We start from the raw sequence: 288,358 nt of genomic DNA, 5'->3' as shown, positions 1-288,358 counted from the left end.
CCGCGATAACTATGAATTCAACACAAATACCGGTCATTTTCTAATATTTTTACATGTCCCGGTAAACGCTCCCTTCCCCTGAGAAACTGGTTCAAATTAAAAAAAAAACGCTTTGTCCTGGTCTGGAGCCTGGATAAAGGTATCCGTGACCAAAATTTAGTAACTTTCCGTCAACTCGTCTGATTCCCAGGCCGCACACAGACAGACACACAAACAAACTCGTATTTCATACACACAACTGACAGAACAACCCAGAGCATTTTTTTTTCTTTTCTCTTTTTTACACAGCACAGCGTTCTTTGCCATAGAACGTTACTATGTTGCTTCCACCCAGTTAAGCCTTCAACTAAGTGCCTGAGGCGTTAGTCTTTTATACATAAACACGCCTGTTGTATTTTCCTCTTCTATCGAAGTAATGGGTCAGCTATTTTGTTTATGTATTGACCTTGAAGAACCAACAAATGGATTTTCATGAAGTCACAAGTCGCTTTGGTCCGTGAAGTTGATATACAGTAGAAATGACCTATGCATTACTCACCCGTTGTGAAATAGAAAGATTATGTTGATTTTATCTGAACACCCAAAAATCTGTTATAGCAAGAGGCCTTTCCACAACTACTTCCAATCTGGATTAAATTTCACGGCTGACTTTTTGAATTATACACAAGAGTATCATTGATATGTTAGTGTTAATAATATTTATGGAACTAGTCAGGTTTTAAACTTCCAAACTATGCCGTGCATAAAAGTCGGAAGTCTTATAGAGTGGTTTCATCCGTGTGTGTGACAGATACCAGAGCAAGAAAGTAAATGATATCGAAAAGTGATTTTCTGCCATTGATTCTGCATCCAAAGAATAGGTTCCATCTCATCCCTTAACTCCATATTCAAGGTGGAAGTGGTTCAAATTACCTATTTCCAGTGTTGCCACTAGACGAGACAGAACTCTTTAGGATGAGACGCGAGACGAGGCAGTCTACTTGTCTCGTCTCGTTTTCGAGATGGGACACGAGAAGAGACGAGACGTCTCATGAAATGTCTCGTCTCGTCTCGTGTCTCGAAATTGCAAACACAGTTTTTGAATTTAAAACACACACAGTAAACGTAACATTTTCGATGTTACTCGGATGACACATTAAGATGTTAGAACATTGAAACCGTTGCGTTTGCTCTGCGTTTTTTTTAAAAATAAAGTTAAGTGTAATAGTCTTGTTAGCTTGTTTTTATTAAATTATTTCTTCATGTTTAATTTTTCGGCTGTTTCTTGTATATACTACTTAATTTCCTACAGTAATTTGAGTCCGGCATTTATAATTGAAATTTAATTTTGGTTCCATTGCATTTTATTGTCAATAGTAAAGATGCCTTACAACACATTTAATTTTGACTGAGGAAATGAAATTTCTTCCCGTTTTTGTGAATTCAAACCCCTGCCCTGGATGACTTTTGTATGTGTCCTTAACCTTACTGTTTACAACGCATGTCCTGCACAGTAAAAAATAGCTGTGTTGATTTAACACCATGGGCGGAGCTATGGGGGGCATTGTCCCCCAACTTTTTGACAAAAAATGAGTTATTTATATTAATTCCACACTCTAGGAAGTATTCCACAGGTCCGAGACCGAGCAAAAGGTCTGCTTCCCAGCATACAATTCCTAACTCAGCCTATGTTCAACACAATGCGATGACCCAGTATGACTACCACTTTTTTTTTTAAATCAACACAGCGCACAGTGTTGATTTCGGTAGTGGGAGAAAAAGTTAGCTGCAGGGAAATTTGAACATGGATTACCCAGTTAGAAGTCGAACAGCTTACCTACTTGGCTAACTCATCAGACAGAAAAAAAGAACACTTGAAACAGTATAGAGTTAAAAAAAATGTTGCTGAACAATAAACAGAAAATTACTCTCACGACTTATACCATTATTTGATTACTTTTTCAATGGTCAACTAAGAAGCACATTTCCCTATCCCTTTCAGTACCCTTTCTGTAGTTTTATTTTTTAAACCCACTACACGACCTGGCGACGCGACGGCCAAAACATTTTCTTTCATCACGCTTTTGTTATTGTCTCTGGAGCCAATAATAGCATCGCTATTACTAGGTCGAATCATAATAGTAAATACGGTCGTAATTAAAAAATGCCAAGTTCCATTTTGTTCTAGACTTTCCCTGTCAAAAACATTCTTAAAGGGCTATTTGGGAACGATTAGTGAGAGTTAGGAAAATCACGCCGTCATTTTAAACCTGTCTTAAGATCGTATTTTCTATTATAATTGTCGTGTGCTATCGCAGTAGACATGCCTATCTGACTTGACTCGCGGTTTTAGAGAGTAAGGTAGGTTGTACGGAATACTATTTAAAAAAAAAAAAAAAAGGCTTAGTGAGTCGGTATTGAAATCTTGAACACGTTCAGGAGGGCCTATTTCAATTCAGTTTGCGATTTTACTTCGTAGGAGCTTTTATTTTCAGTTGTTTGCCACTCTCTAAACGTGCCGCCTTACTCGCTCCGCACAACAGTCAGTACTCTCTGGGGCCAGTGCAGTCACATCGAACTTTACTTGTCGCGTTAACATTACTTGACATTCGTTTTCCACCTACCTATAAGCAATTTGTATTCGTGTATTCGTGCTGGTATAACAAATTTCAATGTTTCAGAATGTAAAAAAAAAAAAAAAAAAAAGTTTAGGGTCGAGAAACCTTACACCAGCGGCGCAAATCTGTCTTCACCATTGGGGGGGGGGGGCGAGTAAGACTGTTCCCGTATTTTTTTAAGAGATGTTCAAAATATTTTTCAGTTGAAAAGCAACACTGTGGAGGATCAAGGAGCAGAATTGTCTTCAGAATTTAAGGCTTATTCTGAAGGGAAGGAGATGAGACTCATATTACGGTAAATGAATTTGATTTCTGAGGTGAACCTGTTGTATATTATATGGTGATGTAACAGAAGTGGCAGTCGGACACAAATCATCACATTTCTTAAAAAAAAAAAAAAAAAATCAAATCGTGTTACTGACCTTCGTTTACTCCACATACCGTATCATCTGACATATCATTGCAGGTTAAAAGTAGGATCAATCGGCAAGAAGAACTGCAAGTTGTGGTCTTAGTCTGTTTTTGAGAAAAATGAAATGAAATCTTTAAGTTTTACGTCCCACGGTTATGTCGGTTAGGCTAAAGGAGACGGTGATGATGGGAAATGAGTGAAATGTTGGAACGAAGTGGGAGGAAACGGGAGAACAACGAGAAAACCCACGAGCACGGTGTTCGTACACCACAAAATCCACACGGCGCGAACTGGGATCGAACCAGAGACCCCAAGCACTAGAGGTGAACGCTCTACCACGGAGCCACCACACCCCCTTACTCTGTTTTTGATGCTCTGGACTCTATCGCCTAGCATGCCTGTCTACACCATGACTCATACGTCTATCATTCAGTGCAGGCACGTATGCAGGTTTTCTTTTCAGAAGGGGACCAACATGAATCCTCGTAAGCACATAATTCTAATGTTTCAAAATTATCCATAATAATAATAATAATAATAATAATAATAATAATAATAATAATAATAATAATAATAATAATAATAATAATAATAATGCAACAGTTCTGTATTTCTCTTAAACTTTTTCTTATTTTTCACTTATGAACCGATTTACTTCAAACAAACTGCATTGTAGTACAAACGAAATCAAAAAATATTTTTGAGACACATGTAAGGAAAACTGTCTGCTACGTATATGAAATGGCAAATGGTTATCATAACAAAAATAGCAAATGGCAATGAGTGTATCGTTCTAATACATTAATGTTATAAACAGACCGGAATCGAAATTGTAATCCCCTTTAAAAGTGGAGGCGCGGTGGCTCAGTGGTAGAGCGTTCATCTCCGGTGCTTGGGGTCCCTGGTTCAATCCCAGCTCGCGCCGTGTGGACTTTGTGGTAAACAAACACCGTGCTTGTGGGTTTTCTCGGGGTTCTCCCACTTTCTTCATTGCACTATTTCACCCATCTCTCCTCATCACCGTCTTCTTTAACCTAATCGGCATAATCGTGGGACGTAAAACTTAGAGATTTCTTTTCCCATTTAAAAGTGTTCTTTAATTCCACCTAGTTACAATGGCATTACGGTATGTTCTTAGAATCATAACAACAATGTATTGCCCACAGTTTGGACACTTCCTCAATGTAATCTATATATATAAAAGAGAACGTACAAATCCTTTGTCCGCTCATCACGCTAATACGGCTGAACCAATTTCTTTTATTTTTGGGGGGTTATTAGGATTTGGACCCTAGATGGTTTTTATCATATCACTTTAATTTTCAATTACCAGTGTCTTGAGATAATTGACCATTCAGGTGTCCATTACGTACAAATCCTTTGTTAGTTCATCATAGGTATAAAAATAAACGTATTTATATGCAACCCGCATGACCGTGTCACTCGGCGGGTTAACATACATGACAGGCGTTATAATGGTTTTTATCATATCACTTGAAAGCGAAAAAGTAAAAATTATCTAAGTAACAAAGTTTATTGCGTTCGGGGGTGACCGCAGCGAAGCGGGGCGGGTTAACATAAATGACAGGCGATATAATGTTAACATTTACTGCAATCTTCTATGGTTTTTATCATATCACTTGAAAGCGAAAAAGTAAAAATTATCTAAGTAACAAAGTTTATTGCGTTCCGGGGTGACCGCAGCGAAGCGGGGTGAACGCTGCTATCTATATATATAAAAGAGAACGTACAAATCCTTTGTCCGCTCATCACGCTAATACGGCTGAACCAATTTCTTTTATTTTTGGGGGATTATTAGGATTTGGACCCTAGATGGTTTTTATCATATCACTTTAATTTTCAATTACCAGTGTCTTGAGATAATTGACCATTCAGGTGTCCATTACGTACAAATCCTTTGTTAGTTCATCATAGGTATAAAAATAAACGTATTTATATGCAACCCGCATGACCGTGTCACTCGGCGGGTTAACATACATGACAGGCGTTATAATGGTTTTTATCATATCACTTGAAAGCGAAAAAGTAAAAATTATCTAAGTAACAAAGTTTATTGCGTTCGGGGGTGACCGCAGCGAAGCGGGGCGGGTTAACATAAATGACAGGCGATATAATGTTAACATTTACTGCAATCTTCTATGGTTTTTATCATATCACTTGAAAGCGAAAAAGTAAAAATTATCTAAGTAACAAAGTTTATTGCGTTCCGGGGTGACCGCAGCGAAGCGGGGTGAACGCTGCTAGTCTGATATAAAAGAACCTCAAAAGGGAAAAAGGTTCAACAAGTGCTTGAGTTTTGGAAGGGGACAGCTTCCAGGACCTCACGCTCGATGCGTCCCTGATTCAATGCATTATATTTATTTCTTACAAAACATGATTATTAGATGCACAATATGTAAAATTATATCATAGTTTGACTTTTAATAGGTCTTTTCTTAACACATCCATAAATTCCGGCGTTCTGCCTGCCTCCGGCGAAACTCTACTGTATTTCCCAAGATAGCTTATACACAGGGGCTAGAAGTCTGCACGGATCGGAATTTTTAGCTCGGATAGGCCCGGTCCCTTGAATCTATCAGCATTAACGCATTAAGGGCGCAGTCAATGGATCCCAGGCTCCGAGACTCCAAAGTCAGGGGGCCCCTTAAAATCCCTTTGTTTAATACTAAAATATAGCATTAAACTTATATTATAGACAGACCTATGCTAAATTTCTTTCGGCTCGTTACGCTCGCTTTATCGCTAGAATTAAGTCTATCCATCAGCAGTATTTAACTGTTAATAATGAATATAATTATTTAACTGTTAATAATTAATGTAACTAAACCAATTATTGTAAACTCGGAGCACATTAAAATATTACAGCATAGTTCTCGGTGGTTCGATAAGCCTATGAGGCAGTGGAAGGCAGCAAAGAAAATTTATGAGCTGAAACTATTCTTAACATAGGGCTCCCTTAAAATAGTCGGCTCCAGGTCCCCAAAAGCCTTAATCCGCCCCTGCCTATAAGCAATATTTCACGAAAAGCTGATATTTTTTTTAACAAATGTGTTCGTCATCAAGTTTTCATAAAGTAGTCCCTTTCTCCTTTAAATAATTTCAGATTCCGCAGTGTTTCAGTAGTAGAGAGTTCACCTCTGGTGCATGGAGTCCTTGGTTCGATCCCTGCTCGCGTCAAGTGAACCTTGTGCTGGAAAAACACCGTGTGCGTGGGTTTTCTCGGGGTTCTCCCGTTTTCTCCCACTTTCCTCATTCGACCATTTCACTTATTTCTCATCATCACTGTTTCTTTTAACCTAGCCGGCATGAACGTGGGACGTGAAAACTTAAAGATTTCATTTCAAATAATTTCAATCAAAAAACAGTTGCAGGACATATTAATTTCGAATAAAACAAACTACTATATAAAATTCTGAGTATATTATTTTTTAAATGAAATTCTTGCGGACCTTATTTCTGAGTCGAAGGATAAAAAGACTAAATTTACACTCTTATTATTATAGATCCCTTTCAATCGAAGCAGTTGAAATAGTTCGGAAAAATTAAAAAGCCATACCCTATATTCCAGTGTGCCACAATCGGTATAACGCGGCACACTGGTGTGTCCAGCAAAGTGAACAGTGTGACGCAAACTTGTTCCTATTATTTGGAAGAATATTTGTCGAGTTTCTGTTATTTATTATTATTATTATTATTATTATTATTATTATTATTATTATTATTATTATTATTATTATTATTTATACATTTTTCAACACGATTGCCATGTGTATGGTATTCCATACACACGGCTCTCCCATGCAGCACCGCGTGATGATTTTCTATACACAAATAATATATTCCAAGTTTGTTGTGTTCGTTCTATAGGTGTGTATGTAATTAGATACATATGGCGTAGAAATCAAAATTTAATGTCCACGCCACGTATATGCAAAACCACACACAAAGAAACTTATGAACAAAGACATTGACGTGGACCTACTGATTAACGTGGAATCCGAACCACATGAGCTCCCGCAGGGCGGAAACAAAGAATTACTGGCTGATTGCTGTCCGTGATGCACAGGTGATAACGGTCAACAGTTTTAAATTTAAACAAATATAGTTTTAATTAAGCACGAATTTAACTTACAGTGTACAGTGGGGAAGGCACAGTCGTTTACAAGGATCGTTTTCTTTACAATATCAAACCCCGTCAAATACCCTGCAAGCCTGTCAGCAAGCCCCGATCAATATTAAACAGGTATTGTGTTGCAATGTTCATTTCAATGTTAACCTATGTAGGCCTACGAACTTCAATACTCGCCCTCAAACGAAGGTGCAGACTATCCATGATTTGCAGTATTAAACTCTCTCTCTCCCTCTGTGTTCTTTTAACATGTCTCCTAGCGATTACAACATTTTTTGGTATCTCAATCACTTCTTCGTAGGATAGTGAGTGGCCATTGATTAACCTGGCATTGAATTTTTCACTTTTTTACCTTTGAAATTGACAATAATCGTTTGGACATTTCAGTTGCACCTACCTAATATTATCAACGTTTCTTCGATAATTTCGTAACATTATATTATTTCTTTGTATTATTGATTAGCTTGGTCTGGCTTATTTAAACACTTTTTTTTCTCTGCACCGACGTGTCACATCTCTTGGACAAAAATACACTAGCTCTCACTGGAAATCAAATCCAGAATCAACAAGGTACATTTAAAAGGAATTTTCGATTTTGTTCCGAAAATTGTGATTAGGAAACATTTAAAAATATATTCAAGAAATGGTACGGAGCAAACGCACTGTACTTTCTCGCTCGAATTTCTTACACTGACTCATGTTAGGCTGCAGCTATTATTGGAACATTTATTTGGGAAATTGCCAATAAAATAATGTTTTGGAAAGCTTGTTAGAAGAAACTTTAGGCATGAAAGTAAAGTACCCATTGGTCATATTTCCGTTAGAAATAACTTAAGCCATATATTACAATTATTAAGGATATAATTGTATGTGGACTATAAGTAAAAGCGTCTGAGTAATTTCGGAGAAAATCATGAAAAACGTCACCCCAAGAATAAATGTCCCTTGTGGATCTTTTCAGGACAAACGAGCTATGCTATATTGTTAGTGTTTTCATAAAACATTTATTTATGAAATACGAACACAATCGCCTGAGTCGTCCTTGAGAAAATCGCAGGGTAAAAGTTAATGTCAAAAGTAATATACCACTTCTAGATTTTCAGGATGAGGGAATTACACCATATAGCTAGGTTATTTATGTAACATTTATTTATGAAATATGAACAACAAAGATCTCCTGAGTATTTTTTAGGAAGGTCATCGGGAAAAACTTACCGTCAAAGGTAAACTTTTCTATCTGTAATTTTGATGATAAACGATTTTTGCCATATTGTAAATTATTTATAATCTGGACCAAGTATATCGAGTAATTTTTAAGCAAATTGTCAGGAAAAATTTCACTGTCAAAGTAAACTATCTCTTTTCGGGACAAGTGAGTTATACCATATTGTGAGATTATTACAGAATATATTTTAACTGAAATTACAACAAATTTGTCTCAGTTATTACTGAGAAAATTGTAAAAAAAAGTCAATTCTTGAGAAAACGTCTCCTTCTGTATGTTATCGGGATAAATGATTTATGCTGTATGTTAGTTTATTAATCAAACATTTCTTTACGAAATATGAAACAATTGCCTGAGGCGTCAATGGTAAAATCATCAGGAGGAAGCTACTCCTTTTGAATGTTTACATGACGAACGAATTGTCATATTGTTAGGTTATTAATGATACGTTTATTTATGAAATTTGGTTGAGAAAATTGTGCAAAAGATCGCATACTACACAATAAATTACACCATATGTATTTTTTCAGAAAAATGATTGATACTACGGTGGAGAGTTGCTAATAAAATATATATTTATAAAAATAAATATAATCGTCACAGCTGCTTTTTTTTTTCTTGAGAAAACTGAATTATTTTAAATGTTCATCCTTCAGTAAACTATCCTTACTTTTAGGTGTCGAAGGATATAAAATTCGAAACGAGAGTATGTTATTAAAACGTTACATCTAGAATTCGTTCCAGATACATTGAACGGTATGGCCTCTAATTCAGTGCATGTAAAACAGTGACGAACCGACAGACGAATAGATGGGCAGACATGGAAAACTAATTTTTTCGATATGTAGGGGCCATGTAACTTGAATCCATTGAAATCTCGTATTCGATTTTTATAACTATCACCACACTTTCTTCTTTCGTCGCTCGAATGTGAAAACGAATAGGCCTACACCGACACGCAAAGTGATAATTTGTAATCCCCAAAATTTAATTTGTTATGTTTAATGTGCTGTCACGCTAGAAAAAAAATATGCCTGTTACATCATTTTATTATCAGTTTTTCACGCTACTGTATAATTCAGAAGAACGTTATGATTATAGTTAATATCCATGGCATATTTTGGAAGCATTCGTGTTCCTCACAAATAGAGCTGTATAATTTAGTTTTGTTTAAAGAAAGCATTCTTTATTCCTTACACAGACTTATGATTGCATTTCTTGCACTTGTGGATATGAAAAAATGAGAGACAGAGAGAGTCAATACTCTAAAAAGAAACACACACACATACTTTGCAAACCGAGCATAATTTTGTTTTTTGTTATATTTTTATTATTTTATTATCTTTTCTGGAAATATCTTCTTGGATGGATTGCTTTCTATTATCTCAACTTACTAATAACTGAATTTTACCCATAAACGTAAGGAAAATGGAATAATTGTGAAAAATCGTTTGTTACAGTATACGCGCATTTTTTTTTTCATGAGGGTACGTCTGTATTATACAAATAAAAAACACATTGCTTAACGTAAAGGAAATGGTTGAACCGTTCGGTGTGAAGTTTTTAACATAGTTAACACCTACCTCAAACTGGATTTTTGTCACGTCATATTTATTAAAGTGCGTATCCTAATAGAGGAGAGAGGGTTAAAAATACATAACAAATAGAGTACTTCGCGTTAGTGAGATGAAACTTAGTACCGTAAGACTTTGTGTACTTTGCACAAGATATAAGCCATTTTAAAGAAAATTGCATTTAACTTACAAACGTAATTATTTAGAACACTGTATTTTAAACATATAATAGCTAGATATGTAAGGAAAACATTAGTGCATGTTCATTAGTAAACATTCAGTATAACCATAGCTATTGAAATATAAACTTTGGTGCAAAGTAACCCCATAGCTGGGGTTACTTTGCACAACGTGCAAAAAAGTATGTTCGACATACGAACATAACGTTTCCGTGCAATGTTTTCCCTTCAACATTTATACATTTGACTTTCTACACAAAACTGCATGCAATCTACAAATATTAATATTAGAATGATGCTACTGGTATTAGTACTTAGTTTGAATTATCGATATTTGTAAAGAAAAGTATGTATTTTCTGCTACTGGCACAGGAACCGCATTCTAATAGTTTAGCATATGTCCCACAAAAATGCCAACTCAGGGACAGAAAAAAATCCCCGTGAACTGATTTTCCTTGGTTGTTCCTTATGTCCAAGAATATCACCCCAACCGTAATTAGTGGGACATTTATGGGATTTGGGACTTTCAGGATGAAAACTACCCAAATTGCATGCTTTCCTTTTCAAAATCTAATGTTAGTCATTCTTATGCGTATAAGCTGAAGCCCCCCCGAAAAAGTCTAGTCATTTCTAAAAAAAAAAAAAAAAAAGAAATATTTGTGGTTGAAGCCTCTCTCAAACTACTTTTCTGAATCCACCACTGTTCATAATTTATTTATCAACAAGAAATTCATTCCAACATCTTCCTAAATAGGAAATTTACCTAAATTTAGAATGCAGTAGGTTCTAGTAGTAATTATTTCCTATCTAAGCGGTATTTTTGGACCGGTGCAAAGGAACCCCGAGTAGAGACTGAAACTACCTTCTCCCAGTTTTACATTTTTATGACTTTAAAACGTTTCACATTTCAATTTCAACTATTGCATCCAGGGACGTACACAGAGGGTGGGTCTTGGGGGTCCGGACTCCCCCCCCCCGAAATCCGGACTTCTTGTAAATTTAGTCTAATTTTAGGGGCTATTTTACATTTTTTAATATAATTTAGCCTGAAATTGTGTTTGGACCTCCCCTGGAAAGGTTTGGACCCCTCCCGAAATAAATTCCTGCGTATGTCCCTGATTGCATCGAAGTTCCATTATCCACAGTAGTATTCTACGAAACTGGCTTAACTTTGACGGAAAATCTCGTACGTGATATCTGTCAAATTTTGGCGGCCTTTACAGTGAGTGCTTTCCATACCTCTACAACAATGAACCCTCTCGGTAATTAGAACTGATGTTAACCGCCAACATTATAGCCAAAATACAGTTAGATGTTCTATCTTACGGTGCCAGTTGAAACCTTTTCTTTTCTGTTCATGGTTTTGCCGACAGACGACTGTGAAACTCTTTTCATATTTTGTGCAAAGTAACCCCTGATGTGCAAAGTACGGTATATACATTCGGTACGGTACGGTTCAAACATTTTTTTTTATACAGTAGTTAGCTCCTCTAAAAAATCACAGGCTGCGTCTCAAAGCTAACTAATAAGTCCTATTGCTATTATTATAATTGCAAACATCAATATCTAAGATTGCCTGAAGTTCTTTTCTCAATAGAAACAAATGAAAAAAAGAAGAAAAAGGATGCCTTGAGAGTAAAACGTAGACAAATTCACCAGTGTTCAGAAGCTGTCTACAATGCACTGAGCAGAATGGGTCGGTGGGCCAGAGTAGGTCCCGGTGGTTCGCCGTGGGCACGTTCTGTTGACAAGTGGCCCACTGACCCACTCCATCTCTGGACTGCATATACGGATAAAGCAATCATATATATGTGTCTTAACCTTCCTGACTTTATTTAAATTCCTCTAATATAAGATAATTTACAAAAAATGCAAGAAACCAATTATTAATAACATATATAAAAATATAGAAATGTATTTTGAAAGAAAAAATTTATCGGTGTATTCGAGACTCGAACCCGCGCTGCCCACTCTAGAAGCAGACACCTTACCGAATTATCCACGCCACAACCTGTCACTTCTGCTTTTGAAGCTTTATTTATATTGTGTGTGTTACGTAACAATGCTACGAGATGTCATTACTGTTGCGACGACTTCCTTCAAGATCCGTTTCGAAAATTTACGAAATAACTCATTTAATCCTTAATCAATAATATATATATATATATATATATATATACAGTGGCGGCGATTGGACGTTAAAAGTAGGGGGCAAGACATGATCTGAATATTTGTATATCAATCTTAGTTTCCCTGGTTGTTTCTAACACTTTGATGAAAGGTTGTATAACTAATAGGATACTATATTTTTTCAGTTAAAGCACGATATATCGTATTTCATATTTTATTAAGTAAATTGACAAGGCTAGCGCAAATAGGTACTAGACCTTTGTACTCTTAAATAACGAAAGTGTAAGAAGAGATTTGATTCCTTGCTCATGAACATCTTAAAATTCTGTCTGGAAAATTGTGTAATCAGATTATTTAATAACAAATTTGCAAACCAAATAAATAGAAAGGATATTATTAATCATAGTAATGAATAACGAGTCTTGTTTTGTAGATGTTATACTGAAACTGGCGGTAATTGAACAACTTAATTTTTAATTTCAGATATGCTATTAAACGTATGTTATTACTCTTAGAAAATGAAAGACAGTAAATACTACAACCATATGCTACGACATTTAAAGCAGTATTTGCTTTTGCAGCTTCCCGAAACATATTCGTTGCCATTAGGTGCAGTTTCAACTTTCTTGGAACACATCAAAACACAATACTTAGAATCACTCCACACTCCTGCTATACAAAATAATCCTAAAACCTAGAATTATGTTGAATTCACTAAAGTTAATTGTATATACACTTACACCCCTAAACACACACCACTTCACTCGTATATTACATTACAAAATAATGAAAAAGGTAGTTGTTTCTTATTACGCTCTTTTTAATCAATATTCCTTACTTTAGAAAGAAGAGGAATTGTCAATTTTTGTTCAATTAAAGAATAACTTGTGAAATACTTTTGTTTTTGCGAAATGTTCTCTCAATTAGTTTCAAAGCGGCTGACTAACATATCGAGCCCTTATAAGAAGGGGATATAGAAGCAAAATCTGCTAAATCCAGTTTTGAATTTTGTCTGAGAACGAAGAAAAAGTGACGCCTCTTGTTTTCAATTGTTGAGCAGCTTTTTTTGTTTAGTGGTTGATTTCATTAATTTGTATTAAGTAGGGACCACTAAACTAGAAAATTGTTCAACAATTCTGAAACATAAGGGCATCACTTCTTCGTTTCCTGACAAAACTGAAAATGAATTTAACAGATTTGGCTTCTATATCTCTGGATTGAAAATATGCTCGAATTTTTGGATTGTTTTCCGTCGCACTTAAAACGAAATTCCTCTAGCTTTCTTAACTTCACGGGAAAACAACCCATACGTACTCATGCAACGGCAAATATTATATAGCACCATTTTTCTATGAAACAGTAATGCATACAAAATCTTTATATTTCCAAATAAAACTACGACATATACATTAATGGGTTGCTTCAATAAAGTGGGGGGCAACTGCCATCCTTTGCACCCCCTAATCGCCGCCCATGTATATATATAATGCAAGTATGTGTGTGTGTGTGTGTCTGTTGTGGTTTGTTTGTGTGTGTGTGTTAGTCCACCCAAGAGATTAATTCATAATAGGTTAATTTATTCTTGATTTAATCTGCAGAACAAACGCTTTTAATTAAAACATGGGGCCTGTTGCCGTAGATGGCTCAAGGACGTAAATAAAATTCAAACTTCAAGTGTAACTAGAGTAACTCACCGACAATTGCTGATTTAACACATTTGATAACAGCGCGCGTAATGAGTTATTTATAAACGCAGTTGATAGAGCCTGTGTAGATAAGTGGGTACCGTGTGTGACTGTCGTTCTAAGGATTCTGTGTTCGAGTCTGAGTCTAGACTGAGTTACATTTTTTTTTTCAAAGAATTAAAAACTATAAATGATGTTCGCGTTTGATACTGAAAGAGATTTATCCTATGAAGGGAGAAAAACCAAGACAATACAGGGGGCAGGGGGAAAGACGGAGACTGTTTATCCTTAAGTGTTAAAATTTAATTTATTCCCATGTCTTTTGCTCTTTCCTTTCCCTCTTTCCTTCTTTTCTCATTTTGTTTAGCTTTCCATACTTTTTCGGTCTCTACATGATGCGTATTATTGTTTTTGTTTCCTTTGCTTTAATTCCTATCTCTTTGAACTTAACGCGAATGGAATTTCTGCAGATTTATCTCGTGGTTGTTTCTCTAAGTGATGCTCTCAGATAGTAATACTTTTTCCTCCAAATGGAGGAATATCCTGGCATGTTATGTTTTCGGGCATGTGTTTGCTGTCATGTTGGTTGTCCAACTATCAGACATACAGTGAAACTATTGTGCTACTGGAAAAAGCTATCATTTCTTATGTATCCAACCTCCACTTTTTACAGTCGCTGACTGTACAACGGGTAAAGGGATCAAAAACAAAAGCATTAATCGTCACCGGAAGTAGACATCTATTTGAGGGTATGCTTATCATGACCGCCATCTTATCTCGTTCGACTTTTTCAAATAGGAAGAGGGTCTTGTAATATATCGAATTGTGCTAGAATTTTACGAGAAATACAATGGTGAAACCTATGTGTCATAAGTTCATATTTGTAAAACATAATGAAATGCACAGTATTATGAATTCGTTGGTTCAAAGATTAACAGGAGTATCTTTTTGAAACAAATTCAAATGAAATGAAATGAAATCTTTGTTTTACGTCCCACGGTTATGCCGGCTAGGCTAAAGGAGACGGTGATTATGAGGAATGAATGAAATGGTGGAATGAAGAAAGTGGGAGGAAACGGGAGAACCCCGAGAAAACCCACGCACACGGTGTTTGTCCACCACAAAGTTCACTTGGCGGGGCCTGGGATCGAACCCGGGACCCCAAGCACCAGAGGTGAACGCTCTACCACTGAGCCACCGCGGCCCCCGAAACAAATTCAAGTCAGGAAAACCTACGCTAGTGAGAACCTCGTAGGTAGCTACTTATAAAAGTTATAATCAGTTTGAAATCGTCATAAACTGCAGACAAAATGAAATGGTGACGAGACGATCACAAATTTTAAGGAATTGATGAAATATGGATGACATTTCCCATTGGATTCTTCGAGTTAGAAGACAAACCTTCACAAACAGCCATCTATTCAGTACGCACTCAATTTACATTCAGTTTTCCTGACTTGATTTAAAAGAAAAATACATCCACGGGATATTTCGCAGGAGAGACCAAAGTTTGCCTTCTGATTTTCTATTTTTAATATAGCTATAATACGAGGGCTATCCAGAAAGTAGATTACGTTTTCGTCTGTGTCCGCTAGGGGCGGGGCTAGCGCGGCCATCTTGGGGTCAGAGCGTTGCGCAGCTCAGTCGGCATCTAGCCGTGCTAGTGAGAGGTTCGTGCTGTGCTCCGTTAAGATACTGTGACGGTTTGAAATGTCTGCGTTAATTGAAAATCCCGCGAGCTGCGAGGTGCGTGCAGTAATAAGGTTTCTGACAGCAAAAAACTGTAAACCGATAGAAATCTATCGGCAGCTGTGTGAAGTGTATGGGGACAACATTATCACTGAAGGTGGAGTGCGACAGTGGGTCATAAGATTTAAAAATGGCCGAACCAATGTTCACGACGAAGATCGAAGTGGGAGACCCAGCAAAGTGACTGCCGAACTTGTCGAAAAAGTCGATGTTAAAGTCCGTGAAAATCGAAAGTTCACAATAACGGAACTTTCTTTGAGTTTTCCACAAATTTCGCGAAGTTTGTTGCACGAAATCATCAGCGAAAAGCTTGGTTACCACAAGTTTTGTGCAAGATGGATTCCAAAAATCTTGACAGAGGACCACAAAAATCAGCGAATGGCTGCAGCGTTGCACTTTTTGGACGCCTACAATAAGGATGGTGACTCTTTACTCGATCGCATCGTTACTGGTGACGAAACATGGGTGAAACACGTGAACTGTGAAACGAAATTGCAATCAATGCAGTGGGGGCACACAGGTTCTCCCCAAAAACCCAAGAAATGCATGCAAACAATGTCGGCAAGGAAGATGATGGCGACTGTTTTTTGGGACAGAAAAGGTGTGATTTTGGTGGACTTCCTGGAAAGAGGCACTACAATAAACGCTCAAAGGTATTGCCAAACTCTGCAACACCTCAGAAGAGCAATTCAAAACAAGCGCAGAGGAATGTTGAGCTCTAAGATCTTGTTGATTCACGACAACGCCCGGCCCCACACGGCAAATGTCACGCGTGAAGTTCTTGAATCTTTTCAGTGGGAGTTGTTTCCTCATCCGCCGTACAGTCCCGACCTGGCACCGAGCGACTTCCACCTATTCCCAGCAATGAAGAAGTGGCTGGCTATGCAGCGTTTTGATGACGACGAACAGCTGCAAGAAGAGGTAACGAAGTGGTTGAAGTCGCAGGCGGCCGAATTTTTCGACGAAGGAATTTCCAAGCTCGTACATCGCTACGATAAATGCCTTAATTTGAATGGTGACTATGTCGAAAAGTAGTATTTGTGTGTGGCTTTCATCTGTATATAATAAAATTTGTTTCCTATACTTTGTTGATTTTTTATTCCAAAACGTAATCTACTTTCTGGATAGCCCTCGTATGAGAAAGGATATGCAAAGTCGCACTGAGGTTGATTTATTTGATACCATCTCGGTATTCACGGTAATATCACAAGACACAATCAGTGTGAACGCCAGGGACTTTTACTTAGCTGGGTGTTCAAAATAAAAGAGGGTGTGCACCCAGAATAATGATATAAGTTATTTCCCAAACTCAAAGAAAACAATATTTTTATGCCCAGGGGTGTGTGTAGGGGAATTTGGAGGAGTATTATGGATGTTGGGGGTGTGCAGAATTCTCTCTGGACATGACATTTATTTTTACAACAGAAGTTGTAAACGTAAAAATAAATAAATAAATACACTACTGCAGCATTAAATTCAGAAAATATTTGGCTATGCCCGGAAACTTAATACAAACTATTCATTTACTGGTTAGAGAGAGGCCATACCCTCTCTTGTGAAGTCCATGGACGTACCTGTATTACAATATCTTGTGTGTACTTGACAAGCGAGAGGGGGGCGCGGTGGCTCAGTGGTAGAGCGTTCACCTCTGGTGCTTGGGGTCCCGGGTTCGATCCCAGCCCCCGCCAAGTGAACTTTGTGGTGGACAAACACCGTGCTCGTGGGTTTTCTCGGGGTTCTCCCGTTTCCTCCCACTTTCTTCATTCCACCATTTTTACTCATCTCTCATCATCACCGTCTCCTTTAGCCTAACCGGCATAACCGTGGGACGTAAAACTTAAAGATTTCATTTTGACAACCGAGAATACCAGAGCTATCTTAACGGTAACATAGTCACTTGGCTGGGGGCCCCGCGAGCAGACTGGCATATATTAATTACATGTATTAAAGCAAAATTTAATCACAGGGACCACAACGCACTTGTTTGCTCTGGGCCTAATATGCTGTTAAAATGGCATTGAAATGTAGATCAGAGATTGGACAGTAGAGTAAACGGCACTAGCGCGGGGCCCGATTGGGAGCAATCGGCCCAATCGGCTTAAGGTCAGCGTTGTAAATAGTTTTCTTCATGCTTTTCTGTCAGCAAAATGCTTTATTAACTCCCGTACATCCATTTTTTCAGCTTCGTTCGCATTTATTGGAAGCAGTGCTAGAATACTTAATATATTTTGGCCAATTGTGCTTCTCACATAGGTTTATTATCATTATTATTATTATTATTATAAATTTCAATTTTGAGAACGACCTCTTCCAGTACTCTGACAAGAGACAGAGAGCGTCAAAAACAACAAATACGCGGTAATAAGTTCTGAAAAGCTAGACGCCAATGACATATTTCACAATTAAAAGGCTTGTTAGATCAAACGCAGAATTCTGAACACTTATTTCAGATTTCAGCTGTTTCACAAAGCAAATTACTTCCATTGGAAACGAAGAACCAATATCACAACTGTAAGTTGTTTGAAACAGTGGCGGCGGATCCAGGGGACGATCGCTCTCCCCCACAGAAGAGGAAAGGTTTTTTTTTTTAAAAATATATATATATATATATATATATATATATATATATATATATATATATATATATATAAATTAAACCCATCCCAGAGTTTGGAACTCTTAAAAGTAGCTCTAAGTAGTACTACAACCCCCCCCCCCCGTCCGTCCTGGATCCGCCCCTGGTTTGAAGTATCTGTGCCCTTCTGTGAGATGACTTATATAGGCAGGAAACAAGGAAAATTTGGATACTGTATTGTAGTGCCCCAGAGCTGCCTAAGGCTCTAAGATACCACAGTCTCTCCCTTCCCCCCCCCCCCCAGTATCGAGATAGAATAGGGTCGCCATCCTGTGGGGACCATCGACCATAGGAACTCGAAAGATTAAAATGAAATGAGTAAATACTCAAAACGAAACATGAGAAAAAGCGAACGAATAACGTCTGACCTAAGCGAGGCTGCACCACGCCTAATCATACGAGTAGGCACGGGGAAGCCCTTTTCTCATATACTCTTAAATTGTTACTATGAAGTACACCGTATTTGCAATGTTTTTACCCAAGTAATCATACACTTATAAACATAAAATACAGGTGTATTACTTTGTATTTAATTCTATCGCTTGCAGAAATTTGTTCTTTATAAATATGCCTTTTCATGCAAAGTATTGAATTTTAGTTGTAAATCTTCCAAAATGTGGTGCGCCAAAAGTAAACCAGCGCCAAAAACAATAAAAGTTATTTGTCATGAGTGTTGTGTGGCCTTAGTGCAATTTTAGGGAACAGTACTAGAACGCTGGCACAATACAAAAAGTCCGGGTGTTGTGCATGAGAGGTGCTCCCGTCGTGGTATAAGTTTATGGATTATTTTTTGTGGGTAGTGAGTTGAGCGGGTACCGTCAGTACCCATACTAGAAAATTGCTCTTCCTCCTTTATTTTAGCTTTCCGCGCCTGATAACTGCCACAATTTACATATTTGATCAAATCACTTGGTTTTCAGTTTTAGTCTAGTTCATGCAAAAATCGACAAACCTTTTTTCAGCGAATACAGACTCCCTCATGTTAATATGTTGCTGCCGAATTTTCGGAATTACAGATTTCAATAGCGTATGGAATTCTGAATAGTCCATTCTGCAGAATTTTTTATAGGAACGAGGATCTTCTGCAAGTAGTTTATTATTCACCATTGAAAGTACGGTGCTTTCCTGTGCATTATTGCGGCGAAGAATTCACTTCCTGGCACAGCAGCTCCTCTTTTCTCTCTCTTTTTGGGGGAGGGGGGATGTTGTGCCAACAACAGAATAGATATCGCTGCTATGGCTATTTCATCCTCTTCGGATGAACTCATATTGTGAAATAGAACAGTAATATTTACGATTCCGACAGTTGATTGCCCTGTACGTAACATTCTTCAAATGTTTTCCGTCTGTTTAATACAGCAGCCACGATAGGCTTTGCTGGTAAAATCTACCTAGTTTTAAGGATCGTCTCAGACCCCTACATCATCTTCAAGAAATTGCATAGAATTCTGAGTTAAGCAAGACTGTCAAGTTGTAAACTGGTTTGAGGCCTAAGTGAGAATAATCATGAGACACTGTCTACTGAGGGTAATTATGAGACACCCCTCACTGATCTTCAACCACTGTAGGATAAATACAAATTAAAAGCACAGGCATTTAGGAATATCCTTTACAATACTCTCCCTACATTTTTAAGTTTCAGTTTGCAATAGTTTGGATGCACCAATCTTTTTAATAAACTCATTCAAAAAAAAAAAAAGTTTTGAAATTTGAAATTCTACCATTAACTTTTATATCTACTCGTGCAGTAATATCACTGTTGTAAAACCAATGGGTGTTGGTGGAAGCCTGGTAGGTCAGCAGTTATAGATCCTTAAATTTGGCCCTTAGGCTTTCGTTTCAGAGTTACAAATGTTTTTGTTGTATCTCATTTTGCTTACATGGAAGGTAATTATGAGAAGCATGCTAGATTAATGTATTTGAGAAATAACAAATATCTCTGTATCCTAGGTATGTTAAGTTTTTTTTAAAAAAAAGTATTCTGTAGTTTAGGTAGTCCCATAATCTTGTTTCTGAATAACTTTTAAAATTGTAGACCTACATTTTGTTGAAAATAGCCTAGGCTGCATACCTATATACTAAAACAAAAAGAAATAGAAGTAGTCTTTTTAAGTGAGCATCCTAGAACTTTGTCTAAATTTGTTACATAAGCCTGTTTTGTAATCTGAAACTAATATACACTATTAGCCTATAAGGCCTACTACAGTCAACTTACAAAAATGTTAAATAACATCAGTAGCTATCTCCATTTTCTTAGTTATTTTCTTGTATATCAAATATTTATCTTTATGTAATAAACAAAATTACGAAGACTTCTTTCTCTAACAGTTGGACTCCTTCACACCTCAATATCACATACAGAAAGCTGGGGATAACAGGTGTCTCATAATTACCCTTTTGGAGGAAAATTGTACGACAGCACAAATTTGACTTATCAACTTATGAGATGACAGGAAATTGCTTGGCAGCTAATTGTTGCTCTATTGGCACCATAAACTGCTGCCTAGGTTAACTGCTTTCAAAACTAATGTTAAGATGAGTAATGTGGAAAAGTTGTGATATATGTTTCATAATTACTTTCACTGACTCGATTTATTTATTATTGACAGGAACCGTCACTCATTTCAGCAGACAAGTGTTGTATCACGTGAGAACCAATGGGCGCTATACAATACTTTTTTCTTCATGTAATATGTGAGGAAACATGACGGAGCAAGTTACTTTTACAAGTCTCAAATTAAAACAGAGGGTGTAACCCTTCACAAATTCAAACATATAGGAAGGTTACGAAGATGTCAACTTCGCAAAACAAGGTAGTCCGGTTTTCCTTGCTTACCGTATCAAGCGTTGGCATGATACATCAAAGACAGATATGAACAAATTCCAAGCTAGCTTTGTGTTAACTAACTTATTTTAATGTTACTACTACTTTAACATTTATCTATTAATTGTATGTATTTTCCCCACCAACTATTAATTTCTCATTAATAAAACAAGAAGTTTTTCATATAAAAAAAATTTGTTATAAAAGCAAATTACGCAGTTAAATTATGGAAACACTTATTTTAATGAAAAGTATTAAACTTCTTGATTTCTAATTTTTAAACCAGCTTCTATAAATGAGCTCTAGCTTTTCAAGCTAATGTGCGTATCTTCAGCCAAGACTTGGATGGCGTTGGTCAGTTCAACAACCACCAAAGCACGGAAGAGTTTAGGTGATTTTGAATTTAACGTCCCTTTCAGCAGAGAGGCTATGAGACGGGGCCTACTGCTTGACGTGGAATCCGAACATAAGTTCGAGCCGGGAATCGAAACCGGGTCTCCCATGCCAAACAAAGCACGATACAGAAAGAGCCTTCCCACTTGGTTGTCTAACTCGTGTGCATTTTTTGCAATGGGTTCTGGGTTCGATTCTGAGAAGTCTGAACGCATTACGGTGGTTCGGATTCCACCTTAAACTGTCATATCCTGTGTTGAAAAGAACAGCTAAAACCAAAAATAACGAATAAAGGAACATCGAACGGAGTTTCCCTGCCATCTTATTTACTAGTTTTTAAAAAACTATTATCTTACGCTATTTCAAACCAAAAACTTATTATTATATAAACAGTGCACATCATATTCTTCTAATTATAAACATTCAAATCAGATTGAAAATACAAAGATAAACTTAATTTCTAACAAAACTATCAGTTACAATAGATGAATACGAATACTAATCAGACCTAAAATTTTAGATGTTGCACATTATTATTGCTATTAAAATGCCCAAATTAGCTTGTCTTGCAAAGAAACATTAAATGAACAACTCAAAGAATATTTTGGTTGCATTTTTTTTTCAATACAAGCACCTTTTTTTATGTCCTCATCTTTCTGCATTTTAGTTTTCTCGACTCTTGCTGTATTTTATTGATATCCCATATATAAAATGCAAAAGCAATCCGTCTATCTGTGACGCTAATTCTTACAATGTTATGCATACTGCCAATCATTTGAGATACAAGTTGCATTACCATCTAGGCGAAAGATTTATATATTGTAAACAAACGAACCGAAAACTTCGGTATTTATTATCTAAGGAACATCAAACGTGTGCGGTATTACATAACTGTCAGTTCAGTGCAGTCCCGTTAGGTGAAAGTTTTAAAACAAAAGTAAACGAAGGTGGCAACATCAAACTGAGAATTAGGGTTATCACCAATTGGTATTGTTAAGTGCATACACATACAATAGTTCTACATACGAGTATTTATCTAGTGACTGGATACACTCACTGAACAAAAAAAGTTAATTTTTGTTTTAAGTGTTCACCATTTGTAAATTTCATTGAAATATTCGATTTATTTGTTTTAACAGTGTTCTGAACTTCTAACTATAAAACCTTGTGTTCTGAGACTTATTTTAGCCAGACTTCTTGTAATACATGAGTGAATTTTGAGTCCTTGTATACGATATAATTATTTTCGGTACTGTTTTCACAATTGAAATCTGCATCCCCCCCCCTCCGAAAATTTGCACCTAAAATTCTTACCCATAATAGCAATGATCATCATGATTATGTATTCAGTAGTATCCTTGCTCACAAAAAAATATTTACTACCTTCCAAATGGATGCTATCCTATTCTATTTTCTGAAATATTTATTTTTTAACGCGAAGATTGCACTGAAAATTTCGGGAATATAGTCTTGGAGAACTTGGAAATAGTTATATTTGTGAAGATGTGTGTTCAATATACAACTAGTTTCCCAACAATTCCTTTGTTTTACAGGAGCAGTTTGAAGAACGGAGATAGAAGAAATTGATTTGGCCCGAGCATTTTTCACCAATGACCTATAATTCCGTGTATTGTGGTGCAAGACTATGCACAAACGGTTCGAAGTAGGAACATCAAATCTTGTGTGCAACATCATCACAGATGATGAAACCGACTAAAAGACTATTGGCTGTTCCCAAGACGAATCAAAACAAACAAAAGTTGTTCGTCACGCAGTGTTACGAAGCAAATGGTTGTTTCGTTGCTTGGGAAATCTAGACACATCTCTATTGCCTTGGAGAATGGCAGAACAGTTAATGCTGCGGTATACTACCATTTGTTTCCCAGTAGTAATCAGTACACTTAGATCTCCAACCCCAAATGTTGTAAGTGTGCATATGACAATGCAAGCTCTTGCACAGCAGCTCAAGCACTAAAGTTTATTATAAGAGTGAAATGTTCGTCAGACTTAACTCCCAACGATTTTCCCTTGTTTACAACCATCTATATATTAAAATGCTACAATAGCAATTAAAAGCGCCTGAGCTCCAACCTATAACTTTGGCTTTCAAATCTTTCATTTACGGTTGTGTGTGATTTCACGTTTAACAGACTAACATTTTAAGTATTTGTGCTTTAAATAGTCTAAATTAGTTAACTATATCCTTTTCATGAAGTTTATGATATAAAATTATTGTTCAGTCTTTGTATTTTAATAAACCTTCTCTAAAATCAATGCAGGTGAATTGTGCTTCCATCTTCCAAGTTCTTTTAAACTATGTTTATATGTTTGTGACCAATCCTTTCGACAATGAGATCTCGGAAACTACAGGCTCTAGAAAGATGACGTTTTCACTGATCGATTGGAAATTTTGCGTAGATTGTCCAGTTCTAATTGAATAATTAAAAAAACAATGGCCATTATTTCTTTATTACATTTTTTTAGGGTACACTAGAAGAGTTGTAAAAAAAAAAAACTAAAGCATCATATCCTATGCGTTATACATTCCAACACCACAATGTTGTATATTGGGGTTGTACGTGTCTCAGGCGTTTGTTCCATGGCCAAATAATAGTGAAAAAGGAAGGATAACCATTTCTCGAGTCTTAACATAAATCTTTATTTTTTGTGTGTTTTGCCCAATGAACACCATATATAACTGACATTATAATTAATTGTATATGTAATGTATCTGCTTATTACATACTGCATTGCATGCAAGAAGAAAGAAAACACTTGTCATACATGAATTAGAAACTCCATCCGGAAGTAGGCTCAAATCTTGCAAACGTTGCGATAGAGAAAAAATAATCGAAAAAAATCTCCCCTTTATGATACCCCTTGCCGATTTTTTTTTAATCCAGACGTCTTTCATTTGTGTTTGTAAAGGGGCATGTATATATGTTGTGAGGAATGAGAAGGAGATTTATGCTCATATGCGAATGATGCGCTGTGTAGAAAGCGCAGGTTCAGCTAGTTAAAAATAAAATGCGTGGGCAGTAATTTCTACGCAAAGAGGACGTAAATGCAAACATACAAAATGCAATTTTTTGAGGTATCTACTGGTGAGTGACATATCTCTTCAATAATCTGTTTATTCGAATGAACAAATGTTTTGCCGTTAGGGCGAACACTTCGAAAAGCAATAAAAATCAGTTGAAAAAAGAAATAATCTTTTTGAAATTTATATTAAATTATATATTATATTATTTTTGATTAAATTCAATAGATAACACACGTACATATTTGGAACCTGCGTATTAGGAGATCTATTGAAATAGATATACCAGTGGCCACCGGTTACTATTTGGTACAAAAATGATCATCTTAGGTACTGATCAACACTAATATAATTATCTATGACTTACGGTTCCCATTACTTCTTTAGAAAGTTTTTGATGCTCTATCGAATGGAGGGCTCAAAATTGAAAAAATCGCAAATAGCAAACACAAACAGAGAATTCAGTAACGAACATTTTAAGTTCGTTGATATTTTCATTCTGGCTATAGTCTGTCCATTTCTCGAAACCACGTACTTATCATACTTCTCAGGCAATAAACTGAATCTTAGCTCTTAATAGCAAATACAGTGGTGACTACCAGGATGCGAAAACATCACAGTTGAAGGAGGCACTGGGGTGAGAGTTAAAAACTTCGCACTGGAATACTTAGTTCGAATTCACACATTTCAACAATCGTCATTATTATTGAACTACGTAAGATTAAACTACGTGCCAACCACTAGTTCTATTGTTAATTACATCTGAATTACTGCAAATTTACGAACTTTTGACAAGTTTCACTTCACTGACGTCACCTATCAGTAACTTATTGGAGAAGGAAATTCCCCTACCCCTCACACTGTTGACCAGTCCTTACAGTAGTTTTCAACTATCAACAAAGCCCGTGGACTGGAAACGTTCAGCGCGACTAGTACACTTGAACAACGCAGTAAAAACGTAGCTAGCGTACCTTTGGAGTTTATGTATCACAGTAGTTCCATTTCAGTTCTCACGTAATGAGAAGTTCATGCTGTAGGTTAAAATTTCCATAAATTATCATTTCTTCGCTATGATAAGACTACATTTTAACTTAGATATTAGAACATTTTCTCGCGCTTTGTTTTTTTCCTTTTTTTACAACTAATTTTGTCTTAGCTAAGATGATATGAGCTTATATTTATTGTTAGCTATGAGAAATTTTCAATTAAAAGGTCCTTAGTTAAAGTAAAAATATAGTAACGGACGAAAATAGAAAACCATTGTTACCAAGACTATTATTTCTTGGTTGATTTCGTACCAATAATTGGTGCTTACATATTTTAGAATATCCATGTAAATAAATTTACAAAAATTAATTGGGTTATTAAAGCGTTGCAATAAAAACACAACTTAATTTTCTTATAACGATTTTATTTCAATCCGAAGTTACTGTTTTACATTATTTACCTTTCTTTGCCTTAATCTTTCTTAAATAGAACTCGAGTTCTTTACCTTCCATAACATACCCATCAGCTCGTCCACATTGGCCTGGGCGACTCGCAATACATGCTGAAAGAGGAAATCCGTATTATCAGTTTGGGTACATGACATGCTGATATACTATCTACTACACTTCACAGTAAAATATATACTGAACATTGCGATATGGTTTAGTGAGGTTCGTTACCAGCACAATTAATCTATACGAGGATGGCAAAATATGGTATGTCCGTTTGTTCAGGCAAACAAAGACATTGAGATTTATATGTTGGAAAAAAAAAAAAGTTGATAACGACTGAAAGTAATTTAAATTTGATTCATAAGGTTGCAATTTACTCTCGTGTAAAAATGTACAGATTATGTTTGCCATTCTAGTATTAATAGCATCATTATGACAGCTAAACCTTCGACTAATGCAATGATTTGTTTTCAAGGACTAAACTGCACAGAATATCGACAACCATGTATCCTGCTTCTGAATCTAGAATTTAAAACTCATGAAGCATTTAATAGTCAAAATCAATTTTGAATAAAAGACACTACCAGTCCACGCCTCAAGCGCCAGCAACAATACTCAGTGCTATACACTCACTACTTTATACAACACTTAGTCTTACATTATTATAGGATTACGTTGTTTTGTGGAAAGAACTGAGTTTGAACGGGCCGCAGGGTGAGCTGACTACTTGCATATACATAGAAGAGTGATATGTCAAAGACTAACAAAAAACTTTCTTCAGGTTGAAAATAAGAGTACTCATTTCAAGACTGTTTCAAAGTCAAGATGTTTCCAGCGAAAACTTCTTGTGTTCTAAATGATTTGCCAGAATATCAACAATGAACAAGAAGTCTCTCATGGTCTGTACGACGAAAATTTTGTATCTGCAGAAGAATAATTACATTTTCTGAATTAATCAGTTATAGAGGTTGGTATTAGTCCTGTTAAGAAACCATGGGCAGTGAAATTGTTGTAAACTGTACGCATCAAGAAAGCACAGCGAAATTACTGCAGTTGTGGTTGAGTATACCAAACCAAAACTGACCAAACTCTTCAAAGGGGAAATTCAATCTTCAGAAGAAAATACATCGAAAAAAGCTTGTACAATCCGCGGCAAAAAACCTGCAACATGAGGTTGTAAGTTTATTGTGAAACTACGCCTAACAGCACAGGAAATGAACATAACGTCTACTTGGAACGAATCATGCCAGGATAAACCTCGGCCTCCTCCCGTGCACACTTACTTTGGAGCAAAAGACTTCGTCATTTCACAATAAACTTATATGCTCGTGTTGCAGGTTTTTTGCCGTGGATTGTACAACTTGCCGCGAATTTATATCATACACCAATTCATCTTAAGAATCGTGTAAATCCTACAATAATAAGATTCAGATTCTAACAATTATCTCCGAGTTCCTTTCAAAGATACAAATTTTGCATCACATTCCATCTGCAACAAAGTACATGGACAACACAAGAAATGTGAGGTCTACAAAAGGAGCGTTTGAAAAACTGGATCCCTATTATGATACATACAATCATTTTACCTGAAGATAAACGAGACTGTTCTCGTCAATGTGTCACGAAAAAAAAAAGACCCTATCACAAGATACAGGAGAAAAAGCGGTGTAGTGGAAAGATACACTACAGTGTTAACACTCGTAGTGTTAAAGAAACTTTCGCCATATATAAGAAGAAACATTTAGTATCCTACATTGGAAATCAAAATTTTATGCATTACGAGCTACAAGACGTCTGTGTTTGGTCAAATTGAACTTTGCATGTTAATTTTGAAGAACGTACTTGAACGCGTGACACCTTGGTTGGACGTGTGAAGACGTTAGTAGTGTGGTGTACAACGACTGATCTGTTTGTTTCAGGAATGCAGTGAATGCCCTGAAAAGGAAAGATTCGCTTTACTGACATTTGGTCTCGAAAAAACAGCAGATGACTTCTCAAATTACATATGCAATATGGAGTGAAAAACTCATTAAGGAACCTGATGCTATTGATACTTTCATTAATGAATTTGGGAAATAGACAGTGAAAGCAATAACACATCATCTAAGGAACTACAACATTACCACATCGCAGAAGTGAAGGAACGTGTTGAGACTGAACAGCTATATTCCTTGTTTCACTGTGATTCTTTCACAAGATCACAGAAATAATGACCAACTTCCAAAAACAAGACAAAAGTGCCGCAAAAGTGATGACAGAACATGACTCAATACATGCATTCCTAGCAATACGCAAAATTCTTCAACACCTGCAATCACAGGCAGAAAAAATTCACGATAGTGGCCCTAGCCACTTCAAAAGTTGCTACCAATTGTTTGAAGTCGCTTGTACCAATGAACTGGATATACAATGTTATACTGGTCATGAGAAAGGGCCTTGCGATGGTGAAGGGAGCCTACTGAATCACCACGCTACAAAATCCTTGAAGCCCAAGTACAGCTGCAACTCAATGCCGAATACAACACATTTACAAAAGTGGTCATACACAACAGCCCTTATCTTGTTGCCCAAAGAGGAAGTTGAAGAATTCCGCCAGTAGAAAATAGAAGAATGGACCACCAAACTATTACTATGAAAAGAAATTCAGAAGTCACATGTCTGGACTCAGTGATAAGCGAACTTACATGGCACGAATTTTAAAAAGCAAGAAAGATTTTTTATTGCTCTAACCAAGATCTCAAAAAAGGCCAGAATATTATTCCGATTTACAACCTACAAGAAGGATGTGTGTGTGTGTGTGTGATTTGGCTTGCAGGTTATAGATATCAATTGAGTTAAACGAAATCGTCGTGAACAACATGGATCAATCGCTATCACATGGATCAACTGATGGATATAATTTCCACCTGCAAGACAGCAACACCAACGTCAGCACTCACTTCTAATTCGAGATTTGTTTCGGAAGCTTTAATGCTTGAAGCTGAGTATTACCTAATTTTATGTAGACTAATTTCATGACACAAACATGTGAGATTGTAGTAACGGAAACTGGTTTAATATATGGCAAAATTTTAAATTGTTATAAATCCTGTTCAACTCAAAAGTGGAAGTTGTTTCCAGGGCATGTAATATTGTCTGGTTCTGATGAACAATCACAAAATCAAAATTTATGGAACTGCCATTTTTTAAATGAAAAATCGTAAGGGTACAGCACGAGGACTTGGACAACATACAGTTTCAAACGGAGAAACATTTTCAAATAAAATAAAAAGCAACAAAATACCTTGAACCGCTTCAGAGATAAAAGTATTTTGATAATTTGCCGAAATTCGCATGTGAGAAATGGCACCTGAGGCATCATCTTTGGCGGACTATTTCATGCCAGAAATAAATAAAAAAAAAAAAAAAATCTTACTCTGGCCTGAATTTTAACATACGTTAAATATATTATCTAAAGCTATCAAGGTAAGACTTTTATCTTTGCATGACAAAATTGATCTGGACTACGCTTGTAACATTCTTAAAATTCTACCGCGACATCTTTATCTGTACTTTCTAATGTACATTTAATTGCCACTAAGATAGTCATTATGGACAACATCAGTGCGCTGTGAGAGTCAACATTGCCAATTCAGCATAGGTAAGGAAAAATCATCATGCTTGTCCATAAACACTAAAAACAGAATAAACCTAATGACTTTACTACAAATAAAAGCTACTTCAGGACGCCTCGTGAAATTTAGTTTTCAAGAAGCACTGAGCAATCTCAAAACTTTTATACACCAAAGAAACACAATAACTGGTATATCTGCTACACTATAAATTTTGGAACCTCAACTTCGCAGTCTCTAACGAGAATTTTGGTAGAAACAGAGGAAAGAACTGGTAAGAGTATGACAGGAAGAAAGAAGATTTAAAAAAAAAAAATAGGGAATCAGAAAATAAGAGTGGAAGAAAAATTATTTGGGACAGAAAGCATTGTAGACGGTACTGAAAAAGATGTAGTAAAACAAAAGACTATATTGGACTTAGTGACACGAACAGTGATATTTTTTTTTTTTTTTTAATTTAGTGCCAACTGATTATGTATCAAGGCTAAGGGAGACTATAATAATGAGAGATGACAAGGTGGAAAGGTCGGCAGGAAACAAAATCCAGAGATCCCCTCACGATTTCATCTACTTTTTTGAATGATTTCGAACTTATCGGTGCCCATTATCACCAACAGTCATTGGAAATATTTTTATTCCCCTACCTGTTACGTAACTAAATGTACTACCATAAAAATAAACGTGAGGTCCTGGAGGTATTCCGAGGGGAAAAAATATCACTAATCTGTACTTTATAAGTGTTACCTCGCTGTTAATATCAGTTCAATTAACAAGTTTAAAATAGGTGGTTTGGTGAACTAGGATGGTCTGAAAGTTATTAATTATACCTTTGACAATATTCAAACTTTTATACAAAATTGACCAAAGCATTAAGTTTATTAATAACACCCCACTTCAGCTATGTAGCATTGTCTTCATCAGACGCGTTATGTGAATGTTACATTGCCGAAACTGTTATAATAAATTTAACTATAAATTTAGTGTTTTAATCAGTTTTTTGTTTTATTAATATATATAAAATAGTGTGTATTACATGTTAAATATGTACATGTTATTTCCAAACAATTCTTTTTAAAAACCGTCAAAGAAACTAATAATTTCTTCACTCTTCTAGATTTAAGCTGCGAATGAAACAAATGACCATCCAACTCCGTAGGAAGACACTGTGTGAGCAGATCCAAATCGTAATAATGCTGTAATCTTCACATGAAGTTGGTAGTAATTTCACTTCGTAGTTTAAATCTACTCGTAGAAGAATTTATTACTTTGTCATTTAAAAAAAATTGTAAAAAAAAGCACATATTTAACACATACTATTTGGATTTATCACCAACCTTCAAATACAGTTACTAAATGATATCTCGTTATTTTGAACTTTTTAATGGTCTGATATTAAAAAGGCAGGTAAATATTTTAAAGTATAAATTAGGAGTATATTTTTTTTCGAATACTTTTACTTCTAGAATACCATTCTCACTTTTACTTTATAGAACAGTACATTTAACTTATTGAACGTAAAGAACACATTTCAAAATTTACACAATATTATCCTAGAATATGAACGGCGTAACATCTTCACAATTAAGATTAAAAAACATTTCTGTATTACGCCAGATATGTCGATGAGCACAGTTACCGTATTTACGCGAATCTAAGACGCACCCCAACTTTTGAAGGAAAAACTGGAAGAAAAAATCCTCGAATGTAAGACGCACCCTTGGCAAGAAACAAATTGTAGCCATATCACGAAAGAACAGATACCCTCGAACGGGTCACAATGCCGGAAGGCGTCAACTTTAAAACTGCACCTGCAAATCTTCGGGGAAGCAGGTTGTCCGCAAACAATGACTCACTCGCGCCACCCACCTCCCTTCCAAACCTGTTTGTGCCTGCAACTTCCTGATTTGCAGCATTTTTAACCTCCTTATTTTATCAACTGTCGTGCTTCAAGATGTACGACTCACTTGTTTGTGCTCATTAAACGGAAGACACCAGCCACGATATGTGGGAGGGAACGGAACAATCTCCGCTGTCGAAATTCGCAAAAATGATTCATCTCTCATTTGCCACTGGTTTGCGAACTAATTTTAAATGGTTTTTAATTCGCGTAAAATGCATGATTTTAGTTCTGCATTCTGTTCGTACACACAAAACACACTTTCTTTACAGAATCGTTAACTGACGGGATTTGCAACTTTTGGCAAAACTCCAACCAAATTGGCCTAAATTTGCATAACTCAAATCTAAGACGCGCCTTTATTTTGGAGGCAAAAAATCGAAAAAACTGCGTAAAAACGGTAAGTAATAGATCAGGTAGTAAAAGATTTCTAGCGATACAGTCAGAACTGATGGCGATCAAGACCACAGAACGGATCAAAATCATACAGAAAATAGATCCTAAGGTTCAAAGGTACAGAACTTCGCTGAATATTTAAGGTTAAAATTTAGTTCATTTGTACGTCTTTTCTCCTTTTCTTAGAACTAATACCTATGTGTGTAATGAACAATTCCTAATGACCGATATTCACCATTTTCTTATATATAAAAAAAGAACAGTATTTCCATATCCATTAAAACTGTACTAGATGGATGCCTTGTAAAATATATTGACTAGGATAAATTCTACCAGGAAGAAAAAATATATATATATAAAAGTATAAATTCTACCAGGAGGAAAAAAATATATAAAATTATTAAAGTTTAACATTAAAGCGCTTCTTTTACCGAACCCAAGAGAACATGAATTAAGTGTTTAGTGTTTCAAGAAGTAATTCGGATATTTGGACTACATGAATAAGAAATCAGTAAGGTTTGCAAAATATTGTATGAAAGTAATAGCTGAAGACGCACCACACAGATTAATATTATCTGTTCTCTTTTGTATAAATTCATGCGTTAAAATGCATGTATTATTATTCTATTATCTAATTAAAAAGTTGAGGCCGGAATTAAAAATTTAGAGCTATGAAAATTAAAAGAAAGGCAAGTATTAGGTATAAGTTATTTGGCAGGTTCTCATTGATAACAACGCTAGGACGAGCAGTATTAGTACAACTTTTCTCTGAGAGTACAAAATACAGGGTGGCCCAAAAGAAGGTATAACATTGCCTGCATTGACCAAGTATAACATTCTAGTTTATGGGTTTATTTGCTTCTGCTCTTCCGAGCTTAAGATATACGTAAAAACACATTAAGAACAAATAATAAAGAAACTAAGTCTACTCGGTAACAATAATAAGAAATTATATAAAATGCAAGGAGCTGATCAGTGCGGTACTGTATACCTACTTGTGGGACACCGTGTATGGTTATGCATTAGTAGGAAAATCTACTGCGACATTTATGATAAAGCATTAACTCAGAAAAGAGGAAAATACAAGTGTTTGAGGACTTTCATGACTTCTGCACCGCTTTGAATCCAGCCTTACAATCTCATGTTCTTTATCTCCTCATATTTATTTATTTAATTATTCTCATTCTCTGGTCTGAAGAAGAATTAACTGTGATTCGAAAGTCTTAGTTTTTTTGTGTACGACTAACGATATAAGTTTTAGTAACTTACCTAGTACTCTTCCTGTCTGGAACTGTTCTTCTAAAGCGGATTCCACTTTCGCCAATTTCTGTCGTGTCTTGTATTTCTTTTCTACCTTTTTAGATCTCTTTTTGTTTAATACAGCTTCTTCCGCTTCAGTCTAAAAAAAGAAAAAAAAGAAAAGAAAAATCATTACACATACATTAGTTAATATTAAATGATCTAAAAAAAATAGCTACCGCTATGGCAATCTCAGTGCGCTGTGAGAAAGGTGGTCAACAATGCCAATTCAGTAAAAGTAAAGGAATCATCATGTCTTGCCTTAGCTTAAATATACTTCATACAAAATAATTTATCATGAAGCAATTTATTACAATTCATTCAGCACATTACAAAACCTATTTTCTTTTTGTGGTATTTAACACACTTTGTAATATGGTTACATAACAACCAGTAAGATGGGAGCATAGGCCAATGTATTTAGTTCAAGCAGTCCCAGTGTTCATTGAAGAGAACCGATTCTTTCTGAGGATAAACACTAAAATAACATGTCACACGTAAGGGTATACTTTTTCTGCTTCTCAGATGCCAATGCACCTAACAAATCTAGTATTTGCTGCTTAGTTCCTAGTTTCCAGGAAACTGTATGTCACGACTAATACTAACTTAAGCTTTTTACTTTTTTTTTTTTTTTTTTTTATTTCATTTCAGAAACAAGGTCAGATTCGTCAAAAATTCCTTCTTACTTTGTTTCCTCGAAAACGTTCTCGTCGAAGTTTGCAATATCATACGGAGGTAGACATTCATAAAGCAGCAAAGGTGGTCAAAAATCAATGCCCATATTATGTACAACTCAAAGGAAAAAAGAAACATTATCAGTAGTTTATAATCATAGAAAACAGCACTAATGTTCAAACCCGAGTCATGCTTTAAAACAAACGGATATAAAAAGTAAAATACAGAATATATTTTAAAAAAAGAAAAAAATGTGCGCTTTTTCTAAAATCAGAAGTGCCTAATGTCGTTGGAGCAAAGCTGGTTCTGTTGAGTTGGTTTTGAGTTTAACGTCCCGTTCAACAGCGAGGCTATGAGACGTGGACTTGCTGATTAACGTGGAACATGAGCTTCCGCTGGGAATCCAACCCGGGTCTCCCACGTCAAAGGCGTGTACGCTAACCGCTTCGCCACAAAGGAGCTTCAACAGTTGGTTCTGTATACCCAATAATTTCTTGTCTATAACAGCATATCGCTCGACCTGACCACAACATTTTGATTTTTGTATGTACGTGTTTTTAAAAGAAAACTTCATTCTAACTACCTAGAATACACTTGATAGACTTATAACCATTTCAAGGGATTTACTTCCGTTAGTAGACATTTTCAGCATCTATCTTAAGTTTATAAGCTGCTACATGTAGATACGGTACTTTTTAATGTGTGCTACAGCGCACAAAAAGAAGTTATGTATTTATTTGAGTTGTGGAACTTGGTTTTGATATCCATCAGAGATGATTATAAACTTTTTGAATGAGCCATAACATTTCGATACCCTACACTTTTTTTTTCTCTCATCTCAAAGTATAGGGCAGATTTCACTTTCTAATATATAAAAACACACAAATACTCAACTCCCTACACCCCAACCCTCCATACACACACATTAGTAAGTCTGTAAGATACAAAAAAGTAATTTCAGATTTATGGTAACAAATTCAATCTCTAGGTAGCAGAACATATGAATACAGACGAGAAATTGCGAGTAATTCCAAAGTATTGTGTGTTGACTTGCAATGCTGCTGTTGTGGTGAGTGTGGTCATATGGCTCCGAAAAACGCTTCTGGGAGAGCCATATTTGTGTATTTTCCGACATCGGTTGTAACTATAGCCAAATAAGAAAACAGTGTATGACAAAAGGTGTTCCGTGTGTCAAAGGAAGGAATCACAACAAAACGGGTGTCCAAGTTATTGCTGAGCCTTCCAATATTGGGCATCATAGATATTCGAGACCCGGTATACTCTCGACGAGGAGCAAAAAGTTATGTTCTTTCATGCGACGAGAGAATCCCACAGTCTCACAGAATATTAGTAACGATAGTACAAGGTTCTCCTGACCGTAAATCACATAATTACATAAAATTTACATGTAAAGAAGCAAGGCTTGAGCTCGTATGCCCATTCACTCACATATCATTGGTACGAATATTAATAGTCGAAAGTTATACGAGGGAGGAGGTGGAGATCTGTGATGACTGCACAAGGTTTTGAGTGTATGTATTTGTCGGAATGTAACAAAAAGAGTAGCCTCCTACTGTCCCCGTGATTTCAGGATCGTCTAATCCGGTACGTGGATGTACGGTTTCCATGCGGCTTTACGGCTATTAGTGACTAATGCACCATGCATTGTCACTCATTAGAACAGGGCATCCAGTCATACGGGGAAATCAATGGTAACGTAAATGGATCGGATGGCGCGTGAGATGGAAATTCATCCAATCCTTTTACTGACATTTCTAATGTAAATTTACGATATCCATTCCAGATGCCCCAATTAGAAATTAACTTTTGTTGTTCTAATTCATCTTTCAAAGAAACTAATCTACACGCCTTATGAAAACTGACGAATTTTAAATTAAATTAATAAAATGAGTGGAAAGTAATTCCGTTGGTGTTCACTCATTTAATCTATGTGCTCCAGGGAGGAGGAAGAAGAAATAATACCTACTTTTGTCTTAATCTTGAACTAAATTTCTAATTTGAGCATCTTAAATGGATATTCTGAATTTACGTTAGAAAAACTGAAATCACAAGCATTAAGAATCTACAAAGAATAATATAAAGTATTGATAGAATGATGTTAGTTTGACAAATTATATTTCCTTCCTATTATGCCAAAAATAGGTACGAATTCAATGATGAACAGAGAGTAAAAAGAGTGTATGGATGGAGCATGTTCTGAATGTGGACATTGAATTGTCCAGGCACAACAGTACAAACGATGTGATCTGTGTGAAAAACACCGACTGCAAGAGTGAGGGAGTATATGGCTGTTCAGGGAGTGTGCTCGGTAACGTAGTGGTTAACGCATCGGCGCATGGTATGCCGAAGATCCCCGGTTCGAGTTCCGATTTAATCATTCAAATTTTCACTGTGCATTAATTTAAATAACTGTTTATAATGATAAAGATGTCAGAAATGTAGATAGACACTGAAATGATAGGTTGCAGTGTCCAGTGATCATGTTTAAAATTCCCGCTTTTTCCCTACGATTTTTTATTTATTTTATTTTATTTTTTATTTTATTATTATTATTTTTTTTTTTTGATTACATACTGCGAGATTTCTAGCAGAATTAATGATCAAACTTATATCACTCTGTAGGCCATGTTTTTCATATCTCTGATTTATCATTTATGTTCTTATAAGAACAGAGCTTACTTATAAGGTGTATAAATGAAACTGGGCCATACTTTAACAGCATTACATTGAACTTGTGATCGAGATGATACAGTTGACAACTACGTCAATACTACCAAGTTTAGTATTTTGACAGGATAGTCAATATTACCAATTCTTTTTAGTATTTTGACAAGATAATATGGCTCTCTATATACTTACCACAATTGCTAGTACGACTAGTCCTGCAAGTCTTGTATTGTCACTCTATGTGTCCTACTTATCTTTTTCAATTTCTCCATTTGTTCTTAATGCTATTTCCGGGTCGTTCCAGCTTTCGCTAATTTTTTTTGCTTCCAACTTGGATTGCTGTAGCCTGCTTCTCATCCAAAACTTGGACGAGTTCTTTTCCGTTCAAGATCACTGTTTTTCAAGGATCTCTTTCTAGCACGACTGAGTTTTGGAATGCTTGAATCATTCATTTTGTTACATCTGTTTTTCCCCACACTGTCTCTGCTGTTCACTGCTTCGATAATGTCATAGTGCTTTCAAAAAGAGTTCCCTTTGGTTTGGAACCAAACACTCTTGGATAATTCAGAATCCACGCTCAAAACTGCCATTGACATGTAACAGTATCATCCTCTGAACAATATTCTCAAAATTAGTTCTAACGTTGATTATGTCCAACCAGAACATGTCTAAAAGTATATACTTTCCTAGTACATCATTTCATGGTTTCTGTAACTTCAGGTTTCGATCACACATTCTCGTACAACTTTCCCACAGAACCTCGCATTTTATTGATTTTAACAAGAATATCGAAACAAGAACTGAAGTCTATTTCACTACCACTAGATGACCTTACGTGCTCTGGATTTAGATTCACGTAATTCCAGTTTCATAATGAAATGAAATCCTCCCATGCCCCCTGGACACGCTCAATTCCCGCTTTTCCCGTACACTGGACACCCTGTGGTTACCAATAAAAACTATAAATACGTTAAGGCATGCAATTTGTTTTCTTATTAATTTCTACTACTATCTTCTTTATGAATAATATAAAAAGTTTACTTACCAGCTTGGCTCCCTTTTTCCGGCCTAATGGTAAAGCATAATGTGATTCATACCACTGTCTAAATGGAGTCGCATCAACAACAACAATGGCGTTTTTCACTAAGGTCTTTGTTCGCACCAACTCATTATTGGATGCGTTGTAAACTACATCAATGATACGAGTCTTCCTAGCACAACCTATATAAAGAACAAGATTGTAGTATTACATATAAAGTATACTTTATATAGCTTAAAGTATAAGGTGGACCATTTGGTGGTTTCTTTTTAAAGTATAAGTTATATTGAGAGTGACTGGTCATTTGTGTCCAAACAAGTTAAAAGAAACCAAGTATCATATCTTGTGGTATGAAATGAACCAAATTAATCATGGACAACACTGAGAAATATTGTAAACTAATTTCCAGGTGAGCGTTGTGTTGCCAAAACAATGCGAAATTTTTAACGACTGTTCAACCGAAATGATGCGCCTGCTTTAAGTTTGATTGTCGCATTAACCTTAGGAATCCCAAGAGGGAGGAAGGGCTCCTCAAACCAACTTAGTACTTTTATTATTATTATTATTATTTATTTATTTATTTATTATATAGGAGTCGAAGAGTTCTTAAAATTTTGTTGGCTTATAAACATACATACTCTCGTACATAAAATACACAAGACTTTTGTTTTCTGTCCTCGTTGATGTCGAGCTGACAAGTGTATATGAAATGCATTGAAGTTATAATACCTCCATTTTTTTTCTTTCTCAGAGCTGGTAACAGATAGAAATGTGTTGTTTTAAAATACGCCAGCACTCGTTGTCAATGCGTCACAGAGATGTCAAGATCGTGCGGCACATAGCACTAGCGGCAGCGATGAGTGATAACTTTTGATTCTTACGATTCATCACGAGAACAGCGTGTAATCATTCGTTTCTTCCATTTGCTTGGTGTGACAGCTTGAAATTCATCGCCTGTTGAGTCAGACATGTCTGATGTGCCTTCGTGGGTGCGACAGTTAAAATGCAGAAAGTAGTGTGACAAGAAACCAGAATAACCTCGGCCTCGCACACGCCGGTCTGACATGATCGAACGACTGGAGAAAGTTGTTTTGGAGGATCGCCAAATAAGTGTGGAACATATCACCTCCAAAGTTGGCATTTCCGTGGGATGTGTGCACACGGCATGTGCTGCGAGACTGAAATTGTCTTGGTTTCTTGTCACACGACATTCTGCCTTCTTTTAACTGGTGCACCTACGAACACACATCCATGACACTATCGTCACATGTCTCACTCAACTGGTGATGAACTTCGAGTAGTGTCTCACCACACAAATGGAGAAAACGATTGATTACACGCTGCTCTTGCAATGAATCGTAAATATCAAAAACAGTCATCATTCTCATCGATGCCACAGCCGTACGGTGTTGTTATCTCTCACGCATTGGCAACGAGTGGTTGCGCATTTTAAAACAAACAGTATGTTTCTATCTGTTAACAGTACTGAGAAAAAAACGGAAGTGTTATAATTTGAATGTACCTCGTACATACATACATCTGCCGTCAATACAAAACTGATCCCTGATTGGTAGTGCGGTCAAATATAAACTTCATTTAATTCGAAGACATGGGAGATAAAATTACTTCTGATATTCTGCTCAGTTAATAATCTGCTACTTAAATTCCTTATGATCTTCAAATGAAATGGTCCAGGTAGTACTAAGAAAAGGGTGGGTGAGTGGGGCTGAGAGAAGCTCCTCGGACCAACTATCTTACTTTCTGAGCTACTTATGAACTATATATATATATATATATATATATATATATATATATATATATATATATATATATATATATATATATATATATATATATATATATATATATATATATATATCACTATAGAAATTGTCTGAGTAACCGTAACTAACAAAAAACTAAATATTATCAAATGGCTGATATGTTCTTGGAATTTAACCAAATCTACCTTACAGATTCGGGGAGCGTCCCTCCCCTTTGGGATTCCTAGGATTAAGCGATAACAAGATAACCTTTGTGTGCCTCAACGCGAGTACAACTCTACACAGGTCGCTGCAACTGAATATTAGAGCCGCACCAGCCTGAGGCAAATTCTCCACAAAGATCTCGAATTATTCACTTACAAGATCCAACGTCCCCTTCGTTATAGCTTTTCTGTTTGGGCTTTAGATGAGTTTGAAACGAACGTCTAATTAGTTCACAAACTTGACTTGTAGATGAAGCGTCCTTTATCTCGGCGGCTATATTAACAAGCAAAACTGGTGTAGTTGTGGCTCGGAAAAACTACAAGTCATCGTTGAGAAGCAAATGCATTTTCCGTGTGACTACTGCTATTTGTGGAGTGGCGGCAAATGCTACAGAGACATGCTCACCGATTTCTATAATCGTGTGCTTTGGTGATGATGCTTGGTCTCCATGAAGCTGCGATCTTGAGTCATTATTGTTTCTTTTGTATGGCGCCGTTAAAGATCCAGCAGGTATTTAAACACAATAGTGCCTCAAACTACCAAATATGTACTGCAAAAAACTAAACGGCGTGACAAACATCTTGGCATTTGAAGGCGGGGCTCCAAGTTCCCTTTAAATGCTGCTAGCAAATGAGAGGCCAGCGGTATTGCCACGTTTATTTTGTACACATCCAACGTCTATCCTTTGTCACCTGATCGTACTGTAGGTGGTTTTTTTTTTTTAGCCCTAGCCCTAGCCCTAGCCACACCCCTTTACCACTTGGCAACGTCGCGCCAGAGCTTGCGTTTGATTTGTTTAGCTGAAATGCTAAGATGTTTGTCACAAGGTTTAGATTGATACGAGCTACTGCTTGGCGAGCCGACTCAGTAATTTGAAACTACAATCTCTATCTAATCGGAACGTGTGCTCTTTTCAATAAATATTAAATGGGTTTCTTTACCACCATCGTTTTAACCACATGATACAACATATTTTAATAATACATCAACTTAGAACATCTCACTTTTTTTTATTATTTTTTTACAGATATTTTATAGATACAACCTAATTTTTATATCATCTGATTTTGCAGAAATTATTATGACTGATAACTACTCACACAGTACTTACCGTATAAGCTCGAGTAATGTCTATACTTAAAAATTACAAACTGAAATTGTGACACCAAAATACGCGTATGGACTAGACGCAGGTCATTCAAGAAACGCACATTTTTCAAGTCACTGATTTTCGGAATAGATTCAAATATCGAATGTAATACCGATAATTAATTGAATGAAAATCACCCTTCATTAAGACTAAAGATGAATAAGAGCGATGTAAATAACAAGGATAAGAGTACAAATACTAGTGTTGGATTTTCAGGCAGAATTTGTTTAACTTGAGGACTTTTTCCGGGTATGTTTTTTTTTTTTTTCCTCTTACTTTTGCCAAAATTTTTATCTTTAAATTTCGAGTGTGAACATTAAACGAACATATATGGCATAAAAGAACATCTCATTTTAAAGTGATTCCTGAATAACACTACATTTGTAAGCTTTCGACTCATTCCTAAGAGCCTTCCGTGTTCATGGAGGATGAAAATATGAGTAAACAATAGAAACAAGGAAATTTAAAGAGTGGACTCGGAAAATATAGTACACATATATACACACCTTGTCCTGGATAATACGAAATTCAGTCCAATGACAGTGTAGATCGTTGTAGTACAGGGAAGATTACGCTCCATGTTTCTTTTTAAGTGATTACACATGACTGGAGACAATTTTGTGGTAAATGAGAATTCGTAATTGTTATAAAACTACGCGTAAAGCGGGATAAAATTGGTGAATAAAAATTCACTGTAAGAACACTATTTTCCTTGGCAATTACAATTAGTTACCTTTTATTTCACCTTAATTTCCACTCATCAATCATCATGACATGAGCTCATGCATGATTATATTAAACAATATTTGAGTTTTTTTTTTTTTTTTTTATTAAGCATCGTTATTGAATAAAGTAGCATTTAAAGAAAAAAAACAACATTAATTTAAAAAAATTTAATGTTTACAGTTTACTTCTGAAAATAACACGTGAGCATTGTTTCAATGTTTTCTGGAGTTAAATTTGTTCTTTTGTCGCTAAGTATGTCATTGTACGAAAAGAGAACTCTCTCAACATCAACATTCGATATGTATACTTGTCAGACTTTCCAGCGATTTCTGAATGCTCATCTAACATACCACGCAACACTCCTTCCACACTATCCACTTCATCAGCAGATACAGTTTGGAGCTCATTTTGTAACTGCATGTAAAATTTTAAAAATTCATGTCTATTTTCTGAAAAATGGGAATTTTCATTTCACTGCTAGAAAACCTAGCATCAGGTTTTGCAAGTTTGAGCGAGGGAAGAAGAAATAATGATAATGTCTCAAAGATTTTACCTGCTGGATATTTTTTAGCATGTCAGTCAATTTGTTGCTGATGCCACCCAACTTCCTTGAACTTCTTTCCGGCACTCTTCATTCTTTTTAAGTTTCCTTCATAATATAAGTTGTGCCACAAGTTTATATTCAGACATCAGCTCATTTACTTTTGGAATAACTTGGGTCAAAGGAATGTTACAATTTTCGAAGCACTTTAAGTCAGAAGTGAAAGCACAATGTTCTTCAACAAATGTAGCCTCACAATGCACAGACTTGACGCTAACTTCCGACAAATTGTGAAAATAATGAACGCTCTCCACATCACTTTTTACACTTTTGAAATACCCAACCAAACCAAGTACAGCAGGACGTCGATAATCCGAACGTGGTCCCTAGAAGCTTTTTACACTTTTTATCTTAGCGCTAGCGATAAACAAACAATAGGGTTGTCCAACGGCGTTGTGTGAAGTCGATGCTTTTGCAAAAGCTCATTCATATGCAATTGTTGTCATACGTATTTTTATTTTCCCTTAAGTTTTAAGAGAGAGTTACAAGAACAGTGTAATTTAGTGTACCAGCAGGTTCTTTAGAAACATTAAATGTAAGTAGCCTTACGTACGGTATTGTAATTACTGTATAACCAGTGTATACATAAAAGAGCCTAAATATATACTCCATACAGTATATTTAAGCCTAAATGGCATTTTATTGGTCATTTTCGAAAATCCGAACAATTTGAAAATCCGAACTACTGTGGTCCCAATTAGTTCAGATTTTCGACTTCCTACTGCATATAGATTCTGCAATATACACTACAGCAAGAAACCAAGTAATTCAATCGGGTCACGACTGGTAAAGGGAAAAGTTTTGCTTCTTTCTCACCAAGAAAACAGGCAAACTGTGGGAAGGCTGGTACCAGATATCTGGCAGTCCCATATGTCATTGTGGTACACAAATGAACTAGTAGCTTTTACTCACGATTAAGTATGCAGAAGGGAGAAATAATGGTAATGCATAAATCGTAAAATCGTAGAAAAATCGCCACTTTTGCGTAAATTTCGCTAATTCGGAAGAATTTTGCGTTATATCGCCTAACAAATAGTGAAAAAAATATATGTTTTAGGTACACAACATTTTCATATAAAACTGATACATTTCGCGTGTCACCAAGAATTCGTGTATCTACATATGACAGTATATTTTGCCAGTACTCAGTGAAAGTCTACTCACTGTCTCCCGTTACTCATGTTAATCCTTACTTGTTGTGAACTATTTTCGTGTATTTCTGTTCTTTCTTACTCGTTCAATGGACTTTCATTTGAAATCATTTTATTAAAATAATAATCTTCTCAAACTGAACTCTCAAGGTAATTCAAGTCCTTCGATCCCTGCATGAAGTATTTAGTGAGGGCAAACCTCTCTCTCTCTCTCTCTCTCTCTCTCTCTATATATATATATATATATATATATACACACAAGGTGCGGCACGTAAAACCGGCCCGTGAAGTAAACACATAAAATGAAATGTAATGTATTGAATATGATTAACTACAACACATAAATGAAATGTAATGTATTGAATATGACTACTCACCTTCACAGCAGGTGCTGAAAGTGTCCTCCGCCCACTTCAACACACATGTGAGCACGATTGAGGAGATTCATATATACCCTTGTCAGTGCTTGTGTTGTAATGCTATTGGTGACATCCTGGATCCTGGTCTTGAGTTCTTCAATTGTGTGTGGATTTGTTTTGTATACTCTTCCCTTTAACAGTCCCCATAAGTAAAAGTCACACGTGGACAAGTCTGGTGACCGAGGAGGCCACAAGCATTTGCTGATTATCCTCTCTGGTGTAAACATCTCATGCACAAGGGACAATGATGCAGCTGATGTGTGGCATGTTGCACCGTCCTGCTGAAAGTAACATAACTGACGCTCCTCTTCGGTCAAGTGTGTATAAAACTCCTCCAGGATTCCCATATAAACGTCACTGTTCACTGTCGTCTCAAAGAATATGGGCCCAATAACGCGTGTGGCGGAAATGGCACACCAAACACCAATCTTCTTATCATGCAAGGGTACCTGGTGGATTGCGTGTGGATTTTCTGTCGACCAATACAGGTTGTTTTGGGAATTTACGTACCGACAGGTGGAACCACGCCTCGTCACTCATGATGAGCATTAGTGGATCTAAGAAATCACTGGCAACATTGCTCAACAGCCATGAACAGAAACGCACCCTCTTCTGCAGGTCAGGCTCCTTCAGTTCTTGCACAACACTTATCCGGTAAGGTTTTAACTTCAGACCCCTTAAAACACGTCTGCAACTTCTTTCACTCGCATGAACCTGTTGACTCAATCTCCTGGTTGACTGACTTTCGAGGACTTCTTGTCATTATCTCCTCCACCTGCATCTTTAATTCAGGTGTGCAGACAGATGGTCGTCTGTTCCTGGGAGCATTTTGAACCGATCCTGTACGCCGCCATTTTTCAATCAATTCCTGAATGGTGCTTTTTGCTGGCACAGAACGTCCTGGAAATTTCTCCCGAAACAAATTCTTTTTCACAAAAGATCCAGTGAGAATGAACCCTTCAACAATGGCAACACGCTCGGGTATCGAATACGGCATTATCACACACTGACACTCACCCGGCTTAACACAACGAGGCCTTTTTCTCAACTGGTTTCGACAAGTTTCACTGGCTGCGGCTGCACGTGACTGCTGCAGGTCACGTAAGTCGACCCGACCTCGACACGCCATCTCTTGGTAGGAAGGTAGATTATTTAAGTGTTGCCAAAAACACAATATACCAGAATATTACGACGGGCCGGTTTTACGTGCCGCACCCTGTATATATATATATATATATATATATATATATATATATATATATATATTTATATTTATATATATATTACTGTACAAGGTTTTAGTCGGTGAGAGAACGTTAGTTGAGTGATACATGGTCATCCCACTAGGTCCCATTTTTTTAATCCTTGTTTTATACACGTTTTCACTACCTTTCACTATTATGGGTTGGAATCGAACTGCTTCACGACAATGGTGAATACAGTAAAAGAAATGAACGATCCAACCACAAAATCGAACTATGTATATAGCAAACCAAATGCAAGCTTACTAATCTTTCACTAAAATAAACGACTTTTAACCATACTAAAGCAAACGCCAAAAATATAGGCGGGTTGCGACAGCAGTTTACCTAGTCACAGCTCAAAACCTGCGTATTGCCGTAACCAATCTACAACACGCGCGCGAAACATGAAACTCTGACAGTGACTGAGCAAGACAAATGTAAATGTGGCAAGTTTGTAGGTTGCAAGTTGGCTGTTCTCACTCCACCCACTTTTTGTTGCGCGCGCAACCCACCTATATTTTTGGCGTTTGCTTTAGTATGGTTAAAAGTCGTTTATTTTAGTGAAAGATTAGTAAGCTTGCATTTGGTTTGCTATATACATAGTTCGATTTTGTGGTTGGATCGTTCATTTCTTTTACTGTATTCACCAAGATACATCATCTATTTTTAGCTTTTCTAATTTATTAAATGACTGAAATGTTTTCAACTGACCTGTCAATACGCAAAACGGATTGTACAGATTGTGTAATCTCGAACTTTAAAAACCACTACGCTCATTACCTGCACTAATAGTTCTGTTCCTCCGTCCTCCAACCTACCCGTCCCGTACATGCATATTGAAGGTTTACTTTTGAATTACTTTCAGTTTTCGCTTTCTTCTAAGTCATTTCACGACAATTATATATATCTATATATATATATATATATATATATGGTGTGTATGTGTGTAGTTAGAGTGTTCCTTATATACGGTAATTTCGCGTTACGATTATGCACACCCGTGAAATGTATTCTATGTGACCGTAAATACGCATTAGTGAAATAGCAGCTCCCTACGAGAACGTTAACCCGTGCCCACTTGACGACAAGGTCATGACATGATGTTTTCACATTATAATATAATTTAGAATGTCCAACCATGATAACGGAGAAACCAAGATAGAAACGAAACTATGCACGAAGCTACTAGAGAAAGGAGATCACCTGCTTGTGTATTGACTAACATCACCGGACGAACAGAATTTTTAACCCAAGAGAAAAATTGTGGTTTTGTAAATCGAATGACTTAAATGGGATATGATCATTGGAAGGAACAATGAAAATAAAGACAAAAGAGATGGTAAACGCAGATCAGTGTTGCAAACTTTTCAAGAAATAACGTAAAACATGTGTTAAATGCAAACACCGTTGGTGCACTTGGGCAAACGTCACCTTTTACAAGCCATATTTCTGAGCTTTAACAAGATACCTAATATCTCAATCAGTACGTGACTTATCGATCTCACATAACCATGGTACTGCTCCTCATGCTTTACCGCCTTGCATCGTATGTTTTAAACCATACTGCACTAGTGAACTTTCCCAAATTTTTGTACCTTTTCCAAACTCAACATTTATCTTCTTTGGATGGCAACACTGTTCAATGGACAATGGTCTTGGAGCCAGCGTAAACATTTCTTCTCGATATTTAATTTAAGATATACAAAACGTTAGTACCTCATTTCCTGTGTGCCAACAGCGTTTGCATTTAATACATGTTTGACGTTATTTCTCGAAAAGGTTGCAACAATGATCTGCGTTTACCACCTCTTTTGTCCTTATTTTCACGGTTACTTCCAATTATATCCAATTTAGATAATTCGAATTTTTTGTAAATCGAATTTTTGTAACTTAACACGAAGCAACTAGAGAAAGGAAACCTACGTTTTGTAAGGTTGGCAAACACTGTTTATCCGGCGAGTACACATGAAAGCAGCTCTCAATTTCTTCAATCTCATTTCTACAATGTCTACCAAAGTAATAGTTATTAAAGTACATCATACCTACGTGCCTGATAATTTACTTTTTAGCGCTAAAACAAGACAAAATGCGTCAGAATAAACTTACATTCTGAGCCCCAAGAGAAGTTGCCGGTGTCCAGTCGTAGAGCTCTGTACTTCTTATTACCGCCTCGTGTCCTAACTGTATGAATACGTCGAGGGCCAAGCTATGAAAGGAAAAACAAGGTGCGAATATTACATACTAGTAAATACATAGTCGCTCCTCAAATGTCCCCAAATGAAATCAGTACGTTAGAGGTGATATATTTACCCACACAGGCTTTCAGGTGTTAAGAAAAAAATCATCATGCAAACCATATTCAAACCAATCACCATGTATATAAGAACATTCTCCCACTACAAAATGCCACACACCAGTGCAATATAAAATCAAACAAGATCTCAGGTCGTCTTATCATATTTCGCTGAAGCAATACAAACGGCCAAATGGATTTTCTCTGATTAATTTTTCTTCTGGATTCATGATAAATCAGTTATGTAGTAGGGCTTCACAAATTTACAGCAAGATTATACGAAAAATCTTACAAGTGCAGGACGCTTCTGTACAAAACAGTATCAGCAAACATTAAATATATTTAAAAAAAAAAAAAAAAAAATGCACGCTTGACTGATCAGTTCTTGAACCCTGAAGTCCCGATTTGGGAGGTTGGTTATTCAACAGAATTTCCGAGATATAGTCAGTTTTTTCCGTGTTGGCGCTTTATACTTCTTCACTTCAATCTTCAACAGCATAGTATCTTAGTTATAAAAGGAAAAGCTTTGAAATGAAATCTTGGAGTTTTACGTCCGACGGTAATGCCGCTTAAGCTAAAGGGGACGGTGATGATGAGAAATGAATGAAATGGTGGAATGAAGAAAGTGGAAGGAAACGGGAGAGCCCCGAGAAAACCCACGAACACGGTGTTTGTCCACCACAAAGTCCACACGGTGCGAGCTGGGATCGAACCAGGGACCCCAAGCACCGGAGGTGAACGCTCTACCACTGAGCCACCGCTACTGTACAGGACGTACTGTACGTGGAAAAATAAAGGCTCCAAGTTTTTCCAACATTTTTAACATCTTTTCAGTACATACATACACCGTAGTCACAATAATTGTTTTGAACACTATGCGCTATGTATTACAACATATTAGACCGGTTCACCCGCTTTAAACCGCAATTTCATTGTTATTCCGGTTAATACAAACAATCACCTAATCCGAACAGGGTTCGGACCCAATTAGCTCGGATTAGCGGTACTCCAGTGTATTTCAAAGTTATTAGAAATGGTACTGAACATGAACGTGTTAAGCAGTTATCATTAGGCCAAAGTCTCTACGAATTTAAATCTCAGCATTAATAATTTTGTAACACAAGTTAGTTGGTGGGCAACCTATAAAACAAAAAAGGTAAATGTAAAAAAAATACACACGATTTTAACAGTGTACAGCTGAGGCTCATGTGCAACTAATCTACTTCAAGCGCGTAGAGGAGGAGCTTGGAGATCAGCGTTAATAACTCTTACTCATCTCGCTTCTATAAATTGGTTATATTAAATTGAAAACCTATACCGGACACTATAAAATTCACCGGATTATGATCAACTTGTAGATAAAAATGTATGAGTTAGTTATGTATGAGTTCCTTGTGCACAATTAACAATATATGCTAATGTTTCCTTATGGTACTTGTAACATATCAAACTTTTTCTTTTATTTTCTTCATTTTATTATCTGAAAGTCAAATTACCGTCGATTATGATAACTTCAGACTATTAATATTACCTTTCTTTATGTTAACCTCTATGAACCATTGTCGGACGTGCCACAACGTTCAGAAGCTATGCATAAAGCACCATGAATATTTTTAACATGTTCACACACACAGATATTACCTGACCAGAATATTGGTGCGGTTTTTCGCGGAGGGAGCTGGTGTTGTGTTTACATCAGTTTCTTGGTAAGTGCGGTGGGACAAGGGGGCGGAGAGCGTCACTGCAGTGTATCCAATGATTTCTGAAAGTTGCAGTTTACATGTTATAAGTAGTCTAATCTGTTTCGCTTAATAAAAATGCCATAAATTATATAGTTGTTATTGAATATATGAATGGTTATTCCTACAGTAATGCAATGTATTGTGGATAATGACATATGCATGGATTTTTTTTTTTTTTTATTAACGTCCCACGGGGAAATTAACAATTTAAGTACATAGCATGCAAGCTGAGTTTCTACCCTGTATTTAGCAGATTGTATAAAAAATTAATTACGTTTTACTCGATTTCATTATAAAACAAGAGCAACCTGTAAAATGCAGGAATGAGATGTCAATGACAAATATTAATTAAGGGATGATAACTTAGAGACTTGCGCAATACCATGTAATTAAGTTTAAATCAAGTTAAGGCTCGCGATGCTTGTGTTTGTTTGTATGTTAATCGGTTGACAAATAAATTATTTTCTCGAGTTTTAGCCAAAGAAGAATTCTGATACCTTTCCACTCGAGAACTCTGGAAGTCCTCTCCGTTGGTCTATTAGCAAGCGCATGTGCTTTTGTTGTACGTGATTCTGTGTTGAAATCCCAATGAGAGCCCCAAAATTAATTTTACAATCCTTCACTTTCATTAATCATCTGTCTCCTGTAGCATAAAGAGCATAATCATGGGACGTTAAACTAAAAAAATTCATTTCATTTTTTCAATAAATGTGAACCTTTTGAGGGAAAAGGAGCTGAAGAATTTTCTCCATTTTTTTAAAAGGACTACGGGATTGGATAGCTGGCCTTTCGGGATTGACTTGCAAAATCTGATTATAGTGCAACTTTCTTTTAGGATAATTATCGTTATCCAGTCTTTTGGTAAATGTGGAATAAAAGTATTGATAAAACATCAGCTTACGGGTAATGTAAGAGTAAATATCATTGCTTCAACCTTGAACTCCCTCTGAATTTCTTTCACTCTAGGTCTTAGGTGACAAAGAATTAATTCTACTATCTACGCAATATAATTTAGAAATTTGGGATCCTAGTGTTATCTTTGTGTCTGTAATACATAATCGTTTGTCGATTGATTCAGAGGACTGAGTTTAGCCCGTAAGCATAAGTTGCATATATTTCAAACATATCAGATCTACGGTCTTGTTTAAGAAAACCTGCCCCTCCCCTTCTATCTGAAAAGCCCTGTATTGTTGTGCACATATGAAATTCAAAGATAAAGACAATCGTCTTTACACAGCTGTATTTTTATTTCAAATCTAACAATCAGTATTAAAATGTGCTACGTATGGTTGCTTTTATTATTATTATTAAATACTGAGCTTAGGTACCTAATATTGGCACTCATCTTCTTCATGATTTGATGTAAGAAGCGGCCGTGTGATTTAAGGCCGAATGTTTCATCACCGGTATCTTTGAGCAATGAGATAGCAGTGGAAGAGAAACTTCGTTCTTCAAACTTGATACTTTGAAAACCTTATGTAAATGGTTTTGTTATTCAAATACATATCTATTCACTCTAATCAGCTTCAGAAGTAGTATTAATTTTATAATAATAATGCTTGGAAGAGTTACCCTGAAATTGTATTTCTTTTTAAGTAATTCATTTTTTTATTCTAAATTTCACTGGAGGTGTAAGAAACAAATTGTTAGGCACCCTATTTTAAACTTTAATCTCTTCCCTACCGCCCCAATGTAACATTGGGTGCATTTCTTTTTAAATAAAGTTTTCAAAATATGGCAGAAATACTAGATTTTTAAATTACCAAACCTTGCTAAATAATGACAGGTTAAGATATCAGAGAAAGTTATCTTTATACCATCTCAATCAGGGGCGGATCCAAGTTTCTTCGGAGGTTGTTAGGAGCATGGCGGTGAAGGATCATCAGTATCCCTCTGACCGGACTTTTGTAGCACATCCGAAAATGATCTCAATGCAATAGAATTTTGTTACTCAAGACACTGTCAATCGATCGCAGATCACATGGTCCAAATTGGTCGCAATTTCCAAGACGTCTTCTCTCAAAACTACACAACAGAATTTGTTTTAAACAATGAAAGCGCAATTGCCAAAGTAGTATAACTGATTCACAAAGATGAACTATGAGGTTTTGTTAACAGAAGTAGGAATTCCTTACACTCGAATGTTACGAAATTCTTAGTGTTTCTTTGTACAATAGTGAGGTGTGTTTATTCGCAAGTCACTGCCAAATTAATATGGAAGGTGTATTTTCTTCTTTCTCTCCTTATCACTTAAAATGTTCTGGAAACAAATTAACTTCTATAACATTTGAAACTGTTTGTGTCTTAACTTGAACACATGTGTGAAGTAGTGTATTACAAAGAGCACAAAAATAACTGATAGATTAATTACAAGTAATCCGGTTAGAAACACTGTTGTTTGTATTTTAGTTTCAAAACCGGCCGCCCGCACTCATTCGGGGGTCAGGTAATAGCACCCTAAAGTAATTCTTACTGTACCTGCAATGTGTTTGTAAAGGCTAGCAACATTAACAAATTCAAAATTTCCTCAAACACCTCAGAAATGAGCGAATAGTTTTCTGAAGTACATACTTCCACTCTCTCTAAATTACGGAAACGCCGTAAAAAGTATCTGATTAGACAGATTTAACAAATAAATAAATAAAGGGTTCGATTCCCGGCCCAGTCGTTCAATTTTTTCCATTGAATTTCATGTTTAAAACCTTTAAACTACGGAGGTAATTTATTTGACCTTTAAAACTATATTAAAAGCGTTTTCGTAAGGGTTCACAAAAGTCCAATTGTTCACTCCTATTTATCGAAGACACATGAAACAAAAAGTGTTACAAACGTTATTATAGTATCATTTCGAAATGGAGATATCCGTAGTTAAGACAAACAGAGTATTTCGAAAACGAAATATCCCGTAGTTCATAGGTTAAGCAAAAGAATAAAAATGAAACACTGTAATTTAAACTGTCAAAACTGTACGTAGGAATACTTCATCTGCAGAACACATCCTACAATGGTTAGTTTTATTAAACGCACAAAACCCTAGATCATGCAGTTGTCTATCATTTTCCTGGAATAATGTTAGTTTTCAAATACCAAAGATTCATGTAATGTGGATGTTAGTGTTCCCCTTAACACATGCATTTCAAATAAGTAAACCCTAGTTTCATTCTTCTAAATTTTCTTTATGGAACCCCATTTCCAGAAGTTATTTAGAATTCAACCATAAATATTACAGGTTATTTCATAAAAAATCAGTACTCATTTTCATTATTTTATTTTATAGTGCACTTCAGAAGAACAAATTTTAATTCGTACCTTAGTATTTGCAGCGGGTCTTCCGAGCTCGAATTTCCTCTTCTTCCTAATGGGTTTCCTCTTGCCACCGGTGGCCCGGCGTTTATGCCAATGATCTCGGGAAATACCTGTCGAAATCGATCAGCACATTTATTACAAACATATATAAAGGTCATGTTTAAAATGTATTAACACTTTCAATTATATCTATATTGGGACTAATATTAATCACTAATCATATGATAAAAAAATGGTGTATCACCTATGTTCTCAGAAAGGCTGCTTCAGCCGCCTGAAAAGAAAAAATCCTGAAAGTATACTGGTCTTAGAACACTAAATCTGTATTAATAATGTTTATTAATCAAGACGATGTAACTTCAGTGAATATTACAATACATAAGAGCTGGATTAAGCTGAGCCACCCAAAACATGACTGCCCTAGCAGCACAACTTACACATACTATTGAGTAAGCTATTCTACAAATTAAACTATGAAAATAAAAAAAAAAAAATAAATAAATAAAATAAAAAAACTAGGCTTTAAAGTATTAAAATGTTACTAATAATATTTCCCTCACACATTCCTATTTAGTGCGTAGCATTCCTTAGGGTTGGTATGGTGAAAACTATAGTCTCACTGACTCCGGCACGTTCATGCAGAATATTCAGAATACTCAAACCTTGAGATATAATTCATTTTTTGTGACTTTCATTCGTAAAACAAATAATTAACGTTCTTTGAGTTTAAAAAAATATTTTTTCTGTTTATTGTCACTATTATTATTTTGTGACATTTCACTTTCTTCTGTTGGCGGTTTGTGTTGTTTTGATCTTTTATTTGATCGGGAACCCTGATTGAAGTTCGCTTTCTCAGAGGTTTCATTATTAATTTTGGATGTACTACAAATATCAGCCATTGGCAATATCATAACGAGGTGAAACAGCGTCGCTTACATCCCCATTACCGTAATATAAATAAATAAATTGTCCGATATTCTCTTTAGAGAGAAAACCACGAAATCTTGAACAAGTCACTAATTCTTTTTGCTTTGTATTGAACGATTCTTTCCAACTAATACATCTTCACACCTGGATAAGCCTAAGACGTTCTTGCTTACGGTACTTATAATCCCGAAGCGTGCCTAGGAAATTGATTACATAAGAAAAAGAAGTGATTGCATTACTACGCAACACACACAAACACACCTTTCGCTAAATGGTTCGTCATATAGGACGAATATAGAAAGAAAGAAAAAAAAAACTAAAATGTCTATCCCAATCTTGAAACGTAATCACGTTGAATGTAGAATGTTTCAGATAGAAAAACTAGAAACGAATCAGATGAGTTGATCGTTAAGAACTGTACAAAGAGTAATAAATAAATTTACAAAATAGTGATAACACAATACAAACAGTATACAATCAATGATGTCACAATCAATAGTCTCTTGTTTGATGCAGATCGTCGCAACTGTGGTAACAATGACCTGTGCGACCGTGTGCGTTGTGTCGATGTGAGAGTGAATAGAGTAATAGCAGGCTTTCCAATGGTAATGAAAAAAATACAGGAAATCACGCCGAAAAAATATAGGAGGTTTCATGAAGCTGTGAAAAAGGAACATTACAACTATTCAATAGGTAGCAAAGGGGAAAAAAAAGTCACATGGAAATTACACCAATTGTTCTATGAGCGTACATTCTATTCTAAATATAACTAAATACGTAATTATCCCGTTGCAATAATTTTATAAGAGTTTCTTAGTGTTTTCGTACGAAGCTCACTAGTACTAAGCAACGACCGTAAGGAAAGTGTAAAAAGGAGTTGTAAAAGTCAAAAGTCGTAAAAATACATTCAAAATTAATTTTTAAAAAATCACAAAACACATGATACAAAGAGTTGGTTTGTTAAGTATCTGAACACAGAACTTAGTGCATCTACGAGAATATATACAACAGTAAATGTATCAGTTACACTTCCATTTTCTTCAGTGCTTGAATAAGCTTATTCGCCGTCTTTCGTTCCTCTTTGTTCTGCTACTCTTGAATTTTCTGTATCTTTATTTATTTATTTATTTTTTTTGTTGCATTTTGTAAGTGTATGAATATTTTTTTTTTTTTTTTTTGTGCTAACTATATTTTGTTTGGGGTAATTATGTTTAGACAATAAGCAGGAAAGGACGTAACACGGAAGTCTCCATTCAACCACCCTACTGTGGAGACAAAAGGCTCTCCAACCATCCACACTATTTCCTTGTTATTTTCACAAGTGGAAGCAGCAATGCCACAAAAATATAGGAGTTTATAGGAAGACACAAATATATAGGAAAAATAGGAAATAGGAGCATTAGAAAGCCTGTAACAGCTTTTACTGAGTCTCATCGTTGGTGCCTGTCTACCTGAGATAACTGCAAAACAGCGAATTTCTTCAGTGTAGAACGAAGCATGGTATTGAAAATTAGGAGTGCACATCCAATACATGGTAAAACAGGGTCCACTAAACCCAACAGTAGCGGAAAATTATCCGGAGGAATGCTGGGTACTGAAGTGAATAATGCTGTCGCAAAAGAAAACAAAGGCAGTCAAAAAGTAAAGATTACCTAACACACTAATGTCAGTCAAAACAATGAGCCACAAATTTCATTAAACGCGTATTCAATGGTATACTGTTATTGCCCAGCCATTCGTGACAGACCACAATGCTTGCACACGAGGTTCATCGTGCAACGACTACAAAACTCCGAAACTAGAAGGATTAAACGCGTTGGACGAGTAGATCTTTACCTCTTTCCTGCAGTCGATGCATGTTTCTAGTCAAAGTGTATATTATGTTTGCCCGACTATTAAGTATAGTATGGTGTGGTAGTATACGACTATTAAGTATAGTATATGCACATCGTGACATTGCAGCTTCCCCGTCACATTGCACGGTGCAATCACAGCAAAAGCATGTCAAGTAATCTCGACTAGTTATTTATGTCCACCCAATAGTGCAAATGTTATTCTCGGAAGGCAGTGCATATTCCATGGTAATAATTCCTTCATCTGACCACTTGTCTAATCCAAACGTGGTTTGTAAACATGCCAATGAGTTTAGGACCTTTCCTGTAATGTCCAGCCTGGACCTCAATATCAAGCACATCCAAATTTACCTTACTGTTTAATACTATGATAATATGACGTATCACTAATCAGTCACAATGGACTGAAAATTTGACCCTTTTCAACAGGGTTTTACTTCGAAAAAGATCTTAGATAAATATCACATCCAACTGCATCGACAGCTTTCAATAGACGTAAAGATGATATGGGAGCGAGAGAGGAAGGAAAAATTTTCGAGAAAATCACGAAAACTAAAATCTGGAAACAGTAAATCGCTACTAAATATTCTAGACATCCTATGGTCTATTCCCTCAGTTACCTAGAGGTATGCCAAGCCAACGGTGTAGATTCTTATAGCGGACAATACGAATATTGAGCTTTTATATGACAAGCATACTGAATTTCAAGGTTTTATTCAAAGTACATAAAATGAGATCATAGATTTAAAAAAAAATAAATAACAAGGGGAATTTCTTTATCCCTCTTTATACTCCCTAAAAATTAAAAATATATATAGACTTTTGGCAATTTTTCTGTCCCGGATCATGGCAAATTTCAACTTTCCACGTCAACCGGGAATACCAGTTATTTTATGTCAGCTCATGTAATTTTATGTATAGTTAGGACTATTTAATCGTATTTTTCAGTGTAAATACTCCATTTACTGATCTTCATATGGTAATACGAAGACATTGATAGGTTTGTTTCCCACAAGGACCTCAATATAACCATACATACTGCATGTCTCCACGATATTTGAAAGCTATCTTTGTTACAAAAATATCTTCTACGAACTATGAAAGTGAATCACTATTGTGAACATAAATACTAACTATTTTTACAACACGTTACTTCCAATAGTATTTTTTTTTTTAATTATAAATGTACAATAACAGCCACTCGATTCCTTGAACAGTGTAGATTCTGAAACACCGGCAGAGAATAATCATCACTAACTTTGGAAACTAATAAGTATTTCTTCCAAGACGATAGTTTATTACCTTTTTTTTTTTTTTTTTAAATTATCAAACATTCAAAAATATTACTGTACGCAGATGACATAAAACCTTTTAGAAGAGTTAACAATGAATATGATAATTATTACAAAAAACATACAGATACAAAATCATCAACTTCTTTTACAATACGAATCGTTAATAAAAAGATAACTAAATTACAATCAATGCAAATGATCCACTTATGATGGATAGTTTCAAACTTGAGGTTGAATATCTCATTACCCTTATTCGATTTCAATTCGTTTATTTATCGGTATTTATAACTTTTAGAAGTCTTGTTCGGATCCGAACGTAACGTGCTCAGGAATGTACGAAGAATTTGCCAGAGACTAATCTGAAATAATTATCCAAAATTCCTGGCACTTATCCGGTGGAACTGACAAAAACGAAAGAAAGAACTGTCGATGTCTGGCCGAGGATTTCGAAACCATGGCTATTTGAATACCAACTCGGCCACGGCTTTTAAGCAGGGGTGCCAGTAGTAACGTAAAACCGCTCTAGTTCTAATGACAATTATTAACTTAATATTTTACTCCACCGTGATTCAGCAGTAAACACGCATTCGGTGAACACATTTTCAGCGTTCACCCAGCATTGTGAGGCAATTGAAGTTTGCGGAGCTACTAAATTGAGAAGCAGCAACGCCCTAAAAGAAAGAAAGAAAACAGTAGCTGCGATGGTATTAGCTATTATGTGCTGACCATACACACTTCAGTTAAAATGTAGACTGGTCAGCCTAAGCCTTTGGAGTTTCCTGCCATGGAAATTGAATTTTACGTCATTATCATTATAAAAAATCTGTGTATGAGCAGAGAACAAGTCATTAATAAACAAAACAAAAGAAAGAAAAAAAACGTAAAGGAGAAACAATAATAGTTGGTTATCACAGGTTCTCCGCGCTGAGGATTGTTAAATCGAAATATGAGGAAGGAAATTAAATCTCTCAGCTTTGGGGGTCAGATTAGTTAAGAACAACTTACACTTCCGGAGAGGTTGCAAAAAACCATTAACAAATTAATTTCGACTGATATTGTGCAGAAAAAAAATATATATATATATATATATATATATATATATATGAAACAGAAAATTTAGTAGCAACTTAAGATACCGTATGTCGATTTGTACTCCAAGTATCATGGAAACCAATGTAATTCAAACAATTAGAAAAATTAAAGGAAGTAGTAGCAATGGATCTGATAACATTGCGTAAGCCTGAACTAATGATGTTGAAAAAATTATTGAATATTTTTAATATCTCATTAAAAACTGTAGTATAAAAAATCTTGAAATGGAAATATGTTGTGCCGATTTACAAATCAAGTGGTTGTGAAAACATTGAAAACTATAGGCCTAGAAGCCTAGTAAAAAATGTTCCTACAATTTCTGAATTAATTATACATGAACTTTTACATCTTAAATAATGTAAAAAGTATTTTAACTGGTGCACATGGATTCTACAGACAAATGATTTGTAACTATTCTTACTCATTGCATTAAAAAGAAATTTACAGGCTGATGCTACATAAATCGATGTCAAAGGCTTCCGACTTCACCGATCATAAATGAATCTTTAATAAGCTATCAAATATCGGATGCTTATTAGAATACATTTCATGGTATGGAAGATATCTGTCAAATAGAACTTTTATAAGGTAAAAATTGGCATCTAATAAAGGTCAAATAAGGAAGAGAATATTCCAATAGTCTCCCTTAAGATTACTCTAGCAAATATTGTCCAGAAAATGTAGGCATAAGAGTATTAAATTATAGGATAGGAAATCAATCAACGCTAGTTCCGTTAAATTCGAAATCTGAGATACTAAAAAGTGTCACAAAAGGCTTAATTTGAACTTACCGTATTCACATATTTTTAAAATCTTCATAGTTTGTGTCACCTAGATTAATGAATATATTTAAATTTATGACAAAGAAATGTTAAATTTGTTTTATTTATCTCCAGCATTAAAATAAAACTTACCAAGTACAAAATATATATTAATAATACAGGGTGACAATTAATGACCACATTTACACTGCAAGTTTGTTTTACTGCTGCTCAAAGGTTTCGTGCAAGCTTTGGTGTGCGCGTAGTTCTCAGAAATCAACTCTGCGATATGTTACATCTCATAGAAACACAGACACTAATGGATGTTCAATGTACGGATAGATGTAGATCTGACGCAATGAAGAAACCGTTGAAAATGGTGAGAGCTGCAATCACAAACAGCCCAAAGAATCTGCAAGAAGGCTGTCACAAAAACTTGCTGTGAAGAAACTACGCACGGAACTCCATCACTACTTCCAGATTGATTTCAGGAGTGCTCAGTATAAATACAGTGTGAACGTATAACATAAAAACTATAGTGCATAAAACACGAACCAACTTGTCCTATGTGGCACTAAAAAGGATGAATTCTAAGTCAAAGCAGGACCGCAGCAGGGAGACCCGAGCGGTAGAAAGGGGTGTGCGTCCTAGGAAGCATGCGCGTCAACGATGGATATACGCATGAACGAGGATAGTGGAAGAGCACGCACATACAATACTTTTATCATCATTCAAAATTCATTTCAAGTGCTGCACTGATAGTAAATACATATATTCATTCTCACTCCTTCACAAAAAATGTTTTACATCGTATTTTACTATAAATTTTCTACTTGGTAGAACGTCTGCTCGAATGCACCCACAAAAAAATATATAAATTAAAATTACAGCCCCCAAACTATCTCTGCCTCTACGTTTGCCCCGCAAGAAATTAAAGATTGCGACGCCATTGCTTATCAACGGTAACAAACTGTTTGTGAAAAGGTTTAAGCGTGCTACATAAATTAGGCCTACATGTAGTTTCTACAGAGGCTCCGCTAGATTTCAAGTTACTGACAACATAGTCCAGTGGATTTCACTGCTACGATTTGATTCTTGTCAGCTAAAAAGCCAATGTCAAATCAAGCATTTCTTTACAATCACTTGTAAAAAGTTGGAACAAGGAAATTTTTCTAGTGTGGGTGTTTTTCGCGACCTTCCTGTATCTCCGCTTTCTAGATCTCCAATAGCGAATGCAAGGCAAATGACACTTTTAATATCCAAACTTTTTTCCCTACCTCGTTGTCAAATTATCGCACATTGCCCCATTTTGTCATAGGAGTACAAATTAGTTATTTATCAGCCTTTTTTTTGTGTGTGTGTGTGTGTGTGTGTGTGAAGTGGGAGACCAGGATATTTTGCTTAAATCTCGTGCTCTCTTGCTATATTTTCCGTATTTTTTGATGTTTTAGGTGGGTTAGGTTAGTTTGGATTAGGTTAGGACATTTGGATTTGGGGCGCCAGAATTCTTTGCTTAAATTCGTACTTTCTTCCTATATTTTCCGTTTTTGATGGTTTAGGCTAGGCTAGGTTACGTTACGCAAGTACTTAGTAATTACACTCACGTAACATCTCATTTCTCCTATAAACATGGTGATTTTACCTGATTTTGGCTCCCCAATTCCAAAATTATCCCATAATTTGTAATTTATAATTAAAATACATATATGAAACGTGGCAGTTGGCACAAGAATGTAGAATATGAATCTATCAACTTGCTTTTTTAACATGTAAATCAAGCTACCAACAGAAAAGCGTCTAAGAATAAGCTATAGTATAGCGTTAGTAAGCTATATTGTATGCTCTCGGACCAGACTTTCATTTTAGAATTAAAATGCTCTCGGACCCGACTTTCATTTTACAATCAAAGACTTCTATTAGGTTATATCAAACAATACTTTCGACAAAGTGGATACTCTCAAATATCTAGGTTCAATATTAACAGACCAAAACCATGTTCACGAAGAAATTAGTTGTCCACTACAAGAAGGGGATCGAGTTATTATGCAGTTGAAAACCTTGGAGTATATTTAGAAGAAGGGGTCCAGAAGCACGTAAACAACATAAAATTTACAGATGAAATGGATCATGCAAGTACTTAGACGTAATATAAAGTAACCAAATCTAACCTGAACCAACCAAACGAAGCTAATATTAGTAGAAATAAACGATTTTTTTTTTTTTTTTGGAAAATTATGCTGGACCCCTAAACTAACAATATAAACTCACCTAACCTAATGTAAACAGAAATTACCAAAATTGTAACATTTTTTAGAATAAATAGCTGGACCCCCTTGTCGAGGAATTTGATGCTTAAAATATATAATAATCATGCCTGTTGTGCTGTAGGTTTGCGAAACATGGTCGCTTACTCTAGGGAAGAACGCAGACAACGTGTTTGAGAACAAGATTCCAAGACGAATAGTCGGATCCAAAAGAAACGAGAATTCTGATAGCGCAAACTTCATACCGAGGAACTACACAATTTATTTCGTTTACTATAGCAAGGGACAAGGTTCTACAACATAGGTCCCGTTTCGCATTTAGGTGTAATAAAGGCAGAAAACAGCGTGGCCTCCGGGGCTACAACCCGACAATACTATGTGAATTAAATATTAAACTCTGGTACAGAAAAGAAACAACCTAGCTGCTATACTATATGGGGGGGGAACTGTGTTCTAGAACCTTCTCATAGCAAGGTTCTCGAACAGTAGTCCTCAAAGTGAGGTCCGCGGAACCTAGCCAGGGGGGCCTCAACGCCTAAAACTTGAAATTAACTGTAATAAAATGGAACTCACAGCTGATATGCTAGAAGTATTTTTAAGATTAAGAAACTGCAGCTGTGGGCATTACGAGTACAAAACAATAACTATTCATCATTTCCAGCACTTCATTGGTTCTTCAGGTGAAAAACACTGCTAATGCACGAAAACACTTGTAGAACATTTGAGAGCGTTAGGTGCAAGTTTTCGAGAATAGCCTATTTCCCCCTCCCATAACCTGATAATGGTTGGATTGAAAATTCTTTCACTAATGTAGAAATCTATTATTTACAAGGTAAATATATCTAACACAGAACAAGAACAGCTTTTGGAACTACCCTACGATACTTCATGGAAACAGTTTTCAAAGAAAATTAACTTTGTAGCTTTTGGTTGCATGTGCGCTCTGAGTATGAAGAGTTGTCTAAGAAGGCACTGCAACATTTGATGCCTTTCCTTACCACATTCTTGTGTGAGCAGACCTTTTCTGCTCTTCGCAGTATTAAAACCTTAAAGTGAAATAGTCTTAATGTGGAATCGGACCTAAAATGGATGGTGACAAAACTTATTCCAGATTTCAATGCAATTATGAAAAAGCAAGAAAGAAAAAAAAGTAGAAGGGGTGATCTTTTCTCTAAAAAAAATGCTACAATTTTAGTAATTTCTGTTCACATTCGGTTAGTTTAGGGTCTGTTAGGTTAGTCTAGTTTATGTTATATTAGTATAGGGACCCATAATTCCCCCCCCCCAAAAAAAATGATAGAATTTCGCTTATTTCTACTAATATTAGGTTAGGTTAGATTTGAATACGCTATGTTACATCTTAGTACTTGCACCATTCATTTCTCCTGTAAATTGCGTGTTTTTTACGTGCTTCTGCACCCCTTGTACTAAACATACTTATTATATACAGTATGTCACAATTATATTCGTACACATGATGATCATAAAAAAAATAGAAAGATGCGCGTGAACAAATGAAGGACATTTATTTCTGCTTGAATATAAATACTTCTGAAACACTTGTTTGTTGTTACAGATACAAAAAAACAATCTACAAATCGATATAATATAAAATGCGTGCGTAACTAAATTAAGATATGCAATATTTCGCCACATTGTTATTCGTACAGTTAGGTATAAACATTAACGTAAGAAACAATTTTATGAAAGAACAAAATAACTAATACTTTGTAGCGTAGCCTTTGGCTTTAATAACTGCCATACATCGCTGCTGTAAAGTATGAGAAAAGTAGTACACGTGGCAGGGCTGATATTGGCCCCATTCTTCTGTCACCGCCCGCTTTAAGTCTCCTTTTGACTTAACGTTTTTATTGTGAACCCTAGGTTTCAGATAAACCCATAAGTGTTCAATAGGGTTAAGCTAAGCGGATTGGTGAAGAGTGTGCAATTGTTTGCTTACATTCCAAATTAACCAGTCCCTATTTATGCCTGCCGTATATTTGGGATCGTGATCATGTTGGAACATAAAAGTTGGTAGCATGCCCAATTTTTCTGCACTTTGCTTAACATTCTTCCTCAAAATATCAAGGTACATAACCTTGTCCATTGTACCATCAATAAACTAAATTTTAGCAACCCGTTTTGCCTATATGCACCCCCAAAACATCATAGAACCATTTCCATGTTTTACGTGGGTATGGTATTGACAATATTGTTGTCCAAATCGGGTTTTCGCATCACCCTGTGGACTCCATCAGACCCAAAGAGATTAATTTTAGTCTCATCTAACCAAAAGACATTGTTCCAATATTTCTTACTCTTGTTAACATGTTCTTTTGCAAACTGAGGTCGTAACTTAGGATTCTTACGACTTATGAATGGCCTCTTCCGAGATATTCGACCATGGTAACCGTATTTGTGTAGCACTCGATGAATCGTCTCAGTGCTTACTTTGTTCCCTGTAGCACATTCTATTATCTTTTGGACTTTTGGAGCACTTAGTCAGGGATTTGTTTTCATCTGTCTCACAATCACTCTCTCGTCCTTCTCACTTAACTTCTTATTCATCGAATTTCTTGGTTTATTTCTCATTGAACCACTATACTTAAACTTATTTACTACACATTGAACTGTTGTATGCCTTTATACTATTAATTGTCCTATTTTCTTAACCAGGGTGTCTACTAAATGTTCATTTTCAAATTCCAGGTTTTTTCAAGGTTTTCAAGGTTTATTTTTCCTTTTTTTCCAGGTCTATTCAGTAGAGTGACATTTATTGTAACACGTATAAGTTAATGCAATTTTATATAGTTCTTAACAAAAACTGGTTATAATTAGAGAATGCATATGGCAAGTGATAGTTTCTTTAAGTGACAAGATGAAAAGAAAAAAACTGACTGAAATGTAGGTTCTCAAAACATTTTACACAAGAAAATGTTTAATTAAAATATCCACTACCAGAAGGCCGGTTGAGAAAAATGTGCAGTAGCTTTAAATATCCTTATGTAGGAATACTATACAGGGGTGAACCTTAATTAAACCGACAAACTTCGGGAAATGATTCTCGGCACCCAAACAAGAAAAAGAAAAGTCCTTTTAACTCTTCTCCAGGGCGCATAGTTTCCGAGCTAAAAGGTGCCGAAAATGTGGAAAAATGAACTTCCGACGCCTGCATTTCATAAATTATCCAAAGTAGAGAGTACTGCTTAAAATCTCACAAAGGAAGTCATATGTTCAGAACAGATAAGACTTCCTTAAAGAGATATTAAGCTGCACTCCCTACGTTGGATAGGTTTGGAAATATAGGTATCGGAAATTCATTTTTCCACACTTTCGGCACCTTGTAGCTCCAAAACTATGTACCGTGGAGAAAAGTTAGAGGAATTTTTTTCTTGTTTCGGATTCGGGAATCACCTTCCGAAGTTTATCGGTTTAGTTAAGGTTCACCTTGTATAATAGTAAATTTCCGTCAAAAACATTACTTCAAATAAACTAATATTATAGTAGTAGCACGTGAGTGTTGATGAACAATGACAAAAATGGCGGGAAAATAGCTTACTCACCGCTAAGTTATGGGATAAAATATTACAAGAGTATTTTACTACAAGCACACCCTTTAAAGTACTCTTGTGATATTTTATGCTAAGTACTGGTAGGACTTAGCGGTGAGTAAGCTATTTTCCCGCCATTTTTGTCAGACTAGTATTAGTGTAGAAGTAAAAAGAAAATGATCATATATAATACAAATTCTTAACGCAAAGTAGTCCATATTGTTAAACGTTACTGCACATTCTTCTTGGATGGGGACTGGTCATCAGTTACATTTTATTTAAAAATTTATTGTAACATGAAAGTTTAAAAAACTAAAAAAATATGGAACCACACACATTATATGAACAAATATAGAAAACAACTTTCACAGTGAGCAGTTTTTTACATTTAACTTCTAGAGTTCAACATTCCTTTTAACTTTTTCGTCTGTTCTTCCAACGCATCTACTTCTGCTTCGGCATCAGTTAGTATTCTTTTCTCCTTTAATTCCAACTCTTATTTTCTTCTTAATGTCTTTCTTTTCTCGAGCTACTCTGTCTTCTTTTTCACCGCGGTCTTTCAGATATTCATTTCTTCTGCTTGATGCATTCCTCACATACTGGATCATACCCTTTGTGATATTCATATTACGTATGTCACCAGCAACACGCACAGCATCCAACACACTTCTCTGGGCAATCAAGCACTCCTCTTGGAGATTTTCAACAATGCACTCTTTGTTAATGGAGAAACTCCTTTCCATTGCTGCGTTGCTATGGAAAAGTACACATCTTATACATGAATGTTTTAAACGCATTGGAGACACCTTCTTTACTTAACAGATCATGGAGAAAAACGTCTAATCTGTCATTTTTGTAACTGAAATTTGACAGTTTTCGTGCTGTGTCTTGGTCTGAACAAAATTTTAAAAATATTCCCGTTTCACCATACCAGCACTTACAGGTGTTATTTGCTCCTTCTCGACAAATGTCTCCAGGGCGAGTGTCATACGTGATTCACGAAGGGTTTTCGTTGGTCATAGTTTCTGAAGACAAGCAATTTGCGGCTCTTGTTACACTGTATTTTAAAGGACATTTTAGCATAAGTATTTACACGGTTCTTGCAAGAATTTTCTGCATTCTTTCTTAAAGTTCAATATATCAACATTCTTCACTCTTTTAAGCGATGTAACCGCAGAAAATCCAACATCAACTAGGTTAAGTGGTTTTAAGATGTCCTTATTAAAAAAAACTGACCTCAATAGATGTTTTTGATATGTTTTAGCTACTTTTAAGACGTCATCTTTCACGAAGCGGCTTAAACTACGAATCAACGTGTTTAGGTCATTCCATAGAAACGGTAGTAATGGACTGACTGTCTGTCTGGTACTTAGTGAGGAATTTTTCTAGTTCTACAGATACGGACTGAAGGAACCCTAATCTAGCAGGCAACAGTACATCAGAGATGTGGGCTTTTACTTTCAGACAAGTTTGATGTTTCAGGAAGTTTTGTTTTCACTGCATCAACATAAACTTTTAAGGCACGAATCATAGTTATGGCACGGTTGATAACTTTAGAATTCTCCACCCACCTAATAGAACAAAATTTAAGAGGGAAAACTGCTGTTCCAGATGCTGCCATGAAACCTGCTCTTCTTGAAGGGAAGTCCTTGAATAAATAGTACAACGCTCTCAAAAACTCTGCCACATTCCAACCAGCTTTGGTATGCGCAGTCTTAAAAGCCCCATTAACAATATGTAAAGAGCACGTTCCTGTCTCCAAAAGCTGCGGACCTTCACCATTTTCTTCACTCAGATAGGCCTTCAAATCACTCAGAAATTTCAAGTTAACGTTGGGGCTATCAAGAGAAACCTAAAGTAACTTACAAAAATCGAGACCCTTGTCCCTGAAAGTATTTATAAATGTACTTAACAAATCCTGGGCAGTAGCATGTCCGAGGAATACTGATGTTAAATAACGTGTTAAAACTTTATTTCCGTCACTGTGCTAGAAACGAACTACTAAGTCCATTTGACTTTTCTGTGAGATAGTGTTTACGCATTCGTCGAACGATACTGCAAAAAATTCACAATTTACATTCACCGCCTGCACTCTGCTCACGTCTGTCTGTCTTTCTCAACTACATCTCCACTGAATAAGTTATTATTGGCTTTCAACTTACGCTGTAGTATATAACTTTCTTCTATTTTACAAAAATATACTTATTCCATACCAATCCCAAAAACAATATTTTAAAAACAATTTTAAAACTTCCAGGTTCCTCGTCCAATTCCAGGCTATTTCCAGGTTTTCCAGGTCCAAAAGTAAATTCCAGGCTAATTCCAGGTTTTCAAGGTTTTCCAGGTCAGTAGACACCCTGTTAACGACCACCCCCGTAATGCTAGCGTTATGATTGTCTCTTTGACTTTCTCTCCTAGCTCTTTACTCTTCCCCATTCTTGAAGGTTTATTTACCTGTGTACACCGCGATTAACACCAGTAGTTAATATGTCCTTTTCCTGTACGCCACACTAGCTATGCTCGTGTTCTAATGCTGTTTTCTTTCCTTTTTAGTATATGAAATGTAAATCTGTGTACAAGTGTACGAATAACAATGTGGCGTAAATTCGGGAGTTCTCATATGTTTTCTTTTCTGCCTTTCTATGGTGTCCTTGTTTTCGCCCCTTTCTGCACTGAGTTTGTCTATCATTGTCCTACCTCACTCCTCCAGCAATATATTGTCAATTTTACCACCAGTATGTTTAATACATAGTGGTTTTCTTTCAAATTAATGTGTGTACGAATAAGAATGTGACATACTGTATATATATTTATATTCCTCACATTAGTGACCCCACATCTAAGAACATTATTTATCAAGTAGGTTTCCTTTGAAAAAAAATAATTAAAAAAAAAACACTGATTTTCAATCTTGAAAGTTACTGTATTTTCAATTGAAATTTCGTTCATTAGGAAACAATCATGTAGGCCTACCTTTAGGATAAATTACTTATTGCATTTTCTTTTTTTCCCACTGGTAATTCTAACTAGTATACAGTACTGGACATAAGTATTCATAGAGCACCTGTGCCAGAATTAACAATGCATTGACAGGCAAATGGTGAATGAGAGAGTTATATCTCCAACACAGACATGTCCCTGCAGTTGGAAGAGTAGACACAACACGAATTCGTAGAAATATCCTTACTATGGAATGTACAAATAAAGGAAATGCGTGGGCAGAGCTATATTTGCCTGGACATATGTATTCGTACACCGCAGAATAATACTAGACAAGTACCATCAAATCACTAGTGCCAGCAGGCAGAGACTAGATAGTCATTACTGAGACGCTCGAAGTGTCAGGTGAAGTGTGAGGTGGTATTCGCTGTAACCTAGAAAGAGATAATGGGGCAGGAAAGGAAAGAAACCACACCCGAGGAAAGGAAACTGATTCTATCACTATTTCAGAAGAACAAATCGTATTCACAAATCGCAGAAATAGTGGACAGAAGTCGTTCGACTGTACAGTGTAGAGTAGAACGATATAAAGGGAAAACAATATACATAAACAGTGAAAGGGTGGGTCGTCCATAAGAAAACGCCGAAAGTGTCATCGCCATCAATAGCGGCATATGTACATGAACACTTCGGGAAACAAATGTCCTCACGAACTATTCGGCAACTTTTCAATCGAGCTGGGTACAGAGCACGGATACCGAGACGAAAACCATTCATCAATAAGAAAAACAGGAAATGGCGCTTAACGTTTACACAGGAGCATGTAAGTAAAAGTACAGGCTTTTGGGATAAGGTATTGTTTACAGATGAAAGTAAATTTAATATTTTCCACAATGATGACAGAATTTTAGTGTGGAGAAGACCCAATACTGACAAGTAAACCTTACGTTTGGGTGAATCGAGTTGCTGACTGAGACACATATGAGAAAGTAGTACTAAATGTGGTCAGTATTTCAGTGAAGTTATAGGTGCGAAGCTCCAGGGGTTTAGGAGATACAGCTACCAGAACATCACATGGAAGTACAGAATAGTCTTCATACAGTTGGAGGTAAAAGCTCTGTAAGACCTCTTGTAACGACAAAAGGTGAATAACAAATATATGGGTACATATTAGGGCTAGGGGGAAGTCATATAGTAAGGATATACCTGACGGTGGCCATCTTGAAATCCGCCATTTTGAATTAAGGTTAAGTTTTTAAAATAGGAATAGGGTCATGTGATACATGATTTAAGGCGCAAATTTAATCAGAAGAACAATGATGACGTTAATTTTGATTTACGCGCAATTGGTAAAAAGTTACAGGGAAATTAAATATTGTTGCAGCATATGTATTAGTCCTTTACCCCATCTTGTAAATTTTGTGTTAATGATAATAATTAAATAAAAAGCAGATGGATAAATATTAGGTCTATGGTAAGAGTTGCCTTGGTGGCGGCCATGTTCAAATCCGCCATTTTTAATCAGACAAAAGTTTTAAACAAAACGCATAACATTGACACCTTATTAATAGCAAATTTTACCATAAATCCAACGGTATAACAATTTTTGCTTTATCATTAACCAGCATTTGTTATCGCATAAACAAGTTGCTAATTTAAGGAAAAATGACCAAAGTGGAATTGAGTCATAATTGAACTTAGGTCTTTCTTCCAGAAAAATCCTCAATTAGTACAATCAATATGTAGTTCAGAAAAGAGTGCATGACTTGCACAAATGCTTTGCTCACAGTGAGCACACCTAACAAAGGCAATCGAGTTACACTTGACATATTTGTCGTTAACATTTCTGTCAAAGCAGTAGTCGTAAGGAGCGATTCATTTAATTTTGTGCTGGTTAATGATAAAGCAAAAATGGTTATACCGTTGGAGTTATGGTAAAAATTGCTATTAATAAGGTGTCACTGTTATGCGTTTTGTTTAAAACTTTTGTCTGATTCAAAATGGCGGATTTGAACATGGCCGCCACCAAGGCAACTATTACCATATACCTAATATTTATCCATCTGCTTTTTATTTAATTATTATCATTAACACAAAATTTACAGGATGGGGTAAAGGACTAATACATATGCTGCAACAATATTTAATTTCCCTGTAACTTTTTACCAATTGCGCGTAAATCAAAATTAACGTCATCATTGTTCTTCTGATTAAATTTGCGCCTTAAATCATGTATCACATGACCCTATTCCTATTTTAAAAACTTAACCTTAATTCAAAATGGCGGATTTCAAGATGGCCACCGTCAGGTATATCCTTACTATATGACTTCCCCCTAGCCCTAATATGTACCCATATATTTGTTATTCACCTTTTGTCGTTACAAGAGGTCTTACAGAGCTTTTACCTCCAACTGTATGAAGACTATTCTGTACTTCCATGTGATGTTCTGGTAGCTGTATCTCCTAAACCCCTGGAGCTTCGCACCTATAACTTCACTGAAATACTGACCACATTTAGTACTACTTTCTCATATGTGTCTCAGTCAGCAACTCGATTCACCCAAACGTAAGGTTTACTTGTGAGCTTGAGGTTCGGAATATACAAGCGACAGTTAAGCATGGTGGTAAAGGAGTGATGGTCTGGGGCTGTATGTCTACCGCGGGCGTTGGAGAGCTTGTATTTATTGACGGAACAATGGATAAATATGTATATTTAGACATCCTAAAACGAAATTTGCAGAAGAGTGTGATAAATTGAGTCTTCGACAAGATTATTAATTCCAATAGGACAACGACCCAAAACATACCGCCGAGTTTGTGCGTATGTGGTTACTATACCACACGCCTCGTACCCTGAAAACTCCAGCGCAGTCCCCAGACCTGAACCCCATTGAACATTTGTGGAGGGAATTGGAAACGCGCATACGAAAACATGAAATAACTAATAAAACTAGACTCAAAGAGATACTTTTGCAAGAGTGGCAGAATATTACACGTGAAACCACTACGTCTCTTGTTCGTTCAATGCCCAACAGATTGAGGGAGGTTATTCGAAAGCGAGGCATGCATACGAAGTATTAAGGCAAGATATTTACGGTTTGTCATTCATAACCAGAGAACTTTTCGTTTGCTATACGAATACTTATGTCCAGCACACAGTGCATATTGTTTGTTTCTTTTCATTGTTGTAGCAAATCAATCTATGTTTTGTTTTCCGTTTATTTTGTGCATATTCTTTGCTGAATGAAGCATATGTCTCGCACAACACATGCGTCTAATTATTTACCTAATGGCAGAAATAAGTGTCTTTTCTTCAACGTTTGCACTGTACGAATACTTATGACCATGACTGTATATATTTTTTAATACCATGTGAAATTTCAGACAGCATTGCAAGGGAGTCCGCAGATCACTTTCCGAATGAGCAGGGGATCCAGGTAATCGGAAAATTTGAGAACCACTGTACATAGGCCTCCCTTCCCATTTAGCTGCAATAAAGACAGAAAACTTGCCTTGCGGTGCCCTAACGCTCGCTCGGCAATACTATGTGAATTAAATATTAAACTTTGGTACAGAAAGGAACCAACCTAGCTAGGGGATGTGTCCCTTAAAACCTTGCCAAAATGAGCACACGCTGTATTTTCACTCGTCTTCTGAAAGTTAATCTGCACCCATTTATGCAATTGCTCTTCAAAAATAAGTTTTAAGACAGTGGGAGCAACTACTATTAAGAGTTCATATTGCATGAGGATACCTTCATAAATTGGGATACTAGATTACATGAAGAAAGCGGACTATCCATATTGTTACTACTACGTTGAAACAACTGCACGTGAACAAACCTTTTATATAAAATCAGACCGCGTATTGTAAAATATCTGGGTTATAGTTAAGGAGCCGTACTTCGTGTCAAAATTCAACAATTTAAAAGTAGTGAATAAAAAGGAGTCTTTTTATTAAAAAAAAAAAAAAAAAAAAAATCAACTCCTACCCTTAATGTCGATCAGTTCATTTCACGCTCCAATTTCTTGAAAACCTTAAGGTAATTACGGCTGAACTCATCCTAACAAGAAATTCCTACGATTTCTACGCAAACCACTTCAAACTAACGTTTGTTATTTATATTTGCATTTCTTAATAGCAGCCACGCAAATGCGGTTCACATGTTCGCAACATTCACATCATGCCTATTACTTTAATGCTTGTTCTCTACTTCCATGCATATTTCATCCTATTCTACACAATTATGGTTATAATTACTAAATATAAACATAGGATTACAATAGATAAAAATTGGATAACAAATACACGTACCCATCCTCCTTAAACTAGTATGATTCCTCGCACATTACACTTGCTTACGCAAAGGAAGTAGCAGTGTTACCAAAACACATTTTATCAGAGTTGTAACCGACAACACGAGTAATTATGAAAAATTTAGTAAGCAACTTAATTAGAATTGCGGAACTTATGGTTCAGGGACGTAGACGAAAATATTAACAAACAAATGATCAGTAAAAAAATAAAAAAAAGAGCTTTAGAAGAAAACAAATTCAAAAGATGTTCTCATAGTATAATAAAACTTCCTGAAAATAACCATACATATTATCTAAACAAAAATTAAGTAAACAAATAATAATAATAATAATAATAATAATAATAATAATAATAATAATAATAATAATAATAATAATAATAATAATAATAATAATAATAATATAATGGGCCATATAGAGAAACGATCTGATGCGTATTTACTGTCATACTTAACAATTCGACTAACAAATGTTTCCTGTAGTAGTTAGTCTTTTAGTATGATACTAATCATACGTGAAAAACAACTTTGCATAACGACATATTTTAAAACCACAATCAATTACAATCGCTATAATATTATTCATGTAAAAATAAATTTGTTTGTATCAAATAAACGCCTAATTACCAGCACTGATTTGTAAACAAGTTGTTTTTTAGAGGAAGTGAAAATGCAAAAGATATTGGGCCTTATGCACAGTCGTTTTGCCTCGTGTTTAGTAAAATACTAAAGAGTTAGACTAAAATACCTTTAATGCAGTAGTCAGGCTTTTAGTGTGACACTAATCATTCTTCAAAACGACTCTGAATAAGGCGGATTGAAATTAAAATGGCGTTTGCATATGGAGTAGAGTGGGTTTCACTTAATGCAAAAATGAAACATATGTTTTATATTATACTTAGGTTTTTGTTCATCATTTATTTTTAATATACCCCATTGCTCATAATAAAGCTATTATTGAATCCATTTCTGGGGCATATTTCACAAAACTTTTAACACTAGTGTGAATTTTTTTCAGAATCAAATAATGTACAAATATATATACCGTGAAATCATGACAAATTATAAGTCTTGAACATCAGTATTTAAAAATGACTTTTAGAATGTTTACATCATGATATTTTACAGCCTGTAAGAAACATATTACAAGACTTGTTGCTTTGGGAAGTAGGCTCCCACGTGGGTGTCCTAGTGACTGTATATCTTTTTATTACAAAAAATGTAATATTATCCAGCCGGAGTCATTTATGTGAGAGGAGGGAGTAATTAATGAGACTATTACACTATTAAAATATTTTCTTTTAAATCAACTATACAAATGAAAAACAAGAATCATATCCAGTCCATAAGGATTTATGTAAGATTCTTTTTCCGGAAGTCCAAATGTTTGACTTGACACAAGATTACAGAACTATTATTATTATTATTATTATTATTATTATTATTATTATTATTATTATTATTATTATTATTATTATTATTATTATTATGTCAGAAAAGAAACTAAGGTAAGAATGTAGAGATATACTAGAGATATACTTTTAGTTCTTCCTAACAGAAAATTTAATGAAATACTATGTAGGCCTATAGTATTCGAATTTTTCTAAAATTTTTAATTGTTATACATAAAACATATAGAGACGAAGAAGAAGAGAGAGGGAGTCTCTATATAAAACTTTGTAGCAAAGGGAGATATTTTGGGCGTCCGAACACCTCTTCGATACGTTTCTTCCCCGATCCCTCTCCAGGTCATAATTTCAAATGACTCTGCTGATAGGCTTACTATTACAATTAAAATTATATTGCATTAGAAATATGAAATTTAGATAGGAGAGCTTATCTATAACACACATGCAATATGCAAATTAAGTTTACATTTGAATTACTCAGCTAAATTAAATTTATGATAGCCAAAGAATATTAGCTGTATTAGCTAGAAGATATCCATATATTTAGTAATACGTATCAAGTTCTTTATCATGTATAAGTCAATGTGTTACGCTTCAAATCTTAAAGCTACAACCCACCAGAAGTTACAAATATTCAAACGAGAATGAATACCATTAAAAGTTACTAAATTAAGTAGTTTTTTCAAATATCCAATTTTTTCTTGAAATTGAACAACCTTTACACTCCTTATTATCTACGTTTGATTACAGAATTTTTTTAAACATTCTACTAGTAAATTTATTTATTTACTTATATCTAGGTTTAGTAAGCTTTTTGCTCAACTTGATGACGCTATTAAAGACGTGAATCTACAGTTAAATATGGAATTCAAACGACGGGTCGCATAGTGTGATGTTTTGCGTCAAGGCAACACAAAATTTGCGATTATAAACATTGCAGTTATTCATTTTTTGCACTATTTACTTTGCGTTACGCCCCGTATTTTTTTTTAAAGAACACTGCTAAGAAATTACCTTTCACATATACTGTATATACATTAATCTTTTCCACAGGCCTAGTTTCGTAACGGTTTGCATAAATTCAACGCAAAATGTGAGTTGCACTTCGCAGTAACAACTGTTTGTTACATTTGTTGCGTGATTTTACAACAGGGTTCGATATTCCTGATTGTCCGTAATTACCGACATTAACTTTGCAATCGCTAATATAGGAGAAACAGAGTATTGTACGTTAATCAAGTTTAATATCCAATCTGACAGTACAAAATACTTCATACACTGTAAATATACATTATAATACAGAAAATTCAATAAATTTAAAATCAGAAATTTCACACCGAGTCGGTAACTACAAATTTTCTCCGTTGCTTCCGAAGACCGTATATCAAAGAATGAGTGTATATATTAAAATTTAAAAATTAACAAGTGAATTTAGTTTTATATTGTGAAACTGCAGTGGATATCATATCATAGAGTTCCAATATTCTAACAAGAAGTGACAGACTTATTAGTTCCTGTTTCAAGAAGTGGGAATATTGAACCCATTCATGTGATATTAGATATATCAAAAACAATTTGTCGCTACTCCCACCCGTCTTTCTTATATTAGGTTAAGTGCAGATGAAACGTCCACCCTAAGTGCGTCATTTCCAAAGGCCAAAAAAGTCCATTATAAGGGTGGTTTTAGACGGAAGCATGTCTCATCCCAGATGTACTGCCAAAAATCTCGTATAATATTCTATGACATCAAAAGTATAGGTGCTTTCACACGATAGCATTTTGATAAGCATCCTGTCGTGACGTAGCAAACAAATGAGTAAAGAAGAGCGCAATCATGGCTCCGAAAATAAAGCGTGAGGTAGCTAAAGCTATAGTGGTTTTAACAACAGTTCTTGCTGGTTATATTAAAAACGAAAACCGCAAAGAAGTATGTGGGCAAAGAGCATTCCTATTCCAACTCGTTTTTCTTTACTGCAATTCAATTTCCCACATAAAACAAAGAGCATGGATATTTGGCTTAAAATTTTTCGCTTCCCTTTAGCATTCCACGACGCTGCAATCGTACCAGAAATGCTGGGGAAAATGCTACAGACTAGAGCAGTTTTTATCGACAAAAAATGCCATAGGATATGCCATGGCATGGGAAATGCTATATGATTTGCTACTTTACATGGTAGGATATCGAGGATACAATTTTTGCTACAAGAAATTCTACGATAAATGCTTCCGTCTAAAACTAGCCTAAGACCATTACAATACATGGTTAATCAAAATAATCTCCATGTAGAATTTCACACGTTTGACAACGCTCTGCCAACAATTGAATTCCACAGCTAAAATAATTTGAAGTTTGTGACACGAAAAAAAATCCTCAACTGCACGTTGGACACCCCCGATCATCAGGGATTGCCATCATGGCGGAAACGAGAGTAGCCAATCAGGCGTGTCACCTCGGACGATGCTCAGTTGTTTTTTGGCCTCATTGGATTCATAGGATGAAGATATGTATGGGCAGATCCTCTATTTTATAACATCCTTGGGCTAAACTAACGTTTCGTGGAGGCGGGTGAGATTTCAGTTGCAAAATTTGATTGCTATTTCAGAACACTGATGCTAATAAAATTATTTTAAAATAATAAATGTTCGAAAAGAAATATTTGAAGCGCACTTTACGTTGTGTTAACTTTAGAATAATTTCTGCAAGCCTATGTAATTGTTTGCTTTTTTTTCAAGTCAAAAATTTATTGAAGAAAAGTAATATTTGGGGCTTTCAGAGCACAATGGATCCAAGTTAATTTTTAATAAGGTTCAGTTTTGCTCAGCAAATGAATTCCATTTCAAAACGTAATATCTTCGCAGTCAAGAGTCCGAAATAAATTTAACTAAATCCACGTAAAAGGGCGTGGGATAGTTTCATATGATTGCCACTAGACAGGGGGGTCAGTGGGGGCAAGAGGGCAGCCTACCATGAATCTCAGATTTTGGGAACAGTAATGCAGTTTTAGAAACCTTTTGATAAGCGAAGTCCAACAGAACAAGTTTGGGATCCTTACACCGAATAAATACGGATGAAATCAAAACTGGAAAGGTGCTTAGGCCCAATTTCCAGAATTTTAAGTAGGCCCGAAACTTGAAACTAGTGAAACCTTTGGAATTCTGGGCCAAAAAAATATACAAGAGAGCAATTTAGGCATATAGTTCCTTACGGTCAATAGATGTGGTGATCAAAGTCCGTATTTGTTCGATTAAGGTCTCCATTTTTTTTTTTTTTTTGTGGACTTTGCTCAGGAAATCTACATTACACTCTAGGCCCGTATCCACGGGAGGGCTAGGGTCCTCCCCCCTAAATTTTCACTGCCCCCCTAAAATTTTCACGGTAGGTTTGCAAATGAACTAGGCCTATAATATGGTAATGAACTATATGGTTGGATCGGGCTCCCCTAACTTCTGCCGCCCCCCCCTACATTTTTGGGTTGGCTACCGAACTGTTACACTCCTAACATCTGAAATTCAGGGTAGGGGGCGGATGACTTCTAAACGGACGCCCCTCTTCAACGCAGGGGCGGATCCAGGACCGACTTCTGGGGGAGCGGTGGGTTGTCATACTGCTACTTTTAAGGGCTCCGAACTTTGGGATGGGTTTTATTTATTATATAAAATAAGAAAGATTCCTCTTCTGAGGGGGGGCAATCCGTCCCTGCTCCAACGGCAATCATATAAAACTCTAGATTGCACCTTGTCACATAGTTTTTCTTTCTTTCATTTCGGATTCTTTCTTTCTCTATGGAAACTGACAACCAACATGTACTGTGTCAACGAATGCCTGCGATATTTCAGAAGCACAATTAAGCAAAGAACCCTTTGTTTTCTGAATACAACACAAAAACTTGTTTCCATGATAATTCTTTTATTTATTTTTTAATATCAATTCTAAAAGTAGTCTAACCTTCGACTAAGACACCTTCTCGCAAGTTAACTGATAAGCATTTAAACAGTACAAGAAACGTTAAAAACAATGAAAAAAAGAAGAAAAATAAATTCTAGATCATTACATTGATCTGCTGTAGCCAGAAGAAATCAAAACATTCACATAAAAAAAATAGTCTTTTGAATGAGAAGCACTCAGGTCCGTAGGGGATCCGTGATTTCTTAGGGGGAAAGAAGTGAATACTGAGGGGACAATGATTCAGACATGACACAACACCATAAAATTGCATACTTATTTATTATTTACAGAATAACTAACAACTGTAGTTTCTTTTATACATAATATCCTGTATTGACAATATTACAGCACACAAATTCAAGATTAAGAACATTGATCATTAATGGGGCGTTTACACTTGGTCGATTTAGTCGCACGACTAAATCGATTTAGTCGCACGACTAAATCGACTCGCTGCATTTGCCACTAAATCGAAGCAACTAGGCCGAATCAGATCGATGGATGTGTTCAATTATTTCAACCACAGAAAATAGAACGTCTTTCAATTCAGTTGCCAGTCGATTAGTCGCCTTCGATCAACAAGCGATTAAGTTGAAGTCCCGTTTACACGGACGATTAAGTTGAAAGTGACGTCAATTCAACTGAATCGAACGCAAATCGACTAAGTGTAAACGCCCCATAACATAAGATTAAAAAAAACAAAACAAAAAAAAACTGCGATGCAATACAATTGAGGTGCTTGGGACAATATAGTGCTATGGTAAACGTAGATGAGGAACGTCATTGTACGTCACATTTACACTAAACAAAATCTAATTAAGTGAATGTTAGAGTGAGCACACGTCCCTATAATCAAGATGGTTCCATTTGCAGAAAACAAGTTATTATAAACATAGGCCCTAATATTTTGGCGTAGACTTTTTTGTCACAAAACACTCCAATCAACTTTTATTGTATAATGGCATCATTATATGTTTATTAAAATTGATTTATGTTTCTATCTAAATAATAAAATAAACACTATTCTCCTTCACATTCTCATTTTGTAGAAGGCCAACTTGTTTGTTTGTTTGTTAAAATTTAGCATCTTTTTTTCAGTACCGAGGCTATAAAAAACGCGAAGCTTGCAGTTTCAAGTGGTATACGAACCACGACATAGCTCTCGATTTCAAGAATTCCCCGGGTATCAAATCCCGTGATCACATTCAAACACGCACGCTCTATTCACTACACCAGCGGTAAGGGCTATTTTGTAGTATTGTTTTACAAATTATTAATTTCTCGTAAGCCTTTACTACAGCTTTTTGTTTGTATTAACTCCTAAGAAATAGAATGATGAGATAAAAATACTGAGACCAAAGCACTTGCATTTATTAATAAAAAAACTTAAAAGAGAATATTATTATACATATTTTATTTTTTGTTTCATTTTTGTGTGCTTAATACGAGCTCTTTGCGAGGCACTTTTTTTCATAACATTAGAACATTAGAACAAAATTATATTACAGCAACTTTAGATTATATCAATACAAAATAGAAGTATATGTTTTATTGAACGTTTGTACTCAATTTTCAACCTTCCGAAATAAGAGTAACATTACAGTTTACTTATATTCACAACTAACGTTGTGACATGACATTTGACATTTTTTAGTTTTACGTCCCACGGTTATGCCGGTTAGGCTAAAGGAGACGGTGATGGTGGAATGAAGAAAGTGGGAGGAAACGGGATAACCCCGAGAAAACCCACGCACGCGGTATTTGTCCACAAAGTTCACTTGGCGGGGGCAGGGATCGAACCCGGGAGCCCAAGGACCAGAGTTGAACGCTCTACCACTTTTTTTAATTGTATTTATTTAGAGCAACATTCTGTGCTACAGTTGCGTGAGAGACATATATAAAAACATATTTATATGGATAGGTTTAAATCTAAAGACTAATATGAACACCTAAATTATACGTGCAAGGAGAATATACAATACAAACAACATTATAGTTGAAGAATAAACATCGAGTCACCTGGAGAAATCGAGCGAACAATCTTTGCTCGTCTAGGTGAGTAAACTGTTTTTTTCCGAACTTGGTTCAAGTAAGCCAGGTATAGATGTCGGTCACAGAATGGTCGGTAGTTGTCTATAAATAAAATAGTAGAGCAGATGAGCCAGGTAACTGCTCGTTGTTTGCTAGGCGGGAACCACTGAAATTCCGGAAATAAAAGGAGATCAAAGGTGAAATATCTCCCTGAACCGCGACAAATCAGCCTAAGAAAGGAACACAGAGTTTGCCACGCACGTCGCGTAGCCGTGCATTGTGTATATCGGTGTTCTAAAGCGTCCACCTGCGGACAAAAGTCACATATGTCGGACGATCTCCTACAAATCTGTAACAGTCTGGTTTTTGTGACAGTCAAGTTATTTACTAAACGATACCAGGCTTCTCTCATTGGGGATGTAAGATACGGCGCTTGAATGACACGCCAAATAGCAGGCCAATTGTGATGCGATTCTCTGACTTCACATAGGGGGGTGACATTTATCAATTCAGATTGTAACAATGTGATATAGAGGGATTTAGGAGTCCAAGACTTGGAAGAATTGTCACTCGGAACCATCGACCAGGCCAGGATGACCTGTAAGATGTATATTGGACACGATTCAGGAAAACGAACATGGGCAGGATTGTTCCCTGGCCAAAGGCGATCTAGGCGATCTAGGCGATTGGAACCATTGCGCAGTGTGGGAGGAGGCATGTTCCAAATGTTGTAGGGCGGTGAGCATGTAAAGAGCTCGACATTTGTGACGCACACTGATTAGATTTAAACCGTCACGCGCAGTCGGAAGATATAAAACGCGTCGTTGCACGCGGAACATGTGGCCTTTCCATATGAAACAACCAAATAATGACTCAATTTGGCGCGCGTATTTGTCGGGCAGTGGAAAAAGACGCGCTAGGAACAAGAGTTTGGAACTAATGTAAATATTCAGATAGTGAATGCGTTGAGCGAGAGTGAAAGTTCTTGAGCGGCACATTGCTAAATTCATACGCAGCACCTGGAGTAATGGCTGCCAAATATGGTCGTAAGACGAGCGTCATACGACTTGAAATCGGACACCTAAAATGAGTGATTCTGTCGTGCAGGTCAGGTCTGAAAGTTACTGACCGTCAAAAGAGTTGTTTTGTGAAGGTTAAGTTACAAACCACTCGCTAGGGAAAAGTTTTCGACTTTTCGTAACGCTGAGACAATTTGAATATTACAGCAAAATTATATTACGTTAGATCATCCATATACGAAATGGCTGTCAATTGATTGAAGCTGTGAAGAGCCGATGTAGACGTCAAAACAAAGACGATAGGTGGCGCCAGGGGAAGTGCTGCTTGGCGTGGTGCGCGTGCGTTAGTGTGACTCGAGTCGCTGCATCGCGAGGATGGTTCTGTACACCGTACAGGAACGCGTGTTCATTGTTAAAAAATATTGGATATCGGGATCGTATCAGACCGTTCAACGTGAATTTGGATGCCGTAAAGGACCATCAAAATCATCAATACATCATTTAGTGAACAAGTTCGAAACAACAGGAGCGTTGCTTACGGGACATGGAGGCGCGCGTCCACGGATATCCGAGAAGACAGTACAGAATGTGCAGCAACGTCTTTTACAGCCCCCTAAGAAGAGCCTGCGTCGATTTTCACAAGAGATAGGGATGTCAAAGTCAACTGTGCAAAGACCCGCCAAAAGAGCCAAGCTGTTTCCATATCGCGCTACAGTCGTCCAGGAGTTGAAGACTACAGATTGGGAAAAGCGCGTGATGTATTGTCGTTGGTTGCAAGCTTTGTTGCATGACAATCCAGGAATCCTAGACTATACTTGGTTTACAGATGAAGCTTGGTTCCATCTCTTCGGTTATGTGAACTCGGAGAATACTCGGGTGTGGGCCGCCGAAAATCCGCATGTGTACCATGAGATTCCACTTCATCCCTTGAAGGTGGGAGTTTGGTGTGCAATTTCCCAGCAGTATCATTGGACCTATCTTCTTTGAAGATACAGTAAACACACAAGTTTACTTACACATCTTCAATGAATTTGTGAATCAGCTGGACAATCAAGATCTGCGTCGCGGTTATTTCTAACAAGACGGAGCAATATGCCATACTTCCAACGTGGCCATGGCAGAAATTGAGTCCTTTTTTGGTGACAGGATAATCTCCAAAGGATTGTGGCCGCCAAGATCCCCGGATTTTACACCACCAAATTTCTTCTTATGGGGTTTTCTTAAAGGTTTGTCTACAGAAACAACCCACGATCACTGTAAGAGTTGCGAAACATTGAGAATGCGATTCATGAGATCACACCGGAGACTCTACATCGGACTTTTCACAATATGGAACGCCGTGTCTTGACGTCCAGGGAGGACACTTTCAGCACCTGCTTTGACGGTCATGTATTCAGCATGAAACAAGGTACGTGTATTGTAAATTTCATTTTCCTATGTATATTTGTTCGGAAATTATAACGTTTTTTTCGGGTTCGAAAGCTAGTGGGACGCACTGTATTTACAGCTGGGCCGTATTTCTGACCGAAATATGCTTTTCATTTTACGTTCGTAAAGCTTCTGGATTTTTACACTTAAATAATAATAATAATAATAATAATAATAATAATAATAATAATAATAATAATAATAATAATAATAATAATAAACTATTCAAACCTGAACATATTGATCATTCGGGTTGAAGTTTGACTTCCCTTTTCTGCACAGACGGGACCTACTGAGAAAATACCAATCAATAATATATAACTGATAAATAACAATTGTAACAATTATGATTTTACACAATAGGTTATAATATAAAAATAATTGTAAATATCTACTTTGTAGTTTCGTGCGAATCTATGGTAATATAGTAATGAAATAAATGCTTTAAAACAAAGACTTGAGGAATTCGGTCCAAATCATTTCAGAGTTCGATAGTCCTGTTTTCTGCCTGAGGAAATTGCTAGCAGACGATTTACCACAAATACCTAGTTGGTAAGAAAAAAAAAAACCTCTCTGCAGTTTACTAGTCAGAGACACCCATAAGCTATGGATTAACGTTGTCAACGATTCGCGAGCAATTCCCTGTTTTGATTGAATACACAAATATGAGTGTAACTGAAGATGGTGAACAACTTGGTGTTCCCCGTGCTACACCATACACTTGATGAAGGAAGTATAGAAAAACAGGTGTAACGGGCAAATTTTACCCTAGCAAATTATTACCCTAGAGGTAAAATGTGCCCGGAAAAAATTGACGTCAACAATAGGGGTACAAATATTATCGTAAAAATATTACCCTACATGACAAATCAAATATATTGTTGAAAGGTGGGTAAAAATTGACCAGGAAAAAATGACTTCACGGGAAAAAGGGTAATAATATCCCGGGCAAATAGTACCCTCTTGCTAAACTCTATAGAATTACACTATACATTTCTCCTAAGAAGGGTAATAATTGACCAGGAAAAAATGACTTCTCACGAAAGAGGGTAATAATTTCCAAGGCAAATTGTACACTATAGCTAAACTCGCTTGAACTACACAGTAAATTTCTCCTAAAGAGGGTAATAATTGACCAGGAAAAAATGACTTCTCACGAAAGAGGGTAATAATATCCCGGGCAAATTGTACCCTATAGTTAAACTCGCTTGAACTACACAGTAAATTTCTCCTAAAGAGGGTAATAATTGACCAGGAAAAAATGACTTCTCACGAAAGAGGGTAAAAATATCGCGGGCAAATTGTACCCTATAGCTAAACTCGCTTGAACTACACGGTAAATTTCTCCTAAAGAGGGTAATAATTGACCAGGAAAAAATTACTTCACAAGAAAAAGGGTAATAATATCCCGGGCAAATAGCACCCTCTTGCTAAACTCTATAGAATTACACTATACATTTCTCCTATGAAGAGTACTAATTGACCAGGAAAAAATGACTTCTCACGAAAGAGGGTAATCATTTCCAAGGCAAATTGTACCCTATAGCTAAACTCGCTTGAACTACACAGTAAATTTCTCCTAAAGAGGGTAATAATTGACCAGGAAAAAATGACTTCTCACGAAAGAGGGTAATAATATCCCGGGCAAATTGTACCCTATAGTTAAACTCGCTTGAACTACACAGTAAATTTCTCCTAAAGAGGGTAATAATTGACCAGGAAAAAATGACTTCTTACGAAAGAGGGTAATAAAATCCCGGGCAAATTGTACCCTATAGCTAAACTCGCTTGAACTACACAGTAAATTTCTCCTAAGAAGGGTAATAATTGACCAGGAAAAAATGACTTCTCACGAAAGAGGGTAATAATTTCCCGGGCAAATTGTACCCTATAGCTAAACTCGCTTGAACTAAACACTAAATTTCTCCTAAAGAGGGTAATAATTGACCAGGAAAAAATGACTTCACAGGAAAGAGGGTAATAATATCCCGGGCAAATAGTACCCTCTTGCTAAACTCTATAGAATTACACTATACATTTCTCCTAAGAAGGGTAATAATAGACCAGGAAAAAATGACTTCTCACGAAAGAGGGTAATAATACCTCGGGCAAATTGTACCCTACAGCTAAACTCACTTGAACTACACAGTAAATTACTCCTAAAGAGGGTAATAATTGACCAGGAAAAAATGACTTCTCACGAAAGAGGGTAAAAATATCGCGGGCAAATTGTACCCTATAGCTAAACTCGCTTGAACTACACGGTAAATTTCTCCTAAAGAGGGTAATAATTGACCAGGAAAAAATTACTTCTGACGAAAGAGGGTAATAATATCCCAAACAAATTGTACCCTATATCTAAACTCGCTTGAACTTGACAGTAAATTTCTCTTAAGAAGGGTAATAATTGACCAGGAAAAAATGGCTTCTCACGAAAGAGGGTAATACTTTCCCGGGCAAATTGTACCCTATAGCTAAACTCGCTTGAACTTGACAGTAAATTTCTCTTAAGAAGGGTAATAATTGACCAGGAAAAAATGGCTTCACAGGAAAAAGGATAAAAATATCCCGGGCAAATAGTACCCTTTTGCTAAACTCTATAGATTTACACTATACATTTCTCTTAAGAAGGGTAATAATTGACCAGGAAAAAATGACTTCTCGCGAAAGAGGGTAATAATATCCCGAGCAAATTGTACCCTATAGCTAAACTCGCTTGAACTACACACTAAATTTCTCCTAAAGAGGGTAATAATTGACCAGGAAAAATGACCTATCACGAAAGAGGGAAATAATTTCCCGGGCAAATTGTACCCTATAGCTAAACTCGCTTGAACTACACAGTAAATTTCTCCTTAAGGGGGTAATAATTGACCAGGAAAAAATGACTTCACAGGAAAAAGGGTAATAATATCCCGGGCAAATAGCACCCTCTTGCTAAACTCTATAGAATTACACCATACATTTCTCCTAAGAAGGGTAATAATTGACCAGGAAAAAATGACTTCTCACGAAAGAGGGTAATAATATTCCGGGCAAATTGTACCCTATAGCTAAACTCGCTTGAACTACACAGTAAATTTCTCCTAAAGAGGGTAATAATTGACCAGGAAAAAATGATTTCTCACGAAAGAGGGTAATAATTTCCCGGACAAATTGTACCCTATAGCTAAACTCGCTTGAACTACACAGTAAATTTCTCCTAAAGAGGCCAATAACTGACCAGGAAAAAATGACTCCACAGGAAAGAGGGTAATAATATCCCGGGCAAATTGTACCCTATAGCTAAACTCTATAGAATTACACTATATATTTCTCCTAAGAAGGGTAATAATTGACCAGGAAAAATGACTTATCACGAAAGAGGGTAATAATATCCCGGGCAAATTGAACCCTATAGCTAAACTCGCTTGAACTATACAGTAAATTTCTCCTAAACAGGGTAATAATTGACCAGAAAAAAATGACTTCTCACGAAAGAGGGTAAAAATTTCCCGGGCAAATTGTACCCTATAGCTAAACTCGCTTGAACTACACGGTAAATTTCTCCTAAAGAGGGTAATAATTGACCAGGAAAAAATGACTTGTCACGAAAGAGGGTAATAATATCCCAAACAAATTGTACCCTATAGCTAAACTCGCTTGAACTTGACAGTAAATTTCTCCTAAGAAGGGTAATAATTGACCAGCAAAAAATGACTTCTCACGAAAGAGGGTAATAATTTCCCGGGCAAGTTGTACACTATAGCTAAACTCGCTTGAACTACACAGTAAATTTCTTCTTAATAGGGTAATAATTGACCAGGAAAAAATGGCTTCACAGGAAAAAGGGTAAAAATATCCCGGGCAAATAGTACCCTCTTGCTAAACTCTATAGAATTACACTATAGATTTCTTTTAAGAAGGATAATAATTGACCAGGAAAAAATGACTTCTCACGAAAGAGGGTAATAATATCCCGAGCAAATTGTACCCTATAGCTAAACTCGCTTGAACTATACAGTAAATTTCTTCTAAAGAGGGTAATATTTGACCAGGAAAAAATGACTTCTCACGAAAGAGGATAATATTTTCTCGGTCAAATTGTACCCTATAGCTAAAGTCGCTTGAACTACACAGTAAATTTCTGCTAAAGAGGGTAATAATTGACCAGGAAAAAATGGCTTCTCACGAAAGAGGGTAAAAATATCCCGGGCAAATTGTACCCTATAGCTAAACTCGCTTGAACTACGCGGTAAATTTCTCCTAAAGAGGGTAATAATTGACCAGGAAAAAATGACTTCAGAGGAAAGAGGGTAATAATATCCCGGGCAAATAGTACCCTCTTGCTAAACTCTATAGAATTACACTATACATTTTGTTGGGATGTAGTATGGGCAGGAAGTTACATGAAATTGTACACATGCCGTTACGTAGCTGTTGTTAGGTAAATATTATGTGGAATGTTGAGATGAAATCGAATCGCTAGATTATGAAGAAGTAATTAATATACTTGTGAGTTGAGATTAATATATTTAGTTGGGAGCCGTAGCGATTGTGTATCCACAAAATAATTGTTGGATAGATCTTGTGAAGAAGTGTATACCAATAAGAGGTATAGAAATAAAATAAGCATTTCTACGAAAAGGTGTTACTGATTTGGGCAGGTCTATAGAATTACAGTAGACACAATTGAGGTGTTTTTATATTCTTTTAGTAAGAATATAGAATTGTACATTGGCGCAGTCGTTCATTGAAGTTACGCTCTGATTAATCATGTCTACCATTCCAAGCTTTCCGATCTTTAATGTAGAAACTGATCGCCTCCAAACTTATTTGGAACGATTTGAGTTTATGTGCATAGCAGCACAAATACCAGAAGAACGAAAGGTTGCAACATTATTTACAGTAATGGGAACAGAAGCTTATGATCAACTATGCAACATTTGCTGGCCAGATTCTCCATCAGCAAAATCTTATGAAGACATCAAGATGGTGATGAAAAAATATTATGCTGCAAAAGTAAATATAATTTCGGAGAGATATCAATTTCACATCATGCGACAGAAGCCTTACCAGTCAATTTCATCTTTTGTATTGGATTTAAAAAAACAGTCAACCTTCTGTGAATATACCTGTTGTTTGGACGAAAATTTGAGGGATCAATTTGTTTTGGGGATTGCGGATGAATCAATTCGTAGAAAATTACTCAATACACGTGATCTAACATTCAACAAAGCAACAGAGATAGCATTAGCAATGGAAAGTACCGAACAACAACTTCGGCTTTATAAGTCATCTGAAAAAAGTGAATTAAACGCTATCCAATCGTCAAGGGTTAGTCAAAAGAAGGACAGTACATCAACATCACATAGCTCTTCGTTATCTTCTGCTCAGGCTTCACCAAAGTCAAAGAGTAATTGCCGATATTGTTCGATGCAGCATAAAAGAGGACGTTGTCCGGCATGGGGAAAGATTTGTTTACGTTGTGGACGAAAAAAGCATTTTGCTTTGACGTGTAAATATGATTCGTTTGTGTCTTCAGAATCAGAAAATCAAACACAAGGTTTAGTTAATTCTGGGTATCAAGAGACTGCAATCATTGGTCAAGATGAAGCACATGAAATAAGTAACTTGGCTAACATTCTACGGCTTGATACAATCTGGGTGGAAACTCCAAATGCAGATATGGCAGGAACAGACGCAAATTCGGCTTCGGATATGTTACCAGCAATTGCAGTCAGTACAAGTATCAATATGGAACAGCCACAGGTTAACGAACATATATTACGCACTTCTGTAGATTCTGTGACGGACGAAGAAATGGGATTGAAAAACAATTCAACGTCAAATGATGAAATCCAAAAACCAGTACATATTGTACAGCGTAAAAGACGCATGAGAAACAAAAGAGCATCATCACACCGGCAACTAAAATCAGCTACTGGTACCGAAACAGAAGAAGCAAATAAGAAAAGTGTAGTAGAAAAGAACTCGACAGATGGCATGGCTAGCAACTGGAATGATGAAGATCCTTTACATAAGCGGTCAATTGATCGAGATAAATTGTTAGTTACGGTAATTGAGAAACTAGAGATTTTAGAGGGGCAGATTGATGAGCTGAGGACCTGGTGTAAAGCAACGAAGAAGAGAGACAAGCGAGATTGACAATTGAGACTGTATTCAGGATTAATTGTTGTAATGAAAAAAAAATACTAATTATATATAATGTTGTTTTTTAGTGGCGGCGGTTTTTTAGGTAACAGGGGGAGAGTGTTGGGATGTAGTATGGGCAGGAAGTTACATGAAATTGTACACATGCCGTTACGTAGCTGTTGTTAGGTAAATATTATGTGGAATGTTGAGATGAAATCGAATCGCTAGATTATGAAGAAGTAATTAATATACTTGTGAGTTGAGATTAATATATTTAGTTGGGAGCCGTAGCGATTGTGTATCCACAAAATAATTGTTGGATAGATCTTGTGAAGAAGTGTATACCAATAAGAGGTATAGAAATAAAATAAGCATTTCTACGAAAAGGTGTTACTGATTTGGGCAGGTCTATAGAATTACAGTAGACACAATTGAGGTGTTTTTATATTCTTTTAGTAAGAATATAGAATTGTACACATTTCTCCTAAGAAGGGTAATAATTGACCAGGAAGAAATGACTTTTCACGAAAGAGGGTAATAATATCCCATGCAAATTGCGGCATGTGATTTTACGGCATTTTGCAAACTCCAAGGACGGTTTTTTTGAATCAGCTTGTGACCCAGGAGGAATTGTGGTTTCATCACTTTGATCCTAATGCCGAACAGCAGTCATGCGATTGGCGCCACTGAGGATCTCCAAGGCCGAAAAAATTCAAAGCACAAAAGTCCGCAGGAAACGTGCTTGCCTCAATATTCTGGGATAAGGATGATGTTTTGCCCTCAGACTACCTTCCAACAAGCCAAACCATAACTGCAGAGTATTACTGCAGTCTGCTGGCTAAGGTAAAGGACGCTATTAAAGAAAGGACCCCTGAAAGTTGATACGAGGTGTTTTGTTTTTGCAGGACAATGCTTCCGTCCACAAGGCTAGCTGAACAATGGATATTCTGAGGGACCTAGGGTTTCAGTGCATTGACCACCCACCTTACTCGCCAGATCTTGCCCCTTCTGATTATTATCTCTTTCCGAAACTCAAAAGAGCAGTGAAAGGACAGAAATTTCACAATGATGAAAGGGTGATAACAGTTGTGGAACAGTTTTTTGCAGAACTTGAGAAATCTTGTTTTAATTTTTTTTTGAGGGGTTGGAAAAGTTGCAGCATTGAAGTGCCAAGTGTTTTGACCTTCGAGGGGACTATATTGAATAGCCTCAAACTTTCATGCCTGCAGCTCAAGTCCTTCTGGGTCGGGCCGAGAACTTATCAGCCGACCCTCGTAGTTATGTGGTACAGACAACATAAATTAATACACAATCAACTTTCACACACACATTTAGAAATGCATTAACTTCTGACAATGGCACGTTGAGATGGTATACTTTTTGCATTGCTATAACATACCTCGTGCGAAGAAATTATAAGAAAAAAACTATACGAATTCAATACAATGTACCATATAAATATATAATCAAATTAAGATCTACAGTACAATTTTCATGGAAAAGGAAAAACTTTTTAATGTTAAGTATAATCTTCCGTTATATGCCGCACCTTAACAAAAATTTACAAACTACTTACTTAGAATCTATTTGATGTACAATTTGCACCAGGTATAGTAACCTCTTATATTGTGAAGTCATTTCCCTTTGTCAATATTTACCCACATTTCGAAAAATATACTAAACTTTTAGTGAAATTTTTACAGCTATTTCCTGAGATGCCATTTTTTGGTCAAAATCTACCTAATTCTAGAGTCATTTACTACACAGTTTGATTAAATTTACCAAGGTGTAAAATTTTCAAGGAATATTATTACAACTTATTTTGTGAAGCCATTTTCTAATAGTCAAAATTTACACACACACATATATAGAACTAATATAAACAGCCTAATGAAATTCAGCTAGGCGGTTCAATTTATCAGGGATATTGTTACCCCAAAGAATGCTTGATGTAAAGAAAGAAGTTTGTGATTCTTCGACTGCCTGAAAGCTTCTGAAAATACTTAAAGAAAGCGCAGTCAACTGGAGAAATCGACGACTCATTCAAAACCTGTACACACGACAACGAATGAGCTGCGCTTGAATGAAAGAGAAACAAACAGTATGAAGATTGAAAGAGGGGTCACACAAGGATGTAGTTTGTCGCCCCAATTATTCAATAGTTACAGAGAGTTTAATGAAAGAAGCATTAATGGGAATTGGAGATTTCAAGATTGGAGGGCAGATCATTCACAAGATCAAGTATGCAGATGATACGGTGATAATAGCTAACACGGAAGGAGGAATACAGGAGAAGATTGACAAAATAGTTGACACTGGAAAATTGTATGGAATGGAAATTAACATCGAAAAGTCGAAAGTCATGAGAAAATCCCGTGGAAACACGGCTTACGGATCAGTGTAGAACAAGGAGAACTTGAGGAGGTAGACAATTTCAAGCATCTGGGAAGTATTTTGACGAGAGACACTTAATACACCAAAGAGCTCAGGTCAAGAATTGCCATAGCCAAAGAAGCATTCAACAAGAAAAGATCACTCTTAACTAGCAGGCTCAATATTGGATTTAAAAAGAAGTTGGTCAAGTGCTATATATATATGGAGCATTGGACTGTATGGCTCAGAGACTTGGACATTACGGAAGTTAGAGAAGAAATATTTAAAGAGCTTCCAAATGTGGTGTTGGAGGAAGATTGAGCAGATATAATGGACGAGAGAACAACAAATGACCAAGTTTTAAAAGGGATAGGATAGAAGAAGACACATCTCGGCACCATCCTTCCTAAAAATGCCAACTGGATTGGACACACCTTGCGAAGAAATTGCCTTCTTCACACTGACATAGAAGGAAAGATAGAAAGGAAGTGAGGAATAGGAAGAAGGAGGACATGCCTGACCCATGATTTGAAGGAAAGGACAAATTACACTAATCAACAAATTTTAACTTTTTTTCTGCCACATGAGAGAAAACACCTGATCTTAAAGGAACTTTGGCCGCTGAATTCGAATCTGCAATCCGTTTTTCTCTATCACGCACAGTTTTTTCGTAACAGAGGGATTTTCGGGAAATTTCCCCCAAAATTTCCCTTTTTCTTCATTTTTGTACCCTTAGCTCGGGTACCCTTAGGCATATAAACATACAAATTATATTCTAGGTTAGCTTGATTTATACTTAGTAAACCCTGTAAGTTTCATCTGAGTCGTATCATTCTTCATTGAGAAATAAATATATTTCTATAAATATATGCTATGTGTACTGTCCATTTTACCATATACAATAGGTGCAGAAAAATCACATGTAACTTCCACGGGAATTACAATATAAGCAAGGTTTATACTTCATTGGATTTGTAATGAAACATACTTTACAATGATGTATACACCATGTCCGCCATTTTTATAAGAGGGAAATTCTAGAGGAATTTTTCGGAAATTCCCTAAAAAAAGTAGATTTTTTGTCTCATGTTACTGTTCATATAGTGATACAGAAGCGGGGATTGCCCCAGAATATAGATTTATATCAATTCAATAAATTAATAACTCACTAGTAAACAAGGTTTTTGAAACATGAAAGAAAACTTTGGTCGCTGAATTCGAGAGTGCAATCCGTTTTTTCCAAATTTTCGTACCACTGGCCCTTGAAATATAAATACAAAAATGACACCATATAAAACTTTGATTTATACTTAAGAAACCTCGCAAGTTTCAGAACAATCGCATTATTGTTTCTAGAGAAATAAATATAGCTGCATGTATGTTGTTTGTACTACTTATTTTAAGACGTGATGTTGCGTTCTTTGCACCGAAAGAAAAAACACAATTTCATTTACCCATACAGGCACAAATACGAAAAATGAGAGTATACGACATGGAATAAGAGATCTGTAGTTTTCTACCACCTGACTTGTGAGTGCATTGATACAGCTGTACAACAAGACGTGTTTAGCAGATGCAATAAAGCTGCGCAAAATCGGACTCTACTGATACATTGTCAGGTCCATGGAAAATAGATAAGGAAGTGTTGCATAACTGCATGCATATTGTAGGTTTAGTTTTAATTTGGATTTACCTGTGACAAGTGGTCATAAGTGCGTGTGCGTGTTTGTTTTCTTTCTCCGCTATGAAGAGATCGCGGCGTGCGTGTATAAACTCACCGAACACTTTCTGTTACGTGTGTGGAAAATATACTGTGAAAAGTCAGCGCCGTGCATTAACAGAAACGTTAAAACAAGCTTATTATAGCTATTTTAGGTGTCATGTGGGTGATCAAGACAAAGTGTGGGCTCCCCATGTGTGCTGTGTAACATGCTATTCTACTCTTATTAAGTGGAAAAGTGGCGATAAAACTCGAGCTATGCCTTTTGCGGTGCGAATGGTCTGGCGAGAACCAACCAGTCATGCTGAAGACTGTTATTTCTGTATAACAAAAATTTGGGGTCATTCTAAACGAACAAAATCTAATATTGAGTACCCAAATGCTCCATCCTCTCTAAAACCCGTACCACATGGACCTGAACTCCCAATCCCTGATCCATACGCACAGTCAGAAGAATCTTCTCCAGCAGAAGAGCAAGTAGATGAGTTGCCCGAACCATCAACTTCCTTTGATCCAAACTATAGCGCAACCAAAAACACACCTCTTCTTGTTAACCAGTCCAGACTGAATGACTTAGTGAGGGATCTAAATCTGAGTAAGCAACAAGCTGAGTTGCTCGAATCGAGACTTCAAGAATGGAATTTACTGGCTCCTACCACCAGAATTTCAATTTTCAGAAACCGACATGAACAATTTTCAGGTTACTATATAATGCAAAATTTCCTCTGTGCATGCACAAATATAGATGTTTTAATGGATGTTCAAGGTTTCCAACACATCCCTGAGGAATGAAGGTTGTTTATCAACTCCTCTAAAACAAGCCTTAAGGCTGTTTTGCTACATAATGGAAACACTAAACCATAAATTCCAATGGCATATTCCGTAGAGATGAAGGAAACTTATGAAAGTTTGTCTGTGTTGTTAGCTGTGATACATTATAACAAGTACTATTGGCAAATTTGTGGTGATTTGAAGGTCATTGCTATATTACTGGGGCTTCAGGGAGGATTTACAAAATACTGTTGTTTTCTTTGCTTGTGGGACAGTAGGGAAACTGAATCACACTACATTCAAAAAGAATGGTCCCCAAGAGAAACATATATACCAGGGAAATACAATGTTAAGTATTCTCCCTTAGTTAATTCAGAAAAAAATCTGGTGCTGCCTTTACATATAAAATTAGGCTTAATGAAAAACTTTGTTAAGGCCATGGACAAGAATGGAGAAGGTTTTGCGTACCTTAGAAGTCAGTTTCCAAAACTTAGTGACGCGAAAGAGGGGATATTCGTCGGGCCCCAAATTCGGAAACTATTAAAGGACAATATCTTTGAGACAAAGTTAAATAATGATGAACTATCCGCCTGGAGAGCTTTCAGTAAAATGGTGTATGGATTTTTGGGAAATCATAAAGCAGAAAATTACCGTCAATTAGTTCAAGAGCTTTTGGATAGCTATCAAAGGTTAGGATGTAGAATGTCCCTGAAAATTCACTTTCTTCATTCCCACTTGGAATTTTCCCCGAGAATTTAGGAGCTGTAAGTGACGAACAAAGGGAACGATTCCATCAGGACATTCAAAAAATAGAGCAATGTTATCAAGGTGAATGGGATCCTCATATGATGGGCGACTACTGCTGGTTTTCAGTTAGAGAAAGTACTGGCACTACAAAAGGTAGAATTAATTGTAAGTACAAATGTTTTATTTTCATACTTTGTAAAGCAGTTGTGCATTTGATCCATTGTCAGTTATTGATATTTGTTTTTGTAGGTCAATATTAACTTTTTGTTTACTATCTTGAATAACGTTTAAAAGGCGTGAAAACTAAGAATTTTCTTGTATACTTTTGGAGTTAAAGATCAGTTTTTCAATAGGATTAATCTGGCGCAATTCCCGTTTCTGTATCACTATATGAACAAGAGACAAAAAATCTACTTTTTTAGGGAATTTCCCGAAAAATTCCTCTAGAATTTCCCTCTTATAAAAATGGCGGACATGGTGTATACATCATTGTAAAGTATGTTTCATTACAAATCCAATGAAGTATAAACCTTGCTTATATTGTAATTCCCGTGGAAGTTACATGTGATTTTTTTGCACCTATTGTATATGGTAAAATGGACAGTACACATAGCATATATTTATAGAAATATATTTATTTCTCAATGAAGAATGATGCGACTCAGATGAAACTTACAGGGTTTACTAAGTATAAATCAAGCTAACCTAGAATATAATTTGTATGTTTATATGCCTAAGGGTACCCGAGCTAGAGTTACAAAAATGAAGAAAAAGGGAAATTTTGGAGGAAATTTCCCGAAAATCCCTCTGTCAGGGAAAACTGTGCGTGATAGAGAAAAACGGATTGCAGGTTCGAATACAGCAGCCAAAGTTCCTTAAAGATCAGCATTCTTCTTTCATGTTGCAAAAACCTTGTTGACTAGTGTTATCGGAAGTTAAAATAATAAGATTAACATCGACAAAACTGGAAGAACCATATCCAGGCCCAAATCAAAAATTGAAAAAAAATTCTCATTAGTCCCAGCATATGCCCAAAAGCTAGAATACTTCAAAATAACAATTATTATTAACCCCTTCTTGTTAAGTCATTTTTTTGGTCAATTATTACCAACCTTTGGAAAAATGTAGTATACTATGTTGTAGCGTCCGCAAATATCATTCAATATCTGCCCCCCATTTTTTCTTTTTTTCTTTTCTTTGCATTTTATTGCAACAGAATTCGCGTCTCATTCATTTCTTTTAAACTCCGAATTCTGTTGGGAAGTTTTGCTGCTATCTTTCCTAGCTGGAAGCCAGACATCCTGTCTGCCTTCAAGTCCCGCACTAGAGTTCCCCCTTTCTGACCTGTAGGTCAAGAGCAGTTAAGATAAACATTCTCCCCTTTTGGTTCTATACAGAAGCCTGGTTCTTTTTTCTATATTTATGTAGTCTTTTAACAAGTTAGATTATTATTATTATTAGTGGTAGAATACTGTTAAGAAAACCCATATAGTTTTGTGTATCTTTTAAATGTCATTTTCTGCTTCTAAAAAGAAGATTCTTTTTCGTTCTTCGAAAAATTAAATATATATGTATGTCTTTGGTAGAAAACAAGTAGATAAACTGTCGAAGGGTCTTGAGTTCATTATGTATAAAACCTTTCAAGTTTATTACTTGAAATCTTTTATGCTTAGTATATGTTTTATAGTTTAAGATACTGTTTGTACAATTCTCTGTAAACTAGATGTAAAATCATTCTTCCAGAGAAAGGGGCTCACACACCTAAACCCAAGGACTACACATCACACGCACACGCATGCGCACACACAAAATCTTATCTTTTGCCTGGCTCCGCCCAAGGCACCTTGTTCTAGCCAATCTAGATGTTAATGGCATGGCTTGTTCCAATAGCTAGTATCTCCGCCCCTCAGAGTGGAACTCTTCCGAGCTCCTATGCACCCGAAACCGTGTGCAAAGCCAATAATCTTTCTTTTCAGGATACTGGTCCCCCTCGGGCTCCGCCCTAGGTACTTTTTAGATCTCCACGCATGCTCAACCTCTGACCTCACGGTCTTGGTGCAACGTTTGCACACGTTACTATTTTGCACACAGACCGTAAATTGGTGCCTTTTGCACCCCCGATCGAGGCCCTTAAAAACGCGTGTTTTGGGCTCTCTCATCGGACAACGTCCCTCTCCTGAACCCCTCAGAGACGTGCGGCCTACGAGGAGTACGCAATTCGTTAGGTACGTCTCAGTTCAGGAACTTATCACGAAGAAGTCTCTAGTTGTCCAACCCTCTGCCTTCCAACCTCTCTGCCTCCACGGAGGCCTGCCTACTCACTCTCTTGGTTACCTACCTCACTCTCTTGGTTTACCCAGTACTTGGCAATCTGTTTCTGAAAGCTCGATGGCTCAGCCAGGGTTCTCCCATAATTGCTGGTTGGCTTAGGAAACTGACGGTCAAAGTACTACCCTACCTAATCCTCACGGTAACTTGGCAATCTGTTTCTGAAAGCAAGACGGTTCAGCCAGGGTTCTCCCATAATTGCTGGTCTGCTTAGGAAACTGACGGCTAAAGTTACCTCCTTCCGAACTTGGCAATCTACTTCCGCAAGTTTCGCTACAGCCCGGACTCGCTCCAGAAACTGCTGGCAAGCTTAGGAAGTTGACGGCTAAAGTTCTGTCGCACCCCTATTTGATGTGTGTTTTGACAGACTCTAAGTTTATTGCTTAGCTGGCTAAACACACGGGTAATCAAATAGTTACACCCTGTTTGATGTCTGTTCGCAGACCGGTAGATCAAACGGTAAACCCTTACACCTTCCTCGTTTGATGTCTGTTCGCAGACCGGTAGATCAAACGGTAGCCTTAATTCCCTCTGGTAACCAACTTTGTTTGATGTCTGCTTAGCAGACCGGTAGATCAAACGGTAACCTTTACACCTACCCTGTTTGATGTCTGTTTGCAGACCGGTAGATCAAACGGTAACCTGTTCCTAACCTCTGGTAGCCTACCCTATTTGATGTCTGTTCTGCAGACCGGTAGATCAAATAGTATACCTCTTACCTACCTACCCACTAGGACTGATTCGTGCCCTCCCAGTCTAGTGCAGTTTTGTTTTATTTGTGAACAGTGCAACAGTTAAGCTCTTTTTTATTTAGTGAGTTTATTTTTTAAGTGAGAACTATCTTTGGAACACAGCCACGTAAGTTAAACTCTTTTATATATATACACAGTGCGCACACTATCGCCCCGGCTCTGGTTCTTGTAATTTGCTTAGAGCCAATAAACTGCAGGCTTACTGCAAGGAACATATTTGTCAAGTTTTGTTTCAAGAGATATCCCAAAGGATTGTTTGGTTATCAAACCTTAATCAGGATAACGATTCCATTGTTTCCACTAGAAGTTAAGTCTTGGCCCAGGCCAACGCTACCGTGTAATACTAAGATTCTTCAGACTGTTTTGTTAGCTGAGTTCCTGTTTCCAGTATAACTTTGCCGCTCGAGTTATAGTTGGTGTTTTGCAGAAACTTTGGTTGACTAATTAGAAGTATTTTGGTAAATTACAAAACTCTCTTGTGTGGGTGCCGGTCTACGCAAACGCATACCGCCGGCCCGCCACAATGTAGTTGAACAGAGTTTAGATAGGAGGAACAATTTGCCCGGGATATTATTACCCCCTTTCGTGAGGTCATTTTTTCCTGGTCAATTAACCCTAGAAAGGCAAACTTCACTATCAACCCATTAAAGGTAAACATACGTAATATTTACGTACACAGTAAATAATGGTCTATAAATATACGATTCATAGAGAAATTATTATTGTTGCTTTGCTCAAGGTTCCAAAATTGAAGTGTTATGGTTAAGATAGTATTACAGAACAACTATTATCCAGGGCCGTAATGTGTGGGGGCAGAGGGGGACAACTGCAACCTAGGTAAGCTCCCCGCCGTTCGAGGGGTCCCATTTTAACAACAATTTTCTTACTCCACATACGATACGAACATGAAATTATAAATGAAGCATCAAACAGGTTCCCTATATTACATAAACAAGACACTATACAAAAGGTAAATAAAACAAAAATGAATCTTGCGCCCATTTCAGTAAAAAAAAAAATATATCTACTATTAGGGGCCCTAGAAATAATATTTATTCGTATGGCTTTGAGATTTGTCAATATTGTCCCCTTAATTAATTTGTCAACTATGTAACAGACCCAGGGACATAAGTAACCGCCTTGCAGAACTTGCCGTGTGGGAGCGCCCACAGTCTTTTGGGGCCCATAAAGAGGAAGAGAAAAAGGAAAGAGAAGGGGCCCAAGAATTAGAAAAACCACTTTTTCTAGGGGGCACAAATACACGTATGAATGCTTGACCCCCAGGAAAAAAATCAAAGTTACGGTGCTGCTATTATCTTAAATCTTTTAGAAGTACATAGAAGAAGAGCAAAATAAACATTATTAACACTTACGAACAACGTCTGAGAAAGTTTAGATATACCACTGATTATTTTTGTTACTAAGAAATATTGAATTCATATTGAATAGTTCTTTCACATTACATGTGAGATTGATTTGTAAATCACACACAGTTATGTCACATTTTGATCTGATGTTCACCACATACTGGCTTATTACAGTTACAGCAATGTTCCTTCTTGGGATCTTCCCACTTGAATCTGTCATTGGATTTGTCTTCCAAGGAAAACCATTCTTTCTTAGCAATTCAGTAACACCACTAACTTTCACTTGCCTTTCGTCAAATTGAAGTTCATTTGCCTTCTCATCTCTAAAATATACTGCCCTCTCTGTCTAATTTTATCCAGATTCTTCTCTTGAATGCATGGCGAGACTGCTATTTTTGTTTTTACTACATTTGGAAACTTTCCGCTTCTTTGGTTGGATTTGTGGTTTCACATTCAACAGTTCAAATTGCTGACACAAAATGTTGTTCAATATCATTTTCACTGGGATAGTAATCTGGATCTTTGTCGGAGTCATCTGCTTCTTCTTCTAATCTCACATCAAATTCAACGTTATCTTCCTGAATTTCTGAATCTGAGGTCTCCTCTAATATCCCTAAAATAGCTTCTTCGCTATTTATTGCACCACATTCATTCATTTTTGTAGTAAGAATTAATTCTTTACGAATGATAAATGTCCATTGATGGTAAACATACGTAAAAAATGCGTGCAACAAAACTAACGTTAAAGGCAAACACACGCTAAACTTACGTATAAGATTTTACGTTTAAAGGTAAACATACGCCAAATTTACGTATAAGGTTCTATACTCAATCGTTTAGTACAGAGAACATAACATCTACAGAAATAACTAACGTCGGAACATCAAGCCAACTAACCAGCGATAGCATATCTTGATGTTTGTATTTCTACACACAGTTCCTGCTACGTTACATAAGTGTTTCCAACTCGTACACGTAAAATTTACGTAGTTTACCTTTCTCGGGTTAATACCCTCCTAAGAAGAAATTTACTGTGTAGATCAAGCAAGTTTAGCTATAAGGTACAATTTGCCCGGGATATTATTACCCTTTGTCGTGAGAAGTCATTTCTTCCTGGTCAATTATTACTTCTTAAAAGAAATTTACTGTGTATTTCAATGGCGTTTAGCTATAGGGTACAATTTGCCCGAGATATTATTACCCTCTTTCATGAGAAGTCATTTTTTCCTAGTCAATTATTACCCTCTTTAGGAGAAATGTATAGTGTAATTCTATAGAGTTTAGCAAGAGGGTACTATTTGCCCGGGATATTATTACCCTTTTTCCTGTGAAGTCATTTTTTCCTGGTCAATTATTACCCTTCCTAGGAGAAATGTATAGTGTAATTCTATACAGTTTAGCAAGAGGGTACTATTTGCCCGGGATATTATTACCCTTTCTCCTGTGAAGTCATTTTTTCCTGGTCAATTATTACCCTCTTTAGGAGAAATTTACTGTATAGTTCAAGCGAGTTTAGCTATAGGGTACAATTTGCCCGGGAAATTATTACCCTCTATCGTGAGAAGTCATTTTTTCCTGGTCAATTATTACCCTCTTTAGGAGAAATTTACTGTGTAGTTCAAGCGAGTTTAGCTATAGGGTACAATTTGCCCGGGAAATTATTACCCTGTTTCGTGAGGTCATTTTTTCCTGGTCAATTATTACCCTTCTTAGGAGAAATTTACTGTATAGTTCAAGCGAGTTTAGCTATAGGGTACAATTTGCCCGGGAAATTATTACCCTCTATCGTGAGAAGTCATTTTTTCCTGGTCAATTATTACCCTCTTTAGGAGAAATTTACTGTGTAGTTCAAGCGAGTTTAGCTATAGGGTACAATTTGCCCGGGAAATTATTACCCTGTTTCGTGAGAAGTCATTTTTTGCTGGTCAATTATTACCCTTCTTAGGAGAAATTTACTGTGAAGTTCAAGCGAGTTTAGCTATAGGGTACAATTTGCCCGGGATATTATTACCCTCTTTCGTGAGAAGTCATTTTTTCCTGGTCAATTATTACCCTTCTTAGGAGAAATGTATAGTGTAATTCTATGGAGTTTAGCAAGAGGGTACTATTTGCCCGGGATATTATTACCCTCTTTCGTGGGAAGTCATTTTTTCCTGGTCAATTATTACCCTCTTTAGGAGAAATCTACTATGTAGTTCAAGCGAGTTTTGCTATAAGGTACAATTTGCCCGGGATATTATTACCCTCTTTCGTGAGAAGTCATTTTTGCTGGTCAATTATTACCCTTCTTAGGAGAAATGTATAGTGTAATTCTATAGAGTTTAGCAAGAGGGTACTATTTGCCCGTGATGTCATTACCCTTTTTCCTGTGATGTCATTTTTTCCTGGTCAATTATTACCCTTCTTAGGAGAAATGTATAGTGTAATTCTATAGAGTTTAGCAAGAGGGTACTATTTGCCCGGAATATTATTACCCTTTTTCCTGTGAAGTCATTTTTGCCTTATCAATTATTGCCCTCTTTAGGAGAAATTTACTGTGTAGTTCAAGCGAGTTTAGCTTTAGGGTACAATTTGCCCGGGATATTATTACCCTCTTTCGTGAGAAGTCATTTTTTCCTGGTCAATTATTACCCTTCTTAGGAGAAATGTATAGTGTAATTCTATAGAGTTTAGCAAGAGGGTACTATTTGCCCGGGATATTATTACCCTTTTTCCTGTGAAGTCATTTTTTCTGGTCAATTATTACCCTCTTTAGGAGAAATTTACTGTGTAGTTCAAGCGACTTTAGCTATACGGTACAATTTGGCCGGGAAATGATTACCCTCTTTCGTGAGAAGTCATTTTTTCTGGTCTATTATTACCTTTCTTAGGACAAATTTACTGTCAAGTTCAAGTGAGTTTAGCTATAGGGTACAATTTGCTCGGGATATTATTACCAAGAGGACTCTCGGGATAGCTTTTCTGCTCTCATTTTTCCCAGGATACTTTGCAGTCGGTGACGTCACGTGGAGGTATAGCGGTGTTTTTCAAAATAAGTGAAATTCTGCATAAACAATAACATTACTGTTTCAAGATGGGGGGAAATTATCTTACTTGTGCGTTAGCTCATTCTAATAACATAGGAAGCAATACAAATGAAAGAATGTTCCATCAATTCCCTAAAAATGATTAATTTCGAAGAAGATTGATTTCCCGCTGTAACTTTAATGTGAACACTTTTAATGTGGATAACGCACGAATATGTTCTGCTCACTTTTCACCCGAGGATTATCAAAGAGTTTGAAAAAACGAGCTTCTAAGTTTCCTGCAAAAGTAGTTTTTAAGATCTGACGTTGTTCTTACTTTCAGAATCGTATATCTTGATTCGATTCTTCGCAGGAGAGTTTTCTGTTGTGTTCGATAACAAGTAACATTTGTTCTAAAGTCGTTTACTTATTTGTAATTTTGAATGTGAAATATTTGCAGTAAGAACATTCCAACAAATAAGAAAATTAGCCACCTAGCAATGTTGTTATTAACATTCATAACAATAAGAGAAACGAAAAGTAATCTCGTGAACTATACAAAATGTGAAGGAAATAAAAGAAAAGTAAGGTATACAAAATAATGAAAACATAATATGGTGAAAAAGTCCGCTGGTCTATCACAGGAACAAAGAAGCTATCAATATATTTTTCTCACTGACACATTCTCAGTCACTTGAAAGAATGTTTCGTCAAATAATATTTTCCTAATGCAACCACACATTTCTACAAATGTTTAATTACGACTTTGTGTATCAAGATGTATATTTCAATTTCCTTCATTCCACCCGCATAACCTTCATTTCCAAAGATTTTGCACCGAACTCAAGTATAAGCTTTCAAATACATATAGCATTTGACAAGCAATATGCTTGTAAGTTTGTAAAAAAAAATTAGAACACATTTCACGGATATGCAACATAGTAACTGAAAGCACAAACTGCCTTCAAAACAATTATAACTCTATAATATATATTCTCATACAGAGAGCAACAGAGATAGCTTAACTGAAATGGTTGTTCATCGTAGGCGAAGAATAGGTTAAGAGAAAACCTACATTTTGAAAGTACATTTGGCCCTTTACTTTCCCTTAGGAAGTTTGCTTGAACAGAAAATGAAACTATAAATTTCTAACTCATACAAAGCGCTACTTATGTTGTAAACTCCATTTTAAACAGTTCAGCGTTTCTCTGTGATATTGACAGATAATGTTGATGTTATTTTTATGTATTGAGAAACATGTTATAGAAATTGTTCTCTCTTTCGCTTTGCCACGTTAGAAGCAGGGTCGGATTAAGGGGGGGCTATAGCCCCGGGCCTCCAGATGGGTTAATCCTGCCCTGGTTAGAAGAATAAGTTTCACAAACGCTAGGCTTATCCACTTACGTTCAATAAGGAGTTAATACACAACATTTCAGCTCCGTAATATGATGGGCACGCATGAGAAACTCTACTTTCGGTATAAATGCAGAATCCCCTTAATGAAAGTGACATGATAAAAATCTGACTTGTGCCAAGGGCTAACCATGTTCAGAAAGTAATTTCAAACGGTTGGCATTTTCTCCATAATAAGATAATAAACAACACAATTTCATTTGCATATAGCTAGATAATAATCACCTAATATTCCAGTATATCGCTCAATGGGAGTCATTTGTAGGGAATTTAGTGGCCACTACATGATCAATATTAGTATAATGGAAGTTTCGAGTAACCCCCAACGTCCCCTTTAAAGGGTTCTGAGAGACAAGCAAAATGCTCTATCTGATTAACTCCTTGGCATTTTCCTATCTCAATTTTTGTTTCATTCTTTTGTCTCCAGTCGATTCTGATTTATAGGCACTGGATAAATTTACAGATTCACCTTGTATATACACAATGATAATCTTTAATCGTAAAGAGAGTACAATGACTCAGTGATAAAAACACTCCTCTTTGGTGCGAGGGGTTTCTGATTCGATCTCCAGCTACGCAAAATTGTGGTGCGCAACATCGTGTCCGTTGGTTTTCTAATTTCCTCCCACATTCTTAATTCACGAATTATTGATAATCATTTATTTTTATTCGTCATTACGTCTTCTTTAGCCTAAAGACCATAATCGTGGAACATTAAACAAATTTCGTTTAAATTTATTAATTTCAGCTTTTATTGAAATAACTTTGTAACCTATTAGTTTATCTTCTATAAAGTATATTCTTATAGTTTCATATATTTTAGTATTTTGGACTTTCAATTTTCATATTTTATTTTTTCTTCATATTTTGCTTCTCTCAAGGTATTACTTTAATTTAACACTATTTGCTTGATGTTAATAGCTGACACATCTCGTACGCATATAGAGTTTTCAACTGTTCTCCAACGATGTTTTAATCGAATGGCAAAAACAAACTTATATCTATCTATCTATCTACATATATAGTAGAGGGAATAAGATTTCAACCCTCATCTGTTAGATGGCAACTCGGTACGCTAACTTACATGATTATGCCGCAAAGTAGTAAATATAATTCATGTTAGTGATTTTTCAGTACTTTCTTTTCCTTGCTTGATCCCTTGATGATTATTTTCTGTAATTCACTATGATATTCTTTGGTGTCTATAATTCAAATATTTCGATACCGATACAATAAATATTTTGTACTACTTTAGAAATTACCCCATTTGGAATATTTTTTACAAGATAAATGTTCTCACATTTGAAACTAAATAAATAAAGGTCATTTAGTAGAATAAAACCTTAAAAATATACGTATACAAATTTTTATTCACAGTATCCTTTACAATAAAGCACTGGCTTCTATGAAAAATGACTGGAGCTTAAGTATTTACTTGACGAGAATCATGTCTTAATTTTTATTTGTCTCTTTTTTTTATCATTAGTAATAATATGCCAGGAAAAACATACAACGAACATTATCATACATAAGTCTGTAATTTACCATCTTAAAGATGAAAGAGTAATATTATTTTTAATGACATAAATTAATGACGTAAACACCTCTGCATTGAAAAGTGCAGATACTCTTACTGTGTCATTCGTTCACGGAGCAAAGAAAGAGATTTTCTTGAAGACATTTTCACCATGAAAATTTTAAAACACAAAAAATGAAAAATGTTCATTAATCCTAAGATTCGCAACATATATATATACGTATTTATACATATATATATTTCAAAGTGATAAAATTGAAGAAATTACACACCATTACATTACAATAATAAGAACATAATATTTGGCACTTAGTTTCAGTGAAAACAAACAAACAAAAACAAGTAATAGAACATAAAAATATATGTATTTACAAAATGTAAGTCTTCTACTGTAATAATAATGCAATAATGAATATTCTACGGACATTTCTATCATTTAAGATTTAATATTCAAGACCAAAATAACAGAGACTGAAATGTACATTTTTCAGCACGTGGCCCGGGAAAAGTGTCTACTTTTTTTAAATTTTTTTTTCAACTTGTGCGCCAAAAAAAAGAAAAAAAAACTGTGATGTCATAATAATAGAACAACTTTTTGATATAGATTTTATTTCTTTTTTTTTTTTTCAATTCCTAGTAATGTGTAAAGAACTTGAGATCCCACTTGTGCCTGTGCATAAAATCTTGAGAATACCTGCAAACTTAGGACAATTAAAAAAAATATGAAATAATCACATATTTGTACTGATGAATCTATTTACGCAAGATATGATTATGGCAATCGTAAGTGTTTTCTTTGTTAAACCAAAGCAGTACGCAAAATGTACAGACGGAAGTGGATTATAGTCTTTGACCCTATCATATAGTTAAATTTCTGGTATATTCTTTTATGAATATTCAAACGATTCTACTATGTTTTACCATTTCATGGTATATACCTGGAGCAATGCTTAATCAGTATTATTCTTAGACACACCTTGCGGCACATTCCGGAGATATTTGAATCAGTCACTTTTAAAAGGGGACGTTTCATTATATATAAATAGTACATATTCCCTTTTAACCATGACAGATTAATAGCTGAACAACATTATCACCACATTGACATTTTTATACCGTACTCTCCGACACGAGCTCAATTAGATATATGACTTAATATATTTCTCTTTAGGCTATTAGATATAAGGTCCACACACTCTTTCTTGGAATAATAATAATAATGTGTGATGGTAACACTAACTGTTTTTGACAGAGTTGTTCAAATAATTAAGAGTTTAATTGTTCTACTAAAACTTTTATTCAAATATTGAATACAATTACAAAAATATATGTCTGAATATTGAATTATTCGGATGTTAATAGCATGACTCATAAGTAATAAGAAACTATTTATATGGGATATCTTTGAACCACTACTAAATGTAAAATTTTTGTTTAGATGACCTGTAACTGACATCATGATTACATTATTTCAGATTTTTTTTCCTTTACGAATATGATAACGATTTTGTAGACTGCTATTCTTTACGGCGTTGAAGTCCCAAGACAAATTCTAAAATCTTGCGAATGGGCCATCTTCTTCCTGTAGTATTGTAGATTTCTGCAGCGATTTCAAAAAATTGCAAGAATATTTGGGAGAGAGAAATATTTTTCTTGGAGTAACACTATATCATATTTTAATACTGGGGCCTTGTGATTTCCTATTTGAAATCTGGTACCATTCTTTTAAAGAAATATTTATTAAACAACCTGGTATATTCATTAAATAACCTGGTATATTCCTGGTATATTTACAATCTGGTACATTCATTAATTAACTAAATAATGTGGAAAAGATCTTAAACTGTAGAATCACTTCCTTGTGTACTGCTCTATTTAAAATGAAGCAAATCTAAATGTTGCATTGTTATAAAAATAATAATAAAAATAAAATTAATAATATCACATATTACAAACGGTAAATAATAATGCAAATTTATATATAGCGAGAGTGTCCCGGAAATAAACCGAAATTCGTGTTTCGTACTTCAATACAAGAAAAATTTCAGATATGACTTTGGTCAGGAACGCCTAATTACGGAGAAGAGTTCCATTTAAGGTAATTAGTTGAATTGGTCATAGGGTAACTACACTGAATAAAACAACCGAAAACTTCATATACATGTTCAGGACCTCAATAAATAAATACATAAATAAATAAATAAATAAATAAAATCTGTGAATTTGGTCGAAAACGTCTTCATTGTTTTATTTAGTATAGCTACTCTACAACTAGTTGAACTAATTACCTTAAATGTATTCTTTCTTGTATTGAGAGTCTGAACACGTATACAAAGTCTGTCAGTTTATTCCCGGAACACCATGCGTATCGGTCCTTTAGTAGAAATTGGCACAACACGTAACGATCCTTATTAAAATATGATGTTGAAAGTGCTCTTAAAGGCTAAGAGAATTTTGTGTAAAAATGTCGTAGGTGCAGGTACACATCCTCTTTTTCAGAAAGCAATTTTATTATTTGCACGCTAATGTTAACATGTAGTAATGCCAATCTTCATCTCACTATGCTGAAGAGTTGATGATCTCGAGTTATGCCACTTTTCTATTAAAGAAGCGAATCTTAAATAATACTGTAATATTACTGAAATATACAAAGAGTACACAACTGTCCTTGATATTGTCCCTGAACAGTTCCGACTTCACCAACAGGCAGATACATAATTTTCTTAGAAGTTATGAAATCTTTAAAAACGTATTTAAAGTTTTTGCAGTTTTCTGAAGAAATAACATATTCGTTTCTTGCTGTCGAGTCTTTTCAAGGATAATACGAAGGACAACTATACACACCTTATATACCTCAAACATTTGTTCACCATTACAGAATATCCACTTAAATGAATATAACTAAAATTGCACAATAGTGGTTGTGGTATAACGTCAACTACATATATATATCTATACACAATACAGTATCAACAGTAAAAATAAAAGCTATTCAACATCATACTTATCTCTTAAAATAAAAACAAAATTTTAGCAATAAATAGTAAATAAATAAGTAACTGTTACATAAATATCACAAAACCTGAAAGTTCTTTTTAACTTTCAATATCTGGACTAGAATTACTAAAACTACATCTTTGTACAGTCTTCTTTAAGAAAGACAGTTTGTATAATGCCCATTCTTAATTATTTTTTTATAAATTACCTGGTATATACGTACATGGGCGGAGACAGCTGAACCATGCGGGAAAAGGGAGAATTCAAAGTCATGCTTAAAAAAAAAAATATTTCTGTATCCATATAAATTGAACTCCGCAGGATGGTGAGGCACTGCTCTCATATGACCGCCATATTTCCGTCTACATATGACTATACGTATCAAGTCTCGTATTGTATTTCAGTATTAAATCGGTGGGATAATATAATGGTCAATAAATAATGCACAATGCCTTCTTGCAAAAAAAAAAAAAAAAAAAAAAAAAAAAAAAAAAAAAAAAAAATTAATATATCATACAATTAATATAACTGATTGATACAACATTCCTCTTTTCAAATCTGCAATCAGAATTAAATTGTGCCTGTGATCTGTGTATGGGAATGAAGGCCTGAATAGAAACACAACATAGAGATGGATTCAGCGCTTTCAGACTGGTGAATTTGATACCAGTGATAAAGAGAGGTCAGGAAGACCCTCCTTTGCAGCAACAGACCAAAATTTGCCTTGTATGGAAGAAATGGTCCACAATAACCAGATAATAACGACTTATCAATCAGTGGAAAGACTGTCAATCTCGAGGGGAAGTGCTCTTAAGCTTCTTTCAGATCTTGGATATCGAAAATGTGCTAAAAAAAGTTGCCAAGATTCAAACAAAAGAAAAGATGAAAACTCGGAAAGAAAATTGTTTAGGCCGCATCGAATCTTTCCTAGAGTTATCTACGAAGGTGATATTAAAATTATAATAATAATAATAATAATAATAATAATAATAATAATAATAATAATAATAATAATAATAATAATAACTTTCCAGAAATAAGCTCGTGATTACCTTTTTTCTGGGTCCAAGATGGGTTCATTTTCTTGAAAAAATGCTTCCATCAACAACAAAAGAGACTGTAAATATTTAGAAAAGCTAGAAAGGACAATTACAACACCAGACTTAGAAGACATTCAAATCACATTTCATCAGGACAATGCAAAATCACATAGTGGCATCAGAAGCTGGCACAATTTCATGATATAAGAAGACTTTCATGCCTCACCCAGCTTACAGTCCCGACCTGGCTCCCCATATTTCTACTTGTTAGATAGATTGAAGAATTTTCTATATGGCAGTACATTTGGAAACGACGACAAGTTACTCCAAGACGTTAGGGCGTAGTTTCGAAAGCAAAATGTAGCATTTTGCCAAGGTGCCTTTGTGAGTTGGAAAAATCCTGAACCAAAAGTGTACAGACGAATGGTAGAGATATTGAATGATACTAATCTGTAGCCAATAATTGTGAGTTCATATGTACCAAGCTATCAATTAAAAAACGTTAGTAAGGATTTGCATTACTTGTTGACCGAACCTTGTGCAAGTGGGAAGTTAACTTGCATAATTAAGTTGTGCAGTCATAATTAAGAGTATGACTGACTGAAAACTAAGCTACCTTCTTGGAATAACAAATCAATATCATCGATTAATTTGTGTACAGGCAACGATCTCAAAATAAATAAACAAATAAATAAATAAATAAATAAAAATAAAAAGAATAAAAAAATAAAATTTGTTGAATAGAATTATAGAAGCAAGCTCATGCTTCTGCAGGCTTATTTATTTAAATAATTTAATTTTTATATTACTTAGATAAAAATGGGGAAAATATCAAAACGAAAGGGGAAAAAACGAAGATGTATTCTTAAAGTGTGAAGAAGTATTTAAGATTTTTAACTATATTAGAGGATAACTCGTAATAAAATCAAGATAACTCGGTTTGTTTGAAGAGTCATCAACTGAAGGCATATCTTCACCTACATAATCTTCTTTTAAAATGATTAAAAAAAAAAAAAAAAAAATGCAAAGGCAGGTATGTGCTTTAAATAGTACACTTTCGTCGTGACTGTTTCTTAACATATAATAACAAAGGAAATTCCACTGGATTTGATCATTACGTATTCCACTGGATCTGATCATTACGTAATGTAATGGTACATATACTTTCAGAAATAATCACTAATTCAGACAATAATGACTATTTATGTTCATCTTATGTTATGTCTTTAGAGTATTTGTTTTCCCGTAACTTATTCCTAGTGGGTGGAATCCACTGACAAGGAAACATCTTATATTAGTAGTAGCATTGCACAATCAAACAATGTGCAATCGATAGAGGAGTAAAGAAAAGTGAGAAATCCAAAGTTTTACGGGCCGACACCCAGAAACAAAGGAGATACAGAGGAAAGAAGGCTCTAGAATCACTGTATGTACTCTTCTACATCCGAGATTCATATAGGAATTGATATAGGCCTATCTTCAAACGTTGGCAACACTGTACATCATGACTTCACAGGTATGGTTCTACTCACAAGTAGATTCTCTACATAAGTTGTGTTTCGTACCATTTAACAACACTACATTTTGTGCTCAGTTGGCAACACTGCATTACATATGATGTTATTGAGCATGCCTGTGGGTACAATGTTTGTTTACTATACTGTTGTGCAAATGCCATTTTGATGACTTTAATCATTTTGAAGTTCTTTCTGTGTTAGTGTATCTTTTGCATTGCTATCTTCAAATGATTCTAGAGCCTTCTTTCCTCTGTATCTCCTTTGTTTCTGGGTGTCGGCCCGTAAAACTTTGGATTTCTCAATTTTCTTCACTCCTCTATCGATTGCACATTGTTTGATTGGGCAATGCTACTATCAATATAAGATGTTCCCTTGTGAGAAAGCTTAAGTAGAGAGTAGGAAGATGCTTTTTTACGTAACGATTAGTGATCTGCCTTCCCCATCCCTTCTCAAATTAACTTATACTTAATGGGTGGAGTATCGAGTCGCTCAAGGCCTTAGTAAGACCTATAGAGATGAATTCTAGCAAAATTTCAATTCTTAATACGTATAGAGTGGATCTTAGTAGTATGCAATTCCATACTGATAAAGTGTAAGGATAATTACAATATCTTTACTAAGCTAATCGGATAGGTGTTACTGATGCCAATGCTACATAATAACATTTTTTAAAAATTAAATACAGCGGATTAGATATTTCTCGACCAAAAATCAGGAGAGAAAATATTCGTTTAGTTGTACATGAACCCTTCTTTCTATCTCTTATTTTCTTGTTACTAAATTGAGCATCTATTTCGTAACTTTATAGTATCAAATTTATTACTCGTTTCATCATATCGTTATTTCTCAGAAGCGAAACATACTGTATGAAAAAATTATAGAAAGACATTTATTTTTAATGTAACACAATAATTTCCATTTTCTGAATAATTACTCATCGGAATGCAAAAATTTTAACTATTTATTCACTAATAACAGTAAAAGAGATCAAAATGCGAGAAGGTTGACGTACAAGGAAATTGAATGATCTGATGGTGGGATACTCAAAGTATTAAAGTGTTTGTTAAATGTGAAATTTTCTGATTGTCTTTGTCATAAATACAAAGTAAAGCAGATGTAACTTGAAACATATAAGTAATTTTCGAAGCCAAAATCTTCCAACACAATGGGAAAGGAAGTTACTTTTATGGAATGTATTTATTACAAAAAATATGTAGCATTCAGGAAAAAAAAAAAAAAAAAAAAGAAGAACAACTTATTCTTGAGCAAAATTCCACAATCCAATTCTTGAAATGATCTGAAATTATTGTGAATATTGTTACTCATAAAACACATTACAAAGTTATGTGATGTGTGCTGCCATCTTTACACTGACCTTAAAATTGAAACTATTCTAAATCTAATCATCAGTTAGTAGTAATGGATCTTAATAATATTTTATATCTTTTTGCGCCATACGCGGTTGGTTATGAATGAAATTAGTATGTTAATTTTGTATTAATTGCAGTGTTTTTACATGGGTACCTTTTAACGATTCTAAAAACACGCCATCTCCATTAATTTATTCTTTATAATCAAGAAACACTTTCTGGTTTACTTGATAAATATAGTTTAACTGAAAAACGCAGAAACATAATGCAGATACTACATTACTACATACACATAATAAAATAGAGAACACAATTAAAATAATGAAAAAAAACGTTATCTAAACGCACATAGAAAGCACTTCAACATAGGAAAATATAACAAAATGTTTAAAAATTCTAATCAAAGTACTGTGAAAGAATGTATTACTATTAATAAACACTTTTCTTTGTAGTCTTGGTAGAAATTCTGGTAGTCTTATGTTTGCCCAAACAAATATTCAGTTGGAAGGCAAGTACATTTCTTTTCAACACGACTTATACTAATGGAATATGGTGTCAAATATTAGACGACTTTTAAAATTATATATCTGTTTCAACACTAACTGATAAAAGTAGTATACTAAGAACATATGTTTTACTCGATTTTTTGTACAGAAATAACACATTAAATAAAATTTTTAAAAAATGACTGTGGAGTAACATACACAAGAAAGCTTACAATTTAAATTGAAACATCCTTACTTGTAAAATCTAAGATTTAAAAAGAAAATGAAAGCATAATGTATTTAAATGGATGCTCAGACTATTGACTTTTAGTACGACGATGGTGTTATTGTTAAGTATAGAGCATTAAGGCAATTAAAAAGTAATTTCAAAATATTAAAAGTCGTCAACTAAAAAAATTGTAGCGCGCCGAAATGATTATACAAAATTCTAAGTTTCTTGCCTCTCAATTCTTTTAAGAAATTGGATTCGTATTGAATATTTCGATATCATGAGTATATTTCCTGAAAGTACCCAAGAAAAAAAGATTTAAAAATGGTCAAGTTCAGGCAAAACGTAAGACACAGATGAAACTTACGAAAAGATGAACCTCTCGTATATAACTACAATGAGTATGCTTACCCAAAGTTCTACGTCCGAGTCAATATGAAATGAAAGACTGATTGCTACGACTGAAGAAAGCAACTTACTCTGTATTATAGGTTACGTTTATGCATGCTTAAGTATGATTTGTCATTCTCATATAATTTCCTAAACACCAAAAGTAGTGTCGATATCAATACAATAACTCTTATATCTCGCTCGCACTTTTACTGCATTCTTCGGTAAGATACGAGTTTCATTTTAAACACAGGTTCTCTGTTTGTCCTAAGGTCTATATTCTGAAAATACAAATTAAAACCAAACTGAACCCCTCAGAGAGATATAAAGAAAATACCAACGAGATGTAAGAGTTACTATATCCATAGGAATATCACTTCAGTTCTTTACGAAGTCATATGCGAATGTGACAAACCATACATAGGAAGGAATTATGATAAAATTCTCAAGCCTTTCCACTTTTGTGAAAGCATTTTGATTCGTGTTCCACACTTGATTTACGAAGAAATTCTATATTCCGGTGTTGATTACTAACCAATTACTTTAGCGTGTTTTATATATATATATATATATATATATATCTATATATTTTCAGTGAGAAAAAATATTTTAATAAGTTATGATAAACTTTCGCATTTTTCTAACCAACAGAGCGCAGCTGGCATGACTAATATAACACACACACATGTTGAAACAGTCAAAGAATACAACTTTCCCTTGCATGTATTAACATATTATCTTTTATTTCACATTGACTCGAAGATTGAATCTCTTTGCTTAGCTCTGGACAGTATACACATGCGCTATTATGTAAGCTTTTTCTTTTGCTTTATATTTCACCTGAACCTACCTAGTTTTAATTCCTTTTCTGATATTTCGTAAAAATCCATAGATTGTAGGCGAAATGTTAGTATATATAAATTCAATTTTTTACAGCATATTAATGTAGAAATGTTGATTTAGTGCCTTTCTTTTTCATTTAGAAAACTGAAATGTCATAGTTAAAAGTATGCCTCAAGCAATTTAGTAGCTGTGAAATAATACTAACCAACTTACCACTTATAATAAAATGCGAGTTGAAAAAGTCATCATCTGCATATAATTTTCGTATAGCATAAACACGTTTTCTTAATTATTTTCATAATATTCGAAAACATAAATAAAGTATTACAATGAAAAAGCAAGAACATATGAGAAGTTCGTATATTTTGAATCAGATGAAATATTTCAGAAATACTGTAACATAACAGTACATTACAGGAATATACAGTTTCTAAATGGTTATTTTTCTCCATTAAGTAAAAAGAAGCTACATGAATGTGTATTAACTTTCACATTGGATAGTAGGGTCTTCGAAAAGTAATTGTAGAATTCTGAGAGTGTATTTCGAATATTACATAGATTGAATTGTAATGGTAGTTAACTTAGTTGGGATATGACTCAATTAGTTTTTGTACCATGTTCAGTATATTCCTATGTTTGACCATTAGCATCAACACAGCAGGTGCCAGACGAGAACAAGATCTACACAAGTAATTGCATTAGTGATCTTGATAATCCACAGTCTCGACTCTTGTATTCAGTGACTTTTCTCTCCTTCTTCTTTTTTCGTTTAGAAAAACTGTGCCCGTGCTCACCATCAATATGTTACTCAATGGCATTCTGATTGGCCGCGATGCAAGAGACAAAATTTAAACAAGTGGGAAGAAATTAGCACGTACTGCTATCTGTTGATCTTTACCTTTTGAATTCATATTATGTACTCTTATTACAATCTTCAATTCGATTTAGATTGAAGAATTCATATAAATACAAAATGAAGAAACGGCTATAGAGAAATCGCAATTAAAAACTACTAAAAAGAAAGATACCGGTACTATGTGCTGTTGAGAACTGCCAGGCAGAAAGAATTGCTTGCACTATACTTCTCATTTTTAATATAATACCTAAAGTTTGAGTTAGAACGGGTCTTCTTATGTGCCATGATTGAGTTCATTTCTTCTAATCCATCAAGATGAAAATCACAGTTTTCAGATATCCAATTTATCAATCTGGAAATCGTACATCAAGAACCTTGAAGACGAAACTTTAAAGATCACATTCCAGTATTCCGTTTCATGCAATAACTGTCTCAATTTATTAAATATGCATTTCAATGGATTGGAAGAAATGAACATATTTCTTGGCATGTAAGAAACCCCAACTGCCTAAATGTATAGGATTTCTTGAACGCTGAGCGAAAAAACAGTAAAAAGAGAAAGAGAGGTTCAGGTGGATTGTTTTTCCTGTTTGTTTCCTTCAACAGAGACCTATCAAAGACTGGATAATATTCCTGTCGTCCGCTGTACAGTTCACGATATACAATATGGTCTTTAAGAGACCTGGAAGACAAATAAAATAAAACACGATGAACACAAAAGTCGTGAAATCTTAAGTTGAGCCCAAAATCTTAAAAATTCAAATATGCTATGTGATAAGAATTCATATGTAAAATAATGCCTTAGGTATCATAACAACAATGAATATTAGTATGTGTGAATGCTTTGTGGCTCTCAACATCGCTACCGATCCGTGCTATCGCTAAACCAGTGCGTTCGCAATACAAGGCAGGCTAAAAGTCATAAAAAAAGTACGAACTTACTTTTTCTTTGTAAGCTAAGTTACGACTAAGATATCCAGTGGATAAATTACATTTGTGACCGATTAAGATTACCGATACAATTGCAAATATCTCTGAGGATGTTCTTGCTAAGGTTTGGAATGAAGTTTAGTTTTGGGGCATGTTTTGCCAGTTCTTGTATTTGTACATCAATAAATACTAAACAGTGTACAAATACTGTTTGAGTCAAAGCCACAGGTAAGTCAAATACTATTGCAAATGCTTAAGAGGCCTAATCACTGCGAAATTAAAATACCGCTAATTTTACAGTAATTACGTGATATCTTCAAATAGATAAAAGATAATCAAAATATGGAACAAGATCGCCCTAGACAATATTATTTTGCATGAGGTATCGTTATCACGAGTCACCTAGTAGCTTTCCGTTTGCAGCCATTTCGAAACGCGAAAATAAATGCCGATTTTCTACATGGCTGGAAATCGAATGAAGATAAGTAAATCGTGATAACGGTATCTCACGTAAAATAATATTGTCCAGGGTGATCTTGTTTCACATTAGCTTGCAAAATTGGCGGTATTTTAATTTCGCCTTGATGGGGCCTCTTAAAAACTAAATGAGCGTAAGTAAAAGGATACTGAATATGCCTCTTGTTAAATTCACAGTTTCTCGCATTAATTTGATTTGATAAGTTTCTGTCCTCGATCTATACATATTAATTTAGCAACCTCCTTTAATGCTACATTATCTTTGATTTCATGTTCACTGATTAAAGTAATTGATATCATTCAGATGATATAATTTTCTTTAAAGAATAATTTTATTTTTTCAAATACTCTCCACATTCTCTAGACTAATACTTATTAAAAAATTAACATTAACATAATACATACATACACACACACACACACTCACACACAAATATGAGCATTTAAATTTACACTTATATGGTATTATTTATACATATAGTAACTGGACTGACTTAAAAGTTAACATTACTTAGAAATTTCATCACATCTGACCTGCAGAAGACATAAATTTCAAGAGCCCTGAATAATACTCCTACAATCATTCACGTTATGTGTACTAATAATAATATTAGGTAAAACAATGGACTTGGACAACACGTCTTCAGAATAGTAAGTTTTTTTTCTTTTGATAAATTGGCAAATATCAAGATAACACAATCAATGGAGCAAATTAATCGCTTATTTTTTTACGTAGTTTTTCTTAACTTATTTTTTATCAGGTTCCACAATAGATATTCTTCCTGTTGTTACCGTTAGAATTGTAATAACGAATCCTCTTGTCTTAACACTTTACCTTTTTTTGGCTGTTTGCTAAATAGCTATTTCTTTTTGGCTCATCATTGTTGATTCAATCTTTTGCTGTATCGAGCCCGTGCACCTGCAAAAGCAGGAATAAAGTCTTATCCAAACAATCAATTATAGAATTTTTTTTTTCATAGCAACAACTTACTTTAACTATATTAGTATACTGAAAACATATTTTTTTAAAAATCTTGAATGAATTATTTATACTCAGAAAACGAGAAAATAACCAAGAAAACTTTCATTCAAGGATGAAGACACACAGATTTTTGTCTATTTGTTTAGAAACTGGTAAATATTTTTGAAAGTAAGATAAATTCAAATCCAAAACTTCTTAATTTTCCATTTACACACATTAGAGTGATGCAATAGTGCAACATTTTTCAGACGCGGTTTCTCTTTTGAGTCTTATTTGTGACACCTTAAACAATGTAAAAACACAAGTTCGAAAAGATAAAGCAGAAAATATACAATACACCTTAATGATAAGAAATAGGGAAGTTAAATTAAAGAAATAAAACAAGGTACCTTGAAAGGTTACTCAATATTCTACACACAGAATTCATAGGTCAAAATAAGGGGGAAAATAAGCGGCTTTAATAATTGTAAACCTAGGAATAATAAAATACAAGCAAGTTTTTGATTCCTATAGTATGTTATATATTAAATTATACTGTATGTTCGCAGTGACTTAAATTAGTATTGAAGCAAACACCAACGCAATGTCTCATATTCTACTGAACACGCTGGAAAGTTCCAAAAAGTTACCAAACCCACAAAACGAGTTAGTACGTTATCTGGGATCGTTTTCACTGAAAGGAATATCTATTGAGACTGAAGTTGTCACTGTCAAGAAATGGATGATTAGTAACCACAATATCAAAGCACGGCCCTATACTGTTGAAAACAATCTGGAATCATATATCCGAAGACTAGCACTGATCATGCACCTGAAAGCACTATCGTTCCTTACCTTTAACGATTATCATTGGTTTTCACTCCATGCCATCTCAGATTGTTCTCCACGAATTTACTTCAGAGGAAATGCACCGTCACTCTGATGAGGATTAGCTCAAGATTCACATGACCGTAAGATTTTGTATACGATCTTAACGATTTTAAGATACAGATCTTACTTCATTATCCTGACTAGAAATACCAATAGCTCTGCCGAAAGGATAAGGTTCGGGTGATGACTAGAAAAGAACTTTTCAAGAAAACAATGTTCTTCTATGTTAGATTAACTACGAGGGTTCTATCTTTTCGGAGCTTGTACTCGCTCAACATAAGTAATTACATATATATCATAATATCATACGTTGTGAGTAAATGCTATAAGTAACTGAAAAACAATCTACATGAGAATACGTCGAAGAAAATGAGCTTATCTTAGGGTTCTACTGACATACGACTACAATCATTTACAATCTTGAGGATTAGGAAAATGTTATCGTCTACAAATCTGCTGCAGTGTGCATACTCTGTTCTTTGCCACCATTATTTAGCAATCAGCTGTAAACAGGTCCTTATTGTATTTGTCAACGCCCACACTAAAATTGGATGTTCTGAACATTCTATTACATGCGTACTTCTTATGAGACAACTTAATTTCCTAAAGAATGAGAGAAGTCAGTGTCTCCTTGAAATTTTTCTTTCTACCTTAATATCTGTCCCGAGTATTCCCAATGGATTAACCTATTTCATTGCGACGACCTTGGAGAAGTATTGGAAAAGTACCTTTAATTCCGGATGAATCGTACTTCGCAGAATGGACTTCTGCGATAAAGGGATGGTATTGAATCATGAAAGTATAGTTCATCTTGGTGTATGCAACTACGCAAAATTAAAATTATCCTGAAGACCATAGCAAGGATAGCCTCTACCAAACATGTATATTCTCCAAAGAGCCTTCTTCAATATTTTTATGCACCATATTACCATGCTTTGGTGAGCAGATGCTACAAGTGATTGCATTCATTTTTACAATAGCGCATGTTGAAGAAAAAGAAGCTTACATTAGAATTCTATTGATATAAAAATCAATCATTTATCACAATCATTTGCGATCTTGAGGGTAAGAAAAAAGCTCTTTCAGCTCCTAAATATTTTCGAAGACCACTCACACATGTTCTGTGTTCCAATTACTTGTAACATTTTAAGTCATTCCACGATTCCTAAACATGTTAAAGTAGTCTGATATATATTAATAGTAAATGGTACAGAAGATGGAAGAGAATGGTGAAGAAGTTCTAATCGTAATCCTCGCCGTGGTTTCTGTTTTCGCGGAAGGTTTTCAGATCGTAATCCTCGACATACAGGGACACTTTTCCCATTCTACTCACAGATAAAGAGAGAGAAAACCTCTGTCCAATCCTAGTTACGCTCAGACGAAAACATGAACTTAAAGGAGTTAAATATCAGCCCAAGTTCTCTTTACTAACACTTGGAAGTAAGAACATTACTATCAAATATCAGTCTAGCAGGTCCAAGCGTCTTCTGGACTGTAACGCCACAGAATCTAGCTTCAATTTCTTTAAGAGCTTTGTCAACTGTCTGATGATATTGAATCAGAGCAGAAAATTCTGTGACTTTACCAGTAATCTTAACAGGCATGCGTATTAAATTACATTGAGAACATAGAAAAAAGACTAATGTCTACTTCAGATATTCTCTGTTTTGTTTGTAAATTGTCATCTGATTAGAAGATGTGTTTACCTCGGTGAAAAGTCTCGAGTATACTAATAACCAAAATCAAAAGAATGTCAAAATATAATAAAAAGAATACCGAAACATATCAAAAAATGACGAAAAAATCACTTAAAAGCTGAAAACTGGCAAAATATATTTAAAAAAAATCAAAATTACCATTTTTGTTTCAGAACGAACTGTAATATTAAGTGTATTTGATGGTCATCGTGTCTGCGATATCAGAAAAATGACATTTTTGTCTCCTATTTATCATCTATTTTTCACCTTCCTTTCCTCTCCTCTCTCCAAGAAAATTAAAAGATTAATTTCATACGAGGAAATCAATAAACTGTTACAGTTACGATTCGGGGCGGAAATGGAATTTTAGAACTAAGGACACAGTCATTAATGGATACAGTCTGAGGGAGCTAGTCACTAGAACATAAGTCCAAGGGGGTGGTGCACAAGCAAATTTTCGTGGGCGACCGACTAAAGGGATAGCGTTTGATGCAGAACCAACAAGACGCACACAAAATCAGGATCACCATAGAAATTTCCCATTCTTTTGGGCAAACACTTCAGCTTACTAGGGGGATGCTGTCCCCTTGCGAGAACTCATTACCACTCCATGGTTAGAAACATGTTACCATAAAATCATATTAGAAATTTTAAAACAATGCATTTTAAAACTTTTTACCATTTCCTGAAGCCAGGCATTGGTAAATTTCCACAATACATAATTTGTCAATGCAAGGATAAAAAAGTAGGAATAGTTTTATCCATTAAAAATATGGACAGATAAATAGAGGAGTGCTGTCAAATATTCTCAACTGTTTTCCCTAGGATCAAAGGAATAGTTTCCTTCGTATGTTGTGTTAAGAAGGAAAATAATATTTATATGGAATTCGAGCTGAAGGTCTGTAACCCGTAAGTGTGTCATGAAGAGAATGTGTTTAGATGAAGTTATATTTCAAATACTGTTATAAATAGTTATATTGATATTTTGCTTTTGAGATTTCGTCCAAATTTATGATGTACCTTATGCAAATATGTAAAACAAAGAATATTCTGAAGTATAAAATGGGTAATATGTCATGTATTTATATGTAGAATTAACTATGAATAATGTTTGTGTTATGTAAACCGAAGACTCACTGAATAAGTTAGCAGCCTTTCTATAAGGATACTTTTGGTACAAAAGATATTAACAGTAAATACATATTTATCGGTCAGTAAATAACAAAAGAAAGCTAATATAAATAAATGCATACATAACAGTATGCATATTTGTATATTTGTATGCATATTTGTAATAGTTATTATAATATTACTAGCTTTTTTTTTGGTCGAATAGCCTAATAGTAACTAATATAAAAAGAAACCTAAAGACTTAGTGCTCCCTACCCAGAACAGTAAAATACTTGCTACTAGCGTCAAATTACCCGTTTCACTTAGTTAAAATAAGAAAAATTAGTAATATGTCGTTAGTCAGTCGCTTTTTACTATTACTGAAGCGCTCTGTAGGTTGGCAACATTACGTCACTGCTTGTGGTGAGTATTCTGTGTGCGTAACTAGGAAACTAGAAGGTTGAAGAAACATGTACGTATCTACAAAAACATATTAAAAATATAATTAATAATGCATTTATGTGTAATTTCATGTACTTCATATCCTCACAAACCCGATCAACGATAACAAATTGGTAGCAGGGCGTGGTTACTGTGTGGGTAAGTGATTTTACATGTTAAAAACAAGTGCACAAAATGAGTGACATTAGCAAAATTGAACTGCTAACAAAGAACAATTACAATGTGTAACATTATTAAGAACAAAAGGATTATACAGCGATATCATACTTAAAGATGTCTCGGTCCAAGAAACAGAAGACAAAGAGTGGATACGTAAAAATGGTGAGGCGTTTATTATTATTTTGACATTATCAGAGGAACAGGCAGGACTGTTCATAAACGAAACGAATGCAAAAAAGTGTGGGACGAATTAAAAAGAATACACACAGATAATGTTAATGATAAAATAACAGACCTCAAATTAGAACTGAAAAGCATTGAAATGAAATCCGAAGAAATAACTGATGCATACATTCTACGAGCAAGGAACATTGCCACAAAGTGTGCAACATTAGATCAACCTATAGGTGCAAGGGAGATTGTGTATCACGTAGTGCGAGATAGAATGTAGCTTCGGTGCTACGAACACAAAAAGAGGTGCAAGTCTGGAAGAAATGCAACAAGTACTAAAAGAAGAAAATAGAATGGAAAATACAAAATATATAGAATAGGTGTACAAGGGAGAACAGAAAGAAGCAAATCGAAAGACGGAAACAAGAAAATGTAATTTTTGCGGAAAGATTGGTCACCTAGCATATCAATATTGGCATAATCCAGAAAATAAAAAGAAAAAAACTAAGTGATGAAACCCAAAAATCAGATACGACTTTGAAGAAGCAGCAAAATGTGGTATATATTGCTTTCAACACAACAGTAAAAAAAAACAAAGAAGAAAAACAAATGGAATGATACATCGATTCAGGATGCACATCCTATATGACGAACAAAAGGGACTGACTGGTTAACAAAAGAAATGTGACAAATGAAGTGCAACTGGCAGTGGAAGATAAATCAGTGGTAGAGGAAGTACAAGGTGATATTCAGGTATCAAGTTACATTAGTGCAACAAATGAATCATGTGATATAAAAATTAGTGATGTGTTATTTGTTCCTGATTTACGTGCTAATTTATTGTCAGTAACAAGTTTAGTGCAGTAGAGAAATCGTGTAGTGTTCACAAAATATGGTGCGAGAATTTCCAACGAAAATAATGAAGTCGTAGGTGAGGCACAGGAGAGAAATCACTTGTATGTTCTTAAAATAGAAAATAAGCAGGATGACGATTCGTGTTTAATAATTGAATGTGACACACCACAAAATAAAAAGAGTATGTGGCATAAAAGGTTAGGTCACTTAGTGTAAAATACATGCTGAAGCTGAAACGATCTGAAATGGTGAAAGGCCTTACATTTAATGAAAGTGAATACAAAAATCTAACATTATGTGAATCGTGTGTAAAAGTTAAGATGACACAGTCCAGTTTCAACTCTATAAATGAGAGTGATGTAGAGAAACCACTAAATGTAATCCACATGGATTTATGTGGTCCTATCCAAAAGGAGTTCTTAGGGGGAACAAAATACACGTACATAATAGTTGATGCTTATAGTAGACGTATATTTATTTATTTTTTGAAATCCAAGGATGAAAAATTTGATTGCTTTATAAGATTCAAGAATAGGTATGAGAAAGAAATAAACAACACAATCAAAGCTGTACTCAGATAACGTACAGAGTTTGTAAACAAATGAAGATTTAGCACATATTTTGTCAGAACAGTTCCTTATTGTAATCGGAGTAATGGCGTAGCGGAAAGGGCTAATCGATCAATACTTGATATGGTGAGAACAATATTAATTGATTCTGGGTTGCCAATAGAATTCTGGGCAGAGGCAGCAGCTACAGCTGTGTATATTAAGAACTGTATTCCTAATAAAGATAAGGGGAATACAACTCCTATAGAGAAATGGAGCGGTAAGAAACCAACTGTAAAACATTTCAGAACATTTGGCTGTGTGCATATAAGTTCATCCCCCCCCCCCCCAAAAAAAAGGGCAAAACTAGAGAATAAGGAGAAAATAAAAATATTTGTTGGTTATTCTAGAAATAGGATGGCCTATAGGTTATATAATCCAGTGAAGTGTGAGATAAATGAGGCAAGAAGTGTAATATTTGATGAAAAGGTGCATCTTTATTAGAAGACAAACCAAATGAAGTACGGAAGGATGAGACAGGTATACCTTATTAGAGACAAACAGACCAAAGAGACCCATTACTAATGAAGACACAATCATTACTGAAGATGAAGAAGATGGAAGAAACCAAGAAGTAAGATCCATAGGGCAATCGGAAACGCCAGTAGAGGATGAACAAACTAAAGATTCAAGTAATGATGTTCAAAGGCAACATAAGAAGCCAGGTAGAAAGAAGGGAGATACACGAGAGATATTAAGAGCAAGACATCTTGAAAATTTAAAAGAAATGAAGAGGAGTTGATATGAAAAGGAGTGAGAAGATCTGATGGGTTAAAAAAATAAAGAGCAAGTTAACTTCATAGTTCCAGATATTCCCAGAACGTATGAAAAAGCCATGGTTGACGAAAACAGTGCTTAATGGAGATAAGCTATGCAAGATGAGATGGAATCGCTGTAATCACATAATGTGATCGTTAGTTCCACGCCACTGAATGAAGATAGTAAATAGTAAATGGATATTTAATATAAAAGAAAATCCCGATGGTACATTACAGAAGACGAAGGCAAGGTTAATAGCAGTAGGTTGTAACCAGAAGCAAAGTATAGACTACCAAAACTCATTTGCTCCAGTGATGAAGTTAGAATCACTAAGATTGTTAATAATTTTAGCAGCAAAACGTGAAATGGCAATTAAGAAGTATGACGAAAAGGCTGCGTATTTGAACGGAAATTTGAAAGAGGATATATACATGGAACAACCAAAAGGATTCGTCTGTAAAGAGGGTGACGATAAAGTATGTAAATTTAAACAAAAGTATCTATGGACTATCTCAGTCAGGTATTTGTTGGAATGATGAACTGAACAAAGTCAGAAGAAGGTTTTCAAAAGTTACTGATTGATCCATGTGTATATAAAACGAAAGTACATAATAAGATAGTATATGTTGGAGTGTATGTCGATGATTTTATAATTTTATGTCAAAACGTTTCATATATTAATGCTGTAGTATAAAAGATACAAAGGTACATAGATGCAAGGATTCCAATATTCTTAGGTATAGAAATAGAAAAAGTGAATGAAGGTTTTGAATTATCACAAAAGCGTTATATTAAGAAGATACTAAGGAAATTTGAGCTACAAAACTGTAATCCAATAAACACTCCAGGTGATTGTTGTCAAGAATTAGACCAATATGAGAATTCAAAAAAGGTAAATAGAACAATGTATATGGAAATGCTAGGATCTCTAATGTACACTCATGTCCACAATTACTGTCGCATGTCTATAAATATGTTGTTGTAGCAATTTCATTTGATAAATTCGCCCGGTATTTCTTATAATGTTAGTATATGTATAATAGGCAAAGACATGTATGTGGCAAATTTCATGTCAAAAGAGCAATAAAGAAGAACAATAAAGCGAAAATAAAACTTTCTTGTCCATTTAGCAACATTTTGTTTTAGTCATTCTGATTTTCATATTTATAATTCTTTTCCCATGAAATTTACCAGAAGTATACATTTCCCGATTATACACATAGTATCAGTATTAAAAGTACCGTGCAAAATCATTATCAAATTATGTTCTTACAAGAAGACAGTTATAGATATGCGATAATCATTTTGGACATGAGTGTACTTGTCTGCAGCAACGAGACCAGGTATTTCATTTGTGTAAGCTGAATAATGATCCAAGAGAAGTGCATTTAACAGCAGTAAAAAGGGTATTCAGATATTTAAAGGAAACTCAGGACTACTCACTTAAATTTTACAAAGAAAACGGAAAATTAATAGTTTGTGCAGACGCTAGTTGGAATGTAACAAAAGATGCAAAATCGTATTCTGGATATTTCGTTAGAATAGGGAACTGTATTGCAACATGGAAAAGCAAATAACAAAGTCTTGTAGCATTGTCTACTTGCGAATCAGAAATTATAGCCATATGTGAAGGTGTTTGTGAATTCATATGAATAAAGAACTTATAAACTGAGTTAGAAATAACAGAATGTATAGATAAATCTATAACAGTAGAAACTGATAGCAAATCTGCTATAATTGGATAAATCGAACAGAAGTTAGGGTAGAAGAAAATATATAAATAGGAAATATTATTTTGTAAAGGACGAGGTATCAAAAGAAGAAATAAAATTATATTATGTGAAGTCAGAAGAGCTTATAGCAGATATGTTAACTAAAAGAGTGACAAAAGAAAAAATCGAAAAAGTATATGAAAAGGTATTTTTTTCTAAAAGGAAATATGTAAAATATATTAGCCTAGCGCAATGACGCAAAAGGGGGAATTGTAAGTTGGCAACATTACGTCACTGCTTGTAGTGAGTATTCTGTGTATATAACTAGGAAACTAGAAGATGAAAGAAACGTGTCCGTATCTACAAAAATATATTAAAAATATAATTAATAGTGCATTTATGTGTAATTAGATGTACTTCAAATCCTCACAAATCCGATGAACGATTACACGCTCTCTGATATCGGTCATTTTCGATCATTTTTATATATATATATATATCCCATCTCACCCAAGTCGCGGGTCTGAATTTGGATTTAAACGGCATCAGAACTGTCACTGTTTACCTCAGAACTCCGAAAACTATGGATTCAGCACTAATATCGGTCATTTTCGATCATTATATATCCCCCTCCCCTAAGTCGCCCCGTCAAAGTGAAATGATAACCATCCCAGGCCCGAACCTTATCTGTGTTGAAAATTTGATCGTGATCGGTCGGGTAGTTCAAGAGTTATTGAGTTATCAAATATTAGGTTTGTGCGATTGAAATATCCAGATTTTGTTTTGTGGAAAACATCCTATTGTTACAATATTCTACGTCCCTCAGACGTAGAATATCTTAACACTGTGTACTGCAACCAATCGACGGACCGAGTACAAGCATAAGAAGTCACAGACTCCGTACGTAAACTGAGATGCCCAATCAGTCAAAACTGCACCACGGAGAACAAACAATTGCTAGTGATTTTCCTTCACGAGTTCAAAGTAGGGGGCAATCTTGTAAATACAATAAGTAAATAATAAGATTTGTGCCAGTGTTGATGAGATTTCTGTTCTATTTCATCACCAATTCATATTCACAAAAATCCTATTTTTTCTTTCTTTCTTTTTTTTTTCTGAAATCGCATATTAATACCAAAGGAACAGTCAGGGGATCGTGTCCGCATCTTACGCACTACTAAGATTTCGAATCAACATCCAAAAATCGGTCTAATTGCTATAAGTAGAAATAATCATAGCAATCTAGCTTGAAAGAGTTTACTGTATACTTGAACATACCTGTAGTGGTTACAGATTTATAAGTGTCCTAAGAAATTAGTGTGAATAAATTTCCTAACCATAAAGTTTTAGATCTGTATTTTCGTTCTATGCCATTTAACCGCTCACCCTCACGTGTTTCTCAAGAAACGTGATCTTAATAAATTCACCGGGTCTTTCTGTATTGTTCTAGTGTTAAAAATATTATATCCTACATGATCTCATAACAAGTGTTAAAAATGATTGCCAATAGGAAAAATGCATGTATACATACTGTCTCTATGACACAGTATTCATCAATACATCAAAAGTTATTTTTTTTTCGTCCAATGCTTTTTTTGTGATTTCCAGAGAATTCACGGCTTGTTACGATACACTTTGTTACAAGAAGAAATATGGCATATTGATTTTCAATAACTTAAACACATGCATTCTGGGAATTGATGTATTCACTTAGGTGGAACTATGCTTCGTCGGAGATTCACATATAGTCCAGTATTCCTGGATGAGTATTAACAAACTGCTGGAACCAATGACAGTTTGTTTATCATGAAAATTCGTGTTATTATTCAGTTTCGCTTTTGTCTGCACGAATTCTGTCGTCAAAGAATTTGAAGTTTAAGACATATAAAACAATAATTGTGCCTGTTGTCCGTATGGTTGCAAAACATAGTCGCTTACTTTGAGGGAAGAACACACACTGAAAATATTTGAAAATAAAGACCTGAGGCTAATATTTGGACCCAAGAGAGACGATAATGGAAACTCCATAACATAATTTATTCCGTTTATGTAACATTATTAGGGCTAGGAGAAGAGACTGGAAGAAAGTGAAAACGCTTTCAAACCTTAACTGGAAGTCCAATCGTAAAAAGACCATTAGGAAGACCTAGATGAAGATGGAGAACATAGGATGGTTCTCGCAGAAATAGGAATACGAAGTAGAAACTGTATCGCAAAAATGGCAATACAAGGTAGAAACTGGACCCAGTTGGATAAGAACAGAAGTCAATGGAGAGCACTTGTGAATGTGACTTTGAACCTTTGGGTTCCACAGGTCATAGAGCTAGTTAAGAGTTAGTTTTGCGAGATTTCAATTCTTGCATAGCTATAACATGATATACGTATGACCTTTTAGTGCAGCTCACTCATGTTCTTGAAATCCATTGTTTCCTATGACAGTTTAGTCAAGAACTGTCCAAGGACCGACAGCCTGAAATGCACTTCTTACATCTTTGTTTTGGAAGCTGATATCCAACATCGAGAGTGGTTTCCAGTTTTTCTATTAGAGTTTCCAGTGGATTTAGAACTGAAATGAATTGCCTTAGGCATTCCGCTATCGATCCAGTTTTGCCATACACACAGACTATAACCACACGGTTGTCTTCTGTATACCGGTCATACTGTAACTGCTCGGAATGAGAAGCTATAATAATGAATTGTGATGATTTCGTAACAAGCATTGTCACGTGCGTGACTTCAATTGCCAAGGATAGCAAACGAACTATAGAACTTTACTTCGCACAGATACAACACACGGGTTAGAGAGTAGAGCTGTCACCTTTCGCCTGCGTTCTTCCGCAACCACTGTTCACATATAACAAGGTACATCCGTGCTAAATTTCACCGCATTTGAAATTCTAGGAGAAATCGCGGGCAGAGAGCGAGTGAAATATTATTCACTTCAATTCTATAAAAGGACAGACCAGATACACACTCACATACACATTATTATCATCACATAACTGCTGCTCACCACGTGATCAAGAAAATTGTATAGCGCAATTTCAACAAAAAAAAATTACCGGTGGTATATCAGTTTATATGCACAATTAAAAAAAAAGTTACAGGAAAAATATGGAAAAGATAAAAAAATATTTGTTTCTTATTTTCCACTACAACGGATGAAAAAAATAGTATTTCTAGAATATATTTCTTCTACTAAAACATGCACCTGCATAGAAACTTGTCTAATGATGACATAAAGTGGAATATTCTAGAACTCCAGTAATAGAGCGTGTTTCAAAATGATTTGAACGATAGAAAGTCGTTCTATGGGCCTTAAAACTCAATCGACGACTAAAATTGTATTGAAATACTTTCGACAACATCCTAGAGTTTTGTTCGATTGTAGTAGTTCGAAATTTTTTCGCCAGTGGCAGACTGACAGGTTGCGAGATGGCTGTCTGTGGTGCAAATAAAGCATTTTGTGTGCTACAATTTCACGTTAGTCGGTCTGTTGTGAATGTTTAACATGAATTTCTTATAAAATTTCGTGAAGAACCAAAATCAAAGAACTACACTGTACCACAGGCACATTACTGCTGCAGTGCAAACTGTTGAAGAAAATATATTGAAACGAAACTGGGAGGAATTTGATATACTGTAACTGATGTATGCAGTGTAACAAACGGGATTCACATTGAGCACTTATGACTTACTGTATTACAATTTTTATCACTAAAACTTGGACAGTTATAGTATTTATACGTAAAATTTTAAATAATTTGTACAATTAATATATATAAGGGGTTGAAATCATTCAAGTCATTTTTAGATACCTTATTATAAGGTGATAATGACAACATAGAAGCTAAGAACATTATATTAAATTGGAAATGAAATGGAGAAGGAGAAGGGGCAACTATTATAGAAGTAGTAACCGAAGTCCATAGAAAAGTTACAACAATCGCAACAACACAATTAACCAATCAATAATATTTTTAATTTTCTTTCTTGTTCCTTTTTTAATTAAACTCACCAAGCTAAGATTGAAAATAGTATTATTAACGAATCACAATTTCGATTATAAAACTAGTGCCGAAAGTAGTCTAAGAAAACTATATGAAAATTCTTCAAGGTAATTTTAATTTGTTCTAAAAAGTGAATTCATGAAAGAGAAGAGAGAAGGACTTTTGTACGTAACTTCACTATATAATCCAATAGGAAATACTACAATGATATTGGCCTCATGTTATAACATATTACCAATCGATCTTAAAAGGCAGGACGAAACAGTTCTGAACATTAATAAATATCTTTGTTACGAAAGGCTCGATGAACATAAAATTCATCTATAATACTGTTAAAAGTAACATACAATGGCAAGTACTTCAAATGAGATATCGAGTGAATGAGATAATGGTGTTACCAGTATCTTACTTTGGAGGAGAGTGGTTCGATAGTCATCTTTCTAGGTTTATAGAAATCGTTAGTCCTTCCAAACTACTATTACAAATTTTATTATTATTATTATTATTATTATTATTATTATTATTAAAGTTTCGAATGATTAGTTTAACAATAAACATTCCCAAAACTCTTACCGAAGTGAGTAAAAGTGTTAAAGATATGTTACATTAAGTGTGGGTAGAACTCTATGAGAAGCTAGCAATTTGAATTACGGTTCTCATATATCAAAAATGAACTTGCAAAAGAAGATAGAATTATTTAATAAAATAACATAGCTTACCTTTGCACCCATTGTCCTCATTTTTTAATATAAGTTGATATTTCGACTCGCTTGGAAGTCTTGTTTGCAATCGTTTGTTGCCTTTCTGCAGGCTGGAATTCCTATAATACAGTTATTTCTGCTTATGTTAGTCCTGTAAAGAAATTGAACATCGAATTCTCGGGCTACATTACACTTCTTTAATACTGTTACATTTTTAACACTTCATTTGCAATTATCATCTGCCCACTAACACACGAATAAGAACAGCGGTTTTTGCATCAATGTTATTTCTTGATATTAATTTTTACTTGTCACATGTATACTTACTGTAACAGTTGAAATATAATATATTCACAACTATATAATAGTTACTTATTTCGTATTTAACTATTCTTCTCTATTAATTCAAAAGACTTGACCAGAAAATTGTCCAAATGACTTCCCACATCGTGCGCATCACTGTAGTAGCCAGATCAAGATTTTTGTTAACTTCAAACTGTAATAAGTCTTGGACTTGAAGAAGAAGAAGAAGAAGAAGAAGAAGAAAGCTCAAAGTGAATCTCTGAAACTCTGTAGCATGACAATAAAACTTTTAAATTACATTTAGATTTCATATTGTAATTTCACCTACGATCAAGATTTCCACTATCTAAGTTGAATTTGGGTTTTTCGTTCTAATAAAAAATGATTCAAAAACATTTCTTTCAGTGATGTTGGAGCAAGAATGCGGAACTTCCACTTGTGAAATGGAAGTGGAGATGGAATGTAGTGAAGTAGAAGATCTACACAGTGTACATTCTTGCTCCAACATCGCTGAAAGAAATGTTTCGAATAATTTTTTTATTAGGACGAAAAACCCAAACTCAACTTAAACTTAGATAGTGGAAATTTCGATCATAAGTGGAATTTGCAACATCAAATCTTATAAATATATATTTTCAGAGATTTTTTAAAAATTACCAAATCCAAGATTTGGCATAGTTTGGAGTTAACAAAAATCTTGATCTGGCTATAATGGTACATACGATGTTGGGTGTCATCTGGACAAGTTTCTAGTCAAAGTTTTCAATTTATAGAGAAGAATATTTAAATATGAAAGAAGAAATTTGTACATAGTTGTAAATATATTGAACTTCATTTATTACAGTAAGTATACATGGAAACCAATGTGCAAAGTGACAAGTAAAAATTAACATCAAGAAATAACATTGATGGAAAAACCGTCACTAGAAATAGTTGTTCTTATTCGTATGTTAGTGAACGGATAATATCTGCAAATCAAGTGATAAAAATGTAAAAGTGTTAAAGAAATCTAGTGTAATACGAGAATTCGAAATTCATTTCCTTTATAGGACTTACATAAGCAAACAATGATGGTATTGTGAGAGTTCTAGGCTGTAAAAAGGTAACAAACGGTCGCGAATACACCCAAGCGAATCGAGATATCAACACAAACTAAAGGAAGACAACGGGTGCAAAGATAAACTTTTATTTTATTAATTCAAGATGCACCCCATAGTACCTGTCAGCAAATATGAAATTCTTTACCCTAACAATACGATAATACTTTCGATATTCAAATAATCAATAAATTTGTTCTATTTTGTGTGGGTATCGGTTAGGTTTTTTTTTTTTTTTTTTTTTTTTTAAATCCTGCTGGTAATTGTAGGATCCTTTAAATTTATCTGCAGGGGCTTAAGCCAATAAGAGAGTGTAGCGACGCCACTGTCTGGAGATGAAGTGCACTAGCATAGATTTTACATCAGATCATGGAGGTTTTATTTTAAAGTTTCTACTAATCTCGAAGGTACGCTACTAACGGCTTACAATAAGATGGAGTTAACATTTGGAATAATAACGGTTATGTACTGTTAGAACTGCTTCCTGATGCACCTCAGGACTGAGCTTTCCTCTTGCTAAATAGAGTTTAAAAGATTATTTGCTGATTCTACATGTTTTGTGGGATAAAAAATAAAATTTAAAAAATGGCCATGGCATTCCTTATAGAGATTCTACACGAACATTGAGCTTCATTTTGTAAAATCTTCGTGGAAATACAATAGGACGACAATAAGTATCATATTACTTTCATCCCAACTACTTAATAAATTAAATAATTACCGAACATTTCGAACAGGTAGTAACTTTTTTTTTAAAAAAGGACAAGAATGGACTGCACCGAGATCAGAATAAAATTCATGAATTCATTACTGTGGATCGACGAGTATACCCACGCCTTGTCATTGTTGTTCCTTGCGCTTCACATTCCTTCCGAACACGGTCTATTATTTCTGCTACCAACTGTTCCTCTTTCCGTCGTTGTTCTTCGTAATCAGTACTTCTAATTTCCCTCATTCTCTTTCTTTCCGACCGTGGACTTTCCTTCAGAGGAAGCATTACCTCTTCTTTCTTAATTGGCTCTTCTCTACTTACTATATCACTGTCACTTTTGTCCGGATCGGTATGTCGGTTATCTATATGTCCCGTGTAACCTTTGCGGGTCTTGAAAAACACATTACATTTTTCACACTTAAATAAGTTCACGGCATGGACTCTGTATTTGTGACGATACCAATGAGTTCGGCTAGGAAGAACTTCCCCACACCACTTACATATCACACTACCGTCCTCTTTAATTACATATTCCCATAGCTCTTGTTTACTCAACTCTGGCGGAGCTGACACTAAAGAAGACTGCGACGTTTCATCGTCAATCTCTGCCTTTATCAACAGTCCATCAGATGATTCACTGAGCTGTTGCTGATCACTTGAAATGTCTCCATGTCCATAACGAAAGAATCCCTCAGACGGTGAATAATGTTCCGTCATTCCTTCAGGCTGCTCATATGGTGTGCATGTGACTTCCGTATGTGTAAGAAAATGATAGCCTGCACTTGTTTGTGCTTCAAGATGAACTGCCTTTGGGTGGGCATCTTCTGGTGGTTTACTGTTGAAAGATTTAAATGATGGATGGATGTCAATTGCAGGCTGAAGACCAACATCTGAAAAGCATAAAAGGAAAGTAAGATCAACAAATTGTACAAATATAATGCTAATGAAATAATAATACATAATGTTAAAGATCTTAACAACAGAAAATATTCTAAGAGTGTGGTAGTATCGTGTACTTGAATGACTAACATTCTTATCATACGTATATGTTGTTCTTGGTTTAATTCCCAGTGGGTAGTGGAGATTTTTGTGTTTAACCAGTTTTGTGGGGAATAAAGAAGTATTTGAATTAAAAGAAAAAACTTTGGGTTAGGAAGCCACAGCAAGTGGTGATGAAGACATATATGTTGGCCAAGCATTATCCAACTAGACCACAGTTTGACTAAAAGGGATCTCCTTCTTTGCGTTCAAGACCTCCTAGGCTTAACGCCAGCGGACTGCACAGCCGTAGGAACGTTGGCAAAGTGTGCTGAGTGCTGATAGAAATTATTTTCAGACCTAACGCTGAGTATTATGCACTCAGAGCCGGCTCTAAATATTTTGACACCCTAGGCTGCTGCCCAATTCGCCTATATGAACGAGCCGGGGCTGCATGCGCTGTATGTCTCACCCTAGGCTGCTGCCCAATTCGCCTATATGAACGAGCCGGGGCTGCACGCGCTGTATGTCTCACCCTAGGCTGCTGCCCAATTCGCCTATATGAATGAGCCGGGGCTGCACGCGCTGTATGTCGGTTTCTGATGATCACGAACGCCAAGAATTTTTTTAGTTACCTTGTATACTAATACTAGTTAGTATGAAATATAAATAAAACTGAGATATTCTGTCTGATGAAAGCAATGGCACATTGCCGAAGCTGAAACACAGATTAATAATAGTAAATATTTGTTTTGGTCATATTTCATTGCATTTAAGTTAACAAAGTTGTAAAACTAAAATAAGCATTATTTTGTGAAAAAAAAGAAGAAAAAAACTGAGTTGACAGGAAACCAAATTTTGTTGCTTAGCTTACCAGTAGCTGATAGTCTGTGCGCCCGTCAACAGCACCAGCTATAGTTCGGAATCAACATTAATAGTAGCTCCCGGCCTTCATAAGCTCGGTGTTGCACAAGGACGTACAACATGAAAAATTCAACTCAGTGATTTCCTAGAATAATTTATTCTCCTCTGGATGTATCAAATGGGATTTTTAAAATCTTAATAACTCTCGTTACATTAAAGATCGATGAATTAAAAAAAAATGACTTATCACACTGATAGTTCTGTGATAGGGTACCCATCAAGAAAGTGCCAGAAATAGGTTCAATTTTGCATCACTCAAAAGGTTAGCTTTTACTGTTTTGACAAATAGAAATCTTAACTTCTTTTTAAAGAATTATAACGTGTAAAATATATTCTACTACCAATATTACAGAGGTACCAAAATTACATCTGTTTCAAAACTTATTACAAAAAAAAAATATAATGTTTATCGCATATTTTTCTTTGTCAAGTTCATGAAGCATGTGCTTTAGAAACTATCAAATACTTGCTTCAGTGGAGAAAGTCATTCTTCGATTTTTTCACGCGAAGTTTAGGTCAGTTAAAAAAAAGTTATTCTCAAGGAAGTAAAAATAGTTCACTGTGCAAGTTTCAGGCATTTTTTTTTTCTTTTTTATGTAACGAGATAAACAAAATGTCCATAGCTTTTGAATACCTAATTAGTGCACAATATATCAAGTACCTCTTTGGATTCAGGATATCAAGATAATGTAAATTTCATAGAATTTCTGCGAATTGTCGTAATGCTATGAGACACTATAGTTCTTGCCATAATTAAGAAAAAAAGAAAAGTGTATACACTTTCGATGACTAACCAGTCAACACCACCTATCATATATTTGTCTTGGACTCGCGACGAGATTACTTGGAACTAATTCAATTTTCATTGTAACGTGCACGAAATACTATAGATTTCGAACCACCAATCAAAACCACTAATTATATACTTTTTATTTTAGAGTGACGAAACACTTCCCTAGAGGCCATGCCGTTCAACGTGTCTGACCCAAATTTTAAACTTAAGGTTTTTCTGATTCTTTTCTTAAATTTTCTTTCTATCCCTAAAAATAAGGGTAGTGTACTGAAGGGTGATTTTTGTTTTAAAAAAGCGATTTTCTCAAAAACGGCTTTAACGATTTTTTAAATATTTCATTAACCCTATACTGTGATACGAGTGATTTCTCTGGGAAAAATCGAGAAGGGATAGTTACTCTTGGCAGAGAGTTTTTTTTTTTTTTGACGATTTTCTCAAAAACAACTCAGGCCATTTTGCTCATACCTTATAAATAAATATTTCATTCATAACCTGACAACTCATTTGGCCTGAGAAAATCTACGAGGTAGTTTAATCTTGAAGGCGAGTTTTTCAGGGCGATTTTGTTCATCCATCATTAATAATTCTAAAATGTTACGTAAATTACTTATGAAAAAATCATGACCATTAGCATGTGTTCATTTTTGACAAGAAAATTTGTGTTTCAGTTATTTTAAATCTTTTTAACCATTTTTCACCTATCCACATTTCTCTCCCATGTTTTAAATCCTCTTCGAATTGTTTTTAGGCTGAAGATGGAAATAGGGTTTTCCAAAAGCGTTACTTAGATTTTTTTTTCGATGAGTACTAGCTTTTTGCTTACATTTCTTTCTATCACAAGGGGGTAGTTTACTGTGGGTTGAGTTTCTTTCTAGACTATTTTCTCAAAAGTGACTCAGATGATTTTGTTCATATTGCATAAACAAATATTCATTAATATTCCTGGAATAAATCACTTTTATAATAATTTACATAAGAGGTTTACACTTGGAGGCAGCTAATTGACATTTTGAGAGCTCGTATTGCCTTGGTGCTACGTCGTGAGTATTCCACTGAGACATCTGCCGTGTTCCTTTCACCTCCGTTGACAAGCATTTTTTAATATATGATACAAGGCGCTAACATTGTAATGTTGTCCCTTCTTACAGACTACCGCAACATTTATGACTGCCCCCTCTCTTGGTGACCTTCATAGCCCTAACTTAGCTTCGCTGCTCAACAGAAATTTCCAGGCGATTCTGAACTGTCAATTTGTTTCTAAATTTGATTAGACTATAGTATCGCATACGTTTTTATTATTATTATTATTATTATTATTATCTATGCCCTGACAATGGTGACAGCTGTCAGGAAAATTTTATATCACTAGTTGCTGCAGCCAAGACTTCGGCGCGCTGTACACTATAAGTTAAAATCGTGCTTAATTAGAAGCTATAATTGTTTACATTTAACACATTTATTTATTTGCCCACCAACTATATTTATTATGCAATATTTCAAGGACACACAACCCCGCGAGTAGTGACATCTATTAGTTCAGGCAGAAAAGTGATAGGGCACGCAATGTAGGTAACTAGACGTCCCATTTTTGATGATATTGTCCCGTTTTTTCTGAAAGTTTTCCGGTGTCCCGACAAAAATGCACCAAAAACTGAAACTTATATTTCGGCCATTAATCAGCAGGGATGGTCTAATCATGTTACACAAAAGCGACGTGAATAAATGCTTAAAAGATTACATGCATTGTAATACGAAACGCTCTCTATCCACCATGTACTGCCCTCGCTATACTATACTATACTACAGTGTTGTAATTTAGAATAAAATTGGTATGCAAACTTTTTTGTAACTATTAACTGCTGTCGTGTTTATGCAGATAGACGTCTATAGATGTTACATTGGATCCAATTTCCTTTGCAATACGACGACACCTAGAGAGAGCTGACTGGTTCTTCCAGTTAGATTATTTCTTCAGTTATGGGCACAGTCCTGCGATGAGACATCTAAAACTTCCTCGCGAGAACTGAGCCAAGGCAACGGTCGCCACCCTCGCGCATAATGATTTGGGAAAATGTTTATCAGAAGGAAAAGAGATTCTTCGTGAGAGAAGAGGTAGCATATGGAGAGTATATAAAAATTAGCTTAAGGTGAGAATCAAATTAGAATCGAATTTAGTTTGAACACCAGTGTATGTCACTATAACATATGCTAGAAATTAAATTTTGAAATGTACTTATAGTTGGGCATATTACTTTATCATCAACAACAAAATTGTTTGATACAATTTACATAAATTGCTACAGCAATCGATAAGAACAGTAGATTACAATTGACTAACTTCCGATTATTTTTTTGATTATTTAAATGTTTTTATATTATTTTATTCGACATGGAATGTAATAGGAATATAGTAGCATTATCTAACAGGTAACATTTTATTGAAGTTGTTTAGTAGCAAAAATCCATTATTTTATTTATTTATTTACTTATTTATTTATGTTTCTTCTTTCTTTCAGGTTTTGATGCAAATTTCCCACGACGTGTCCACTGAAGGTCTCATTGCATAAATGGTAAGCATACACGACTCTTCTACTTTTACTTAATATACTTTTTCATTTTAAACATATTTTATTTTTACTTTTCCATTTATACTAATTACATTTACTCTCTCTATATAGCATATATTATATTCTATATTTATAATTATTCTTTTTCTCCCAATATTAATTAACATCATTTTTTCTTAATTGCAGGTTAGTCAACGTTCCATTAAATTAGTAACTGAGTATCTCCTGGTCAAAACAACGTAAGTGAATACTGATACTTCTAATTAACTTGTTTCATACAAGTATCATGATCCTCTATGTTAGAGAAGTAATTGTTATTATAATTTTTGTACTAGTAGTCTTCTATATCGTGTATTGCGAATAGCTCTTTTGTATTGTAAGTTAGTGTAAGTAAGAAAACAAGATCTGGCAACTCTGGTTCAAGTATGGCGACGTCCATGAACGTAATAAACGAGTACTAAAGCAGAGAACCTGATTCGTTTTGATTGAAACGATTACGTGTCGATTGGCTCAATAACCTTTATAAGTTATGGGCCCAGACATCGCTTAATAAGAACAGAATATGGAAATCGGTAGTTGCCGTTTTCGTGGTGTACCGACCAGGTAAACTTTGTGTCGCTGGTTGTTGTCGCGCGGGTTCGTGACTCGTGTTCGTTTTTTCCTTGAACTGTCGTTTGTATTATCACAAGGAAAGAAAGTAAAGAGCCATGGAAAGTGTATTAAAACTTAGACTGAAAGGACAAGAGAAGTGGAATACATGGAAATTTCAAACTATTGTTATTCTGAAAGCAAAAGACTACCTTAATATAATGCAAGGGGAAGAAGTGAAACCGGTGAATACAGGCAATGAAGAAGCGTACCAGAAGGAACTTTGTGAATAGTTGAAGAAACATAGCAAAGCACAAGAACTTTTAGTTACGTCAGTTTTACGTAAGACGTTGTGGGAACTGGCTGTGTGAGTGATCCAGCAAAATGCGACGTCGTTATGCGTTGACGGCATACGAACGTGGCCGACGCATGGGACATTCGATTTCGAAGGTGGTGCAGGAATTCGGCTCCCCACGTTCAACCGTGTCGAGGGTGTACCAAGAATGGGTGAATAAAGGTGTCACAGTCCACAACAGACACCATACCGGGCGTCCAGAGGCCCTCAATGACCGAGACCGGTGATACCTGGGACGAGTGGTCAACAGAGACAGGAGAGCAACTGTGCAACAAATCACGGCCCAATTCAATACCGGCCATGCTAGAAACGTCTCCCAGTGAACAATTCGTCGGAAGATGCGTGTCCTCGGGTGTGGAAGTCTTCTCCCTACACGTGTGTCACTGCTAACCCAGCGTTATCGAACACTCCGGCGTGTATTTGCCACCAATCACCACGGATGGACACTGCAACAGTGGCCTAACGTCATACGGTACGACGAGTCACATTATCAACTATACCATGCCGATGGGGTATCAGTCATGGTGTGGGGTGCAGTTTCCTCGCATGGAGTGGGCCCCCTGGTTGTTCTGGAAGACACATGGACTAGTCCGTGGTATCGTCAGCTGCTCGGAGACCATCTCCACCCGTTTGTGATGTTTCAACATGCTGACGACATTGCGGTCTTTCAACAGGACAATGCGGGGCCACATCGCGTTAATATCGTCCGTGACTGGTTCGAAGAGCAAGCAGATGAGATCCAACGACTGGACTCACTGAAAAAGATTAGAAAGAAGTTAGGACCTAATTAGTCAAAGTTAACTATTATGGGAAGATGGAAATTAAAATGCAACGAAATTATACACTTACTAAAGCAACAAATGGTTTTAGTATGATGGATTATGAAATAAAAATGCTGTTTTCTTTCCTTGCCTATTATTTAGAGAGAATTCGCAATGGATCTGAACTGATGTAATAGATACACCATATGAGCAAAAAAATAAAAAAAAAAAATTAAAAAAATAAAATTAAAAAAAAAATAAAATAAAAAATAAAGCATAACTGTAAGGAATACTTTACCAATACATTGAATTTAACTAGTGTGGAAACTCCAAATATTGTATCACAGCTCAATCGCATTTTATATTTGTATTAAGGGTCACAGTAAGTTTGAAACGCATGATAGTGTCTCGCATTTGGAGTTTGACCTCAGGTTCTATTCACGCTTGGGGCTCAAGAACTTCTGGGGTCAACTCAGTGTCATGAAAACAAGTGCAAAATCCCACGAATAAAGGGATATTGGATTGTGAATCATGACACAAAAGCTCAACATTAAGGCGTTTGAAGTCGATATGCTTACCACGCATAATCCAGTTGAACTACGTCATCTCGTAAAGAACCTACCATGCGTTTGATTTCAGTTATTGCTATTAGTTTAACATCTCATGATTACGTATTAAGGCTAAGGTAAACTGTGGTGGAGATGAATGACAATGGTGGAATGAAAAGTGAGAGAAAACAAGAGAACCCTGAGAAAACCCATGTACACAGTGTTTGTCCGTCACAAAGTTCACTTGGCGTGGGCTGGGATCCTACGCACCAAAGGTAAATGATCTACCAGACCCACCGCGGACCTCATTTTTGTTATATGCAAATGGTTATCAAAATAATGGAAACTGGAGAAACACAACTTATCTTCTTAATACGGCGTCAGAACACTTTTACCCTGCAGAATAACTGTCATTCATCGTGAAATTGAATCATATAAGTTATTGTTGGTTTCCAGATGAGTTGTACCATTTTTTATGCAATGCAGCACTCAATGTCGTCAGTGAGGATGGAGTATATCTGCTCCTGAACCTGAACTCTAGAATTGACCACAATAATGTTGAGATCTGAGAAATGGGAGAGCAAGGGGAGATGTAGTTTATAGCGATACTCATGAAACCGGCGTCTGAAAAGCTCCAGCAGTGTAAATTGGCATTGCCATCTTGAAAAAATGTCATTGGTCGGAAAAAATATTTGGGCTATAGGATGCACATGGTAATCTAAATGTTCACTCTTAGTGATGTATCCTGTGAGCAGAGAGAATATAACTTCTTAGTTCATAAGATATAGGAAATGTTCATAATTTTCCCGAATACTGACTGAATTTACACCCACTTAGAAGTCGAGCCAACCGCCAGAACACTACAATATATTTCTGGTTTTACCTGTAGCCCTGTGAACAATTGTGATTTACCAACAATTTTAAAATAATAAAAATAAAGTTACATGTTCGTTGTATACATTTTACCATTATTGTCTCAATTTATGATGCAATTTCAAGTCGTCCTGCATCTTTACTAACGGTACCTATTATACGTGTATAGACATAATTTTTATCTGGAACAAAATAATGTCTTTTCAAAGCAAATTCATTGCCTGAAAAAAAAAAAAAAAAAAGTTTCACAGTACTTGCACACAAGTCCACAATTCCCTAATTCGTGAGGCAGCAGATATACAATTTGTCGGTGAAAATTGTTATGTAAATCCTGAATAAACGTAAAATAAACCATTGTCCATTTGTTGCTGCCAGGTAACCAGAACACAATCTTTTCTCATCTCATATTTCGAAAGTGAAACTTGAGTGAAGTTAATTACCTTCACACTGTTAGTTAAGTATAAACAGTAAAACCTGTTTACTTGTCCATCTTGGCTTGATCTTTGTAAAACCTGCATTTTCCCATAAGACAAAAATTACTTTGGAACTTGGCCGCGTTCAAATAGTTATTCCTATATTGCTAATGTTAAATTTACCTCTGCATGTTTGGACAATTGAACATTTGGCAGTATACGCCATCTTCATTTCTCACAAATCCTAGTGGGACATCTTTTATTGCTGCTGTTGTCATGTTTTGGAAGGTTAACGAATATAAGGAAGAAAACTTGTCAATTCAAAGTAACTTTTCCAAAAATACAGGGACCATTTATTTTCTTATAGCTGTTGTCGGCGAGTGTGAACAGAAAGGCGACCTTAACCCTCTCAGCAATTCATATTTTAATTTACACCAGATTTGACGGATTTCTTAAGCTTTTTTTTTTTTTTTTTTTTAAAGTCCCACGTTATGCTATAGGTGTGTTGTTTTCGTCACGTATTCGAAGCCTCCTGGGACCATGCAGGTTAACAAACGACGATCAAATTCATGTTGTAAGTGTAAAAAGAAGAAAGAAAAAAATAATTACTTTTGCTTGGTGGTCAAAACCAAATAGTCAGAGATCTATTTATGAATCCCGAACTAATCCGATAGGGATGGGACGATATGAATGCTCCGGTTTTTTCTGGAACTGACGATCTGCATCATCTGTCACAAATGGAAGGAGGGAAAAGAATAAAGAACGTACCGTAGCAGCTTGTAGTTAATAAGCATACTGAAATTACAACATTTAAATCATAGAATAAAGATGGTAAACTGAGACAGATAATTATTACACTTGGTTTATTCTAAGGTTTATATTCCTCCTTTTAGCATCGAGACTATCTGAGAAGTGGATAAAATTACATAAGTTCCTATTGGAAATTGCTGTACGCCAAAGCTATGTACACTAACCGCATAGCCAAGAGAGAGCATTGATATATTTTATAAGATATAAACCAATACGTAGGTAGTAATTAGTAATTCCATTGGCAATGCATGTGTTTAAAATTACTTTTCTTTTTTGTAAAGTGCCCACTTTTCAATGGAACCGACCACCAATGTAGAAATTGTATATCATTTCAACATTGGTAGATTTAAAATACCAGAAACTTGAAATATGGAATGCTAAAAGCAAGGAAATATTGTGTATCAGCATGATTCATGCTTTTCCACAGTAAAACAAAATCTGTTTCTTTCCATTTACGGAATTCGGATACACTTAGTATCTGACAGTTTACGATATTATACTTGTGTGTGAAATATTTTGCTTTTTCAACAGACACAGATCAGTAAAATTTAAAAAAAATATTTTTCTCGTTTTCAAGTATTACTGTTATAAAGGGATGAATGGATCCATCTCAAATTCACTATAATATCCAAAGATAAACAAGAGTATCGTCCATGTATCTCCTACAACGTGTGAAACTCAATTCTGTGGTTTTCAATATCTCGATTCTGTGGTAATGCTGCATATTATTACCTAAAAAGGAGACCTCGAATTACTCACCATTAGCTTCTCGCTGAACACTGCATACAGAGGAAGAGAAGTACAAAGTAATAACTGTAAATGATTTTTCATCATTTAATTTATACTTTCTTTTCTCGTTCGAGGTGCAGTGGACCACTGAAGTTGGGAAGGCAGGCACACGCCTCTAGAACCTTCATCTACCAATTGGGAACGTCTGGCAACGAGGATGACAGCAGCGCCCTGTGCAGCCATTTCTTGAACCCTTGTGAGTGTTACTAACAGACAACATGGAAAGTGATTATGGAGGTCAGCGCTTGACGTAGTGGTTTCTGTGGAAAGAGGGCGTGGCCGTTGCTGAAATTCATTGACGATTTGTGGTAGCGTGTGGAGAATATGTACCGTCGCGGAAAACAGTGTACAACTCGGTAGCCTCGACGGAAAAGGGGAGCAGTTCTGAAGGAAAGTTACAATGATACCACCAGCCATCATCACCGTGGCAGAGGATCTTTCAAGAGAACAAATGCATCACATTTTCTGAAATGGAGGCTACTACGGATTAACCAAACAACTTACAGCGCATCGTGACAACTATTCGCAGTTAGGGAAGGTCAGTGCAAGATAGGTTCGAAAACTCTGGTTTGCAGATCGAAAACAATGACGTGTGGACATTTGGAGGAAACTTCTGTAACGCCATGCCCGAAGAATTCATGTCTGGGGCTGTGTTTGGCAATAAGACAGCTCCATTACCATGAGCCTACGACGAAGCAGCACTCAATGCAGTGGAAACATCATGGTAGTCTACTGCCGAAGAAATTTCGTCGAACATCTTGGGAAGCGTATGATTACAGAGTTCTGGGACACGAAAGGAATTGTCCTGATCCACTGGCTGGAAGGTGGAGCAACGATTAACGGTGCAGCGTATGTGGTGACCCTCAGACACTTATATCACATGCTATTTTAAGGAAGCGGCAGGAAAATGGGCGAAAGGCGTGTCTTTGGAACATGATAATGCACGTCCTCACACTGGCCGGGAAACCACTACTGCCATTGATCAACTAGGGTTTACAGTGTTGCCACACCCTCCCTACTCTTCGGATTGGCTCCTAGCGATTACCACCTGTTCGGGACAATGAAAAAATTTCTGCGTGGTCATGGGTTTCCAGATGCTCATGCACTTCAATAAGCTGTCCAAACATTGGTGTGTGGGACACCAAACAATTGATTCCAGGAGATTTTCTAAAGCTGACACACCGCTGGAAAAAGTGCATAATGATAAAGGAAGAGAATATTGAGGTGGACACATCAGTTGCTGTGTAACCCGTATGAATATGTCTGAAAAAGTAAGTGTAAATCATCATAGTACGCGCTTCGTAAAAAATAATCTTCACACTGAAATAGTGAATATTCCATAGGATTGTTAACATCTTAATTATTTCATTCGTTCACTAGATCAGAACTATACAAGTATAAGACATGATTTGTAAATGTAAAAAGCTACATTGATATGAACGTAGCGAATACCGGGAAACAAAGTCTTCAGTGGCACCGTGTGTTCTTCACCTGTTTCTCTTCCCTATATTTATTTAAAACTGCCATTTAGGAAGTTAACACAGACCTTTTACAACCTCACATAAATAGGACAGTGATTTATAAATCTTTTTTTTTTTTTTTAATGAAAACAGGATTACAGATCAACAATAGAGGTAATTATATTTCTGACGGCATGCATGAATTGACAGGTTCTTCAATGGTCATCTTGGTTGGGATCTTGGTTGAAAGAACTGTACCATGACGGACGTACTAGACGGTATGGTGGCAGGAAAGAGGGAGGGGGCCAAAGGAGGTTACACTTGATCGACACTATCAAAACAGAAAAATTGTATGTAAAGAGGAAGAGGTTAGCCGAAGACCGTGGAACATGAAAGCTTCTCAGCTGCGGCAAGTTACCTGTTAATAAGGGCAGAATACCTATGATGATGATGATGATGATGATGATATGCGTAACCGTTTATTTTTATTTACTTATTTTTAATTTGTCTGGGTCCCAGGTATGATTCTTATTTTGCACTGGCCCTGATTGACTCTCGGTGCGTTATATATTTGCCATCACTCCTTTAGGTTAATAACCTGTCCCAGAAAAAAAAAAAAAAAAAAAAAAGCGAAATATAACCACTTTTTTTCTTTAATTAGTTCAGAAGAAATATATCATTCTCAAATAGTTTTTTTCCCCTTTAATGCTATTATGATGCAAACTTACAAACTAATTCTCTTCTAAATTCTTTCAAATTGAAATTATCAGGATTGGACTCTACCATATCACTTCACACGCCTCTCTCCCACAGATATTTTTTGGTACTTCTTGCCCTCCGATCAAGCTATAGCTAAAGATTACTCTCAATATCTTTTTCCTTTTGTGTAAATTTGTGTGATCGAGCTTTGACTCTTTTATTTTATTTTCATGTGATTGAAATAATGGAGTCCCAAAGCATAGAAAACGAATCTTTCACCAGTAAAAAATCATTTCACAACACAAAAGGAAGTAACTATAAGCTGCACTTTCGCTACACTATGAATACAAAGAGAACGAAACAAAAAATTGAAAATAAAAATAGAAATATTGAAAAACAGAGACAAAAGACCGTAAAGGGGTTAAGTTGGTCATGATATTAGAATCCAGTTACGTGATAATGTTGTCAAATTAAACTGTAGTGTTCTCAGGAGAAATTTGAGAGGGTTTAGTGGCGGAAGACAAAACTAATGAGACGGGTTGGTCGAGATAATGGATAACTAGGGAACAGAGAATCACATATGTATTTAAGGGAAGAAAAACAAGGAAAGGAACTAAAAACATACAATGAACAGAATAAATTATAAATCAACAACAAAAAAAAAAAAAAAAGTTGTGGAGTAATAAAAAGTAATATTAAGGATAAAAAACAAATACAAAATGACAGTAATGTTTAAAAAATACTACAAAAATAGCTGCATACGCAAAATAATGCGTGCGATGAGATGGGGTAGTTACAGACGGTTAAGACCAGAAGAGAAGTTCGCGGATAGAATAGTAATGAGTCCTTCCATCTCTTTCTGAATAATTAGGAATCTGAATGCTACAAAAGTACCAGTAATTATTCATGCAGACTGGAAAACGAGGTACAGCTTCGCCAACGCAGTAGCTGACTATTAAATGCATTTAAGGATGCACATAAAATTGGAAGAATCGTAACTAGCCAACTGTTTTGCATTTACGTCCTTTATTTACGTTATTTCAATACTATAGACGAACATACCTGTTTAAAGTGCGACCTGAACCACTTTCGTGCATTCTATGCTCTCCTACCAGGAATCAAACGTGGAATCTCGTACACGAACGCGCGCTAGCTACTAGACCAGGGGAAAGGATTCGGAAATGGTGGATGTGTGTGTTAACATTGTCGTGGAATGGTGGAAATCAGACGGCGACAAGTTTTATATCTGAATTTCTGACATTCTTCGGTTGAGATGGAGATTAAGCTGAAACGAAAAAGACCTAGTTTCTTTTTTTAATTTCTAATAGTAATAAAAAGTTACCTTTTGATCTGAATAAATAAATAAAATAGAATTTTAGAGTAATCGGAACACGCTTTGAGGTGCCGCAAATACGATTAAGTTTCATAAATTTAGTTTTTTTTAAAGCTTCTTTCACTCTTTTATTTGCACTATAAAAACCTTGATTTTATTTATTACATCTTTTTACTGAAGGAACAAACTTATTTGGGAGATGGGTTTTGAGGTTAAAAAAATTAAATCGTAAGCCAAAAATGTGCAACAGAAATCTACTTTCATAAACCTCAACAGTTTATTTCTTCAATGAAAAGACATAGAAGTACAATCAAGTTTTTATAATACAAAAAGAGACGCGTAAAAGAGGGAAAACAGATACCTTCTTCGAGTGAAACTTCGTTCACTATAGAATTAATTAAGAGTTAATTAAATTAAAATATAGTAAGTTACATATTCAGGTACTGAAGACTATGCAGCTAGTCACAGTTTGCTAAGAGATGGTTCTACGGTCGAATAAATACTTAATCTCTGAATTATTGTTGAACAGAGGTTAACCCAGGGTCGCAAGTCTTTCGAAAAATAATAGATACTGAAGCATTATCCTTAAAGTGATCCACTCTCTATTATCTTTAAATTACTTCATTATCTCTCTCCTGTTTTTACCCCTCATTAGCTCCCTCTATTTGTCATCATCCAGATATTTCGTAAATATGAACTTTCTTGAAGCTCCTTTATTATAATAAAAATTAAGGATGTCATCTTTCATTCACCATAGATTAGTCTTTGGGTCTTTTGAATTTATTTATTTTCTCTCTAATACTTTGATGACAACATTTCACGAGACACCATTCATTTGATTATTCTTAGAAATATGAAGAATAAGTTTGCGATCGCACTGTGACTACATTAGAGACTGGTTTTGTGTCTTCACCAAAAATGCATGTAAGGTATTAAAAAAAACCGATTACACACTGGTAAACTCTTAAATTTTTGGCCAAAAATTCCTATGACAAACAAATATGGAACTAACTGTTCAAGCTCATCAGTCAACGTATCTTCCCGATCAAAGCCACTAGAATGTTTTACTACAATTTCAATTTATCTACTACAGTGTTTCAAAAGAAACTTGTATGTCAGTTTAATTCACTGAAAAAAAGGGGGGGGGGGGGAAATCCTAGCGAAATCTCTACGAGTAGACCAAAAAATTTTGAGTAGAAAAAATTTAATGACATTTTTAGTAATTGCAAATAAGAAAGAAGATTCATATTCTCCAGAAGACGTATAAACCCGTTATCAAATACACAAAATTTGTTTACTTGAAAGCGATGATTTTTTTTTATTATTTATTTGTATTTTCGAAGAATATTCTTTAGAAAAAGAACAAAATTTTTAATGGAACGCCTTAAAGAGAGTTGGATGGCGAAACCTAACTCACAATAATTAGGTATGATTTACACAACTGTTGTAAAAAATAACTTGGTCAGGATTTTAGCGTACACTAACACAGTTGTTACCTGCATAAACAAAAAACAGGCATGAATGGGTTGTATTTGTATTTATTTTCCAAAACTAATTATCTGTGGTTTACTGAGGAGAGACATTGTATTAAGTAACACAAGGTATGTGCAAATTTTCTGGAGTTCCCATAAAGAAAGATTAAATTTTCACGAATTGACAAAACACAGGAACATTCTGCTTCTTTTTATTCATTCATAAATTCACACTGGGCATTAATGACTTCCAAATATAGAAATATAGTGACAAAACTTGGAATATCTATTGCATTCTATCTGAACAACCAAACAAATCCTTTCTCTGAAATGCTATAGATGTCAAGCCATCATTTGTGTATTGTAGAATCACCACCACACATAGCAGTGAAAAATTAACAAGCATTAAAGATCCTTAAACCATTTTAATAGAATTTTAATTTAAAACATGAATTATTTACAAGTTCACACTTTTAAAGATAAAATTTTTGAATAATGTAACAATTGTACTATATTAGCAAGAATAATATGTAATATTTCAGAACAATTAACACCCAATAATATACACAGAAAATTATTAGTTTTAACATCAATGCAAGTAGCTATCTATTTGTTTAAATTTAATTACTAGTACATTTTCACCCAACAGATAATAATTCAGAAAAAAAATTATAATAACAAAATCTACAATATACTGATTATCTTTTTTATATATAAAAATCTTGTTGACAGAAATATAAACCAACGAACTTTTAAAATGAACCTTAAATAAACAAATTCTTGCCTTGAATATCTCAAAAGTGAAGCATATATAAACTACATGTGACTAAATTTTAAGCAGTAACACTATGTCTAAAATGTAAATACCCTCAAAATAAAATTTGTTTTACATACATAGTATAGCAAATAAATATTAAATGACCCCGTTAACATTATAACTGAGTAAGGTACAACATCAAGGGAGAAAATTCACCATTAAAAAATTTAATAAGCATCAAATACCAATAATAAAAATACGTTATTGATAATATTAAACTTAAAAACAAATGTAGCATCTCCTGCTGCTCAGTCAAAGAAATTCTACCAAACCTTTTATTAATCAAATGTTATCCTTTGATGTTGTGCCATCTTACCCAAAAGCCACTAAACAAACTTCATACATATCTATCTGAATCTTCTTCAAAAGTAATAATGTGATCGCTTTCACCATATAGTTAATTTCTGTTAAACCATCAACAATAGATAGAATACAGTAACACTGTAGTATCTATAACAATTTGATTTTGAAAAATACTATTCTGCTTAAGTTTCTATGTACATAATTTCCCGTTATCCAATGTGCACACATTCACCCACGCACACAGCACATTTTAACTTTAACCTTACCAATCAACCAAAATTTACACACACGCACACACACACACGCATTATACATACACATATATCCATATTTATGCACCCATTTGCAAACTTTCAGTCATTTAAAGTGCAGTCATACAATCAAACCTTCTGCAGAAACCAACGAACCTACTCTTTTCATTTCTAATTTGGGAGGAGGGAAAAACAATCAAATTTAACAAATTATTTTATATAAAGAGTTTTCATATAATTCCTTTGTAATTATAGTGAAACGTGATATATATATATATAAATACATATGCTCCAACAAGTTTATTCTCCTCATTAAAAAAATTAAAACCTTACAACTATAACCATTTTGCAACATAAATTACAGGATTTTTCCTGCTGCCATTTACCTTGGTTTGAATGGTAACAACTTAAGGTCTCAGACCTCACACACACAGCATAGCCAATAACACACTAGCAATACATCGAGTCTCGGACTCCGGTAAGACACAGTCAAAAATAACCTCAATCAAGAAGGAATCACTGAACAATTCATAGACATTGGAAGTATTGATATCATTTTTAAACTATCTGTCCGTCTTTGGCTACTAACAACATATGATGTTTCTCAACTAAGAAAGAGTTTTAATTACATTGATAACAAAAAAAATTAGTCACAGACATTTTAGACACCATCGTGTATACCCCTGAAACTTTGTCTCGCTCTTAGGAAATAACTGTTTATAGGCATTTTAACTTTAACGTACTTCTCTCAAATAAGAGTTAACACCACAAAAATATATGCATATATTATATTATATATAAATTTATATGTATACACATTCTTATATATTCCCATGCTGCCAGGTACATTAAAGGATGAGGCATAAAAAGTACAAGGGGAAAGGAAATTATTATTTTTTTTTTCAAATCTCGTATTTTATATTCCAGCATTTACATTTTTTTAAAAAAAAAAAAATCAACATAACTACACGACAAAAGTATGTCTAGTAGAAGGAAAGGTTATACCGTGACAGGTTAACACATACTTCAAGAAATAATTAGTTAATTCTTAACCCAGACATCCAAGGAAGAAAATAATAATAATAATATATATAAATATTAAAGTATTTCAAAACAGTGCCTCCCTGACAAAATCACAGCACAGTGAAGACACTAGTTAACAATCCTTATACATTAAATACTAGAAAACAATGTACAATTTTCACTGCCCATTTCAATTCCTTCTTTTTCTTCGTTTATTTTACATATACATATATATATTTAAAATCAATCATTTAAGTTAAGGTTGTCAATACTTGGATCATTTTAATCATTTCAATACGATTTACATTACAAATAATTTTGAAGTTATAATTATTAATAACGATACACGTACATTAGTGAACTTATTGTAATAGGTAAAAATATATGTCATAAAAATATAACGACTGAAATGAAACTTGATTTTGACCAATTCTCACACTTAAGTCATATTATCAATCACTGCTTATTTTTCCTTCATTTTCCGTTTATTTATCCAGTATAGAACATAGCCCCGCCATATCTAATATTCTTTAGAGAAAATCTAACAATAGTTCACGAGGTTTTCTCACACGCTCTTACAACAAAAGATTGCAATTATTAAGAAATCATTATTTGTATATTGATGATCTTACTCTAAATTCTGTCAGTCACTTATTTGTTACAAATTACATACGAATTATTGATTCCAACAACATTGACAGAATTCAATCTCGTATTTTATTTCAGCAGATTCTTTTAATTTTTGTCATGTATCACTTGTTTTCGTGCACCTGTAAATCAATAAAGCAAAAGAAAGCTGAGAATAAATTATAATATCGTATAAAATAATTTTGGATGAGAAACAAAAATTCTTTTTATCGTAAATATAAGAGAAAGGATATCAAATTCGAATGTACGGATCCTATTGCTTGTGTTTAGAGATAAATGTCTCATTCCAACGCGAAAGTTATATAAAGACATTGGGCTATAGTTTAACGTGGGGTCTTTATAACTTTACTCGGATAAAAGCCAATCTCCTGTATGAAAGCAAGGCTGTACTGTGACGGGCCCCAAAATTCGTATACTGTCGGATTTGGATCCATGGTGGAAGAAATATTATGCTACTCTTTGTTTTGCGTTCAGAAGATTATATCATTTAAACTCTTACAATTTCTTTTAAGTGTAGGTAAATAAAAACAAATTACGTATTCTTAAACATGCACACTTACGCGAAATTGTCTTCCATATTTAGTGTAATAACTCCCCTTATTTAGTGTAATTTGTGTAAGAGTCGCGAAATGTTACAGGAATGAATAGTATTGTTCCAAAGATCCTGTCACCTACTATCTTTCTTGTCTTACAACCGTATGGAGGAATTAGTATTTTGGACTGACATAATGATCTTGAAGAGGAATGCCAGATTCACATTGACACCGTACTCCATTTGGTTAATTCGCTCTGATGTTACTGGCATACGGGCTGTACGTGTGTATGACCACTTTTACACATGATTATACAAAGCTTTTTGAAGTTATAGAGATATCTGAGCAGATTCTTTTTAGTAAATTTGTACAACTACGCACAAGAAGAAAACAATAATTCATGAGCTTAAAGAGTGAGATACTTCCCTTGGTCCAAAAATGAACGTTTTTTTTTTTTTTTTTTCCTGTAATCGCAGTCATAATTCGTTATTATTCGACAATGACAAATATGGCTAGTATCAGACAATTTGCTAACATCTCTGATCATCCGAAGACGTCTGGACAGAATCGACAACCTTAACTTAAATAATAGTGATAAAGGTAAGAGCACAATATTCGAACCTTCCACAAATCTATATTATGGATTGTAAGTGTTGTGGTAGATATACATAAAACATACTAAATTTAATTATTAGGTTGAAGTCCTTTAAGGTTAAAATATGCGTTTCTTTAAACTAACCATTATCCAACAACAATACTTAAATGCTAATAGCAACAATCCTAAAGTTTTTGCTTGAGCTTTGTTACTACTTTATATCTATGTATATTGTATCTATTTATACACTATTCGTTTCCTCTGTATCTTTCCTCAGCCAAAATATATGTTCTCTATAATCATACCATAAACATTTATACACTTTCTTCACTGGTCATTCACGTGGGAAAAATCCACGTTAATAAGAATGTGAGCAACGGAGATAACATTTCATTAACAATAATTAATGAAATTTGCACCTGCAACCAACATTTCTATATCTGTGCTGGTTACTATATGGAAAGTTACTTCTAATGTAACATGGAGTACGTTATAATAAATGCTGTGCCCAATTTTATGTACAATATATATTTATATATATTATATAGAAATATAAATAATATTCTTAACATATGCTTTGCAACAAGTTCATTTCACTATTTACCGGCGCGTTTTAACGCACATTCCATAGATAACTATATACACTTATCTTGCAATAACAACATTGAAAAAAAAAAAGTTATAATTGTTTTGCTGATCTAGGATCACGTCTAAAAATTAATGTATTTATGTATATATAGAAAATCCTCCTTTTTAAGGTGCCATATTACAATGTGCGGAATATGAAATAACCGCACTAACAAGAAACAAAACTAAAATAATGCCGACAATAATAATATCCTCAACAATGTTATGATGTTATCTATAAATATGTATGTATGACTTCACAACGAAAACGTTTGTAAAAGACATATCGCGAATACTAATAAAGAATTATTGATGTTTAAACAGGATACAAGTGCTGAACATTACTTTTGAAGGAATGTATTCTAATCAGCAATGACTAGGCTAACTGTACTCTTCCTAATATTTTAAAATTTTTAATTTATTTATGGACTTACCGAATACAAGTTGAGATCTAGGACAACTATTGCGTAATTTGTGACATTGAAGAAGTTTCTTACGCACCATTTATCACATGTTGATGATTCTATTAAGAGGTAGAATTTTTTTCTTCAATCAAACAATGCAACTTCTGGAAAATTTTCGATTAAAAAAAAAAAAACTGTAAAATGAACAATAATACTCGATCTATTTATTGCATTGTCATTATAAATAAAAACATGAAATCTGCTGTTAAAGAGCATTTGCCAGACAGACAAGCACGATATATAATTGGAATTTTTATAGTTTGATTTCACTGCAAAATAAACAAGTATGCATTTTAATTGAACTGAACACAAATTCTTGTTTAATGTTTGAAGTTCTTGCTTGCTATTTGAAGTTTCAAAATCATTCCTGACGGTTGCAATGTAAGATATATCAGACTATTAAGTGCCTCCCATTAAGTGTTGGTGCTGAACAACACATTATTTTCCTGAATCAGTGAACAAACAAAATACAATGTGAGCCCTCAGCTTGATAACAGCAAAATGTTCACTATGAATTGTCTTCCAACATACGGAAACATACACAAAACACTGATCAACTTGTTAACCGAGAAAGATAAACACATAGAATTTCTTATTTCAAGACAGAACTTGCTGTTTAGATAACTTAAATAACTGGGAACGTAGTTGTGGCCAACAGCTCACAGATATTTTGTCAATGACGTTGTCAAAGACAGTTGGTGATACGGGTTAGTTACCAACTTTTGAAACACAGAAGTTCTTTTAAGCACTACTATAGACTATATATTGTCCGGAAAATCTGACTAAAGCATTAGTTACTTACAATAATTTGTGAGGTTACAGCTTTGGCAATGATACATTGAAGTTGTGACACAAGCTATTAAAAACAGTTAAGCGTTTTGGTCAAATATTGTTATCTATTATGTTATAAATAGGTCCAAAGCTAGAATAAACGGAACACATGCTCGAATTGATTTAAAGTAATTATCCACAATGAAGAACTCGCTGAAAAACTATGGATTTTTTTTTTTCCTTTGCAGTTACAATAAAGTTCTGAAACTACGCAGCACATTTATAAGCTATAATACTACCTTGCTTAGAATTCGTAAGCAATAATACTAATGTAAATACTGAATTTATACTAGATCCAGATGAAAATTTAACATGACTTATAAGAAAGTGCTGAACTGAGGTACGCTTCTCTTATTGGAGATTAAGTTAGAACACCGTTGATACATGGAACAAAATTGAATTTTCATCTTATCTTCAAAATTTGAGTTACAAGTTACTTACGCAAAAGTACAGCTCCTGACATAAAAAGTAAGACTATACTGTCTAAAAGAGAAATACAAGATATTAATACAACTTAGCTCTTAAATTAGAGTTTACTATCAAAATTAAAGCTTCCTTTATGTAATAATTACTGAAACGTTTACTGGGTAAGAGTGTAAATTAAAACAATATTTCAAGATCACTATGTTCATTAATTGTTAAACTGGCCGATTACTGACAGAGTGAGAGAGGAGATGAAATAATTACTAGTATTTTATCTGGTTTGTGTGCACACAACAAAGCTGCGACAATTCTCGAATATGAAACACAGAATGTAAAAGACGTTTAATTATCAATGCTGATTCATAATTACAAATTTCTTTTTAGAGGCACCAACAGCGAAATATGCAAGATGACATAACACACGAAATATGCTACTGCACTGAAAATATTAAAGATTCTTTACAGTCAATTTCTGAATCTGTATACTGCAATGATACTCCGGACTAAGTCGAAAAGTTTAACCTTTTGTAGATACGATTCTAATAAATGAAAAAAATGGTTGCAATGTGTATCTTCTCTGTCTGACAAATACTATTGAAAATCACTACTTGTAAAAATGCTGGCCCACTGAACGCTATTCCAAATTAGTTACACGAATCAACAACAGATCACTTACATTATATCTCTCTCTAAAACTGAAGTTAACAGATATAATTGAAAACCACGAGACCAGTAACTGAGCATCATGCACTAATATATTAAATTTATAATATATATATATATGTATATTTAAATGTTCACTAGCTTGTGAACATTAGGCAGTGGTAGGCAAAGCACCAACAGATATGGGAGGAGTACCCATAATCACTAGAGAAACTATTTCAATATGTATATATATTTAAAAAATGTAAAAATTTACTTCATTTCACGTGTCAATTTTTCTTCTGACACTACTGTTTATCTACAAATGGAAAAGTTTAACTTTCCAATCTTATTAGCAAGGAGGACATCACAAATTTTTTATTACCATCTGTAGAATCATGGAGGTGTTTCACGTGCAAGACAAGCTGAAAATTGTGAAATCTTTCTTTAAAGCTCATATATAAATATGCACAGTGGTAGAGAAATTCAGTGTACGTGTGTGGACTTTGTAATTATTGCATAAAAATTGAACATTCATCAACAGATACAAAATATTAAAAGATCATAAATATACCTGACATGACCTCGTCTTGCGTGTTTTTCTTTCGTTAAAAAAAATAACATTATAACATTCTATTCTTTGTGACTAATTTTTCTATGGTGGTAAAAAGAATCCTAACGGCAAGACACAGTCTTTAGGCATAAAACAATCGTGTACCGTCTTCATGTGATTCTTCATTTTATCTGGTCGAGAAAATTCCTTACCACATACCGGACATGGAAACACCTTTCTCTGATGACCCTCATGGTAAAGAAAAGCATGGCGCTGGAAGCTGTATTTATTTTTGAACGTTTTATCTATATTTGACTTTTCACATTCTATGCACTTATATAACCCTTCTGTAACAGAGGCATATTTAAAAAGATTTAGACCTCGCACACTCATTTCGGTGAGTTGTTCTGCAGGATCGCTCGCACTAGTTGTTCGTCTTCTAGCTCTTCTTCGTGTAGGGGGTCTTGGTGGCGGCGGGGGAGGGGTTTCATCCACTCTCGAGAGACCAAAATTTCCCCACAATGATTCGGCCTTTACCTTCAGATTTAAAAGAGCATCTGAAAGAACAATAAAAAGACGAAAAACCAATGAAATAATTGTAAATTTTCACAACAATATCATCATGCACAAGAACATCAATATTTATAACATCTACCAATTTCCTGATTTTCCACAAAATATGCTGTCATATGAACCTACACGTTTCCTAAGTTATTTTATTATTTTTTTAAAAAAAATAACATGCACTTATCTCTTCATCATAAGAAAGACTGACAAACAACATTTAACTAATCAAGAATATATCTAAATTGACAGCACGAATTTTGTTTTTGGAAAATCTATATATGTATGTATATATGTAGTAAGATATTTACGTATTTCATACTGAAAATAATAATAAAAGCATTCTTCGTGCACTTTTAAAACGAAACTAGGCTATGAAGCAATTAATGAAAAGGGCTACATTCTGAACAGAAACTTAAATCTAACAGGCCTACACGAAACAGTTCATTCACCCCAGGTTAGGAAGGATGCTGTGTTCCACAGCACAATTAAATGACAAACAAGGCTACGTTACAAAAAAGGCTTTATTGAAAACAATACCTTGCTACAAAATGCATTCAAGTTTGAACTTACTTCAACAATGCTACAGGCTTTCGATAAAACAAGAGCAAGCTAATCAGCTGTCACACAACAATGCACAACAGTTGTCAAAAAGCAGAGGATATTCTGGGTTACCTAGAGTACAGTTGTTGCCTTTACTGAGGCTACTGCTGTATAAAATAACTCTCATGCACTTTTTACACACTTCCAGTATTTAATTGTATACTTCACATGAAAGAATAAAGGGAATTCTTACCTTGCAGATGAGACGGAAAGATTAAGCATATTGCATCCACTAAGAAAACTGTTTGAACACAGGATGGTAAAGCTACGGGCCACAACAGCAGATATACAGCGATTGTTAGTTGTAAACTTTTATTATTTTATCATTGTTATTTTTAGAAGTTATCTGAATTAATATCGCGTACTGGGAAATAAAAAATCTAAGAAATCTACTACACCCTTCTAAAACATTTTATAAAATGAAATCAGTGCATATGCTGTACTGAAGAGCAAAATTTAGTACATACATATTATTTCTTGTTTTAATAACAAACCTTCTTAGGGCTATCTACATATTAAAATGCTATTAAATATTATTATTGTTTACTTATTTTGTTGCAAGGTAATTCCCTTTATCTTCACCTAAAGATCACACATGCATTTAAATTTTGGAAGAAAATGGAACGAAAATCCAGACATAAATAATATATTCATAAAACTTAAATAAAAGAGCAACCCAGAAATATCCGAAGCTCTTTATATATATATACACACACACGTGAATATATATATATGAATACAATAAGGAAGCACTACTATGGTTGCAGCAACTTTTAAAACAACTGTACTTCAAGTTGAATTACCTTTTCCAAGAAAGAGCAGCCGTCTAAGGATCTTCTATCTAGTAAGTTCAAATCTTGACCTATAATTCTCCATTATGACGAATCATTATTTTAGTCAATTCAATAAACTGAACTGTCATCTGAAGATAAGAGAATATTCTTTTTCTGGTATTGTAGCAGGGCCAAAGAAGGACAAAAATGCAATATGAACTTGCCAAAACATACAGATGATCCATAAAAATCAAGATCTTAGCATGTTAACATGAATTATAATTAGTAAAAAGGAACTATAAGAAACAGAGTTTGAAATTTAAAACACATTCTCTTGAAAAAATACATTTCATGTAACAATTTGCAGCCAGATTGAATGCCGCAACCATACAGTAACAAAAATCTATTTCCAAAGCAAAAAGATCAATGTCGCTTGGGCTATCGCTTTGTTTTTTAAAAGCTTAGATAATATGAGATTTGCAACATTTAGACGAAGAAAATAAGATGCGTGTACATTCATGCTTGCTCGTGCAATACTTCATACATACGAAGGGAAAGGTTGGGGAAAAGAAAATAAGTTAAGGACCACTCATTAATATGCTCAGTGCATGCGAAAACTGCACAGTGCTCCTTCCGAATCAGTGTTAGTTTTATGTAAAATCACGAAAAAACATTTTTAAAATATAAAACAATTTCCCCTCCTGAAGATTTGTTCCCTCTACATATAATAACGATGCTATTATCATTGTTCTTTAAACTGTTTGAGCAGCATAAAATACCTACATCAACTATATTCAACACTATTATCCTTAACTCTCGAACTGTTGCTTTATAAAACACTATAATACAAACTTGAGAGCATCCCATATTTACAATTTGTACTTCAATCTTATCGTCTCTGAAAGAGACGTGTCATCGTGTTGAACACATTTTTAGAAAATTTCTCCTCACATTCGTCAGTCGAAAGCTGTGACAGATCCTAGAAACGAATGACAATATATGGTGTTTCTAAAAACACCAATTCTTTTCTTTTTGTTTAAACCTAATTGTACACCAGATATATATGTAGTGGCATATAGCGTTATTGTTTATCTGATACTTATTTGTAGCCATTCCTCAGAAGAATAAGATTACTGATAAAGGATATATTTCTAGAACTTACTAAGTATTACGAAGAGACATGAATTCCTTTTGTGAACTTAATATGGCATGACATCCAATCTGAGAGGTTTTAAGCTATATGTTTATTACTAGTTTCACTGAACTAAGATCATTCATAACAAGAACAAAAACGAAAATTTATACAACAAAAAAAGCCATAAATTGTTAATACCAATGGTTTTATATAATTATTAATTAAACGGAACGTAAATTATGATAAAGTTTCTCGATGTTGCATTTGGATCAAGAAATATGAAATTTATAATCAATTTGTGATCATTTTAACTGACTGAAGCCATTATTGGATTGGATTTTTAAATTAAGAAGTTATTCCAAACACTATTCTTATATATATATATATATATATTAGGGGGTATTATTTTCGACTTCCAAGTTTTTCTGAGTTTCACCCCTAAAATGGTTTCGTATCAGATCAACGTAGCCAATGAGAAAAAATAGCTCAATTGTATATTAAATGATGCCCCAAGCGACCTCAAGTTCTGAAAACACTTACAGTATCCAATATGTGGCAAAGGAACTTACTACGCTTGGAATGGCTAGAAGTAATGACATAGAACCTCATCTATTACTGTACTGTACCATCATAGCGGCCATCTTGGATTCAGAGTCAAATATTTTAATACTAAGGGGGCATGTGACATGATTTTGCGGTAGATTTTTTTTTTTTTTTGCGCCATAAACACACATCTGACGTCATTCTAAACTTATCTTCAATGATTTAATAGTTATTACCTTCATAGTATATATTCACTAACTTACAATTGTCTTTCCAAACTAACAAGGTACCTTTACTTCATATTGTATACTGTAAATGAATGGAAAACTCAAGGAGCATCATTTAATAGTACTGAACTGAGTCATTTTTTTCCTCATGGGTTACTTTGGTTTAATATGAGATCATTTTATAGGGCTGAGACTCAAAACTCTCGTAAGTCGAAAATTAAGGGTCACAACGAGAAATTTGGAGTAGGAAACCACGAAAGAAGTGTGTCTGATGATAATTTACTAAACATAAGAGCATGAGATTTTAAAATATATGACGATAATTATTTTCAACCAGACGGTATTTCAGCGCAACGTATATTAAAAAAATAAATAAATAAATATTGCTACAGATTTAAGATAAATCTCATCACATATTAAAAAAGGGATCAGTGATTAAACTTTTTTCTTTCAAAATTCCGAAAAATCGGGGAGGGTGAATGGTTACTTGAACTATATTGTTAGTCTATAGTACTTAGACTTACGTTCTTTGTTTTTGTATTATTTTGAAACTTGTAAATAAAACAGTCTCGAAGCCACTGACTCCTCTTCAGAGGAAAATTATAAATATCAGTAGGATCAAATATGAACTGAACTTTTGCTGCTACGGCTCTGAATTTACAACGATTATCCTCTGACTGAGTAGAAAGATAGCCAACATGGTACGGCTAGTACAGAAGATATTTACTGCAGCTTTCAAGTTAAGACGTTACTCTCACGAGGCTCTGGTGTTTTAAAGGCAATTCCTGTCGCAATGGTAAAATGATGCTACAAGACCAGCAACTAGATAAGACATTTACTGAGTAAACATTCTTCTACGCTGAAAGTACACAGCGAAAGCAATGTTGCGGACCTAAGTTTATGAATGGCACAAGTTTGCACGTTTTTACTGAAGATAATTCAGGGTCCAATACCCAGGGTCGGGAAGAACTGAAATAATCTTCAGTGTCATTAAAAATCGGAAGTGACTTGATTCGATTTGCTCGACGGTCGAAGATTCGTTTTAACCAAAAACAAGAAGTATGAGGAAGATGGTGACCAAAATACCACTTCACTTTAGTAACAAAGTCATTAATTTGAAGGTGGTATTGTATAAAGTGTTTTATTTTATTTGCAATAAAAGAAAAGTTTCATTCCGTTTATTTTTGACTGTACTGGTAATTACTGAAAGTTACTGTTACTACACGAACTGAAACTTTTTCTGCACAACTAAACAAAACACCATCTCGCCCACTGGAGATTCACTTTACGTAAGTACTTATTAGTGTGGTGCAAATGAAATACGGGCACCTGTGGAACGTGCACTACACACTACAGTATTGATGAAACATTATCAGATGTGACACCACAAATGTTTCTAAAAGATAGCCCGGCATATTGAACAATCACTGCCAACAGGAGTATTGATGGTGGACAGTGTCATGTCAACGTTATGTCGGGAAACTCGAAAGATTGAGTGCTCTTTCCCTTACATATTTAAAAAAAAGAACTACATAAGTTGTGGAAACATTACTACAGCGTTTGTGCCTGTGCATTTGTGTGTTTGGAGGTGATATAAGTAATGAACGCAGCTTCGTCGGTGATAATGTAGTTTCGTATCGGCAACACAATTCTAAGAACAACTACACGGAAAGATATCTCCGTTAGTAAATATGTTCAGATCTGTTTATCTTCAAAATGAAATGTTAATTTTGAACGTGAAACTTGAACGCTATTAATTTATAATAATGAAACTCAGCACACTTATCACAAAATGTTTAAGTAGCGTGGTTCTTTTTTAATTCTTCCGTAACTGGTATGGCGAGGGTACATTTATCCAAACGCCTAACTAACTACAAAGAACTAACGCTAATGCTAATAGCAAAAATTCTAATTGCGCTTTTTATACTAATTTTAGAATGATAAATCTAATGATAATGTTTAATCTATTTTTAAACACATCCGTTTACGAAGTCACAAGAAAATGACCTTCAAGTTGGAATGTTTAATTTTTATTATATCGTACATTTTTGAGATCACTTTTCTAGGAACCTCATGGACGCATATTTTTAAAAATAGTTTCATAGGATTCAGTGTCCTCAAATTAACGTCAAAAGTGTAATTAGAAATTTATCCAAGCGTGGGCACTTTTTACTATAGTGTAATACGCATTAATTCTTGCCAATAGAATGACCTCTTGTGTGATCTTAATTGTGAGACCCTCTAGTGTAATGTTGTGTTGTTATCGCGTAAGTGTTAATATTATTTACTTTTTCTTTTGCCTCTGACAAAGCAAAAACGGTGTTTAAATTCTTCATAGAAATAGTATATTTACGTTGTTTTATTCGGAATCATTTTACCTCAAATGAAACTCACTTATAAAAAAGGGAACATTACTGTGTAAGATTTGTTTTTAGATAGTATCACTTTTTCTAAAAGGTTTTGCGATCTACTTGAAATTCAGTGACGATCAACTGTAAATTACAGAATTTTGAACAACGAAGTAATAGCACCTATACTGATTCTAGTAATTCGATTCGAACATTTTTTTGACATTGCAATTACGTTCGCTTTAACTTCTTAAAAGGGACATAAATACTACTTTTATTTAACAATGAAATCAAATATTACATTTTTAACAAATATAGTGATCTGATTTTCAACTCGCTGTTCACTGTACGTCTACATCTGTCAAATAGAATAGAAGACAAAATTTTATCCACCAGTTAAACATTTTTATAAAGTGATTTGGAAGGAAGTAAAAGAGAAAAACTCAAGATTCCTATAGTGAAAATGGTTGTGTTAGCTACACTACCCAATACTGTAACAGAACGATACCTGCGCAATTACAACCAAAAACTGAAATTACAAATTTGGATAATGAAAAATGCCAACAGCAAACTAAAACCATCGAACTAACTAGTGTCTAGTTAATTTTATTTTTTTCATTTTATGTCAACCCGTATGACATACTAGACAACCGTTTTGGGTTTAAGTTATCAATAGTATGTATGAGTAAAATTATATTCCAGTTCATTCAGTCAGTCATCTTGACCGACGTTATCCTGAAATACTTTTCCCAGCTTTATCCGGACGGACTTCAGACACTTGTTTTCAACAATTGGCCGAAATGTATTTTACGTGTTTGCATTAGAAATTCATATCAACATAAATTTTCATTTTTACTTTACATTAAAACATGCATTACGAAATGTATTTTTTAAAATCAGCTTGCGTCGGTAGGGAAGAACATTTTGACACGTACATCAGATAATATGGAAGCCTTCACGACGAAAAACACGCTAATATTTGCTGCATTTCTAAAAATAAATGCAGGCTATTTTTTTTTTTTTAATGATATTGAAAAAATCCTTAAATGCCGTTATCAGATATCGACTAGATAATATTCAAATGTGGAACTAACTTGAAGTCAAAATAATAAACATGTATTTTTCACTTTTTATAACTGTTTTTATATTTAAATTGTATGAAGTTCACAATATATACATAGCACAAAATATATTATTTAAATTTTTAATTTGTTGATTTAAAGTAGCTCTATTTATTACAACGATGTAATAATGAAAAAAAAAAAAAAAAAAAAAAACTGGATTCGGTATAAACATTATTTGATTTAACCAACATTACATTACAAACATGTATAACAAGGATTTTTTAAAATGCAATTTTCAGACGTCAATACACTCTAGTCCACCAATATGAACCGGATCTCTTCTCCAAAATCTGCAGTAATATTTCTCATATTCTACTTTTAACCATTTATGGATAGTAAATACGAACACATAGCCCTTGAGTTTTCGTCGATCCTCCTTGCTGGAACCGGAATTTACAAAATACGAAATTCACAAATTCTGTCATAAATAAGAATAAATGCTATTTATGCATACTTCGAACGTGAGTTAACATATTGTCTTTTCTCTTGAACTGCCGCTGACAAAACATGCAAGTGAATATTTTGCTCTGAAGATGAACCACTGCATAATGCCTACAGAAGCTACTAATGTGTGCGTATGTTTTCATACACAAAGTACATCTGTAAGTGTTTTCTCCTTCTTGGATAAAATTTTTACATGCTGATACACCAATGTCTGTTGCACTTGAAAAACCAACTGTATCTAGGTTGTACAAAAAATTTCCGTCTGAATATAGAAGAGAATCTTCTGAGTTTTTTTCGGTAATAACTTCACTTTTGATATAGCCCACAGTCAAGCTTGAACTTCCATTTGAAGAAGAATATTCTTGATTGCTTTCCTGTCTGGTATCGGCAAAAGCAAAACTATCCATGGATATCACCTGGTCTTGTAGCTCCATAGCAAGAGGGAAATGTCTAGCTTCTTCACTAACTGAAAAGAAGATTGCGAATTTACCTTGTAATAATTTTCTGCTAACAGCTCTTCAACGTTTCGTACATTTAGTGTCAAAAGTTGTAAAGTTAATGATAGGGTTTATTCACATTTATGTTCGTAGTTCTAGGCTAGGAAAGATATGCAAAATATGTTGATGGTGTTCAACTAATTAGACGAAAGCTGAATTTTTCAGAATCGATATTTCAGATGTATCTTTACAAGTTCCCATTGGTCCCAACCGGTTTCACTTACAAAAATGGCGGCGCGGGAATTCCATACGCTCGCACATTTGCTCTTTTAACTTTAACAAATATTCATGGACCTTCATCTTTAGGATTTAGATTTCTGGGCTTTCGGCATCTATGACCATGTCAGCCTGTCACGTTTGAGAGATGACGTTCCTCGGTGAGCACACTATCCGGGGAAAGGGAAGGAAGAAAAGAAACGGCCTGGGATCTATGTAAAGTACCAACGCGGCATTTGCCTGGTGTGAATGAGGAAAACCCAGGAAAACCTAATTCAAAATGGCTGCCCTGAAAAAGCTTTTTACACTTTTTCGACCGAATGCCCTCACCAGGAATCGAACCGTGGACCGCTCGCACCGAAGGCGAGAGCGTTAGCGATTACGCTTGGGTCACGGATCTCCTCCTTATAACCAAATTGCATAGAGAGAAGTGGACTTATTATTAATAATTATATTTACAAAATGATTTTGATCGCTAAAAATCTCTTGATTTTTTACACTTTTGCCAATCCATTTTTCTTTTTAACTTTGAAATATCCAGAAAACTCAAGAAAGTTGCAGATAATAATGTCTACTTTGAAACCGTTTTCGAAACATCAAAATCAGCAATCTGTTCATGAGCTATGGATAAAATCCTACGCGCGGTACCCATTTCATGCATGAAGTAGCTATCAATGTTTCTGAACCATCAAATTTGCTACATCTTTGATTTTTACTTTCGATTGCATTGACTATTATATTTTCTATCTAAAATGAATTATTTTGCTTTTTCTCTTAGGTAGTGTTGCCCACGAGAAAGGAAGTACATTTTTTAATTCGAAATACGACAAAATGTTTTCTTCTCGTTTCTGAGAGAAGAATAGTAATTTCACGAGTTTCGTGGGCAACCCTAGTTTACCCAAAAATAAATAAATAAAAAATAAAATGTAGAAGGTACATAGCAGCAAATTCAACATGAAAATCAACACAAGGAAAACCAAAGTTGATAAGAACTGAGGAAAAGGCTGATGAACGCATATGTATGGAGACTGCGTTGTATGGACACTAGGCATAGACTCTAGAAGAAAATGGAGAATTAAAACCTTTGAAATGTGGTGCTACAGTAGAATAATGAAAATCAGATGCTTAGATGAGAATCCAATGAAGAAGTTAACGGATATGGTAGGAGTATGCTGAAGACAGTTTCGGAAAGGCAAAATGACTGGACACATTATGAGACATACAAGAATCGTGCTGTTAGTTATGGCACGAATGTCAGAAGGAAAAATACTTAGAAAAAGACTGTGACTGAAATAACGAAAGATGTAAAATAGAATGGAAAGCTGCGTCAAACAAATCGAGAGATTGCTGATCCAATATGATACGATTTTTAACTATTAAACTCTTTAAGCGATATTCAGTTATTATTATTATTAAAGAAATTATTTCCATATTAAAACCTAAGACAGTATACTTTATGTTAATATTATCTCTAACGAAAGATTAACTGTATACTATTATTATCTGTTAAAGTTCCGAGAGCAAACGTGTAAGCGTATGTAACCACGCGCCACTATCTTGAGACGCCATGTTAAAACTGAAACCGATGTGGGATCGACAGGGACTTTTCAGTAAGTAAGGACTGGTCCGAAATATCGATCCTGAAAAAAATCAGCTTGTATCTTATTAGTTGGGTACCAAAGCCTAACTTTTCTGGAGTATTAATGTGCTTTATGTAGAAAATAATAGTAACTACGAGTTTGCAACCTGTCGCATTCATCGGTGATATCTCGACGGTTTTATCTTTTTAAGACTTCATTATATGTGTTAAGAATAAGTTAGTAAAACCAATTACTAAATACGTGAAATTACTTTAAGGAAGATGAGACAGAAGGTTGTTTCAGATTTACGGTAGCGACTTCAATCAACAATAACAGCATGCATGAACATTCCCTGGAAATTACTGCGAGTAGTCTGAAAGTGCTGTTTATTGACTTGTAAGAAGGACAGCTGTTGAGTGTGTCAGAGGGCACAGCTCAGAGAATTAACATCCTTGTAGGAAAGCTACATTTCTGCCTTTCCAACACTGGGTCAGGTTATGGTCAAATAAGTAAGCAATCTACCACAAAAGATTTCCATGTCAAAGAAAGAAATTATCGCTCTTATGAATCGCAACACAAATGATATCTCTGCTATTAACGTGTATTGAGCATCGTAAATATCGGAGGCCTGGCATATCCCCGATGCGATGGAGAAAGTATTTTCCTTCATGTGATATGAGAATCCACCGTTACAAAGAACAAGGACAGCAGTGCTCCGCCGCAATCGTAAATGTCATAACAATATTTATATCCGGTAAAGAAGAATAAAGCTCGAATATTTCGTTCCTTACATGTCATGGAGACACATCTACGAACGCTATCTTGCAGGCGACAGGTGAAAGTTTATAGAGACTGAAAGAAGCACGCGTGAATCTCATGAATGTAAACCAAACCACTTAGCGTAACAGCACTTTTTGTGGATCTGAGCCGCTCCAACGCCATCTGTTAGCGACCGGCTGAATTACATTCTGCCTAGCGACAAACACTTTTTTTTTTTTTTTTTTTTTTTTTTTTAAAGACCATCTTCTACTGTCTTCCTACTTCCTCAGTTCGTTTCGACTGGGTACGTGAATATGCAGGAAGTTTTATACGCGGCTTTATGGTTATTGCATTACACTATGTAGTAAAATTAGCTTATTAACAGACGAATATTTTGGATCCACTGTACGGCCATGATGTTTCACCCCTATACAGAATTGACACCAGGACAAGGCGTCCAGTCATAAGGCGAAGTCAACTATAACGTACATAGAGCAGATGACACATGATGCAAATTCATGCAATCCCTTTTATACAAACTCTTTTAAATGCTTTCATGCGTTCCCAATGGATTTTTGTGGGTTCCCGTTGTTGAAACGAGCGGCAGGTAGTCGACAGCCGCGCACACTCGACAGTCCGTGAAAAGTCAAGAGGAACAGAAAAAAAAACTGATCGAACTGTGCCTGAACGCAGTCTCTTCCAGTGGAAACAGATGCAAGGCAATAGCTAACAGACAGGGCTTGCACATCGAACACAACTGCTGCTGGCGTCGCGATAACCTGAAACGATTTTCTATATTATTTATGTACATACTCCGGTAAAATGCCGGTCCCGATTTTAAAGCGACACGTAACATTTACTTCTCTAATTATTTCTTTTCCAATTAAGACAGCAAAATGAAGTAACGCAGATAAAATTATTTTTATTACGATTACAGTCTATGCACAAGGGACAACATTTGATATACGAAGACTATACAGGAGTTTTAGAATTTTTGGTCCGAATTGAATTGACACTCGAAATAGAAATGTATAGTATTAAATTGGTCCGATGTTTGTAGTCACTCTCTTTGTGTTACTGACACCGTTTCTTTTACTACTTCTCCTCTAATTCTCTTAAATCCTGTTTAAAACTCACTATCTTTTGTAAGTGCGCAGTACTAATACGGTTTCGCTAACTCCTTCCCAAGCAGAGTTTACCAAGAACTTGTTTTTCTTAATCTTAACACATTATATTAACAAACTTCTTGTCTCTTTGTTTTAATTATTAGCAAATATTTTGACAAAATGAATAAGAATAATGAATGAATAAATTGTAATTTAGTTGAGAGAGGTGACTGGAACAATATGGACGAATTCTGTACCTAATTGGAGAATTAAATTAAATTATACAAGTTCGAAATAATCTGAATAAGAACCCCAATTTGATTAAAGTATTTGTCTGTTAGAAGGGAAGAACACCTACGTGTCTCCAGTTAGTATGCTTTATAAAGATAAGGGAAAAAAATAATGGATTGTCCCATGGGACGAGAAGTGGTGCCTTTCCGAACTTCGAATGTGCAAAAACAGTGGCTGAGCAAGGCCCAACTTCCCAAGGCCAAGAACCGGTCGCCAAATGTTAAACTCGCCATAATGTTATACTCTGTGTGTGTGATGGGGTAATTCACTTCGAGTAAGTTCCGAACAATAGTACCACCAATGCCGACATTTATTCCGAACAGTTGGAGCAGATGTATGTTGCACAACGCCAAAACTATGGCTCGAAAAACGCAACGAAAATGCAAGAACTTGGCGAACAAACTGACGCCACACCCAGGATACAGTCCTGACCTTGCCTCTTCGGATTACAACCTGTTTCAGTTCATGGCACACTTTCTGAAATCAATGTTTCACCAACCAGTAGGAGGTGGAAACAGAAGTGACAGATGTCTTTGTCTCTAATGACAAGATGTGGTATTGACGTGGAATAGAGGAATTGGCGGGAAAGTGGCTGCAAACAATCCAACACGAGGGGATATATCTTAAATGTAAATCTGTTTCCGTTATATACTATAATAAATACAGGTATGCTGTGCAACAGAATATTGCAAGAGTTACGACTTATCCTTGTAGTATTAACTAAGATTCACCTTATATATACCCTGGGAATCCTAATAGGAGTATGGTTTCAGCAACCATTTTTTTCTGCCTTCGACGACCAGATACCGGTCTCTGAATTGGTTGCTGAAATTACAATAATCCAATCACCCGGAATATAATCATCCGATTAGGATTCCAGGAAGCATATAAGATATTAGTTAATTTTAACAAAATGTGCCAGATTGTGCTAAAATATTCGTAAACCAATGCTTATCAGCTATGCTGAATTTCTTAGGCGAGAGAACATTTTGATTAGTAAATTCTTATGCTTAATGCTTATAAATTTTTACGCTTCTTTTTCGCGGTAGACAGCACAACTATTTTTTCTTAAGTTGATTAAAAATGAGATTTCTCTATCCACTTTTAAATTTTTATATTTATGAAATGAATTTTTCAATTTAAGTTGATTTCACGACTGAAACAACAACACCGGTATTATCTATGACTTCATCATCTAGATATTCTCTGCATGTAGTGATAAATTGTGCACTGATGTTCAACGAGTAGTAGAACTCAACTGAATAACAGATAATACTACTGAATTGTTTGCCCTTCTGGCTACAGTTGGAACACCAACTTTATGGGTTGCACATGAATTAAATGAATTTCTGAATTATATTTGGCGTAAATTAAGAAAAATGTAACTTTGACCAAAGTACTGTTCAAAATAACCAAATTAACATTAAAATAAGCAAAGATAATTATATTATATTAATCATATTAATCATGTATATCAAATGTATATTTAATCTTTTAAAAAGTTGGCTAGTTGATCTAGCTTGTAACTTCTTTCTTACTTTCCTCGATGATGCAGAGGGGTGTGAATTCGTTTTAAAAAAATTCTGCTAGGAGAGTGACTATTACTCCCTTTTTTCTTCTGTTTCAGAGGCATTTATAAGTAGATACAACGAGTGACGGGAAGAACATCTCTGCATGATCTCAAAAGTATAACTTCGACTGAATCTCTGGCTCTACATAAAACAACTAGCAAGGTAGCTTGAATGATAACTGCTAAGATAGAATCTTCTGAGATTATTATGAATGATTGGTAACTCGAGCCTTTCGCCTTGTTTAATTAGAGACAGTCAGAATTATGACTGAAGTTCACGTGAGGACTCAGTTAACCAAAAAATCTTTAAATTTAATGAGGACTGAGGTCAACTGAGACCTAGGATAGACAACATTAATGGTTAGTGACGCCTTTAATGTTAGGCGAAACTGAAATGGGAATCTAGTATTCTTTTGTAGTGACGGTCAGAATGATGGCCGAAGAAAATAATTTAGTAGTAATTAAACGAGGCTGCAGCTTATTTAAGGGCTTGGTTTTGTTAAATGCTACATCATATGAATTAGTAACACTCTAAATGAAGGAAGAAAATCCACGTGAGGTTTTAGATACTTTTTCTTTAGTTATTTTAACTATGAAAAAAGGCATTAATTTGATTTAGCTTTAATAATCCTTTAGGAAAAAAAAACTTTTGGTAGTATATTGATATCTCTTAGTTCTCTTCTGAAATCATTTCTCTTTTGGGACGGTGTCACTTGTTTTGTTAACAAACGTTTTCGTAAGATTTTCTTTTTATCAGTGCTCCCTATGATTCTTTGTAGTATACGGAATATGTAATAGAAAGCTCTTCGATACGATAACTCCTACATAACAGCCAGAAATAAAGAGCTTCAGTATAAAGAATTCATAGAAATAAAGAAATAAGAGAATTCAGTAGAGGAAAAAAATAAACAGAAATTTTTTCTATTACAAAGCAGATAATACAATAACAAAATAGTAAAAGAAGAATATATAATTCTGTCCTCAGAGGGATTCAACTAGCAATAGTAAAGTCTGACGATCGTAAATCTAAAGAGAATACACGAAATACATGAAACTCATTTTTTAAAGGATATCGAAGTAACATATTCTGAATTCACGACAAAAGGAATAGGTCAGAACTAATATTCTAGACTAGGAACCAATATTTTAATCTTTGCACTTCTTAAATTTCATATTTCTAGCAGCAGTTAAAATGTTACTATAAAAAAAAACACGAAGATTCACGAATTATTAACGATATGATCCTTTATCTTAGTTGTTGATAAAATATTGTCATATGAGGGTGTCTTAAATTATAAAATGTTCTTTAGGAAAGATATAAGTGTAAGGGTGACGATTTATCTTTTGCATTTTTACATTATAATAACGTAAAAAAATACAAAAGTTAACCTTATTACACTTACACTTATACGATAACTGTAAAATGTGGGATCATATATGATGTAATAATATATCGTATATGACAATTATCTATTTGCAAATTTATCATTTTCCAGAACCAAATGTTAGTTACTTATTTTATTGTTAATTGTAATTATTCACGAAAATCATATCTAACACATGTACAATTAGTAATACTTAATGTCGAGTTGAAGTAAGTTCTAAGATTCAATATACTAAAAAGAGCTTTACTCAAAGGCAAATTTTGATTCTTTTATTATAAATTTACAACTGTTTTTACAGCTCTTACAAAGTTTCATTCTTTATATTAAATACAAACTGAAAATATACACAAAATTTCTTAATTCTGCAACACTTTGTGTGTGTGTGTAAACACTGATTATTCTTAAAATAATTCTAAACAGATTTTTATACTATTAAAAAGGTCAAAGTAACTTTATTAGAAAACAAATTTTTGTAATATCAGTCTAACACTGTATATTTCTCTGATCTATGTACACTTCTGATATGAGTTACCATATTGTCCTTCCTGTTAAACTGTCGATGGCATAGTGGACATTTAAATGTTCTGCACTGAAGGTGATTTGACGTGTAATGTCTAGAAAAATTACTTATATGTGTGTATGTTTTTCTGCATACAGTGCATCTATATAAATTTTCAGCTTCTTGAATACATTTATTACGTACAGATCCACCTGAATCGATCATGTTGGGAATAACAACCGTATCTAATTCGGAGATCAAGCTTTCTTCATTATAAACAGAGTTATCTTCCAAGTTTTGTACTTCCATTATGTCCTCAACTTTGATACACTGTGAGCGTAAAGGCACATTTTCATTCCCTTTTCTGCTCTGGGCACTACTGAAATTACCAATGGATAACATCTGGTCCTCAAGCTCCAATACAAGTGGACAATGTTCAACGTCCTCTCTAACTGAAAAGAATATTGTGAATTTCTCTTGTAAAAACTACTATTTTATTTCTGATATTTAATAATAAACGTGTTTATTATTTCGCATGGCGCTGCATGAAGATAATTATTCGAAGACAAAAAGCAGTTACTTTTTTTAAGTTCCAAAAATACATCTTTTCACGGCTTTCACATAAATAGTTCACGTGAAACAATGTTGTACACCATACAAACAAATTACTACCAATGTTTTAATTGTGAAAACAATGTCAAGTTCATTAGCGAGGAGTATGAATCAGAAAGTAACGAATGAAACTAAGCATCTCTACAAATTACTCTGGACTATGTTTTTTGTACTCCAGTCTATGTTTGCCAAGTTTTAACACCAGGGTGGAAAAAAATCATGATTTTTTTCAAAAAAATCATTTTTGTTGATTTTTTTGATTTAAATCGATTTTTTTGATTTAAATCAAATCTTTTTCTTCGTATAATACAAGTCGCGAACTGAAGAAAAAACATTAGGAATTAGTATTAAATGTTAATTATGTCATTTAAGTGAAAGTATTGAGTTTTAATTTTGAATTAATTCCCAATCGTTAACCTATTTCAATCCCAAACAATGTTGCTTAAGCACTAAGGAAAAAGTACAGCAATGTATATCAACATGACACTTTTCTTTTCACGAAAGTTACTGATATTTGGCAGGGGCATATTTTTAAACAATTGGAACTAGCTAGCGGCACGAAATAGATATAAAGTACGTAAATTTCGCCTAAAATTAGCTAACTCACTCTATGACCTATGGAACCCGGAGGTTCAATGCCATGTTCACAAAAGCTCTCCACTAACTTCTATCCTTAGTCAACTGGATCCAGTTTTTACTTTGTATTCCTATTTCTGCGAGATGCAACTTAATATTGTCCTCACATCTGCGCCTAGGCCTTCCTAATGGTCGTTTTCTGATTGGTCTTCCAGTCAAGACCTTGAAAGCGTTTCTACTTTCTTCCATTCTAGCTACATGACCTGCCCACCTAAGCCTAACAATGTTAGGTAAACCGTATAAACAAAGTAGCTCCTCGTTATGAAGTTTCCACCATTACCCATTCCCGTTCCTCTTGGGTCCGAATATTCGTCTCAGATCTTGTTCTCAAATACTTTCAGTCTATGTTCTTCCCTCAGAGTAAGCGACCATGTTTCGCAACCATACAGAACAACAGGAATGATTATCGTTTTGCATATTTTAAAGCTTCAAATTCCTCGACACAATTCGCGACGATAAGAGATTTTGGACTGAATAATAACACGAATTCCCTGCAGGAATTCCAAAATAAAAAAAAAAAAAAAAAAAATCAAGATGATCAGTTCCAGAAGAAGAAACACTTGTGATTGTTAAATATATGCTTTATGTGACGTGAAAAACAGTTCAAATGCGAGTTGTCCGTGCATTTAAGACATCTATACATAGCAGGCACGTTTTTACACTTTTCTGTTGGCTATTTTATTTCCTCTGACAATTTTTCCTACACAGGCGCGGCAAATTTTCTGCGATCACATCGCAATCGTGGCATGTTCTGCAATGGGGTCAAGTATCCACTTTATCAAAAGTATTATTCGTTATTTTAACGCATCCAAAATTTGTCGTATTACGATCCCGAGGAACTACTATGTATTTAGTACATAAATTTCGCCCAAAATTTTAAAATTATTATTATTATTATTATTATTATTTTGTTTGTTTGTTTCGGAGAGGGGATCGGACCCCTCTAAATACGCTCCTATTATCTGGAAACAAACAAACAAAAGAGTTTTCATCTTAAATGTCCATGGTGATTTCCCCGTTGGAATAGAAATTTTAAGACCCTGTGTTACAAAAAGAAAGCAGGGTTCACCCGTTACCCGTTCAAACGGGATTTTCCCTGATCGTTCCCTACATTATACTCGTTTTCATACTGTGCTTACATACATTTGAGTCTCATTGTATTATGATTATTATCTTCCATAATCGAAATAACAGAAGAGAAACGGGATTTTACTTACTTTCACTTTAAATTAATTCATTTCGGAATTTGATTTAAATCAACGATTTTTATTAAAAAAATCAAGTGATTTAAATCTTGATTAAAATCGTGATTTAAATCAGACTGATTTAAATCAATCCATCCTGTTTAACACAATACAAAACGAACTGAATTCTTCCCATCTCCTGTTCCTTTTCATGCAAAAATTATACCTTACACAGTATTATGAACAATACTCGTTCCTGAATGAGTGGCTAACATGCGCGTAGTCTCGTGTTCGATTCGTATCGGTTACAAATTCGAGTAATGGTTCGGATCCCATTTTAAATAGTAGGTCCAGTTTCATATGACCTTGGTTCTGAAATGGGAAATGAAACCAACCAAGTACCTTTTGGATCTTTTGGTATTCTATTACTTCCGTAAAGCAAGTTACTTTATTTTAAAACTACTTCGGTCTTTACCAACAACTTTTGGTCTTGAAACATTTTTATAAAATCACAGAGAATCACTCCATTTAATATCAGTTTCTTACTAATCATTCATAGTTAGTTACTTTATAACAGATCATCGGAAATGTTTGCGTTTCACCGCGGTGAAATTTTGTAACTCTTTAAGATGATATGAACCGACTACAACTATATACGTTCAAACTGACAAATACAGGGTTTGTCCTAGAAGTAATGTGTCAGATTTTATTTATTTATTTATGTTTATTGGACAGATTGGTACAATCACTTAAAAATCCTCGAAGTATAACCTTCTTGCATTAATACTTTTTGTTGTTGTTGTTGTTGCCAGGGAGATTACCATGCACTGTATGCCACCTGGAAGTCCTGAATGGAGATGTCCTTTAAAAGTCTCGTGAAAGTCGTTTTGAAGTCATGTCCAAATGACGTCATTTAAGTTTTTTTTTTTTTTCTTTCAAAGTTTCGGAAATAGAAAGATGTCTGATGGGGCCAAGTCGTACTGTAGGGCAGTTGCGGAACCGCTGTCATGGTGAAGCTTCCACGAATCTTTGATCTCGCTCCTGACGCGGTTCATCCTTTGATTCAGTCTTTGAGGACTTCCACGTAAAATTTGGCATTGACGGTCTGCCCAAATGATACAAATTCAGAATGGATCACCCATTAAGCATCAAAAAAGACGATCAGCACAGCTTTCATTTTCGATTTGCTCATTCTTGCCTGTTTTGGACGATGGGACTGTGCCGTGTGCCATTCAGTGCTCTGCTTTTTCGCTGTAGGATCATATTCAAAGATCCGTATCTCAGTATCGTTTATTACATTGTTCACAAAACTAGAGTCTTCTTCACAAAAAGGCGGTTTTTCTGATCATCGGTGAGAACTCTTGAACGAGTTTCACACACACACTCTCTGTATCTGCAACTCTTCTGTCACAATCCAGTGAATAGCAATTTTTGAAATGTTTAGTGTCACCTAACAACCGAACACTTATTCTTCGATCAGAATTTAAGTAACTTGGGCCACAGTTTCGTTACCACGTGATGTTGCAGGGCATCGAGATTGGGCTTCATCGGTGACATTCTCTCGGCCTTCTCTGAACACAATGTGCTACCTATCCGACTGGGATTTAGTCAGAGTCATCACCGAAGACCTCTTGAGCCATCTGTTAAGTGTCGCCCGGGGTTTTGCACAGTTTGTCTCAAAATTTGTTAGCGTATCGCTGCTCCAGGGATTTCTCCATCGCGACTTCCATGGCACTTCCAAATAGATTCACTCTATTGCGCGCTCTGACGCTCTGGGAGATCAGAGCCAATTGCCACGTGGTGTACTGTGTTCCCAAAGCCCCCTTCCCCCCCCAAAAAATATACACCATGTGACGTGAACGCTCTGTGACGCAATACTTATGGGGCAAACCCTGCATTTGTATCGCGACACGCATTAAGTGATTAATACATTCGTATTGTGTGTATCAAAAAGTTTCTATATACGAAACTTCGTTTCTTTACGTTTAGCGATTCAACGGTAAAATGTGATCACAGGAAAATCTCAATCTTCTCTCAGGGATAGAATTTTCGAAAATATGGTATCACAAAATTGGGTCAATTAGAAATGTTAAAGTTTTTGAAATATTTATATATAATACTTTTAGTCTTTACATATTATATATATATATATATAATAGATTAAAATGCATTTGATTTTTTCTTAAGATACGGACAATTTACCTCAAGAAATATTATTAGTAAAATTATAGGACGAATTTCCAGTCTATAGCTACAAGACTGTAGTGTTGTATCGATATTCATTTTGTTTTAGATGCATAATTGTAAGAAACATTCACAGCATTTGTGTTTATGCAGTCTATCACATGGTCCTCCAACCCAATGCTAATACGTAATTGTGAGTTTTACACGACCTAGTGCTAAGACTCAATATATATTTATATGCTGAAGGAGAAATTTATTTGATGCAAGAAGAGGAGTTTGCCGTTATGAAGACAGAATTACAAAGTTTCATGTGAAGTTTGTAAATGGAAGTACAGAGTAAAATGTAGAAATGAGTAGCGCATTATGCTGCAGCTCAATTTTCGTGTTGTCAGTGCAAAAGCAAAAGAAAGAAAAAAATCTTTTGCACAAATGTGATTACTTTCTTTTGCTATCTAATGAGGAACGTAATCATTTAGTGAAAAACAAAGCAATATGTTTTAATTGTTTACAATCTAACCATAAGCGATCTAATTGTAAATTAGCATCGTGTCGTGAGTGTGGCAAATGTAATCATACTTTACCTCATTTTCCAAATAAACGGAGACGTATTTGGTGTTTCAAATGGAGACGTATTTTTCACGTGAAATAAACGTGCAACCTGCTGTGTTATTACAAACTGCAGTATGATGATGAACGATTCATGTGATAATTTACAACCTATGAGATCCTTGTTAAATTCAGCCAGTGAAAAAGGCCTTATACCAGAAAATCGTACACAGCGGGTCGGTTTATACAGGAAGTGTACATGTTTCAGGATAGAGTTCCAGCAATGTTTCTCGGACAAAAGGTGCTGTTAATGTTGTGTTTACATCAAGTTATGATGTACAATCAAAACTTTTAGTGGAGGGATTAGTGTTAACAAACGTAAGAAGAATCATTTTCCACGGCAGCGGCTATAGTAACGCAAGAATTCTTTGTTCATGACTTAATAATGGTACCAACTCAGTGCATTATTGCAGAAAAGAGGTTAAGAGCTGAGAAAATGAGAATACAATAGCCCACACGTTTTGGACTCTGTACCATAACATTTGAAACATGGGACAAGTAGTTCAGATTTTGACAGTAATAATTCAGTGAAAACTTGAGGAATTCAGTGGTGTCCATCAAATCATATATTTTCGTATAATGTCAAAGTTAAATTTAGAATGGAACAGTGCAGTTCCTGAATGGATATTAAAAAAATTGAATCATTATACGGAACTTTCTTTATTGAAACATCAAAATCATCACATGAAACAGTTTCTCAAGCCACTAGAAAAAGAGTTAATATGATTCCGTGATCCTTCCCGAAAGGCCTACTGTGGGGCGGTATATACGAAAACTGTATCTCAAGACGGCCAAGTGAGAATGAGCATTGTTATAAGAAAAACGAAGATTGCTCTAATCAAACATGTGTCCCTGCCACGATTAGAGCTCTGTGAGCCTCGTTATTAGCTAATGATGAAACTCTCATTAGATTCATTACGTTTGGAAGTACATGATGTAATTGCCTATTACGACTCTACTGTTGTGTTACTGTGGCTGAATTCCGATTCAAGCAGATGGGAAAAGTGTCGCAAGCGAATCGTGTAGCAAAGATTCAAAATCTATTGCCATCAGTAAAGTAGATTCAAAAAATAGCCCAGCAGACTGTGGTCCTCATGGTTTATTAACTTCTGCTTTACTTGCACACCCTTTATGGTCTTCAGGCTCGGAGTGACTAAAAATCTCATTTTTTCGTGCCTCCTTCTGGATCTGTCACTGACTACCCTTTTATATTAAAAATAGTAAAATAATTATATTTTTAATCAGACAGTCTCAACAGCTTGATGTATAATCTTTAGCACAAAGTACTCGTTGAAATGTGTACAAGTTACATTTTATCAGATACAAAACGATTAACAAACTGTGAAGAGCAGCTACTTTATCCACTGGATGTATTCCATTTATCATTATAATTTATGTATTAACGCGGAAAGTAAATATCGCTAATGAGATACTAATTTTTCTCATATAAAGATTTCCCAGTACATTTTTGGGAGCTAATTTTTAGCCACCGTTGTGGCTTTCGTCAGTATCAAACAAAGGGTGAAGCTTTTGGTAGGTGTAAGTTGCCACACGGAAAACTTACCTTACGAATTAACAAAAATGTGTACTTTTCCTGGTATTCGTCTTTCCAGGTGCTGCCCCCCCCCCAACATCTTCATAGGTAGGGCAAGTCTAGCTAGCAATTCTGTACGCACTTTTGTTTTTCGTAACAGCTAATTTAAGGATAATCATTATGATCAAGTAAAATGCTTTCTAGCCAATTACTTGTAAAAAGAATTTCCAGGGCATGCACGTTTCAAGAGAAGCCACTACAGAAATTGGCGTACATTTGATGATCGTAGATGTGGAGATCGCAGATTAAATTGTGAAATGCACCAACAAATACATTCAGAGAATTCAGTATAATTTTTCAAGGGAACGCAGATGCAACGAAACTTCCAGAACTAAATGATGACGGCTTTGTTAGGGTTCTCTGTTTCACTGGTACGAGGAAGGGACATTATGTAACAGGACTTTGGTCTGCGAGAACGTGTATGACTGTTCCCTGTTTTCATTTAAGTGTATATGTTTTAATGACTGGAAATCAGACCAAGAAGAAAAGGGACTGATAAATTAAGTAAGGTAAACAATTCTGTTATGTATTATAATACTTATGAACTGTTAACTATCAGCAAGATGTTCCATATTTTTCATGGGACGCTGTTCATTTATTCAGTGCATACCAAATAAACCGGCAAAATGTGGCACAGCAGTTTTTGTATTATGTGATGCATAAACCTTCTATTGCAGCAACCTAGAGTTTTAGTATGGAAATAATAACCTGGGTGTTACGAACTAGGCAACATTCCCACAGAGATTATCAAGGGACTCGTGCATCCTACTGAGGGCAGCAATAATGTGACTACGGACAAATAGTACACAAGCATCCCGCTCTTGCATTATTTGCAGGGAAAGAGGAAAAACAAACGAAGAATTCTACCTGAATTTCTATCTCAGAAAACAAAACAACCAGAAGCGGTATTTGGATTTCAAAAGGATAAGACGATGATGTCACATGTACCAAAAAAGAACAAGGCAGTTATTAATTGTTCTGAGTATGCATGACTCAACAAATATCAATGAAGCTACATCGAAACCTGAAATTATCCTGGACTATAACTTGGCAAAGGGAGATGTGACAAGATGTGTGTTTCCTATTTCGTTTCCCGTGTCACTAGATGAAGGCCTGCGACTACATTCTACGTATTTACGACTATTGCAAGTATTAATGCAAGAGTGTTACACACTTTCAAACACAACAGATAAAACATCACAACGTACAATGGTTTTCTTAAAAACTGTCAATAAATCTCCTGAATTCCCATCTTATTGCAGGATCTCAAATACCTCCACTGGGTAGAAATGTTTCAGTGTTAAAAAAAAGTAACAGATGACACGATACCGTGCCATTTCCATATGAAATTAACCAAATTGTCAAGAAAACAAAAAATCTCGTCGTCTCAGGATTTGATGACACTTGGTGTACATGCAGGCCCCTATGAGAGACGATCATGCATCAAATTTTAGTCTTGTACCCCCTGTAGTTTCAGAGTATAGGGTGGTAAAAATTGACAAATTTGATGTTTTTTGTAGAACCTTGTAAGCTTCAATTGGCCGTATCTCCCGCAAATATTGAGCTGGAGAGAAAAATAATATACCATTTCGAAGGCTACAAGATATGTCAGGAACATTTATTTGAAAATCAAATATTTTCGGGAAATCCCGGGAAAACTTTTGATCAGTGATATATCAGAAACTACCCAATTTGACTTCATTAAAATTGGGTACCAAGGTAGTCCCATATGTCAACTTGGGCCAAGAATGGGCCTGGAGTCTACAATGATTTTCGTGTGACCATGTCGGGAGAGATATCTGGGGTACCAATGTCGCAACTTGCCACTTTGTCAGTACTGGTGAAGTAAGGTTATCTGACCTAGCTTTTTTTTTTGGGGGGGGGGGGTGCAATCTGTACTTCAGTAATCCTGTGAGGATCTTTGGAACATTTCATTATCAATCGTAGTATATTGCATTGACCTAATTGTGCGAATATCAGGGCTCATAGTTGTCTGGTTTCTTGTAAATAGTTGAAAAGTGACCAAAATCTCATTATGCCCCTTTCTTCCTTTGTCAATTTCTCCATCATCTCTCTCTCTGTTTGTTGTTTTGTTTCATCTTTTCTTCTTTTCTACTTCTTTTTGAGCTTCCTTCTTTCTTAGGTTTTCTAAGTATGCTTTGTAGTTACGGTAAGCAGACTTAGCAGATGTAAGAAGCTTCTGAGTAAGTGGAACCAGTACTGGCCTATTTTCGAATTTCTTCATCCCGGACACTATATTTAACTTTGCATTGAGAGGTCTCAAAGCCATTAAATATTCAAATTCATCACCCACTCTTAAGAAGAACACACAAGAAATATAACACAAGACGAACATGATGAACCACACAAACACACTCACAACGTTGAGCGGAGCATTAACTATCACGAGAGAAAACTAAAAGACTATTATAATAGAAGAAAGAATAGACACAGAAGGGCTTTCAACCCCACCTTGAGAGCTTAAGCATTCACCAACCATCCACTGTGCTTTAGAAAGAATAAAAGCTGAAGTGAGAATAGAGCTGACTGTTTGAAATGTGGCAGCAAGTACTGAAACTTTCAGAAGAGTAGTGAGTAACAAGTTTCTGCCTTTCCTTTATTTTTATGTTTTTCTTAGAAAACTGCCAATGCAAAACATAAATCACACGAAAACGTCACTTTACCTCCCAAAAAAGTAACTTTTAGAGAAAAATTTGAAAAAAAAAGGTAACTTTTAGTTTAAAAAAAAAAAAGTGACTCGCTATGAGCCCTGGAATATTGTGGAAGATTCTAGAATAATCTGGAACATTCTAGAGGGTTCTAGAACTCTCTGGAACATGCTAGAAAGTTTTAGAATCATCTGGAATATTCTAAAAAGTTCTACACCGTCTGGAACATTCTGGAAGGTTCGTTACCTGTATAAAAGCAGAGGACATTAACACAGCATGCCCGTAAGCTCTTAGCTCTCGACTGGACAAGTCTAGCTGGAAGTGTCTACATAGTGTTCAGGCATAGCTACTTTGATCACAGTGACTATACAACACATTTCCGAGTGTCAGTAGTGGATAGTCCCGTGATCCAGATGCAGCATTACCTGTAACTGTATATATTCAAGTTGCATTGCTGCTTAGGTGATTCCACTATGTCAGCATTGCCGCGCCTCTACTGTGCCAATTCATTTGGCATCACAGCAGTAAAGTGAGGGTTGGTCTTCGCCTGGTGCAAGCGTGGATGGCAGAACTGGCTCCACAACTCAAAGCTCAGAGCCTGAGCAAGGTGTGCAACAAATGCAGGAAGGAACTAAGTAGGCGTCGTTGCAGCTGACGTGCAGACAAGTGATGACCAAGAATCGTCTGATGGGCAGTCTCTTAGTGCAAATCCTGATCAACCTTTCACATTACCTGATGTATTGAACCAGAGCTTTCAGGTACTTGGTGCGTCACCAATTCAGAAAAAGAAGCTGAAGAGATTGGCATCCCAGGTGTCTCTCCCGACATGAACACACGAAAATCATTGTGGACTTCAGGCTCATTCTTTGTCCAGGTTGAAGTTTGGCACACTTATGCTGAACATATGGGGCTACCTTGGTATTCAATTTAAAAGAAATCAAATACAGTTTCTGAGATATCACTGATCCAAAATTTTCTTGGATAATGATATTTGATTTTCAAATAAATGTTCAGCCTATTCTTTTCTCTTCAAAATGGTATATTATTTTTCTATCTAGCTCAATATTTACGGGAGATATGACCAATTGAAGTTAACAAGATTTTAAAAAATCAAATTTGTTCATTTTTTTAACTCTGAAACTACAGGGGGTACAGGACTACAATTTGGTGCATGAACATCTCTCATAGAGGGCTACATGTACACCAATTTTCTTCGAAACTTGACACCTTGAGGGTTTGGGCTTGGGTGATTTCACATGTAATGATCCCACTTCAAGTAAGCTACAGAAGAAACAGCGAAGGTGCTTCTTTTGCGAGGAGAAAAAAAAAAAAAAAAAGAAATGAAATTCATTTACAAGCATCACAGCAAGAAACAAACTGTTTGTGCATATTATGATGAAGAGAACAGGACTGCTATGAAGGAGGGTGAATAAAAGCAGATGAAGCACACGGACAGCAAGAAACTAGTAGTATGCGCGTATTGTGATACGCAGCGCGCGTCAAAAAATAAAGACTATTACTAACAGAGCTAATTCAGTAGTACATTTTCTTTCCTAATGTTCCTACAAAATAACCGTGTATATTTGTGAAGTTTTCATAAGTTTGTTTTAATAGTTTTTTAAATATACTGTTACAAAAAATACAATGTAATGCCAAATGCAGTTACACAAATGAAACACGTAGTTGTCAATAAATATATGATATAGCCTAGGTCAGACGTAGTAATAAATTTTGTCATATGTGGGAATTCCCCTTGTTGTAACAAATATGTTCTCGAGTTTTATACTACAGCGTTTATCTGCCTTTTTGTTTGGTTTGGTTTACATGGTGTAGTAACAATGGGAGAAAACTATTTATATGTGCCAAATCAGAAGTAAACGTTAATCAAGGTAAAATAAAACTTTATACGAAATAAAAACGAATCATAATTCGATTTTTCTAGTGGTGTAAAATATACCTCTTCTCGCGTTACGAATTACAATGGCCGTCACGGAAGGTTAAAATTCACTATATACAGTAGACTTTTGAGCATTCGGCTCGCGACTATCCGGCCTACTTTTCTGTTATCAGAAGGCAAGGCGTTGCATTGGAAGCGGGCATCTGCTACGATCCTCCAACGGGTCACGTGCAAAATACAACTTGTGACAGGAAAAGAGTAGCGTTTTGTTCCTTACTCATTGTTTCGTCAGTGTGTAACGGACCTCAATACAGTACGCTTGCAGCTGTTCCTGATTATAACTGTACAGTATGTACAGTAATGTATTTATAAATTGTTCTTGGGATATGCTTAATGTTCATAAAGAAATGAGTTCATAGAACCCTGGCCTGTCCCTCTGCTACATTAAGCCGGATACTCGAGAGCCTACTGTAGTTTCGTTATGTAGACGATAGAATAATTGATTTTTACTCAAAGAATTTTATAGTATTCACCAGAAAATGAACTCAAGGTAGAAATTGATAATGTTCTTATATATTCAGGAAAGTAAGATAAAATCCGTAATCCACTTCTTTAGAAACAGTTCATTCAAATTTCATTGATGGAAATACATGGAAAACTTTTTTCCCTCCTTACAGCAAAACGTTTTACTTCTTCAACCCATGACTTCAGACGAGATTAAATACATTTTGAATAAGGAAACGAAAATGGTTATCAAGATATTACACTGTTTAGGTGCTTCAAGCCTACCAAATATACAACTTAATTTTGAACGTCAAAATCAAAGCAGCCTTTCCAAAGGGTAACACATTTCATAATTTCTGGTCAAGACATAAAATGTACAAAATGTTTTCAGGAAATATAACCTTCAACCAGTAAAACACATCATATATGAAATAAAAGGAACAACCGATATTTCTTAGATCATATCCTCTAGGGTATCAATTACCATTGAACGATTGATTTGTATATATGTTATTTGTCAACAGCAAAGTAATACAGAACGAGCCCTACAGTTTAAAGTAGAATGTGCATTCGATGCTCTCACGTCGGGAAGTAACTTCACTGTACAAACATTCCCATTCACAGCTAAAACACCTCCTTAATTCAAACATTATTTCACAGAAGATGTGTACGAGACCATTTACGTGTGAGTACGAATATACTGGTAACGATAAGCTGAATTTTAAAAATAAGGAGAACGCAATATCAATTTATTTTGATATAAAACAAAATTAAAGCTATTAACAGTTTATGTAAAACTGAAGGAAACATGAGATTTTTGTATAATCATAAAAGAACGCAGATTGAGGAAATTCGAAAAGGAAAACAGAAAAAGTCACACAAACATCAGGAGAAAATATTGTTTTATCGGTACTAAAAAGTAATGTTTTATACCTTTGTCAACACTTCACATCCTACTCCTGAATAAAACAACCTGACGAAAACTGAGCTATAAGTTATCTCAGAAAGATATACTTAGGAGATTTGATATAAAATGCCAGTTTTACAGTAATGTCATTATTACCGTGTTTACTCGCGTAACAGTCGCCTTCGCATAATAGTCGCACCTTAAGTTTGAAGTAAAAACATTCGAAAAAAAAAAAAAAAAAAAGAATCCTGCATGAAAGTCGCATGAGTCCGAGCAAAAAAACCTTTTCGTATTTACAGGTACGTAACATCGTGACCTATCTGTCAACAGAGATCAGACACCTACTCCCATCCTCTATTCTGTGCGGTCCCCTCCAAGTATGACTCATCCCAGTACGGCAACTTTTTACAACCATTTCGTACGCTCTGGCATTCCTTCGTATTGCTTCTAAGGTTTCAAACATCTAGTTATGATTCCAAAAATAACTTCCTGAATGGCAGACAGCCTGCGGCGCCAAAGCGATACAAGCTACCTTCGTTGCTACGCGACTTTCACTTTCAGTTCACTGATGTTCATTATTACGGCAGTTGGAAGAGAGCGTGACCTGGCCATTACGTATTTGAATGCGACATACACGAGCGGAGACTATATTTTATTTTTTACGTTGACACAATACTATATGTATCAAAATTCGAAATTGTTTTGATTGTAGTGATAACTGAATGGCAGCTTTCTTCGGTAATGGTCTCAGCTGGATTTTCACATTAAGAAGATGGTACAGTCCGCAGCAAAAAACCTGCAACATGAGCATGTAAGTTTGTGAAACTACGTCTAACAGCCCAGGGTATCAACGTAACATCTAAGAGGCACGAATCACGCGAGGAGAAACATCGGCGTTCTCCCCTGCACACTTATTTTGGAGCAAACGACTTCGTCGTTTCACAATAAACTTACATGCTCATGTTGCAGGCTTTTTGCTGCAGACTGTACAAAAAGTGCAATTATTACGCAAATAAACACGGTAATAAGGCCAATCAACCAGATTTATCAATCTCTAATGTGAACTGCAGAAAAACAAGTCTTAATAATCAAATTAATTAAATCATTTCATTCTCCAAATAATCAATTAACTACTTAATGACATGAATAAGTCAGATCTGCTTAATATTGGAAAACCAGTTCTCTTACAAATTAAGTAAGCTTTTCCGGTGCATATACCTTTTTCCAATACACAATTTCAGGTAGTCTCCGCTACTCCGGGTATAAATAGATTACAAAAACTGTTCATTTTAGGTCTGAATATAGTAGACAAGTATTACTTAATAGAAACTATTTAATTTAATATGTAACTGCAATTCCTTCCTGCCTAGTTTAAATCTAGAACAGTAACTTTATTGATTTTTTTCAAGGAAGGTTCCCGAAACTATAGAATATACGATTAAACTGTTTCCAATGAAAGAAGCAAACACGAGAAAACTATGAAATGCTTTCGTGTAGGTATATAATGGAAACATCTGGAGAGGCTCGAAGTAAAGAAAACATGTCACTTTACAATGTTGTTATAACAAAGTTTAAATTCTTTAACCTTAGTGTTGTTATAACAACATTTATATATATGTCTGTATTTTCATTAATTTCGATAGTGTCTGAAGAAGGATATGCTAGATATCCGAAACAGTTACAAATTATAATTTAAAATAAAGTGGGTTTTAAGCTTTGGTCAGTCTCTCTTTTGTTAAAAGAAATATTCTACTACTTTGAACGATACAATTGGTTAAAAAAAAAAAAAAAAAAAAAGTAAGTAGAAGTTGTGTTCTTACCTGAATAATTATAAGACATGTATTGAATGTACTTCTTTATTCTTTAGTTTATTTTAGAATATATGTTTACCTGTCAATCTTCCAATATTATTTAGCAGGATATACGATATGCCAACATGAATGAATTTAATTCTTTACCCCGAGATCATCCAACTTCGCAGAAAACTTACATATATGAGATTTCAAGTGTATTCGTACAAAATGTATGAGTTATTAATTTTCTTTTTCGTTTCCTCGTTTTCCTTTCTTTCTTCTTTTTCTTTCTTAAAGTCTTAATGTTACTAAAGATCCAATATAGTTTTAAATTTATTCGGATTTAGAATAAGAAAATAGTGATTGCACAAAAATGGTGCAGTCCGCAGCAAAAAACCTGCAACATGAGCTTATAAGTTTATTGTGAAAGTACGCCTAACAGCCCAGGGAATCAACATAAAGTCTAAAGTGGCGCGAATCACGCCACGAGAAACCTCGGCGCCCTTCCCTGCACACTTATTTTGGAGCAAAAGACTTTGTCGTTTCACAATCAACTTAAATGCTCATGTTGCAGGGTTTTTTGCTGCGGACTGTACATAACAAATCAATATTTTTCTGACAGCACTTTTACAGCAATCTCATTAACACTACACTTTTGATTTGGAATAATATACATTTATACATGAACGATATTACTGCAATTCTGAAGACCATGCACAGATGAATAATGTGAGTTCATTAAATATTGATTCAATACGCAATGGCACATTTACAATATCATACATTAGGATTACGGAAATCTCGAACATACTGTCAGAAGTACTAAACTTTGAATACTGATATTCTTCTTTTATTCATATTTTAAAAATTACTGTAACAACTATCATAAGCATATTTTATATTTTCAAGTGAATAAAAGGGGATGACAAGAATGTTTCACATTAAGAAGCTATTCACAGAACGGGCTACCTACAAGATCAAATAGAAAAAAGGATGTTTCATATGCTTATCCATACAGAAACTTCGGCCAGCTTCGTAATTTTTAAAAAGATCAGATATAGATCTTCCTTAGGTTTCCATAAAATTACTTATTATTATAATTAATAATAGAAAAGAATATATATAAGATGGCGATGTTAGCAGCTCAACATATCTGTTTGGTTATTTATTTACATATAAGTACAACACGTCATCTACCATTACTTTTCATCTACAGAGCTCTACTACAGTTAACATTTTAATAGTACATCAAATAATAATAATAATACAGGTTTGCAAATGTAGATGTCTTCAACCATCTACGTAAGTAACAGAACACTATAAACACCGAATATCAGGTTCATAATAAACTGATAACGCATTAACAGATAACCAGTAACTCTTGGTTATATAGATTTAAAAAAATAATACAAGAAGTTTATAATTGAATGCACTTTTCAAGGAACAAAGAAATAAATATTAATTTCAACAGGTTTACCACAATATCGTTAGGGGGGGAAAATACAATTTTTGTCGCTCGAATTTCTGGTATCTACTTTTGTCATTATGAACATTCGAAAACAATAAAACTAAGAATTGTAAATTAGAATACATCTCATCATCCTCGCATACATAAAGATACTATTGTCTTGTTTACTTAAGAAGCAGAATGTTTCGTTGTGCTTAAATAATACCTTTACCTTCTCCCCAGGAATCAGTGAATAAGTGTGAACTATCATAATATTTTCACGAGTACACTGACTAATCTTGTGTGTTTTCTTTCTCGCCTTTAGATGTGTTAGTGTATTTCATACGTCACAACCCAAATACTATGGCAGAACCTTCTGTATGATTTAAGTTTCCTTCAGACACCTCTTCCCCTGCTCTTTATACAAAACATTGTATTGAAACAAGCAACTTATTGAATTTCACAGTAGCTAAGTAATGTTAGGTAGTAAAATAAAAGCATGAGACGGTAAAGAAAATGGTAAGTTACTTATAAAAGAAATAACAAACTTAAGTTACCCATCACACCACAACCCACCACTACACACTTCGAGAAACGAAACAATTTTCTACATTAAAACACATATCTAAACAGCTTTTACCCCGCCATTTGAAGATAACAAAAAGACCAGAGGCTTCAGTGCGTTACACAACTGAAGTAGGCCTACTATGAAAAGCCCCGCGTATCAAGCAACTACGACCAATAGCAAGGCCAGTAACGTATGTAACTTCTGTTTCATAAAACAAATATCAAAACAAATGAACTGATGTAAACAATATTGACATGGTCAGCAGGGACTTTTCGACTTACAGGTATTGTAAAGGTTTTATTACATTGTTTCACTTAAAACAAGAAACGTACGAAGATTATCTTTGCACTTAAATAAAGATAGAATTTTTATCTTATACAAATTTAAGATTAACAGTAAAAATACATACGTTCCCTCCTTTTATCCATACTTTTGAGACAAATGAGTCTGCCTACAGAAAACTGTAATCCCATTAATCCATTTGTTCTGTAGTTATTGATAAATGAATTATATATATATATATACATATATGTGTGTGTGAGAGAGAGAGAGAGTGAGTGAGAGAGAGAGAGACGAAGAAAGAGAGAGGCAGGCAGGCATTTAGTCTGAACTAGAAAAAGTGAAACTACAGAGAAATTTTACTACAGTTCAAGGTGGATAATTTGTCTCAATACGTCTTCGTAACTTTTAAACTAAAATACAAAACGCTGAAATTTCGCACCATGCAAATATCGACAGGGGGACACTAGTTTGACATTCTCTGTAATACAACCAGATTAACCGTGTTGCTTGTCTAGCAAAATTTTATTTATTTATTTATTTATTTATTTATTTCAAATGGCACTACGTCAAGTTATTAATATTTCAAATTTAAGAATATTTACAATATCACACTTCTTATGCAGCGTTACAACAAACTGAGGACGCTACAGTATTACAATCAAGGAAAAAACTCAATTTTGGAGGATTCTACAATAGTACTAATGCAAGCGAGAAGGACAGTACAATGCACATACAAAGTATTTTAGCGTCGAATACCACACAGTAAAAAATAACAGAAAATTATAGCGGTAAAACAACTTCCTGAGATTACTACTTGACTGTTATTTTAATACGCTTGTACCGATATCAGAAGTATCTCGTTAACTAACAGTGAGAATTTGAATAAAATTTCATAGTTTGCTCGAGCAAAGCTTTACGCGGCATGTTTGACATTTATACCAAGTATTATATACTGCATTATATTTCCTGTAACCCTTCACGAAAACAATGTTCTTAAGCGAATGTATTTTCTAACAACGTACACATGAGTAGCTGCTACAATCTTACGTGCAATATATTTCTAGCAAGATAAAAACAAGGGATGAGAGTACTGCTCCTTATGTTCGCGCTTGCAGAAAATTCACACGCTCATAACACTATTTTTGTGAAGGATTACAAGAAATAGAATACGATATACGTAACTTAGTATAAATGTTAAGTATACTGCATAAAGCTTTGTAGCAGAAACAAAACCTAATACAAATTCTCACTATCACTTACTAGATATTTCTGATACGGGTACAAGGGTATGAAAGTAACATTAGACAAGTGGGAACCTCAGCAAATTGTTCCAGACCTGCTATAATACGAAGTATTTTGCTGTACATAGTCATCATAAGACGTATTTCCAACAAGTAGAAACTGAATAGAAGGAAGTGAAAACTTTTCTCAGCGGATTTTATTTATTAAAAACTGTTCAGATAAATATCACATTCAATTACAAGGGTTTACAATAGGCATAAAGATGATAATGTTGTTTAGAGTAATTTTATATTTCAAAGCGCATCGGAGATATGAAAAAGAATCTTAAAGCTTGTTATATTGCTCAAAATGATGTATTGGTAAAACCTTTTTTTTAAAATTGATTTATTTCGTTTTTATGCCATTACAACAATATTTTTTGGTAGGTGTAATTACAAGATATCCGAGTTAGATTATTCTACGCAGTTTTGCTAAATTCATCAGTGTTTAACGTTTCTCCGCAATAACTTCAAATATCAAATTGCTATAAAGGGCATTATGAGTTTTACATCTATTGGAAACCATCTATGCGATTCGATGAGCTACTTATCTGAAACACTCAAACTCTTCAATTCTCTGTAACTTTGTCTCTATTCATTGAAAATCTGTCATATTATTATCATCATAAGATTAGACACTTAAGATACTGTGGATGTGTATTGCCCCATCCGTCTCACTCGTGTTATTACTGGTGTATACGCCATCAAAATTTGGACTTTTGTGATACTGCAGCGTCCTAAATGACATTGAAAGTTTTCATTTAACATATGGATTTCAAATGCATAATAATCTGACGCTGTGCCATTTGAATATATATATATAATGTTGGAGTAGGAACGCTGTTAACCTTGTGATATTGCGGAGTATATCAACAATGCGCCTCTGCCGATATTTGCATGGCAAAAAATCTTAGTGTTTTTTATGTCTTAGTTTAAGAAGATTACAGGAGGGGTTTCAATATAAGTCGTTTACCGTGTATGTGTAACATACTTCCGAAACAACAAAACAAGCGCTAAAAGACAACGAATAATTTATCTAATAAAATAAATACTTTAAGTTATTACAAAGCAATGACTTTACGAAACTATCCAATTACGATAGTTCTAGGAAACTAGGGATATGCAGGATTTCAAATGAATACGAAAAAAAGTTGCAAGGAATTCAAACTTTGAATTTTTCAAAAGCCTTCAAAAGCCAAAAAACCTTTGATAAGTACCTCATCCAATTGCATAGATTGTATTCAACAGATGAAATCACGATGTCGTTACAACAATTTGAGATCTCAAACTGTCCTGAGGATATTGTAAATAAAACTGTTAAAAAAGAGTCTGCAACAAGCCTTAAGACTATTAATTTGGAGAACTTATTGTAGTTACACCTACAAAAAAGTATTGCTGTAATGTCATAAAAACAAAGGAAACAAAAAGCTGTTTTAAAAAGTTCCCACAAACACGCCCTTATAAGCAATATATCAAATTTTACTATTCTTTTATATCTCCCGAACGGTCTGAGATATCAAATCGCTGTAAACAGCATTATGATGTTTATGTCTATTGAAAATCATTGTGTAATTTGAAGGGATAACTATCGAAACACTCTTCGAAATATACAGTAGAACCCTCAATTTTTTTTTCAATGTTTGTGATATTGTACCATCCTTAGTGTGCGACAATGCACAAGTGTGATACTGTAAATTTTCGTTTTATATGTAGATTTGAAATATGTAATAATATGACGTAGTGCCATTTGAAAAACTAGAGCTTGATGTTAGGTTTGCAACACTGTTAACTTTGTGGTATCACAGAGTATGCCAAACAATGTCACCCTGCCGATGTTTGCATGTTACAAAATTTCAGCATTTTTGTTCAATTGTTTAACAGTTACAAGGGCACAGTAACAAAAGTAACTGGTCCACTTTATATATTCAAGTGAGCACTTAAGCTAACTAAACCTAAGCTAGCTAACTTCTTATATAGATACTTATCAATTTAATGGGAACTCGTCAGATGTCTAGGTTGGCAATGGTCAGGGCATAATCCGTACTACGTGAGAAGCAGTAGAACGACAGTGTGTAATGAACTAAGCACACGGTGCTAGTGTAAAATGGACTACCTCTGGTTTTCAAAGAAGACAAACTGTTAGCGTAGTTATATGATGCAGGCAGGCAAAAAGTGGTAAAGGTCCTCAATGTATCGCGATGGACAGTGTCCAAGGTGATGATGGAGAACAAAACCATATCGATGAAGAACCCAAAAGACGGCCTACCAACGCCTGACAGGTGCTTTGAAGATAAAAGTCGGTGAAGCAATTCATGCAGACTGGCGTTTCATATTAGAAATTTTACAATCATTTTGTCCTGAAATGTCAAGGTTTCTTTTTAGCGAAATCGTTACAATACTCTTTCAGTACAAGAAAGTTTGTGCGAAACAGACCCGCCGACTCCTGACTGAGAAGTACAAAACCCACTGTATGGGGCCTGCCGTAACACTCCTCGCTCATTATCACCGGACAGTAATAAATTTCTCGACCAGATTGTAACAAAATCATAGGGCAAGGATGGCTTAATCAACGCCTGAAAATAAGACGTCAGTCATTGGATTGTCACCATACTAGATCGCCTCTCAGATCAGAAAAAGAGGAGAAAAATCAGCATGAGAATGGTTGTGGAAACCATTTTAGGGATAGCAAAGGCGTGTTTGCTCATTGATTCTCTGACACATCTTCTGAGGCTCTGTCGTCTTATACAAACGGTGCGGCACATTGTATACTGGCATTGTTTCGCTTGACAATAACACTCATGTCTACACAGGTGGTGCAGCTCGGGATCTGCTGCAACGTTCTGGTTGGAATGTATTTAACCATCCCAATCCAGATGTGGCATCCAATGAATTACCACTTGCTCCCGAAGATTTTCTTTTCACGGAACATTTTCCTACTGCTGATGAAGTCAAAGACTCTGTTACTACAGGGCTGAGTAAATTCGCGACAACAGAGTACAATTAACAATATATAAAAACTGGTACCATGCTATCATAGCTGTTTGAATGTATATGGTGGATATATCGAAAAGTAAAATAAGTTATGTAGTTTCTGTATCTCACATCATTTGTCTGTTTCACACCAAAATGTTCTTTTTCTGAATGACTCTTGCATATGGAGGATGATGGATTTCCACATAGACTGTGCTCATTCACCCATGACAGTCTGCCCTTCAATCACCGGTTGTAATCTATTTGACGACTAGTATTCTTGACAATTGTGCAACAGCGCACTTTTCACTAGATAAAACTTCTTTGCAGGTGTACAAAGGATAATTTATTTCACTTCAGTTTGGATGCTTTCCAGAGACCGAAAACAACGCATATCTTACAAAAAGGAAGGTGGTATTTTAGAAGGTAGTCCAAAGATATAGTAGTCGATTGGGCTTGCATCGGGATTTTTCACCGATATGTCTGCAACGGGAACAGCACGAATTCCAGTTCTAGCGTCCAGCCATATGCAGAACACAAGCGATAATTTGGTTGCGTGACTGGACGCGTTGTTTTGATTAATTCTGTCCGCTTAATGTTCAATCAATATAGTGTGGAAATTCCATTGTTGCAAGTAGCAGTCAAAACATTTTCCTAACAACAAATCGTATTACTAGATTTTTTGTTGGGAGGGGGTAATGCGACATAACTTTAATTTTCCTCTGTAACAAAGCCAATAATACTTTTTGCAATCTTATCTTGAGGTACCAGTGCTGAGTTTCTGAAATCTGTTATTTATTTTACTATTATTATACACAATTCCTAATACAATAATTTTGGGAATACGTGAACAAATCTAGATTTAGATAATGAATATTATTAGTAATATGTTCTTGTTGACTATCTACCACTTTCGTACATTATTTTGTGGCGATTCAAAAGATCTGATGATATTTTCAATCAGTATTTAAATTGGTTTGAAGTACTGACAAAAAGAGAACACATACGAATTCAAGGATCTATTAAAAAACACACAAACATTATTATTTTGCTGGAAGTATAACATCGATCTAGACATTTTCACCAATTTTTCATAATTTTTAAATGATGTTTTGAGAAGTAAAGTTACGCCAACTTCGGAACAAGCCAACGCGACTCACAAACGTCATAGAGGTAAGCTTCAAGATCTCAGCAAAGTGACGGTGATATAGTCAGCATCATACTCTGGCCAATGGTAGAACGATAACAAATTCCGCCTCAACCGAACTCAAGCCATCAGGTTTAGACGCATTATCGACTACGCTACTACGGCTCAATCTTACGAGGAACTAAAGACCTATCGAATGCCCGCAGAATATAATATAATTCCTAGCATTGGGTACTTGAGCTCGGAATATACTTCTGCTGCAAGCACAGTTTTACTCTTTTGCTCAATACCTGTTAAAGTCGCAAGCCCCTACTACGAATACTGTCCTCTATTTTTATCTATTAGCCGATACATTTTTCTTAACTTCAATAATAATTGACAAAAATGCCGAACTCAAGACTTAATATTTTTTCAATGCAGAATGAAGTTCAATAAATTATATAATAGTAAAAATAGAGGACAGCGTTCCTTGGTAATAATAATAAAGAGAAAAAAAACTTACCTGTTGCATACGTTTCCGATTCCTGAGTGTCTGTTCCACTACCGTAGGTTTGAAGTGGATCTGAAATATGGAAAACAATCATTCAGTAATATATACAAATTAGTATATTATTGATACATTTTAAACGTGGAAATCATAAAGAAGCTTTTAAATTTACATGATCTTTTCGCTCTCTGTTGCTGTGAATTTTGTGAAGATTTTATCATCAATTGGATATGGGGCTGTGCAAACTTAACTCCATCTCTCCCACTTCCAGCACACAAATGAATTTCGATACTTCTGGGATTATTCTGGGAGAATTTCAAAGGTCACATTATAGCTACAGAACAATGCTATTGAGATTTGTTTAGTAATCTTGTAGCTCCCTAGTTACAACCACTTGGACACTTTGCGATACTTTTATCTGTCAGCAAAACAACGCGTATCCCCATATCGCTGAAGTAATCCAGCGTGGTTTACTCGGTATATTTTCTATATTAGACTGTAAAACATTCAGATCTAAGCCCTCCTGAGGTCATGTGGGACGGCGCTTAACCGCCAGTTGGGTTTCCCCAGCGACCACAGGTCATGTGGCAGCTGTGTAACGTGAAAATCTACGGAGCTGCCGTCGAGTTATGTGGTGGCGATAAATCTTTCTTCATGATTACCGGAGTCAGTAAGTTACATGGTTACTAGTGAGATGATCCACCAAGCTCAGAAGTGGACAGAGGGGTCTGGAGGGTTCTCCCTCGCTTCAAGAGCCCGAAGTGGACAACAGCGTTGCCCGCAAACGTTCACCTAGCTCTTCACAATCCATCAGGAAAACCCAGTTGAAAAGCACTCGATTTAGCTGTGAGAGATTGAACCAGGTATAGAATTGAAGCCCGAGCGCCAAGACTCCAGCCCAAGGAACTAAGCTAAGCTTAGATCCCGAAGGATGTCGCACCAATACATGTGGGTAGCAGTGACGTACAGTCAAAGACTTCTCCAAGTAGGTACGTATTGATAAAATATACATAAATATTGATGGCAGTTAGTATGAAGCTCATTTCGGCAGATGGGAACAGTTGTTTGCTACTTTTAGAAGAATTTGTATCATATGGGGGGGGGGGGGGATCCTGCAGAAGAAAAGGAAATAAGACTTCTCACTTTATTGTTAATAACATTCATGTTCTAGGAAGACGTCGAATTGAACACTGAGTTGTTGGTCGGTAGATTCCATAGTTTTTGCCATTTCAATCGCTTTTTGTAGTGACAAACCCTCAATGGTTAGATATTGACAATTTAGTGGTTTCATTTGAAATCCAGGAAACTGGTTCATCCCTGATGTTGTCCTTTAAATTGGACGAATATGAGGGCTGCTGGGGTAACTTCTGCAATAAATATGAAAAAAGATCTATGAAATTTTGGAAATGGCTTTACTGTTTTTTCAAAGTATTCATCTGGAAGACTGATACAATTTTGTATACGCTCAAGCCAATTTGAAAACATATTTTCCACTATAAAGACGCTACGCTAGAAACCGCTGTTCGGAGTGCGTGTATAGCTGCTTCAGGCGACACAAATTGTTCACCACTTATCTTTTCTGTGTGTGGAAATAAAAACAAATCAGTAAGTGATAAATCAGGTGGGTACAAAGTAAGTCATTAATTCGACATCTTTAATGGAGAAAAAAATCAGCAGTTTGGTATACAACGTGGGAACTTCGGTTATTATGAATTATGCGACGACTTGGGTTTGTTTTAAGCAATTCGTTGATGATTTCTGGCAAATAAATCGCGTACACCATTCAGCATTTACAGTTATTCTATCTTCTAAAGCTATGGTTGCCCAATGGCTGGGATAACTGAAGAAACAATCAATTATTTGCTTGGCAGCACTCCTCAAACGAACAACTTTGATGGTTTCGGCTCACTTTGAAACACCCAAACAGAGAATTGCTATTTAGTTCCGGATTTGTATGAATAAATCCAAGATTTGTTCCTTGTAACGACGTAGTACATTAAAGTTGACTTACCTCGTTTGAAGAGCATTTCTTTATACCACTTAACACGTTTTCTGTTTTGTTTCGATGAAGTTGTGTGGGATCCAACGGATTAAAAGTTTCCGTACGTTCAACTGACCACGAAAAATCGCACATATTGCTTTCTTGTCAAAGTGCACTATTTCTGACCATTCTTGGACACTAATCGAATACCAATCTGAGACTAGCATTTTAATCCGTACTATGTGATGGTAGGATCTTATTAATGCAAGTTTAACCAAAATATCTATTTTTTTTTTAGATTGAAGTTAATGACTCATGAATTTTTGTACTTAATTTAATCATTTCATGTTGTTCAGTAGATTTGAGGACGTGAATCCATTTCCATTTAACATTCATTACTCATAATTTTTAATTCAGAATTATATATATATATATATATATATATATATATATATACAGTGGCGGATCCAGGATATGATCAAGGGAGGGGCTAAACCATAATTTGCCGTTTTATCCAGTGTAAAGCTGAATTGAAGCCCATTTTATCCAGTGTAAACCTGAGCGTCAAGGGGGGGGCTATAGCCCCGTAGCCCCCCCCTTAGATCCGCCCTTGTATATATATATATATATATATATATATATATATATATATATATATATATCGTGGTGATACATATTATGGCATTTTTACCGTAATTGAAACATTTCCATTTCTACAGAGCGTTCAAAAAGTCTCTATACACCTGAACTGTTACATATTCAAAGCAACGAGAAAATTATTTTACTCAAAATTTATTATATTTTATGGCATAAAAGCACTATGTACAGGGCGTAGCATATACACACACATTTTCACAGCAAATGTTGGAAATGTCCCCCATGAGCCTCCAAACAGGCTTGCACACGTTTCTTCTTGTTCTCAAATACTCCCACAAGTTGTTCATGTGGAATGCTATGAGCAAAATCTCGAATAGCTGTTTCGAGTTCTTGTAGCGTGTGGGAGTACCCTTTATAAACAGAATTCTCTGCATAACCCCAGAAATAAAAATCCGGAGGAGACAAGTCAGAAGACCGAGGTGGCCACAATCTCTCTGAAATTATTCGATCTCCAAAAACCTCTTGCAGTAATTTCATGGATTGGCGAGCTGTATGTGCTGTAGCGCCATCTTGTTGTATCCAAGCATTACGAATTTCGTCTTCCGTTAGTTCTTCCACGAACTGGTGAATAATTTCACACTAACGAGTTGAATCTATTGTTTGAAAAATATGGGCCGACTATTCTTCTTCTGGATATTGCAATCCACACCCCTACCTTCTGGTCATGCAGAGGAACTTCATGTATGACATGTGAGTTTTCTGCACACCACAAACGTGAGTTCCGGGCATTGACGTAACCTGATAAATGGAACCAGGCCTCATCAGTATTAAAAAACATTATCCAAAACATCGTCAGACTTGTTCATAACAAACCGTGTAAACCATTCACAATACTGCACTCGTTTTACACTGTCGGGAGGAAGTAACTGCTGCACCGCTCTCACCTTATACGGGATAAGACGCAGTTTCTTACGAACCGCCTTTTGTGCCGTACCAACACTTATTGCTTCTTCCTGGGCAAGTTTTCGAAGTGGTTTATGGGGGATACGTTGCATTGCATCCGATATGTGTAGCATTTTTTCTTCATCGAGCACTGACGGTCTACCACTTCGATCATAGTCCATTACCGTTCCAATGTCTCTAAATTTATCGATCAGTGACCTTACAGTGTGACGATTCGGAACAGGTGTATCCGGAAACCTAGCTGCACACTTATCTTTGACTGTCTGTCTGTACTCACCTTGTTCACGGAACACACGTTCAACCAGGAATATTCGTTGTTCCAAAGTTAACACCATTGTTTCAGAGACCGCTAACTAGATGCAACAATCACTTCAACGTCACTTTGCCGACTGGAATCTAAGAAAGGAACTTCACGCAAGGCGATAATATGGCAGTGTTGCAAACCTTCGCATAAAATTTTATTTCATAAGACTTTGAATGCGAATTTGACTTGCCACGATTCAGGTGTATAGAGACTTTTTGAACGTTCTGTATAACGGGCTGAAAAGTTTGAAATGAATTTTTGAACACAGTACTTATCTCAAGTTGGATTTTTATTTTATCGCTTCGATTAAATTGCATATCGTACGGAGGAGGGTGGGTTTAAAATTTATGCTAAAAATAGAGGGTATCAAGAAAATATCAAGTTAGGAAATGTATGCCAAAAATACATACTCACGAACCTTTCACATTCGGAAGATGAAACTTTGTACATAAACCCTATCTCAGAAATAAGTGGGGACGTGCCCCAGAGTTTTAAAGGTTTGGGAGAGGAAGTTGAGGCAATTCCTTTAATATTTTTCTCAATATATTAAAATAATATCGCCGTTCTTTCTTATCATCATGAAAAAAAAAGCTGACCCGTTTGAAATGAATTTTTGAATGTGTCATCTAACTTGTGTAGTTTTTACCGTCATTTTTATTAGAATGCATCTCCTAAGGGGTAAGGAGTTAAAAAAGTTAAGAGTCAATCGTGAAATTGAGTATCTCACGATCTATTATGTTAGGAAAATAGAACTCGATATATAAACTCCTCATTGAAAATAAGTTGACATGTGCGCCAAAAGCCGTTGAACCAATTAAAATTAATTTTTAAACATAGTTAGCACTTGGGTTGACCTGGCTGTGGAAAATTTTTCGCAAACAAGAACGACTGCACCATTTGGAATGAATTTTTGAAGATAAGTAACACTTGGGTCGAGCTGGGGTTTTATTATTTCATTTTGATTCAAATATGCATCCCAAGCGGATGAAAAAGTGAGTTCAAATACAGGGTGGCCCAAAAGTAGGTATACAATCCCGTACTGATCAGCTCACATTATTTTATATCATTTCTAATTGTTATCAAACGGTTTATTTATTATTTGTTCTTAACGTCTTTTTACTTATAACTTAAGCCCGAAACAGTCGAAGCAAATAAATCCATAAACTAGAATGTTATACTTGATTAATGCACGGGTGTATACCTACTTTTAGGCCACCCTACATGTCTATCAAATATTTGCCATAAACCTATTCTTTCCATGCTAAGAACGGAAATTTCAGCTAGTTTTAATAAATAGAAAGGAAATGGAAGAGTATTATAAGAAAAGCCATTCCTAATTTGAAAACTGTACTACTAAAATATCTTATATATTGTTCAATTCTCTTCGTCATCTGAGCGAAGTTTAATATTCATGTAAAATTCATGTGATATGTATCTTGAGTAATTTTATAATTTTAACGCAAAAGACACATGTACTAATGATGAGAAAGTTATGACGAAAAGGGTACATCTATCTATCTATCTATCTATCTATCTATCTATCTATCTATCTATATATATATATATATATATAACTGTATTCAATATACTTCCAGTAGGTACACTCATGTCCAAAATTACTGTCGCATATCTATAATTGTCTTCTTGTAAGATTATAATTTGATAATGATTTTGCAGGGTGCTTTTAATACTGATACTATGTGTATAATCGGAAAATGTATATTTGTGGTAAATTTCATAGGAAAAGAATTATAAATACGAAAATTATGAGTAAAATAAAATGTTGCTAAATGGACAAGAAAGTTTTATTTTCGTTTTATTGTTCTTATTTACTGCTCTTTTAAGATGAAATTTACCATACATGTCTTTGCCGGTTATACACATATTAACATTATAAGAATTACCAGGCGAATTCGTTATCAAATTATATTCCCAGAACAACATATTTATAGACATGCGACAATAATTTTGGACATGAGTGTAGAATGAAACACTAAAAAGGCAATATACTCTCTGTGTAGCGCAATGAAAAGTTTTTGCAGTTTGCAAAATGTAACATACACTGCATATTTTACTTCGGTTCTTTTAATTTTTATTAAGATGCTTACAAATTAAAAAAAGATCATAACATAAATTATCTTCTTTCGTTCAATCATTGTGAACTGAATTTGCAAAATCACGGTGACTGTGCACGCACTTTGATGTTGGGTGAACAATATTGTACTGCTACTGAGTAACTGCCACGTATGAGAAACGCCTCGCAGAAAACACATGAATATCGGGAAATTCCTCATTTCGCTTTCATTCTAACATCGCTTAATAAAGAAACCTGAAATCTCGTAGTAAGCTAAAGCTGCTCGTACGTTTTAGATGAGGAAGATCCAGCCAACAAGTCTTGCAGCTGTTCATAAACTTCTCCAACTACACTAAGAAATGTTAGCGGCGTCAAATCGCTCAATATACGACTGTATACATCCTTCAACTATAATGAATAGTTGAAAAACACTGAGGATGAGCCATGTTGAGAGGTAAGACTTTTGTCAATCTACCAATATCATTTAAAAAGAATGTTACTATGTTACCAGAGACCAGAACAGGATACCGGTAGGTTCGTTCTATGAACGCTCCACAATGAACGCTATACACCCCGATGGCGGAACTTTCTTTGTCTTTGTGCGATGAGCTTTCGTAAGCCATAAATATTCTGCAGGAATTCCAAAATAAAACAATCAAGATGATACTATCATGTTTTTATTACAGCCTTACATGAAGCATGGTAAACAGTTTTCAGTGATATCTCTAGTTCGAGTTACAACCTGTGAAGTCACATGTTTTGGAAAAGTTTTGCTAAAAGAAGCAGATTTAAAATATTTTTGATACAATACATCGTATTTTGTAAGGATAGCAGCTTTAAGGAGTTTTCTGTTTTTAATATATATATATATATATATCCTGATGGGAGTCCATTTAGGATAATGTATGTAAGCTGGTCTGTTGTTCCAATATCATCACTAAGTCCATCTTTTGCTGCTGTCCTTTTCTCCATCACATTAGTAACCACTGAACCCCAGCTTTCACATATGGCCTCAGACAATGGTATAATCAAATAAAACATCATTAGCTTTACTGCAACAGAGTATTTGTCTCGAAGATCTCCGGACTCAGTTCCAGGAGAAGAAAAACTTGTGATTGTTAAAAATACGCTTTACGCGACGTAAAAAACAGTTCAAACTATATTTGAGCGAGTCGTCCGTGCATTTAAGACATCTACACATAGCAGGTATGTTTTTATACTTTTCTGTTGGCTATTTTTTTCCCCTCTGGCAATTTTTCTGCACAGGCGCGGGAAATTTTCTGCGATTACATCGCAGATCGCGGCATGTTCTGGTATGGGTCTATACACTATGGGAAACAATCTACTAACATGTACATATTATTCGAAACAGATATACGTTGATTTCTAATTATTATTTTTGATATATTATTATAGAAATCTATGGTGTTATATCAATTTTGGAAGCACTTTTAATAAGCTTTAAAATTATATCTAAACCAAAGTTCTAGATCCTTCAGGTCAGCCGGAAATGCCAATCGAACAAATGTCACTCACATAAATTTGGTTAACTTTGAAGTCTGCAATTTAGAAACCAGTCCACGTATCAACCTAAAATATCAGAGTATGTCATTTTCCGGTGGAACTAAATATTGTAGAAAATTTTGTCAAAATTTGAAAAGGTAAGGTAGAATTTGTTTGAAAATTGAATTGATTTGATATGGAAATGATTCGTGCGTGAAAACTACGGGTTGTGGGAGAGGAGTAGGGAATCGCCAATATGTCGTATCCTATCGCTTGTATATTTCTTTTTAAATACATTCCTGCCTCCTCTTCTCAATGTTGCAGTCCGTTACATGCTACAAATAACAAACCTGAATAAAATCTTTTTATTTTCTTTCGTAGCGTACTAGGAAGGAGGAACTTAACGTAAGAAGTTCTATTGGAATCAACGACTCCCATATATGATAAAATGCACTGAAGACAGTATGCGAGCAAATTGGTACTTTTCATATTTGATGGGAGAGGCGTTCTGAATATGAATGTGCAGTCATCGCCTGCTCTAATTTAAACGCATATACTCGTAAGACATACTAATAAATACCGTGTAGAACAAAACGCCTTTTATTTCTGAAAATTAGGAAGTAAGATATTTCAATTTAACGGTAGTAATAATTTCAATCTCAACTCTCCGAAGTTGTATAAATCGTTTCGAGTAAAGCCGCATTACACGTTTAAAGGATCCGCGCCTCTTACAGTTTCATTCCAAGTGAACTACAGATTTAATTAAAATGCTGTAACTATCATACGATAGTAATTCATACCACATTCTCTTTGTAACCAAATATTCTTTCAAATGTATAGGTGGGAAAACCGCAAGCCTCATTTTTAGGAAAATTCAAAGGAGTTTCCGAGAAACATTGTGACTCTCCGCCCCTACCGTGTTTAGCATAGTAACAAGGGACATTTAAAACAAAGCCTGCATATTGATAATTAATTGTACAATTCGAGAGCAATATTATGACCAGAAATTAAATCTTACATAAAATGACATGTCTTTTTCGTCAAAATGGCGGATGTAATTTTTCTTCACGCTCTTGCACATGCAATGTCCAATTTAACGATGAAATGTCCACTAACAGTCACATGATGAAATGGAACTTCTACACCATTAGAAGCTATATATAATTTTCTACCATAGTGTTAGTTGGTTGGCAAGAAATCTGGTGAATATGATGAATGCGCAAGTGTTTCGTAGTGCAAAGCGTAGCTTTTGCAATGATATTCTTGTCATTCATAGCTAAGCATTGTAAAACCCAGGCAATGAACGAAGCGGCCTGTATACATCACAGAAGAAGGGAGAAAATATATACAAGTGACTAATGTTCGGTAACTAAATACTGGAAACAAAGTGTGAACATGAAATCAAAGCAAGTATAAGAATAGAAGAAAAAATATTTCAGAATTAAGAAAGAGAATGAATGGATAGAGTATTGTACTCTGTAGGGTAGGGATAAGAAATTGCCAACAGCGATTTAGAAAAAAAAAAAAAAGTGGCTAACGGTCTTCCAAATGTGTTAAAAAAAAGAATGGAGAAGTTAGATGGGTCGAAAAGAGACAAAGAAACTGGGCTACTCCATTTATTCAAAAGAAACTGTATTCCGAGGACGTGACAGAAGACCTAGTGGAAGAAAGGAAAAAAAAAAAAAAGCAATTTGTGACAGGTAGCCTCCGAATGAAGGCAGAATAATAATGACGATAATTTTGTGAAAATCACGATTATATATATATATATATATATATATATATATATATATATATATATATATATATATATGCAGTGAATCATTTATCCTGATACACCCTTTTAATTTGTAAACTGTGGACAAAACCGTTTAAATTTTGTCCCATGCAAATGTCGGCAGGGGGACATCGTTTGGTATATTCTGTGTTACCACAAAGTTAACAGTTTTGTCAACCCAACATGAAGTTGTATTTTTTCAAATGACATTAGGTCAGGTTATAACATATTTCAGAAATACTTACATGTAAAAGGAAAACATACAATACCACACTTGTCATGGGATACTGCAAACTAGGGACGCTACAGTATCACATTCACATTTTGGTGGCCTCTACAGTAGTAATAACTAAAATGAGAGAGACGGGCAATGTACACCTAAAATACTTTAGTGTCTAACACTATGATCATGATACGAGGGCAGGTCAAGAAAGACTTGGACTGATTTTTTTCCCGGCAGTTCTGTTAACGCTGGAGCTTCATAGTTTGGCATACAAGTAGGGTGGGTCTTGCTGTGCATATATATAAAATGTTGTTAAGGAATCATTGCATGTTTGGTAACCACGACTTTTTATTGCAGGTGATGTTCTGCGCCGCCTCTAGAAGTCGCCTGTAGAAGAAATGGAGTCATTACGAGATGAACAATTTGCAGCTATACGGTTCTGCTATCGCCTGGGGAAAAGTGCAACAGAAACTCTAGGAATGTTGAGAGCAGCCTACAAAGATGACGCTCTGCCACGAAGTACCGTGTTCTGGTGGTTCAAAGAGTTTAAAGAGGGCCGAATGACAATCACGAAAGCTGGTGGACCAGGTGTATCAGCGTCAGCTGTTACTGAGGTGAACATTAACACGGCAGCAGTCATTGTTAGAGAAGATCGCCGCATCAGTATCGACGATCTGACAGCCGCACTACGCATATCTCATGGCAGTGCCTTCAAAATTTTGCATGACCACCTCCACATGAGCCGAGTGTGTGCGCGATGGATTCCGCGACTCCTGACACCAGAGCAGAAGGCCGTTCGAGTGGAGACTTGCAGGGAGCTGTTGCAAAGGTTTGAGGATGGTGGAGACGCCTACCGCACCGTGCGACTTTTTTCTATTCCCTGCCGTAAAATCCAGACTGCGTGGACGCCGCTTCTCCGATAATTCCGAGGTTCTGAAGGCATCGGAGGCGGTTTTGAAGGACCTCTCAAAGAATGGCCTGCGACACGTGTTTGAGGACTGGAAGACTCGAATGAAAAAGTGCATTCAAATGGGCGGGGACTACTTTGAAAAGGATCATGTGCCTGTTGCTGAGTAATAATAAATTGCCTAGAAAAAAAATCAGTCCAAGTCTTTCTTGACTAGCCCTCGTATAAGGGATTTCGAATGTACAAGAACAAAGTTTCAAAAATATTTTCGTTAAACTGTTTAGTTAAGCGCCTCGTCCAACTGCGCAGATGGTTTTCAATAGATATGAAAATCACGATGCCGCATGCAGCAATTTCATATCTCGAACTGTTCTGGAGATATGATAAAAAATTAAAAGTTCGCAACACGCCTTAAAATTATTAACAGGAATTACATGTTATAGAAGCAAAGGAAATCAAAAAGTTTTAAAAAGTTATGCCATTTTAAGCAATATATTAAATTTTACCATTTCTTTATATCTCCCGAATGGTTTGAGTTATCTAATTGCTGTAGACAGTGATGATTTTTATGTCTACGCGATGATCTTTGGAATGCATGCACGTCCTTCTATGTGATATTTATCTAAACTTTTTTTTTTTTTAATAGTTCTTTGAAGACAGTCAAATTTTCAATCCCTTGTAACTTTCTTTTTACCTATTCGAAATACGTCAAATGATTACTGTAGTATTTGACGTTTTCGTATTTTGGATGTGCATTATCCTTTCCGTCTCACTTGCGTTATTACTGTTGTAGAGGTGACGTTTCTCTATTCAGCTGGTCCACCTCCATCTTCTGCATATCCTGGGAAACCAGATGTCCTATGGATTCGTGCACTAGATGTACTAAGTAAAGTGAACCCTGTGAACCCAATAGGCTGTAGCCTGACAAAGGATATAATTACAACCGAAAAGGCTTTCAAGTTGTAAAAATTGATCCCAAAATAAAATTTTGGGGATACAATCATAAATAACAGTGAGTATTTTAAATTTCTTGAAAATTTTCAAAATATGGCTTTTTGAGAACAGCAAATTTAGAATCGATTTTCAGAATATATATATATGGATTGGACAAAAAAAAGTCTTAAACGTTTGCAAAAGTGTGAAAATCATACCTAGTATGGTGTGGGGCCTCATTTTGCGTCTAAAACTGCTTGGATCCGACGTGGAATGGACGTATACAGCTCCTGAATCGTGGTGTGTGGAATTTTGTACCATTGTTCCTCCAAAACATGCTCCACTTCCTTAAGGGATGATGGCGGAGGGTAATGAGACCGAACACGCCTTTCTAACTCAGACCACAATGGCTCAATGATGTTCAGATCTAGTGTTTGTGGGACCCAGGGGAGGTGTGATAGCTCCTGGTCATGCTCCTCAAACCATGATTTCACCGTTTTTGCAGCGTGACACGGTGCCAAATCATCTTCGTAGATGCCATCACCATCAGTGAACAATATTTGGGCCATGGATAGAACCTGGTCCCCCAAAATGGCCTCATACGCCTTAGTATTCATCATTCCATGCAGGGCTATGATGAGACCTGCAGAAAACCACGATATCACTGCTCATACTGTAACAGAACCACCCCCATGCTTTACAGTTGGGAGCAGACAGTCTGTATCATAGGCTTCCGACGGTGTTCTTCATACGTAAACACAACCGGTTGTTGGAAACAAGGTGAAGGTCGATTCATCGGACCACATTACGTGTTCCCACTGCTCGAGTTCACGCCTTGTGGTCCTTGCACCACTGGATACGCCTCTTCGCATTTACTGCTGTGATCAGGCGTTTGGCAATAGCGGCCCTGCCATGAATTTTCATTTTATGAAGTTCCCGTCGCACTGTTTTCTGTCCGGGTTTTGTAGGCCGGAATTGAGTTCAGACGTAATGTTCATTGCAGTTGTCTTCTTTTTAGCTGCTACAATCTGTTTTAATGCCCTCCGGTTCCTATACGACAGGATTGTCTTTCGATCACTTGTGCTTTGCAGACATCGTTTGCCCATGAATTGTGTATGCCCTCGTGACATTGGACAGTGCCTTTCGATACCCCCACAATGTTCGCCACTGAAGCTCCACCCAGACGGGCACCAACGATCATGCCTCTTTGGAAGTCTGTCAGGTCGTCCATTTTGCCGCACCACTTTCACACCATGACACTCACAGGTAAACTGGTTACTGCTGACGGAAGAGGAAGGTCCACATGACACACTGAAAACAAAAAACGATCGGCAACCGCAACACGTGTTGTACAGTGGAGGGCCAAACTTACGTGTCCTGTATGAAGTGTTTTTAGATTTTTTTTGTCTACTTCCTATATATATATATTATATAAATTTAAAAATTCTATAGTGTTATATATAATCTGCAAGCTCCTTTCATAAGATATAAAATGATACCTTAACTAGTGTCCTAGGTTCTTTGAGTCAGCCGCAAATGCTAATATAACAAATGTCACAGGTTTCTGACAGACAGAGTCTCAAAGCAACGGTAAATGTTTTTAAAATTGTTCTCTGCTAAGCGACTAGGACTAATATATGTGTATCATGAAGATATAGGTTACTGGTATTTCCACAATTAGACAATTGGTATATAATAAACGCTAAGAAACCATTCGAAAGTATTCTATTATATTTTACTACTAGTACATCTCTTAGCGCTGATCATTAACGCTCATCTTTGAAGACGGATTATGGCAATCTCTTTGTAAAAAGATGAGTCTAATAAATATCTCAACCACTGTCTCATTCGTAGTTATTTAATAGTCTGTTGAGACTACTGTGATATATTTTATCAATACTTTCTTCTGAAGTACTCAGCATTCCTAAAAGTGCTATACAGTCGTAACAGCTGATAAATGTTGTAATGTGTGGCTCGTGAAACAAAAAGCCTCAGCCTGTGGCTTCTGTAAGTAATAATTATATTCCATTACTCTTTCAGAAAATTTTATGATTTCAAGAAGGCTACGTTCTTCCCAACTGAGGGCGTTCGCAAAATTTCACATTTTCGAAATTTTCTTATTACTGTGATTTCCATTTTATTGGAAATTGCTGTTATATTAATTGAAAAATTCTTTATTATGATATTCCAGATCTGGAAACAGGCTTTTTAGTGTGTTCTCGGTGGTATTTATATTGTTATAAATTTATGTGTTTATATCAAAGGATTCTTTCCATTTAATATTTACTACTTTCCTTTCTCAGCACCTTAGAATATCTTAGCTCAGAATATAGTTCTACAATCTACAAGCAATTCTCTAGTGAATTCTGCATGGCACTGAGAGACCCGGTCGAGGTTAGTTTTTAAACAGCTTTCACCTTTTAATAAGCAGCTTTCTTTTGACGTTTAGCGGAATCTTCCAGTTGTGTATTATATATATATACTACAAACAGCTAGCTGGTGACTTCTCTTCCCATTCTCCGAGTGCGTTTATACCATTATTATTTGCGAAATATTTAAGCCCCTTTCCCCTTAGAATACACATATCAAAGTGAAATCATAAAAACCCACGTCGACCCAAGTGTTAACTATGTTCAAAAATTCATTTCAAATAGTTCATCCGCTATCCCCTGATGGTAAGATTGATATTCATATATTTAGAGAAAAAATTAGAAATTGCCTCTTCTCTTGTTACAGTGGAATTTCCAGAAACGCTGTGACATATGCCCACTTGTTTGGAATTAGAATTTATATACCAAGTTTAATTAACATATGTCTAATCTTAAGAGATTTGGAGATATGACCATCTTATTATAATAATTGCAACCTCACCTTTTTTTTCCCCTTCTAAGGAAAACAATAAAAATTCTGAAAGCACGTCTTCAATTATTTAAAATTAAAAGCCTAAATACTGTAACATTCCGATTCTAAACGTATATATTGAATATTTATACAGTTCACGAGATTATCATGAATCTCATAACAGTTATTCACTTTTGAATATATATATATATATGAACTTTCAACATATATCGTGTTTGATACATTACAATATTGTACATTCAGTCTATACAAGATGGCTCGTCGTTCTTTCTATCTTTTTACATTACCATAACAACGACATCGAACAGATAAACAAGTTGCCATAGCAACGAAATTAAGAAATATTTCAATATGATACAAACATTTAAATTATTTCTTTATATGTTTTCTTCTTCTTAATCGCTTGTGCCTTCAAAATAGCACTTTTGCCCCTAAATATAACAATACTTGGTAAATACATACAAATATAGACACTATCGTTGTATACTGGCTCCCGAACTATGGGACTTCTTTAAATTGATCACAATTAAAGAAAGAATCCTGGACCGATAAACATTTCATATACAATAGTTACCTTACTTTTTGAATAGCCTTCGTATATATAAAACTTACAATTCATAAAATATTATTTTCATTTTATCTCAATATCATTCTTATATTTATTCAATAATCAATTTTATTTTAATTTTATAAAATTACCGACGAGACGGACATATTCAAAGAAATAGGATAAGTTTGTTGGTTATTTTTAGGTCCTAAAGAGATTCTTTAATTCAACGCCATTTACACTCGTTAACAATAAAGTTGGTGTGAGTTAAAATACAACGTAGCATGTTTCATTTATTTGGGCATAGTTAGCATAACTTTGATAAACAATATTTGTATTAATTCATAGAATGTGAACGAAGTAAAAATTACAATGAAATCATAACAATATTCAAAGTGAAACAAAACAAAAACCAATTGATATTACAAAAAGAATAATCACACTATATTATTTGTTGCTATCATTTAAATGATTTGCAGCGTTGTCATTTAAGTTTAAATCACTGTTTTTATATCATTGCGAATAAATTGCTAACGTGACTTTAACTCATTCCACGTCAACCACATTCAGGTTACGTTGGCATTGTCAAAAGATTCGATTAGGTTGCATTGAATGGTACAATCTTGAGTACAGTCCTGTATGTTATTTACTTCACCCGTTCTTTGGTTCCTATTTTGAAAATTTCTGCCACCTATGTAATTACTGCGAAATCGGGGAGTTCGTGAAAAATTAGCTCTATTATTTACATTATTCCTAAAAACGGTACGATTATTATTTCTGTTTCTTCTGAAATTAGGTTCGGTCGTATTGCCATTACGAGAAAATCTAACATTACCTTTCGTATTATGATTATAATCTTCTCGAACATTGATATTTCAAACATGAATATAGTTAGCTTGATTTCTGTTATTATTACCTTGCAATCTAGTGTGACTTCCATAATTTTGAACTATCATTATTAAGTGATTAAAATTAATACATTGCGAAGAGATCAATACTTGCTTTAGCCTAAACGGTAATAATATTCTTATTGATGCGATAATACGTGATTCCTGCTTATATGGATTGATCTGTTTCAAGTCACTATAAGCAGAGATTACAAAATACGATTTCAAGTCATTATACGCTTTTGTCTACTTCAGGATCAAAACGTCGGTTTCTAATTTGGGCATCCCGGTCTGCTAACATAAAATCATTTTCGAAATTTGCTAACAGCGCATTTTTAAAGTCGGAATAATTACGCAGACTACCTCTTATTGCTTTGTATCATACCGAACAAGGTGGTAACAAAATATGCGGTAAGATTTTGAAGAAGTTAGCCTAATCTATTTAGTTCACACTCTTCCTCCAATTTCTCTAAAAATGTACTCGCTGGGACGTCCGCAGATCTGCCGCTGAATTTAGTTAATGATCTTATTTCACTGAATTTCACGCGACTATTATTAGTACTAAAATACCTTAGATGTCGCGGTTTTATATGTATGTACAGTTCCTCTGGCGTGGTCTTCTTCCTTCGTCGTCAGTATTTGAGATGGTATCTCTCCTTTCAGAATAGACTTCTGATGAGTTGTTGTCTTCTTCACAGGGTCTTGACTCAGGTCTATGTTCTTCATACACAGCGTTGAGGGTAGGATCAGGATTACACTTGGCCGTACTGATTTTCTCCTTGATGGTATGAATCTCTTCTTGCAGTCTTCGCATTTGGTTTGCATGCAATTGCGTTTCGACTACATCAACAGTACTTCTCACTACTGCAAAGCTATGAATAATTTGTTCCATCCTATTGTCGGTTATTTCCAATTTGGTATTTAACTGCTGCGTTATTTGTTCCAATCTGGAATCCATCTGCTGTCCTACTTGTTGTGTCACTTGTTCCAATCTGGTATCCAATTTGGAATCAATTTGCTGTGTCATGGAATTTATTTACTGCCCTAGCTGTCGTAAAAGATTAACTACATCCGTTGAAGTCTCAATTTCTGGAATATCTTCAACTCTTGTATTGGTACTCATTTTAGGTCTTCGGTATATTTTTCTTTTATTACGTAGCAATAGATAATCCGTGATGCTGAGTGAGATAGTTTACTAATGCTTCTGACTAATTTAAAAGTTCCACGATTTCGGCACCATATAAATATGTAATATTCCCTGATTCTATTGAATATTTATACAGTTCACGAGAGTATCATGAATCTCATAACACAGTTATTCACTTTTGAATATATATATATTAACTTTCAACATATGTCGTGTTTGACACATTGCAATATTATACATTCAATCTATACAAGATGGCTCGTCGTTCTTTCTATCTTTCTACGTTACCATAACATCGACATCAACCTTAGTTGCTTGTGCCTTCAAAATAGCACTTTTGCCCGTAAATATAAACAATACTTGGTAAATACATACAAATATAAACACTATCGTTGTAATACAAATTTTCATGTGTCTAACTAAGGGATTTTGAGATATGACCATCTTGTAACTATTCTAACTCGCATCCTTTTTTCTTCCCTTCTAGAGGAAATATTACAACTGTGGAAACAGGTTTCTAATAAGTTTAAATGGAGAATTGATATATCAAGTTTCACGTCCATGTTTCAGAGATGTGGGCATTTTACTATAATAATTGCGATCTCTATTCCCTCTCCCCCTTCCTAGTCGAATTTCCAAAACTCCTTCCATAGTGTTACACTGCAAATTAAATACACTGTCAAAATTTCGAGTTTTTAGCTTAAGTAGTCTGGCCTGGGCATGGACACACACTTGACATTGATAAGCAGTCAAGTCAGTTCCTCACTCACATGTATATATATCGGTGGGGAAACTTTTTAAGCTCAATTTTTTATTCACCTAATTTTTATTATTTCTGAAATTTTATTTACTTTTTCCCAGAATCTACATGCCTACGAGTCAAGTAATTTCGTCACTTTCCTATCAATCGAAGTACAAGGTTGCAAAAGTAACTGTTCGATTCCAAACAATCAGTCTGATACGTTAAAAAAAGTAAATAAAAATAAAAATAATCAACATTCCCATGCAATGCAATTCAATGACAAATACTAAACAATCTTCCCTTGTTGTATGCAAGTTCAATTCCGAAGTTAAACTAGCCACATTCAGTTTTGTTGTTCCAATCCTAACCCATTCCACGTAACAACTCAATTTCGCCGGATGTATCGCTTTCCATTGTCTTTCCCTGAACCTTTCATGTATTTTGTAAGCTCTAGATCCTATAATGGATCCTTTTTATTGAAAGAGAAAGAGCTAAAACAGCTCGTCTCTGATATATTCTTGATGTTACAGAGGATCAAGAAAACAGGATTTAGTACTCCATCTCAGACTAGGTAGGTACGTAGGTATAGAGAGAGAGAGAGAGAGAGAGAGAGAGAGAGAGAGAGAGAGACGAACTTAGATAATAAGTTTGATTCCCTGAGAACCAAATTGACTAAGGGAATGTGCTTCCAATTTTTGTTAGTTATTCATCTCTACAGTGAAGGGGTATAAGAGCAGTGCGGATGATTTATCTGTGTTTTATCACTATCTAAAGTGATAGACAGAATTGACTCAAGTGAGAGGGGTCTTCATGAATGACTGAATATTTTCTTTTCACCTTTAATTTCCTTTCCTTATTTAATTAGGAATTTAACTAGATCCCAGTGAATTTTCATTCTACCATACGGGAACCAATAAGTAAAGAAGTAGACCAGGAAGCTCCTCAAGTAAGAGTAGCTACCTATGTAAATTTACGGAATTCGAGACCTCAGTTTGACAGTGAAGAACTGAATTCACATTTTCAATGGCGAAATTAGAATTAAAAGAATTTTAAAAATAATTTTATCCATACGAACTTTTTGCAACTACCACTTGGTAGTTACGGTAAATATATTTTAGTGGATTAAAAATACGATGTGTATGTAGTGAGTAGTTGCGCCAAAATATTACAGTGAATAGCTTTAAATAGATCCAAAATTTACACAGTCCTTAAAGTATCACATAAGGTAACCAACAAAGTTCTTGCCGTTTTTGATGTCTCTTTAATCATCCGCTCACAGAGAGGAAACGAACTGAAGTATCTGCCAAGGGATCGAGAATTAGTCTGATCATCGACCTCGTAATACAGGCACGTTGTCTTTACACACAGTCATAGCTCGTCCACTGTCGAAGATAAATGGAGGTATCGAAGCAGCTTGTTCGCGCGTGTTTGTTGTATGATTTTAAAGTGGACCAGTCCGTCGCATCACGTTGTCGCACATGCCAGGCATTTGGAGAGAAGGTAGTGAACGAATGCACAGCCAGACATTGGTTCCAGAAATTCCGTTCGGAAGATTGAGCTTTTCGGATGAAAATCGCAGTGGACGACCGTATGTGTTGAATCACGAGGGTCTGAAAGCAGCCATCAAGGAGGACAGTAGTCTAACGTGTGATGAACTTGCAGACGGGTTCCACGTTTCTGTTGAAACAGTCAGACTGCATCTGCATGGGATAGGAAAGTCTTACAAGTTAAGTAAATGGATACCCCACACATTGTCGGAAGCCAACAGGGAACGAGTGATAGCCTGTTTGTCCTTACTCACTCGGCACCTGAACACACCCTTTGATCGCTTGCTCAGTGGTGACGAAAAGTGGGTCCTGTATGACACTCCCAAGGGTACCAGATATTGGTTGTCGCCACGTCCCCCTGTTTCTTACACCTCAAGACCACCTCTGCACCCACGAAAGATTATGTTCTCTGTATGATGGAATAGTCGGCAAGTGATGCATTACGAGCTCTTTTCACCTGGTCAGATCATCACTGCTGACCTCTACTCTCAAGAGTTGCGAAGAGTGCGCTGTGCATTGATGAATTGCAAGGGTGTGCTGTTTTTGCACGACAATGCCAAGCAACATGTGGGGAAAAGGACCCGGGAGACCTGCGAAACGCAGTCACGGACTTCTTTGCAGTTTTATCACCAGGGTATTATGCAGCTGCAGGAACGTTGGCAAAAGGTGTTGGATGCTAATGAAAATTACTTCGAAACCTAAACGTACGTACCATTTACTGTATTGCTCTAGAACGGCAAGAACTTTTTTGGTTTGCATGTAACTACATAAATGATAAATTTGAAAGAATTAACTAAATGTATTTACGTAGCATTTACCTTGGTTTGATGGTCCTGGAGTTGGCTCTGGATCATCTTTTACACGTTTGTCAGGTAAAGTTTCCTAAAATAAAACAAGATATGAATGACACTTTGGTATTACACTTGATAAACTTAATAACATAAACATTATTCTTAATGAACTTTCTAAATTTTAGAATCCCAATATTATATAACTTCAATCCCCCAAATCCAGTGACTGGAAGAAACAAATTACCAGTAACTGAATATTATTTGTACTCAATATATTTTAATATCTTTAATTTTTATTGTAACTGACTTGAAACATTTTTAGAATACCGGTAACCGTTACTTGTTACACATACTGTATGAGCAGAGTGTAATTGTGTCATCAAGGTTTTCATGTGTTTCCGAAGAGTTTCAGCCGAACTCACTCATATTGTCTCTTGGTACTAACCACGAGGCGTCATTTTCCGTGTGTGAAATTAGGTAGTATTAATTTAGTTGTGCTGAAACATGAATTTATGCTGTAATATTATGCATCGGACAGAAGACATGTTTGTGAAACTACACATAAGTTTGTGCACAGGATTTTATTGGTTTGAAGTAAGTAACGTGTGAGTGAACCCCTCCAGAGGAAAGATTGTTAAAAAGCACTTCCACATTCGAGCTATCCTTCCAGAGAAAATAATGCTAGTGGTTTCTGCTAATTCAAGATGGGAAGTATTAAAACTGTCGTGAACGAACACGCGTCTAAGTCGTACGTGTTAACGCTGACAGGTTGACTCAGAATTAAAGTGATGTACTGCTAACAGTACTAGCATACCTTTCCCTCAAATTTCAAGGCTCTAATTAATTACTATTACATTTAAATGAATTGTGTGATTGAAGTTCCGTTCAACACATGGCACAAATGTTTATGTATCAACTCCTATATAAGCACGTTATATAAGAAATGAAGGAAGCAATTCTTACATTAGCAGATCTTTACATTTATTTAATCTGTGATCGTCGTGGATGTGACACATATGGAAAATAAAAGTGTGTCTGTCTTTTGGAGTTGCTTTGAGAGGGTCATGACTGTGAGACAAAGTAGATTTCAGACCATCATACTCGTATCAAGATTAAGTTCCGGCTGTCAATTTAACCCATTTAGATCCCACTTTTTTAAAATTAAATTTACTTTTTTCTTAATTATTATTAAACTTGGTCTATTCTTGAAGTTTTTGACGTTTTTCGTTTTGATAAACATTTCGATTAGAGAGCAATTGCATGTTTCCATCTGGGAACAGTAGACACGAGGAAATTATGAAGTCTTGTGCATGAAGACAGATACATATGAGTGAGGACTTCAGTACATACGTACATAATTAAGTGTGCTACCAGAAAAGGTGCATGACTTTTACAATTATACATTTTAGAAGTATGACACATGTAAGCAGTATTCTTGACACATGTAAGCAGTATTCTATGTCACTTGCTTGTAAGAACAGTGCATTAAAAGCTTAAGCTCGTATTTACGACGTGTATTACTATTATATATCATTTACTTAGTTGCTTTATATATTCACTTACATTGTTAATCAATATTTACATTTATTATAATTCTTTATAGGATTTTATATATATATATATATATATATATATATATATATAACATTTACCGATGCAATCATTCAATTTCTTAAAATAGTTAATTCGCTTAGCTGAGTAATGATGCTTGCATAGATGAAGTTAAAATCGTGGAATACTGCGCGTATATAAAGAATCGTAGAACAGTTGGATTCGTTCTGCACGATCGTAGGCTATGTATTTTGCTTATTGATATCACCACGTACTTGAGCTTGTAACAGTTGGTTTCAATTTATTTGATAGTTGCAATACCAAACATTGATTTAGATGTTGATGCAAACAGCATGAACATTTTCGTTTAAACTTTTAAAGGGTGAATAACAGGAATTTCGATCGTATTTGGACTAAAAATTAGCTATAGATGAGACCCATGCTTCCTGAATAACTACAGGGGATAAGCCCCTGAAATAGAATTTGGCTTAAAATTACTTTTATTTGTTTTAGCAGCTTGTATCAGCAATAGTGGGGCATTACAAAGTGACATTGTACAGCCCACTAAATTAAGAATCTAGTAGAATCGATAAACTCAAATTTGAAGTTAGTTACGTATTTTCCAATTGATTATAGATGAATTTCTAAAGTATTAATATCATTTAACTAACATATATAATCTGCAAAAACATGCGCAACTAAAGGAATTCCAATCCACTTCTCCTTAACAACCTTAGATGATTATTGGGTGCAAGACTTGTAAATCTCTTGGACCTGCCTGTACTACTTGATTAATAAGGACTTTTTAAAACCATTCTCCTGTCCTACTTTTATGAGGTGTTGTATTTTGTGATTACGATCCTCAGGAAGGCCTAAGAGCGAAACGGATCTTCCTAAAGAAAAGTTTTTCCACTGAAGCCAAGAATATATATATATATATATATTGTCACACTCTTGGCTTCAGTGGAAAAACTTTTCTTTAGGAAGATCCGTTTCGCTCTTAGACCTTCCTGGCATCGGCAGAGAGTTTGTGATATGCTGAGGTGACAAAATTATTTGCATGTCTTTTATAGTAATATCCAAGAAATTGAGCATACTGTTTTCTTCATGTTCCATGGCGAACTTAAATTTTAGAGTGTATCTGGTTAAATTCATTTTTTTTTATTTTATTTATTATTATTATTATTATTATTTTTTTTTTGTAATATCGAGGTACAAATCAGGTATCATCTGTGACGCGAAAATGTATTACGTGTGGATATTTCGGTTGAATACTAATTTCAAACATGTTTCAGTAGTACATTAGAAAGTAACGGAGAAAGAATGTTGCCCATAGCAGCAAAACCAACTCTTCAAACTGAAAAATATTGTTCCTGAAGAATACGCGTGTTGGTTGTGAAATCAGTTGAATTTTGCATGGATTAACAACTCTCAGTTTATGTAGAGAATTTTTCAAAACTCGTAGAGCCGTCTACCGACATCGATGGGTACATCTCCACGTCGGTCAAACAAAGACAAATGTATTAAGACTATTTTTAGTACTATGCTTAAACTGTATGCTGAATGACTCAAGCTTATGCTACGATCACTTGGAAAGCAGGTACGTAGAACTATGTAGATAAGCTATTACAGATCTCAATGGTATATCAAGTTTATGTATTTTGGGAAACCTTATATAATGAGTAGAATTCTGAGTTTTGATTTGATCTCGTCTGGTATAATTGGAGAGAATGGATCAACTTATTGATTTTTGATACCACAGATTTTAGTGAATTGTCTTGCACAAGATGAGCCTAACTTACGTGCAGATTCATGAGTTTACACTTAATTGTGTACAAGGGGGACATCGATTTAGAAAAACCTGTTCGATGAATTCAACACGAAACAATCCTAAAATTAAGTTCACCATGGAACATGAAGAAAATGGTACGCTCGATTTCTTGGATACCACTAAAAAAAGACATGCAAATAAATTTATCGTATCGGTATATCGCAAACTGCCGATACCAAATGTACAAACTTATCATCACTCTCTTGGCTTCAGGAAATGCATGTTGAGATTTATTACTATTATTATCATTATTATTACAAGATACGTTTTACTCTCAAGACCTGCCTGAGAATCGTAATCACATATTTATGTTCATAAATAAAACTTTACTCTTAATCTTGAAAAAGGTGAAATTAACCTTCTTTGAAGTTAACTTCTTACTTCATACTGTTATCGGTTGGAAAAATGAAATGAAATCTTTGAGTTTTACGTCCCACAGTTATGCCAGCTAGGCTAAAGGAGACGGTGATGATGAGTAATGAATGAAATGGTGGAATGAAGAAAGTGGGAGGAAACGGGAGAACCCCGAGAAAACCCACGCACACGGTGTTTGTCCACCACAAAGTTTACTTGGCAGGGGCGTGTTATCGGTTGGAAAGAAATAGAAATAATAAGAATGAGCAGTGTCTAGTTTCATAGTATGATGGTTTATGTTACAGTTTATATGAACTGTGTATCTACTTCCATTTTTTAAAAATCTTTTTTACTTTCCTACGTGTTTTTGCTTTTATAACCTTCTTTTCAACACAAAGAAGTTGAACATGAGGACAATGTTCCTCGAAAGAATTACTTCCTTTTTTGGGGAGGTTACTCTGAGCATGAAGCTTTCTAATTTATTTTTACTTGCTATATTGAGTATTATAACCGATCGTAATTCATACCTGCCAAGTAGATTTCGTGCAATTGTTAGGCGTTGTTTACTGGAAACGTAACACTAAAATAGTACATGACCATCTACAAAACCACTTCTTTCGTCTGATGCTCACAATGCATATCTTGCAAGATTTCGACCTTCCTGAACTTTGTTTAATGTACACATGCTTCTTAGTAGCTTAATTACTTATACCTTTTTACTATTGCACTAAATTGAACTCCAGACTGGATGAGTCCTATCTGCTAGTCTAGGGGATATGGCGCGCGATTGGTACATGAATCACGGTATAGCAGGGAATCTTACCTCCTGAAATTATTAATGGGAGCTAAACCCTCTGGGATTTCCGGTTATTTAGAATGTTTCAACGGAAAACAATACTATATCAAGAGATACATCAAAGGAACACTCAGTCGAAAGGGATAATTATAATCTAGGGAATTATTAACCCTTTTACCCTTCTCGGATTCAGTTTATTTGAAATGTTCCGACGGAAAATCATAATATACCAGAAGATACATCAAGGAACACTCCGTCGAAAGAAGTAATTATAGCCATTCCTTGGATTAAATTATTACCTTCCTTGGATTCCTGTTTATTTGAAATGTTCCAATGGAAAATCATACTATATCTAAAGATACATAAAAAGGAACACTCTGTCAAGGGGAATAATAACCTCCTGTGGATTCCAATCAGACACAATTTTGAACGAGTATTACTCATGACATACACATCCGAGCAGATCGCTGTTTGGACTGTTTCATATATTATGCCTTGTTATGCGATTACAGGCAGTTTCAGCTGAGGAGGCAGTCAGCGGGAAACATGCAGCTGTTAAAAGCAGAAGTCAATCGGGCTCGTGTTCCGAGATTTCGTGCTAAGGAATGCGGGACTCTCTGACGCTGAAGTCGTGAAGCACTTTCAAAAAGAAGGATTGAGTGGTGCAACTGTAAACTGAACATTAAAAAGGATCAAAGATAGGATTTCAAAAAATTAAATGAAATTTTTGAGTTTTACGTCCCACAGAAGATAGGATTTCAATGAAAAAAAAAAAAGAGAGAGAGAGAGAGAAGGGGAGGAAAGAAAAAATGATTAAGACGAAAAAATCAAGAAGATTGTGTCACTGGTGAACGCTAGCGACGAATGTACCATATCAAGTGCTGCACATGCATTAAAAGTGAGTCGTAATGTTATGATGAAGTTGCTATTGGAATTGGGAATCAAAAGTAAGAAAAAAAAGTGCTCCATATGCAGGTGAGAAACAAAACAAAACAGAAAAAACAAAAAACAAAGTCATTCTGAACAAAACTGCCAGGGACGAGTTTCGTGCCTCTAATGATGATAGGGACGTAATAATGTATGATGAAACATATATTGATATGAATGGGTGTGAGTTCATCGAAACATGTCGTACTTTGAATCTGGTCACATTCATGTCTCTGAATCCATAAAATTTAAGTTCAGAACTAAATTTCCACCGAAACTACTCATCTGGATGGCAATAAGCAAAAAAGGTAATTCTCAGCCATAAGCAATCATAGGTGCAACAAAATATACATCAAAATGAATGCATTCGAAAGAGACTTTCCCATTTATCAAAGAAAACTATCCGAATGGTGATAGCATCTTTTGGCCTGATTTAGCTTCTTCTCACTATGCAATAGGGACGCAGCAGCTGCTGGACCGGGAGAGTGAAATTTTTGCACAAAGAGCGTAATCCGCCAAATGTTCTACAAATCCGTCCCATTGAGAAATTCTGAGCTCACTTGAAAGCAAAAATATTCCAACCACCGTATAAACCAAAAAAAAATATATATATATATATATATATCATCATTGGAAAAACGAGCCCGAAAAATAATACGGCAACTCAGTGCAAACTACTTCGAACAGCTGACGAGAGGAATTTGAGTCCAAAAGTCGGCTGCTAATCAGGTTGTTTTTTCTGTGGAAGGACAAACCCCGCCATGCCAGTCAAATTTGAAAATTATCGTAAGTTTGAGCACTGCGCCTAATAAAATACCTCGTGAAGAAGAAAAATCGTTAAGAAATTTTTGAAGATATGTCGTCAGCCCTAAAGGATTTTAGGCTTTCTTATACTTTGGCGACTTAAGTGGCACCTCTATTTCAACAAGGACGAAAAAGCTGTGAAGACGATCTCTGCCCAGGGCGTCCTGTGGCCTTGATCATTGAAGAAAACATCACAGAAGTCGAAAACTTAGTTCTAGCTGACTGAAGAATAAAATTATGCCAGATAGCAGATTAGTAAAGAAGAAGCCAGAAAAATTTGTACGAACTCTTAAAAACACACACAAAAAAAGATAGGAAGCTTATAAAGATTTTTTCGAATTTGTTGGTGATTATCTTGACCAAATTTGCGCCCAAATCGTATCTGTAGATGAGACTTGGATTCGTCAATATTGTCCCGAGTCAAATCAGGAGACTGCAGTGAATTAAAAAAAAGGAGAAAGGCTGCCAAAAGTTCAAGGTGGAAAGGTCGGCTTCAAATTCTATGGCGAGCCAAACTAAACTATGATGATTGGTCAATAGCATGCATTTTCTTTTCCTCAGAACCGTGCGGTAGTCTTACAGAAGTAACATGGGAAACTCAGCCGCTGAATGATGTTTTTCGAGAACAACGTACTGTTCTCAAGGTCTGAGTTTCTTTTTCTAGGTCAGCCTTCAAAGATTCTACAGGTTTTACAGAGATAAACTACTCACCCTACAGCCCAGACATGGCCCCGAGCTATTTTTTTTTTTTTAAGCTTAAGTAATGAACAGAGGCAGATTTGTAGCGTTAAAAAGAAACATCATAACCGATAAAATCATTAAATAACATTGAGAGAAATTAACAGTTTCACAGTAAGTTATATTCAAGAAATGAATTGGACTTGAATAAACAAAGCTGAAGAAAGAACAGATACTGCATATCCCAGTATACTTCAACGAGGAGTTGAGTTGCATACCTCTAAGCAACATAAAACGAGAGAAAACAAACGATTGATTTACAATATACACACTACAAGGAGAAGATGATGAAAAAATTTTCGCACCAATTCATACTACGTTTATGAAGTAAGTAAGTTACAGAAAAGTGGAGAAATACCATGATTAAACTGTTACACAAAAAAGGAACACAGCAAACTTACGGAACCAGGGTGTCTACTGGAATACCAGAAAGTAAATTCATGACTTTTCATGACCTTTTTGTTCAAATTTTCATGACCATGGCGATAAAAAATTACCATTAGTAATAATAAACCCCTACCATCAGTGGTGCATCGGAACTATGCGGGTTGCTAGTCTTAAATATCACTTATTGTGAATCTTAAAGAAAGAATCTAAAATTCTGCCGCCTTGTGCTCGAGCACAGAATAGCACTTACCTAAATACGGGCCTGCTCTTACCAGTGAATCACTCTATACTGTATTTGAAGTTTTAATTCTGAGTATAATTATCCATCTAGCAGAAATTTGTCTGAAATTAAGCACTCAGAGAACTGCCCAAAGACAAAACAAATTATAAAAGAAATTCGTTTTAAAAAAATACATCATCAAATTTAAAATCTGCAAACTCAAACGAATAATATTATTTGCATAAGTCTAAAGGCCCAAAAATACACAATTTACATTTCTTAGAAATAAAGAAATAGCAGATCAGAAAGTTGGACAGTAAAAAGTTGTTACTATATTACAGAGACTAGAAGATGAAATGGGGAGCAGCTAGGAAGACAGTAAAGTACCAGTTAGCCAGCACTAACTGGTGGGGGAAATTCTCACAATTACTGACCTGATACAACTGTTTCAGTACATGCAGTATGAGGTATAAAAGTATAAAAATATACTCTGAGATTTCAGACTTTTATGACCAGTTGGGTAAATAAAGGACTTTTTCATGACTTTCATGACCACTAAGCAAAAGATATGACTTTTTCATGACTTCCATGACTTTCATGACCAGTAGACACCCTGGAAACTTAAGACTTATAAAGTCGTCGTCTTTCAATCCACAAAGTATTTACGAAAGTACTGACACTCCGATTACAAAGCGGATCTCACAGTTACTGAACTAATCCCTTCAGCCCATCTTACTGAGATGAGGTACAATGGTTAGAGCTGCACACTGCGATGCTAACAACTCTGAATCAGTCAAAAGAATCACTGATACTTCTGATGAAAATGATAGTCTTCAATTAAAACTGCTCAAAGTTTATTTTAAGAACTGCTTGTAAAAAGCACCTTCAAGTCGATAAACTAGAAAATCGCTACATGATTTAATATAGTGCACATTCAATAGTTAGAAGAAATTACTCATCCCCAAAACACCCAGAACTGTCCAATTGTGTAGATATCGAAAAAAAAAAAAATCTTCCTCAGCACAAATCTATTACATCCAGTTGCTGATCATCCTCCTTTTTTTTTTTTAATTTCAGTAGTTTTTCATAAAATTAATCTTGTGCATATATACTGTATTTCTCTTCATGAACGCTACCCGTATTCCCGTCGCGGACTAATACTAGTTAAAGAAACATTACTTCTGAGCACTCGTTTCAGTTGGGTTTTTATTTCACTTTATTTACCCTTAATTTGTCGAAGAAACGTGACAAAATTTTAATTATATAGAGAACCTTGTTATTCCCTTACTATTCCATTAAAAATAAAAGTCTTAAAGATAGTAGTAAAGACCATGTATGCTACTTACTACAATGTTAAATATTCTTTTAACACCTAAAATTTTAGTTATACTTTCTTTCGAATCACTGTTTCTTTATGCTATTAACGTAATGACACTTGAGGGAAGAAGAAAAATACGAAAATGAATGTTCAAAATTCTATATTTTACTCAATCGCATTATTCATTTCACCACATATTTTATAGATTGCGTTGACGACACCGATGAAATTTCCACACTAGTTCCAAGTAACGACATGATGGGTGAATACATGCCTAACATTTGTCTGCTGAACATCTGACTGTACTGTAAACCATGTTAAATTTTTAAAAATTATTAACTTAAGGAATTAAAAGCATTTAATATGATTTAATAGTTGTTAATACATATGACGTATTTCAAAAGTATTTATTTTTTTACTATTATTATCAATAAGAATTACTTTTTTATGCTCTAGGGCTTTCTTGGCCCAAATTTCTGTTAATAATTTCTTCCCGTTGAGGAATTGGTTTCTCCTTGATAAAAACTGAACTTTACTCTTTGTTCTATGTACAGGCTGCCAATGAATCGACGTTCCCTCTAGTTGATTTCTTTTAATATTTTCAGAAGTTTGGTTGAGTCGACCGGTCGAAAGCTTTTTGCCAATCGATGAACAACAAACAATTCTTCCTTTACGTTAAGAGCTCATTCTGATATAATTCTCATAAACCCAATAGCATCTCTGGTGCCTTTTCCTTTCAGGAATCCAAGCTGATCTTCGTCTAATATCTCTTGTATCTTACCTCTCAGCCGCCTATTCCTTATTATTCCAACGCGCAATAATCTTTCCAGTGTGGTAAATAAGATTAAGATTTTCTTACCAGTGTATTTCTCAACCTGCTTTTTCTTAGATAATGCAACCATTGTCCTCAGAAAATCCCCTGGCCATTCTCCACTCACGTAGATCTTGTTAAACAAGTGAAGTCAGTTTCATTGCACTGCCTCTTAATCTCTTGAGCAAATTCGCTGGTACGTTGTAGTCTTCAGCGGCCTTATTTCTCATGTCTTTTGACAGCTTGTACTATTTCATTTTTCAATATACTGGGTCTTTTTTTCTTCATCATCCACCTCTTTCTCGATTGCAATATCTCTCATGCGGTTCATCTGGTCATATAGATCCTTTATATATTCCTCCCAGATACTAAGAATTCTTTGATGGTCAATTAATATCTGAACTTGTCGATTTTTGATTCCAAATGTGCGTACCCTTTTTATTAGCTTTCCCTCCTAATTCTTGTGCATTCAGCGTTCTGCTTCTTTGATGTCCGTGGTTTTCGCCCTTCTAAGATCCTGCATTTTAAGAATCGTTTCAGTTTTCTTGGTACTCCATCCACCTTGCCAATATTGTTGTGGAGTGTAAATAGCAGAATCTGATAATTTTTTCCTCAGCTGTTTTCTACGCTGCCTATCATATCGCCCATTACAGAGAATTTTTGTATTTTTCTTTCACATCATTGTTCATACTTCTTAGTCGCTCTAACTTCCATTTTCGAATTTTCCTCCCATTTTTCTTGACTGACTTTACTCTGGTTTGCACTTCCGCCATTAGAAGATTGTGGTCCGAATCAACGCCCGTTCCTAGTAATATCTTCGCATCTCGTACACTATTCCTGAAACTGATTGACAAGAATGTAATCGATTTGCTAGTATTTTTTCTTTCTTTCTTGAACCACGTATTCGTCACTATCGTATGTTGCCTACAGAAGTCGATAAGAATCTGGCCCCGTGTGTTTCTCCAACGTAGTCTAAATAGTTCCTCCATCTTAGTCGCAGCTGCTCCTCCTACCACTCTGTTGACGTCTTTCATTATTATGGAGTTGACCTTAGCTCTCCCTTCCTGATGCAATATGATACTAAGCTCGTCATATATTACTTCTGCTTCATCTCCCGCGGACCAGATTGGAAAACATTGATTTAGGGTATGACTTTATTGGCACTGATACCTTACCATGAAAAAAATAAGTTAAAATAAATTGTAGATGCTCCCTCCCCTCCACAATCGGTCGTGCAATTACAGTCATTTTTGAGTCTCATCAATTTCTATCATCGGCATTTACCTTCTATATCTCTCAAAATACCTTCGTTGTTTAAACTATTGCAGAAAGGTGTCCAAAGGAATTGGTTTGATCAACATAAACAGGTATTAAATTTATTTACGGAGAATACTGTCAAAGCAGAGACTATGCATCAATTTAACGAAGATACTGAGATGGTAGTTATAACAGAGGCTTTACCCTCTGAAGTATAGGCAGTTGTATTAAATCAAATAAATGGAAATTTGCAACAGTGGAATGCGATTCGGTTATATTATCTAAGGTAAAACAATATTGTTTGCAGTTCGAACAAAAGTTCACCGCTATATTTGCAATACGTAAAATCCATTAACTCATTTACGGTCGAGCGTTCAAACTGTTAACACACCACTAGCCAGTTAGCTGGATTTTTAGCGTAGCTACTGCGCCATTGATGGCATCTCCAAGACTACTCCGATGGTTCCCGTTGCTTGCTAACTATGTCTTTGATATTTATACGAAGAAAGTTAATCCAGTTATGCCTGAAAAAAATTTCTACTATTAATTGTTTTAATTTTTTTTTTATTTTAGCTCATATTACTGCCTTATGACGAAAAAAAGGCAGAAAAGATGATCCCCACTTCCAGTTTCACCGGGAGGGGGTGTGCTTTAAAAAGGGCCAGTAGAAAGCACATTGGATTGATAGAGCATAGACGAGGACGCCTTAAAGTCAGTATTGCAGAGTGTCCTTTTAAAAGGACGGTAGGCATATCTGGGTTAAGGTAGTGGATTTTTTTTATCACGTTTTCCACTCACCAATTCAACAATCAATTAATATGCTTTTCAAGATTATATTAGTAAGATGAATTCGTTTACTTTGTCCAAACAGGAAATGGTAAATTAAGTGTCCAAAGACAAATGGATACAGAGACATTAACTGGACAAAGAACGGTTGGCCGACAAAACAGGCACAACAATTAGATACCAGGGTTGAATTTTTTTTTTTTTTTTTTAAAGAACAAAACACGTGTTTTAAACATGAAAAAGGTGTTCAAAATGTTTTAAACACGTTTTAAAACACACGAAAAAACATGTTTTTAAACATTTTGAACAGTTTAAAACATGATTTTAAACATATTTCAAAATCGTGTAATGATATATTTATTAAGACTTTTTTGCTCTTGCAACCGATCTTTTCATTTATTTTATTTTCGTTAAGACTACACTGTGTTGGGTACAGAATGTTTTAGTATACATTAGTAATTCTCAACTTATTTTATATCACGACAGCCTTCAATTACACCCTCTTGCCAGTGACTCTAGTAAGAACTTTCTTGGTTGTAATAGGCTTTCTAGGTAGATTTTAAAATGTAACTACTATAGGGATTTCACACAATCACCATGGCAAAACAAACGTCCTCGTGTTGAGAACGGGTTCAGGGAGAATGAGGGAATTTGAAAGTGGTCTGACACATCAGATGGTGCTATCAAGCATCATGGCGGACATCTTTGCTTGGTATTCGAGATTTCAAATGCAAAGGGAGTCATGTTACAAGTTTTAAGGCTAGAATTTTACCAGAAATACGGTTGTGCGGTTATTTTAGCCCTACAGCAAGTCATTTTGGAGTTACCACTTCTGAAAGTTTTCTAGTTATGCCTCTAGAGTCTAAGCTCGCGTTTTGTGGAGGCGGGTGTTTTTTGTTGCAAAATTTAACTACTATTTCAGAACACTGATGCTAATAAAATTATTTTAAAATAATAAATTTTCGAAAAGTAATGTTTGAAGCACACTTCATGTTGTGGTAACTTTAGAATATTTTCTGCAAGTCTATGTAATTGATTGTTTTTTTGAGTCAATAATTTACTGACGAAAGGTACTATTTGGGCTGTTCAGAGCACAAAATGAAATGAAATCTTTGAGTTTTACGTCCCACAGTTATGCCGGTTAGGCTAAAGGAGACTGTGATTGTGAGAAATGGTGGAATGAAGGAAGTGGGAGGAAACGGGAGAACCCCGGAAAACCCACGCACATGGTGTTTGTCCACCACAAAGTTTACTTGGCGGGAGCAGGGTTTGAACCCGGGACCCCATGCACCAGAGGTGAACGCTCTACCATTGAGCCACCGCGGCCCCTAGTTCAGAGCACAATTGATCCAAATCCATTTTCAATAAAGTTAGGTTTTGCTCAGCAAATGAATTTTATTTCAGAACGTAATATCTTTGCAGTCAAGAATCCAAAACATATGTAACTAAAACAATGGGAAAGAGCGTGGGATAGTTTCATGACAGCTCCTAGACAGGGGCATCAGCGGGACAGGAGGGCAACCGCCTCCATCCCCACTCTGAATTTCAGATTTTGGGGGCAGTAAGGCAGTTTTAGAAATCTTTTGATAAGCAAAGTACAATAGAACAAACTTGAGGTCCTTACACCGAATAAATACGGAGAACATACATATTATTAAAACTGGAAAGTTGCTTAGACCCAATTTCCAGAATTTTAAGCAGGCCCGAAACTCGAAAGTAGTTCTCCGTATTTAATCTATAACCTTTGGAATCCTTGGGCCAAAAAATATACAAGAGAGCAATATAGGCCTATAGCTCTTTACGGCCAATGGAAATGGATTAACTGATCAAAATTCATATTTATTCGGATCTACATTACTGCCCCCAAAATCTGAAATTCAGGGTAGGGAGCGGATGATCTCTACACGAACTCCCCTCTCTAGCGGCAATCATATAAAATTCTAGATTGCATCTTGTCACGTAGTTTTCCTTTTATTCATCTCGGATTCATGGTTGTGAAAATATGACGTTTTCCACCGGTGTATTTTTTTGGACACGTCCTAAATTTATTTATCTTAATTATGCATCATTGACTATGGCATTCAGAGCCTGACTTGTTAATCATTTCCGCGCTTCAGCGTACACAATATAATGTTGATATCTTAAATTTATAAGCAAAAAGGGGGAAATTAGCCCTCCTCCCCCATTCCATCAACGCCCTTGTCTAGCGGTTGTCCTATGAAACTCTAGTCCATACTCTTTCACGTGGTTTTTGTTTAATTTATTTCGTACGTTTGGCTACGAAGATACTACGTTTGCTAGGCAAAGGTGAATCTTTCTGAAAATGGACTTGGATCCCTTGTGCTCTGAACGCCCCATATCTAAAAATATTTTATAAAAACTGAGTTGAAGCCAAATTTATCCTGCAACCCAAGTTTGTTCGAAACGCATAATATTAGTTTGTTTTGTTTGATTGATTACAGTCTTGGATCAGTAGCAAGAGTATATGAATAAGGGCTTTTTGTTTAAAGTGGGATCTGAACCACTAATTTTGAAATTTTACGTCGGATTGCAGTCAAAATCTATAGGCTACAGCAAATTCCGACGTCTTGTGCCTCTACCCTCAACATTTAATGTTAAAAGACCGAAAATTGCGCCCTGTAGCGTGGTGCATACATAAAGACATAGAACAAATTGAGATCAAATTGTCCCAGACACTGACGTTACAATAAGTATCACACTTTAATGGTTAGTTACGCGGGCGACTGCCATACCTTGCGCTTTTTTGCATGGTCCCTTCATACGAGCTTTGCCAAAGTGTAAAGTTTTTAAGAAAATTTGGAACTGAGGTGAGGAATAGGGACGAAATAAAATTTTCATAATATATAATTCTTACCTGAAGTTTTCAGTTGCATCTCAACGACATCACTGACGTTAGGATCATCAGAAGCAATTTTCGTATCAACATTTTTACCGTTTGTTTGGGTTTCCAGCTTTTCACAGCATTGTATTTTTCATAATGATTCTTCATTCTTTGAATTAAACCAACCATTTCTTTCTTACACTTTTGCAACGAGCTCGTATGGTCGTTTTCTTATCTGATGGAGTTTGAGTTACTTTAATAAATTTGCTCCAAATGATGTCCTTTTTCATTCCCGTAAAACTCATGTTAAACGATTCCAAGTTGTACGGAGACTGAGAACCAACATGTACTGTATCAACGAATGCTTGCGATATTTTAATTTCAGAACAGCAATTTAGCAAATAACCTTTTGTTTTGTTATTTGCAAAAAATTGTTTTTATGATAATTATTATTTTATTTTTTAATATCGGTTCTACAAGTAATGCAATCTTTACTACGACACTTTCTCGCAAATTAACTGAGAAGCATCTAAACAATACAATATACTTCACAAATAAGGGGAAAAAAGGAGACAAAAAATAAATTGTAGATCGCCACATTGACCAGCTGTAACCCCGAGAAATCAAAACATTCACATGGGAAGAAGATAGTCTTCTGAATGGGGAGCACTTTTTGACAATTTTCTTTCTCTAGCAGATTTTTTTTTTCATAAAAATAAAATAAAATAAAAAATAAACATATGTTTAAAACAAGTCTTAAAAAATACACGTGTTTAAAACAAAATGTTTAAAACGTATACAAAATTTGTTTTAAACAAAACAACCCTGTTAGATGCCAGTGAACATTTATTTATTTTGATTTAAGATTTAATTTTGAGTTACAGGGTAACCTACACCTTTTTGAAAGGTTGTATGCTAGTACCAGTTGAGATGCTAGTACTTCCACACAAATTACATTCATATCATCTTGGGGTGGAAAGAACGAAAAGTCGGACTTTTGAAGAAGTTTGGTGGCAAAAACTAATAGTAGATGTTCAATCAAGATGTGGAGCAACGTGCGTATTATCAATCTACGGCTAACATGCCACAAAAGCCAATTATCATCGTTGGTCGTCAGAGTCTAAGCCTCGGCGACGGGTTCACTTAGATCATTTTTATACTTTTGAGTTTAGTTTTACTGGTGGTACACTCGTATACCAAATGGGTACGTGTTTGGTTGGCACAATCAACGAAAGTATGGAAACTCAACTGAAGTTGGAGGAATTGTTTAGCATACTAAGATTTCCTCACATGTCAGTGACGAACGGATATATTTTCTTCTGAATCATTCAAGGGCGGATCGAAAATAAAGCTACTACATTCATCTCCCTATCATCCCCAAAGTAACAGGGTAGCCGAATGGGCGGTGCAATCAATAATAAAAAGATTCTGCAGATTAAATACTTGAAAATGGCAAAACAATTCAATAAGATCTAGTTTCAAGAATGGATTCAGCATACTACCTTTACTAGCATATGGCATGATCTCCTATTCGGAAATCACCAGCTAATTTGATGCTTTCATACAAACTAAGAACACGGTTAAATATTTCGGATCAGCTGTGACAGAAAGAAGACACTAGTTCGCCATTCACAAGAACGAGAGAATTAAGTGAATATAAAGCCATAATAATTAACTACCCAATTACATCAAGCATCTCCAAGCAAATCTGCAGCGGATCACAGGATGATTAAAACAGTAGTTAGCACGAGGTTAAGAAGTGGAGAAATGGATCATATTAATAATAAAATTCGTCGCCTAGGAATAAAATTCGTTTTTTTAATGGCCTAGGAATGGTGCTTTACGGTGTTCTAAGGCAGAAGGACATCAGACCACTTGGAATATAGCAGTTAGAAGAGAGATGAGAGCTGGGTGTTGAGTGCTAGGGAAAAAGCGTCACATAATTGGGTTATTTGTAAAGGAAAGATTCATTAGCACTATATATATAGTCGAATTGAGAAGAACTACCTTTTTCGAAGTCGGTTAAAATACAGTGAGCAATGTCTGTGAAACCTTCGCAAGTAGACTTCCACAGCGCAAATACCAAGCTGAACATGAAACAAGTAATTCGCAGCAAAGAACTATAGGCGAGCTCTGTGAAAACGTTTACCAATTGCAGTTGCTGCTAGATTTGAAATGGTAGGACGACTTCAGACCCTTTCTTTACATGTCTCTTACACTTCATGAAAGAGGATAGCTTCCTGAAGAAGTTGGTGTCTTTCCTAACATTCTAAATTTCTGGGAAAGAAATAGATACAGTATATTGATTTTGATATTAGAAAACCACTGCAGTTTTGGAATCTGGACATAACTTTATCAAACCAAGCTTATTTTTGGTCACACTTACCATCGAAAGATTCATAGTCTTTATTTTTATTTCAGCAAAGTCACTGCAACGGATATAACGTATCTGAACATGCTAGCAAAATGGCTATTCCCACAGCTCATATTTGATAACTGATTTAATCTTTCAGCAAGATAGTGCATTACGACATCGCATTACCATCGCAGCGTTCGTGGCTCTCATCCCACGCGATTTATATTTAGGGGTTTTCATAACGAATCGTGTTTTTACACTCCTGATCATAAAAACATACGTGTTTTTTAAGATTTAAATCTTACCACTAAACAAATATATAGCTGATACATGGAGAACAGTCCTGTAGAGGGACAAAGAAGATAATACAGTAAACTTGTCTTTAGCGGAATCAAACAAGACTTTCAAAAACTTCAATTAAAGAATGGACCTATACAGATAATGGACATACTGAGATAAAAAAAAAAAAAGATGTTGTATGTACCTTAACCAATTTACACTATTTATTTCTACTACGAGTTAGTATACGTGAAGCTTAATAAACAGGAAAAAAAAAAAAAAAAAAAAAAAAAAAACTTTACATACAGAAGGTGATAAGTCAGTGTGTGTCCGATTCTAATCCTTCACCCCTGCCCACAGCATCGACCGATCCGAATGCTTCAAACAGGAGAAAGCCAAAGGCCAAGCTCGCGTGTGTGTGGTATGTGCATCATGGCGAACCGGTTTTGGGAAGATTATGTCGCAGCATTTTTCACATCAAGCTTTAGTGACATAGACACAAAAACTATGCAGGAAAAATGGATGTGCACTGAATCAACGACCATCAACAACATAAACATCATGACGTTCCAACACTTCGTTAATCAAATACGAGGAGTAAAAAAAAAAAAAGCCATGTAATGTATGACTCCACCTGAAGCTCGGAAATTGTAGCAATTCCAACCATCTTTTTTTTAGCCTACACCCTACTTTTAACCCATAGGTACTAGTGGTGTGCACAAAAACCGATTTTTGAGTTTTTTTTATTTTGTGTGTGGGGGGAGGGGGTGAAGCTGCTTTTTGAAAAATTAAGAGAGACTGGTTCGGAGTTTTACCAAAACTTTTTTTGCTCCTTTGTTGACTTGTTTGGAAATGAATACTACAATAAACACGGCTCCGGCAAAAATCTTACTGGTTTCTATAAAACACCCAAGCCTCTTTTGGAGACGACAATGTCAGTGAAAAGCCCAAGCAGTTTTGGAGAAAACTGAAATAATTTTTCTATAAATCGACCGCAAATAATTTGTGTGTCCACTACCATATTTGAATAAGGTCAATTTTGTATGCGCGCACGAAATTCAATGATTTGTACGATTTCTGCAATCATAAGCAGTTCAGACAATTTACAAGAAATCGTGAATAAGTGTCATTTATTGTGATTATTGGCTATACTTGCCATTTTATGGTTGCTTCTTAAGTTTTATCCATCTTTCTACCTGAAGTGAAATTCACATTGTTTGCCGTTATAATGGAATGTAAATCAATAGTGAGATATAGAGTTTAACGCTTCTTATCGGTGAAGACAGATCATTGGTGAACAAATATGGAAAGCATGATGCACTCCAAATACACGTGCCATTATCTCAAGCTTGGACAGGCATCGAATATGGCTCTTTCACATAAACCAAGGGTCACCCAAGTGGACCCAGTCCGAAAAAAACGAAGCGAGTTTTCCAAGTTGGACCCACCTGGGTCTTTGGGCTTTTTGTTAGTATATTATTGGTACAACTAAGGTGATCACATTGAAAGTGACTTATCAGATTTTGGACTTTCCTTGGGCGAATTAGATGCTTTCACGTTAAGATATACAGTAACATTCAACACAAGACCTTTTTAAGGTTCTGAATGCAATAAATGAATAAAAAGACTTACTTAGCTTGGGACAGTTATAGAACAAATTAATGTATGAATTAGGCTTATAGTCTATTAGAAGTAAAATATGCAATTTTATATTTTAGAAGATATTTTCCGTGAATAGTGTGCTCACCGACACGGCGACGCCAAGGGACGTTATATCAATAAAATGAAATAAATGTTCTGAAGTTTGTTCTTGAAATACTAAAGCAAAAAATAAATAAATAAATCGTATAGGTTAGGTGAAGTCTATTAACTCGCAAAAAGAAATAAGGAGGATATGTAGATAGAAAACCTGCGAGGCTGTAGCTTTACAATAGAGAACCCACTACAAACAAACTACTGTTTTTTTTTTTTTTTTTTTTTTTTTTTTTTGACAAAATCAACTCATAGTATTTTCGACAATGTATTTTCTAAACAGTTTTTCAGTAAAGGTTAACCTTAGGAGGGCATAAAAGCTATGTCTATAAATACAGTATTTTCTTGTCAAAATTCCATGCAAACAGCGTAAAACTTATCCAGTTATTCCTCGTAAAACTTATTCTCCAGTTATTCGTAGAGTGTTATCAACCAGTAGTCTATAAGACACATAGAAACTTAGCTACATATAGTAAAAGCCAGACGTCTATACTATGGCCGCTATGTCTCTGGCTCTGACACTTCTGCACGTGGACAAAACAATGTTGCCAATTTGTCGTGGGTTTAACCGCACACGCTAAGAATAAACAGAAAAAGCAAACAAATACAACCGAAATGAATTGCTTAATAAATGCTGAATTTTCATGGATTTTTAAAACCTTTCGTGCAAGGAAACAAACTAAAAATAACCAGAATTAAACATAAAGTAATCGAGAAAACTGACATACCTTCACTGCCTACATGTATTCGTCACTATCGATAGGTTGAACTCCACAATCTTGAAATAATTCGTCAGAGTTAACTGCCGAAATATCTTCTTCATCGTCACTGTCGTCGCTGCTATCGTCACCATCACCCAATTTTATGATTAAATCTTCTACAGTTTGTTCGAAGACACCTTCAGCTTCCCAAGCTTGCTGCATAATTTTCCACGTATGTTCAACGGCGTTTTTCCAATTATTCGGGGACACTTTCTCGATCGCCTCTATTACTAAATTTTTCACGTCATTTACACGAAATGTTTTATTATGTTGAGCCACATAACCTTTAACTTGAGCCCAAATTAACTCAGTTGGGTTAAAATGGCAATAATATGGTGGAAGTCGAATAACTGTATGCCCGTGAGCCTCAGCAATTCCATCGATTTCATATGATGGCTGTCTTGGCTTATAGATTTTTAATAATGCTATTAATTCGGCTTTTTTCATATCTGGTGATACTCCAGGAACATTATTTTTTTCAAGCCACCTTATCATGTCCTCCTTTTTGCTGTTCGTATTTGGAGGTTTATTCGTTTGAACGGAATGATAGGCCGCGTTATCAAGCACGATTACAGAATTCTCGTTAATATTTGGAAGTAGACTATTAACAAACCAGTCTTTGAAAGTTGTGGAATTCATTTCCTCGTGATAATCACGAGTGCTCTTTGATTTAAAAAGCAACATTGCCTCAGGTACAAATCCGCGCACAGTCCCGGCATGAAGCAAAATAAGTCGACTTCCCTTCCCAATAGGCGTCTTCATTGTCCCTTCGGATGTGTCGTCTGTCCACGCACTGCTTCTCGTGTGTCCTGCGTTCACCCATGTTTCGTCCAACCACACTAAGGTTTCCGGGTTCATTTTCATCATCACTCTCAGAAATTTGCATCGAGCCGCAACAATATCGCTTCTTTCCATAAGAACTTTTCTTCCAGAGAATTTCTTCCACCTAAAACCAATTTGCCTTAACACAACACTCAAGCTTGTTTTCCCTCCCTCGAAAAGCCCTGCTTCTTTCAAGGACTTCAGAAGCTTACCGCGAGTCGGGAATTCTTTTCTTATATAATATTGATAAATGTGTTGCCTTATTGCGTCATTCTGGAAACGATCTAGAGACGTTTTAACATTGGGCCGATTTCTTTTTTTGCCTGGAGTAACCAAAACTGCCGAGGGAGAATTCAGTTCTTCGGGACATTTTTCTTTTGTTATGTTCTTAACAGTAGACTTTCCCACACGAAGGGCGTCAGCCACTCTGTCCACCACCCTCGTGACAGGGAGAAGAGGGCCACCATTATCGCGCTCTTTCTCGAAATATTCACGAAGTCTGTATATCAATTCTCGGCTTTGTCCTTTATACACACCTATTTTTTTTGCCTTCGGTTCTGAAGAACTAGCCATTGTCACTATGTAATTACAATATTCTTAACAACACACCCAAACACACAAAAAGAAAAGAAAAACACAAAGTCGCAATAACCAAACACAATCTCAAAGCACTTTTCACTCAACTATGCACAAACAAAAGGGAGAACACGAAGCGGCAACAACGACTTGTTTCCATGTCAGAGCGGTGACAGCTCGGTCACTCATTGGTCCTTATGGGGGTGTGTCAATGTAGTATCAACCCTCGCTTTCTTTTTCGCATAGCTGTCAGAGCCAGAGATACAGCGGCCGTAGTATAAAAACCACGCACCAAACTTTGCAAGCTGCTCATTACAAGCTATTTTTGAACCTATTACGATTTACGCAAAGGCGAAGCTGGTGGGCTCATCATGGACTGATTCGCGCCTAAACGGCCACACCTAAACATTTACGCCCAAACGTTCTGCTCCGCTGTAGAATACTTCATGGAGCATGCCACATGTTAGCACAAAATACACGAAAACAGCAACATTTGTTACAATTCAAATCTTCCATCCTTTGTTACATGAAGGCGAGATACATCTGCTTCTGCAGTCTGACAGCAACAATGTTACAAGGAATCATTTTAAACACTGTCGATCGTAAGTACAAGCACGGCAATATTGTGGTAATTTCACCCAAAATACCAAAAAATGTTGTAGAACGTTTAAACATTTACTTACCATGTATTTCGCATGTCTATCTTTTTTTCTACTACCTGATACACATCTTTTAAAAAATACACTAAACTCGTAGGAAGCTAGAATTTGTTAAATAAGCCCCGAGAGATGTATTTTACGAGTAAGTGGATAACACCCAAGCAAATTCCCAATAATGCACAAAACATGCCGTTCTTTTGCCAGTTCGGTAAGTAACGTCATACATTCTCTATTTACATCAGGGGTCAACATACGTAGTTCCATTCCTTTATGAATGACTCCTGTCATTTTGCACTTTTTCTTTATTTACACATCATCTACTTCCATTTAATATTGAGGATTAACATCAAGGACTATTTCTCCAATCAAACTCAAAATAACATCTAAACGGGCAAGGTTAAATATACTAAAAGAATAATGAAACTTTTTTGTTCGTAATATATACAAACTACATCTGAATTGATAAGACACTGTATGACGAGCGATGATGAAGTTCATACCATCCCTTCCAATAAAGAGGCATGGAACTTATCTAATCCTCAAAATATGTCTTTCGGGTGTCCATAGGAGATGAAGTCACCTCCTGCAATACATTCGGACGCCGTTACGAGGAATAAATTTTCAAGATAGAGTCATTCAAGCTGAAACAAAAGCTTCGCGCAATGATTCGTTTCCTGCACTTGAAGGGAAAGAACGCAGAGGATAGTCATGTTGAGATGATTGATATATACTATGAACAGAATGCACCAAAACAAGCATGGATGAAACACTTTAAACGTGAACAAACCATGTGCCGAAGACGAACCGCAAAGGGGACCGCCACTCAACGACGAACTTGACATACTGATATTGCATAAGTGATATTCGTCGAGAGAGAGGTGGAGCCCTTCCATAAGATTTACCATGCGTATGTATAGCTATTTGAAAATTTAATCAGTTTATCAGTAACAATTAGTGTTAAGGCATAATTTCTTATTGAATAGTTCACACGAAGGCAATATTAATTAACCTGCATTGTTACTAACCTTCACTCCAGCATCATAATAGGAACACACCACCAGTTCTCCAACCACGTATAAAAGTTCACAAATACGAAACTTATGTGTATTGTACAACAGTATATATATAATGAAAATCAAATCCCTTCTAAAAATAAGACTGCTTTTCATTTTTAAAATTATAAATTGTACTACACCGATAATATTACGTATGTAGCAGTATATCTGCTATACTTTAAAAAGTGAAAAAAAGCTTACCATTATTGGTTCCTCTTGTACCCTGTGGTCTCCTGACCCCTCTGGATTTTCTTTATTCTCTCCTTCAGTTTTTGTCAAGGCAGATGCCGAACGATGATAGTCTGCAGATGTCATTTCACGTAACTCAGGAGGATGGTTTTGCTGTTGTGCATTAGCTTTAACTTCTTCCTCACTGTCCGCTGCTAACCGTGAATGTCCACCACTTTCTGACGGAGTGATACCCGTTGCAGCAGAGCTCCCGGCAGCATCGGAAGTGGCATTTGGGACACTACCAGAGGACGCACCTCCAGCTCCTTCCTCTGCCTCTCCTCCAGAAAACCTGCGAGGTCTTCCTCTCTTCCGTTTCGCAAACGACAATTGATGAAGACCTGGTGCTGCTCGTTTCATAGACGACGATTCAGAACTGTTTGACACTGATGACAACAGTGATGAGGTAATTGAAGGGAGATCACATTTTTCTTCATTCACTTCCGTTAACCCTTTTATTCGAAGTGATTCCGCTACTTTCAAGAAAGCAGTTAAACGTTCCTGATCAACAGAAACCTCTCCCCGGTACATGAAATCCAGCAACGATTTCATATCTGCATATGGCACATCTTTCAAAATAACAATAGGATGCTTATCAGGGTTGTTAACAAACAATGTTTGAAAATATGGACTGCAAGCAGAAAGCACCATTTTATGGGCTTTGAGAAACATGCCTTCGACTGCCAATGTAACATCGACAAAGGCTTCATCCTGTAACAGTTGGTCGAACACGGTTAGAAGATTGGACTGGTGGTTGTTCCACCGTAAACAAAACCTCTGGGAGGCAGTCATTTCCAACAAGATTCGCTATCTTCTAGGAATTTTTGCAAGCATTGATGTACCTGAAAGAGAAGAGAATAAAATCTGATAAATTTTAATTTTAGCTTCTTTTTTCTTTCTAATTACACTAGTTTTTATTGCGTTGTGTGAGTTAATACGATCGATTTTACCATTTTCCTTGCAACAACAATAATAACAAAAGTACGAAAGTCTAGAATAAACATGTAGATAAAAGATGTTATCTTACATCTAAATCTTCTAAACGATAAAAATATTTTAAAAAACCGTGTTACAAGAAACAGAGATTCGAGTCTTAAATATTGATAATTCAACTACTTCGAATGTTTAAGCTAATACTTTCAGAATAACGTTTAAAGGGCATGACTCCTTTAACTTCGTATCTGCAAAGGTCATCCCGAAATGAATGAGTCCAGTCTAATAAATTCTCATATTTCGATCGAATTGTAATGAAAGTAACACGTAATACAATGTATTACTAATGCGTACAATATTTTATTTGCAGATAACTACATAAAAATAAATAGCAGAGAAAAATAGAGCTGTGATCGAGACCTTGCAAATTTCACCGATCCACAGCAGGCTGCTGGTTGCATACAGAGAGAATGCAACTGTCATGAGCAATTATAAGAGTAATAAGGGTCAGTCCATTTCAAATCATCCAGCTAAAATATCAAATGAAACCCATAGTCTCAGAATGGCATGAAGATTTTTCTGTTTACTCTACTTGCCATCCTTATTGATCACACCAAATTTTAATTTGATATCTTATATACTTTTTTAGTTAAAAAATTTTTTAGTTTGGTAAAATATACGTTTTTGTTGTTGCCGAGGGTTAAAGAGATTACGACATTGATATACTAAAAAGATCATAACTTTGTTAATTCTGATCATATCACAATGATTTTTTCACTAAAATGATCACAATAAGATACAGAATAAGGTAAAAATACATTCAGCTACTTGTACTTGAATTGTTGTAGTACATATTACCTCAAACCTGGATATTACGATTTTTTAAAGAAAAAACATAAAATTTTAAAATACAGTAAAAACTTAAAGGCACTATATAAACCAAAGTATTTTATATGTATTTATAAGTCTAAAGGCATGAGCTAATGTGTTCTGAAAGAAAAACCGTGGGGTTTTAACTGCAAATATTTTTAAACCATTTATCTTTAGAGTACGACCAGGTATTTCAAGAAAATCGTAGACCTTCACGTTGGCAGCCCTGGCGTTGTCCCTAATTGTCACAGGGACATGAACCATATCTCGTTACAAAGCTTATGAAACACAGATTCCAACAAGGTAACTTCTGTGTCCCCTTGTTTCCTACCCACAGAAGAAGAAGAAAAATTGTTTTTTTTTTTAATATTTTGTCGGACTCTGGCAACACTGTTCAATGTCATACGCAGGAAAAAAAAAATCTCGCATACACATCAGACATTGGGTGGAATCATAAAAAATAAAGGGCCTAGGTGCAATAGCTTGCGAGATAAAAATTCGAAATCTCGTATATGCTATGGTCAACCTGTATATATTTTACGAAGGAACTGTGGTCTACCCTCAGGTTGGCAACCCTGGCGACTTCCCTAATTGTCACAGAGACGCGAATGATACATCGTTGCAAAGCTTACGGAACACTGGTTCCAATGAGGTAACTTTTGTGCTCCCCCCCCTTCCCGGTTCCCAACCCACAAAAGATGAAAATCATCTTTGACTTTTGTGGGACTTTGGCAACACTGTTCTTTGTCATAAAAGAAAAATCACTTTCTCCTACGGATTCGGCATGGGGAGGCACAGTCTAGGTTCATTAGGAGCCGAGCAACAGAGGTTTGAAGTACTGGCGTTAAGAGAAAGGGATGAGCCAGGCATCTTCTAAGGGTTAAACTAGTGCACATTTTACTTTCTGAAAAACTCATTGAATGATTTTCATGTAAGGCGTAATGAAATTATGACATTTTAATCAAGCTGAAGATGTTAAATTATTTAAGCTGCAGTAAATTTATCAATGTTCTAAAGCTAATACAACTGCGCATAAGCTTTTACAGTAAACTTTAAAATCAAATAACCAAAATATAATTTTATTATTTTTACTCATAAGCGCTTTCGATAACTGTCTTAGTTTTTAATAAATTAAAAATATATTTAATGTATTTAGAAGGTAAGATTGTTTCACAAAGTATTTCACAAATCAAAACAGTTCGTTGGAATCTTATATCAGTTTAGGTAGCAATTTCGTTCGGTACCTTGAGGAGTGCGAATCCTACAGCCCTCAGGTTCATGAAAAAGAGTTGAGTTGAGTTGATTTCAGTTTAGTGTCCCTTTCAGCAGCGACGCTATATGAGACGTGGACCTACTGATTAACATGGAATCCGAACCACATTAATTCATGAAAAAGACTTTGGATTAAAAGCTACATGGTGCTTTTTTTTTTTGCCACCAGCCATGGGAAATCTCCTTGTGACGGTATAGGTGGCACTGTCAAGCGCATCGTGACAAAAGCAAGTCTCCAACGTAGTTCTGGTAATGCTATTGATAATTCCGATTTTTTTTTTTTTTTTTTTTTAATTTTTGCAAGGAAAATATAGAAAATATAAGTTCACAATGATTAGAAAAGAAACCTTGATAGAGGCACGAAAAAACTTAGAAGGGCGTTTCACTCAAGCCAGGACAGTACCTGGAACACACAGTCTTCATCACTTTGAGCCCAAATCTGAAGACTCCACTGGAACAAAACGAGTAAGTTTAGATGACAACTTTTGCAGAATATTCAACTTTTCTGGAGAAAATCATTCGGTGAAAATGCCTGTTGTGGGTGTGCACAATTACATTGCATGCCTTTATGATGACCGGTGGTATTTTGGATTAGTTTTGTCAAAACATGAAGATGAAGGAGACGTTAAAATTAAATTTATGCATCCCCATGGGCCTGCTCCATCTTTTCACTGGCCCCCAAAAGAAGATGTTTGCTGGATTCCTATGAGTAACATAATTTCATGTGTAACCCCCCCTGCCAGTCACAAAAGCATCCGGAAGAATGTATTATTTTTCCGAAAAGGAAATAGGTTCAATCAATCTTCAGTGCAACAAGATGTTGAAACAAATGCAAGCCCAGAAATAAAACGTTGTTAGTGTTTTATTTAAACATTTTCTGTAATTCCACTTCAGGACCTCTATGATGTAAATAGTAAATGAACCACTTCAGGACTTTAAGATGATTTGGTAAATTCTTTTTTCGTTCACTGATTATATTCAATCTGTTGTATGTGATGAATATGTATAATTCATTAAACTGATAGTGAATAGCAATTTTCTTCTTTTTTTGTGGGTTGGGAACCGGGAAGGGGGGGGGGCACAAAAGTTACCTCATTGGAACCAGTGTTCCGTAAGCTTTGCAACGATGTATCATTCGCGTCTCTGTGACAATTAGGGAAGTCGCCAGGGTTGCCAACCTGAGGGTAGACCACAGTTCCTTCGTAAAATATATACAGGTTGACCATAGCATATACGAGATTTCGAATTTTTATCTCGCAAGCTATTGCCTAGGCCCTTTATTTTTTTTATGATTCCACCCAATGTCTGATGTGTATGCGAGATTTTTTTTGCTGCGTATGACAATGAACAGTGTTGCCAGAGTCCGACAAAATATTTAAAAAAAAAATTTTTTCTTCTTCTTCTGTGGGTTGGAAACAAGGGGACACAGAAGTTACCTTGTTGGAATCTGTGTTTCATAAGCTTTGTAACGAGATATGGTTCATGTCCCTGTGACAATTAGGGACAACGCCAGGGCTGCCAACGTGAAGGTCTACGATTTTCTTGAAATACCTGGTCGTACTCTAAAGATAAATGGTTTAAAAATATTTGCAGTTAAAACCCCACGGTTTTTCTTTCAGAACACATTAGCTCATGCCTTTAGACTTATAAATACATATAAAATACTTTGGTTTATGTAGTGCCTTTAAGTTTTTACTGTATTTTAAAATTTTATGTTTTTTCTTTAAAAAAATCGTAATATCCAGGTTTGAGGTAATATGTACTACAACAATTCAAGTACAAGTAGCTGAATGTATTTTTACCTTATTCTGTATCTTTTTGTGATCATTTTAGTGAAAAAATCATTGTGATATGATCAAAATTAACTTCAGTTATGATCTTCTTAGTATATCAATGTCGTAATCTCTTTAACCCTCGGCAACAACAAAAACGTATATTTTACCAAACTAAAAAAATTTTTAACTAAAAAAGTATATAAGATATCAAATTAAAATTTGGTGTGATCAATAAGGATGGCAAGTAGAGTAAACAAAAAAATCCTCATGCCATTCTGAGACTATGGGTTTCATGACCTGGATGAATTGACATGGACTGACCCATAAAGTAATCGGACAATGTGTTCTATGAAGCAAATATATGAAAAGCACTGTTCGGTAAACATCCGTTGCTATAGAAGTGCAATGTTAGAATATGTGGTAGCAGTAGGGTAAAGCTGTTTTGAATAAAATAAGGTAATGATCTTGGTTTTATTGATACAGTGAATAAATATAGATATCCTTATGTACATTGTATCCCGGGAGCATGTGGTAATACTTCGGGAAATTAGTTTGGATGATTCTAAGAAAAAAGAAGAAGGTTCATATGAACATGAGTCCTATCTTCAATGGTTTGAGAGCTACATGATCAGAACCATTCATAACCTTATGCTGTAACACTGTATAAGAATATGGGGAGTACAAGTTTATGTTGTAAGAATGTCGTCAAGGGATTAAATTTAGAGTGATATGCTCCTTCATTGTTTGATAGTGGCTAGCACGCTTCGACTTCGGTTCGCGTGATCCCGGGTTCGATTCCCGGTGGGGTTACAGTTGAACGACTAAAGTGGTTCGGATTCCAGTATAATCAGTAGGTCTGCGTCTCCTTTAGCCTAGCAAACATAATTATGGGACGTTAAACTAAATCAAACCAAACCAAATCCTTCATTATTTGCACAACGAAGCTCGAGGTAGAAGCTATGTTGTAGCTAGTTTGAAGACTAAAGAACATAGCTGCTTGGAAACAAGTATCGTATACCGTTTGACTATACAGGACTTTTTTGGAGTTATTGGTTGGGGGCATAATGCTATTACACAGCAGGTCATGAACTTACGTATTGAAAAATATGTGCAAAGAAGCCAAGACACCGAATCCCGAACAATATGAGGAAAAGATGAGTGTATGTAAAAATTCTATTCTTAAGTTACACACAAAAACCATCTTAGCTCCCGCTCCCATACATAAATGGACTCAATTTTTTTAGGTTTAGATCACTGCGACTGAAAACTAAACTAAAGATGTTAATCTACACACTGATTTTTATTAGTCATATATGGAAAACCCACTGCAATTAATATTTATACTCACAAAAATCTGCACATTAAAAGCTAAGAAAAGCCAATGTATGGATTAACAGGCTTCTTGGAGTCTAGTTTCGAGTCCAGATAGGCTAAAGGAACTTACTTTATTTATCAAATTGGGTAGGATTAAATAGTTATGCTCGAAATACTCTTTAAAGATGGCACTCGTCAGCTCAAAGTGACCTTCACATCTATGAGCAAAAGGTATGACAAAAGAAACTGTCTCAAGATATGTTTGTTTTCCTTTATTTCCGTTTGTCTTGTAGACTGTCAAATCCCACCCCCCCCCTCCCTCAAAAAAATAACACCCATTAATGGAAAAAGCTTGTCACATTATGCAAGAATAATTTTGTTGGCCGTAACTCCATACGTAATACATACGAAGTAAAATGTGATAGTAATAATTGCTACATAGGCATCACTAAAATATATATACTACCGAAGTAAAGGAATATATGAGGGATTCAAAAGTTACCAATGCAACTCTCAGATCTACCAACGTCGTTTCCCTTGTTTAATCAAGTCGCGTGCTCTGGCAATTAGGCGATGAAATTGTGCCGAATTGTCAGCAATAGGAGCACGATTAAAACGACAAAGTACTCGGTGTCATGCAAAAATAGCTAAACTTAGTTCGTCCGACCACCAGGAACAGTAGTTTTTCGAGATGTCCCATCTAACAACGGAATCAAAGTATTAGCAGCATACATCACACTTGCGTGGAAGGCCTCAAGATGTTCAACAACAGAAAACTGAGGGTATGATATAAAGACAAAGCTGCCACAAAACTACCTCCAGTGCGCAGAGGATATTGAAATGAGTAAATTGTAAGTAATTAAATTAGTCTGTATAAGAAGAGTTCCATTTCTGAGTTTGCGAACATGCCTCGGTGAAGTTTCAGTGACAATATGTTGCAAATGTCTAAGTAGAATAAAAGATGAAAGTTTACTCAAACTACCAGCAGTTTGTTCCTTTGCATCTATACAATGAAATATCGTAGGACATGTTCCACAATCTTTTCCTTGCTCGCTTTATTTTATTTAGTATTTGTATCTCTGGCTTTCAAGGAAGTGTGATGCTGTCCCATATTGTAAAAGTAAGCATAATCTCACTTACCCATCATCATTCTAGAGTACTAACGAGACGGGTAGGTACTACCTATCACAACCCTTGTCCGGAAGCTGAGCGATGACTCCAGGCCCAATGTGCGAGGATCCAGCGCCACTTATAAGGAGACCACTGCTACACCGACTCATGCCAGAGGCCAGGCTTCTTTTGAGGTTCAACATGCCATACTCCATTTTCTGGGCATCGCTTCATCCAGTACGGCTAGACCCCAACAAGTTTCACTCTGCCGTCGCAAGACCCCAGGACAACCAAAATCAGATTCAAGAATCACTGCCAGGTCAAAAAGAACTTTAAAAAGGTCCATAAACTAACTGGAGTCCATGAGTCTTTGCCAAGTCACAACAGATCACTCAGGTTTCATCCGAGGCATCACACTTTACAGTAACAACGTTCTCCTGCGGCAGATTAGTTTTCTTAGCGAACATTTGCAGCATGGATTTACGAGGAGGGTGATAAGCCACGAATCTGGAGGACTAGTGTCTATTAAGTTCCAAAGAACTAGGTGATGGGATCGCCACATTCCCAATGACGGGTCGTCACTATTTTCGTCATATAGAACTTTAATACTAATAGAATTAGTGTTGTCATGAAACTTTTGACAGCTACTCTTGCTAGCAAGGGATTTATTACAAACCATGGAAGTAAATCACACAAGGAGGGATCATCAAGTAGTGTTCTTTCTATTTAACCAGTACTCATCGAATTCTAATGGAGCTGAAGTGTTTTATTCTTCAAAATGAAAAACGAAATCTTTAATTTTAATGTCTCACAGTTATGTCCTTTAACCTAAGGTGATGGATAATTAATGAAAGTGAATGATAAAAAAAGTTGGTGGGAAAGAATACATTTGTTGCCCAGACGATGGAATTCGAAATATACGGAGTAAAGTCATATAATTACTGTCCCTTTGGAATATATTAAATCTGCTTAGCATATGCGTGGTTCACTTTGAAATTCTGATATTAATTTCTCTGATTTTCCCTGAATTTTCATGGCCAAGTAAATAAATTTACGCAAAAGTACTATTTATGTTACCGGAGGAATATATTGAAATTCATATGACACCAACAAAAAATAAAGAAATTACAAACCATATTACATGCTTAGGGGTCCGTTGGACCCACCTTGTGTAAAATAGAGTTAATCAGGCCAAAGAACCCTAAATTGAATTTACAGAAAGGCTGTCTACACAAGACAATGAGAATACACAATAACCGAAATCAAAACCTTGAATAAAAATTTCCGCAAATGTAATGCAGGCCAAGGTGTTAGCAAAATCACGCTCACTACTAAATTAAATTCAACTAAAAACTATTACATGTTTTAAGTATGGCAACGTTGGATGCTAGCGAGAAGAACAGGTTCAAACTGTTATACTATGGAGCAACAAAGGAGGTACATAGGTATAATTGAGTGGATTACTGAGGAACCGGTGTAAGGATGTTTAAAGCAATTGTGAGGACGTAATATTGCTTTAGTATAAATCGACTATGTACTGAAGTAAAGAGGAACATTATTATTCACTTTCATAAAGGTGTGTAAATATCCATTATCCATACTTAACCCTATCATGAAATTTAGTTACTTCCGTGCTAATTATTCTAATTTTTCCTCTATGTCATTTCCTAAAATATTTCATCCGACTTTAATATAATGTCTCCTTTTGTGATTTATAATTCGCTTAAAATTTGTTGTTAAGACTACTTCGATCGTACTCATGGATGTTTGTCAGTTTGAAATGTTTGCAACCGTCTTAATATTCCATTGAAATGGGAAATTAGTATTCAAAATATCGACTTATGGAACCCGTTTAAAAATGTCAAGTGGGTATTTCAAATTTCTGTAGAAAAAAAAAATCGAGAATAGTTAATGGGAAACTAAACTAACTTAAAAATATTGTTGCTGACGTCCAGAATCACGATTTTTCCAAGCAATAAAATGTAATTGACATTGAATCACACAAATTACGTCAATTTACTTAAGTGAAGGAATGGTTCTAAACTCAGGGGTAAATCCCTTAATCAAAATGTCCATTCATAATTATCTTCACATTTCTCCTATTCCTTTTCTCCAAGAAAATGTATTATTAGCCATCAATATTGAACCCCCCGCAAAAAAGCTAAGCGAACAACTAGTTAGGGTATAATAAACACTTGATCTGACGCGTATGAACCATTTATCTTGATACACTCTGGAAACTTTTAAACTAACAGACAAAAAATTCTGAAATTTTCTACCCTACAAATACAGGAAGGGGAACATGGTTGATATACTCTGCGATACAACCAAGTTAACATTGCTGCCAACATAACATTTTCTTTAATTGTACCATATCCCGTTACTACACATTTCAAATCTACATGTTAAATAAGAACTTAAAACAACAGATTTGTTATTCAAGTGTTCAAACTAAGGATGCTACAGTATTACAAGCATCCGAACTTTGGTGGTCTCCATAGCAATAAAACACAAGTGAGATGGACGGGGCAATGCATATCCACTTTAGTGTCTGGATACAATTATAATGATATGACGGATTTCGAATGAACACGGAGAAAGACACAAGAGATTGAAAATTTGGCTTTTCCCAAGTCTGTATTTCCAAAAATTACTTAGATAAGAATCTCCATCCAATTGCATAGGTGGTTTTCAATAGATGTGAGGATCGTAATGCCGTTTACAACACTGCTTGAATTCTTGTAATTCCGATAACTTGCAATTACATCTACCAAGTACTGTTGTAATGTTATAGACGCAAAGCAAGAAAAATAGTACTAAAAAGTTCCCATAAATACGCCATTTTAAGCAATGCATCACATTTTACCATTTTTTTTCTTCACATCTTTGAGATGTCAAATTGCTGTAAACGGCATTATGAGCTTTATGTCTACTAAACATCATGTACTTAATTAAATGGAATATTTGGCTAAATTTTGTTTCGCAATAAAGTCTTCTGAAAAAAGTCAAATTTTTAATTCCTTGTAACTTTGCAATGGAGGCCACCAAAGTTTGGATGGTTATGATACTGAAGCATCCTTAGTATCGAACACGAATAAAAATCTGTTATTGTAAATTCCCACTTAACAAGTAGATTTGAAGTATGCAATAAATAAATAAAAACCTGTTAAATTGGCAGCACTGTTAACTTCCAGGTGGTATCGCAGAGTATGTCAAACTATGCCTGTCCCCTTTTCGATATTCGCATGGTAGAAAGTTTCAGAACTTTTTTTATCTGTTAATATACAGACTCCAAAGGCGTATCATGATAAATGGTCCATATATATATATATATATAACTCGGTTGTTTTACGAATTTTCTGATGCTATAGCGCCCTTAGTTTGTAACCTTACATCCCAAGTATGATATTGTACGTTTTCATTTTACATGTATATTTTAAATATTGAATAGCCTGACGTAGTGCAATTTGACAAAATACAACTTTATATTAAATTGGCAACAGTGTTAATGTTGTGATATCACAGAATATGCAAAACTGTCCATTTCAGCGTTTGGTATCTGTTAGTTTGAAAGTTACAAGGGAGTATCAAGATAAAGGGTCCACCCTATATATATCAACAGTTAATCAAGTACTTTAATTGTACTGTAATGTTTCAGCAATCTATGTCGCCTCTATACGCAGTTCTAGGAAACTCAATGTAAATTATTTTTCATTTCTCAGAGTGCCACTGCGAACTTTTTCGTATGCCTAGATGAAAAACGAATATTGAACATTTCTTGATGTAACAATTAACGAAATAAGCAGAACTTTTTTTTTTTTTCTTTCTTCTTAAACAGCTTTACTGTAGCTTCAACCACTTATTCAGTAGCATTGTCCACCTGGGTCACGTCACTTACATCGAGACTGACTATTTTGCACTTCTAAAATTTAAAAAGAGCTTCGGTACTCTTCCTTCAAGAAGAAGTGGTCTGGATACCATGACGAAATGATATACAATGAAATCCCTACTAACGGACATATTTTGTAATCCTTGAACACTGTAATAGGAAAAAAACATATTGGTAAACCTTTCTAAAGCGTACACTTTCTAGTACGGGCACGGACAGTCTTTTCTGTCTTTTATAGGTATTATTTACCTGCGCATTACGGCCACTTTCTCTAGAAACAAGTTAAAAAATACTGTAAAAATACTTTTTTTTTTTTTTTTTTAAGAAATTCATACATGTCACCAAGGAAGCATTATGACATTTTGCCTCCTCAGGAACCCACAAGAAGTGTCTCTGTTTAACAACACTCTCATGTCCTTTTCTCGCATTTCACTACCACCAATCTGTTTTAGACACAGAAGTGATTGACAGTTGCCCGCCATTTGGGATGACACGTTATTCTACTGTCTCGCTCTAACCTCTACCAAGCAGAAGACAAAGTTTGGTATTTTTTTGACTGCGAGTACGCATATTGTCTCAAAAAAGACACTACTGGACTGCAATTAACGCACAAATTAAAGCGACATACTGAAAACGTAGTAAGTAGTGATAATTGTACAGTGCAGATAACTATAACATCTTATTTCCATGTTGTGCCTCGACCTTATAGTATTGGATTGCGGAGGATAATGCAGGTACAGTAACATTTTTGTAATATTCGTAAATATATGATCCATATAAAAATATTTTTTCTAATTGCATATTATATTTACGTAAGAAAATACTGAAACCTCTTTAAGGCGGACACCTCTCTATAGCGGTCAATTTTTGATTCCCCACGTCTGTCCGCTTTAGAGAGGTTTCACTGTATTATAATAATAATAATAATAATAATAATAATAATAATAATAATAATAATAATAATAATAATATCATTATTTTAATACTAAAACGACACACAATCAAAGTAAACAGACAGTTTAAGAGGTAACAATTAGAAATTAAGGAACAGAAGTGCAAAGTGCATCAAACAAAGGAGAACAACCAACAAACTCACAAAAGAACTTTCATTCTTTTCTGACAGCATTTTTTCGGTAAGTAATATAGGTATTATATACCCTGTTTCAAAAAGAATATACGTATTACTAAGAATTATTTTGCCCAAACTATCGATCGCTGCACCTCGGCTCGGCTATTGGCGAAACGAATACATAGTCTAGTTTATATTAATAGCCGCTAGATGTCAGTTGTCTTCCGTTTTGCTTGGTAACCGTCATATGTTTAAAATGGCTATTCTGCAGCAATCATTTTGTGTACTCGAGTTTGCGAAGTGCAATTCCGTGATTACAGTGTAAAGACGTTTCAGGTTGAGGTACCAAATTGATCCTCCGAATGGGTGGAACATTCGCAGATGGTATCGACAGTTTGTAGATACAGGATGTGCATGTAAAGGAAAGAGTCTTGGCCGCCCTTGTGTTCCTGAAGAAAATGTTGCACGAATTCAAACTGCTTTCCAACGTAGTTCTTCAAAATCAACTCGTCGTGCCAGTCAGAAGTACCAAGTGCCGACAACAATTTGGCGTGTTTTGAGACGTCGGTTGGTTTTGAAGCCGTACAAGTTACAGCTGTTACAAGCTCTGCGTCCTGATGACAAACGCAAACGTATGGCATTTTGTAACGAGATTCTGGATGCTATTGACAATGATAACACTTTTGCACAACGCATCGTGTTCAGTGATGAAGAGACTTTCCGTGTTAGTGGTCAGGTAAACAAACAAAATGTTCGAATTTGGGGCCTACAGAACCCACATGCAGTCATTGAACATGTACGAAATTCGCCCAATGTGTTTCGTGCGATATCCCGATCATCTGTTTACGGCCCATTCTTTTTTAATCGAAAAACGGGTAACAGTCAGCAGTATCTCGCTATCTTAAAAAATTGGTTGTTTCCGAGGCTGCACGAAGACAACTTCATTTTTCAACAAGACGGGCACCCCTCACTGGAGTCGCCAAGTGCGTGAATATCTGAATGAAACTCGTTGGATTGGTCAAGGAGCCGGCGACTTAGCATGTCTCAGCTGGCCTCCACGGTCACCGGATTTTAAACTCTGTGACTTCTTTCTGTGGTGTTTCGTTAAAGACAACGTTTATGTACCACCACTCCCACAGAACCTGGAAGAGTTGAAGAACCGGATCCGTACTACCATAACATCAGTGACGAGGACATGCTTGCCCGAGTATGGGAGGAATTTGAGTATCGATGTGATATTGTTCGTATCGCTGATGGAGGACATATTGAACATCTGTAATTTGAACTTTGAACTTGAGAGGTTCGTAAATATGTGTGTAAAATTTCATATTCGTATGTCTTAAAGTTAATTCGAAATACATAGGGCCTATATTCTTCTTTTTGAATGCGAGTTCTGAACATTCGTGGGTCTTTTATATACGGTACACGAGAAGGTTCCTACGATATATATATATAAGTGAAAAAGTGATAAAAGTAGATATGATTCTAAACGTGTATACAATTGTTAAATAGCGGTATTACAGTTTTAAGGTGTGGACAGAGTAGCTATTAACTGAAAAGTGTACACGTTCAGAATACCCGGAAGTATTTGTTCAGTCACAGGACTGCAACAATAATTGTCTTTTGGTGATTTCTAGAATTCATCTCAACGCCAAGAGTTCATGGCGACAGAGGGGGCATAAATATATAGTGGAAATTAAACCTTAATAAAAATGACAGTCCGAGAGCAAAATGACATTTTAAGAAGGCCTCCTGATAAACTAGTCTATAAAGATATAACGATTCTTCTGTTGTGAGACTCTCTTAGGTATTGCTGCTGCTTTTCTTCATACATATTTTTAAAAGCGTTAGTGTTCATCTTCCAACAACTTTTATTTTGAATGATCTACTACTGCAAATTCCTTGCACTAGAGTTCCTTTGTAATATGTAACTTAGAACTAATTTTGTAGAACTGCCTTAAACAATGAAAAGCATTTATAAAATTACTCTTGTGATTACAAATATTTAAGACTACATCCTTTTATTTATTTATTTATCATTATTATTATTATTTACTGCCACTTAATTACCCGCTATTCTAGTTATTAGTGTTTTGGATGTAATGTAAGATATATTTCTCTAAAATTTTGCTGACCCCTGAAAAGTCGAAAAATTAGTGTTGAAAATTTAAATTATTAACTAAATATGTTTTTAATTTCTTCAACACACAAGGAAACACAGTTAACTTATTGATCTTATTCGAATCAACTGTCGTTTGTTCAATTAATAAAGATCTTTATTTTGTAAAAGAAATTTGTTAACTATATGTGTATGGCTTATTATTGAATATTTGATTAATGGTCAAATCTTGTGAACTTCTACTATTCTTTCTGAACCATTTTATTTGGCTCTGTGAAGTGTTTTCTTTTTTCAAATATTCACATATAAATCTTTTTAAGTTGTGTGTAATTAATAATAAAAAGACTCATTTTTGTACTGTTAAAAAATGTTATTTATTATGTAATCCCACTGCTCATTCAAGCTCCATTTGTCCATCGTTAAACCTTGGTTCCGAGTTCTAATGAAAAATTAGTAAACTTTATATATATATGAAAAACTGCTTGTCGTTTGATTTTGCCTTGATAAATTAAGGTGCACTGAAATACAAGACAGAGAAGTGTCTTCCTTTCTGTGTAAAACGAAATTCTGGGAAGTTAACAAATTTGTACGACTTTCCCACAGCTACTGACGAAGGCGACAGAGATTGCTGAAACAGTTTAGAACAACTGACGTACACTTGGTCCAATAATTTTTTTTTTTTTTTTTTTTTTCTAATTGGTTATGGTATAGTTTTGTATGTACACCAAGAAAGTAATTTTCCGATTAGAATTCTAAGTCTCTCACATACAAATAAACAAAACGGCTTAATGATTAGTGTGTACTGATTCGTACTTAGTATGTACTGTGTAGTATTCCATAATTTGCACTGAAATTAAATGTTAAGTGAAACAGATCCATGAAACAAAGTATGCACAACCTAAGGAAAGGGTGGAATTTAGTATTGTCTGATACCTGGCAATTCATCTGCAAAACGTTATACTATGAAAAATGAGCTTAAAACCTCTATTTTCGGTGGACCATGGGACAAACTTGTTTACATATTCAAATTTTGCAAGAAACAACTTTTGTACGGTAGGCAAAATACGGAATTTTATACCTTAAACCATGCCTCATAGGACAATGGGGAAAAAGATGACCTTATTTCATAGTACCGTATGTCGAATCGAAATAGCTTGTTTAAAATTTTCATGTTTAGTTATATATATATATATATATAAAAAGTGCTTTGTGTTATAAAGTTAATTTTTAATTTCGAATAATCCAATCACCTTGCATCACCTGTAGTATTGTAATGACAAAAGTTTTAATAGGTATACTCCCGACCGCGTACTAAAATATACCGCCCCCCCCGCATAAAAAATATTGTTAATATTTTTGAGCCACTTTACCCTTATCAAATGTCTATCTATTCGTTTCGTGATCCGGTTGAGTAAGCACCGTATGCGTGTAATTACATATATGATAAATTTATGATGGGACCCAATTTTGATTCAATCGAGGGTACAATAGTCCTACATTGAAAAAAATGAAATGTTTTAAGTTTTACGTCTCACGGCCATGCCGGCGAGGCTAAAGGAGACGGTGATGAAGAAAAATGAGTGAAATGAAGAAAGTGGGAGGAGACGGCAGAACCCCGAGAAAATCCACGCATACGTTGTTTGTCCACCACAAAGCTCACTTGGCAAGAGCTGGGATCGAATTAACGACCCCATACACCAGAGTTGAACGCTCTACCACTGAGCTACCGGGGCCCGTAGTCCTACATTGAATTTTCAGATTTAAAGTTACAAGTATTTCGTAACTCCCTTTTGATGTTTTCTTTTCTTACAATCAGTGGTTTTGCTAAAAATTTAGTTCAGGAAATCAAGATTGATCACATGCAAACAAGGACTACGTATTCAATTTTCAGTGTATACACACAGTTTGTTTTTTCATACTATGTAAATTTAAAGCGAATACATGTTTGACTATAAAAATATTACCTAGGTATACACGGTATATCCCACTAAATTTCTAACTTTTACATTAAGCACCTTTCCCCGCCCCTATGTCATCCCACTATATCCCACTGAAGACGCAGCTGTGGGTGACATGTATCTACTACAGCTCACAGATGACGAGAGGAACCCTAAAACAGGGGTAGCGGGGAAAGGTCAATGACACGGTCAAGTCCATTTTCGGTTTTTGATGTGTGGTCTATACTTAGATGCAAAGTTGGCTGGTTTAAAACAGCTGTTTTTTTTTTTTTTTTTTAAACCAACTGGTTTAAACCAAACAAAAAAAGAACGAAAAATGTTTTAAATCGTGTGAACTTCATGGTGACGTCTCCACATATGAAACCACTTGCATTACGTTTACGTACTTTCCACCTTTTAATCAACGGGTCCCGTGTTCAATTCTCGGTCGAACCACAACTCATCTTTGAAGTGTAAACCAAGTAGCTATTCGAGGTGTCCCTTTAAGCGAAAGTCTTCTCCGTGATAACCTTGGCATTTCATAAGGATGTTAAGCCTAAACATACGAAACCAAATTACATATTTCTACCTGCCTGAATGCTTGTTGTTTTATAAAGAAGCCAAGGTTGCTTAAATATATTGATAGAAATTGGCAAAATTTATCAATTGCCTACGCAGCTTCCAACATCAGCTTGGATTTGACTTTGTTTTAATTTTATTGAATGATATATACATACCGAATTTGTAATTTAATACCTCAGTTTTAACGTAGTAATTATGATACGTTGACCTTGAAATTTTATATACAAATACATTTAAAGTAATAACAGGATTTTCCCTATGACTAAGGCGGTAGTTTCCCGATTTATATATAATTGTATAATGTTTTTACTCGTGTAACTGTTTATCTTTCTGTCCTTCTGAAATGACTCTTGACAATTATATTAACAACTAGGCCTATGTAAAGATCAGTACAACGTATTTTTATCAGGAGTCCTTCGTGAGTGAGTCGGCAATCGCATTTGTGACCAATTAGTCCCGGTTTCGTGTCGAAATGGACATTTTTCTTGGATGAAGCCGAGAAGCGGTTTGGATTCCGCTTTAAGCTTATGTGACCCCTTCCAGCATAAGATAGTTGTTGCATAATAACACCAAGGCGAAACAAACTAATTTCTGTCCATATATAATATAAATAAATGAGTAAATTACTTAAACAAAAAAAAAAAAAAAAAAAAAAAAAAAAAAAAAAAAAAAAAACTGGTTTAAACCAAAAAACCTGCTTTTTCAATAAAAATCATGTTTTTTTGCCAACCCTGCTTAGATGTCGTCTGCCACTCCGGGTAAAGTTGTGTGCGGGCTATTCCGTGGTGTCATTTGAAACCCCCGTGCGAAAAATGGGCGAGCCCATACCTACGTCACACTACTTTTGCTAGGGTTCTTCTCGTCATCTGTGAGCTGTACACTTGTACACAGATCCGCATGAACCAGCTTTGAATATAAAAACCCTTCCGAGGAAAGGCAATGATACGCACATTAGCGCAATGAACCGACGTCCATATCCCAATTACTCTTGCTAGTCGAGATAACTAACCTAGCGAATAGAGATCTAGTGGCATATGCAGTGTTGGCGCCGAAGTGTTAATGCAAGCTCACCTTCCATTTTGGTGGCGGAGCACCTCAAGAAAGTGAGTGCCACGGTACGACCACTACCCGGCATTGTCCAACCCATTTCTGGGAAGTCCCACCTGCCTCACCTCTAGGTGCTTACGTGTTAGCCGCCACTTGGGACAGGTATCTGCCCCCTCCGTAGGACCGGCTGTAACCAACCAATTTCTGGAAAACTATCAGTATTAATTTTATTTGCTTAAGTACTAAGTATACTTCAGTGAAACCAGCGGAACATGTTATCTGCCCATTTAAGATATGGCACAAGCGTCTTCTTTCCGGTATGGATCCTAGAAAGTGACAACCAGGTTTGACTGGGTTAAACCAAAAAACGAAAAATGTTCGTACAAGTGTAAGTGTTCGTGAGTGTTTGATGAACACACATTTGTGGGTTATCACGTTTCACTCCCGTATATTTTTCGTATTTTATTCAGAAATCCCCCAATTATTACTCAAAGAGATTATACTACAAAAGCAACTTGTTTATTTTATGAACGTTTCTTTCGTGTTTTTTTAATACTTCGTTATTATTGTTATGCAATTGAAATCAAAGAAAAATCCTAAATATTGTTTCGTTTTAATAATGTTTACTATTAATAAAATACATCGAAATGCCATATTTTTTTTTGGGAGGGGGAGATCATACAAAACCCACGAGAGGCATTTATTGAAATCAGAAGTATCTTTGGTATCTATTTATGTATAAATGGGTTAGAGCTAAAGTGGACTCAAATAATTCGTATCTTTATTCATTTTTCTTACTGATATGCAAATTAAGTCGTTGCACTTCTTTAACTTGGACTAAATTAGTTCTGTACTCTGCAGTATTTTGAAATTGTCCATATGTAATTCTGTATAATAGTTTCACTTAAGCAACTGTTTATCTTTCTGTCCTTCTGAAATGACTCTTGACAATTATGTTAACAAGCATGTAAAGATCAGTACAACGTATTTTTATAAAGAGTCTTTCGTGAGTGCGTCGGCAGATGTATCGTATTTGTGGCCAACTAGTCCTGGTTTCGAGTTCAAATGGCGGACAATTTCTCTCGGATGTAAGCCGAGAAGCGATTTGGATTCCGCTTTAAGCTCATGTGATCCCTTCCAGCATAACCCGGTTGTTGCATAATAACACCAAGGCGAAACAAACTTATTTCTATCTATATGTGATATAAATACATAGACTAAATTATTTAAACCAAAAAACCGGCTTTTTTTTCAATAAAAACCATGGTTTTTGCCAACCCTGGAGACCACTTTCAGACTTGCACCACCGGTACTTTGTTTTATTCTAATTGTATGTTTCCGTACCGCTTTAGGATATAATATATCTATAGCCTATATCAACAACGCTAATTGTTAATCGCAAGCTTTCATTAATGAAATCATGGCGTAAATCTAACCGTGACATGTTTCAGAAAGATTAATGAATAGTGACATAATTGTAAAGTGATATATGCACATATACTTGTTTTAGAAAGTAGGCTATATCATCAAAATTTCATATTTTGCACTTTTTATTTTCATAGTGTTTTCTTCATACTTTGCCTCTCTTTAAATGCAGGAAACTCTTTAGAAGTGGAATTATATAAAGTTGTTTTAGAGAGTTTTGCGCAACCTGAGACTTAGTTCAAAACTAAACATTATCTCCGAGTGGTCTGAAAGACGCGAAACAGAAACCAATGGGCTCTGATTGGTTGATATTTTATTTTCGAAGAAAAAAAAAAAGTACTATTAAGCGCTTTCGTATAAAACCAGTGTTTATATGTTAATTATAAATGTAAAATTAAACACCATAGCATAACTCTCATACTCTTTCGTTATCTGCAATCAAATTTGTATTTGGATAAAGATAGGACATCTCTCAGCTTCGTTTAGGTGCTAACGACACTTAATTATGCATAGAAAAAAAGAGAGTAAGGGGCAGGTAATCCTGAGGTACGTTTAACTAACCGAAATTCACATAATTTAAGCTAGTGTTAACAAAATAGATCAACTCAAAACTAACCAACCAAAGCTAACCTTCGATTAAGAAACAGGCTAAATCTGTTTAAAGAAAAAAATATATCTATAGTCATCTGAATGTCTCTCCCTCCAAAAATAAACTACAGAATGTAGCTTGTTTATCAAATACTATTTCTTAAAGCGTTAAAAGTATATTTATTTTACGACACACTGGTAATGTATTCGTGGCAAACTCAAAATAAACCTACACAAGTTACAATACTCAATTGGGGTATCATATTGCAACCCCGTCTTCAAGAAATTTGTAATGAAATACCAACACCTACCACCACCAACGCGGAATAACCACGATAAATCTTGTTAGAGACCACTTTTATAACTCTCTCTGAAATACTACTATCATTTTTGAAAAATAGATAGGTAAAAACAGGTAACAGCTTATTACAGTTCACAATTGATGCTTTCGTGCGTAATATAGTGTAGCGGCATATGTAGTAGTTGGTAAGATTGCAACACAACCTCGATATCACATATTACTGAAAACAAGGGGAGAAGAATGAAACTTTAGTACTCGCTCACAAATACGGACCTAACAACTTAGTTTCCTTAAAACCCAAAGCCAAGCTTCTGAAAGGAAAGTTAATAGATTTCGTTACCAGAAGATGAACACCAATGAAGACGTAAAATTTCCTTTTCGACTTTCAGTGGTAGCTACTAATTTGTGCACAGCAAGCTGTAGTATTTTCTGCTTTCGCTCTTACAATAATCATATGTTGTACTGGTATAAAATATTGTCTATTTACAAAATATTGAATATGAAGGCTAAATATCGAATGAATTGCCTAAAAGCAATCTATGTGAAAATATGGTCAAACTTTGTACTAAATGGTTACCACACATTAGTTTAGGCATTTCTGCTGTATCGCTGGATCACACGAAAATAGAAAAAATAAAAAGTACCAAAATTAATATACTACATTAGGTTAGATTAGATTTGGTTAGGTCACCTTATTCCTGAAGTAATTTTCGTAGCAGCTTTTTAATACTTACATTGAATGTCATGTACCCTTTCTCCACACTAATAACAAATAGCCTATATTCCGCTCCTTTTCTGTAGTTTCAATTTGTTTCCGGGTTCACTCGAGCAGACGGTTCTACCAAATAGAAAATTTATAGGTAAAATACAATGCTAAACCCTTTTCGTGAGGACGGAGAGTGTAAATAAAACTGATTACTGCCAATGCACAACATATTCAAATGAATTTTGAGCAACAGTAAAAGCATTGTACGTGTAAGTATGTTCTTCCACTACCCTCGTTAAATGTGTATACCTCCCGTCGCTGACGCGCCTGCTCCCTACGGACGCACATCCTCGGCCCTCCAGTTGCGCTCCCTCGCCCTTACTCGTTTAGAGAGTACTAGCAGCGTTCACCCCGCTTCGCTGCGGTCACCCCGGAACGCAATAAACTTTGTTACTTAGATAATTTTTACTTTTTCGCTTTCAAGTGATATGATAAAAACCATAGAAGATTGCAGTAAATCTTAACATTATATCGCCTGTCATTTATGTTAACCCGCCCCGCTTCGCTGCGGTCATCCCGGTGCTGGCATATTGTAAAAGTGTCTGTAAAAATAAGCAAATCAATTAAAAAATTTTAAACAGAAGATTCAAGCTATTTTCCGCTGTATATCGCCTGTCATTTATGTTAACCCGCCGAGTGACACGGTCATGCGGGTTGCATATAAATACGTTTATTTTTACCTATGATGAACTAATAACAAAGGATTTGTACGTTATGGACACTTGAATGGTCAATTATCTCAAGACACTGGTAATTAAAAATTAAAGTGATATGATAAAAACCATCTAGGGTCCAAATCCTAATAACCCCCCAAAAATGAAAGAAATTGGTTCAGCCGTATTAGCGTGATGAGCGGACAAAGGATTTTGTACGTTCTCTTTTATATATATAGATAGATTCGGGTCTTTTAGTGATCACCTAGCACATTGGTTTGTATTTTATGCACTGTAGATTTTATGCCATATGTCCACACTGTAGCCTATTTACTGAGCCCTCCTGAAGTCAATCTGCAAGTACTAATGAAGCTCCTCATTTACTGCATGTTCTGCTAAAAGAAATACAAAACTCTGACCTAACATAAAATATAACGATTGTGTCAACATTTGGTAGAACCGTCTGCTCGAGTAATGTCTCGATCTCACACTTATGCCAAATTGTTTGAATGTTCAGTAAACTGTGTCTTCCACACAATTTCGACAACTGACGCCCTTTACTTATTTATCTTAATAACTCGATAAAACTCATACAAGATATGTCACAAGCTTGACATATAAAGGTGACTGTCCTTCCTGCCATTAAACCATAACAAGTGTACCTCTCCGCTTCCACATACAGTGCCGCTTACAACAATAACAATAAACAACAACCACCACCACCTTCTTAACTTCAAACTTCCTTATAAACCAAAATAAATTATCCAATCACCTTGTAAATTTTCTAAAATTGGTCCGCCGATGCAGCAGTTAATTCCTAGTTTCCACTTAATCCAGTTCTGGCAGATGGAAGGTGAAGGGATGCGACTGCGCGGGAATGCATGGGAAGAAAAAGGCGAGTTAGTGATGGTGGGTTTTAGCATAAATGAAGATTTGTTCCCATCGTTTGTGAGAACCTTTCTACGTACGTATAGATTCCATATACATGACCCTTGTTATAAGGAAGAAGTAATACGATATAACGATGATTAGTAACATGTCATGTTACCACCAGCAAGGTACCGACAATACACATAGGATCTTTGCATATGGAGGAAGTGTCACATATGAACTGTCAAAATAGAAAACCATCGCAACGAAAAATGTCGTTGTTACGTACAGTTTACACTTCCTGTTCTGAGAACTGCATAGATACTTGAATATTTTAAATTACACAGAGATTAATTACTTCAGTCACATATGCATACAGTTATTTTAGACAATTTAACCTCAACTGGTTTAAAACGCTACAACTTTACTGATTCTTATCCGATGTCCTTTGACTCTGGTCAACACTTTTCTGCAAGATTATATAATCAAACTTGCACTTAAGTTGATCCATATCTGTACCTGTGTTACTTTGAATTTAATCTCATAGCCCTTGATAAGCATTCATTTTAATAAAATATATATTTACATAATTTTCACCTTCCTTTTAAGATTTTGTCTAACATCTGCCTGTAATCGGTTCTTTTTTCAATCACACAGGTGTCCACCCACTGTTTGAAATGTATGCGTAGAATTTCTTCTTTCTATTCATTAATAGTGAAGAAGCTCACGAAATATTTGCAAATTACCATGAACTTCATGCGATAATATCAAGCAAAGCTGGTTACACAATCAAAACAACTACGTTTATAAAACCCAGCCCTTTTTTCCGCCATGTTGAATTGTCGCCCATGAACCCACCCCCATTCAGCAAAGTTGCGTCAACCCTTACACAATAGAGTATTACCTTGGAATTTTCGTATTATTCGTTGAACCAACAAAAGCTAGCTTAATAAAGAGATGTATAACCTATAATATATCATACAACTTGTATACGACCGCATTTTTTCACCAATATTTCCAAATAATATTGATTTCCTGGGGGTACATGATGTCGACGACCTTAAAAATCAACTATAGCTATTAACAAGTATTGAAAACTAACCTGCACCACTTGTGCGTACAATATATCGTTTTCTACTTAATTACGAGGAAATTAATGAAATGTTATATCACTTACCTATGCATTCCGATGGTCCAAACATGAATTAAAGGGTGGAAAAATCAGGGTTAGAATGGTATCACTCTTCTCACGCAGCCATGTCAGCACGTATTAGCATGTTACATCGAAAACCTGAAGAGCTTGGAACAACCAGGGGCTGAAACGGAATTGTTTCGTAAAGGGGAAGAAGCGTAGAACAAACCTGCACGGAGGGAGAGGGAGAAAAAATGAGAGAGAGAGAGAGAGAGAGTGAGAGAGAGGAGAAAGAGGAAGAGAGAGAAACTAAAGAATTTGAAACATGACGTTTCTCAGTATCTTCATACATAAAAGGTTTAAATTTGTTCTTCGGTCAACAAGATATAAAACTTTTTTCCCCAACTATGCTTGGACAACTAAGAGTGAGAAAAAATAAACTACTGATAATTTGGAAATTTTATTCAGCAATTAATGAGTTGATTTTGAGTTTAACGTCCCGCTCAGCAGCAAGGCTATATGAGACCGGCTCCTTTGAATTCAAACTTGAGTTTATTTTTTTAAAAATTCAAATCCAGAAGAAGTATAAAAAGTAAGATTTTTAGTGTTTCGTTTATATTAAAAAGTGATAGAATGATTATTCTGTCATTCTTTCTAAATTTAGTTTTAGAAAAAAGCACGAAAAAAAGTAATAAACAAAATAGCAATCTGTGTCTTCGGAATGTGCTATTTTCAAGAATGAAACCATGTTTAATGAAAAAATGAAATAAAATCCTTCAGTTTAACGCCACTCGATTATACCCTTTAGGCTAAGGGAGACGGTGATTAAGATAAGTGAATGAAACACCACAAATGTACTTCTTAGGGGATCGAACCAGGGATTCTTAAGATGCTAAAGCCATAACTAGCTATCTTTTTTCGTTTTTGCTCGACGGAGGTTAATATGGAAACCGGAAATAGAAGTAGCGTATCTCTACTACTGGCGGTTACAATAAAGAAATAAAGTCAGAGATATAGCCTATTCTTACGGTGTTAAAACAATAATTAAAAATCGCTCCTATCAATCTAATATTACCGTTTTACACTACTGTGATCCGTGTAAAATCGGAAATAGTAGACTTCACTGCTTCCGGTTGATTTTCAGGGTGAATTTCATGTCTTTTGTAGACTATTCTTATTTGGAATTATATAATAAATAATGATCATTTACTAATGCTACAAATCGATTGCATAAGCTCTTGGAAAAAATGAAATGAAATCTTTGAGTTTTACGTCCAATGGTTATGCCGGTTAGGCTAAAGGAGACGTTGATGATGAGTGATGAATGAAATGGTGGAATGAAGAAAGTGGAAGGAAACGGGAGAACCCCGAGAAAATCCACGCACACGGTGTTTGTCCACCACAAAGTTCACTTGGCGGGGGCTGGGATCAAACCCGGGAAACAAAGCACCAGAGGTGAACGCCACTACCACTGAGCCACCGCGGCCCCGAGCTCTTGGAAACACGGAAGCACAATTTCTTCACAAATAAGACACGGGCGTCGGTGGGACGCGTCTCCCAGATTTTAGTCAAATATATTTAAATAAACTATACTACTTTGTATATATAACTTTCGTCGGACAGAGGATTTTGATTTTGATTCATCCGACCCTTGCAGATTAAAAAAGCTAACGACGCCAGTGCATAAGACACTTCTTAATCAGGAAACAAGTAACTTTATGTAAACTTGGCCAAGTCTTAGAAGACTGAAAATTAGGAAATAAAACAGTAATTAGGTGGAAGAAGAATATCAGGCCATCGATACCGAAAATTCTTCAGGGTGCCGTAAGAGAGCACGGAGAGTCTTGTTCAATTTGTGATAACAACATCGTTATCATCACTTACAACAATTCCTCGAATTGCTGATTCGTACAAATTTCCGTTGTCTAAGTAACTATGCACTAGACCTGATAAGTGCGGCTTACCTCGATCACTGATTTATATGTCCAATTCTCATTTTTATTGGGGCCGCGGTGGCTCAGTGGTAGAGCGTTCACCTCTGGTACATGAGGTCCCTGGTTCGATCCCAGCTCGTGCCATGTGAACCTCGTGGTGGACAAACACCGTGTGAGTGGATTTCCTTGGGGTTCTCCCGTTTCTTTCCACTTTGTTCATTCTACCATTCCGTTCATTTCTTATCATCGCCGTCTCCTTTAGCCTAGCCGGCATAACCGCGGGACGTAAAACTCAAATATCTCATTTCTATGCTCTTAAATATACATTATATAACTACGATCAAAATTACCTTTGCACCGTTCGCCTTACAGAGTATGTGACCATTCTTACGTATTAGGAAGGCAGGCTGCATAGGAATTTGTGATTGAGTTCTTAATTTGGCTAGGGAAGCAAGGCGTAGGTCTATCGCAACCACCTGTCTTGGGCGGTTCGTTTTCAAGTTAACCCACAGTAATTCTTAATTTCGCCATACTACTTCATATAAGGGCGTTTTCTAGGTATCTTCTTGACTCTTTGTGTCCGATTACTTTTGTCCACCTGCCATCAGTTCTTTTTACAATGTGTCCCTCCCATCCTTTCATTTTCACGATTATAGATATATCTGTTATCTCTTTCACCTTCCTGATCCATGTATTTCTTTTCCTATCTTTCCGGGTTTTTAGCTTAACGTATTATTTTCCTACGTTATGTTAGTACAAATCGTTAATGTTCGTATCTCTTGTGCACATACTAGTATAATTACTATTCGTGAATGGGATTAACATAAATGTTCAACATAGTGTAATATAGGTTATTTTAAATATAATCTCTATGTGGAGTAAATCGTGTGCAACTATGTACAATTTGAAAGATACTTGTGTATGATATTTCGACAGCTGCCTATGACAACATTGATTCAAGTTAAGTTGTTGTTGATGGTGTAAACGACGGTGTAAACGATGGTGTAAATGACGGTGTTGATAGTGTAATTCCCAGCAAAGAATGGTAATGAACACGAAATGTTCTCCAAATGCTCATTTGCTAGTATTCTCTATCGTTCACTTCGGTGTGCATGCTTCTTTAGAAACGTTCGGCAAATGAAGATTATGTAATCTTAAACTGTTTTTTGATAAACAAGATGGTTTTATGGCTTAATTGTATTCCTAAAGTTCATATTGATATGTTTGAAGTTTTTATCTGCCATATCTGAATTAAGTAAGTTAAATGAAAAAAGAGATTTTGTGAAGTAGTTGAAATCGAAGATTTAGAAATGAAACAAGAGGTTATTTATTTTAGCTAGAAGATGTATTATTTAGTGATGGCTTTCGAACCTACTGATTTCTGCTAATCTATACGGTGTATATGTAAAATTGAAAATCACTATGTTTGTGACTCTAAATCTCCTGAACCGCCCGACTAATCTTGATCAAATTTGTAACATGGATGAGGTTCGGGGCTGGGCTGATTTTAGGCTATTCACTTTGATGGTAGAACTAAGGGGAGGGGGAGAGGGAGGGGGTATAAAAATAAATAAAACTTAATAACTCCTGAACCACTCAACCGATCTTGATCAAATTTTCAACATAGATGAGGTTCAGGCCTGGGATCGTTTCTATGATTTAAATTTGACGGAGCAACGTAGGTGAGGAGAAGGAAGGGGAAATACATAAAAATCAATTTATATAAAACTGAAAGTGACTATTTTTGTAACTTAATAACTCTTGAACTATCCAACCGATCTCATTCAAATTTTCAAGATACGTGAGGTTCGTATCTGGAAACATTTTTGTAATTTCACTTTAACGGTAGATCCTAGGGGAGGGAGAGGGAACGGGGACGTATAAATGAAAACTAATATAACCTAATAACTTTTGAACCATTCAACCAATCTCGATCAAATTTTCAACATATATGAGGGTAGTGCCTTGAGTGTTTTTTTTTTATCGTTTCACTTTAACGAGCAATCTAGGGGAGAGGGAGAAACAAATATATATAAAAATGATCGAAAATTTCCACTATCAGTGTCGAATTTATAGTTTTCTGGGTCGCTTAGATGAACAGTGATATTTTCGATTCCGTTTAAATTCAAATTCAACCAGGCAATTTGGGGGAGAGGGAGGAAGAGACATTTAAAAATGATCGAAAATGACTGATATTAATGCTGAATCCACATTTTTTGTTGTCGCCGAGATGAAGGCGATGCCATGGCCCACAACATAAGGAAGGGGATATATATAAGGAAGGGGGTCAAAAATGATTGATATTAGTGTTGAATCTATAAGTTCTTGGGGTAGCCGAGATGAATATTGACACTTCTGATGTTGTTTAAATTCAAATTCAGTCCCGCATTTTGACGGAGAGGGCAAGGGAAATACATAAAACTGTTAAAAATAACTCATGTTAGTGTCGAATCCGTAGTTTCCAGCGTCACTGAGATGACCGGTGACACTTCCGATCCTCTTTAAAACCAAATTCAGTCCCTCTACTTGGGAGAGGGGGAAATAATAAAATGACCGAGATCAATATTAGTGTCGAATCTATGGTTTTTCGGGGTCGCCGAGATAATCAATGATCTTTCCGATGCTGTTTAAATCGATGCCATTAAAAACGAAAACAGCATATTTCACAGGTACTAAACACATGAGATACAGAGTTGTGCATTTAAATTTTTATTTCAACCCAGCGAAGCGGATAGTATATGCTGGTTAGAAACTATAAATATGTTTAAATTGTTTAAAATAAAATGGTTTCTTTTGTTTAATAGGTGAATAGAATAGATCAGTGCTTTGATTAATAAGCATTCGTTTATTAATTGCTAGTAAGTTTGTGGTGGAGAATTTCATACTCGTTGGTTTCTTTGGGGAACTCCCGTTTCCTCCCATTTTCTCATTCCACCAATTCTTTCATCATTATTCAGTTGCTTTAATCATCGTCTCCCTTAGCCTAATAGGCATAATCGTGGGAAGTTAAACTCAAAGATTTCAAAGATTATTAATTCCTAGTATATTATTCAGAAATTTCGGCTGGACTTCATTAGAAACATTTGTTCACGATTGATCTTTTGTTATAGAGCTCGATTCCATATATAAAGTAACTGTTGAAACACGTAACCTGCCTTAGCAATTTTCTTCACTCGAACGTTTCGCTTAATTTTCCTTTTTCTTAAATACCTCATTTACCGTAAATGTAGATTGTTGTTAAATCTATAGTTTCTTGGAACAGTAACTGATTTCTAGACAACTTCCATGTCTTTTACGTTATACGAGTATAACATGTTTCTTTTCATACTGATGAAAGCAATTCGCATGATACCTCCAATATAATTCGTAAATAGATAATATAGGCTACATTTGTTTATATGAAGCATGTTAAGCCTTGGACATAGGCAACACTATTTACTTCACTGTATGGTTGGTTGTCTAACCTCACTAATTGAACGGCGCAAATGGGCCACCTGGTATATGAAGTTTTAGGGATAGCTATTGTTGAAATTACATTTCAGTAAAGCTGCACCGCCAAGGAGAAAGCTCGGGATTACTCAGATTGAAAACAGATACTTGGGACCAAGCGGCGCTCGTCTGAAAACACAAAGAAATGAAAAATAAAATTTTTAAAAATGTAGACAGAGAGAAAATGTAGGAGACAGGGATGTAGGGTGGAACAAACACAAGGCATTAAGGTATCTGGTGACATTCCATAATGCTGCTGGGCTCTTCGATGACTTTCTTCTGGTTGATACAGGTTTGTCTTCTTGCTCTACGTCAGACGTGCAGAACTACGTGTGTCTGAACTATCTGTTGAAAAATAGCTAAAACTATCTACAGAAGAACTAAATGTTACGAATCATAATACTTACGGTGTTTGAACTTACATGCGGATCTACACCAGTACTCTACACCCGCGGTAAAAAAAGAGAGAAAAAGAGTACATAATAATAATAATTAGAGACAGGATATTTAGGCATTAAAAACTTGGAAAACAGGCAGGCAAATAGGCACTTAAAATTTTTAAAAAAATAGGCAATAAAATAGGCATTAAAATAACTCGAAATAATAAAAATAAATACTCAATACAATTAAAAATTAAATTCAAGTCATAGATAATGTTCAAAGAATATAGAAACATACTTGTTAGTTAATATCTTCTTGTACTGGATATATAAAAACGAAACTTGACATGCATTCAGTGTCGGACTGGCCATGTTGGCTACTTGGTGATCACCAAGGGCCCGAGGCCCGAGGAGTCTCGCAGGGATCACGAGGAGCAGGACCTCTAGACCTTGGTCGAATTCGCGGCCGCAAATGCTTTCCTGAGTGTTCCTACAAAAAAGGTAGCAGAAACCTAAGTTCGTCTTTCCGAAGGAAGTATTCTCGGACCCCCTTACTCATATCAGTGCGGCCCTGTGAGCCAGTATAACTTCGTTCTTAACAAAGGCCACCTCCAGTCCGTAACGGCCCCTTGCGCTAAATTGAAAATTGTTAAAACAAGCCTAAGATCTACGGTAAGTTGAAACCATTGGTCTCCTTTACTTTTTATATTTACAGAAGAAATACTATTCCAGAAGGTAGACAAAGAAAAAGTAATTAATTTGATTGCCTCATCAAGTAAAGAACTGCGTAAAAAACTCTCAAAGTATCTGAAGTAACTTCACGATTACGTTTGATAGTCTCAGTATCATTGTAACTTTTTTTGCGATCTGTTTTGTACTACATATTTATTCAATACAGAAAATATGATTTTGTCAGTAATGATGTTCTGCAATTGACGTGGTGGTCCTTTAAGGACCCACGCCAAGGGCCCTCAACTTGGCAAGTCCGACACTGCATGCATTTCACGTATTATGTATGTGGTGCTTACGTTCTATACAGCATTTTATTACTACACATAACAGTCCAAATTTTATACACTTTATCAGTATATACAGCAGTCCAAAATTTTACAGCACTTTATCAGTACAGCAGTCCAAACTTTTACATCTTATCCCTACAAATGAAATATTTCTCGCAAGAGGCCTTTCTTGAAATGCTAAATGATATATTTTTTCAATAATGATATATTTTTTGAAGAAAATGTATAGAATAGGCAACGTTAGGCAATTATAATTAGGCAACTAAAGCAATTATTTAGGCAGGAAGGGGCGAAATAGGCAAAATAAAATTGACTTAAATTGAAACTATAACCCCTACATAGACTTTAAAACTTTATTTTTGATCATATCTTTAATATTAAAGAATAGGCATTTTGCCTAACATCCGGTCTCTAATAATAATATAGAAACAGATATTGCAGTTTTACCGCAGTTTTTGCTAAAAAAAGAAAAAAAAAAGAAAGAAAAAAAGAAAAAAAAAGAAAAAAAGAAAATTGATTGATTCTATAAAAAAGGGTACAAGAACCTTTTTATGTAAAATTTTACAAAATATATTTTTGCTCAAAACAATTCTCCTCGAAAAACTGATAATTTTCCAGATAATTAAAAAAGAACTAGAATTATTGCATTATCGCCTCCCGAAATAGAAAATCAACCCAATTTAAGGGTTTCTTTCAGAATATTTTGAGGACATCAAAATAAAGGCCTCCACAAAAATCCAATTTGATCAAAAATTTTCAGTTTTTTCTTTTCTTTTTTTTCCCCAATTTTTTCAATAGGAGGCTCCTAATTGAAGAAAACTTAGTGAAAGTAGTTTTCACTGATTACAGTGCCATCTACCAGAAATAGACAAGAAGTTTTGAATAAAATTGATTTCTTTTATATTGTAGAATCCGGATCTTCAATTAAATAATGGGAGTAAACAACCTGAGTTTTTAAGTTGCCCCCATTTCACTCCCAGGGGGCGGGGGTGGGCTAATTTTATCACAGACGAATTTCTCCCTCCAAAATATTAACTTTTTATTTCGATAATTTTTTTTCGTCAGGTGCTTATTTTTCTAGATATTATTCTATCTCAAGTCAATAACTTCTAGTAGTAGTCGTAGTAGTAGTAGTAGTAGTAGTAATAGTAGTAGTAGTAGCAGTATTTGCTCTTCTTTCTCCCCCACTTCCTTGCCATTATTTCGTACCCTGGAAGCACTTTCCCCCAAAGTATTTTGAATTACAGTATTATTTAGTATTTTAATTCCGAATCATTTCTTTACTAACACCATCCTCTTCAAAATAATATACAGCACAACTTATAATAATTATATTTAGTTGTACATACTATTCAGGCTGTACAATAGGGTCTATCGATAAAACTTTTTTTTTTTTCGAAATCATGTTACCCTTAATGTCCATTTTTTGCCGAGTATAAGAAATATCAAACCGACGCTTCAATTTTTAGTTGCGAAATTAAAAAGAAAAAAATGAAAAATCGAAGATTTTTTAAAGTTAAATACTGTACTTATTACCTTACAGCTTATACCGTGTTATCCTTAGTAATAGTCATTTTTGTTTCAAATAGTTCAAATTTAATGTAGAGAAACAATTAAAAGTATACCTCAAGTTTTCAGATGCCACAGAAAGGAGAACATCGATAAACTTTATAATATTTTGTACGAAGTTTGATAACGACCTACCGCTATGGAGAAAATGACTCATCAACAAGATAATGCACCATGTCACAAGGCCAGGAGTGTGATTGAGTGGTTCAAGAAACACAATGGCGAGTTCCAATTAATGTGCTGGCTGACTAACTGGCCGGATCTGAACCCAATCGAACACATTTCGGATGTGATTGAATGTGATTTCAGAGAGATTCGCCCCCTTTCCCGAAATTTACGGGAATTAGGTGACATGTGTGTACACATGTGGTGTCAACTCCATCCAGCGAACTACTAAGGCCTCATTGCTTCCCTGTCAAGATACGTCGCCGCTGTTATCAGTGCTAAAAGTGGACATACAGACTATTAGGTAGTTTGCCATAATGTTCTGGCTAATCATATTTACACAAAACAATATCAAATAACGTTTCTCTGATAAGTATTACAGAGGGAGAATGTTGCCACACATCTTATCAAATACCTATTATATAGATTTCTATCCGTTTTTTCCTCACAAGTGAAAGAAACTGCGGCAGCTAAAAAAACTTGAGGTATTTTTATTATTTTTCTTTTTTTTTATTTTACAATCTATATATATAAAAGAGAACGCACAAAATCCTTTGTCCGCTCATCACGCTAATACGGCTGAACCGATTTCTTTCATTTTTGGGGGGTTGTTAGGATTTGGACCCTAGATGGTTTTTATCATATCACTTTAATTTTAAATTACCAGTGTCTTGAGATAATTGACCAATCAGGTGTCAATACGTACAAAAAATCCTTTGTCCGCTCATCACGCTAATACGGCTGAACCGATTTCTTTCATTTTTGGGGGGTTGTTAGGATGTGGACCCTAGATGTTTTTTATCATATCACTTTAATTTTCAATTACCAGTGTCTTGAGATAATTGACCATTCAGGTGTCCATACGTACAAATCCTTTGTTATTAGTTCATCATAGGTATAAAAATAAACGTATTTATATGCAACCCGCATGACCCTGTGACTCGGCGGGTTAACATAACTGACAGGCGCTATAAATCACTTGAAAGCGAAAAAGTAAAAATTATCTAAGTAACAAAGTTTATTGCGTTCCGGGATGACCGCAGCGAAGCGGGGCGGGTTAACATAAATGACAGGCGATATAATGTTAACATTAGTGCAATCTTCTATGGTTTTTATCATATCACTTGAAAGCGAAAAAGTAAAAATTATCTAAGTAACAAAGTTTATTGCGTTCCGGGGTGACCGCAGCGAAGCGGGGTGAACGCTGCTAGTCTTATATATAAAAGAGAACGTACAAATCCTTTGTTCCCTCATCACGCTAATACGGCTGAACCAATTTCTTTCATTTTTGGGGGGTTATTAGGATTTGGACCCTAGATGGTTTTTATCATATCACTTTAATTTTTAATTACCAGTGTCTTGAGATAATTGACCATTCAAGTGTCCATAACGTACAAATCCTTTGTTAGTTCATCATAGGTAAAAATAAACGTATTTATATGCAACCCGCATGACCGTGTCACTCGGCGGGTTAACATAAATGACAGGCGATATAATGTTAACATTTACTGCAATCTACTATGGTTTTTATCATATCACTTGAAAGCGAAAAAGTAAAAATTATCTAAGTAACAACGTTTATTGCGTTCCGGGGTGACCGCAGCGAAGCGGGGCGGGTTAAGATAAATGACAGGCGATATAATGTTAACATTTACTGCAATCTTCTATGGTTTTTATCATATCACTTGAAAGCGAAAAAGTAAAAATTATCTAAGTAACAAAGTTTATTGCGTTCCGGGGTGACCGCAGCGAAGCGGGGTGAACGCTGCTAGTATATTTATAAAATAATTATTACCGAGGATAACACGGTATAAGGTAATAAGTATTAACTTATTATTTTTTTTAAATCTACGATTTTATTTGTTTTCGATTTCCAAGGCAATGGCGGCAACTCAAAAATTAAGGCGCCTCTATGTACTGTAAAAAAAAAAAAAAAAAAGCGTGAATAGAATTTGAAGATGTTTTTAAATTTCTAAAAATTTGGATTCATTCCTGTTTAATTTTCCTTTAATTTGAATTTTTGATTGTACCATAAAGGCTATATTCAAGGTAACATTCAGGAGTATGTTTGACGACACTGTTTTGCTTAAATTATTTCAAATTATTTCTGCAATGATGAGTTCATTTTAGATCAATAGTGACCCTTGAGTATCACACTATGGCCTACGGAAATATTCTTTTCTATTCATACATATTCTGTTTAATACTCCATCCAAGCTCTAAGTGAGTGTCAATTATGGTGGTGCAGTGACTACAATCGGATAAACACTAGAAAAGGAAGGGGGCGTTCGACGCAGACTCGAACCTTGCTTGGCCCATTCTGAGTCCTGAATGAGGTATCTTGGAGCTATCCTTATTACCACTAAACAAATGCTCTGATAGTGCCTTGAATATATGACTTGCTCATGGATTCGAATCCAAAAATATATCTCTAGATATAATCCAAAAATTAAAAAGTAAAAGTACGAAGTGTGATTTATTATGAAATCTTCATCGCTAAATAAAAGACAGTTCTCATAGCTACATCTTCAAATTTTTCATCAGGAATCTTCAACACAATAGAAAAGACAAGGGACTCTTTTTTCGTATTTTCGTAAGAGCCCATCCAAAGTAGATCTAAAAGAAGAATCTGATGGACTTTCTTCAAAGACTGTGATGAAATCTTCACTAACTGAAGACAGTGTTCTTAAACCAACTTCCCCACCCCCACCTGTACCTGCCAAGAACGTTGAAAATCAGTGCGTTAAGGAGGGCAATATTGTGTTGTCCACTCCTTCAACATCGGGACAAACTATGAGGAATCTTTCATCTTACGACAAATTTCCTTGGCTAAAGAGAACATCCGACTGTTATATGTGTGAAATTTGTAGCAAATACAGTGTGTTAAGATCTGGTCCCTGGATTACATTAAAAAAAATATCGTCAGTAAGCAAAAAAAAAAAAAAAAAAAAAAATCTGAGAAGGCGCAGAAATCATATGGCTGCTGTCTCAGCTTCAGGCTGCATGAAGCCTGGAACGAACAAGGAAGTAAATGTAACGGAGCAGATTGTAACCCACGCCAATCGACAGGATGAAACAAGCAAATTAGTAACAAAGGGCCTGTTTAGATTAGCTTATTTCATGTTCTCATCTGAAATACCACACACACAAATACCACATATCTGAAATACCATACTGGAGACCTCTAGTTTCAACTTTTGCACAAACTGACCATAGCGGTTTGATTCAACAGTTCATACAGGCATCAGCTCAAAATGCACACCGTTTGTCTCGAGTTGCTATCACAGATATACTTGAAGCATTTGGTGATGCTATTACTTCCATCCAGAAAGATAATTTCTTTAGTAAGAAAGAGTTTTCTGTTATGGCAGATGAATTTATAGATTTCAATGGACGAAGTTATCTGAAAATCGAGCTTTCATGTTTCCAACTTTTTTTTCCTTATATTTCTCACCTGTAGCCTCTAATTTCTCACGAAGCATATCTTCGTCACCCTTGAACCTAAAGCCAGCCTGTTCCGCTGAACGGATTGCACTGTTCGCTGAGTCTGCAATGTCTTTTATTGGGATTGCATTTATGTGTTCACGAATAGCTTCAACATGGTTCAATGTGTCTCCTAATGTTGATGATCCCTGCTGCAATACCTTGTTCAAACGAACAAGGGGTTTCAACATTGCAGAGAGTAGTTGTAAAAGGAATGCGGTAGATGGCAGTTTAAAGCGTAGTAAAAGCCCACCAGCTCTAGACAATAAGTCGCCATCGTCCATATAAATATGCTCCAGAGCAATGCATATTGCTGAGAAATGCTTGCAAACAACCTCTATGCTTCCTTCATATGATAGCCACCGAGTTGGGCGGGCTGTACCAATTTTTGAGGCATAGTTCTCAAAGCAATCTGCACATCTTTGAGCACTTGAAGCCGTAAATGACTCTTGTTGAAAAGGCTTAAAAAAAAAAAAAAAGTTCATTCAAAGAAGAAATACTGTTTTTAATTTCAGGTATTCCCTCACATGCATTTATTAGGCACAATTGTAGCAGGTGAGCACGACAATGTACGAAGATTAAATTTGGGGATTCTTTCTTTAACAATGCTTGCACCCCAGAATGTTTTCCATTAAAATTGACTGCTCCATCAAAAGATGCTGCTACCATATTTTTCGGATTTAATTCTACTTTTTTACTTGTGAAATCAAAGTTTCATTTATATCAGCGGCGAGTGTTGATTTCATGGGGACAGCTGAAATAAATGTTTATACTATGTCATTATCCTTTATATGGCGAATGCATGTGCTAACTTCGTGCAGGTTGCAAAATTTCACGAAACACTAAAAGAAAAGGACTTGAAACCCGATTTCAGAGATATTTGTACAATGTACAGTATTTGTGAAGAAGACCTCAAGTTTGAATATGGACTTATTTGGCGATTTCCTGGTAATCTTTCTTCGAAACAGTTCCTTCTCCACCTTGCTACAGACGCTGACAAACAGTGTATGTTTCCCATTTTGTCAGCACTGGTAAAAAAAAATGTACTGCTTCTACCTGTAGGAACTGCCAGTGTAGAGCGATCATTTTCCACAATGAATCGCATATTGACTTCCGAACGCTGTAGGCTGTCTTTCCCACACGTTGATGCTCTCATGAAACTCTCAATTGAAGGACCAAATATCCCAGATGTAAGGGAAGGAACTCAGGACGAGAAAGATTTACTGGAGCTTGTATTAAATACAGCATATGAGGAGTGGTTAAAACAACCAAGAAGAAATGTGTAGTGCAAATAGTGTAAATTATAGTGTGGAAAATAGTACGAGATGCAAGATAATCAAATTGAAAAGTTGCAAGATTTAGTAAAAAATTGACGTTATTTATAGTTAGCGTAAATTGTGAGACTGCCAAAAGTGCCCAAACATTTCTGTATTTTCTTCAAGAAACAGTCTTTAAATTAAGACGAAATGATATTTCTGTTGAGTGTGGAGTATAACTTGCTCAAGGGGAATATCATAACTCAAGTTCAGGCGAGCCATTTTTTTATTGGTTTGTTATTTAGCAGGAGAAAATAACGGATTTGAACTTGATTTTCTCTTTGTATTAATATGAAATCTTTGAACTTAGTTTCTTATTCGTGTCAATATGAAATTTTATTTTAATGATCCAATTCACAGAAATTAATCTATTACAAAGTGTGAGGTTTTTTTTTTCTAAGCAGATTGAGGTCCATAAATGAAAGCTGCGAGGGAGGGGGAACATGGAACCAGTTGCTCTTGCTAATAGTTACGTAACAAAATATACTGTTTTCTTTGAGTTTGTTTTAAAATGTATATCACTATTCTGAGAGCACCTTCTCCCCCCCTTTTATTTTGAACACCTTCCAAGTAAAAATTTCTGGCGTACTTACTGATTTAAATCATGATGAAGAACGTACTAGAAGGCATAGTGTTAAAAAAAAAAAAGAGGGAGCAGACGAAATTTAAACATACTTAAACAACTTAAACAGACTTAAACATATCGCCTTTGCTTTTTTCCCACTTCGAACACTGGTTATAATTATTGTGTTTTCATTTTCATGATCGCAATAGAGCTACATAACTTCTGGATTATTCGCTTCCCCAATATTTGAGGCTTTAATGTGTTGCAGCGTATCACGAGTTAGGGATAATATATAATGTAACATTTGTTGTACATCACATATCATGATACCAGACTATTTTACATAGTGTATTACAATAAATGGACTGCTTGGATGCCAAGAACTAGTACAGATAGGTACCTTTCACTTCTATAGATAGGTACGTATTTTTTAAAAGGATTTTTATAAACACTAAATTATAAAACAATAAACTACATTCAGTAGTTATTGTTAAATTATAAAACAATAAACTACATACAGTAGTTATTGTTTTGGTTCCCAACATAAGAGAGATATCAAGCTCCTTTGTGGCTAAGCGGTTAGCGTATACGCCTTTGGCGTGGGAGACCCAGGTTCAATTCCCAGCGGGAGCTCATGTGGTTCTGATTCCACGTTAATCAGTAGGTTCACGTCTCATATAGCCCCGCTGCTGAACGGGACGTTGAACTCAAAATCAACTCAAATCATAAAAGAAATATGAATTGTTCATGAGATATTGAACTTCAGCTTTCATTTCTGGTTGATGTATGCGTATATTTTAACTCGTATATTTTGTCTGGATTAGAATTTCAAGATGTCTCGTCCCGAATTCGAGTCGAGCCGAGACAGAAACTGCCGAGTCAAGACAGGAACATATTTTCGAGTCGAGACGAGTCGAGACAGGCTTAAATGTCAACTCGACTCGTGCGAATCCCTAGTATTTAGTTTACTTTCTAAACACTTTCATTTGCTTCACACATACACACATTTGCTGCAAGTACCGGCAATCAAACTTAGGAACTGAAAGACCAGTGTAATGTCCGCACCTTGAAATTTAAGTTATAGGAAATTTTAAATTTAAAAATTAATATATTTGGTCTAGGAATTAATTCGTGCGGGTGGACAAGAGATGGCGCAACGAACGGAGCGTCCCACAGTTCCGTGTATCCACACATGTGTTGCAAACCCCTGTCATCGCGTATCGTTCGTAGTATAGGGCAGTGGATTAAAGCGTCAACAACACCAGTTTGTAGTTAAGTGAACATGGCGCAATTTGTGCCTGATAAAGTGTTTTTGCGGGGTGTCCTGCTGCATTACTTTAACATGCAGAAAAGTGCGACTGAAAGTCATCGTATTTTGGTGGAAGTGTATGGTGACCATGCTCTAGCTGAGCGAACGTGTCAGAAGTGGTTTGCATGGTTTAGATGTGGTGATTTCGGCTTGGCAGACCAAGAGCGAGCTGGACAGCCAAAAAAATTTCAAGACGAAGAATTGACAGCATTGCTCGTGCAGGATTCGTGTCAAACGCAGGAACAACTTGCAGCAGCATTAGGCGTTGATCAAACAACAGTCTCCAAACGCTTGAAAGCCATGGGAATGATTCAAAAGATGTCACATTGGGTTCCACATGAATTGAAAGACAGAGACGTTGAAAGACGAAAAACCATTTGCGGATTGCTGCTTCAACGACAGAGCAGAAAGGGGTTTCTGCATCGAATTATTACGGGTGATGAGAAGTGGATCCATTACGAGAACCCTAAACGAAAAAAGGCCTGGGTGAAACCAGGTGAACCAGGTCCATCACAACCAAAACGAGATATTCACTGTGCAAAGGTTATGCTGTGCATATGGTGGGATATGAAAGGTGTGGTGTACTATGAGCTGCTGCAACCGGGTGAAACTATGAATGGAGAACGTTATCGACGACAATTAATGAGTTTGAAGCAAGCTCTGGCCAGAACACGACCAGAATGGGAGAACAGACATGATAAACTTATTGTTCAACATAATAACGCTCGCCCACATGTCGCAAAACCGGTCAAAACCTATTTAGAAAATGTCGGATGGGAAGTTTTACCCCACCCGCCGTATTCACCAGACGTTGCTCCTTCGGACTACTACTTGTTCGATTGCATGAACAACGATTTGATTGGACAGCGGTTTACTTCTTCAGAAGATATCGAAACATGGGTCTCTGACTGGATCGCTTCCAAGGATGAGGACTTCTTTCGCCACGGAATCCGTACATTGCCTGACAGATGGGCGAAAGTGGTGGCTAGCGATGGACAATATTTTTCTTAAGGTATTTATGTATTTTGTGTTTGTACTACAGCTTCAATGTGTGCGTACCAACCGCACGAATTAATTCCTAGACCAAATATATATATATATATATATATGCAGACATTTGACAGACGTGTACGCTATTTGACTTACACAATGTATTGTGACCTCTAATAATAATTCTTCGATTTATAGAAAATAAAACAGCATAAAACTTGTGGTGCAGAGTGGTGGAAAAGAATACGCAGTAGAAAACAAAGAAAAACAAAATGAAATATTTGTTTTACGTCCCATGATTATGCCGTGTAAGCTAAAGAAGACGGTGATAATAAGAATGAATGAAATGCTGAAATGAAGAAAGTAGTAATAAATGGAAAAACTGAAAAAAGAATAAAAACTTACGCACACGGTGTTTGTCCAACACAAAGTCCACTTGGGGCAAGCTAGAATCGAACTAGGGTCCCCACACAGCAGAGGTTAGCGCTTTACCTCTTTTTCTTTTTTAAAGAACTTCGTAACTGTTATTTTCTCATCTATCACTCTTGAAGACTATTAGATTCGACAGGGACACCATCACAGAAACATCAAGGACAATTAAAATTCTACCCTTTCTACTACAGAGAGAATCGAACCCTCACCTCACGATCGTCAGCCTAACTCCTCAGACCGCTCAGCTACTTTTACCGGCAACCACCGAGTCATCGCGACCGCCACAACAGAAAACATTTACCATGAATGATAACGCTGAATATTGGAACACATTGGCATTAAATAGCATCATAAATGGAACTAAATAATAAACAGTTCCGAATCAAACAGAAAATAGAACAATAGTGATATTAGAAAACAACTGTAACGAGACAATGAACTTGTTACATCTTTTAATATACTTAAAATAAAGTATATCATATTTGTAAAACTAAACTTCCAGTGCTTACAGCCACAAAGCGTTATGAGCATCCTTATGTTGAACGTTCAATTGTGTAATGTGTGCTGAATGCGAATCCAAATACTATTACTTCGAAGTCTCTAGACCAGAATGTTAACATTTTATCTTAAGTAGAAGACTAAATTGAAAGCAACAACAAAAAATGTGCTTTTCACTGGGAATTGAATCTTTAGCAATGAAGATAATAGGAATTCGGTCTAACTAACAGGCAGGCGCGTTAAATACTATTTTTTGTTATTCATTTGATTTCTTCTTTAAAAAATCAGTAGGATAATATATACACACGAAGGGTGACTGACAAGTCATGAGCCTTGAGGAAACTACAGATTTGGTAATACCTGTATTTAAAAAAAAAATAAATAAAAATAAACGCCTTGGACAGCAACACACTTGCTCCAACGATGCTGCAGTGCTCTTATCCCAGTTAAAAAAAAAAAAAAAAAATCCTTAGGTTATGACCACAGAAACTTCTACACGTCCGTCATGACGTCATTATCGCTTACAAAACGTCGTCCTGTTAGAGCTTTTTTTTTTTTTTTAAAGATTAGAGAACAAGTGGAAGTCTGAGGAGGCCAGGTCTGGAGAATAGGGTGGATGAGGAACGAGTTCAAAGTAGGGATGGGCACAAGTCAAGCTAAAACTCGACTCGAATTCGACTCGAGTTTCGAGTCGAGTCAAAGGTAATTTTCTCGAGTCGAGTTCCGACTTGACTCACGTTTTGAGGTCGAGTTTGATAAATGGCTCACTCGTTCAGCTCGTTTTAACTCGTTTTGAAATCATGGCCTAATTAGACTGGAAAGTGAAAGCCATGAGAAATATAAGCAGTAATGTGGAATACTTTTAGTGTTGCTTACGATAGCGGTGCACCTGTCTCGTACTTTTAGTGCATTTTGTGGGGCACTTTTAACGTGTCTCGTCTCCTGTCGATAACGAGACAACAATAGATTTTTATAACAACCGGTCTCAGCCTCAAATGTCGTGAGCACCAATATAAGTATGTAGTTCTTACTATCAAGGCTGAGACTTGCACGGTCGAATTTTTGAGTCCAAGCAGAATCCCAACCCGAGTAATGATGTCAACCGGCTCGACTCGGTTCAACTGAGCGAACTGCTCGAGTTGGCTTGATTGAGATGAGCCATCTGCTTGGTTGGGACAAACCATTGACTCGGCTCAATTGAGCCAATGACTCGAGCCGGCCTGGTTGGAATGAGCTACAGACTCGGCTCATGCGACCCATCGGCTCGAGCCAGCTTCGTTGAAATGAGTTCATCGGCTCGGTTGGACTCAGCTCAACTAAGTCGATGTTCGAACTGGCTCGGTTCGGTGAGCAATCAGCTAAATTTGGATAGGCTCTGATGTGCCATCGGTTCGAGCCAGCTCGGTTGAACGATCTGTTGGCTCGAGTCACTTTTCGGTTTGGCTCGATAGTGAATGAACTGTGAGCCGAGCCGCTCGACTCGTTCACAACTCTAAACATGGGCGAAGCAGTTTTGAACGAGCCGAGCCGCTCGACTCGTTCACAACTCTAAACCTGGGCGAAGCAGTTTTGAACATGTTCGGCCGGCGCCCTATAAATTTTAACAATTTTTGGCTCGAGCCCGAATACTTGCTACTCCGGAACTATAACCCAGAACCTCGTGACCGATGTCCTTGCCTCCTGAAGACTTCTCGACGACCGAGATCGACAGTCAACTACTTTTCAGTATTCAGATAAATAAAAACACCTATCTTTTGTGGTTATACATGGTGTAATAATAATAATAATAATAATAATAATAATAATAATAATAATAATAATAATAATAATAATAATAATAATAATAATAATAATAATAATAATAATAATAATAAAGATTAGTAGTAGTAGTGGTAGTATCATTGATAATTACATTGTCTATGTAAGATACTTGAGAATACTTGGACCTACACCAGGGTTTAGCTCGAATTAGCTCGTTTTGGCTTGACTCGAGTCGAGTTTCGAGTCGAGTTTGAGGAAATTTTTCGAGCCGAGTTCTCGAGTCGAGCTCAAAGATGTTTCTTTCGAGTCGAGTCGAGTTTCAAAGAAAACTCGCTCGAACTCGTTCGTGCCTATTCCTAGTTCAAAGCCGCATTCGTGAATAGTAGCCATGGCAAGTGCTGATATGTAGCCGGGATATGTCATGATGGTAGAGAATGCATATAGACATCATTTGTGCCCCTTTTTTCTTGAATTTACATTCGAAGTTTTTTCAAAACGTCACTATAGTATTGTCCTGTGATGGTATGACTCCTTTGCAGGTAATCAATGAATACCACACCTTGGGAATCCCAAAAATCAGAGGCCATCACTTTGCCAGCAGAGGGAACCACCTTTGCTTTCTTTGGGGTAGGGTTATTCGACTGTTGGATTATTGTTTTGTTTCTGGCTGGTAATGGTGTATCCAACACTCGTCCATAGTGATGAATCGACAGAGAAAATCGTCCACATCACTTTCTAACAGTTTCAAATCGTCCACGGATAGGAGGTACTGAGTGCGTTCTTGTTCGGGAGTCAGAAGACGTGGGACCCATCGAGCAGAAACTTTTGATAAACCAAGCTCATTTTTCAGAATATGATCTGCTTGCCCCTGTGATATGCCCAGCCTGTCTGTTATCTGTCGAATTGACAATCGGCGATCTTTCATGATCACATCAAGTACCAGGAAAATGTTTCCCATGGATGGTCTCCCAGATCTCAGCTCATCTTCAACATTCTGCCTACCAAGAATGAATTCCTCCACCCATCTTTTGATGGTGGCATATGAAGGGGCAGATTCATCTACGGTATTGACCATATTCTAGTGGATCTCAGACGCCGACATTCCTTTTAATTGCAGATACTTGACTACTGACCTGTACTCGATTTTTTCCATTTTCCCAACTTCTGCCATCTCACTCACTTCGAGAGGCTGTAAAAGACAAAAGAAATTATTTAGAACCAAGAGCTTGATACACATTAATATCAAAGGTTGTACTATTCTAATACATATAATTATTCTATTCTAGATTCTCATTTTCTATGTTTAATATATATAACTTTATGGCCTATGACTCCAGAGATTCAATGCTTCGTTCGCAAAAGCTCTCCGCTGACTTCTATCTTTAGCCAACTGGATCCAGTTTCTATTTTGTATTCCTCGTATATGTATACACTGTATCTCATACGCCATCGATAAAATCATCCGAACTTGACCAAATTTAAAATGATGGTAGAACTTCATGAGGTTAGCACTTGTATGAAATGTTAAGGTGTGAATACCTTTGGTTTCTGAATTATTGCCCATCGAAGTTGGGATTTGTACTTTTTTTCCTAAGTTCAAACCTGATATTTGATGGCCAATCACTCCGGAACCAAATATTTTGTACACATAAAATTGTATGTACTTACTAAACTTTTTAAAGTATAGTATCTCTTTAAATTTGGTCAAATGGGGACTTTTGGTTACCGAGCTATTGACCACCAAAGTTTCAGTTTGGAATAAGTGAAATTTTCGAAAATAAATAACTTACTGATTGTTATTTAGAAGCGATTACTGAAACTCATCCACTCTTGACCAACTTTTACGTTGCCTGACAAGCTACCTTGAAAAGACCTTTACAAACTTAGGAAACATATAAAATATGATACTGTTCTTGAGTTATTGCCCATCAAAGTTAGAGTTTAATTTCTTTTTAAACTAAATCCAAGTTTTAACTTTGATGACTAATAATTCAAGAACCAAAAGTATACACAGCATAATATTTCACATGCCTTCTAAGGTTATCAAGACATAGCTTACTATCATTTCAAATTTGATCAATCAAAGTTAGGGATTTGGGATTAACAAACCTGTTAAGCATTAGTAAATGGAATATGTACTTATAAGTTAATTAAAGTTTGTTAAAAGTGAATGAAGAATTATTTTTTCAGCTTTAGGGAAACTTACTAGCTCTACGTCATACATCAAATAGACAATTTATAATGTTAATTTAATATTAATAGAGTTAAATTCATTTTACTTAGAAATATTACGATGACTAATTTTCTCGATGTTAAGCATATTTACGTGTTGCCGGAGTCAAACATGAAATGCTTTGTGTGCAGAATATAAATAAGGTGCAATATTATGTTTAGATAAACTAATTAGCTAATGATAAAATCACAATGCTTTATAGTAATACAAATAACAACATAGGTGACAGTACAGGTCTGGTATAATTAGCAAAGTAATCGCTTTGATACAAGTTGCGTGTGATTTATTAACAAATATTAACAAATATAGAGTTAGATCAACAAGCAGAGTATGTTTCTAGGCAATGGTACCTTGTGTTAGTTATGTTTGCACGAGAATCAGCTAAGTTACGCCTGTGTGCGTGCGTCTCTATCATCTCTCCAGCACTCCCAAACAGAACTTAGCAACTATTGATCGATCGGCGTTCCCCAAATCAGTCTACGTGAAAGAGTAACGATTCCACGGTATTGACAGATGTAAAAATATTACTGTGTTTCTGCATGAGGGTCAATATAAGGAACGGAGGGTTAATTGATCAATATTCTCCTGTATTCGTGTTTTATGGGAGGAGGAGAGTCCATGTATGCATATCAATGCAGCCGTTGATGAGAGGGTGCTAATTGCTACATAGAATGTAGCCAGTTTTGATACTTCGAAAAGTGTGAATAACAATATTTTTTATGTTGGTTACAAAATATTTTATAGAAATTAGACGTGCATGAGAATCAGCGTGCACAGTCATGTTCAAAAATGTATCCTCACCCATAGATAAGGGCTGCAACAAATGAAAAGCGAATATGGATATTGGAATTGTAATAATGGTAATAATCTAGACTGCCGAGTTAGGGGTCTCTGATTCGATCCCAGGCCATTTGTGTTTGTGTACTATTCGGTTCAAAATCTCTTATCGTCGCGAATTCTGTCGAGAAATTTGAAGCTTAAAATATACAAAACGGTAATCATGCCTGTTGTTCTGTATGGCTGCGAAACATGGTCACTTACTCTGAGGGAAGAACATAGACTGAAAGTATTTGAGAACAAGATCCTGAGACGAATATTCGGACCCAAGAGGAACGGGAATGGGGAATGGCGGAAACTTCATAACGAAGAACTACATAATTTATATGGTTTACCCAACATTGTTAGGGTCGTCAAGTCTAGGAGGCTTAGGTGGGCGGGTCATGTAGCTAAAATGGAAGAAAGTAGAAACGCTTTCAACGTCTTGACAGGAAGACCAATCGGAAAACGACCATTAGGAAGACCTAGGCGCAGATGGGAGGACAATATTAAGATGGATCTCGCAGAGATTGGAATACAAAGTAGAAACTGGATGCAGTTAGCTAAGGATAGAAGTCAGTGGAGAGCTTTTGTGAATGCGGCACTGAACCTCCGGGTTCCATAGGCCATAGAGTTTGTTAGTTAGTTAGTTAGGTGGACAACATCGTGTCCATGGTCTTCCCATTTCCCCCACATTCTCTCATATTAACATAATTATTTCATAATCATTCAATTTCATTAATCACCCAATCTCTTTAGCCTAAAGGGCATAATAGGACGTTAAGGTTGTTTTAGTTTTATTTGATTTCCAAGTTCGTTATTACGTAAAAGAGACAGGACATATTCTAGTAGATATTAAGTGTTTTGAAAACAATTTGTAGTAGATTAAGGAAAACAAATAAACATTAATATTGAGCCATCTTAGTTGACTAACTAACCAAATAATTCTATGGCCTATGGAACCCGGATGTTAAATGCTGCTTTCACAAAAGCTCTCCACCGACTTCTGTTCTTAGCCAACTGGGTCGAGTTTCTACTTTGTACTCCTATTTCTGCAAGGTCAATTTTAATATTATCCTCCCATCTGCTCCTAGGTCTTCCTAACGGCCTTCCTATTGGATTTCCAGTAAAAACTTTGAAAGCTTTCCTTCATTCTTCCAGTCTGGCTATATGGCCTGCCCACCAGAGCCCCTTAGACTTGATGACCTTAGCAATGTTTGGCAAACCTTATAAAATATACAATTTCTCGTCATGAAGTTCCCGCCATTCCCCATTTCCGTTCTTCTTGGATCCGAATATTCGCCTCATGATTTTATTCTCAAATACTTTCAGTCTACGTTCTTCCCTCAGAGTAAGCGACCATGTTTCACAACCATACAGCATAACAGACATGATTATCGTTTTATATATTTTAAGTTTCAAATTTCTCGACAGAATTCGGGAGGACAAAAGATTTTGAATTCACTAATGACACAAATTCCCTGCTTTCAATCGCCATTTAATTTCTTCGTGGCTATGATTTTGGTCTGTTAATACTGACCCTAGATAATTGAAAATATCTATTTTACCGAAAGTATTATTTGATATTTTGACTCATATATAATCTATAATATTACCATCCCGGCGAATTTTCAAGGATTTAGTTTTCTCTGCTTTCATTTCTAAACCTATGTCCTTGCAAACGTTTAATAAGGCTTCTGTATTTGTTTCTATTTCTCTCCTATCATTCCATATCAGTTTTACACCATCAGTATACGCCATAACCTAGTGAATACCATTCAACTCTAGGTCCTGGTTGCTATCCTTGATTGTCCTTATAGAGTTCTCAAGAACAACGTTGAATTATAATGGGGACAACCCATCTCCTTGTTTCAGGCCATTCTCGACGTGAAAGCTCGTGGACATGAAATTTCCTGCTCGGGCTTTACTTTGGGATTCGTTCAATAAAGATATCTTAATTAATCTAACAGCCTTCTTAGTTACAAGTATTAAACGGAGAGATGAGCAAGAAGAAGTAGAGGAGAAAAGAAGTTGGGAGAATGACCAACCCATAAATAGCAGTGTTTTACTCACCTTTAATACAATGTTTCTATATAAAACATTTTTATTTTAGATCTTTTGAGTTTTATATATATCTATACGTATTGATACTATGCTTCTTAAGTAAAAAAAAAAATCGACGTCAGCTTCAGGTTTCCTTTTGTAACAATTCAAGTGTTTAAAATATCAATTTAAAAGAGGCAATGTAGAATTATATTCGTGCCAGCTTGGTTGCAGTGTGTAATATTGAAACTTTTTCTACAATTGACTTTGATACAAATTAAAAACATTGGCTTTGACATGGATTTATATCCGCGGCATAAATACCTTTCATAGGTGTTTATAGAATAGAGAAGAATTAGATTTGGAGTTCATAATAGAAGTAAATAAAATCATTGATCGTATTATAAATGTTAAATATTAACATCAGAAGTTGTTATGTGGAATAACTAAAATGATATGAAGTTTCTAGCTTTTACATCCCATTATTATGGCAATTAGTTTACATAGGAGGTTTCGACGACGTGTTTTGAACTTCAATTTTGTCACTAACGAATTTTATTTCGTCCAACAGTTTAATACAAAATTCATCTTCAAAATAAAACTAGTGCAATAGTCAAATTGACCTAATGCTGCAACTGCAACTTTAATATTAATAACCACATTTGTTGTTGAAGAACAGAAAATTGTCTACAGGAGAAGGATGATTAATGAAAGTGAATGATTATGAAATAATTAATGAAATGAAAATGTGGGGAAAATGGGGGAGCCCGAGAAAATATATGGACACGATGTCCACTACATATTCATGTGGTCGAGGATCGAACCAGGGACCCACCATATCAGATGTGGATGCTATACCACTGAGCCAAAATTACTTTTTATTTCGATAATGGGGAAACACGGTGGCTCAATGGTAGAGCGCTTACCTTTGGCGCGTGGGTCCCTGGTTCAATCCCCGGCGAAGAAAGTTTGTGGTGGACAACATCGTGTTCGTCTGTTTTTTCAGGTTACTTCCGTATCCTCCGACTTTCTCATTCTACCAATTCTTCTATCGTCATTCACTTGCTTTAATCCTCGTCTCCCTTAGCCTAAAGGATAGAATCGTGGGACGTTGAACTGGAATATTTTTGTAGTATTTCGATAGTATTTTTTTTCTTGCAATATGTCCGTCCCACTTTCTTATCCATGTTATTCTTTCTATATATTTGAAGGTGATTCCCAGCATACACTTCTTCATCTTTGTTGTGAAATCTGCAGACGATAAATGTCTGAGTTTATTCCTGTCTACACCTCTGACAAATATGCCAAAATAGCCAGACTTTAGATTTCATAGCCTATATAAGACTTAAATAAAGTATTGAGACAGAATATACCTGTACATTGAAGATTTTACTCGTTGTGCACCATAACTCTTCGGTGTTAAGCTATTTCTTCCGAATGCAACCTAACTTAACAAGTCTGCAATTTTTTCAAATATTGTCATTCATGAATATCTTCTGTCCCAGATAAACGTAGGTATTCACTTCTTCTAATTCTGTATATTCAACTTCATACCTTCATTTCCTTGCGAAGTAGTTGCACGATTTCATCTTTTCCATATTAATTTTCGACCTGTCTTCTTATTGCTTCAGATTTAGCTTTTCTGTTATATTTTTCAGTTCTATGTTCTCGTTTGCGAGGAGAACAATGTTATCAGTGAAAATAAAATGTGTAAGATGTTCTCCATTGTAATTACTTCTTAATTCTTCCAGTCTTCTTAATTCCAGGGCCGAAACATTTGTACACAAGTACATTTGTGAAGCGCTTAGAAGTAATAGTACCACTGACGTCTCTGGCATGTAAAATTTGGGGGTGGGGACATCAAAGAAAGTGATATAAATGATACTACCTAGCTCAACCTGGTCGATTCAATTTGTTACCTTTCTTCTTACCTTCACGAACCCCCTGAGACATATCAAGAACTATGTTATAATCGTTTCACAGCCTGAATATTATAGTCCAAATAAATAAAATTATTATTATTTGTATATTTTTCTGTTGTTAATAAATAAATTAAAGTAAAATAAAATATTGAATATTTTGTACTTCAAAATATTGGGGGGTCGTGTCCCCCCCGCCAGAGACGCCCGAGAATAGTACACTCTGTCATACCTCACGGCGAACCATCTGTAGGGTTGCCATAATTTTTTGATCCAAAATACGGACACGCCTTCCAATGACGACCCAACTAAGGTACGGAACCCAAACACAGAATAAATAATTTGAAATTTCTTACCTAAAAATCAAACTTTTTACGATATCACACAATTGTTTACTATAATACTTAAAACACTATTGGAAACTAATATGTTTTATTTTTTCATTAACACAAATATAATAAATCATGCAATTAAATTACGTATATTAAATCTAACCAAAAGAACCCTGGAATGGAAAAATGAGACACTTTTTAAAAAACATAACCTACTTTATTAATAGTGACTAAAATTTAAGTTATATGATGGAAACACGGTTCTTTTCGCCCAAAATTTTAGCGATTTCCGACTCGGAAATTTTCGGTCAGCTCCAAAACTGACAAATACGGACATTTTCCTATTTCATGCTTTGTACGATACGGATACGGAAACGGGCCCAAAATACAAACAGTCCGTACAAAATACGGACATATGACAACCTTAACCATCTGGCTTTGCTCTTTTGCAATACCACTTGATTTAAGAATATTAATAACTGAAGATATCTTTACAAACAATTATTAATCATTATTATTAGGTTAAAAGTTTTAATGGCGGATGTGGAATTTTGAAGTAATTTGTGGAGACGAAAAACAGACTGCATCTGGCACTAGTTTAATCCTTACCAAGCAATACATTCTGACACGCCCTTTGTGTTACATATATTTAGAGTTCTTTGGTGGTACTTAAAGAATGAGGGCACTGTTCAGAAGAAAGTTTATTTTATATATTTATTTTTTGTTTATAGGAGTACAATCTGCGAAAAGGGTTATCAAGAGATACAACGTATGTAATTGGTTGGAAAGCACAGTTATTCTTCATATTAAATAAATATATTTAGCTCTTTTAGAATTTGTGGAATTTGCTGAGCAGTCATGATCAAAATCCAGAATCTCTCCCTCTTTTCTAGTAATCGCTTAGTTAATAGGAAAACTCAAATTATGCATTCATATCGAATTTCGCAATTATGAGATGAAGAGTAGCAGAGGTATTGAAGTCTTTATGACAATATTAAACAACTCAATTTTATTTTTGTGGGGTAGCTGTCGTTCTACAGAAGAACGTCGAAATGAAAGTATGATAAAATCCATTCTTGCTCTTAAAGACATATTATTCAAAATTGGAAAACAGAGTCTGCTATTAGTCTATTGTTATTATTATTTGGAAAATCATCATATATAACAGGCAATAAATCAAATGTTCTAAATTCTTAATATCGGAAGTTTAAATTCCAAAATCAGAAATAATTTTCGGAAAGTCGTTGTATGAATACTTAATATTACCTTACCACTATAAATCAATTCTAGTAATACCTTAGGTTCTATTGCTGAATCTTCTGTCCGAACGAAATTGAAGTTTATTTACCTATATATTGAACCCAATAAAGCCACTAAGCCGCAGAGTAAAGATGAATGGTTTGTTTCTCTCCCTATTCCCGATTATAGGTTTCAAATTTCTTATATTTTATTTATTTAAGAAAGTGTGACAGAAATTTTTGACACCAAACATCTATCGAAAGGTATTAATAGGAAAAGGAACTTTTGACATACATTTGTTTATGTGTATCTTACAGTGTAGTACGCGATTCAATGTAATGGAAGTATGCTGCGAAAAGTATACTACATACACAAGAGTTTATTTTATAAAAGAGAGGACCATTTTTATTTAAAAAATAAGCGTTTACAAGTACATAATGCAATTGCAAAGATTTAATAAAATAAAAATGACCAGACCTGGAATAGAACCGAGGATCGCACGCATAATAATTGGATACCTTACCAGTTTTGTTTGACCCATTTAATTATTTTTTTTAATATATCTTAAGACAAACACAATTCAGTTAACAAAAGGTAAGTGTATACAATGGGGAATTAACAGAAAAAATAATCATATAAGGTCTGAAACAAAGACACTGACTTGTTCTTCGTTTGAATTATGTCATCTGTACGTCCCAACATTAAAAGAAAAAGAAGAAGCAAAAGATAAAAAGTAAAAGAATTTGATTTTGCTTGTGTGGATACTATAACTAAATTTTCATATCGGAAAATCGTATTTTCTTTCTTCTATAAATTTTGACAAACAAGGTAGAGAAATGAGCGCTTTTTACATTGAGCTCTGTATACCTAGGTATAAAGGTTCTAGGTGAGAAAGATGTGCAGATGTGGCTAATAATCTGGAAACTCTTGCGGTTTCCTCATGTGAATTTTTTAAAGGCATACATCAACCATTGTACATTCATCTTTAGAAAGTTTCTTAACGTAATCTAGAGGCTGAGGAAATTTAAATAATGTTTGATCATACCCTCATTATGTTATATGCTAAAGATGCGAGTAACAATTTGAACGTATATTAATTTGGAATAAATTATATAACATATTGAACAACGAATGTTTTTTCTTGCGTTACATGGATTACAGATTGTAAGTTCATATAATTCAAAGTGCGTTTCATTGATAGTTGTTTTAGAAGAAATATATATAGTTTGAAGTGGAATCTGAACTGCTACACGTGATTGCATTTAATACAAGTACTCATACCATAAATCGAAACCAGGGCAACGTATACTGTAAATAGATGTATCAGCCACTTGGGGATTAAGGAATACCTACTCTACAAAATAAATCATTCAATTACTTGTATCGAAAGTTGTTTCTTATTGCTTTCTTATTTCTTATTAAAATAATAATAATAATAATAATCGGGATAATATAAGGATACGCCATATTTTCCAGCTTTCGAGTAAACTGGTAGAGAAGGTTTAACATTTCTATACAATTCGATACAGTGACATATACCAAACAAGCTTCGCCTGCCATCCGTGGATACATTTCCGAAATTAAACTATCTACATACTCTTCTGTGATTCAATCACAACCCATTCCACCTAATAACTCCATTTTACCGGAAGTGGTGGTCACTATTATGGTCGGCCGAGCCTCATATACAACTCACTGTCTATCTACCTTTCACGCAAAAGACTTTTCACAATACTTAATATGTAAATATCACAAAGTTACAGATTTACAAAGCATGTTTCACTATATTACTACATTTTATGTAATCTGCTTTCAAACTTGAACGACCAACTGAAAAGAACATGCAAGATGAAGATAAACAAGAAAACCAAAGTGATAAAGTGCACAAGAGTAGAACAGGAAGGGGCAAACGTATGGCTAGAAGCAGGCTAAACAAGTATTCAATAAGAAAAGAGGACTGTTAATATCAAGAAATGTTTCGTTGGTTGTTCAAAAACGATTTATTAAGACTCTGGAATGGAGCATGGCGTTTTCCGGATCAGAAACGTGGACATTGAGAAAAGCTGAAATATCCAAGCTGGAAGCATTTTGAAATGTGGTGTTGGCGCAGAATGCTACACATATCATGGACCGAAAGGAGAAGGAATAAAGACGTACTAAAGGAAGCTAATGAAGGACGACAGATCGTGAAGATAATACTAAGAAGAAACAGCATGCTTGGTCATCTTATTTGGC

The 288,358-nt window shown here is 35.4% G+C and overlaps 3 protein-coding genes across 8 annotated transcripts; all 3 read right to left on the bottom strand.

The window, feature by feature from the left end:
- Positions 1-25,987: 25,987 nt before the first annotated feature.
- On the bottom strand, positions 25,988-71,410 carry RpS8 (ribosomal protein S8). Of its 2 annotated transcripts, none has more exons than XM_081769443.1 (6): positions 71,257-71,410; positions 52,261-52,367; positions 47,023-47,122; positions 37,644-37,819; positions 33,206-33,335; positions 25,988-26,142 (listed from the first exon to the last, which is right to left on the bottom strand). In XM_081769443.1, the coding sequence occupies exons 1-6, from the start codon at positions 71,258-71,260 to the stop codon at positions 26,033-26,035; spliced, it is 627 nt and encodes a 208-aa protein (XP_081625569.1). In that variant the 5' UTR covers positions 71,261-71,410; the 3' UTR covers positions 25,988-26,032. The 2 variants fall into 2 exon arrangements, with proteins under 2 accessions (XP_081625569.1, XP_081625567.1); XM_081769441.1 differs by lacking the exon at positions 71,257-71,410 and adding an exon at positions 58,216-58,258.
- Positions 71,411-103,051: 31,641 nt separating this feature from the next.
- ttk (zinc finger and BTB domain-containing protein ttk) lies at positions 103,052-258,839 on the bottom strand. 5 transcript variants are annotated; one of them, XR_014132774.1, is made up of 6 exons: positions 258,677-258,839; positions 234,953-235,821; positions 211,897-211,960; positions 192,100-192,159; positions 130,590-131,470; positions 103,052-115,291 (listed from the first exon to the last, which is right to left on the bottom strand). XR_014132774.1 is itself a non-coding variant. In XM_081769437.1 (6 exons), exons 2-6 carry the CDS (start codon positions 235,769-235,771, stop codon positions 115,251-115,253), a joined length of 1,752 nt encoding a protein of 583 aa, XP_081625563.1. In that variant the 5' UTR covers positions 235,772-235,821; positions 258,677-258,838; the 3' UTR covers positions 103,052-115,250. The 5 variants fall into 5 exon arrangements, 4 of the variants coding, with proteins under 4 accessions (XP_081625563.1, XP_081625564.1, XP_081625566.1 ...); XM_081769437.1 differs by having other exon boundaries at positions 130,703-131,470; positions 258,677-258,838; XM_081769438.1 differs by lacking the exon at positions 258,677-258,839 and adding an exon at positions 257,402-258,347 and having other exon boundaries at positions 130,703-131,470.
- A 19,351-nt stretch (positions 258,840-278,190) lies between these two features.
- On the bottom strand, positions 278,191-278,616 carry LOC145692466 (histone-lysine N-methyltransferase SETMAR-like). Its single transcript, XM_081767774.1, has one exon. It carries the CDS (start codon positions 278,614-278,616, stop codon positions 278,191-278,193), a length of 426 nt encoding a protein of 141 aa, XP_081623900.1.
- Between the last annotated feature and the right edge of the window lie 9,742 nt (positions 278,617-288,358).

Source organism: Thermobia domestica, chromosome 8 (genome assembly GCF_964235325.1).
Source record: "Thermobia domestica chromosome 8, izTheDome1.hap1.1, whole genome shotgun sequence".
Taxonomy (NCBI): Eukaryota; Metazoa; Arthropoda; class Insecta; order Zygentoma; family Lepismatidae; genus Thermobia; species Thermobia domestica.
This window is presented reverse-complemented; position numbering and strand designations above follow the sequence as displayed.

What these genes read in the sequence shown, in the direction of transcription:
- RpS8 (XM_081769441.1), bottom strand. Translation starts at nt 58,243, where the DNA reads ATGAAGATTTTAAAAATATGTGAATACG. An exon ending in CTTCTCTTGGGGCTCAGAAT is followed by an intron (nt 37,820 to 47,022) that starts GTAAGTTTATTC and finishes TTCTTTATATAG; the next exon opens with GTTGTGCTAGGAAGACTCGT. An exon ending in CCAGACAGGAAGAGTACTAG is followed by an intron (nt 26,143 to 33,205) that starts GTAAGTTACTAA and finishes TTCCTCTTTCAG; the next exon opens with CATGTATTGCGAGTCGCCCA.
- ttk (XM_081769437.1), bottom strand. Translation starts at nt 235,771, where the DNA reads ATGACTGCCTCCCAGAGGTTTTGTTTACGGTGGAACAACCACCAGTCC. An exon ending in TACAAGAGGAACCAATAATG is followed by an intron (nt 211,961 to 234,952) that starts GTAAGCTTTTTT and finishes GTTTTATTTTAG; the next exon opens with GAAACTTTACCTGACAAACG. An exon ending in AGGAACAACAATGACAAGGC is followed by an intron (nt 115,292 to 130,702) that starts GTGGGTATACTC and finishes CTGCTTTTGCAG; the next exon opens with GTGCACGGGCTCGATACAGC.
- LOC145692466 (XM_081767774.1), bottom strand. Translation starts at nt 278,616, where the DNA reads ATGGTCAATACCGTAGATGAATCTGCCCCTTCATATGCCACCATCAAA.